Source organism: Anas platyrhynchos, chromosome 9, assembly GCF_047663525.1.
Source record: "Anas platyrhynchos isolate ZD024472 breed Pekin duck chromosome 9, IASCAAS_PekinDuck_T2T, whole genome shotgun sequence".
NCBI lineage: Eukaryota > Metazoa > Chordata > Aves > Anseriformes > Anatidae > Anas > Anas platyrhynchos.
This window is the reverse complement of record NC_092595.1, coordinates 14,656,275-14,896,884: the sequence shown is the minus strand read 5'-3', so window position 1 is coordinate 14,896,884 and position 240,610 is coordinate 14,656,275. Positions and strand designations below refer to the sequence as shown.

Here is a 240,610-nt window from a genome sequence, read left to right as displayed (position 1 = left end):
ACCACACAGCCAAAATTTGTTCTGTCAGATATATCAAAAGAAAGATAAAAGTCACAGTTGCACATAGCTCAGCTTTTGCTCCAGCCTGCCTCCACTGCCCTAAAAGGGTAAAAACGGTACACTGGCAGGGTTTCAAGAGTGCTCCCAGCTCCACTGCAGGGTTACTCAATACCACCCACCCCCAGCGCTTCATGTGCAAGAACATTAAGAAAGGCAAAGGTTTTAGATTTGTTTATTCAGATACAAATTGAAAGCAGATGAATGGAGCACAGCCCCACTTCCTCTGCTGCCTCTTCCCCTAACTACAGGAGAGAAGAGGAGAAGCAGGCAGAAAGCAGCAAATAATAATTTAGTGACAGAAGCATCGTGGTTCCCAGTTCAAACCTCTGCTTTTGGGTAGCGTAGGGACAGCTGGAGCATCAGTAGGTCAGTCACAGAGGAAATGAGTCATTTCTAGCCTGTTGTCACCACCCTGGGGCACAAAAGCATCAACGGACAGGTTCCCATCCTATATGTACAAAACCTTGTAAACAAATCCACAGGCTGCAGCATGCACTAAGGGAACCTCAGCAACTGCTGTTGCAGTTTGCATCATGACAGCTCTCCTCCCAGTTTACCTTTCTCTGAAGACTGTTTGTGCAGATAACGGCCACAGGCAGAGCTGTTACCTTAAAAGCAGCCACAATTTCCAGTCTAGTTGTGTTGGACCTTCTCAAGATGTTCTGTCTTTGCTGACCTCTTGGGGATGACTACTTGAAATGAGTTTCTACAGTTTAGCTCCTACAGTAGCTCTGTGCATACTCTGCAGGGAAGGGAATTTGCAGAAGATCGAATGGAAAGGTAACAGCGCGGCTAGGAGGCCTGCTCAACCACCAGGAACCTTTTCGGATTTGGAAAGGGAATGTGTAACAGGAGGAACTGCTCAGGGGACACCTCGAGGAATTTTATAGCTCACGTTTTTGGTACCAACAAGATTGTTCACTAGATGCTGTGCCAGCACACAGGGACACAGGCATTAGCAGGCTGGCAGATCTCAGTTGTCCTGTTTCACCTCTCCCCAGCTGTGTCTCACCCCCCCCGCCCCAAGGTTGTGTAATCCTGTTCTCTGCTCAAAGCAACTTACTTGAAGATACTTGCTGTAGAGATCAATCCACCATAGAAGCACAACGTACAGAAGTACGTGTTAATGCCTCACTGAGCAAGAAAACACACATTTTCTATTCTACCCCTCTTTCTGCTGTTATTTAGGCTGATTCCTCCCCAGAAGCATGGCTGCTCCACACTTTCCTGGACAGCCTTTCAGTTGAATTAGCACTCATCCCTGCGCCACCCCACCTTCCTTCTGACAGGACATGAGTAGGAGAGGGGTGCTGCACCCGTGAGAAGTGCTGTGTACTGCGAAGTGTGGACAGGAGTTTGTAGGAAACCCAGCCACCTGCACCCTGGGGACTTCCCAGCTCTCACTGGGAGATGCCTGCTGGTAGCTTGCAGTGTGAGCTCAGTCCAAACCGGCCACTGAGAAGTGAAGCTGCTAGAGGAATTAACTGTACACATCACCTGCTAAATGACGGCTGGCTCTACGTAAGCTTCAGAAGGGAGTCCCTGCGTAAGGATTTAGCACTAAAAAACCCCATGGCTCCCCCAGAAGGGCAGCTGACCTGCTGATGTAACAGATAGGCTTTGAACTCGTAGGCACCACTGCATCCACTTCCAGCAAGTGTTTTCTGCTGAGGAATCCCAACTCCAGCCAGTAAGGCTGCAACACCCACTCGGTTCTTCATCCCACTGCAGACAATGCACGCTCCGCTCAGAGGCTGCACAGAATGCCAGGATGGATGGACAAGAGGCGGGGATGGCAGCAAGCGCCTATGAAAACCGGTAGCCCCAGGCTCTCCAAGGAGCTTCCCTCCCCCCCCTTCTCCCCACACAACACAAATTTGCAGAGTCAGTTTCCTATTTGTTTTCAAAGGGATAAGATTTCAAAGTCTTCATCTTCTGAGTCAAAGAACCTTTCCAATCTGTCGGCATCAGAGGAGTCTGCAAGAGAAAAAGAAAGCGCTGGCTCCGTGGGATGCACCTGCTGCTGAGCAGCTGACACCAGCAGCCAGAGGGCAGCAGAAGGCGAGTGTCACAAGCCCACATGCTCGGGAGAGAATTACACGGCACACACGAGGTGTGCCAGCTCTCACAGATGCTGACACAGCCCCGGTGCAGTGCAGCTCTGTGCTGTGACTGTTTGCTACAACCTGCCTGGGCAGTCAGTCTGTTAGCAGGACAGGCTTCGGCATCAAGAGGCTCAAACAAAAGCACTTCTGAGGTCTAGGCTAACATCTGCAAAGACTCCTGGTCCAAATACGTGATAAGGGAATATTTCTTTGTTAGAAATATTAGAACATGCAACCTGTATTTTACTACAGTAGTCTTTGATTCAATGACATGGGAGGTAATTACACGACACACCCTCCCAGAAGTGATTTATATAGTCCAGTCTGCAAGGGAGGGCAGTGTACTCGCTCCCTTCTGTCCATCCTTCCAACTCTGGTAAAGAGGGAGCACATAGCTACAGGGGAAGTGGCTTTACCAGAGATGAGATTCAAATGAAAAGGCTGGGGAATATAGGAGAAGCCTACAGTAACTCAGGTTTCAAGAAAGCACACATAAAACTTGGCAAAACAGCCAGCCAGAAGCTAAACTGCAATGACTGACTGCCAGGAACAAGGAGAAATGCGTGGTCACAAGGCTGCAGACTGCCCTGAGTGTTCTGTGAAAGGCTTTAATCCCACAGCAGTGTGTGCAAAGGCTTAGTGTCACTGCTCCCAGTGCAAACTGGGGGGACTGGCAGCAGCACGGCTTCCAGAGATGCTCCTCAGGGAACAGCCCCCATACACTTAAGTAACAAACCACAGAACCCAACTGGCTGGGAAAAATGAGGACAAGGGACTGGACTTCCATGAGAATATTAATCCTTCTTTTGAGGGCTATGACAGAAGGAGAAAGGGTGGCCTAACAAATGGGAGAGGCTCAAAACATGGGGAAGAAGCCAAGTAGCTCATTAGGATATCACTTTTATGAGTAAAAAAGGCAGTAATTAGGGACAACTTAATACAGGCAAGGATCACCAGTTTAAGGCAATCAAGTGTTCTTACAGACAAGGACAGAGTGACAAAAAAGGCCTTGAAAGTTTGTGCTAAGAGACAGACAGGAAGGAAGCAATGAGTGCAGGATGCAGGCGACAGGATGCAGTCCAACACCTGGTGACGGGGTAAGTTTGTCCCCAAATACTCACTCCTCCTGGCAGAAGCTGCCAATAGCTCCTTATCTCCTGTAATGTTAATGTGTGTTAACGTAAGCGGAGCCTGACAGCCAAAATACTGCCCAGCACTCGTTCCTTTCTGCATCACCAGGACTAAGCCTTGGTAGTAGCCCATGCACAGGGAAGAAATCTCCTAAACTGCAACTACGTTTGACCACCCCCATCTTTGACATTTTTTAATACCCAGAAGCTCAGTTTTCAACCTTTTCCATGGAGCCTTAGAATTTCTCTGAGCATCTCTTTAGAAATCACAAATTCTTATTGCTGTAATAGCCTATTAGCTTTTTTCCTCAGTCACCATTCAGACTCATCATGAAAAATCATCCTGAGACGTGACCATGACCATGGGATCCGTGAACCGCTAGCTGAAAGCCAAAGAACTAGATGAATTGACCCAAAAGCTCCGAGCTGAACAGGAACACACCAGAAATCACTATGCAATCCACACAAATTCCCCAACACCAACTGGACAAACCCACCCTTAGCTCTACCTCCCTGCATGGCCTCACCTGGCGTGAGATTCAGAACATCGGGGTTGGAGAAGTGCGACGGCTGGCGCTCAACCAGTTCGAACATGGGCAGCGCTCCTCTTACCAGGGACAGCTGTGGAGCAAGAGCAGAGCCATGAGAACCAACAGTGCTGCACTCACAGTGCTCTGGGTCTTTGAGGGGAAGATTTAAGGGGAAGCACCAGTTTGTTGGGACTTCTTTGCAGCTGAAAAAAATACTTTTCAAATCTTTGACTAATATCAGCTGCAGAATTTCAGAGCTATGCTCCTCCTGGTGTCTGGAGAAGTTATTTTCATATGCTTTAATGTGGGATCGTGCTGCAGAGAACTCTCTCTGTGCAGCATTTTAGAAACAACAGTACTCTATATTCTTCTCCCAGTGATACAGACACAAACCTTTTTGATTTGCTGGCACCAATCATTAAAGTCCTCCTCCGTGTTGCAGAAAAAGCCCTGAAAAATAAAAAGTATTATCTTTATATAATTGTAGACTGACCTTTTCAGTCTTATGGCCTCATATTAATGCCAAGCAATATGAGCAGGACTGTAAGCAGTTACAATCTAACTGCCTTGCTTCAAGGTGTGGCTTACACAGTTCTGTTAAACTGAATATTCCCCATAGCAGCACCCAAGTGAAGAGCACCCAACCTGCCACCTCTGCCTTTATCAGCTCCCTGCAGAAAGGGGATAGCTGTGAAACAGGGACGTGCTGCTTCAGGTGATGGAGAGCTGGCTGGAAAACAAGCAGGAAGAACGCACCACAGCAATGGAGGGGTCGAGCTCGGCAATGCTCATTCTGCAGGGAGGGTGCTGGCAGTGGAAGCTTTCGTCAGGGAGACAGCTGCTGTCGTTGGGCTCCACTGCAGGCTGCGTAGTGTGGGGATCCAGGTAAATGAGTTCCTCACCTGGAGGAACAGGCAAGAAGACATGAACAGGAAGAACGGTGCCAGAAGCTGCTCTTCTGAGAAGCAAATGGTGAGAAAGAAAAGGGGGGAGAGCAATGATGGAGCCAGCTACTGAAACCCCATGGAGGAACCCATTGCTCTGGGGGCAACTCGCTTTCAGACACTCCAACACTTCTCACGCAGGCAAAGAGCTGGCTGTGAGCAGAACCACGGTGCCCACTCCACAGCAGCACCTTGGGCACACGTGCTTTTTGAGCGCTGTTCCTGCTAATGCTTTCCAGGGTCCTGGGTAAGCTCAAGACAGCCCCAGGAATCCAAAGCACAACCAGCCTGAGGTCTCAGGCAGAGTATCAGAGGAAAGGAAGAAGGAAGGACAGCAGTTTGTAGGGTTTCAGAAAGGGAACAGCTAAAAGGCAGGTGAATATACAGCCAAGTCCCTGAAGGGAGGTCAGCTCTGAACCTTGGAAGAACTCTCTGCACACCTCTTTACAGCTAAGATTTAGGGTTATGCATTGGAAGTTCATGGCTTGTACTATGGCCCCCGTTCAAAGCTACATCACTCAGATCCTCACAAAGAGTTTCAACCCACAGCAGCCTTCCACACTTCCAGCAGGAAAAAGCCCTGCAGCATGCACCACAGACCAAGCAGGAGAGCTGTATTTCTCCAAACATTGTTAGCTGGGGGGAGATGCTTGGGAAGACTTTGCACTACTGCGGGCACTCACCTACATAACCAATGAAGTAGTGAGCACTGTTTGGTTTCCCTCCGATCACTCCCAGGGACTGAGGCATCATGAAGCAGTGCTGGAAAAGCAATACAGAAAACACACAGCTGACAGACAGTGAGACAAGCAAGTGGCAACAAAGGCAAACATCCAAAAACACAGTGGGAAAGAGACTGTGACACTGGAAATCAGCAACTCTAGCAGCAGGAACAGCCATTACTGGGGAGAAACTCCACCAGAAAGGCTGAAGGCTGCAACACAGAGCCTTCATGGAACACGAAAGCAGCTCAAAAACACCTTTAACTGCTGACAGGAACACACAGGTGGACCAAACAGAAGAGGCAGCACTACTCCAGGACTCTGTCTGGGCACGTCCTGGCTCTGCCGCAGTCAGAGACAAAATCCCCTGGACATGTCAAACTGCAGCAGTGCTTTGAGGAGGGAACCATCACCCAGGAAACAGCCCAAATTTCCAGCTGCAATATCTGGGAACCATCTACTGAGTTACGGGGAAATAACCTAGCCCTAGCCTGCATGTGGAGCTCTTACCTGTGCAGCTCAGAGATCCCTAGCATTAGCACAGCAGGACAACGTGCATCCTGTCTTACGGGTGTACTCTGCACACCCCAAATTCTGCAGCTTCCTCATGCTCCACAGCGGGACTGGCAGCCAGGTTCTACCCTCAGCCTGCAGCACAAGCTCTGCCATCAGAGCCATGGGGAGTTTACAAACACTACACTCATTAAAGCTCAATACAGCTGTGCTGAACAAATACTTCAGCAGGCTGGTACCATCTACACACAAACAGGGACTGAGATTAAGTTGGAAAATAAGATACTAGAAATAAAACAAAACAAAACAAAAAAATACATAAAACTAAACATTTTCCTGACAAAAGGCTGCTAGAGCCCATATCCTGACCTCTGAAAATGGTGCTTTCTAAATACATTTTTTCTAAATACATTTTCCTCTGGAAAAAAGGACAATTATTTCTGAGTATTTCTGCCCCAAAACCAAATTTCAGAAGTGACTCAATTCGCAGCAGGGTTTTGAAGCATCAGAATATCAAGAATTCAGTTCCAGATCCCCTACCTTTAGCGTTTCAATATAGGCTTCATTGATCTCTGTGAGCCCAAGGCGGAGAGGTATCAGCAGCACCAATGGTTTCCACAGTGAGAGCCTATCTCTAACCCCTGCTTCCTCTGGGTACCCGTTATAGAGTACGTCTGACTCCACACCGGGGCATGCTGCAGCTCCAGCACACGCGAAGTTGGACTGGCACAACCGCCCTACAGAAAGGGAACATGAGCAGAAAGCATCAGAAACAACTTCCATTCCTAGACCTTGAGTAATTCTATTCCAGCTATCAACAATCGCTGTTTTCTGAAAGCCTACAGCACTAAAAGGAAAAAAAAAAAAAGTTTAACAAGGCCCACCACTGTGATCACGTGATATGCTCCCCACAGGGTTTCTGGACAGGCTCAGTATTTCATCTAAATATACATCGAAGTTGTGCCAAAGCATGCTGTACTCTCAGCTACCATCTGGCGGGCCATTAAAATGTAAATTCTTCCAGCAGGTGAACAGCTAAGCAACAACCTGGGTCAACAAGGGTGAATGATCTGATTAGGATATTAGGCAAGAGCCCTGAATTTAAGAGCATGTAGACAAAAAGAAAAAAAAAAAAAAAGAAAAAAAAAACAACAATTTGGAGTGTTCAGCTCTAGAGGGGCACATGGAGGATATGAGGCCAGCTGAACTGAACGAGGAAAATATTATGGCTTAACAGAGGAAATCCTCACCTGTAACCAGCACTGTAACAAGATACAGAGATACAAACATGATATCTATCTCAAATAATTGTCATTTACCTAAAGTTCCCTAAAACCTTTACAAATTCTGTCAGGGATCATTCAGAAGCTAGTTTAGAGACTCAAGATGGGCGAATATTAAACTCGGCAATTTTAGCATGAGCTTTGCCTGTAAGAAATGGGGCACCAACTCCTCAGGGCATACCCATGACATGGACATTATGCATCCTCATTCAACAGGTTTGATGAACACACAGGCAGTTTGGAATGAAACTGGATTATGTAAATTCTGCTACAGAAGTATCTCTGAGCCTCCTTGTCTCACAGGATAATTTCATTACTTGCTGGGCGTGCACATGTGCGTGTGAAGAAAAATCTCCAAACCAAAGGAACCCACAACATTTCAATCATGAATCCAGGGCAATTAGACAGAATGCCAGAGGCTCATTTAATTTATTCTTGGCCTAACCTGAATGCCAGGACGGTCTGGCAGGGAGGATGCGATGTAAACAAGCACCTCCATCACAGCAATTACAGCAGGATGCCTGCTCACTACTACAAGCCCCAAATGCAGCTGAACAAGGAGAACGTTACGGCCAAGTTTAGAAGTAGGACTTTGTGCTAAAGCCTCAACTGGAGAGAGAACAGTTGCACTGAAATTTGGAACCGCCCCTTCAGAAGGGAGAATGTGTATGAGATAACATGCCTACGTACACAAGGGATGTTATAGTTATCAGAGGTCTTGAAAAACTGAAGTCACTGCAAGTCAGGACTGCTCACCTTGATAAAACAGTATTTTTTGTTGCAGTTGCCTGCCTGTTCTGATGATCTGCATACCTGCAGCTGTCACTATGGGTTTCTTCATCAGGCAAAGCAATTGGCAGTCCTATGCTGTGTTACAGATGTACTCAACCCCAGTTTAAGTGGTAGGGAGCCCAGCAGAGACCAAACTCACCCTGCTTCTTTGGCACCGTGGTCCCTACCTAAAGCTTCCCAGCAGGATTCAAACCCTGTGCTGCAAACATATTCCAACAGATCTGACACAACACCTTTCCTGCTACTGCTGCTGTCGGTCACTGGCTTAGCTCTGTTTCTAACCATCCTTCTGATGCACGCAATCCTCCAGCTCCCACCTGAGAGCACCTTTCCGACACTACGGGCTGGCTCAGAAGGCTCTGATGGAGGTACTCAACTGCTGCAGCAAAAGTTTGTTTTCTATCCACCACAGGCTGAATGGCATTAGTGAATGAATTTACCAGCTGTATGAAGCAGTGTTCATTTCTGAACGTTTCACTGCTGACAGGTGTCTGAGGTACACGATATATAACACGTACCTACAGATCAATAACAAATCAGACCCGCTCATACAGGGGCTTTCAAGTCCTAAATGGTAGGCATGTGGTGATTCACAGCTGAGGAAGACAGACAGACACCACCCTACGTGTTACAAGCTGTATGGACACGTTACTTGAAGCAGTGTCAGTGTTTAACACAAGCCACGCAGACAGGAGCTGCAACATACCCAAGCCCTGCAGCCAGCACGCCTCAGTTCTAGAGGGGATATTTTTCAGGCTGAAGGGGAAAGATTAATCCAATTCCTGTCTTCATGCTGACCTTTGTTTAAGCCAAGAGCATGAGCATACACCTTCACAGGACTAGACAGGCGCTTCTCAATCAAATCCTACATTTTCTTGGCCTCTCAACTGACGCTACCTGTTAAGAGATCTGACTCTGTAAAATGACTGCCCTTCACTGCAGGAACAAACTGTCCTCATCTGTTAATTGATTTTTGCTCCAATGCAACCAAAAGCCAATCTAACTGACAGCTGCCACCATCTCACCTGTAACTTTGCACCAGCTCCAGCACTCACTGGACTTTTTTACGTGCTGTTTCAGAACACTACCCTGGCAGAAAACATTGAATGGTTTTGTGCTGCATAAGCAAACCACCTCACAAGTCTAGAGCGAGAGAGGGGAAGGATAGTTCAGCCAGGACCATGCAGGACGGCAGCAGCCAGCCATGCCACCATCTGCTTTGGTTACTGGGGCACGAGCAAGCATGCTAGGGATGAATGTGCTGCACAGCTGCTCAGCCTCCAGAGCCGTCCAACTGCCAGGATGCAGAAAAAAAAAAAAAAAAAAAAGAGAGAGAAAATACAAACCACCAACAAAAGCAACAAAACACAATCATGGAGAACTACTTAAAAGATATCTCCAGAGATTGAGTCCCTTCTTAATTCACCCCCACCCCCCAGTTTTGTTCCTTTTCCTGGTCAGAGATCTGTTCTGGTTATCTCACTCTGCCTGATAGCAGAGACATTCCCACACCGTTAGATGGGAGAAGCAGCAGCCATTTACTGCGTGCTACCTGTGGTCATAAACAGGTTTGGCACTACCTTCCCAGCAGCTCCCACCTATTGCCTGAAGGTCAGCAGGTCCTTCTTTCCACATCCAGAGGCCACACTGCCAAGTGAGAGCCTTTATCAAAGTAAAAATCACATAAGGGGGCTTCCTTGCCCTACAACAGCAATTCTCATCTGAGTTTAGCACACTTGGCCACAGCTTTAAGACAGAACATTTACTGCATGTTTGCAATGTTGCAAAACTGCATGCTTTCCAGTTCTTTTCTGACTTCTCGCTGCTGAGGGATACATCTCATTCCACCTGCACGTGATACTTACTGATTTCTTCCATTACTACAGTGTTGTCCATGGCTATGTGTACTGCCAGTGAACTCCACGTATCAAAAGTGGCAAGTTTTCTATAGAGGGGAAAAAAAAATGCAAGGAAGGATTAGTTACAACCGTAACACAAAGATAATGTTGTGTCAAGGAAGAGAAATTGGACTAGGAGAGACTGGTTTTCACCAATTACACTTTATATTTTTTTAAACACTTATTACAGTTGTAAAATTTGCCACAAATTATTATAACCAGAAGAACAAACGGATTACAAATGGGACCACAACTGGGAATATGTGCTAAATAAAAGACCCTTGATACAATCTCCACCTCAAATTCTGTAACTGCTGGTACAGAAAATGAGTTACTTAATGTCCTCCTTATATGCTAATTTAAAAATAAAGTCACCCTGACTTTCCCTAAATATCTTCCCATCACCTACAGCAGATACCAGGCTAAAGGGGCAGACAGTCTAACCTGGGAAAGTTCCTTCTCAGGCAATCCCAGCCTATTCCACGGGGCTCCCAGCTCAGCCAATCAAAAAAAAATAAGGAAAGAATGGCAACAGAAAGAATATTTCTGAAAAAATATTTCTGAAAATACAACACATCCCAGTTAAAGACAGTCCAGAACCTCCGTTTGTCACCGCAGAACCCAGGCAGCAAATACCTATGCTTTCCTCTGCTAATGCATGAGTGACTTGATGGCCTATTGGCAGCTTTTGGACAATGACAACACTGATGTCATGGAGAAGCAACTCATGCCAGCAGAGATCCAAACGACAGCAATCATCACCTACTCTGCCACCTGCTTCTGGTCCGCTGCAAAGAGTATTGCACTCAGTTCTAGCAGCAAACATGTTACTTATGTGTGGAAGGTTGGAGGTACTACAAACCCACCTCTTGGTTGGAAAAAAATAAAGGAAAAACCCAGCACTTACTTGAGCACTTGTGCGACTGTGTTTGGTCCATACCATTGACCTATGGATTTCCCCTCTCCAACTCCCATTTGGGCTGCATCACAAGAAAAAGAAAAAAAAAAGAATTTAGCATATAGTTTCACCTACACTATGCCCCATCCTAACCAGGATTTATATTCAACAGTGAAAAAATTTCACTTGGAAACATTTCTGAGTCATCAGAAACCCCATAAAGGGTAGAATCACAATGTTAATGGAAGAAAAAAGTACATCCTCAAGGATTGTAAAGCAAACCCTTTCTCAGAAACATGATACAGATTTCCCAAAGGCAATGTAACCTCTGAAAAAGGCTATTTCTTGTTTGATTATCAGGAACACCCCCGTAACCTGAAGTTCCACTCACTGAAGCTATAGGAGCATTAAGACTCTATAAGCAAAAACTGGAACAGGCAGTCTTTTTTTTTTTTTTTTTTTTGTGAAGGAAGTTCCAATTAGAATGAGATCCTTCCTGAGTTTTACTTGCTACTGCTGAAAATTTCTTCACGCAGCAATCTTCTCACGTTACAAGGTCTTGGTGAGAACAGCAACCACATGCTTTCCTCTCACCTTGGCTAAGCAGGACACAAAGTGGTGCCGAATATAACCTAAAGCCTGAAGACAAACACGAAGGACTTTACGGAGTCAAGAGAAAAATCCATCATAATCCACAATAAAGTGTAGTAGCTTCAGATCATGCGAGAAAAACAGCATGTCAGAACATAACCTGCTAGGTTTTTCACCTAAGGTACTAAAACAAACATGGAGTGATGCTCTATGCCCTTGGGAAATCCAGACAGAACATTCCCCCATGCTTTCTGGCACTCTTACCTATCTGGTGAATGGAGTAGTAGCTGTCTTTTTTGTCAATGAAGGCATTAAGAACACTGAAGTAATTATCCATCTGCCTCTTCCCTTTTATCCACCTCCAGTCTAAGACACAGAAGAAGACGTGAAACAAAACGTGATGTTTATTAGCAACCAGACACTGCAAGCTACAAGCTGCCTTTCCTGTGCCTCGACTACTGATCAGATTTTCATGTCACTATCTTATTACTGAGCATCTGGGGCATCCCCAACACTGAAGAATCAATTTTAACAGAAAAGCAAGCATTTTCACAGCTGAAACGGAAGAGTATCACCCATGGTAAAACAGAAAACATGAATCCTAACTCTATCCCACAGATGGGCCATAGGATACCAGTTTCTCGAGGCATCCTGAGGAAAACCAGGTGATCTCATTAAAAAAAATCATCTCCCAAATTCAAAGGCCGTCAACAACTGCAACAATACATGTAACTCCCATACAGTTGCTTACAGACCACGTATGGATCCCATGCAAAGAGAGATGTATTCAGGGACAGGAGAAACTACAGAAACGACAGAAAGAGAGGACTTCTCTACAAGTTAAAAATTGAACTATAAACAAGTCAGTCACCCTGCTGTTCTGAGTAGGACTTTTTAAACTTCAGGTATATAAAAAAAATCAAGAAAACCCTGGTACTTGCTTGGTGTCCATGGACTTAGCTAGCACATGACAGGGCTCTCTTTTGTTTTAAGGTTTAACAACCACATTCATCTATGTGGAGTCGCAGACAGCTACAGAAAGAAACCTGCTGGAGAGTTTCCAGCAGGCTTTTCGATCAACAGCCCAGTACTTAAGAAAATTCAAGGAAAAGTTATGGAGCCCTCAGCAATTCCCAGCTGCTGTCCTTACAAGTACTGCACTTGTGGGAGCATGTGGATGTCAGCATGGGCAGTGCTCTGGTTTACCTCTTCCCAAATGCCTGCAGACCAAAGCCTGAGCAAAGATCATCTGGCCACACCGCAACATACAGCCCCAACCAGTATCAGATGTGGGACCAGTTCCTCCTGTAAACAAAGACAGAAAGCAAATATGTAATGAATGGAACAACACTGCCAAGTGGGAGATAAAAAGGAAAGTGCTGTAAGCCTGCATGGGCAGCAGGTTTATCCAAACAATCAGGTAGGGAATAAGGACTGTGCTAGCTCACACACCCAAGGCCGAGAAATAAAAACTCAGTTCTTGGTGACTGGCCTAATGGCATCCTGTAAAAAAGAACTAAAATCTTTAACCTTCAGTAACAGGGGAAAAAATCAAAAGGAAATCCAAGCAACTCAGCTAGAAAGGCAGCTGAATTTCTCATGAATACAGCAGTTCTTGGGCATACTTGCAGATTCCCAACCTAATTCAGAGAAGTTACTAAGCAGAGAAACATCTTGTTACAGACCACTTGCTGCTGTAATGCTCATTTTGAGAAGGCAGCTCATTATGCAAAATGAATCAGTCACAAGGCATTCCCACATCACAAGCAGCCGATGACTGTATGAGATTCCAAAGTGAACAACGTGGAGTTAGGTCCAAAAAACAAACAAAAAAAAACAAACTCCAGCAACAGTGAGAAAATCCATATCCTACATAATATAGGAGAATAAGCTGGATATCAGTTAGCAATGGGAAAACTGAGACAAAGACCCTAAGGCTGGAAGCACCTCCCTGACACAACTTCAAAAGGAAGCTGCCACTTCTCCTCTGAAGCTTCAGCTGTTATTACGAGCTTCACAGATAAAAATGTTTATCATGACCACAGCCCGTGAGCTGTCCTACAAGTACGCAGTCAGCTGCGCCTTCACACAGCTGGGAGAAGTTTTTTTGTATTGCTGCTTTCCTCTCTTGAAAGATGGGTCTGCTGAGTGTCTTAAGGAACAGCAACCAAGAAGCCTGGCTTCAAGTTCACCTGGAAATGCTCACAGTGTTACTGCAGTTCCCGTGTGCAAATCCACTTCAAGCACTAAAAAGCAAACAAAAACTCAATGATCTAGGGCAGATACAGGAAGTTGATAATTTCTGTCTCTTGTCTCTACCTTTTCTCTCTTTAATCCACTTCAAGTCCAAGGTCATCATTAAATTATATTTCATCTTAGACTCCTGTAGGACCTAATTAGCACGCAGTACAAAAAAAATCAGTCATGTTGTGAGGTTCCTAAATATGCCTCCCACACTCATTCTTGTATCGTTTTTAAGATTATCATTATCCCTCCTACCCAGGAGGAACAGGAGTCCTCGTATCAGATAAGGAAAAAGTCTGCCCTATCAATTAAACAAAGTGCATTTCCGACTCCCATACTCAGAAGGAAATTGACGTTTACGCTTGTGGGGACTGTTAGGAGCTTTCATTAGGTAGAGATAACCAGATTATTTATCAGAAAGCCTTTCTGAATTAAATTTAGTCTTTCTGCAAAATTGATGGCAGTAAAGATTCTTCCCTGAATCCTGGATTACTGTCAGAAGCCACCCCAAAGCCCAGTCCTGCAGCAGAGGAACTGATGACTATTTCGGTAATGCCAGAAGCCTTCAATGATTTTCCTGCGCTGTCAACAACCACAAAAAAAGCACCAGGTTATTGATCATCTTCTGAACCCACTTCTGTTTTTAACACCACCTATGTCTTACCACTTCACACAGACTTTTCTGAATTCTGAAATAGGCTTACAGAACGAACATGCTGCCTGGAGCAACTAAGATAGGGAAGACTTTGAGGTATCTGCACACTAAGAATACAACTGATATCATTCTACACAATAAAATAAAACAAAGGTATCAATGCTTTCAGTGCTGTAGGCTATCCGTCCAATGCTCTTTGATTCAAGGGTCACATTCATTACATGAGGTAGTTTGCAGACAGAAACAAATTCAAATAGTCAACAGTCAGAAAGTGAATTATTTTTTCCTCATCCTTCCAGTGGAAAAAAAAATCCTCAGAACACATCAAAAACCCAGTCCAAGCACACAGCAAGCTTTCAAGACTTACATCACAGTTCAGAACCCTAAGGGACAGGACCTTTTCTGCTCCCAGCAGGGAAAAAAAAATTAAAAGATAGTTGCTAAAGTTTTGGGGGGGATCATGAAGAAATTCTGTCTGGCTTTCCCCTTTAAGAAGGGATAAAAAAAAAAACAAAAAAAAACTCACAACAAACAATGAGAGTAGGAAACTGTACATGCATCTAAAAGATGCAAACAAACCAACATTTGGTACTTATTGTTTATCCACGGTGTCTACTATGAGCAACAGAAAGAGCAGCAGAACTGTGACATGCACAGGCCTAGTGACACGCCCCGAGTCTCAGAATAGTGTCCTCCACAAGGCCAACCTTCTGCCTTCACGGGTAAGGCCGACAGATCCCTGATTCCCAACAGCTAAGGAGAAGTCACAGAACACAACCGTCCTTTTCTGGCAGAGCTTTTGCAGCAGTGAAGTAAAATCTGGTTTTTAAATGTCTTCTTGGAACCAGCTTTCCTGAGATCAGCAGCGTGCTCTGTGCCTCCACAGCCTGATCCATGCTCACGTCCCCCAGGAGAGCACTCTAACCCCAATTAAGTTTCCCGGTGGGTCAGGCTGTTACGGGCAGGACAGCGTCGCCTCCAGCACTCGCTCAGACTTACCGATGGCAGGGAAGTTCTTTCTGTAGGTGAACCAAAGCCGAGAGGTCACATCCAACAGGATCTCTTCTTTCTCTGAAAGGTTTTTCAAGATTGAGAGGCGTACACACAGAGAGAGCACCAAACTCACCTAAACCCACCTCCTGCCCAGCCTTCTGCTCCTCACCCAGTCTGTTGGCCCTGACAGACAACATCTGGATGAGGAACAGGAAAGCGCTGCTGGGCAGAAGAAACCTTTTCCTCTAAGAAAAGCTACAACCAACCCCAAACACCATGGTCACAGGTAAACTATGAAGCATTAAGCCATTTTGTTGCCTTTCTCCCAAGCTATCCACTTGCCTCAATCATCCTGGCCTCATAGAGGTCCCACTAACTGAGAAGTGGCAACTTTCTGCACAAAAACACTCCGGAGTCTGCAGAGATGGCCAAACAGGAGGCAGCACAGTGGTTACAGTCCGCGTGCTCTGACAGCAAACAGACTCTGCTGTGCACGTACGAGTTCTGCAGACACCTCGCTGCTCCAAAAACAATGAGCACCACTAACAGAGCCCTGCAGAGCATCACAACGAGTTGCAGCGTGCATGCCCAGTACCTGTGAAAACGCTGTATTTGCGGCCTAGGATCCACACAGGCTCTTTGGTCTCAGGGAAGTCTTCATATTCAAACCTGAGAGTGTCATAGGTAAGGGTAGCTGGAACAGAAAGGAAAAAAAAAAAACAAATAAGATTGTTTTTTCCTTGATATTTAAAAAAAAAATTGTACCAAAGCTGTACAGCAGAACCAGAGCTGCTGTGACCCTGTAACCTACAGGACCTACAGGCCTGACTCTAGCTGGCAAGAAACATTTCACTTCCAACACTACAGCCAAACATTCTGGCAGGACAGGGAGCCAACGCACCCACAGCTCTCGCCTGGCTGCTCCCCAAACAGAAAAGCAGAGGAACCTCCAGGTTAGCTCAGCTCCAAGTGCCTCCCAGGCAACTGAGCGGGTCGAGAAAACGTTGAGGAGTTCAGCCAGCAGCCGCTTCCCAGCACAGGTATCGCCACGCTCGCTAACACAAGGCCGAGGCCCCTCTTTGCCAAGGAACGAGGCGATTGAGGAGCTTCTTCCAGAGAACACTGCTTTTGTGGCGTAACGTGCAAAGCGTGGATTGCAGTGAAATGACAGCCAAACCTCGCTCCTGGAGCCAGTCCCTCCTCCAAGGCCGGGAACTGTGCACAAGTCATCGCTTGTAGCGAAACCAGCCCGCAGCTTGAGAAGGCAGAGCGCTGCCTTTACGGGCATCACACTGAAAGCTGAGGAACACAGAGCTGTGCAAAGGCATCCGAGCCCACAGGTGGCAGGTGCACCTTGTGCCTGGTTCACCTGCTGCCTACAGTGCCTAAATACCTGCCTCTTCTTATCCCAGCACTGATGGCTCCACTACGAAGCAGCTCTGCAATGCCCTGGGATCAGAGCAGTTTGAGCCTTTGTACAAAAGATATGAGAAACGGAGGGGGGAGAGGGAGGGTTGGATGTGCTGGGCTCCACGAGGTTTGTATTTGGAATTAAGGGACTTTAAAGGGGTGAATGTGCAAGTGTGGGGGGAGGCTGGTGTTAAAACATTTTGCAGGTTAATAATTGCATCTCGTTTTGTAAGACTCATTTCTTAAATGAGCTGCGCGTTAAATTCAAAGCAGAGCTAAGCTAGGCTGTTCTGTTAAAGCAGCTGTTGAAAGCATCTCTAACACCAAATGCAAGAAAACCTGTGATGGTCTGACCAAAGTTTAAAACAGGGTGACAGACAACACAAGTTCCTCTCAGCCCCATCTTCTACAAAACCCAGCACCCTCTGCAGCCCACGCCTCGCTGCTGGCATCCCCTCAGGTCCACCTGCTGCCCTCGCACCAGATGCCACCGAGCTCCCAAGCAGGAGATGCACACAGAAGATGAGTCTCTCTCTCTCCATCGTTCCTCTCTCAGCCTTCCAGAAATCATCATCTGGAGCAGCAGCAAATAACAACCTGGCCGATTTGCATTCGGTAAGTGGTACCTCCAGAAAGTCACCACGACGCTCTGCTTGCTCCTCCTCTTTGCAGGCACCTAGGATGCTCTACCTATGCTGGGGCAAACAAGCTACACGAGACTTTCTGGTTCCTGAAGGTCCCTCGTCAGTCTCCTGCCTCTGGGCTCTTGGATCTGCAAGTCCAATCCCAAATGGCAGAGGAATTGAAGAAGCAAGACATCAGCACAAGATCTCCTTCGGGATGAGACACTACCATTTATCGTGGCTGGTCAAAAGCAGCTTGTAGTTGGTATTAAAAACAAAAAATGTATCACCGGTCAACTTAAAAACAGAAGTTCTCAGGTTTTGAAGCTCAAAGGAATACTTTGTGGTCTGCTTAATCAGTGCACAAACCTGCTGTGAATCCATCTCTGTCCAAGGAGCCTCAAGTAGCTTAAATGACTGATACAAGGATGCTACAGAAACTGTCATCCTCCTTTTCCTTCCTAGTAACACCTCCTCACATCCCCAAACACCACAACCTCTGCAGCACCACCGGGTCCTTCACAACCACGCGACCTGCAGCCGGCAGCAGCTCAAGGACCTGCTGGGCTCTCCCCTTCCACCACAGCTATGGGAGGAAGGGGCCAGCACAGCGGCTCCGGGGCTGCCTGCGGGGCCAGCACACACATTCAGGGCCCACAAACACCGGTGCCAGGACCCCGCAGGCCGAGGAGGAGAGCCCCAAACCGTGCCCCACAGCCGCACGCCTGGCCCCAGGCCCTGCAGGTCCCGCTGCCTCCCTGCTGCCTGAGCCTGCGCTTGTTCCGTGCTGAATTCCACACCGCCACCACCCGATGGGGCACGGCTCGATCGCGTTTCACCTTCACGGGGGAGGAAAACCGCAGCGACTGCCCCTGCTTGGCGTGAAGGACCCGAGCACGGCAGCAACGCCCTCCCAGCCCCCCTCACAGACCCCAATTTTCGCCGATCTCTCCCCAAACTCCCCCCGCTCCCCTTGGGCCGAGCTGCGGGGCCCCCCCGGCACCAAGCGCCTCAGCGCGGCCCCCCCTGAGGGCAGAGGGGTGAGAGGGGGCCCTGCCCCCCCCCCCCCAGGGCAGCTCCCCTGAGGGGCTCCGAGGGGCCCTGAGGGGGCTCAGGCAGCCCTGAGGGGTCCCCCCCGGGCCCTCCCCGCCTGAGGGGGCCGCGGTGCCGCTGAGGGGGCCGGGCGGGGCGGCGCGCACCCACCTGCGTCCATGGCGGCGGCCCCGCCGAGGGCTGCGCCCGCTGCCGGCCCCGCCGACGCATCCGCCCCGGCGCAGCCGAACCCGCTGCCGCCGCGCGGCCAATCGCAGCGCCGCTCGCCGCCGGCCCGCGAGCCCATTGGCTGCTGGCTCGGCGGGGGAAGGTTTGGCTGCGCAGCAAGCGCTTCCTCCCTGCGCTGGGGGCCGCCATTTTGTCGTACGGAAGGATGCTGCGGAGAGGGGGGAGGAGATGGAGTGGGGCGAGGCTGGGCTCGCGGAGAAAGCGAGGGGCGAGGAGTTGTGTGGAGCTGCCCGGGCATTCTGCAGGTGCTGCGCGGCGCCTGAGGGAGCTGCCTGCCACGAGCGCGCCCGGAGGATCCCCGTGACATGGGCGCGTCCATCTTGTTGTACGGCACCCGCCGAGCTCCGCCCTCAGGCCGGCAGCCCCCCTCTCCCGACCCGCTCGGCCTCCACATCCCGAGCCCCTGCCTCGGGAGTCGCCGCCCGGTAGCACCGAGGCGGCAAGCGAGCGGCGCCGGGCCCCTATACACCTCCCTCATCCGCCTCTCCGTACGGCATCCCTCGGCCAAGATGGCGGCGGCCACACGGGGGCCGCCATGCTGGCGCGGCTGCCGGCGGCGCCGTACGGAGCCCCGCTGCCCAGGGCGGAGGGGTGACCTGGCTCCGCCATCTTGCTGTACGGCTGGCGGCGGCCGGGCCGGGCCGGGCCGGCGGGGAGGGGGGGGGCGGGAGGAGGAGGAGGAGGAGGAGGAGGAAGGCCGGGGCGGGCCCGGCCGCCGGCCGGAGATGGTGATCTGCTGCGCCGCCGCCAACTGCTCCAACCGGCAGGGGAAGGCGCACCGGGGCGCCGTCTCCTTCCACAGGTGAGCCCGCGGGGGGCTGGGGGCGGCTCCGCCACGCTCCGGGCTCCGCTCGGACCCCCCCGGGGCTCCGGGGGGCGGCTGCGGGCGGCGGAGCCCCCGCGGCTCTTTGTTGGGCTGCGGCGCCCCCCGAGCCCCGGGGCTGCGCCCACCCGGCGGGGAGGGGAAGGGCAGGACCCCCCCTGACCCCCTCCCCAGCTCCCCCCCAGGTCCCAACTTTTTGGGGTGCGGCCAAAAGTCGGGCGCCAGCATCGCCCCTGAGCGCCCGGCCTGTTTGTGCCTCCCGGCTGCAGGTTCCCCCTGAAGGACTCGAAGCGGCTGATCCAGTGGCTGAAGGCTGTGCAGAGGGACAACTGGACCCCCACCAAGTACTCGTTCCTCTGCAGCGAGCACTTCACCAAGGACAGCTTCTCCAAGCGGCTGGAGGACCAGCACCGGCTGCTGAAGCCCACCGCCGTCCCCACCATCTTCCAGCTCGCCGAGAAGAAGCGCGACAACCTGGAGTATGTCAGAAGCAAGAGGAAACTAGCGAGCCAGGTAGCGCTGCAGGATGGGGAGGACCCGAGGGAAGGAGGCCGTGAGGTAGCCCAGAGGACCTCCTCTCCTGAGCAGGACTTTATGGTGATGCAAGGGGCGAACGAGATGGAGGAGGCGACTCTGCAAGAGGACATCGAGTCGATGTCCGAGGAGGAAGAGCATCTCCACAGCCAGCTGGAAGGCCCTCGGAGAAGGACGTTAGGGGATAATTTAGTGGCAAAGCCTGGACCTCAGAAAAAGCCTGACAGATCTTCCGTGGAGGCCTGTCCTAAAACCACCTGGACGGGGAGTTGGATAGCTGACAGGAGTGGCATATCGGCGGATGACTTCACGCCTCCTGCCTCTGGTGCTTGCAAGTTCATCGGCTCCCTTCATTCTTACAGCTTTTCCTCCAAGCATGCCAGAGAGAGGCCGTCTTTCCCAAAAGAGCAGCTAGAAAGGAAAAGGCCAAAGAGAGACGTGGAACCAAGCTGCAGCAGCAATCTCATGGGACACGATAAGACTGTCACAGAAGACTCCCCCACTTCATCCCTCACTGCGACCCCTCAGAAACCTTCCCAGAGTTTGTCGGCATCCCCAGCGGACCTGACCCCTCAGCCTGCTGCTGAGGCTGTGGTGGGGCAGAAGGGGGACACGGATGCCAACCCCATGTCGATCAACGAGGTCATCATGTCGGCCTCGGGAGCCTGCAAGCTCATTGACTCCCTCCACTCGTACTGTTTCTCCTCCAGGCAAAGCAAAAGTCAGGTGTGCTGCTTGCGTGAACAGGTGGAGAAGAAGAACGGGGAGCTGAAACTGCTGAGGCAGAGGATCAGCCGCTCGGACAGTCAAGTCAGGAAGCTGAAGGAGAAGCTAGACGAGCTGAAGAGGATCAGTTTCCCTTACTTGAACAGCCTGCTATCCCAGGACTGTGGTCAGTATTTGCAGCGTCCTTGCGTTCAGGCAGAATTCATCATTTTTGTAACAATAAGAGGCTGTTAAGTTAGAGGTAATAGCAATGCAGTGAGTTAAAGACAGGGGAAAGGTGTGTTTTTGGAAAGGGAAGTAGTAGCTCATGCTAGGCCAAGAGATGCAAGTGAAAGAATTGGACAGGTTTTGGGGCACGTGAGCTGTTTCTTGTATTCCACAAGCCTGTTGGTGGTGGCTGGTTGATTTTTTGCCCTGACAGTGTTGGCTGTTTGGTACAAGTTACTGCTGCGCTCTCCAAACTTTGCCTCCTCGAAGTTGCAAATAGCACGCATTGTTTTTGTAAAGCTTTCCAAGGTGGTGGGGCACAAAGTTAGGTTGTGGTGTGGAGGACAACTCCCGTGATGATTTTTTTTTTCATTTTCTTCCTGGATTATTTTAGCTTGTTCATCTGTGACATGATTTGGAGAGTGTCTGTGAAATTTTTCCGTGTCTTAACGAGCTGTCACGAGCAGAAGGCATTTGGGAAGAGCTGTTGTTGTCTTCTCTAGTGATGTGAGAAGTGCTTCGGATCTTGGATTTCATGTGCTGTACTCAGGACTGGGGATAGAGGAAATCTAAGTGAGGTAGCAGGTCTCAGATACGACTGTCATCGTGCATGTTGACGCCGTTCTTCTTGACTGAAATACTGCGTTCAGTTTGATAATTTCCGCCCTCAGAAGGCAGAAGGCAGGAAACAGATAATAGAGTGCGAAGAGATAGGGAATGACTTCTCTATCAGTAAAATAATAATAAAATAAAAAAAAGTGAAACACCTGAAAATACAGGGGAGCTCAACGAGGGATGAGGCGGCGTGAAATTCTGTTACCGAGAAGTCAGATCAGGCCCTACCCCTTTCTCTTGCAAGAAGAGTGATTTAACACAAAGCTTTTGAACAATGACAGAACTTTTGTGCAGTGACTCCAGTTGCTAGATGTAATTTGGGGGAAAAGCCAGGAAGGCTTTAATGGTATTTGGTGGTTGTGTGGCTGCGCAGGGTTACTTTGTGAAGGATGCGTGACCCAGCGCTTTCTTGAAGCAGCTTCCCAAGGATGGCTAGGTATGCTGGAAACTCTTGCCAAGGTAATTCTCCCCTCTGCATCCGTTGGGAGGTTCCTCCTTGTTTTCTGAAGCCGCGTGGTCGTAGGCACGGTTGGGAATGTGACCCTGGAGCAGGCAGATGCGCTCTCCAGACCCTTACAGCATGGCCCATTTCCTCACTCGAGTGCAGGAGAATAAACCCCAGCAAAGTTCTCGCAGGCTGACCCAGCGCTACTTTCTCCACGTGTTTGTAATTTTCCAGTGGAAAGCTCGTGCTTTGATTTGGGTAGAGGGGGAAAAGATTTTTTCGCTGCAGTAGGAAATCAGCGTGGTCCTATTTGTGCCTTCCTGTCTGCAGTTCTGTGCTGTTTTGGTGTCAGACTAAAGGAAATGACTAAATACAAAATTAGGGTTCCGTAATTAACATGCGTAAGTATACGTATAGAGAGAGAGAGAAAGAATTTGTCTAGCAGTGTTGAAATGCCTGCAGTGAGATGCTGGTTGCAAGGAGGGTGTCCTGAATGTTGGTGTTTTGTTTTTTTTTTTCTAGGAAGTACTACGATTTTGTTTTCTTTCTTGAGGCAGATGTTCTACTATGTGCATGTATGAGAACAGGAGAATGTCTCAGTAAGAATTTTGTAAGAACATAAGAATTGCATCTTCAGTTTTATAAGGTGAAATGTCTGTTTGTTTGTTTTTTTTTTTTAATGAAGAGATCAACTTGTTACCCATTCTGCTATCTCTTATCAACAACACTAGAGACCAACGTGAGAAAATCAAATCCTTTTGGTGATTGTAGCTCTAGGCGATGAGAAGTTCTTAGGGAACCATTCTGCTGGTGACTTTTCTAGGGCTTTGTTAGGGGCTGGCCAGCTTTTTAATTTCGTCTTGGTGCTCTTCTGCTTTGCATTATTTTTTTCTTGTGCTCTTCGTAATAGTTTATGGCAGTCAAAATACCTGATTAAGCGCAGCTGACTGCTGCTGGGCAGAGCCTGTTTTAGGCACAGACACTAAATTGCACTCTGATGAAAAACTGAATTGAAGAGGGCTTTTTGGTATTCATAAAAACGGGGGTAACAGGCATTAGGTTAATAATAATTATGGCCTTTATTAGTAGCTACATTTCAGTTGTCCTAAATCATACGGTGCGTGGATGAGGTGATGCTAATAGCTATAAACCTGAGCCTGCAATTTCTTTTTTTTTTTTTTTTTTTTCTAAAGCCGGTGCCTTGGGGATGGGGAGCGTGAGGAAGGTACGCGGCTGGGCTGACTTGGCAGGTTGCTGCCTGTTTACCTCCTGACTCCAGCGTGCTGCCGGCTGTCCTCCCCGCTGCCGCCCGATGTCCGGCTGCGTGCACGAAATTCGGAGCAGAGGGATGTGTTTTTGGCCCTCCTGCATTGCCTGGTCTCAGGACGAAGGTTGCTCATGCATGGGCTGCGTGTTGGGCTCACCGGGCAGTCCGTGTGATCTGTGCTGTGGATCTGGTTAGCAAGCATTGTGTTTTTAAGGTTTTCTGATGGTCCCCTGCATGTTTGGATGGCTTACAGCCTCAAGCTGTGAGCGTATCAAGCTGGACAGCCACTTTTTTTTGTCTGGAATGGCAGAGAACGGGATGCCCTAGTGCAGAGCAGAGCAGTGATGCCCGAAGTGTTACCCCACGGCGATGCTGCTGTCTGATACGAGGCCCTGTGATTCCTGCCGCGTGCTTCTCGCCTGGCATCTCACCGGTCGGGCAGCTCCTCCTGCCCACCGTTCTCGGCTGAAATGCTCCTCCAGCTGCACGAGGAGGTTCCTGCTGGCTGCACCCAAGTGACAGCCGTTGGGAAGGAGCAGATTCCTGCAGGCTGCTGCACACGCAGTCCCTGCCAGCCACGCAGGGTGACTCAGTCCGGGTGAGTTCGCCTCGCAGCACGCTCAGGCTGTCACGGTGCACAAACGTGGCCTTTCCCAGCCTTGCGGGGCAGGGAGATCAACTAACTTGTTTCAGGAAACCCCCTGGGTTTTCTGCACGGCTGCTGCAGCGACGCTTTATGTGCTGAACTTGGAATTTGCTTGTTTGGTAGGAACACGATTCCTTCTGTTTCGTGGGCCATCTCTGGCGTCTTCAGGCCAGTGGCTGAGAAATGTTTTTGACAGGGCATGGCTGGACACGGTGCACCAGGCAGAGCAAGATTAGACACATCTTCCACAGAACAAGAGGATGCACTGGGAGAAATTAGGGAGAGAGTGAGCAAAGAAACACGGCCCCAGTGTCCTAGGGAAGGTGAGCAGGGAGGAACATGGACAGCAAGGGAAGGGGAGGCAATTCAGCGTGCTCCTGTTCAGCACACACAGCATCTAACCAGCTAGATCTGCTGGAAGCCTTCTCAACTCTGCTGGTTGCATCATGTTCCTGAAGCCAAAACGAAGATGCTGCTTTCACGAGGTCACGTTGCCTTCACGCCCTGCTGTTCGATCCTTCTGTAAAACTACATCTCCCAGCAGGCTCTAGGTTAACTTTCTTACCTCATCGTGAGATCACTTCCCTTATAGCCATCTTATCAAGCAAATGCAGAGCACTTTCTGGTGAGCAAAGGTGGTTAGAGAGCTAGACCAAGCGATAGGAAAATAACTCTGCACGCTATGGCCAGCAGCGGAGCAAACGCAGGTAGGATTCAATGTGCTTAAAGTATATGCGTTTCTGAGAGGTAGAGTTCAAATTCAGCATGCAGAGCTTACGTGGAGCCCGTTCCAAACTCCATGTCTGCTTTCATGAAGGTCATGGTAAAGGAAGGAGATTTGCAAATTGGGTCCACGTGGCAAACGATCAGCATTTTGTTAAGTATCCACTGGAAATGTTTCTTCCCAGTTTAGATGTGTTTCTTAGTACTTGTACAAAACCTCATAGAAGTGCAGTTGTTTATAATGCTTTCTACGTGAGGATGAAGGGTAATAGGTGAGCTTTGGGAACACAGGCAGGAGGACCAGAACATTAAACATGGTTTTGTACGGAACTGGAGACCCGGTGCCTCTTCAGCAGAAGCATTTTCCACCAAGGTGCCGAGAGACTTTGGCTTGTTTTGCAGAAAGAAGTTGTAAAGCTGTGTTCCTCGGTGTCAGTGGGAAGAGATGTGAGGGGGTGCGAGAAAGAAAAATACATTTATGCTGGAATGGCAGGTGCTGATCACAGCTCTTCTGCCTTATCTACCTGGAGAAATGGATGGGAATGGCTGGGACGGAGGGTTGGTCAATAAAGCCCTACAAAGATTGAAGGATAAAGTAAGCAAGGAGTGAGATAAGGAGCAGGAATATGTGCACAGAGGTTAAGAGTGGGGCCAAATCTGTGATAAGGCGTCAGGAGAGAGGCTGGGTGAGGATTTCCAGCACCTGCAGCCCGTGCATGTGCTGCCCTGGGGCTGATGGGCTCCAGCCACCAGTGGGGTTCTGCGTGGCGCCGATATAGGGCCGGTTCTCTTTCATGTCATCATAAATGGACCTGGGTGCAGGACTTTGTGTGCAGACCACATTAAATTGTGAGAACTGGTCGACTCTGTTGAGGATGGAGAGGCCTTGCAGAGACATGGACAAATGTGAGGGCTGAGCAGTCACCAACAATATGAAGGGAGCGAGTGCTGGATTCTGCGCCTGGGAAGGGGCAACCCTGGCTGTACCTACAGGCTGGGGGACGAGAGGCTGGAGGGCGGCCCTGCAGAAAGAGATCTGGGGGTTGTGGTCAATAGCAAGATGAAAATAAGCCGTGGCAGCCAAAAGGGCCAGCTGGCAGGCAGAGAGAAGGGATCGGAAGGGAGCGTCCTGCTCTGCGCTGCCTCACGCTGCCTCACCTCGAGTGCCGTGAGCTGTTTGGGGTGCCACAACATAAGGAGATAGAGCTGTTGGAGAGCCTCCAGAGGAGGGCTACAAAGATCAGAAGGGTTCGGAGGAGAAGGCGTACGAGGAGCAGCTGAGGTCCCTCGGTTTGTTCAGCCCCGAGCAGAGCAGGCTGAGGGGAGGCCTCATGGCGGCCTGCAGCTCCCTCACGAGGGGAGCGGAGGGGCAGGCGCTGAGCTCTGCTCTCTGGGGACAGCGACAGGACCCGAGGGGACGGCATGGAGCTGGGACAGGGGAGGGTCAGGCTGGGGGTTAGGGAAAGGGTCTGCACCCAGAGGTGGTTGGGCACTGGGACAGGCTGCCCAGGGCAGTGGACACGGCACGGAGCTGCTGGAGTTCAAGAAGCATTTGTACAAAGCTCTCGGACGTAGGGTTTGATTTTTTGGGTGGTCCTGTGTGGAGCCAGGAGTTGGACTAGGTGGTTCTGGTGGGTCCCTTGCAACTTGGGATATTCTGTGATGCCATGCCAGAGGTGAGCTGCCTGGAGCTTCGCTGGAGCAACTGGACACACAGCGAGCTCCCCTCCTCTCTGCCCTGTCAAGATGAGTGAGTGGGGACAAGCGATTGCACTTCTGTGTGTGTGTGTCTCAAGGTCTGTGATCTGTGAGATTATCAGCTGCGTTATCTTTTCAAATGCTGATGAGCTAACCCTAAACGATGTTATCTCTTAGGCTGTCTAGGTTTTTAGGTTCACTCTTTCACAGGAGCATGCTTCGGGAATAGTGACTGCAAGACTGTGGCTGTCGGATGGGTTCAGGGTAGAAATTTCCTGTAGGAATTCCAGCTTCAGGACCAGGTTCATCAGGAGATGGCCCTTCCACTGTCCCCACGGAAAGAAAGGAGGTTGGAAGGGGGAAAGCAAGACCTGTTGCTTCCCTGTTTTCTGCATCTTTTTTCTGTGGAGTGGTCCATTTTCTTTTCTGTTGTGTTTTTTCTTTTTCCCCTAATGGCCTGTTCAGCTTGTGGATTAAGCATTAATTTCTGAAGTCAGTGGGCAGTGACTCACACACAAATACAATAGCTGGTGACTAGGAAGCAATGAAAATGCTAAGTAAGGAAAACTTGAAAGAAAGTAAAACATACATTGAGGTAAGCTTTCTTTAGGATGTTTGGGTTTCCCGTAACAGTGGGTAATTTTAAGAGTTTGTTTTCCCAGTGTTTTGTACTGCAGGAGAAGTCTGGTAGTGACTGCAGACACTGGGACGTTTTACCACAGAGGCAGTAACAGATTGGCGCTTGGTTATGAAATTAATTACTAATAGAGGGCATAAGATGCGAATTTGTGAATGTAATCACGTTTTCCCCCTCAGAGCGGGGATGGAGTTGGAGCATGTCAGCGCTAGGAGTGCTTCACTGGATGGCTGGGAGGGAGCAGCAGCAAGTGTAAGGGGTACAACGCTGGAGGGGGGCAGCAGGGAATAAGCCACCTTCTGTACCTAATCGGGCAAAAAGTGCCCAGAACAAGGCTGCTCCTTAATTACTGGAATGTTGCTGATGATGCTTTAAATCTAGTAAGTGTCTTGGATGAAGAAAGGACTGCAGGAAGCTGCCCAGCTGCTGGCCGTGGTCCCCACACCTGGAAGACGGAAGGTGCCGCGTGAGATTTTCTTTTCGCTTAAGTTTCATGCAGCGAGTGTTCCCCGGCTTAGGAGAAACAGGTTAGCTGTCTCGTTAGCAGCCAACTGGCTGCTCGCTCTGCAGTTTTGCTGATAAAAACTGCACTTCTATGAGGGATTCGTGCCAGCATAGCTCTGTGTGCCAGGGATCACACTGCAGAGCCACGCTGGCTGAGGCCTGCGCAGACATGGCCTGGGGGAGCGCTCGGCCGCTTTGGCAGGGAGATGGCATCATCCCTCGTTGCAGAGCATGGGCAGCCAGGTACAGCCCGACTTCGCTACCATGAGGGGAAAGATTTGACTTCTAAACCCCTCTGAATGGGAAGGAAGTGGAAACAACCCCTCCGCAAGCCCGGAGGGATGCAGCGAGGTCAGAAGGTGAAGCAGAGCTGACTGGTGTCCCCAGGACCTGGGCACAGCGGTCTCGGGGGGAAAGCGTGGCCTGAACGACTTCCTGAAGAAACGAGATCTAGGTGATCATGTTGCTGGTCACGTTGCTGTGGTTTTTGTCTCCCCAGCTGTTACCACAACTTTTAGATGTGGTGGCTGACTTCGTTTGGGTTTTGTAGAGGAGCAGAGGTCTCGAGGTGCTGGGAAGAGCTTCAAGAAAAAACTGTATAATTTGGGAGGGGAGAGTGACACCATGAAGGTCCTTACTAAGGAAGAGGCTGTAGAGTGAGCTTACTTTTTATTACACAAAAAAAGAAACATTGCACGTGGACGCAAAAGGACCAAGATTTGCTTCATCAGTCTTGCAAGGACACTGTCTGAGGCTTTAAACGTGCAGAAGGGAGGACAGCGTGTCTTGCAGTGCAAGCTCCCAGAGGCGGTTTGTATTTCTTGTTATTCTCAGGCGCTTGCCTACTGCTGTGGCTTAAAACGTGTTTGTAAAAGTGAGCCATGAATGTAGATTGTTAAAGAAGAATTTGCATGCTCCTTAAGTGACATTCCTCTTGACAGAGACTGCATCCCCGAGTCTGTGTTACAAACAGAGCAGCTCAGTAGACAGATGTTTTCCACTTTCCTCTATAAAATTATTTATTGCTACAATACTCTTCCATTTACTTAACTGTGACATAAGAAGCAAATTTCTTTTTAAATCACCTTTCTTTTCTGATGCCCTCAATCAGCCTTTCTGCCATCAGCCTCCCTGCTATTGCTTTTCTGCCCTTTCAGTTCAGCTCTCTGGCACAGCAGGCTGCCGGAGGTGATAACACAACTTAGTCCGAAGTCCGATGCCAAAGGTAAGAAGCAGCAGCGTGCAGGAAGCGATCAGGAGGTGCTCGTTCCTCTGTGCATCACTGGGTCTCTCTCCAGTCCTTATTCCCACAGCGCAGTTGGTAAGCAGGAGAAAATGAAGTGCTCTGTCACAGAGGATGGAAGCTGTCCTGGTCCTAGGCTTTGTTGCCATCTCCTGGCCCAGAAGAGGGCAGCAGCAGCTCAGGCTGCAGTCTCCGCTGACCCTTCCAAAGCTTTGCTCTTCCCTTCGGTGGGGGGGCTTCAGGGCCTGCAGAAAGCTGGGAAGGAAAAGCAACGTGTGCGGGCTGCAAGATGAAGACAAATACCAGGTGGACAAGGTGGTGGTGCTGTCCGTGCTCTCACAGCCTGCTCTGAGATGCTGGTAGGAAGGAAAAGTGGTTCCTAGGAAGCAGTCTAGAGGTATTTAGTTCCTCAGAGCAATAATTCTGGACTTCAGTTGCTGGTAATCACTGTATTAAAGTCGCTGTATTCAATGCACCAGAAATTAGCATGCTCAAGCTCGTGTTTTCTCAGGTTGCTTCTCCTGCAGAGTACACGAGGGTAAAGGAACTAGCAGCGTCTCGACGATTTGCTAGTCGTCGTTCTGTCTTTACACTTGCTGTGAGAGAATAAAGAATAAAAGTGGCTGGCTTTTACTGGTGAAAAATCTGTTCCCCTACTTTGGCATCCTAGTGTGACCTCTCCAATCTTCCTTGCTCAGTCTTTTTCCCTGTGGGTTGGGTTTGAGCACAGTGAAACTCGGACCATTTTTTGTTTAGGGCACCATTTCTCCTTGCAGCTGAGTCTGGGCCTTCTAGACCAGCCAGACAGGTAGCTTATTCCTGCACTAGATGATATCACTAGGTGTGGAAAACACCCGGTTAGCCCCTGGCCTGCCACTGCCTGTCACTTAGCACACGAGTGGGAGGAGGGCGTGCTTTAAGCCGACTTATTCAGCTGCATAATGGAGCCAGCCTGGATTTTGCAGTGGGCCCCCTCATCTCTATTTGTGGAGGTCTTTCCTAGGATCATGTGGGTGCTGTATCACTTTCCCTGTTTACATCGTAGGAAAGGATCTGCTTTGTTGTTCATATGACTTTAAAGCGTCTGTCTCAATTTCTCTCCCCATTTTTTTTCCAGCTCACACCCTGTGAAATCATAGCAAAATGCAAAACTGTTGCTTATCAAAGCTCTTCTGAAATGATTCACTAAAGAAGGAGCCTTTTGGCTTTGTGAAGTCTACCTCAGTTGCTTCTTAATAAATGCAGTGATAAATGGGAGTACCTTTCTCTTCTGTTTTTTGCTTTAATTTATGTGCACAACCGTCTTTTCAATACCTTTCAGTGAGCCTTAGTCCAGCACCCAAGCAGAGCAATTTCTGAACTATCTCTACCTCTTTTTACAAAAGTACAGCTCATTGTTAATCTCTTAAAAAAAAAAAAAAAGATTACAGGTAAACTTTGATTTTTGAATATGGATGCTGCCTGACTTTCCTCTGAAGCGAGGACTCATTTCCTTGGGCTCCAAAACAAACAGGAGCAGCCCGTCCTTAGGGCTTGAGAAAAATCGGGGCCAGAGCACTGGGGATCTGTCACTGATATCGTTTATCATGCTTCATTCTTTACCCTGAGATTTCAGACTTCTCCTTTCCTGGGTGTCAAAGGGAGGGGACTTTCCCTTTGGGTTGGTGCTAGAGAGGGGGCAGAAAGGCACTGCCAGGAGTAGTGCCCTGGGGGAGGCCACGAGCAGGTCTGAAAACAGACTTACTCTCCTTGCACCTTGGAGCTGACTTTGCTCTGGAGCAAAGCGTTCCTGATGCATTGGGCCATTTCTGAGGTGTTTCATGTTCTTCCTCCAGCCAGCTGTTAACAGCAAGCTGTAGAGCAGGCCCACAAAATGTCTTCATTCTTTCCTCTTCCTCCGCAGAGACTCCCCAGCTGAACCCCGTGATGGAGCCCCTCTCCTGGATGCTGGGCACCTGGCTCTCAGACCCCCCGGGGGACGGCACCTTCCCCACGATGAAGCCGTTCCAGTACCTGGAAGAAGTGCACATCTCTCACGTGGGGCAGCCCATGCTCAACTTCTCGTAAGTCCCGAGGTTTGTCAGTGCTGGCAGCAGCTTTTGGATCGGAGCAGGTGTGGCTGCAGTGAGATTTGGCGGTTGCATTTCTTTTCCAGTTGCCAAATAAACCAATTTTCATCTACCAAATGAGACGATGTAGCGGCATGTAGCTGAGTGGTCTGCTTTTTTTGGGGGGGTTGTTTTCCTTTAAAACAGCTGATAAATTGGTGAGCTGCACACCTGCAATCAGTGGCCATTCACTAGCCTGTACCTAAACAAACCGTGCGACTCCACAGAGCTTTTCAGAAGTGAGTTCACACCTCTGGTGTTGAGGTGTATGTGTAGAGGGTCAGGACTGTGACCGGGGCACAACATGCAATTCTTGTGGCCTGCCACTCTTCAGGGTTACACAGTGAGAAGCAACGGAAGGTGCTGGGATCAGCAACGAGATTGGCGCCATCCTGAACACGAACATCCCTATAGTTTGGGCAAATTCAGTGCCTGGCTTTGAAAGGTCAGTGATCCTTCCACTTTAACATGCTGTACGTATGTGTTAGCCAAAAGATGTTGTCCTTATGGCCAGAGAAGACACTGTTCCTGTTGCTGGTGGTGGCTGTTTAATTAGAAATGAATCCTCAAGTAATAGTTTACCCTACAACCACCACCACTCTGCTTTGTCAGGCTGACACTTACGGATATAAATGAAGGCACAGTGACACAGCCAACGGGTTTGTCCATTTTAAACTGTGGTCCTCAGTCTTCACCAATGTGAAAAAATTGAGAAAAATTAAGTGTTCAGCAAGCTGTATTGGATATCAGGCAGCCAGCTTAACTGCTTTGTTTGCAAGTAATTGTTCAAAGAGAAATACAAAATCTGGAGGAGAAGTGCTATTTTAGCTAACGGTTCAGCGCTGATCCTTTGGCTGGGAGGGTTGAGATGGAAAGGCTGTTGCTTTGAGAACCAGAGAAAGGAATAATTACAAGATGCTGACGTTGTGTGAACGGTACCTGCGTTCCTGGTGTGCGCCGCTTGTTGTGGCAAAGCTGTTCAAGGTGTGATATTTTTAGTTCAGTTTCCAAAAGAAACAGGGCTCTGACGGTCATGCTCTACACCCAGCATGCCCCGACTCCAGCTTTTGGGTCACTCGCTGGTCTGAGTTGTATTCTTTTGCTGGGGAAATTCAGCTCAGAACTGCTAACCTCTGGGAGGCTTTGGGGAAATGGGCAGGCTTGGAGGTGAGGGACCCAGCTCCTCCCTGGCTCCTCAACCAGCGCCCCAGACTGTTACAAGGCAAGCCACACGTGTCCCGGACACTCCAGGCACTGACAGCAGCCTGAAGTTCATTCCCCCTTTGATTCTGGACAGTCTCAGCACGATGCACGTCTCCCCAGGGTGCACTAAGTGCAGAGCACGCAGGCTGTGATGCTAGGGCAATCCTTAGCACAGCCACAGTCCTGCACTGCTGGTACCGGGCACTCCTGGTCCTTGTCACCGTGTGGTTGGGAGGAGACACAGCCAAGCAGGAGGAGTAATTTTGTGCCCAGAGGATGCCAGGGAGCCAGAAGCAGTTGTAAGCCCCCAAATTCTGTAATAGAGTGCCTGTGCTGTGCTCCTCCTTCCTTGCTTCCAGTTTCCTTTTGTGTTTCCTTTTGGGAGATGGCGACTTTGAGCAATTCGATAGCTCTTACTTCATGTAGAAAGCCCTTTCTTTGGCTTTTTGGCTCTCGGTGTTTCTTCTCTAAATAACTGCTTCAGCTCTCTGTGGTTTAATTCAGTTACCTGTGTAGGCTCAGCAGTGCTGTAGCACTAACGCAATATACGATCGTGTGTAATAATACGTAGGTATTGCCCGTGATATGGCTGACCAAATGTACAGCTGTAAGGCATTCTGAAGAGTAAACAAGCATCCAAGCTGATTTTTTTCCTTTTCAAGATGGGAAGAAATAAGTCTGCAGTGTTATTGCCTGCAGCACGTAAGGTACAAAGGAAAAAGCTGACAAATCTTAAAAAATTTAATAAAGATGATATTGTAAAGCCAGCTACTTGTTTGAGAGAAGGAAATTAGCGAGAGTATGGCTTCAGCATTGGCGACATGTCTTACTGTAACCCAAGGGAGTTTCTAAGCCAGTAGTTAGAGAGACCCAGGAGCTGTGGAAAATCGGAAGCCTGAGCTTAAATAATGACTTCTAGCTCTGAGGTCTGGCTGTGCACATAAAGGAACTGCCTTTTTACACACTTATGTCTTCCAACCGTGAAGTATTGTCAGTCTCTTATTCTTCAAATACAGGCAGTCACGTGGTTAAATAAAATACAGTTTTCTCTGAGATGAAACTAGGCCAAACCCTGTGTGTTCAGCGCAACAACACAGCAATGTTTGTATTCTCATTTCCCCTCAGGTTCAACGCCTTCCATCCAGACACCAGGAAACCAATGCACCGAGAATGTGGGTTCATCCGCCTCAAACCTGACACTAATAAGGTGGCCTTCATCAGCGCCCAGAACACAGGTACTGCCTCTTTGGGGAAGAGAAGAGGTCCTTGTCCTGCGGTGCCATTCATCACTCTTCTAGAAAATTATGGGACCTCTTTAACAGTTCCATTTTGTTTATTTTCATTGTGGGCTCAGCACCAAAGAGCAGCATCTCCCCATCCTGCTGCTAATGAGCTTGAGCCAAAAGCGCCATGTTTCTAGGACTGACTACATGGCTTTGCCCAGGCAGCAAGGCTTTCTAGCTTTCTCAGACAGGAGAGGACTGCAAATCAAAATATCACTCATGAAGGAGACTTGAGGGATATCCTTTCCTAGAATGGTATGTTGGTATTTATACTTTCTAAAGCTTTTTGAAACAAAAGAACCCCTCAATTCATGACAAGAACTGCAGCCTGGCCCTTAATCATGGCAGGTGATAAGTGGCCACTGCCATTCTTGTTGCCTTCATGGTATCCAAGCGTGGTTTTGCAGGGAGAAAGGGAGAACTTGTACAGATAAGACACGCCATTCCCACTGTTCCTGTGAGTTGGCCACAGCAGACCCTGTGGTAGAAACAGAGGGTGTATGCCTCAGGTCATGAGCTCGTCTGTCCGGAGTCCTCCTGTTGCTAGCATAGCAGTTGGCCAGCTGCTCTTTCTGAGTTCAGCGTCCCACTTAGATCATTGTTACTGATGTTACCACTCACCGTGTTTGATTCTGTGGTGCAGAGCTTGTGGCCCTGGCAAGGCGAGGCTGTGGTGGTGGTAAACCTCCTGTGCGACCTCTCCTTCCCAGAGTGCTTGGTGTGATTCATACCACAAGTTTCCTATTACAAACCCTGCCTGGCTGCAGCACTGTGACAGGTAGCTTCTCTCCTGTTCCCTTTGCCATGTCCAAGAGTAATCTCAGTGCGGTCCTCTTAGTTCCTAAACTAGGAGAATCTCCCGCTGTCCGGAATTACTGCCTTGGTACTCATTGTGCACCTGGCAGGGACTGAATGAGAGAGAGAACTGCATCTGTGTTATATTACAAAATGAAAGAACTTTAAAACCTGGTTAAATAAGGATCTAAAACTAGGGAGTGTGTGCTGAAGGGAAAATTGCCAGTAGCAACGCGATACCTATCGCACAGTATGAGTAAGTCTGGCTAGATCTTCCAGCATTATGTTTCTGAGGTTGCATGGATTTACAGTTGTTGATATGTGCTAGGTCAAATAAAAATCTTCTTCATCTGTTATATAGCCTAGTAATTGTGACGTTGTTAATTAACCTTTGTAGCCTGGCACTTATGACCTTGCTTCTTATCAGGTCTTGTGGAGGTGGAAGAAGGGGAGGTGAATGGACAAGAGCTGTCTATAGCTTCTCACTCCATAGCCAGGATCTCCTTTGCCAAGAAGCCCCATGTAGAGCAGGTGAGTTCACACTCCGTTAGCAATTCAAATAATATTGCTAGCCCCGGAGGGTGTCTAGTCGAGAGAACAGGCCGATTAATGCTTTAATTACCGATTACCCTCAGGTCTTGGAAATACTGCACAGCATCCTTGCTTATTTTCTGTGTAAGAGTTTTCAGAAGCTGCTTCACAGATTACAAGATGAGAAGGAATCATTCAGATCAGAACTGCCATGCTGAGTCAGACCAGCCAACCCAGAATCCTGTCTCCAGCAAGGGCAGTGGCAGGTCCTTAGGGAAGAGAATAGGAAAGTCTTGTCTAAATAGTAGCACCGAGCCCACTGGAAGGGCCCACACTGCAGGTATAGATCCCAGCCCTGCTGCTGGATCCTTCAGTCACTGGTCTTCTCCAGGTCTGCCTTCCACACCTGTGGGACAGGCCATTCTGGCTATTCCATTAGTCATCAGAGATTTCCTCCTTTGCTGTTTGGTTTTTGCTCAGGAGATCAGAACCATCTGCTGCTGGTAATGGGTCAATACGGGCCCTTCAGAAACCCTCAGCTAAGGTCACGCATTGTGAAATAAATTCTTGTTAAAGATGAGTACATCTTGTATTCTTTTATTTGTCTTTTCCTGCTGCAGGAAGCAGCCCTGGTGCAGCACACAGGCTGAGCAGTGGCTGCAGCCAGCATTAGCTGAGGATGTGTTGATGAGGACGAGGTGTTCTGAAGTGAGCAGGAGCGCCAGTTGTGTGCTTGGCAGGCACTGGCTGCCGAAACGGACGGGATGTGTTAGATACTGGCATTAGGCGCGCGCTGCATGTGTAGGAACAGATGTATTAACGGGGTTGGATGCTGTCTTGGAGCATGCAGATTGGCAACAGCTTCTGGAAGTGCCCTGGAGTGACCCGCACTGGAAATGAACACATTTGCAAAAAACTCTTCTTTTTTTTCCATGTCTTCAAGACAAGCTGAAAGTCTAGAGCAGCAGGAAATCTGGTGTCTTCCTGCTAGCCTGGGTTAGCACACCCTCATTGCTTGTTATCCCCATGCTCTGACACAAGTTTATCTTGCTGCTTCCAGCACTCGTACCCAGTTTGGTAAACTTCCTCAAACCAAATCTTCCTGGGGTGCAGTGATACGCTGAGGTCACTTTACAGCAAGCTCTGAGTCTCTGGAGATGTGTGAGAGAGTGGTTTGAGGAAGATCTAGAAAAAGGGATGCTCTCTATTTTTCCAAGTCAAATACTAAATCAGCCAAAGCTATCTTTAAAACAACAACAACAACAACAACAAAAAAAAAACAGTTATTCTGGAAAACCAACTCAATTTTATTTCTGAAAGAAATGGGAGGATTCCATTGTCCTTGGGCAAGTTACTGCAGTAAAATGGAGGCGTTTTGTGAAAAACAGCAGGAATGAATTCCACTTTTGATTCAACTTTCAGCACAGTCTTAAAGAGAAGTGCAGAGTCCTCTTTCAGCACCGATGGATGAACCACTCAATGTTAATGTGAACGCGGCTCTTTGAAAAAGGCACTTGCTTTTTTAGCTTTTGTTTAAGGTGAAAGGGAACTGGTAGGAATACTGATGTGTGTACACTTAAGCGTATCCACTTGGCAAAAGCCTTATGGGAGTTATTGTTTTGAAAGTGCTTCATGAGTCCGTGGGATTCTTTTTGACTATACTGCGCTCCTAACAGTCTTTGCTTTCTTCTTGCTTGTAACGCACTGCATTTTAGAATTTTCTAAGTCAGGCTGATTTAAGTAACTGCCAGTTAATCATGCATGCAGGTTATCCTTGTCCCCAAGACTTTGTTTCTGTTCATCCCCGGGACTGTGTTCAGCATGGGAAGCACCAAATGGAACTAGGCACTCTAAACTGTTCTTTTGGATGATGTGCAGCAAATCTGCGCCAAAATCACTTGAAGGGCCAAAGCACTGTGTGTATGGGGGCCGTGCCGGACTGCCTTCTTAGAGCAGCTGTCACTCGGGGAGCTGCTGTGTCCTTTAAATCATCTGTATTGTTGTATTGTCCTTCTGCAGAGTCGGGCAGCTGGAGCAACGCACTGGAGTGTTATTTTGAAGCAAGAGCTGAGGTTTAACTATAATGGTTCCACTTCTCTCCTGCATTCCATAGACACCTAAGAGCAGGCTTACAACGTGTGCTATTCCCAGGCCCGAATGGTTAGGAAGCTGCTGAAAGCTGGGTTCTATTTGCACAGGTCCTAAGTTTTCTAGCTCCACAGAGTAACCGCAGGTTGTCCCCCTGGAGGTTTAGTGCAGTACAGGCAGACTCGCAGCCTGTCAGGTGGAAGGATGAGGAAGACGTTGCCAGCCAAACCCTCTGAGATGGCCAGCAGTGCTTCCTGGGCTGACCCGAGGTCAGAAGGCTCCAGTCCAGCCTCACCATACAGCATGAACAAAGCCGTTCTCTGTTGCAGAGAGTCAGTATGTTTTTTGGAGGCTGCCTTGAAAATGTCAGCCAGGACAGGGCATCTCCCTGAGCCTCCAGCCCGGTGCCCATCTCCTGACAGCCAGGTGTTGGCTTGTTCATACCAAGGGGACGGCAGCGGTAGTGCCAAGACCTTTCCTCTCCCAGCACAGTGGCACCAGGCATGGCACCAATTCGCTAATTACTTTACAGCCACAGCAGCTAATTTTAGCAGAAGTTAATCTGTTTAATGCAGAGTCTTCCTGTTTGTTGACCCCACAAAACCTTCTCACTGAAACCCATCGTCAATCAAATAGAAAACTTGAAGTGGGGAATAGAACGTCAGAGCCACACACAAACCTGCTGTTTGAATGATTTCTTTCCTCAATTAAAAATGCTTAAATTTAAGCAAAGACAACAGGTCAACTGGGGATGATGTTCTTGGGGTTAGACCTGGTATTTTGGAAAGGGCTGCCCCCTCTAGGGGAAAAAGCTACTCATCGTTTTCTTGTATGGTTGCAGTGAGTGTAGCCTTTCCACAGTACGCTGACAGCAAAACACAAGTGTAGCAAAGAAAAGGGATAAAGCACAGTTAAGGATTTTTACCCTTAGATACCGTTTTCTTGATTTTATTACTGTTTTTCCTTATCTCCTTTTCAGATTACCAGAAAATTCAGGCTCAATTCTGATGGGAAGCTAGAGCAAACCGTCTCCATGGCAACCACTACGCAGCCCATGACCCAACACCTTCACATCACCTACAAAAAGGTGACGCCGTGATGCCCAGAGGGCCAGGGGTCTCCGTGCCGAGGGCGAGGAGCTGGACCTCGTGCCCCGAGAGCAGCGGCAGCTCAGGAATACAGGACAGCAGAGCCCGGAGCTGGGTGCCTGCGCTCACCCCGGGGCGCTGCGGAGCTGCCCGTGCTGTTGAGAATGTTCCTCGGATGTTCCTGTAATGGTATATAAAAAAAATAATAATAATTAAAAGCTTTTATTTTTATGGCTGTGTCTCTTCGGGTGTGATTGCTGAGTGATCTGCGCGTCCCTCTGCTCTGGCAGTGGCTACAGAGGGCTTTTTTAACGCGTGTTAGTGTGCTGTGGGGGTAGAAGGGGTTGCTGATTCAGCCTTCTGGTCCTTCAGCTGTCATCTGAATGGTGACGCAGACGTGGCAGGGTCATGGGTTTGCATCAGGGGGGCTGGCTGTGAGAACTCCAGCTCCTGCCCGATGAAATTCAGCGAGGGAGCACCTCTTGTGGTGGGACGGAGCTGCTGCAGGACCTGCTCCTGATGGTGCCACTCAGGTGACTTGAAAAGATGTTGGGCTGCGCTGTGTTTGCATGGGATGGGGCAGTCTTGGAGGCAAGGACCAGGCCTTCTCTGGCTTCAGCGCAGAGTATCACAAGAGTATGGCTTAAGACCCTGAATCAATGAGCAGCAAGAGAAACTTTAAGTAGTGGGGATTGATCTCAGCAATTCTTTTTTGAGCTTGGTATTCATGATTCAGCATTTGACCATCATAAAATGTTATTGGGTCCCTCAGCAGTGAGGGAGACAAATCTAGAGCTGCTTCTGGTCTCCAGCAGAGATGAGACAAGAGCTAGAGGTATCCACAGTGTGAGAGGTATCCTCAGGGACGGGGAAGGATGGGGTGGGTGTTGAGCTGTCAGAGGTCTGGGTGCCACTGGGAAGGTCGGGCTGGGAGTCAGGGGATCCCAAGGGACTCGGTGCCAGCAGCTGTAGGAAGCTGGGCTCGGGGGTTTTGCCTTCAGGTGTCGAAGGGAGCTAGAGATGTCATGATCAAACCTTTCCTTACAGCGTGTTTGAATTATATAAACAGAAAAATCTGTGATTTAGAACAATAATGCTGCTTTCATAAGGTTACAGAAAAAATGTGGTGGGGGAGTTTTGTGTGTTCAGACAACACTTCCTGAACCACCCAGGTTCAAAGATTTGCCCAAAGGGTGTGTGTTTGTAGGTGTCTGGGTGGCCATCAAGGTTGGCCGGCGGCAGCTGTCCCCTCAGAGCTGCGGTCCCCAGGGCATCAGCCGGCCCTGGCGGGGGCACGAGGCTGGCCCTGTAATGGATCCTCACCAGGCAGTTACCGTTTGAAGGCTTTGATCTCCTGCTTCTTGATTTTATTCCAACCCCTCGATTGAATTTCCCTCGTGTAACTGAGCTGGGCTGATACACTCTGCCCATATATAATGGATGGAGGTTGAGTGAGGAAACGCAAACACTGCTGAATATCAGTAACAGGCGTGCGGGCGGCGCCGCGGGCCCTGCTGCCCAGGCCTCCTCCCTGCTGGTGCCAGCCCCTGGTATGGGCTGCATTAACACGGGCTTCATTTAGTGTTACTAAATACTCCAATCCCCAAAATGTCCCTTTCCAGTGACAGGAATGGAGCAGAGCACCCAGCCCACCACCAGCAGGGCGATGGGGCCGTGCCCGCAGCTGTGGGTGTTGCTGTGTGCTCACAGGAGCCCGTACGGCCCCTCGCTGGTCCAGAGACACCCCGGGGATGTGGCAGGACCAGGCCCAGCGCTGCCACCCGATGCCCCCATCAAATATTAACGCGCCATGGGCTGTGCTGTGCACGGCAGAGCACACGGCAGACACAGCCCTGCTGCCTCTCCTCCCGCTGCGGGGCTCGGGGGGCTCCCACAGCCCCAGCTGGGCGTTATCTGGGGCTGGATCATCCCTGCTTGACCCTGAGCTCCACCGAGCAGTGCGGCGGCTTACAGCAGGACGGTAACCGCCAGGTTCTGCATTTCTTCCTTCTCCACGGCGTCCCGTTCCCCCCGAAGCCCGTTACTGAAGCGAGCGAGGCCGCCGTATCAGCCGCATCTTTGGCTCCACAGCGGGGGAGGCGGGCCGGCAGCCGGTGCCGGCCGACACATTTGCTTCACTAATGAGGCTCCTTCCTTTCAAGGGCTTTTAGATAACACCGGGGGGCTGCGAGCAAGCAGCAGCGGGATCTGGTTGCTCGGTTTTTGCCTGGCACAAGGTGCGGGCAGCACCGAGCGCCCAGCTCCATGCCTCCTGGGGCCCCCAGGACAAACCCCCCCGGCTGAGCCCCGTCTCCTGCGTGCAGCCCTGTGAGCAGCACCCACGGTGGGCACCTGCAGCAGCGAGCCCCAAGGTAAGCGGGCAGCCGGTGAGCTGCGTGAATCCACGTGTGGTGGGCTCTCTGATCCCTTTTGGAGGTGCTGGATCCGTCCAGCAGAGCGTTCGTCCCCTGGGAGAAGGGACAGACGGGCAGGGGGGGCAGGGGAAGGGCCAGCAGTGGCAGGGGTGGCCCCAAGGGGCTGTAGACGCAGGGGTCCCCTGCGACATGGGCATTGCCTGTGTCCCCCAGGAAAATGGGGGGGGGCTGGGTCTCTGCAGCTCCTTACTTTTCATTAAAAGGAAAAAAAAAATGTCAGGTTTGTCATGGTTTTGGATGACATGACTTTGGTGCATGACTTTGGTTTGGGATGACCTGGTTTTGCAGCTGGAGCTACAGGTAAAAAAAAAAAAAAAAAAAAAAAAGAAAAAAGAAAGAGTAAAAGGGGAACATGAAAAAGTCAGAACAGTTTGCTTTGGTCCCTATGTTGAGTGAGTGGTTTAAGCCCCTCCGACTTCACACATAATGCTTCATTTCCACCCCACCCAGAGCCTTCACACCCCGGGGCAGCCGCTTCCCCTGCGTTTCGACTCAGCTTGGCAAGCAGAGCAATGCCGCCCGCTGGCACCCACCCAAGCAGGTCAGGAAAGTGTCTGCGGTGGCTGGGGCCATGCTGGCTCGGCGGGGTGGGAACGCGGCCAGGAGAAGCCTCCCCTGCCCCGGCTGGAGGCAGGGTGCCTGCCGAGTGTGGTGGGTTGGCCTCACCCCCCACATGCCTTGGCTGTGCCCAGGGGTCAGGCTGGGTTGCAAACCGTGCCCTGGACGTGCAAAAATGCAGGTCTGCCCGTGGGGAAAGGCTGTGTTTGTCTAGGAAGAGCCCTCGCGAGCCTGCCCTGCCAGGGGTGATGTGCTGGGCATCACTGCCGGGACCGCTACCCAGCGATCACCCGGTGGTGGGGGGGGACACACAGAGGCACTGCGACTCCCCCGGGAAAATCTCCCCTTCTCTGCACCCCTCCAGGTTCAGCAGCGAATGAATCCTCCTGCTGGTTGCCCTCTCCAGGACAAGGGGCTCTCCCCACAGCACCACCCTGCACCAGCACATCCTGGCTTTGCCCCGTGGCCTGGGCTCAGAGCCAGGGTCCCCAGGCTGGGGCAGTGCCGCAGCAGCAGCTGAGGGAGCTGCTGGGCCCCCACGCTGCCAGGAGCTGCGCCGCCAGATGTTTTCACGGCTTTTCCCAGTTCTCCTCATCTACCCGCCAGCATTTTTCCCTAGAAAGAAGAAATGTCTGTAAATGCTTCCCTACCCGCACCCTGTCAGGCAGGGGATGGCTTCTCCTGCCCCTCCCCGTGCCTCCCCAGCAGAGCAGGGATGTGAAGCCCACCCTGCCCTGCTCCCGCTCCCCCAGCAAGTCCCCGTACCTCCCTTCCCAGCAGTGACCCGGCCCCGAGGGGGATGCAGCCCAGCAGGTCACCGCTGCCGGAGCTGAAGCTCCGCAAACCCATGCAGCGGGCCAGGATCCCGGCGCCCTTCATCAATCCGGTACGTCGCCAGCTCCGTCCACCACCCGCTGCTGCCATTTCTGCCCTTTCCCTCGGCTCAGAGCCTGCAGGGACCACCCTGTGCCCTGGCAGGACCCCCCCAGCGCTGCCGTGCCAGACCCCGTGGATGTGGACACCCTGGTGCCCACGCACGACGAGCGGGGCCACCTCATCCCCGAGTGGAAGCGGCAGGTGATGGTGCGCCGGCTGCGCGCCCGGCTGGCCGACGAGGTGGAGGTGTGCGAGCAGGTACCGCCAGGCTGGGGGTGGGATGTGGTGGGGCCCCACCAGCACCACCATCTGACGGGCCTCCTGCCGCAGGAGCCGGGTGCCTGGCGCTTCTCGCCATCCCACGAGGCGGTGCTGGGCCCTTTCGGGGAGCTGCTGACAGAGGGGGACCTGCAGCAGCTGGAGTGGGCGGTGGAGAGCCTGCGGCTGCGGCGGCGCGGCGAGGCCTACCAGGGCGAGCTGCAGCGCCTGGCGCAGGAGCTGCGCGCCCTCCTGCCCTCCCCGCTGCTCAGCATCACCGTCCACAGCCCCCCGCCCGCCCCGGGGCAGCCCCTGCCCCTCTGGTGCGGCCGCCTGGCTGGCGTGGTGGGCAGCCTGGCTACGCTGCTGGCCAACGCCGAGGGGGCTCGCGCCACCCCGGTGCCCACCCCGCTGCCCGCTGCCCCACTGCCCGCAGCCCCCCGGACACCGGCGGGCAGCCTGGCGCAGCGGGAGATCCGGCAGTGTGGGGTGAGCGTCCGCAGCCTGCGCGGCGCCTTCGAGCGCCACGGTGGAGGCAGCGCTGGGAAGGGCGAGCCCGGGGCGGTGGAGGCCGCCAGCGACTCGGGGATCAGCTGCGAGGAAGCGCTGTCGGACGGCAGCGGGTCGCCGGTGCCGGAGTCGTCCGGGCTGCGCAAGGAGCGCATCGTGCTGCTCTTCCTGAGCCACTGGAAGCGCTCGGCCGGCGGCCCCAACCCCTGGGCCACAGCCTGCCGGGCGCTGCAGGCCCAGCGGGACGCGGCGGGTGCTCCCGGGGCCGAGGAGGGGCTGAGCAGGGTGGGCCGCCTGTCACGGCAGAGGAGCGCCATCCAGCAGCTCCTGGGCAGCTGGAGGGACGCGGCCGCCCACCCACCACCGCCACCTCCCGCCGGCGGCCCCCGCGCCCCCCTGTCCCCCGAGCAGTTCGTGCGGCGGGCTGACGGGACGCCGGCCGACTACGACAGCCTCACCCTCGAGCTCTTCATGCTGGGCTACTTCCGCATCTTGGAGCAGGACCTGGCCCCCGAGGAGCGCCGGGGCCGGCACCTGCTCTGCTTCGAGGTGTTCGACCACCTGGGCCGGCACGGCTGGGAGGCCGCGCGTGCCTTCCACCGCGCCGTCACCGATGAAATCGCTGCTGGCCGGCGCAGCTGGAAGGACAGCTTCGAGGACATCAAGGCGAGGTATTTTGGCACCACCAAGGGCTCAGCCTGGCTGCCGGGGATGGCCAGGGGGAGCCCCCCGCAGCCCGGAGCCCGCAGGCCGGCCATGGGCCACAGCAGCGAGGAGATCTGCAGGTGCATCGACCGCAGCTTCGCCTTCTGGAAGGAGAAGGAGGCCGAGATCTTCAGCTTTGAGGAGTGACGCCTCCCACCTCCCTGTGCCCCCCAGCAATGCCCGTCTGCCCTCCCCGCTTTGCGAAGGGCTTTTGTCCCGTGGGGGCTTAAATAAAAGCGGTTCAGTTTTGTCTTGAGACAAGTGCTGTGGACGTGAGGGCTTTCCCAAGGAGCTCGAGAAGTTTTGGGGTGACGAAGAAAGCCTTTGGTCCCAGCCTGAGTGCTCCAGTGCTGGCAAGACCCCGTGGGGCACCCCGCAGCCTCGGTGCCAGGCAGGCGGCCACTGGGATTTATCAGCTGCCGCCCGCGGGGGGGGGGACAGGGCGCGTGCGGCCCTCCGGGGTGAGATAACAGCCTATATTTAACAGCCAGCCCCAGCCGGGAGGGAGAAAGGCAGCAGGTTGGGATGACTAATGGGTTTGGGGGGTGTCCTGTCCCTCGTTACGCACACGCAGTGGTCCCGCTCACCCGGGGAGGGACGTGTTCCCCACACGTACCCCCGGGTGCTGCCGCAAGGCTGTGGGGCGAGCAGGCTGAGCGGCTCTGCCCTGCCGGTGCCTTTAAGAGCAGCTGGCTGGGGAAGAGCAATGTCCCCACGCCAGCTAAAAATACCCCCCCCGGCTCAGCCCCCACCACCACCCCGGGTGTCCCTCCCAAACCCCGGCCACTTCCCTCCCGGCGGGGGCAGCTGGATGGGACACCGCGCGCTCCCAGCGGGGCAAACCCAGGTAGGAGCGGGACAGCTGCGGGGCTGAGCCCCGATGGGGGCTGAACACCACCTGGGGGGGTGTGAGGGGCTGTGGGTGGGGAGGGGGCCAAACCCAGGGGCACCGAAGCCTCGCTGGCTGGGCTGGATGCTTGGGCTGAGCCGCACTGGGAAGGGGGTTTCGTCGCCATGTGCCCCCCAGGCACCGTAGGGGGGCATCGCAGAGGGTCCCCAGGGGAATGCCCCACGCTCTGAGCTGAAGCAAGGTGACCCCAGCCCCCAAACCACCCCCCCCCCCAGCTCTCCTTCCCCTCCCTGAAAAATTGGTGGCAGCCCCAGCCGGGCAGCTCAGCCCCATGACACCAACACGGGGTGGGGAGAACGCAGCCGCCGGGGAGCTGCAAGCAGAGGGGGGAGCACAGGGCTCCTGAAATCCCTTCTCCTGCCCCAGCTGACGCCTGTAAATCACACGGGTGCCGCCAAGAAGGCGCGGTTGTGCCAGGAAGGAGGCACCGGTCAGTCATTGCCTTCTCCCGGCAGGAACGCCCTCACCACGCTCAGCCCGGGCTCCTTCCTCCAGCTGGGACCCGCGGCCTCCTCGGCGGCCGAGCCCAGCGCCATGGTGAGGAACGTGGATGACTTCGACTTCTGCCTGCCGTCGCACGCCCAGGGCGTGCTGGAGGGGCTGCAGCGGCTGCGCTCCCACCCCAAGCTGTCGGATGTGCTGCTGCTGGCCGGGGGGAGGGAGTTCCCCTGCCACCGCGGCGTCCTGGCCCTCTGCAGCCACTACTTCCACGCCATGTTCTCCGGGGACTTCGCCGAGAGCATCGCGGCCCGCGTGGAGCTGAAGGAGGTGGACCCGGCCGCCCTGGAGACGCTGCTGGACTTCGCCTACACGGGGAAGGTCACCATCAACCAGGGCAACGTGGAGGGGCTGATGAGGACGTCCAGCCAGCTGCACTTCCCCACCATCCAGAAGGCCTGCAGCCGCTACCTGCGGCAGCAGATGGACGCCACCAACTGCCTAGGTATCTGCGAGTTCGCAGAGAGCCACGGCTGCCCCGAGGTGTCCTCCAAGGCCTGGTCTTTCTTGCAGGAGAACTTTGAGGCCGTGTCTCAGCAGGAGGAGTTCCTGCAGCTCTCCAAGGAGAGGCTGGCCGTCTACCTCTCCAACGAGCAGCTGCAGGTGCAGGAGGAGCAGAGCGTGGCTGAGGCCGTGCTGCGCTGGGTGCGCCACGACCCGGGGCCCCGAGCCCAGTTCCTGCCCGAGCTGCTGGAGCTGGCCCACCTGGTCTCGCTGCCGGACCAGTACCTCCAGAACCTGCTCGCTGCCGAGCCCCTCGTCCGTGATTCAGCCGCCAGCAAGGCCCTCGTGGCCCGGTCCCGCGCCGCGGTCAGCAGTGGTGAGGTCTCCACCGCCCCGCAGAAGCAGAGCCCACCGCAGAAGCTGGAGGAGGTGCTGGTGGTGGTGGGCGGCCGGGTGCTGGAGGAGAGCGAGGATGAGGAAGGGGGGCTGGAAATGCCGGCTGCCCCCAGGAACTTTGCCTTCTACAACCCTAAAAGCCGTAAGTGCCTGTGGCAGGAATGCGCAGGGTGAATGCACATCCCTGGCGTGTTCGTTGTCCCCATTGTGTCCCAAAGCTGCCCCCTGGCCCTGCTGTGGGACAGACTGGGATGGAGGGTTCAGCTCCTTCCCACCAAACTGAGATGGAGAGAAACAGTGGGGGGGGATTCCCACTCCCAAACCATCCATCAACACGGGGATATTTTGGGGAGAAAGCATGAAACAGAGCGAGTTGAAAGGTGTGACCCCTGAGATGCTGCCCCCATCCCCGAGGGACCGGGGGGGATGTCCCCAGCCTGCGAGCGGGGCTCACAGCGGGGCTCTGCTGGGTTTCAGGGCAATGGATCGCTCTGCCCGACTTCCCTGACTACAACAAGTGGGGCTTCTCCCTGGTGGCGCTGAACAACGACGTCTATGTCACAGGTAGGTGCTGATGGGGGGGGTCCAGCATCTCCGCAGGGACCAGCCATGGGGCTGTGATGCAGGCACGGGCCTTGGGCCACCCCCTTCTACCAAGCAAAGCCTTCTCCTTGCTCTTTCGGGCGAGGGACGTGCTGGGGTGGCTGCTCTTGGTGGGTGCCCAGCCTGAGCCACATCCCTGCCCTGTTCCAGGTGGCTCCCGGGGGTCCCAGAATGACACGTGGTCGACAACCCAGGCCTGGCGCTTCTGCCCCAAGGACGGAGCCTGGACACCCATCGCCTCCATGCTGCGAGCCCGGACGAACCACACCAGCGCCGTCCTCAACGGCGAGATCTACGTCATCGGGGGTAAGGCGCTGCCGGGGGGCGGGCGGGTGGGCTGGTGGCGTGGCCCCGGGGGGCTGCAGTGTCCCACCGCCCCGCAGGGACCACGGTGGAGGTGGTGGAGGTGGAGCGCTACGACCCCTACAACCAGAGCTGGTGCGCCATCAGCCCGGCCCTCAAGTACGTCAGCAACTTCGCCGCCACCGGCTGCCTGGGCAAGCTCTACCTCGTGGGCTCCTGCGCCGTCAAGTACAACGCGCTCACCCTGCAGTGCTACAACCCCGTGCGAGGTGAGCTCCCACCCCAAGGGCATGGGAGCCTCGGATCAGATGGGGAGCACGTGGTGCCAGCCTGCCTGGCTGCTCCGTGCCCTTTCCAACGCTCCTGTAAAGAGCTGTGGGGCTGGGGGTGTTTTTTTTTTGGGGGGGTGGAGGTACAGCAGCAGCCCAGCCTGTGGTGCGCTCGCCCAGCATGGTGCTGGCTGCTCCTTGCAGATCTGTGGAGCGTGATCACGTCCCCCTTCATCCCCAAGTACCTGTCGGCCCCGCGCTGTGCCACCCTGCATGGGCTCATCTACCTCATCGGGGACAACACCAAGAAGGTCCACGTCTATGACCCGGAGGCAAACATCTGGCAGAAGGTACCGACCGGGTGCTCCAGGGGCACGGCCTTCACACCGCGTTCTGATTTTAGGCAGTTTGTGCTTATTTTTCCAGCACCACCTTCCATGGGGTGTGTGGGGCTGCTGCATGCACAGCCCAGCGCCGTCCTGCCTCTACCCCCAAGCCTCCCATCCCACGGGATCCCAACCCTTGCTTCTGCATGAGCATGATGTGGGGACACTGCTAAAAATTAGGCAGGGCCACGAGTAAGCCGTGGGCCCGGCAGGACCCCGAAGCTCACTGACCCCAAACCTGCCCATGCCCCTGTCGCAGGTGCAGCTCCTGCACACGCTGCATGAGAACGGCGGGATGGTGCCGCTGGGTGACCGGCTCTTCGTCACTGGTGGCCACTGGAAGGGCATGGACGGGGACTACCGGGTGGAGATGGAGGTGTACGACTGCGCCAAGGACCGCTGGACGCGGGAAGGCTCGCTGCCCTGCCTCTGGCTCTTCCACAGCTCCTCCTCCATCTTCATGGACACCTCCAAGTGGACAGAGGCTTTCCAGGGTGACCATGGGTGGTAGAAGCACCCGCAGCAGTGCCTGCGGGCTCGGCCACAGCCTAGAGGGAGCTGCTCGGGCTCGTGGCCCCGGCAGCACGGTCACCCGGTGAGCTGACAGCTCCAGCTCCCGACCTGGCCCTCCCTGGGGAGGGGAGGTGGGAACACGCAGCCACCACGGGGTAAAAGGCTTCTCCTTCCCACCACACTTCGGCCGGGGATTTTTTTTTTTAGTTTGTTTTTTAAGGACTGCCTCTTTGCCCTCTGAAATCCCCACGCTTTTCATGGTGTTTGGAGGGAGACGTGCTCACCCAGCACACCGCTGCTTCCCAGTGCTCCCCCTTTCCCCATGGCTTTGATTTCCAGAAGACAAGGGGGTATTGGGGCGCATCTTCCCGTCCCAATACCTACCTGTGGAAGCTGCACTTTGGCGGCTCCTTCCCAGCTCTGGCACTTGTTGCCCTGTTCCTGGGCTGCACGTGAAGCACCCCCCTGGAGGCCAACGCGGCCCCCAGCAGCATGCTCCTGGGCTGCCAGGGTTGTTTGCCCATGAAGCTGTTCCGTGTTGTGGTTGTTGCTTTGTGACCCATTAAACGTGCACAACGAGGAGCTCTGCGTGTCGGGGTTGGGGACCCCTGCTTCACTCGGGGCATCCCAAGCATCCTCCCCAGTGGCACAAAACTGCTGCTGAAGGCGGAGCTACCGGGAGGGGGCTAAGTGCAGGGCTGGAAGCTTGCTCAGCACCAAGGGGAGCATAGAAGGCTTCTACACAGGCCCCCTGCCCACAAAGCGGGGTGGTCCCAGCCCTCACCCCAGTCCCTTGATGGTGCCCAGCCCTGTGGCAGGGCTGAGTTATTCGCAGGAAGCCCCCTGCGGACCCCACCCTGCCGAGAACTGCAGGCAAGCTGCTGCCTGCCCCCCAGTGCGTCCTCCCAGCCCTGCCACGATGAAGCTGCTACAATCCACTCCACAGAAATAGTTACTGGCAGTACCACGACGCCAAGTCGCCAAGTGCTGCGTGCCTCCCCGCAGGCGTGCTGTCGGCACTCACTCTAAAAGGCAGGAGAGGAGGGCAAGTTCTCCTCCCAAGACCTGTTATCAGGTTTTCTTTGGCCATGGGCTGAATAAAACCACGTTCTCTCCAAATTCAGCTTGCAGGAGCGTCAGCATACCGCTAAGCTGGGCAATTCCCACTGCATCCACAGCAGTGCAGCCTCGTGTGGGAGCACGCAAACAGGGCTGGGAGCAGAACAAGCTGGGAGAGGTGAGCTGGGGCTCCAGCACAAGATGTGGAAGCATTGCTGAGCCCACAACAGGGCCATGAGGGTGAGCAAGGGGCTCGAGCACCTCTGCCATGAGAACAGGCTGAGGGAAGGGGGGTTGTTCTGCTCAGAGAAGGCCCCAGGGAGACCTTATAGCGGCCTTCCTGTGCCTAAAGGGGGCTGCAGGAAAATTGGGGAGGGACGGTGTCAGGGAAGGGAGTGTCCTTAAGCTAAGAGGTAGATTTAGATTAGATATTATGAAGAAAGTCTTTACTCAGAGGGTGGTGAGGTCCTGGCAGAGGCTGCCCAGGCCCTGAACACTCAGAACTCTCCCTGGGCCTCACACGAAGCTCAAGGAAACAACAAACCTGCTCCATTTGACTGGGGGGCTGACCGTGCACAAAGATGCCTCCTCCCACCAGCGCCTCCGCCACTCAGATTTATTTGGTTTGTCAGGACAGCTGGGGGAAGAGGGGTGACAGGACACAAGATTCCCACACAGCTCGATCCACTACAGCAGCCACTCAGAAAACACTGCTAGCCAAGTGAAAAAAAAAACTTTTTCTAAAACTATTAGAAAAAAAAAAACAAAACACTTTATTTACACCGAGGAGCACCCAGCAGGAGCCTCCCTCCCCCAGCCACGCACGCACCCGCGCCAGCTTCTCCCATCTTGATGTCTGCCACAAGCTGGGGCCCTGCTGCTGCCCCTCCTCGTTCAGTGCTCTATCCGGACCACCATGACCGTAACGTTGTCTGCCGACCCTCGCTGCACCGCCTTGTTGGCCAGTCTGTTACAGGCAGCCTCGTATCTGGCGTCTGCTTCCAGCTTCCCTTCTCTCACCTGGATGTTCTTATCCTGTCGGGACAAAGAAGAGACAATGCCGCCTGCTCCCAGCGAGTGCCTCGCCCCAGCACGTGGCTATTTCTGAGCACAGAAAAGCAAAACAAAGGAGGACAACCTCTGGTACAGGGAGCAGCCCCTGGCAGAAGTATATTTCTGCACTGCTCGCTCTTTGTTCAGCTCATTAGCCTGGAGGGAGCGAGTCACATACTATTTCATGCCTCCTGCGCTGACAAACGATTGCGTGAGTAACCCAGCCCCCAAGCTGCCTTCCCTCACCTCGAGGCAGGATACGATGAAGTTCACAGCTTCTTCTGGCGTAAAGACTTTAAAGAGGCCATCACATGCTATCAGGATGAACCTGGAAATCAAATAAAGACAGGTTTCAAATAAAGTCAGGTTAGAGGCTGAAGCTTCGACTCCCCAGCTAAAGCAAACTCCCTCCATGCAATTTTATGAGCAGCCATGCTTCATTCCAAAGGGACAATGCCGTAAAGCTCATCAGAGGCACCGTGAGTCCCCTAGTGGTCTGGCACTTACCATTCACGGAGCTGAGGCAGTTCAAAGTACATGCTAACGAGTTAGAAAAGCCATGTCAGACCTACATCAGCACACCCTGCAGGACATACGGACACCACGCAGCTCAGCAAGACCACATCCTGTGTCTCTGCGACCTGCTGGAAAGCTCCACCACTTTTCTAGGTATTGCTCTGAGTCCCTTTCATTCACAGATTTTCCCTTCTAGGCAGCTAGTGCGTGGAAATAAAGTATTCAGCTGGCTGTGTTCCTCTAAGTGTGCTCCTTTAAAAAACTGTGCTCCTGCGGTAAGCAACAATTAGAAAGACTACAAAAAATAAAAAAAAATAATTAAAAAAAAAGGGAGCAGCTTAGTTCAGGCAAGAGGCTTAACTGTGACAGCAAAGTCCTGCCAAAGCCCCAGAGGTGGAGAGCTGCCTCCGAGCCCCCCATGCAGGGTGAGGGAAACATCTCGCTGTGTGCTCCCTGCCTGCACGGGGATCTGCATTCACTGGGAGCTCCAGCTGGAGCCACCGGATGAGGAAACCTACAGCCAAGAGCAGCACAAGCCTCTGAAGGCATTTGCAGAGCCTGATGTTCAAAATATCCTTAGAAATGTTTCAGTGGATCTCTCGCTACAGACCTCTTATTGCACAGGGTTACCTGGTCACCTGAGAGCATTCAGGGTTGTACTGACCCAAATGTGATTTACCACTGCCAACCGCTTGTTGGAAAAAGCATCTCAAAGCTTCAAAAATCAGAGCTAAATATAACGCTATGTGTGGGCACCACAGCTGCTAGAAACACATCCGAGATCCAAGGGTTGGATCCAGGATCCAAGCACAGAGATCCGAGGATTCCAGCTTTAAGCAGCTGCCTGGACACTGGTGTGCGAGGTTATTCAGGGCACAGAGGCAGGCTGAGGCTTGTGTGTGTTAGCACTGCTGCGAGCCCCGGTTCTGCATCAGGAGCTTTCACAGCACCGTGGCACAACCCCCACGTACTGGTGTGTGATGGGAGCAGCAAGAACAGCTTTTACTTGGGGGCGATGAGCCCGGAGTGCCTCAGCCCCGGCAGCAAAGCGCAGGGCGTGCAGCTCGGGTCTCTGCCGAGCAGAGCCAGGGCACAGCAACCCCCCCGTGTGGGCACGGCCTACCTGTCATTGTGCATGAGCTGGCAGCGTTTGATGTCTGGCACGGAGATAACACCGCAGCGCTTGTACTGGCCATCCCCGATGGAGCGGGAAACCTCCAGCACTCCCAGGACTCTGCCATCCCTGCACAAGGAAACAGAACATCAGTTCCCCCCGAAATATAGGCATCTGCCTGACAGGGCCCCTGTGTTCTGCCTGTCAGGACCCCAGCCCCTGTAGGTTGGCTCAGCTGCTGGCAGTTCAAAGGAGCAAGAACTACAGCAGCTGCTCCTTGCTCTTCACTAAAAAAAAAAATCTCATCACAGCAGCCAGTCCTGTGAAATCCACATTACAAAGCTCAGGAAGCAGCCTTAAGTGTTAAACCTCCCCAATTAACAGAGTGCTGCCCCCACAGAAGCAGCTTCCCACACTCCACCTTCTGATGATTGAACACCTTCTCCCCCAAGAAGATTATTTCTGTGCACTCTATAAAGACGGGGCTGTCATCCAGCCAGCCCTGCCCCGGATAAAAGCAAGAGTCACAGAAAAGATCCGATGCTCATGCGCTTTGCTACTGATCTCTTAGGTCCAACATATTGCAGCACGATGATTTTGTAAAGATTTTAAATCTACCAGTGGAGAGACTCCCAGGCAGCTGGGGAGCTGTTCCTCCCGTTCTGAGGAGAGCTAACAGGCTGGCCCAGCTCCTGCCTGCCTGCAGACATGGATCAGTGCTAAGCAGGAGCAGCAGCACGCGCTCTCCAGAGACAACAGGAACGAGGCCCTCCAGACGCTGCAGCGAGACAGGACGGAGCTCACTGCACTCTGCCTCTGCGGGTGCTGAGGAGGCCCTGAGACACCTCACCTGCACCCAGTCTGGCACAGGTGTCATTAGATCAAGACACAGCCTCCAAAAGGAGAGAACATCATCAGCACACCAAACACTGCTGCTGTGCTTAGCACCAGCCACACACCCCTACGTGCACAGCTGCGTTACGACAATCCCATCACAGCTCCAAGATTTCCCTTTTGCTCCGCACAGCCTCAGTGCGGCAGCTAACCCCTCCGGGCTGTCACTAGCAGGCAGCCCTGCGGAGACCCAGCAGCTCCGCTCTCAGGCCTGGAGTCAGACCAGGGTTTGGATTTGCTTGCTCGTCACCTTTGGGCGCTCACCTGACATTTCCCCCAGCTTTCTGTATCCGCATGCGCTCCTCGTACTGGGTGGGGTTGTGCTCCTTGCTGAGGCTCAAGGCCGTGTGCTTCTGACTCTCTTCATTGTACCGACACAGGATCGCCTGTGCTGACAGAAGACCCGCGTGAGTAAACAACAACAGAACCGCAGGAAGAGCTCCTGGGCAGAGAGCTGTACGCTCAGGCTCTCTGTGCATCCAAAATGAAAGACAGCTTGAACACTGAGAGGCAGCTGTCATCTCTCCTGCACGGAGTACGTAAGGATTGCAGTGTTTCCCCTGTATCACCTGCCCGCCAACAATAAGGAAGGTAACAGACATCACCCTGCAGAGCTAGCGAGGCTTGCAGAGGAGCTGAGATGCCAGCAGTGGGCTTCTCTGTTCCGCTTACCCGGCTGTCCCCCAGGTTGGCGATGTAGAGGATGTTGTCAACAGCTAGGACACAGGTCGCTGTGGAGCCATCCTTCCACGCCGGCTTCCTGAAGGGAGCAACAAGATTACTAAGGGGGAAAACAGCTTTTGAGAATTTGGTGACAAAATACTCCTGGGGACCGAAGAAAGAAGTGCCGTGCAGGGACACTCAGCAGGCAGCAGCTCGGGAAGCCACGGGTGGTGAAGAGCAGGCTGGCTAGGGACAGAGGAGCTACGCAGACCATCACCTTCTGAACACATCCCCACACCTTCCTCGTGCTCAGCTGCCAGCAAAGCCCATCTTTGGCTGCAGCAGGCTCAGCACTGACACGAGCCCAGAAGCTGCAGCACTGTGAGCAGGTGAGAATCCCCATCGCCTCCTGAGAAAGCTCCTTCTTCGCAGCAAAAAGCCAAGTCGCCTTCCTTTCTGCCTTTGTTCCCCTCCCTTTTCTCACAGCACCCTCCCCACTCAATCCATCCCTCACCCCAGAGGAGCCATCCATCACTGTTGCCCTCCCCACATTCTGTTTGCTGTAGGTAAGCTCACATCTCTAGAGCTGCAGGTAAGCTGAGAAGTGTTTCTTAGATTACAGCTGCCACACCTGTCCTTCCCATAATGACACCCAGCTAAGGCACCGTTCTGTGCAACTAGCTCCGAATGATTCCTAGACATATTTTGTCCAGTTTCTCCTAATGTGAAAGGTGCAGATGACGAGTTGTATGTATTCAGCAATACAGCTGTTGCCACACACAAATCCTTTGCAGCAGCTTTGTCCTGTGCCTGACCAAACAGGCTGCTTTGGGAATTGACCCCGTTGTAACAGACTCAAAGAAGCTTTTTCCTTCTGCCTGGCCAAACTTCTTTTTAAAAAATCCAATTAGGCTTAAGAAACAGAGCCCGTTTCTAATTTATTGAAAATTGAATCAGAATGAGATGCACCAACAATCTTTCCAGATGCGTTAGAGGTGCCACTATGAAACAGATGAAAAGTTTAAAGGACTGGTGACAAAATGATTTTATTTCAAGCACAACCTGTGTCTTCCTTAGTCATAAACCACGGTTAATGTGTCAGTCCAGCAGAGACAGAGAAGGAAAGGGGGGTTACACTCAAAACCCAGCTGGGAGATAGCAAACACCTTCTATGGGATAAATGCCAGCCTGCACTTCTCAGCTTTGTTTCAGAAATAGTTAGAAACAAGTTTAAGATGAGGGATGTTTCCTCATCACATCATCTGTTCTCAAAAATAGGTGGGGAAAAAAAAAAAGATTTAATCTTAAGTTGAGAGAAAGGAATCTTTCAACACAGGGCATTAAAAACAAGCAGATTCCAGCCTGGTGAGCACACACTAACAGGAAAAGTGCCTCTGCAAGCTGCTGTGCGCGCCTTCCTTTAACGTTCTGCTCTATAAATCCCCTTTCATGCTGTCAATACAGAGCCCAGCTGATGCAGGACAGGACGCGTCACTTCAGCAAAACGCTGTCTTTAAAAAGAAGGCAAACAGGATGCTCTGATACGGACAGAGGTGGGCTCTCGGGTCATGCTTTGGTTCCTTCCTTTGCCATTAAGGTGAATTTTAGCCTAAGGGGTCCCACGGATGTCTTGCTGCAGGGGAAGCCCAGCATGTGCCATGATGTAGCTCGAGCAGGCGCTCAGAGCTTCACGGCGCTTCCCCAAAGCAGAGCCACGACTCGAGGCTTCCTCTGACCCGCTCAGAGGTGCGGCCTGTGAGCCACAAGCTAAGGAACAGAAACGCACGGGAAGCATTCGCACTTACTGGCTGGATGCCTGCTTGAGAAACTCTTCGTCTGTATGTTTGAAGGTGTCCAGGAGGCATCTCTTCACCGTCTTCTCCACGCTGACCACCTCACCTGCCAGAGAGGGAAAACAGCAACTGAAGCCCTGCTAACACACACCCGACCCACCTCTCCCCTCACCCAGCAGGGAATTTGGCAACGCAGCGCCCAGATGAGTGCAGAGCAGCTAGAGCACACAGCACGCTACAAGAAGTCTGACTGGGAACATGTATGGAGAATTTATGGCACGCCCCTCTCCCCCGGGCGGGTATTTTTACTCTTCCTTTTCTCACAAAGCAGCGCTGCCAAGCCTGGCAACTGCACATCTTGTGCTTGCTTAGTGGTTCACTTCGGACTCCTCATGCCAAAAAGGCTTCCAGCTCGCACCCTCATGCCAAAAAGGCTTCCAGCCCTCCTCCCCAGGAGACAGCCCGGTCTCTGTGCACACAAGTCAGCTTGGAATGAGGAATGGAAACTGCAGAGCTATACCCCGACAAACCCATTAGCTCAAGCAGCAGCCACGGTTTCACAGCACAAAAGGTGCCTGTTGTCCCCCAGCCCGTGTCCCAGCCCTCTCACCTTTTGGGAATTTCTTGATGAGGTTGAGGTGCAGGTTCTGTGCCGCGAATTTGGAGGCTCGCACTCCCCCGTGGCCATCAAAAACAGCGAAGTACGAGACGCGCGTGCTGTGAGGGAGCAAGAGGCAGCAGAAACGGGCTGAGAAGGGCTCTCAGCCAGAAGGTGGGACTGAACTGATGCTGATATTTAATTCACTAAGAGATTTTAACTTCTCAGATGAGAATGCTTGAAGAGGACAAACCAGATGTTCTCTCCATTGCCACAGTTGGGGTTTTTACACGCTGCAAAACCACCCAAGGCAGCAACTGCTGTGCCTACAATTAAACTGGGGGTCCCGAAACATCCACGCTTTATTTGGGTAACAGAAGCTCGGTATCCAGAGGTCCTTTAAAGTCAGTGACTGTTCCCTGAGCATCCCTGAGGTATTTATACACCATCTAGTCCCAACTCCCCCAGGAACACAGCTAACGATCTGACCCCACTCTCCCAATAACAGAACCAAGAGGTACCACACGGAGCAGGCTGCACTCCAGAGCACCAGCTGCTCCACACAAACGAGGTGAGCTGCAGCTCCTTCACCCCCTGCAGCTCCGTCCCCTGGCCTTGGCGGGCAGGGCTCACTTACATCTGGGAGGGCAGCGGCTGACATTCCTCCGTGATGTCGTTCAGGATGACGTGGGCGTCCTGCATGTCTTCCCTTTCACCTTTCCTCTCCGCCACGTAACCCTTCAGCCTGAGGATGCCCACTGAGCCTGCAGAGGGACGAAGCAGACACAGACTGATCAAACTCTGCTGTTTCCAAAACGTGTCATTTCCCTTTCACTGAGCGCATCTTTTTCCCCAAAGCTGAACGTAACACGTGGGCACCTGCACTGAGGTCAAATGTGTTAGATGCCAAGGCAAATCTCTCTCTCTGGCTTTCTTAGCAGCCACTCAGAGGAGAGATCTGGGGATCTGGGAAAAGCAGCTGCTGTGGCTCCAGCCTTCCAGAGGCTTCGTACCCAGTCCCCCTGCTAGCCGCACAGGCCATTCTCCTGGGGATGCTGAGGCACGCCGGCTGCCCAGCTTCTGCCACCCCATCAGGACTGGAGGGGAGGCCCAGGCGAGGGAGGCAGCATGCCAGGGAGCTTGAGGAGCTCCCCCGGCAGCAGCCTGCTCCCCGCCACGAGAGGCTGCAAGCGCAAGCAGACTGAAGAGCCAAAGCTCAACTTCGGTCTGGACTTACTCAGCCCAACGACACAAGTACAAATCGAGTACATTTGTTTTCAAACTGTCTGAAAACCTTTACAAACTTTCTTTTCCACAAGTTCTTCCCTGCCATTCTTCTCTTCCTCCTCCGAGGCCTTCCTCTTCTCCCCTTTCAGCTGGCTCCCTGCTGAGACCTGCTCGGCAGCGCTGGAGGCTGAAAGAGAAGAAAAGCACAGGGAGCTGAAGATCTCCAGCTCGGTTTTACTTACCAGATTTAGCACATCCTTCTGCACTGTAGCACTCCCCTCAGGAGCACGGACTCACTTCTCACACAGCATTAGGTGAGCAGAGTTACACCCATTTTGACCAACCAACCACAGAGGTGGGCACACGCCAGGCAGCGCATGGCTGCACCTAACCTGGCACACACTGAGCTGGGCTCCCCGCGTTGTGCCGCCCTCCCCCAGGTATGGTACAGCCCTGGCTGGCTGGCGGGCTGTTGGTTCTCCCCACCAAGCCTTTACTGCAGTTAATTGCTCAGGAAGTCAGCGTTCCAGCTCAGAGCGTTGCTCGCTGTTAATTATTACTGTTTGTTTCTATGAATCGTAGCCACAGCAACGCAAGGGAACGCGTTTTGTTACTCTGAAGGTGCGCGATGTACTTGTTAGGGATTTCAGAGACAGGTTACAAACCAAAGCTACCACCTGTCAGAGGGATCCCAGGGCACCAGAACCCTTTTCCCTCTAGGGACCCATTCCCATGTGGTACAGCTCTTGGTTTCTCTGCTCTCCTCCCAGCAGCACGCCTCCCCTGCCCGAGGCCCGGCTCTGCAGGAGCTCACGGCGGAAGGCGGCGGCACTTTGTGCTCGGGGAGGAGAAGCAACAAAGCGGCCTGCAGCCAGCAGTGCCAGCATCACCCTGCGGGCCCCGAGCCGCCCAGCTGCAGGCCGGGGCCGCTGCCGCTTACCTGTGTCCCCGCTGCCGGCCGGCGGGAGGTCATCAAAGAGCAGCGAGCCCCCGGTGCCTGCGGGGCGACACGGGACGGGCTCAGCCCACAGGGAGGGGGGGGCACAGGGACTATTTTAGGGCTGAGGGGGTGCTCCCGGCACCTACCTGTCCCCGCGCTGCCGGCCGGCGGGAGGTCGTCGAAGAGCCGCGGCCCGCCCGGGGCCTCCTTCCCTGCAAGGCACCGCCGGGGCTCGGCACCGCCTCACGGGGCGGCCTCAGCCGGGCCCCGAAACCCCCCCCCGGTGTCCCCCCGGTGCCCCCCGGTTCTCCCCTCACCCCCCGGCCCCCTCCCGGTGCCCCCCCCGCCCCTCACCCCCCGCGGCCCCGCCGGGCTCGGGCAGGTCCCCGAACAGGTCCATCCCCCGCCGCCGCCGCCGCCTCTGCCGCCGCCTCAGCCCCGCCCCTGCCAATCACCCCCTGGGGGCGGGGCCAGCGCGGCCCGCTGACCAATGGGCTGCGGCGCCGAGGCCGGAAGCCCGCCCCCACCGCGCGGCGCGGCGGGGAGAGGAGAGGAAGTCTTCCCCCCCGCGCTGCCGAGGGGGCGGGGCCGCGGTGCGATGTGAGCCAATAGGAAGGCGGGATGCGCTGCCCATCAGGAGGGTGCTGGCCAATGAGGGGGCGGTGTGGGGGGCGCGGGCGCAGCGCCCCCTGGAGGCGGCCTGAGGGGGCGGCGGCTGCTGAGGGGCCGCGGGGTCCCCCCCAGGAGGGCGGCCCCGTGACTGAGCCGTCCCCTCAGCCCCACAGTGAGGGGTCCCTCCCTGTGAACCCACAATAAAGGATTCCTCCCTGTGACCCCCCAGTAAAGCATCACTCCCCCTGACCCCACAGCATCTGCTCCCCCCGACCCCACAGTCACAGCCCCATAGGATATCCCGTTGGAAGGGATCCCCAAGGGTCACCGAGTCCAACTCCTGGCTCCACACAGGTCTGCCCAAAATTTTAGACCTCATCTCTAAATGCACAGTCCAAACACTTCTTAAATTCAGACAGGCTCGGTGCAGTCACTGCTTCCCTGGGGAGCCCATCCCGGTCCGTGACTCCCCTCTCAGTGAGGAACCTCTTCCTGGTGTCCAGCCCAAACCTCCCCTGCCTCAGCCTGACACCATTCCCCTGGGTCCTATCATGGTGACCAAGGAGAACAGATCGGTGCCTTCTCCTCCACTCCCCCGCGTGAGGAAGCTGTAGACCGCCATGAGGTCTCCCCTCAGCCTCCTCTTCTGCAGGCTGAACAGCCCCAGTGCCCTCAGCCGCTCCCCATACGTCTTCCCCTCCAGGCCCTTCACCATCTTCATCATCCTACATAAAGCCAGGGTTGCCCCGTCCCAGGTGCAGGACCCGGCACTTGCTCTTGTTAAACTTCACGTGGTTGGTGATCGCCCAGCTCTCCAACCTGTCCAGGTCTCTCTGCAAGGCCTTTCCACCCTCATCCGAGTCCACAACTCCTCCAAGTTTGGTGTCGTCGGCAAATTTGCTCAAAATACCTTCTAGTCCTACATCCAAATCATTTATAAAAACATGGAAGAGGACCGGCCATACAATAAAGGATTGCTCCCCTCAACCCCTCAATAAAAGATACCTCCCCCCGACCCCACAGTAAGGGATCACTCCCCCTGACCTCCCAGTAAAGGATCGTTCCCCCCAACCCCACAACAGATCCCTCCCCAGCCCCCCAGAAGGACACTCAGGCGGCTGCGTCAATGCCACATTTATTTCAGAACCGAACAAGCCTGGCGCACACGGGTGGCCGGGACCCGAAGCTCCAACACGGGGGGTGTGGGGGCACGGGGTGGGGACGCAGGACGGGGGCCAGGGCCGGGACATGGCTCCCGTCCCACGGGGGGCCTGGGGCTGCGGGGAGGAGGCCGCCTCACACCTCGGGCCTCGCCGGGAGGAGGGCGGCACGCCGGGCCCCGCCGCGTGCTCTGCAGGTTGGCTGGCCTCAGGCACGCCGCGGGGGGACCGGGACCGCGGCCCCACAGGGCCCCCGGCCCCGTGTCTGGTCACTGGCAGACACCGGGCCCGTCCCCACGGGGAGGGCTCCACCGGGAGCTGCCTTCACCCCGGAGGAGCCTCCTCCTCCTCCTCGCCCCCTGGAAAGGAGTTTTGCCAAAATCCAGGATGAGGAAAACGGTCAAACGGGGAGCTTCTGCCCCAGGGCACGAGAGACCGGCCGCCCCCCAAGCACGGCCGTCCCCGTCCCCAGCCGCCCCCGTCCTCCGCGTCCTCGCCAGCTTACAAAGGAGCAAACGGCATGGAGGGACGGCCTCGGCCCCGACACACACAAGGGACAGCATGGGGACGCGCGGTGGGGCCGAGGCTCGGCCGTGCTGTGCAAAATTAAGGTCGGCTGTGAATGCGTGACGGCAAAGCGGGGCCCGGCGGGGGCCCGGGGATGTGCGGGGGAAGACGCCTGCCTTCCTGCCCGGAGCTGCGTGGGCTGCCCGCGGGAAGCCCTGAACTGAAGCCCCCCCGCTCGGTGAAACGACCAACAAAGGGAGACGGAGCCAGGAGGGACGCGGAGCAGGGGGCCTGGGGGCTCTGCTGGGGAGGAGGAGGCCGCCAAAGCGGTGGAGCCACCTCTGCCTCGGGGAGCCCCCGCCAGCACAGCTCCTGTGCCGCAGCTGGAGGCGGGGGGGGAGGAAGGTGAGATTGCACTTCTGGAACTGGGGGGGGGAAAGAGGGCTACGAAAACGTCAGCTACAAAAGTGAGAAGCCCCGGCCCCTCTCCTCCCCAGCGAACCCAGCCCAGTGCCCCTCGCTGGTCTCTGCCTCGGCCCCGCTCTCCCTGCCGGAGGGGACAGCAGAGCCCTTGGGGGCGAGGGCAGCGAGGGATCCCGTGGCTGGGCTGGCTGCTCCCAACCCTGGCTCCCGGGGGTCTTTCTCGCCTGGTTTTGAGAGCAGCCAGCCCGCCTGCTGTGCTCCCTGACTGCCTGGCAGGAGGCCCCAGGGAGGGGGCAGCAGCGTGGCCGGCCAACGTGGGCCAAATTTCAGGCTCGGGGCAGAAAAAGGAGCCGAAACACAACTTGTCCTCAGCACGTGCCCACACTGACGCACAACCGTCCCCCTGGGCTGCTGGGGGGGGAGGTTGGCTGGTCCTTGTGGACACGGGAGCCCTGGCCACCGAAACTGGCATGCGTCCCCCTCCAGAGGTAGATGGGGCAGGGAGGAATTGCCTCGCTTGGGAAGACGTGGTGCCTTGGCCGGTCACCGCTCCTGGGAAAAGTAGTTTAAGCACTGGGGGGGGGCAAAGCAGAGGGTTGGGGGAAGGATGGGGGGCGAGGGCGAGCGCACTGCAGTCACCGGGCACGTCTGCACTGCTGGGGGCAGGGGACAGGCCCGCCGCGCTCGGTCCCCTCTCCTGGGAGAGGTGTCCCCGGGAGAGGGGCCGCGGTGGCCCTGGCACCAGCCCGCCGCCAAGGCTCTCCCCGGCCCAGGGAAGGCGTTGTCCGGGGGCCGGGCCCCAGCGTGTGGGGTTTTCTGACGTAAATAGAAATAAATACTTTATAAATATAATCTTAAACTACTGACACCTGATTTTGCCCTGCCATCTTTTGTCGACACAATAAATTAGGAAATCCCCATACCTAAACTACTGCTTTCCCTTCACGTGGAAGCAATTCCTCCTGATTTCTCACCTCTGAGCTTTACAAGACGCCTACCTCTGTAGATCAAAGACCAGCTTTTAACCCAACCTACCCTCCTTGCTCCCTCCCCTCCGAAAGGAACCTTTCTGGAGCGTTACAGGTTGTGTGACATGACGGTCACCCACGAGGGGATGGGCAGAAGATCACATGCACACGAGAAATCCTGCCCAGGCGGGGCCGGGCGTTTGCAGCTACGAACAGAAATGAGTTTCCCCCGTGAAGGTGTAAATCGAGACAGATCCTTCCATGGAGCAGGCAGCTGGGGCAGCAGATGGTGTGAGAGATCGGACGTTAACATGGGGACTCTTGAGGCAGAATCAGCTATCTTGATCCTGCTGGCAGACGGATGAGGTGGAGGGTGTTTTTCAGGTTAGATTCTCATCTGGGCTGTTCTCCTTCTGGACAGCTTGGATCTGATTCGGAAACCGAGAAACAAAAGCAGTCAGAGATGCGGAAAGGGAGATTTGGGGTCCCCTGGGTGCAGCCTGGTGCTTGAATCCAGCCAGAGCCAGCAGGGCAGGGGGTTAACAGCAGCACTCTTTTGGCAGATCTTGTGAATTTCTGTGCATTTATTCCTCTTCCCCTGCTCCTGCAACTTGAGATGATCTCAACAAGTTCTTGAGATGATCTCAAGAAGTGCTGCATGTGGGCGTTGCTTTGAGCTCAGTCTCTGTACCAGCCAGGATCTGGCTCACAGTTAAGCGGGGAGGAACAACCCCTCGCAGCTCCCAGGGGGCAGAGCTGAAATCAAAATGAACACGACCCAATCTCTGCCTGCTGAGAGCCGGGCTCAGGAGGTGCTCCCTGTGCTTGGCCATGAAGGACAGCAGCTCGCCAGCCTGAGGACAACACGGGGACAGCCACTACCAACCCCCCTGGCACCACAGACCCTTGGGGGGCTTCCTCTTACCTTATGGACCCAGCCAGGAGGGGGTTGAAGGCGTAGAGCCAGTCGTGCATGTCCTTGTCACTGCTTGCCTGCAGCAGGATGCCCCGGTGCTCCGTGCACACCGCGAAGGTGTTGGGGGTCTGCTGGGGGAGAGCCGGGGGTCAGCCCCTCGCCCCACGGCGTGGAGGCTCCCCCCTCCCCGCAGGGGCTGCACCCACCTTCAGCATGGCCTGCTGGTCCTCGCTGTACTCCACTTGGGCCTTGGAGAGGTTGAGTATGGCCCTCTCCACCGAGTCCTTGTCCGAGTTGTAGATGTAGACGTAGGGGCGCCTGACCACCACGAAGCGCTTCACCCACCCGTTGGTGTGGGGCTCCAGGAAGTGCAGGTAGCCCTTTTTGGAGACGATGGGGCTGCAGAGTGGGGGGACAGTGAGGAGGTGGCTGTGCTAGGGCGCCATCCGCCCTGCCCCAAAGCACCAGCTGCTCCCCCTGCCCCTATAGGGGTCCTCTCCTGGCCTCCCCGGTGGCTCCTACCTGACCCGGATCTCCTGAATGTCGGGCACCAGCAGACGCTGGGGCTCCTTCTCTTCCTCAGGCCGGCGGGCTGGGGACTTCTTCTGCTCCCCTTCCACCACAGGCTCCAGGTCGGGACTCTCCAGCCTGGAGGAGACCTGCAGGGCTCTGGGTGGGAAGGAGAGAATGGGGTTGGAGGCGTGCAGGACGCCCAGCAGCCACGAGCACATCTGAGGGGTCCGGCCACCCTGCTCGGTGGGTGACGGGGAGCCTGCCCGACCCCCTGCCCACCCTCATACCTGACTTCCACGGCATTGTAGCGTCCTTCCACCAGCGATGGGCAGGTTGAGGAAGGGGTGAGGGTGGTGACCCCGAGAGCTGACATGGAGGGATCTCTCATCAGGGTCACAGACATTTCGGACAGCTGTGGAGGAGCGGAGGTGTGGACTGGAGTCTCTGCCCGAAGCCGGGCACAGCTCTGGCCGGGGCAGGGAGAGGAACATGCATATCGGTGCTCTGGGAGCATCCGGGCGAGCAGAGGGTGGCAGCGGGGCCACCCACCCGTGCCCTGCCAGCCCAAGTCCCCACGCATCCCTCCCCACCCTTAGCCAGCCCCACAGACCCCAAAATTTCCCCCGCCGCCCCGGTACCTTGCTCTCGCTGGCGCTGATGCAGACGTGGCTGTGGCTGTACTCGCGGTTGAAGGTGTGCGTGAGCAGGCGCAGGCACTGCGGGCGGACAGGGAGGGCGGTGGGGCAGGAGGCACCTTCCTCCACCCCCCCCCCACCTTCCTCACTGTGTTACCACCACCCCCCGGGACTCCTCCCCGTCTGTGGGGCGCTACCTTCACAGCCAGCTCCTTCTGCCTCTCGCTGGGGGTCTCAGGCAGAGGGGTCCGTCCCTCCGGGGCCCCGTCTGCGGACAGCGGGGAGGAGACGCAGGAGGTGCTTCGAGACTCGGAGTCCTCGCTGGAGCAGGGGGACAGGCTCTCCAGGCCCAGCCGCTGGGTGGTCTCCAGCTTCTCACGCAGCAGCAGGTAGTGCCTGGTCTTCTCCACCTGGATGAGGACAGCCCCGCTCAGTGCCGGGCCTCCCCGCACCCGGCTCGGGGGCATCCTTTAGGAGAAGGCGCTTCCCACGCCTCGTTAACCCAGCTGCTCGTTAGCAGGGGGTCTGATGGAGCTCAGCACAGCCCCGTGCCCCCCAGCTGGGACAGCGGGGTGGCCTTGCATGGGAAGTGCCCGGCGAGGCCGTTCCCAACCCTTACTTCTTGCAGCAGGCTGAGCTTCTCCAGCTCCCACTGATGGTCGAGGATGAGGCTGTCGCTGCGGGGCCGCCAGCCGGCCAGGTTCTCCTCTCCCCTGACGTAGGCCACGGAGGTGTCCAGCACACGCCGGCGACGCCTCTGCATGCCTGCGGGGACAGATGCACAGCTCAGGGGACAGACTCGGGGATGGGGGGGGGACACGGAGCTCGTATCACGGCCCCGCAGCGTTTGAAGGCAGAAGCAGGGCACCCACCTGGGCTGCCAGCATCCGCCACGCGGCACAGGCTCAGCTCGTAGACGCCCGTCACGCGGTTGCTGAAAGCAAAAGGGAGGCGTCCCCTGGCTGCCTGCCCTGTCCCCGCACCCCGAGGATGCTCCCCACACGCTGCTCCAGAGCAGCTCCCGTCCCGTGGGTGCTGGCGGCATCGCTTCCCCCAAAATCCTCCCCCCCAAACACCGGGGAGGGTGTGGGTACCTCTCCGAAGCCCGCAGGCTGCCGCTGCCGAAGAGGTTGCGGATGGAGCGGGAGGCAGGGAGCTTGGCGTCGCGGGAGTAGAAAACCATGCAGAAATCTTTGGTGATGACGGCGGGCTGGGTGCAGTTCTCCATCTGCAGCAGGGTGGGGAGAGAGGGGAGCAGAGGGGCATCAGTGTCAGTCAAGAGGGGCGGGGAAAACCCCAGGGGGCGAAACACCAGCCCTGGTTTGCACTCCAGCTGCAGGGAGAAGGATCCTTGCCTCGATGTACGCGGAAAGGGTGATGTAGATTTTCTCCCGGTACGGGGTGACGCGGTTGAGCAGCAGGGAGTTGTGCATGGAGCTGTCCCACGCCGTCTCAAACTGGTAGAAAGTCCTGCCGAGAGAAAGCAGAGCCGCTGAAACGACCCCACCCCCAAAAAAAAAAACAACAAACTCGGGCCAGCGAGCAAGGAGACGGCACCCACCCCCCCCTCCCGGCAGCGCTGCGGCAGGCCTGCGGGGACAGGCGGGCATGCACGGGGCGTTTGGGGACAGCCACGCCGGGGGATGCAGGGGCTCAAGGCAAAGCCGAGGCGGGATGGGTGCAGCGGGACGGGGACACGGCGCCCTCGCAACGGGGGCGGGCGCAGGGGTTTGGGGTGGCGTGGGGGGGGCTCAGCTGGGGTGCGGGGCAAGATGGGGAGGTGGGGACGGAGGGACAGAGGAGGGAACGTGTCCCCAGTGCTTGGGGTGAGCCGTCACCCCCGGCACACCGGGGCCAGGGCCCTGCCACCCATCCTGGAGTGGCTGTCACCACTTGGGTGACAATGAGTGGAGCAGGGAGGGGGGAGATGCTCGGCACAGCGGGGAGCAGCTCAGTGGGGACAGCCCCCCCCCAACCTGTGGGACCCGGGGACCAGCACTGGGTGCCCGTGGGGCTGCCTCCCCCTGCTCTTGCTGTGCCCTGGCTGCTGCCCGCAACGTCCCCGCTGGCCGCCCCAAACCCTCGCTGCATTTTCCACCTCCCCACCTCTGCGCTGGGGGGGCCGGGCAGGAGCCAGCGGGGGGAGCACTGGTGGGACCCCACAAAGGATGGTGCAGGGCAGCGGCTGCACTTTTGGGATGGGAGGATGGGGGGGAAGCAGGAGGTGCCTCAGGGTCGTCACCCCCCTGCCGCTGGAGCCCCCCAGTTCCGGCCACCCGCGGTCACAACGGGCCCGGGGCTGCCCCAGCCCCGGCTCCTGCGTGAGCCCCCTCAGGAGGCCGTGGCACAACGGCAGCACGGCAAAACCATGTCCAGGGGGGCAAGCAGCAACGTGGCGAGAGCCAGGGCTGGGAGTGGGACTTTGGCTGCTCCTGGGGATGTGCTGTCACTGCCCCTGCTCGGGGGCCACGCTGCACAAGAGCGAGTCGCGCTCTGGAAGGCGTCGCGTACGTGGAAACCACACGAGACAGTCGAGGCGAAGGATCGCTTTTCAGACACAGACCACTTGAGAAGAGAGAGCTCCCGAGGGAGGAGGATATCAGAGAAGAGGAGAGGAAGGGGAAGGGGGGAAGAGAGCAAAAAGCAAAGGAACGAGGCGAAGGAGAAAGAGAGAAAAGCGGGAGGGACCAGACCGAGCGAGTAGGCGCGAAATACCTAGTGTCATTTCCGAATGAAATGCTATAAGTAGAAGGCAACCCAGGACAAACACACACACACGTACACACACAGAGAAACGAAACGTCAGAAAGCGTCGTCCGTATGAGGCCGCTGCCGCCTGCGGCGCCCGCTGCGTGGGACGGGGCGCGCAGGGAGGGAGCAGCAGCAGCGCAACGGCTCTGCCCCGGGGCTGCTCGGGGACGGGGGGAGCCCAGCAGAGCCCGGTGACCATCAGCCTTCAGCTCAAGGCCCGCACCGTGGGACAGAAATTTCATGTAGGGAGTTCCCCAGCAGGCACGGTGGCCATCTCCCGTGCCACGGTGGCCGTCTCCCACACCACGCGGGGCTTTGGCACCAAGCTCTGCGTCGTCACTCGCGTTCCCCTGATGGCTCCTGCTGGCACAGCCCCCAAATCAGGGGCCTGAAAGAGCTCAGCAGGGCAATCCCGAGGTTTAACCGCATTAGGGGTGTTGCAGAAAACCCTCCGCAGCCCCACACCTTCCTCCCTGAACTCTGCCCTCTCTGCAGGACCCCTGAGGAGGCGGCAGGTCTCGGAACAGCCTCTCTGCTCTCCTGGGGCCTGCAAGGTGTCCGTGCTCAGGCCTGGCAGGGCAGAGCAGCTCGCCTGCCTCCGCCCAGGTGGCAGGAGGGGTTTCCTCAACCTTCCCCATCTCACCAGGTGAGCATCACCCTGCAGCAGCCCCAGAGCCCACGGGCAGTGCCAGGGCAAGCCCACGTGCTCCTACAGCCACCTGTACCGTCCCCGAGCACCCTGCTGGGACAGGGTGCCACCGGAGGGACAGACAGACAGACAGATGTCCCCTGGCATCCCCAAGCGGGACCAGCCCCTGGATGCTGCAGGTGGCACTTGGCAGACCCCAGCCCCAGTCTCCCCAGCGTAGCCACCCTGTTGTGTGTACGCTGCACCTACGCACGCAGGAGGGCTGCGCGGGTGCTGGCGGCCCCCACAGCGGCTGCGGGGTGTGCGTACGACATGCACGCGCTCCCACGCAGCCCAGCACCCAGCACGGGTCCCCAGCACCCTCCCCACGCAGGGCCGGGGCAGGAGCAGGGGGGGACGGAGCCACGGGTCCCTGGCCGGATGCCGGAGAGCAGCGAAGTGAAAAGGCGAGAACAAAACCAAAACCAGGCGATGGGAGCACAGGCCAGCGAGAGCGAGAGCGAGGAGGAGCGAGATCGCGATCCAAACAAACAGCAAAACCCACGGGGAAGGGGTGGCGTGAGAGAGAGAAAGAGAGAGGTGCCCGGGATGTGGTGAGAGGAGGAAGATGTGGAGGGGGGGGGCTGGACACCCAAGTGCCGCCGCCGGCGGGAGTGAGAGTGCTGAGGTGCGGGGGAGAGAGAGGGGAAGAGCAGAGAGGGGGTGGAAAAAAAACCAATGGAAACAAATAATACCTAGGCATATCCGAATCAAGAAACTGCCTGCGAAAACACAAAACAATCACATGGTTAGTGTGGGCTCGGATGGGCAGCGGCAGCAGCGGGTTTGGAGAGAAGCAAGGGAGGCTCTCGGGGCCGCCCGCCGCACCCCAGCGCTGCCCGGGTGGGCGGTGGGCAGGAGGGGGAGTCCCGGGGAGCGCCGAACGCCGGCAGGAGGCTGCCCCAAAAGGTCCGGGAGGCTGCGGGAGATGGGCAGAGGCAGGGCCTGCTGTCGGCGATGGAGGCTGCGTGGCGGCCGGTAGCAAAGCGGGGAGCAGAAGCAGCCTGGGAGGAGGGTGAGGCGGGCGCCGCTCTGCCCGCTGCCGCCCTCGGCCTTGCGTCCCCGGCAGGCGTCTGGGGTCGGAGCATGCAGGGCGGCGGCGGGATGGAAGCGCGGGGTTGCTGCGGCGGCCCCTCGGCATCTTGCTGGGAGCCAGCGTCCTCCGTCCCCCGCCGCTGCCCCCCGGCCCCGCGCCCGGGCTCCCCGGGGAGACGGCGGGTACCCCGTGGCCCTGCTGTGGGGCTTGCTCCCAGGCAATCCCCCCAGCACGGGGGCGAGACCAGTTCCTGCACGCCCCACGGCTCCCCTCCCCGAGCACCCCCAGATGCGTGAAGCCTCCCACCATGCAGGCGGGGGAAGGCAGGAGCCACGTTCCCTCTGCCCGGCTGCACCGGGGATGCCGGAGACCAGCTCCGGCAGCGTCCCAGGCAGCAGAGCCTGCTGCCCCACGAGCCCGGGTGTCGCATCCCTCCGGCTCCTTCACATCTGGCAAAAACCACCACGGCTGTGCCGGTGTGAATCCTCCTCACCCCGCCATCCCAGGCCACCAGCCTCCTGCCTGGCCTCACTTTGCTGTCCCAGCGGGTGTGACAATGCCCGACGCTCACACGCACGTCCCGGCGCCGTGCCTGGGCACTCCCTGCCTCACAGCCACAGCTTTGTCACCGAGACACCAGCCTCCCCGGGGAGGAGTGACCCAGCAGTCCCAAAAATCAGGGGCAAGATGGTCCTGCTGCCATCCGGGATGCTCCTACACCAGGGACTGTGCTCCTATGCCGGGAACTGCCCTGCTCACTGCTCAGGACCGGCCCCCACTGCTCCCCGAGCCACCAACACCCAGCCCCACTCTCGTCCCCAGATGTCACAGCACCCCACGTGCACACACTCCGACCGCGTGGGGTGGCCACACCACAGCCTCGGTGCGGGGACAGCCCTGCTGGGGCAAGCAGGAGGGGTTTTCCCCCACGGCCCCACGCATCGTGAGCACAAAGCAGCATTTCCAGCCGTTTGGCCAGGACACAGGACAGGCTGTGGCAGGGTCAGCACAACCTCCTGTCACTGTCACTGAACAGGACCCTGACCCCAATACCCCACATGGCCACCCACGGTCTGGAAGGGCCTCAGGGAGGAGGAGGAGGAGGAACGGGGCGGGTGTCCCAGGCTTTGGGGGCTCCGTGAGACCCTCTGCAGCTCGAGAAAAGCAGCACCCCCCTCCCCCAAAGCAGCAAGGGCCAGCGGGACCCTGCAGAGGGGCTCAGAGCACCCAAGGGAGAGGGGGGTTCCCACATCTCCCCCAGTGCTGCAGTCGGGGGAAGAGCAAGAGAAGCAGGGGCACGCACCGGTCGTCCTGGGAAGGGTGGATGTAGCCAGAGGACAGGATGTTCAGGGACAGGATGTTGGGGTCGATCAGAGACTCGTCAGCTTCTGGGGTGTTCCGGATCCGACCTGTAAACGCAGCACAGGGACACACTCAGGTGTCCTGCCAGGCTCCTCGTGACCAGTGTGGCACCTCCATTGCGTCCCAACTGGTGCCCAGGACCATGATGGCCCCGTGGTGGCACACAGGGAGCAGTCACCTCGTTGCTATTTCCCTAAGGGATGTGGGGAGGATTTGGGGGGGAGCTCCCATGCCGCCCCAGCCCGCTCTGCTTACCCACAACCAGCTCCCGCACTTCCTTCCAGCGGATCAGGCTGCCCGTCTCATGCACCAAGGTGACGGTGATCCTCCTCTGGATACCCTGAGACCCCCGAGGCCAGCGAGAAAAGGGCAGCGGTTGGCACAGAGCCCGGGCAGCGAGGCAGGAGCCAGGCAGGGCGCAACGGGGACTCGGGGAGGGGATACCTGGTGGAGCAGGAAGGTGCCGTGGCACGGCATGCCTCCGCGGTGGTCCACGACGGCCGGGATGTAGCTGGAAGAGAGGACGGTGATGGGACACGGCTCTGCCCATGTGCCCAAGCCCACCGTGCTTCTCGTTCACCCCAGACACTCTGTGCACCACCACCACCGGGGCAACTGATCCCGAGGAAGAAGGAATCCTCAGGGGTGCCCCTGGGGAGCTTGCACATGGTGGGGCCGTGCCCAGGACTTACTCGCCGTTGGCCTCCAGCTCGCAGATCTCGAAGAAGACCATCAGGTCGTACTTGCACTGGCAGGGCCCGGCACTGGGACGAGTCATGGTGCTCAGTTTGGTGGCAGGCACTGCAGCGGGGGGGAAGGAGGACTTAAAGTTGAGGCAGGTTGCTGCTGCTGGAGTTTGGAGCCCCACACACAGCAGCAAGCAGGGGAAGGCAGAGCAGGCACTGGGCAGGAGCTGGGGTCAGACAGGCAGAGCCACCAAGCAGGGCAGCAGCAAGGCAGGAGACAGTGCGGGGGGGGACACACACCAGTCCAGGGGGACACAGCCCCATCCTGGGGACCTCGCTGGCCGCCGTGTGCTTCCTCCCACTCCCAAAGCAGAGCAGCGAGAGTTCAGGATGGGGCTTCCCCCGGAGACACCCAGCCCAGCCCTGCAGCCCCAGGAGGTGCAGGGACAGGACCCAAACCACACAGCACCGCTCCAGCACCAGGGGAGCAGCTTGTGGACAGCCGGAGAGGGGCGGCTGGCACATATCCCTCGGTGCCAGAGCGGGATGCGGGCAGGCATCACGGCAAACCACAGCACTCAGCCGAACCAGAGCGACTCGGGTCTCAGCAGCCAGAGGCAGGGGAGACTCGCCCAGCCCCTGCAAGGGCGGCTTCGGGAGCTCCGGGCACTGCGTGCCCCAGGGGATGGCTGCGACAGGAGACCCGAGGAGCCGCTGGCCCTGCCGCAGCCCCGTGCGGGCACGAACCCGGCTTCTGCGCCTTCCCAACTGCACGGTCCGTGGCGGGCAGGGGCGGCGGGCAGGCGGGCTCCTCCGCGCCGTGCCGCAGGAGGGAGGTGGCGGCGGTGGCGGCTGCCAGCACGTGCCCGGAGAGCGTGTCCAGGAGCGAGCCTGCCAGAGCAGCTGGCACCGAGCAGCCGCTGAGCCGGAGGGGTTTGGTGTGCTCTTGGGGGTTTGGGAGGGAGGGAGACAAACGGAGAGGCCGACACAAAGCAAAGCGGTTACACACGGACACTTGGCACGAGGGAGGGGGACCACGGGGCTGCCGTGAGCACAGGGGAAAAAGCACTTGCAAAGGGGTTTGCGCCAGCTGTACATGGAGCGAGCGGGTGCTGAAGGGCCTCTGGGTGCTGTGCCCCTCAGGCCCTGCCCTGCAAGCACATGGCAAGAGGGCGCAGGGAGCGGGGTGCAGCAGGGGACCCAGTCTGCAGCCTGGGGACTGCAGGAGAGGGGCAGGACGCGGTCTCCTACCTGGCTTGGAGAGCGGCATCACCCGGGGGAAGTGGCGCCGGGATGGCCTCAGTGGGCTGCAGAGAGAACAGGCTCGGATGAAAGCACCCGCAGCAGGAACTGGATTTGGGGGCCCCAAATCCGGCCCGGGGCTACCGTCCTCTGCACCCCTGTGAAACCAGGGTGCTCCCCCAGCCCAGCCCCATGGCACCAGGGGATGCAGAAAGACCCGCACGTGGCCGGGGGCACCCACCTGAGGACGTCCTTGCAGAGAGGCGGGAAGGGGTGTTGCTGATAGTGCCCAAAAACTTCAAATACAATCGGCTGGCTCTTGATGTACTCGATGAAGGACTTGGTCACCTCCACAGCAATCTGAGAGAGAAAGAGCATGCAACCATGCTGCCTGGTTTGGAAAGGGATGCAATGCACTGAGAAAACAGGCACCAGGGAAGAAGGGGCTGCTCTGGGGAGATCTGCCTGACACCCTAGGGAGACACCCGCAGCTGAGGGGGTGCCCAGAGGCAGGGTACTCACATTTTGGACATGGTAGAAACCCAGTGGTGGCCCTCGCCCTGTGTTCTTCAAGGGCTCTGTTGAAAAGGCCTCGTCGTGGCGATGGATGAAACTGCAAAGGGAAAGAAGGGAAAGCATTCGGGGGCTGCAGGACAGTGCAGCAGCTGGGTGGGAGGGAACAGGGAGGGGAGAGGGGGAAGGGGCCAAGCCTGCGCCCCACACAGCGCTATGTCCTGTCACCTGGCCTGGGCTGACACAGAAAACCCACCCCACACTAATCTGAAGCCCTCCAGCGCCTGTCAGACGCTGTCCTCAGCTTTCACCAGTGACCAGATGTGTGTCCAGGCTAACACGCACGCTCGCCCTGCACCCCTTGGTTTTGCCTCCCCTTCCATGAAAGCCATGGAGCGGAATTAAGCACGAGAGCAGAGCGTGGGATGAAGCTCCCAGCGCTACCCCTGCCTGCCTCCTCCCGGGGCAACCAGAGGAGGTGAAGGCCAGAGCGTGGAGGGAGGTAACGGGCTGGGGGCCACCGTGGTCTCACTTGAACTGGCAGAAGATATCTGCGTATTCTGCTGAGATGCTGGAGGCTTGCAGGACAGTCACTCGGAAAGTGAAGATGCTGCCCAGCTTCAGGTGGTCCAGAGCTGCCTCCAGGGGCCCGTCCATCGTGGACTTCTCCGGGCTGTCCAGGAGAAGGTCCTCTGGTGTCACTGCGTGGAGAAGAGAGCCCTCGGACGTCAGGAGTCATCTTCCTGACGCCTGCCAACAGCTCTGCACTGCTGGGCACGAGCTGCCAGGGCCTGGGCTTTGCGTGCAGGCAGCTCGCCGCTCACCTGCGCAGGTGTTGTTGTTGACCTCGTCGGCGGAGGGCCCCAGGTCACTGATCTGCCCCTGGCCTTCCACGATGCGCAGCTCCTCCTGGGACGTTCCCGAGCGGGACATCCCCACGGCGGGGCAGGACTCGGACTGGAACTGCAGGGGGGCGATGGGGAAGGGTGCCTGAGGGAGGCCGGCGGTGCCACCACGGCGGTGCCGAGCACGGGTACAGCCACACGGGCAGCTCCGGCTCGCCCGTCACACCCCACAGCAGCCCCCCCAGGACTGGGCTCCTCAATCAGCGGGACCAGGGCCAGATGTCACCCCGACCCCATGGGGCAAGCATGCCACCCGTGCCACTGCCGCGGCCGTACCTTCTCGAAGTGCTGGTCATCGAAGGATATCTTTGCCGTCCCTGACTGCCGCACTCCGGAGCCATAATCTGGGGCCTCCTCATCGGCTGGGGGAGGAAGGTGTTGAGACGTTAGCGAGGGGCTCCAGGGGAATGTGTGGGATGAGGCGACGCAGGGCTGAGCCTCCTACCTGAGATGGCCTGGACGGCCACGCGCAGGAAGCCCTTCACCTCGCCCTTCTCACTGACGATGGCCACGCGGTGGACCAGGGGCACGGGGTACAGCAGGTTGCTGAGGTACACGAAGGCCCTGCCGGGGGGGAAGCAAGACGGGGAGCGCCGTCACCGCCCCCGCCCGCGCGTCCCCAGGCGCGGGTGGTGGCGGCCGCCAGCGGCCGGGTCCCAGGTCACCACTGAGGCCGCGACGGCGCTGCAAAGCAAAGCCATGAGGGGCAGCCAGGGCCAGCGCGGGGCAGGGAGCAGGTTCGCCTCGCCGGCCGTCCCCTCCGCTGCGGGCGGGAGCGCGTCCTGGGGAGGGGATGGGGATGGGACTGCGCCGGTGCCGCAACAAGCCGGGAGGAGGACCGTCGTGGCAGTGACGAGCTGGAGGACGGGGGCAGGAGGTGCTGTGAGACAGCTCGGGGGTGCTGCGGAGGCAACGGGGAGCGGGCGAGGCGAGGCCGGGGTGGGAGAGGGAAGGGGCGAGGGAGGGGAGGGAGGAGAAGGTCCTGCCTGGGGCCCCGGAGCCTCCAGAGAGAGGGGAACCTGCCCTGGGCGGCGGTGGCCGGAGGTGGCTGGGGAGGCTGCGTGGCGTGGCCGGTGGCACTGGCGGCGTGCACGTGTCCCCCGCCCCGTCCTGCCTGGGGCCTTGGGGTCCCGGGCCACCCCCCGGGGCGAGGTGCCACCCCGGGGCCGCGAGGTGACAGCTGAGCTCTGGGGAACCTCCTCCTGATGGTTGGGCTGGGGACGGGCACGTGGCCATGCAGTGCTCCCTGTGTGTTTGGCCTCCTCTTGCTGCCTTCCTCAGTTGGCTGGTGCCTCACTGCCCGGCTGCGAGCTGGGGACCGATTTTGGTCCTTTCTGCCCAAGTCGCAGCGTTTCTTCTGGCACGCCGGTGGTGGAAGCGCGCCATGCCCTCGGCCCTGCTCTCCTGCAGCATCCTCGTGCTCTGTGGTCAGGATCCTGATGGCACCCGCCGGGACACGTCGGCTTTGGGAGGCTCCTGAGGGGGCTGCAAACATCTCCGAGCAGTTTGGCTTTGCTGCTCACGGCTTCCTAACCTCGCAGGCGTCCAAACAGCATCCAAAACCACGGCAGGGCTCTTGCAGGAAGGCCACAGCCCTGCACGTGAAGCCCAGACCTTGAGGTTCAGAGGTTCTCCCCGCTGCTGGAGCTCCGGCCGGCCTCAAAGTGCTGTCTGAGCCTTTTTCCACCCAAAGAGACTCCACGAGGGACTGAGGCACGGAGCGCGATCCCCCGCCAGGCGTCCCTGTCTCGCCCCATCTCTTCTTGGAGGCCGGCAGGGCCGAGGGGCTGGAGCAGGCACGGGTTGGGGAGCGCCCGCACGCCTGTCTCCTGCCCCAAAAACACCGGGCAGCTCATCGGGATGAAACCGGAGGGAGGTGGGGGGTGAAGGAGGAAGGGAAAGGATGGAGGGGAGGGAGGGAGGGAGGAGGAGGAGGGCAGGGAGGAGGGGGACAAGTGTGTCACTAGAGGAAGGAGGGCAGGGACACTAACCACAAGATTGGTGAGGTGCAAAGATGGCATGCTCAGACCAAAGAAAAGCCTTTCCAAAGTAAGACAAAAGTGAAATAACCCCAATTTTCGCTAAAGCTTTGGAGAGAGAGAGCCAGCAGCTAAAAATAAAATTAAAAAAAAAAATGAAAGAAGGAAATAAAGGAAAAAAATAATAATCAAAGACAAGGATCCAATCATAAACCAATCAAAGCACACTTCACAAGAAATGTGGCCAGCACAGCTGCTGCGCGGGGAGCCAAACCCGGGGCAGACTCAAAAGAAGTTGGGAGAGCCTGAGGGGACGACCTGGGGGACCGTCCCCCCGGCACAGAGCGGGGCCCGTGGCCACGGAGGCTTGCTCGGCAGGTCGGTGGGTTTGTTTTTGAGGTGCCCCCAAGAGTTTTGGTTTTGCTTTTGCTTTTTGAAAAAAAAAGGAAAAAAGAAAAAGGAAAAAAAAAAAAAGGGCGGAAGAACCCAGCTCTTTCGGTCTGAGGCTGCAGGGCTCTTACCCCACCTCCTCCCTCTCTGCCTGCGCTGCTCTGTCTCCTCCCCACCTCGCTCCCCGCGCCCCAGGTTTAAACACAGCGAGGAAGAGCAGCCCTGGGGGAGGGGCTGCTTTCAGTGAACCCTCCCAGCCCCCAGAGTGGGGGCTCTGGGTCCTGCTCCAGGCACATGTCCCCTTGTCCCCTTGGGAAGAGGTCTGCAGCAAAACCAGGGAGGCCAGCATCACCCTGCCCGCATCAGGAGGGCGTTTTGGGGATGGGCGACTCGCAACTGAGTCTCGAGGCATGTCTGGAGCCTGAGGGGTTTCTCCAGGCCAAGAGTGATTGAGCTCAGGGCTCCCCTGGCAAACAGGGAGGAGAAATTGAGGCTCTCGTCCATTCCTGCTCCTGCAGCCCAGATCCCTGTGTGCTGCCACCCCTGAGCATCTCCTGTGCTGGCGGCTGCAGGAAATAGCCCTGAGCTGCTCACGGGGCACGGGTAGCAAGAGAAAACTGCTTTCCAAAGAGTCCTCCTGCCTGATCCCACGCTCCCCTCACTCCCATGGCTCCCCCAAGCCACCTGAGTGCCCCCCAGTCATCCCTGGGGCTCAGGCAGACTGGCACAGCCCCATTTCTCCCTGCTGCGCTGGGACAGCTGCGAAACTTATGGCCTCACAGCACCTGCACACCGCTGCCCTGGGACAAAGATGCAGAGCAGTGTGTTCACGGTCTTCACTGCGACTGGCAGGAGGTGACCCTGTCAGGGCCAAAAAAGGCCCAGACCCCCTAGCACAGATCCTGCAGCACACTGGATGCCAGGGAAACGGTGACCTGATGTTTTTTGGGGGGGCTGCCCAAAGCAGGGACCTGCCTAAGGGGTCTCGCGCCGGGTCAGCGCGCTCACTCTGCCTCCGCGGTCCCTGTGCCCTCGGCGCCGTGCTCGCCACAGCCCTACCTCGGTGGCCCCACCAGCCACCCCTGCGCCCATGGGATGCCCTGGAGGTGGGGGTCGTGCCAGAAAGCAGTTCCCTCATGCGAAAGAGCTAGTTCCTTCCCGGCATGCTCTCCTAAAACCTCACCAACCTTCCTACTAAACTGAACAGGGGGGAGCGGTCGTAAAACGGATCCCGGCCATCACACAGCGGGCACTCCGGAAAGATGTCTTCCTCCAGGTCCTCCGCCTCCTCCTCCTCCTCCTCCTGCCCCTCGTGCTGCTCGTCAGCAGGCTCGGTGATGTCGGAGTCGGGGTTCGAGAAGGTAGGGGAGGGGGTGAGATCAGCCATGCGCTCGCTCATGCATGTGTTGAAAAGAGGAGAGCTGTTGCAGCCAGAGATATCTGAACTAAGGTTAGTACAACAAGATAGAAGACAGGTTAACACCAGCTGTTCCAAACAGAGAGAGCAAGAATAGGAATTTTGCTTTGCCTTTTTTTTTTTTTTTTTTTTTTTGGATTGGTTTGGTTTGGTTTCTGCTCAAACCGAGGGATGTCGGGAAACAGAGACCTGCCCGTCCAGCACATCTTTAAAGGAAGCCACCAACGGCCATCAGCTATAAAGTGCAGAAAACAAGAGTGACCCAACCAACTGGTGCAAACACGGGGATTCCCGTCGCTGGCTTTGCAGGCAGCGCAGCGGGGACAGAGCACGAGACACGAGGCTGGGTGACACCCCACCACCGAGGGGAACCCCGCTGCCGGCAGTGCCACGGCGTGGGGTGACACCTCTGCGGCACACGCGTCTGCGTGTCCCCCCCGGGGCTGCCTGTCCTCGCCGCCGGCACCGCGCGGGGAGCACACGGAGACGCACGGCACGGGGGGCACAGACAGAGGCTTGGACGCGAACACCTCGGGCTGGGCTCGCAGACAGGCGGCAGGCACGGTGGCACGGGCTCCGCGCCCACCCCTGCCTGCAGCCCCTCTGCCGGCTGTGCCCTCCCGCAGCTGGCAGCCCCGGCGGGGTGGCACCGCTCCGTGGCAGGCAGGAGGGTGAGCAGCCACCGCGGGGTGCCAGAAGCAGGCGCGGCGGGGCCGTGGCGAGCGAGAGGCCGGCTTTTTCTGGGACGCCGTGCCCCCGAGCTGCGTGTTGGAGGAGACAAAGCACTCACCTGCCAACCAGCCTGAACCACGGGAAGCGGTCGTAGAAGGGATCTCCGCCGGTCACCACGTTGTCACAGTCCTCGATGACGCTCGAAGGCACTTCTGCTGCACGGTCGTACATCTCGCGCATTAGGTCCAGGCGCTGCCTGCGGGCACAGGGACACCGGGTGGCTGTGAGAAACCAGGCCAGGGCCAGCCAAGCCCTCCCCCTCTGTCAGCCCGGTGTGGGCATTTCTCGCCCTACCTGAGCTTCTCCAGGGTCCAGTAATGCGTTGCCCCGTTTTTCTGGTCCTGCACCTCCACAGCCACGATGGTCCGGGGGAACGGCCGCTTCTCCCGGTCCTTGGCAGCATCAGGAGGCAGCAGGTCGGGAGGGAGGGGCGAGTACAGCGTGTCCGTCAGGAGGACAAACTGGAACTGCACCTGGAAGGGGGGAACGAGGGATGGCGACCTTGCCAAAAGGACCATGGCACCGTCAGCCTGAGCTGTCCCTGGCATGTGCCCAAGCAACACCCAACCATGCACACTCCTCTGGCTCAGGGCTCTGCTGTGGGTGCCACGCAGTCACGGAGCAGCCGTAGGACCAGGCTGATCGCCAGAGGAGGAGGACTGCTCACCATCCTAACAGGAAAACTAAAAGTGGCCTTCAGCAGGCTCTAACAGAGGACAAGGAGGGGCCCTGCAGCAGGGCTCACCCTGAGATGTGGCATGCACTAAACACAGGAACACTTCAAAAGGCAGGCTCAGAAATTTGTGCAAGAACTGTGCAGGGTTAAACACAGAAATGCTGCCCCTGGGCGAGGAAACTCCCTGAGTCCTGAGTGAGGGGCAGCCAGCCCTGCTTCCCCCTTGGCCTCTGCCCTTCCCGTGCTGCTGGAGCCACTTCTCTCAGGCTTCCCAGGCATCGCCGCGTGGGGACATGCTCAGCTGTGTGACGGGGATGTGCTGCAGCCACCCGCTCTGGACTCTTAGCTCCCTGCCAGCACACAGCTTTGAGCCCACTGGCTAAGCCTGCAGGGACGAGCAGCAGCACCATGCGCCCTGCAAAACCCCAAGGGACTCGCTCCCAGCAACGCCGCGGCGGTGGCAACCAGAAGCTTTGGCCGGCAGCAGCAGGCACCCACCTTTTTCTTCAGCTCCACACTGATGGCGTTGGCTTCCTTGAGGAAGATGGCGTTGCCCCACAGCAGGTCACGGAGAGAGGTGAACTGGTACCACTTCCACTTTCTGAAGGCCCAGAGGGCGAGCTCGAACTCCCGCTCCGTCCACTGCACTGTGGGACGCAGAGGGACAGTCACCACACGTGCCCCATGGCCAGGAGGAGGACATGGCACAGAGGTGCCTGGTACATGGCACTGCTTCCCACGAGGAGCCCCTGCCAGCACCTGCTCGGCCGTCAGGCAAAGGAGGTGGGGAAGGGGTTCGGGTGCAATGATGGGCAAACCTATCACAAAAAACCCTCCTGGTGACTTCTTACTGACTCACCAATGTGCTCTGCAGCCAGCTGTTGCACTGAGGTTTTTTGTTTGGTGTTTTTTTTGGTCGTTATTCTAAAATCCATTCTCCTACCGATTTTCTGGCTGTTTTTTATTAATGCCTCCTCGAGAGGGCTGACAGGATGGAGGTGAAACTCAGACCATTCCGTTTACCCTCCCCAAATGCCTCTGCAGGTAATGTCAGCGCACAACACGCAGCACAGCCAGGCTGCCCACCCAACTCCTTTCACCCCTCCTTCCTCACCAAGCACTCACCTTCATCTTCAGGTTCTTCTTCTTCCTCATTGGCCTCAGGGTAATACCTGGAGTCCATCTGCTTCTGCAGAGCCTCCAATTTGCTCTCATAATCCTGGGAAAAGCAGGGAGAATGATGCAGCCCACAAAATGTGATCTTCAGCCAACCTCTGCACATCCCTCCTCCCCCTGCAGCCTCCTCCCTCCTCCGGGTCCACATGGATGGGCAGCCCCAGGAACGACGTGTGGGTTTGCTGTCATCTTGAAGATGCACTGAGCCACCCCACAAAAAATTCTGCTGGGGTTTGGTGGTGCTCAGGGAGCCTGAGGAGGAGCCAGGCGTGGCCACCTACCAGCCTCTGCTGCTCCAGAAGGTAATTGGCCTCCTCCCTCTCCCGCCGGTACTGGTCCTCCAGCTCCTGCAGCCTGGGAGGAGCGGGGAAGATGGGGATGAGCGACCCGAGCTCCTTCCCTCCCCTTCCTCCCAGCCCCAGCCCCAGCTCCCCACCTCTGCTCCATCTCCTGCTTCATGTCGATGCCCTGCTTCTCCAGCAGCTCTCTCTGGGCAAAGGCCCAGTCCACGGGCTCGGCGGGCGTCTCCGCGCACGGGGTCCGCTCCCGCTCCTGCCGGGCCTGCTCGGGGTGGTTGAAGCGGAAGACGTGGCTCTTGCCCATGATGATCCGGTTTCCTGCGGCGGGGACAAGGGCTCAGGTTTAGGGGCAGGGAACCCATGCGGGGTGGCGGGCCGGAGCACCCTTCTGGGGACCCACCTGACCGCAGGACGCTGGGCTCCGTCACCTTTTTGCCATTCACGTAGGTGTCGGCGCCTTCGCAGGGCTCCAGGGTCACAATCACTGCGTGACAAGCAGCAAGTGGAGGGGCAGCCCCGGGGCCCCGGGCACATCCCCACCACCACAGGCAACAAACGGGGCTGGCAGCAGCGCTTGGCCAACCTCACGTCAGCCACAGCAGGCCCCAGGACTAAGAGGGCGGGATGAACCCTCCTAGGTCCGGGATGAGCCTGGGCAGCTGGAGCCCCTCGGGACAAGCAGTACCTTCACCGCCCGTCCTTGTGTCGCTGCGGAAGAGGCAGTGCTCTTCCTTGATGAAGTGCCCGCTGAGAACAATGTCCTGCCTCTTCTCCGCATCTTCCCGACCAACCCTGCCGGGGGACAGACAGCTTGAGCCGGCTCCGTCCTTCCTCAAACCAGCCCCTCCTTGAGGCTCCAGCCAAAAATACCCTCTGGGCTCGCCCCAAGCAGCCCTTGGTGCTCGGCAAGACTAATGTCCCCCGTGAGATTGCCCCGGACACGCATTTTTCCCAAGCAGCCACGCCACTCTGGGGATGCCCGGGGAAGGTGCAGGAGGGCAGGTGCCCAGCAGCACTGAGATACGGGCTCTGCAGGAGCCAGCCCTCACCTGGTGATCCCGTCCTTGATGTAGTAGAGAAGGCACTCAGACATGAGCGGGTCCTCGTTCAGGTTGACCAGGTGGGGTGTCTGGGGGAGGCAAGGACACAGTCACCCCGGTGCACAGCAACCCCCCCAGCCTCACCACGGGGCCCCCAGCTCCTGCAGCTGCCCCGACCTAACCCAGCGTGGACAAAACGAGGGCTGGACTCCAACTCTGCACCTCTCCACGCTTCCCTGCTTTCCTCTTCCAAGGACCGAGGTCTGGGCAGCTTTTCCTTGGTTGTTTGGGAAAATTCCTGTTGTAAGCAGGCCCAGCATGGAGCTGGGAGCTGTACAGGAGGTTTACAGAAGGTGAGACAGAGACTCTTCCTTTCCAGCAGCTGTTTCAGGATAAGAGGAACTAAAAGCCCCTGTTTCCCTCCACGGATGACACGGGGACAGATGAAGCACCCAAAGGAGCAGGTCCCAGCCCGGAGATTCATCCAGAGACCTGAAGCCTTGCCCCAGGTTGGCTTGCACTCCCTGCTCTCCCTCCTGTGGGTTCCCTCCCACGAGCCACAGCCTCTTTGCTTCTGATGAGAGGGAATTTACTCCCGGGGCCACGGAGCCCTCCGACCGCAGCCCGCTTGGCTCGTCCCACTGCCAGCAGCTGCGATCGTGCCTCCAACCAGCAGCAAAGTCCTGGGGGCATCAACGGGTGAAGCTCAGAGTTTCCCAGAAATAAGAGACACGGGAAGAAGTGTGGTATCAGCCTGCTGGCACCCAGCATGCAGAGGTGTCCCCGTCAGGAGAAACCCTGACGGCTGCAAGGGACTCACTCCAAACAGTGCAGGAGGGGAAGGGGAACGCAGGCTGTTCTCCGTGGCGGCTGGCAGGAGTAACGGGCCACAGCACGTAACCCGCAGACCTCTGGGCAGACACGTAGCCCCTGGGTCTGAGGGAGAAGCTCTGGGACTGTTTTAGTTTGCAATTTCACTCCAGATTTGCAAGGTTTGGGGAAACGGTCACCCCAGTGATGGCATATGGTGGGGCAGCAATGCCCGGCTAGGTTTTGCTCTCAATCCAAATGTGTTTTGCAGGCTTTCAGTGCTAACTTTCCTTGCCAGCAGCTGGAGAAGTCAGGGCAGTTGTTACCCACCAGAGAGCCGAAGAGCAAGTCGGCACCAAGACCAGCACAGCAAGGCCACCGCCCGGACAAACCTGCTTTGGGGAATAAACCCCCACGCTTCCTACGCACACATCGGGGGGCCTAATGGGCAGCGGCTGCGACGGCAGATGGAAAACAAAGACAGCAGTGTAAAACCCGTTGGAAGAGCCACGTCAAGGTCCCGAAGGGCTCGTTGCTGCTTGTCCTGGCAGGGGCTGGGGGCAGACCCCACTCTCCTTGCCCTGTGTGTCTCGCAGGACGCTGTCTGCCAGGGGCACTTAGCCCACTGCAGGGAAGGGGTGCCGAGGAGCAGTGGGGCTGTGCTGCTGCTGCTGCTGCTGGCACCTATCAGGGCTTGCGGCCAGGTGAGCTGCTGAGGGCACGGCCAGATTTTGCTCCAAAAATGCTCTCTGGGATGCTACATAAACCAGCAGTATTAAATGCTCCTGCACCTTCGTTTCTTGGTGAGGATGCAGGGTGACAGCACCATGCAATACCCCAGGGCGTTAACAGCTGACACCGAGCCCAGCGCAGCCACGGCCCCTGAGGCTCACCGGTGTCCCCTGGGTGGGGACAGCATCCCCCACGTGCCAGGTGATGCAGAATGACATTGAAAATTTAGCCACACGCTTCTATCAAAACAGCCCATGGTGGATGTACAGGGGTGGCACTGAAATGTCCATCACGGGTTTCATGGCAAGGAGAGGGCAGTTAACACCCCTGGGAGCTCCAGGGAAATATTTGAGGCTGGCCAGCAGTGGCAAGGTGGGTTTGAAGGGAACTGCATGGGTACAAACCTGCCCTCATTTGCCAGGGAAAATAAGACAATCCTACCTTTTTAGGAGAGAAAACACCCAGGGTGCCTCCGTCCTCCCTCATGGCCACCCCCATCTCGGCCAGCAAGGCTTCCCTGCAGGAGCAGCAGGAGCAGAGGTTGTCAAAGACACTCTGGACCCCGCAGCCACCCGCCACCACCCGCCACGTGTCCCCACTGGTGGTGACCCAGCCCGGGTGATGCCCCACGCCCGCCAGGTGCTGCAGCCCTGTGCAGAGTAGCCAGGGCAGGGCTGGAGCCCACCTGGGGGTGGTGGAGGGTGCCAAACTGCCCCCATCCCATCCCATCCCATCCCATCCCATCCCATCCCATCCCATCCCATCCCATCCCATCCCATCCCATCCCATCCCATCCCATCCCATCCCACGTGCCGAGAGGCTGCAGGCAAGAAGGGGGCCAGGTGCAGGGACCCCGACCCACCTCTCCATCCGGATCGCCTCTGTCCTGCGCAGCTTCTCCTCCCACGTCTCGTTCAGCTCAGCAATGATCTTCTCTGTTTCCTGGCGGGGTGAGCAGGGCTCAGCATTTTGTATGGTCCAGCGACCTGCCCACCTGGGCTGGGCTCAGCCCCCGAGGGAGCCGGCCCTGCTTTCAGGCTGCTTTCAAGGGGCTGCGGCAGTGCTGCACTCGCATTTTCCTTTCATCCCCTCGCTCTGCTGGGAGCGCTTGTCCCACAGCAAAGGCTGGACCCTGCTGTGCCAAACCCGCTCCTATCCAGGGCACGTCGTGGCTCTGGGTCCATAGGATCAGAGTGACAGAGTCTTCTGGGTTGGAAAAGACCTCAAGGTCACCAAGTCCAACCACCAGCCTGACACACCGAGCCCCGTCCCTAAGCCCTGTCCCTAAATGCCACATCCACACGTCTCTTAAACACCTCCAGGGATGGTGACTGCACCACCTCCCTGGGCAGCCCATTCCAATGCCCTTTTCTATGATTTTCTATTCAGAAATTCTCCCTAATGTCCCATCCAAAACTCCCCTGACATGACTCGAGACTTTCCTCTCTTGTCCCACCACTTGTCACCCAAGAAGAGAGACCAACACCTCGCTGCAACCTCCGTTCAATTGCTTGTAGAGGCTGGGGGGCCTCCAGCAGGGTCCTCCCCACCTTCAGCTCGCTGTCCTCGTAGCCAGGCCCCCAAACTGGTGCAGCCTCACCACGAGGGGACAACCACTGCCCTGGTCCCTCTGGCCACGCTGTTTCTGACGCAGGCCAGGATGCCACTGGCCACTTTGGCCACCCGGGCACAGCGCTGGCCCACACTCGGCTGGCTGCTGAGCAGCACCCCCGGATCCTTTTCTGCTGGGCAGCTTTCCAGCCGCTCTCCCCCGAGCCACAGCGGGGTTGTGGTGCCCCAGGCGCAGCACCTGGTACCCAGCCGTGCTGGATGTCGTGCGGCTGGATGCGGCCCAGCTCGTCCCGGTCCCTCCGCAGAGCCCTCAGGCAGATGGCCCAGCCTGGCAGCCCTCCATCCGCTGGCTTCCAGAGGGAGGAGAGGAGCAGAAGACGCCAGCCTCCTACCTTAAGCCTTTCGATGGCCTCTTCGCTGCCTGGAGCAAACATGATGCGCTCGTGGAGGCTGGCAACGGAGGCGGCGCGGCTGGAGAGAGCTGACAGGGAGGAAGAGGGGCTGATGCCGGCAATGGCGTTGGTCACTGTGGAGAGATTGTCATGGCGTTGGCTCAGCTCTGCCCCGCTAGTGCCATTATTGTTCTCAAAGTCGGACACATCTACGGGCGGGGAAGGAGAGGGACGGGACGGGGGGAAGACACAAGGGCAGGAAGAAGGAAGAGAGAGAGAGAAAGAAGATAGAGACAAGAAAAGCTGTTGGGAAAAAAAAAAAAAAGTGGCAAGAAGAAAGGCAAAAATCAAAAGGAAAAGGCAGAGCATTGGCAGAGCAGGCCAGCAGCAGGGCACGGCTCCCATGCCTCGGCCCCGGCCCGGGACTGTTGTTGGCAGCAGCGCCTGGGAGCCCTTCCTGGCCCATGGGGGTGCTTTGTGGCAGCACAGGGTGCCCAAACTGCCCCTCTCAAGCACCCAGAGCTGCCCTGAGCAAGAGCTCCCCTATCTGCAGTACGCTCTTGCCATTTGTCCCAGTGTCAGAAATGCTGTTCTGGCCCCAAGAAGTCGCAGTGAGCAGGAGATGGGACAGGGGCACACGCTCCCGGTGGCAGCTCAGCCCACGGCAGCAGGGACGCAGCCTCCAGCAGCCCGGGCAGGTGCCGGGTGCCGTCTCCCAGCGGGATGCTTGCAGCCACTTCCACTGCCCGACACAGATAGGTCGGGATCCCTCACCTGGGGGCCACCGCTTCTAGGGGACAGCCAGCTCCTGATGGAGAACAAGAGCCCCATCACTTCGTGGAGCCCCCCTGCCTCCAATTCGTCCTGTTCCTCCGATGCCCCCCGAATGGCCCTCAGCAGGACTGGTCACTGAGGTGTCCCGAGGCCACTCGCACCACGCTGTGCTTTGCCTGGCACTTTTTTTCTCCCAGGAGCACGGACCGTGCCCGCACAAGCAGCGCCAGCAGCAGCAACCAGCCCAGCAGCAGCAAGAGCAGCAGCAGCAGAAGCAAGGGGAAACACAGTGACAGCATGGGAGCGTGGGGCTTTTCGGTGAACGCACCGCTGGCGCCCTGCCTGGCAGATTTGCAGGGCCTCACCCCTGTCCTGGGCTTGGCGAGGGCATGGGCGCAGTGCAGAAATGTCCCTGTGCCACCCGTCCCCCCAGCGGGGCACCAGGTTCCACTGCTGCCCCTTCGCTAGCACCCTGGGGCCAGCTCTCGCTGCCCTTTCCCATGCTGCACGCATGCTCCTCGGCACAGCCTGCGCCTCCCAAAAAGCAGAGAAGCAACACAGAATACCAGTGATGGGGAATACACACATTTGGATCCTTCCGCAGCAGGATGGGCTAAGAGAGAGAGAGGGCAGGGAGCAGGGGGGAAGACAAAGAAAACAGAACAAGAGTGGGTTCATCTCGGTAGGATTCATGGCAGCCTGAAAGCACGGGGAGGAGAGGACACGGACTCCGAGCATCCTCCTGGCACCTCGGCCAGGCACCCTGCAGGATGCTGGCAGTGGGAAACGGGGAGGGGCAAGGGGGCTGCCGGGGCAAAGCAGCTCCTCTGGGACGGCACATGTGTGTGCAGGGCCTGCTGGGGGCGTCCCAGCAGGGGTGGTGGCAGCGGGGGACGCAGCCGTGCCCCCTGCTGCATGGCAGGGCAGACAATGAGATGGCCGAGGTGCAGGGCAGGACACGGGGTGGCTCTGGGGACGTCCCCTCTGAGACACCAGCCTGCCTCTGCCCAGCGCTGCCCTGGCGCGGTACCTACTGTCAATGATGTCCCCGAGACCCTGGGCATAGAGAAGGTCACGCAGACGGGCCACCTCGTCCTTCAGCTCCCGGATGAGCTTGTTGTTGGGGTCCTCGTTGATGACGGCGTTGCAGCGGATCTGCTTGGCGCGGTCGGCATACCTGGGGAGAGGCACAACCCTGAGCAGCTGGGTCCCGAAACCTCCCGTGCCCTCATCTAGCTCTCCATCTGGGGCCTACCTTAAAGTGCTGAGGGTCTCGTCGTAGTTGATGTCGGCGGGGCTGAGTGCAGCGACCATGGCGGTCCTGGAGTTGCCCCCTGCACGGAGAGATGCCAGGCTTCAGCAGGGCGGCTGTCCCTGCGGGGACCCTCGCCCCCTGCCATGCCCCCCTGTGCCCGTGTCCTCACCCAGGTTCTCCCGCAGCAGCCAGGTTAGCACCGAGTCTCGGTAGGGGATGAAATCTGTCTTCTTCTTCTTCTTGTTCTAGGGAGAGGGAGCAGAGGGATGGGCTGCCAGGCTGCTCGCTCTCCCCCAAGCAAACACTGTGACCAGTGCCAGCGCTGTCCCCAACCGCAGGTGGGCACCTGCAGTGGCACCTCACCCCTAAAGGGCTCATCACAAGCCACCTCACAACCCATTCCCACCCTTGTAAACCCAAACCCATCCAGCCCTGCCTGAGCACGTACCTTATTTGGCCCTGAATCCTGCAAAGAAAGCAGAGAGACTGCTTAGCTGTTGCAAACAGAAGAGAGCAGCAGGGAGGGAGGTGACAGCGAGCTGCTCCCCTCCTCTTCACCCAGCACAGGACCCCAGGTGCTCCATCCCTGGGAGCTGGGAGCTTGGGTGCTCCATCCTGGGCAGCCGGGCGCCCCACCCCCCCTCCAGGTACCTACCATTTCGGCCAGAGCAGAGATGACTTTCCCCAGCGTGGTCAAGGACTTGTTGATGTTTGCTCCTTCCTGGTGGAGAGACCAAAAGCCCAGATCCTCAGGCCCTGTTTCAGAGCAGCGCTAAAGCCCGGTGCACCGAGAGGATGGAGAAGCCCCAGCACAGGGCGGGCAACCAGCAACTGGTCTTACTGGGTGACCAGCACCTCCCAGCTGGGGCTTGCGGACCCTACTGGCACTGGCACTGGCACTGGGCAACTCTCAGACAAAACACCGCTGAGAAGTGGCAGTTTCCAATACAGCGTGCAAGGAATCAGGCAGGGAAAGGACAAGTGGCACCCAGGGACCCATGCCATGCTCTCACCTTCAGCCTCGTGCCCTTCGCGCCGGTGGAGTCAGCTCGCTCGCTGCCAGCCAGATCCACCAGGCTGATTTTGCTGACCTGCGGGCACAGACAGCAGCTGTGGCAGGCTCGGCTCATGCCTAGCGTGTGGGCAAACTGCCCCCCACCACGGAGCTGCACCATCAGCAAGGTGGGAGGAAACACCTTCAGCAACCGTGAGCCCGCTCTGGATGTGGAGGTGGGTTTGGCCAGAAGCAGAGCTCACATTCCCACCAGCAGGGGCAGTGGCCACACGGGGCCAGAGATGTCCCTCCACGGTGGTCTGGGAGCCCAGCATGTGGCTGGGACTTAACCCCATCACGTTTCAGCCCCCCAGCAGCCACACGGTGTCCCCCCACAGGCACTGTGGCACACAGAGCTCTTGCAGCGTTCCCCTGGGGCAGTGCCCTCACCTTCTCGGTGGTGATGTCCGTCTCGGCATCGTGTCGCTTCTGGGTGAAGATGATGTTGAAGACGGCGTGTGAGCGGCTGCTGGTCTCGTTCATGTTGGTGGCAGCCACCGTGCTGCGGGGAGAGGAGGGCAGAAGGTGTGACACTCTGCAGGGGACAGCAGAGCGTCTGGGGACAGGTTCAGGACAGGGAAGGTGATGGGAAGGCCACTGCAGCCAGGAGAGGACTCTGGGCTCCAGGAGTGACTGGTCAAATCGGGTGACATCACGCCTCACTTAGGGACCTCAGGCCCTGCCCACAGCACCGGGGACACAAGCTTCAGCCCACGTGTAGGTGCCTGGGGACACCCTTTGGGGACATCTGGAAGCCCTTCAGATCCTGGTGTTCTCCCGCTCCCCCACTCACCGGGCCTTGTTCCCTGAGTCCATGAGATCCTGGATGTCATTGTAGGAGGTCACAGCCAGCTTGGAGAGGTCCTCGACATAGGGCCCCATGAGGGGATGCTCCCTCACCCGCAGGTTCCCCTTGTTCTTGGGGTTCAGGAGGTCTCTCACCCGCTCGCAGTATATCTCCATGTAGCTCACCTGGGGACGGCACACGCGGGGCTCTGGGTTTTGCCCAGAAGTAACACACGGCCGGGCACACGCTGCCGTCACGCCAGGCCTCCACCAGCCCATCCTGCCCCCGGGAAGATCGGGCTGGAGCAGGCAGGAGGCGCGGTGCCTTACCTCCACGGAGTAGGACATGTTGTCGTTGGTCGTGTCGTTGATGCGGGAGAAGAGGTCCTCACACAGCTGCGGGGGAAAGAGCCAGGCTGCTCAGCCCCTGAGCAGAGGGATGCTCCGCTCCGGGGCACACAAGCCACGAAGATTTCCACCTTCTTGCCCCAAAAGGCAGAGCAGCAGCGATGGGACAGCTCTTGGCGGGGTGGCAGGAAGGCCCCTGGTAATGTGGAGGGGACCGGCACCCGCAGAGCCTCTCCCTGCTTGGTAGGGACTTGGGCACAGTCCCTTGCTCACACTGCCCGACCAAACCTCTGCCCTGGGGCCTGGGTGAAGCTCCCCGTGGTGTCCCCTGACCAGCAGCTCGTCTCCCCTGCTTCTCCTTCCCTCCCAGCCACCCTTTTCCCTTGTGCACCCCGCTCAGGTCAGGGGGAGCCTGTCTCCAGGCGGTACCTGTGGGATGATGCCTTGCTGGTCCTTCTCCTGCTTCCCCATCATGGTGTAGGATTTTCCAGCCCCTGTCTGCCCGTAGGCAAAAATACAGACGTTATAGCCTTCGAAGGCATGCTGCAACATCTCCTCGCCGATGTCCCGGTACACCTGCTTCTGAGATGCATAATTGATGTCTGCAGGCTGTGGAGAGGAGAGAGGGGCGATCAGAGGAGGCCATCCTGCTGCATCCCAGCCCCGTTGCGGGCTCCAGCCAGGCTCTGGCTCCCCGCCGCTTACCGTGGTGTGGGACCAGTAGGAATAGTCAAAGCTGAAGCTTTTCGGTGTCTCTTTGGGTTGCTTCGGGTTCAGGATGGCTGGGGACAGAGAGAGGGATGTGAGGGAACTGGGTGGTACCATCGCCTCCCGCATCCTGGGCAGGCTGTGACGGGCTTGGTGCCAGACAGATCCCCGTGGGCTGGAAATCAGGATGGGGTCCCTCCAGCTCCACCGTGGGGGCCAGGGAGAAGGGCAAAGGCTCTCCAAAATGCCCTGGTGAGCGTGGTGCAGGGAAGCTGCTCCTTCCCTTGGGCTGCCTCCTGCTCCATCACGCACCCGCAGCAGCGCCGTGGGGACAGCCCCCGGCACGGAGGTCCCAGCCCTCCCTGGGGGGCACGAGTGGGGCAGGAGCAGCCGCGGGGGCTCTGCCTCCTGCTTGCTCCGTGTTTTATTTTCAGTACCTGATCTCCCCGCAGCAGCAGGGTGATTAATGCCCTGTGTTAAACCACCAGCGGAAACAAGAGCCTGCTTTTTCCCATCCCCTGGTGAAAAGGACGTTGCCATGGAAATTGGAGACTGCATCTCTCCTCTTTCTCACTCGTTCGATGTTTTTTTTTTTTTTTTTTCCTCTCCACCCCGTAGAGTGTTTATGATGTTTTTCTTTTTTATTTCTGAAATAACAGGCACTCGGAGAGATGCGTCAGAAGAAACCCAAAGCAGCAGGGCAGTCACGGGACGCGGCGCTCAGCCATCTCCGGTGACATTGGAACGCCCTTGCGGGTTGGGAGGGGTGCCACGGCCCCAGCCGGGCTGCTTGGGGGGGCTGGGGGGGCGCAGTGCCCACCAGAGGGGCACTCAGCTCCCTGCAAGGGCCTGCCAGGGCATGGAGGTGGCAGCAGGACCAGGGTGCCCCCAGCCACCACCATGGTGCTGGGGCTTTGCCGAGCAGCTGGAGGAGCCACACAAATTCACCCCGTATCACAGCGTCTCCCCCAGGGTGGATGCTCGGCTGCTGTCCTGCTGTGTGTCCATCCACAGCCCCCCCAGCACGCCAGCAGCGTGCCCTGCCTGCACCGAGGCACACGGTGACCCAGCACACTCCTGCTCGGGATGGTTGGGGAAAAAAAAAAATACACGGCTTGTTCCCCTGCGCTCCGTACAGGCTGGGTCCTAAATTAATGATGAAGCCTGCCCACGAGTGCCAGGGTCGCTAGGGAACGGGCTGGGCTGTATCAGATGGACAAGCATGTCCCTGAGCACGGAGGTGACAGAGGAGGTGAGGGGACAGGAGGAGAGCTGCCGCCGCTCCTGGCTGCTGGTCCCAGCACGCCGACACGCACTCACTGTGTGCAGGGTCCTGCGCTGGCCAGGACAGACGGGGTGACACTGGCCAGGACAGACAGGGTGACACTGGGCTGTACGTCTGCAGTCGGACCAGAGCCAGAGGCTGGCTGTAAAGGCCAGCAGGGTGGGAAGCGGGGTCAGGACCAAAAACTACAGCAGGGAGCTGCCAGCAGCCAAAGCTCATGGCCACAGCCCAGGCTGCGCCTCAAGGAGAAGCTCAGACATCCCCCGAGCTGCCACCAGGCGCAGGTCCCTGTTGAGACCCAGACCTGGGTGGCACCGTGCCTCCCCTGGGGCCGGGGATCACCCACCCGTGTGCGGGGCCCCTCTGGGCAGAGGTGGCTGCAGGGGCAGGCAGAGCATCTGCGGTGTCTCCGGGATGGGGAGGCTGCTGCCGGCACTGGTGCCGTCTGTGCCGGGCACGGGGCTGAGGAGGGGCCGGGGATGGCACCGAGCGGCTCTGGGTGGCAGCCCCAGCTGCAGCTGCCCGGGGGGGCAAGTCCCCAGCCTGGACGGAGCTGGGAAATGGAGGAGAGAAAGCGTGCCACAGCCCGCTGCATGTCCCCTCCTGTCCCTGAAGCTGGGGCGCTCTCCGTGCCCCTTTCTTTCCTGGTTATTTGCCACTGAGTGGATGGGTGCTGCCGGGGGGCTTTCCCTCACCGCCCGTCCTGGTACTGCTGGAACCCCACCTGTGTGTGGGGACCCTGGGGTTTCACACAGCTGGAAGGGGGAAAAAGGAGGTGGGGAGGAAAGCGAGACAAGAGAGGGAGGAGGAAAACATCTGGAGATATCCCTGGGCTTTGCGACAAACAAGGGACGAGTATTGAGCAGGATAAAGCAGAAAAACTACACGGAGAGAAAATCATCGTCATATTTTAAATCCCTGTGTCTCGCCATGACAACTAACATCTCACAAGGCCCCAGGCTAGAATAAAACCCTGGAGAGCAAATGTCGGGGGGGGGAGAAATGCCTGGAAAAACGTCTGGGCTGGCAGCACCGGTGGCCAGGCTCCCCCTGCCCCCGGCTCCCAGACCCCCGCCATTCAGCGCCGTGCTCGCCCTGGGGGACGCGGCTCCAGCCGGGGAATATTAATGTGCTCATGGGAAGGAAGCCGGGGTGTCCCCCCCCGCCCCGTTCCCTGCAGCACCGCCACAGGAACAAAGCAGCAGTGTTGGTGGGTGGGTGGCCACCGCGAGCCAAAGGGGGCGGCGGCTGGAAATTTGGGGGAAAAAAGGGCTGCAGAGAAGGGTTGGCTCCTTCCCCCTCAGCTCCCTTCCCCAGCCACCCCCTGCGCCCGGCGGGGCTTAATTAATTACACCGAATGAATTATGCAGAGCACAGACCCCTTCCAGCCACGCCAAGGGGATCAGCCTGGGCTTTGTCGATTCATCCATTGCCCAGCGGCTGCAGTGGGGGAGAAAAACCTCGCAGTCAGCAAAGGGCCGGCTGGGAGCTGCGGCCGTGGCACCCACACTGGAGGAGGGGGGGGGACATGCCCAGCTGAACGGCTGCCACGCTCCGAACCTGATCCTTCTTGCACCCCGGGGACCCGCCAGACGTCCCCAGCACGTCACGCTCGAGCATCCTCGCCGGCGGCACGGGGGTGGCTCGCGCCGGCGGCGGTGACGCAGGAAGCTCCAAGCCCTGCGGGCGGGCGGGAGTTATTTTAGATGCCATCCCATCTGGAGGCTTTCAGAGCCAAAGAGAAGGGCCGCGGCCACCATTTTCACCACCAGCACCTACGGCTTGTTATTTAAAGAGGGGTCGATCCCCGCTCCAAACCCCTGATCCTGAATCGCATCCGCGCGGGGACGGGGCGTGCGCTCTCCTGATCCCCACCCCAATACCCTGGTTTAGGGGGGTGGCCCCCGTGAGGGTACTCACTGGTGGTGCTTCCCGACATCTGGATGATGCATTTGGACTCCCGGCTCATCTCCCGGGAGTTGAAGGGCCGCACGCGCACCGCCACCTTGACGGACGCTCCCGCCATCGCGCCAGCCGGAGGTGGTGCTGCTATCGGGGAGCGGCGGCTGTCCTGCGGGGGGGAGAGCAGGGGGTTAGGAGAGCTCGCCTCTGAACCCCCCCAGATGGAAAAATGGGTGAAAGGCTGAGCCCAAATCAAGCCAAGAGGATGGGGTTTCCAGTAGGACTAAGCCCTTTGGGATGCCAGCATTGGTGCCCACCAGCCATGCGCCCTGTGGTGCCCCTTTTGGGTTCCCACAGCTGGGGACAGGGCTGTAGGGCACAGCCAGCATCACACAGCCCCCCACGGGCAGTTCTTCCACTGCTTGTCCCCACAGCCCTATGCCCATCCCCAGAGCCTCCTGCCTCCAGCCCCTGCACGGCAGGACCACGGGGAGGAAAACCGGCACATTTCGGCTCAAGGGCAGGAGGCTGACGGACAAGGTCAGACTGGATGCTCCTCGAGGTTTTTTCTAACCTGAGCAATTCTGTGACCCTACAGCAAATGTTTCTGTTTGCCCATCCGTGCAGACTGACGGCCCCGACGTCCTGCCCTGCGCCGCAGGCTGGCACTCAATAGCTATTTTCCACTTAATCTAGCTAACCCGACGATCAATTATCTCACCGAGCAAGGGGCAGCTCTGCCAGCAGAGCCCCAAAAGCCTCCAGGAGCGGGCGGGAGATGGCACGAGGGCAGCACAGGGGCAGGGGCAGGGAGGAAGGGGCAGTGCCTGCGGGAGATGCATGGGGCAAGCACTGGCCCAGCTCCAGTTCCTTGAACCACATCGAGTGGCAGCCAGAGCAAGGCAGATGGGTCCTCCTCTGATGGCCTTTCCCGTGGCACAAGTGAAAATACAGCTCAATTTGTGGAAAATACGGAAGAAAGAAAAACCCACAGAACAGCCCCAGGAGACGGGAACCGCTTTGAAAACAGCTGGGTCTTGTCAGTTTGGTTTTCGGTCCCAAAAAGGGGAAAAAAATAAATAAATAACAACAGATATGCTCTGCCCAACAGCAGGTAGATTCATGGTGCAATGGAAAATTTGCAGCCAGAAAGTGGGGGCAATAAACAAAAAGGAATAAATAAATAAATAAATAAGCATAAATAAGCATATTTGTTCGTTTATTGGGGGTTGTTTTGGTTTGGTTTGGTTTATTTTCTGTGAAATGACACCGATACATGGCTGGGTGGAAGTGCTGCCGGGCCATTTCCCCCTGCAGCCCCCTCCAGCCCCATTTTTCCCCCCCAGGTGCTCTCCTCGCCGCGTGGCCTCGTGCCGCAGCCATCCCTCCCCACGTGCTGTGCTGGTGCCCCTCGGTCCTGCCGGCTCGGGGTCCCACCCCAACCTGCCCCTGGCCTCATCCTCGACCTAAAACCGCGCCTTCTGCTCCCCCACAGCCCCGTGCCCAACGTGAGCTGACTGCTCCATCCACCTCCTCGCCTCGCCGCCCGCCCCAGCCCCGTGCCCGCTGCGTTGAAGCAGCCCGGGCTCCATTTTCTGCCTCAAGCCGCTCCATCCATTTCCTTCGGCTTCCTCAGCTGCCAGCGCAGCCTCCCCCTCGCCCCGCTGCGCCTTGGCGGTCCCAGCGCTGCCATTCTCCGACCCGCGGCAGCGAGACAAAGGCTGCCTGTGCCTGAGCCAGGCTGGCGCCGGGCCGCAGCCCCTCTGCGGGCCTCCCCCTCCCCGTCATTTGGGGCGGGGGTCTCCGGCCAGCTGTGGGGACACACTGCCATGGGGCTGCCCCATAGGGAAGCCCGATGGAGCTGAGATTCCCCAGCAGGGCTCGCCGCTCCCATCACCCTACAGAGAGAGGTGGGTGCGTGGCGGTGGGGAGCACCGCATCCAGCCCCCCCTCGGCCAGCCAGCGACTCACGGGGCCGGGTTGGCAGCCGGAGCGTGGTCCCTGCCCAGGGAGGGTCAGCCAGCGCCCGCTTTAATCCGCCGTCGAGAGAAATTCAATAGCGCAGCCGGGCGGCGCTGGGAGCTGATCCAGCAGCCTGCTCCCCGCGGCATCGGGGTGGGAGGCATGGAGGGAGCCCCCCATGGGGTCACCGCAGCCGTGTGGTGCATTTTCCCCCCCGGTAAACCTCCCTCTCGGCCACCCGAGGGCTAGGAAGCAGCAATTAACGGGATCGGCTAAGATTAATTGGGCAGGGATAAGCCAGAGAGGGCTCCCGTAATCCCGAGGATGCCCGCGCCAGCCCGGCCCCACCCCACCCTGCCACCACCGCCAAGGTGACCAGCGGGATGGGGCGCGCTGTCCCCCGCTGCCACCCGTCCCCCGGTGCCACCCGCGGGTAACACCTCCTGCAGGAGCACCGTGGGGACCTGCCACAGCCCCTTCAAGGAGCACCCCGTCCCCTGGGTGCCGCAGGGTGCCACCGGTCCAGCCACAAAAGGCTCGCCCCTCCCTAGCCCTGCGCCCCCCTGGGGTCCCTGCCCTCCCTCCGGGGACCCTCCCCACGGGGCTGCCGCTCCCCCCGTGATGTGACACAGCAGGGGACCGGCCACCCACCCCTCCCAGCTCGATGGCAAAGCCCCCGTGCTGTCCCTGTCACCAGGCCTGTAGGATTTGCTTATTTATTTATTTTTCCCCCTTATGGCGGGGTTGCGCAGCCTCCACCCTGAGGGCCGTGGGAAGCATCTCCCCTCCATCCACCCGCCCTAAAATCAGCCCCAGTGCTCCCCCTGCTCCTGGGGGGTATTGGGGCAGCGTCCTCACCCCCCAGACCCCGCTGGCAGCAGGATACCCCCGCTGCCCATCCCTGCTCCCTCCGCGCGAGGGGCCGTGACGATGCAGTTTTTCGCCCTGCGGCACCACGCGGGCTTGGGCAGCGCCCGGAGGCGAGCTGAGCCCCGTGGGGACAACACGGGGCCGATGGCTTTGTCCCCACCGCCTGCCACCTGTCCCCATCCTCCTCGCCACCCCGGTGCGGGACACGGCGTTGGGGCAGCCTCGTGCCACCTGCACCCTGCATGGCTGAAATCAGTGGGGGCACCGCTAATGGGGTTTCTCCAGCCCCATGAGGCTGCGGACACCACCATGGGGGGACACCAGGTGCTGGCACCCCCCGGGGAGCTGCAGCCACCGGTGGGGACGGGGGTGGCGTGCGTGTCACCACGGTCACCCCCTCCCCTACCAAATGGATGTCTGGGCAGGCGGACACCCAGACAAGGGGCTCTGTGGGGTGTGTGGGGATGGGGACAAAAGGGGGCTGAGCAGCGGGGCCGTGCCGCAGCCCCCACCCCACAGGTCCCCCCCTCGATGTGGTGGCCCTCCCGATGCTGTCCCCAAGGTCAGCAGTGGTGGCATCTCGTCCTTGCCGTGCCCTCCGCCACCGCCGTTCACTCTGGAGCGGAATGAGGGCGGGATGGCGGCCCCAGCCCCAGCCACCTGCTGTGGGGGGGCAAAAAAAAAAGCATCAGGCGGCTGATGCTGGGCTGCGAGCCCGTTACCGGCACCAGCAGGGCGGGGAGCACGGGGGGCATCACCCCCCCCCCCCACACGGGATCCTTCTGGAAGCCGGGGCGGCTCCCCTCAGCCTCCCCCCGCTGCCCGCAACATGGCCGCCGCCCCCCACACCCCCCTCACCCCCCTCACCCCTCAGCATCCCGGGGGGGGGGGCAGCGCGGTGCCGGTGCCACCGGGCACAACGGAGCGCTCCCTCCTCCTCCCGCCGCCACCGTCACCACAGCCCCTACCTGTGCCCGGTGCAGCTCAGCCGCGGGCGGGGGGGGCCGGCATGGGGCCGCGCCGTGAGGAGCGCTGAGGAGCGGGGCCGGGGCTGCGGCTGCTGCCGGTGGCGGTGGCGGTGCGGGAGGTGCCGGCCCCGCCCCTGCGGCCCCGCCCGGCCCCGCCCCGCCCCCGCGCGCCGATTGGGAGCTGATTGGGGGGGGGGGGAGGTGGGGGGGGGTCGGGGATGGGGCGGTGACGTCAGCGCAGCCCCCCCCCCCACACACAGGCACTGAAGGGTTCGCGCTGCGGAACCGCCGCAAGGGCGAGGGGAGGGGCGGGGCCTCCCGTGTTGCCATGGCAACCGTTACCATGGCAACCGTTACCATGGCAACCGGTACCGCCATAGCCGTTACTATGGCGACCATTGCCCTCCATCTCCATTTCAAGGCCCATAGGCCTGGGCCCAAAGGCCCGTCCCTGTCACCAGGTGGCAGAACAGCAAAGGCCTGGGGTGGCTGTGGCAGCAGAGGGGCCCATGGCGCAGCAGTGGGATCAGTGAAGGAGCCCGCAGCTCCCTCACTGCCTGGCCACCCACACGGGTCTGGCTGTGGCCCCACACGGCTCTGTAAGGCCTCAGAGGCTGCAGCCAGGTGCCGAGCAATCCCACTGCCACCTTGGTGTTTTTAGTAGCAGGGTCCCACACCTTGACCTCAGTTTGGTCCCATATTTCAGGCTCATAAACTGTCCAATTGTTGGTAAGGAGAATGAGCTGTAAGGTTCCCAGGACAGTCTGTGTTCCTAAGGACGTATGGGCTTTCCGACCCCCATGGCCACATCTCCCCCTTCTTTATTAATATCACCCATTTTCTAGAAGCAAACTACCACTCCATATATAACGATGGCAACAGCCCCTCTCAGGGCACGGGGCCGTTTCATGGTAGCCATGCGGTCGCCGTGCTCATGGACGTTTGGGCAACCCCAACAGGAGGGTGCTGGGGCCGCAGGCCGGTGCTGGTGGCACATTAACCGGGCTGCGAGGAGGCCAGGGCAGAGTCCGTGCTGCTGGGGGGAGCGCCACAGCCTGGGGTCAGGGTCCGGGGGGACACAGAGAGCTGCTGGCAGGGGATGCGCCGCGCTGCAGTGCTGGGTGCCGAGCGGGCCGCGGCTGCCGCTCCTCTCCTGTGGGCTCAGCTGCGGGGCACGGCAGGGCACCCCATGGCCACCATCCCGCTGCCTCAGGCGCTGCTGCGGCCGCTGGCCGTGCCGCAGAGGCTGCTTCTGGGGCCGGGCCCCAGCAACGTGCCCCCCCGCATCCTGGCGGCCGGCAGCCAGCAGCTCCTGGGCCACATGCACCCCGAGATGCTGCAGGTGAGGAGCCCCCTGTCCCCGCCTCCCGCACCCTGCCAGGACGAGGAGGTGACAGTGGCGCTGGTCCCCACGGCAGGTCATGGATGAGATCAAGGCAGGCATCCAGTACGCCTTCCAGACCCGCAACCGCCTGACGCTGGCCGTCAGCGGCACCGGCCACTGCGCCATGGAGGCTGCCCTCCTCAACCTGCTGGAGCGCGGCGACACCGTGCTGGTGGCCATCAATGGCATCTGGGGACAGCGTGCCGCCGACATCGCCGGGAGGCTGGGTACGCTGCGGGCACCCGGCTGCAGGGGGGCTGCCGGGACGTGGCCTGCTCCCGAGGTCCTGTTGTCCCCACCCCGGTGGCCTCATGCGGCAGCAGAGGGTTCTGGGCTTTGGTGGGGTGACAGTGACATTCCCCCTGCATACGGCGACTTCTAGTGGGCCCCTGGTTAACGCCTGAGCCATGCCCTGCGGCTGGAGGTGAGCCCAACCCTCCCTGTCCCTCTGCTCAAATCCCTCCCAGGTGCTGAGGTCCGCGAGCTGCTGAAGCCTCCAGGCGAGTACTTCACCCTGCGGGACATCCAGGAGGTGCGGGGCAGCTGTGGGGCAGCGGGCATGGGGCCAGCCCCTTGGCAGCATTCACCCCCCTGCTTTTTTCCCCCAGGGCCTGGCACGGCACAAGCCCTCGGTGCTCTTCATCACCCACGGCGAGTCCTCCACGGGGGTGCTGCAGCCGCTGGAGGGGCTGGGCGAGCTGTGCCACCGGTCCGTGAGCCCCAGTGTCCCCCACTGGGGCTGGGACGTGGGAATTTATGTGCTGGGGACACGGGGGGGTAGTGGCAGCAGGGGGTGGCAGGGTGTGGGGCTGAGCCCTGTCCTCCCCCAGGCACGGCTGCCTGCTGCTCGTGGACGCGGTGGCGTCGCTCGGGGGAGCGCCCATCCTGATGGACCAGCAGGGTGAGAGCCACGGTGCCACCATGGGCGCACAGGGGACCAGAGGGGTCCCACATGTCAGGGCTCACCCCCCCCCCACCTGCTGCTTCGTGCTGGTGCCATCAGTGCCCCGTCCCTCTTGGGGGACCATTGGGGTGTCAATGTGTCCCCCAAAGCAGGGCAAACATGACCGGGACCTGCAGCGCACGTCCCCTGTGCTCTCTGCTGGTGGCAGAGAGTGGAGCCAGTGGGCTGGGGGCTCAGTGCGGTCCCTCTCATGCAGAGATCGATGTCCTGTACTCGGGGTCCCAGAAAGTCCTCAGTGCCCCCCCCGGCAGTGCCCCCATCTCATTCAGTGAGCGAGCAAGGTAAGGGCGGCCCTGGGAGGCGATGGGCTGGAGGCACGGGGGGTCGCTGTCCCCCCTGCTCTGCCAGCTCTCTGCCAGAGCCATCCCCACGCAGCGGTGCCAACCCAATGCTCGCTCTGGGGCTGGTATTGGGTAAGGGGGAGCTCTGCCCTCCCCTCTGCTCTGGCTGCAGCTCTGCACTCCGCTTTGCCAGGGAGAAGATGCTGAGGAGGAAGACAAAGCCCCCGTCCTTCTACCTGGACATGGGCTGCCTGGCGAACTACTGGGGCTGCGATGACAAGCCACGCATGTGAGGGCAGGCTGTCCCACCACGTGTCGCTTCCCTTCCTCCCCAAAGCCCCCTAAATGCTCTGCTCCCCTGTGTGGGTCCCCTCGGCGGGGGCAGCAGAGCCCTGCCACCCCTCCCCATCGCCCACCCTCCTCGCAGAGTCAGGCGCCAGCCCCGGGGGGCTTGCACAAGCCGCCCTGCGGGGGCTGAGCCCACCCGGGTGCTGTTGGGTTTTGCAGGTACCACCACACAGCACCCATCAACAGCTTCTTCAGCCTGCGGGAGGGCTTGGCCATGCTGGCGGAGATGGTGAGCAGCGTGGCACGGGGCACCGGGTGATACCTGCCCCGTGGCAGGGTCTGGGGGGAGCCACAGGTACCTGCAGCGGGGCCCTACCGACTCCTCTGTGCCACCAGGGCCTGGAGAGCTCGTGGGAGAGGCACCGGGCCAACTGCACCCTCCTGTGCCAGGGGCTGCGGGAGCTGGGGCTTGAGCTCTTCGTGAAGGAGGAGGTGGGTGCGGGGAGCCCATCTCGCCGGGCTGCGCGGCGCTGGGCAGCTGGGAGCATCCCTGGGGGGGCTGGATGCTGGAGAGGAGCCCCCGGCCTCCCTGCTGGGCTCTCCCCTCACGGGGCTCACCAGGGTTGAGCCCCGTTGCTCTCTCCACCAGGCAGTGAGGCTGCCCACCATCACCACCGTCAGGGTGCCCAAGGGCTACGCCTGGCAGGAGATCACAGCCTTTCTGATGAAGGAGCACGGCCTCGAGATCGCCGGGGGCCTGGGGCCCTCCGTGGGCAAGGTGGGCAGCGCGCTCCCCTCCCACCTCCCCCTGGTCCCCCAGCCCGCATCCATCCAAAGGGGAATTGCTGCGTGTCATCGAGCGGCTACGCACACAGTTAGTGGGGTCACACGTCTTTACCGTGACTGAGGGTGATAAATAGGAAGAAACGGGGAGCTCCTCGCACGCCCCATGCTCTGTGGGAGCCGGTGCTCGCTGGGCACAGCCCCGGGTGGATTCTGCAGGGAGAAACTCGTCCTTCTCCTCCCAGGTCTTGCGAATCGGCCTCATGGGCTACAACTCGACCAAAGACAACGTGGACCGTGTGCTTGGGGCCCTGCGCGATGCCCTGCAGCGCTGCCGCCGGAGCAGGCTGTGAGCTCCGTGAGCAGGGGGGTTCCTCTGCCCACCGGGGGACCTGGCAGGAGGCACTACGGGACCCCAAATGGGGCCACACGGGGTGCGCGGGAGTGGGGCACGTGCTGGTGGCGGTGGGTGGCACCGGGCGTTGGATCCTCGTGTGCCAGGTGGGAGCGCAGCGTGTTGGCAGGACACGGCACAGGGGTGGCACTCCTTGCCCTGGTGCCCTGGCCCCACATCCCCACCCTCTCCTCCTCCCCCAGCCACGACACTCAGCAGCCCCGTGGGGTGGAGGCAGGACCCGAGTGCAGGGCCCTTCCCTTCCTGGCCCTTCCATCACCACCCCCCAGCTGCTGCAGCCGCCCTGCTCCTTCTCTGGCACTGCCTTTCCTGAATAAAGCACCACGGCGCCACGCTGCTCCCCTGCCTCCTGCCTGGTCTTGACGAGTTTCAGCGCCCACGTCCCCATTTCCCCAGGCGACAAGGCCCAGAGCCCCCCGCAGCCCCCTTTCCCCTCTCCCTGCAGACAGTGGGGGTGAGCAGGGGGCGCCTGGACGGGGCGGCAGCGGGTCCCGCTCAGCTCCTCGTGGGGATTTCTCTCTGCACCTTGGCGAGGAGCTGGGACATAGCCGAGCGGCGCGCGTCGTCCTGGATCCCGTAGACCTGCAGCTGAGCAGACCCGTGGGTGGTGAGGGAGGGGAAGGGGCTCCCTGTTTGGCTGAAGCCCCACGGGCACCCTAAATGGAGGGGCAGGGATGCCCATCGCGCCCCCCCGCTTACCTGGCTGAGCAGGATGTCAAAATAGGCTGTGTCCCAGTACGCCCTGTCCCCGTCAGGGAGCCGCAGGAGGGCTCTGAGCTCAGGGTCTGCCTGCAAGCCCTTGGTGCTCGCGGGGTGCCCAAAGTGGAAGCGAAGGAAGCGCGGGGGGTCCTGGGCGAAGGCCTCCACCTTCTGTTGGAGCGAGGCGAGGTCCAGGGGCTCCCCGTGGAAGAGGTTCTCCCCCGGGCGTAGGAAGTGGGGTAGGCGCCGGGTGGCCAGGCAGCGCAGGAGGACCACCAGCAGCCTGTAGACGGAGCCCTCCAGGTCCTGCCAGTCCTCCGGCGAGGGAAACAGCTCCGTGCTCCACAGCAGCACCATCTGTGGGGTGGCGAGAGGGGGTGCCTGGGGGAGCACGGCCTCCTCACCAAGGCTGTGCCTTCAGATCCCCAGCAGGAGGTGCTTTGTGCGGGAGAAACACAGACCGTGCTGCTTTTTCTTTTTCGTTTGTTGGTTTGGTTTTTTAAAATGTCAAAGAGCACGGTATGAACTAAAGCCCACTGGATTTGCTTTCAGCTGGGGCCGTTCCCTCGTCAGCGATGACTTTGCTGCCTTCGCCACCTCCTCCCCGGCGAGCCAGCACAGGGCAGAGCGCACCGAGATTGTGACACCGGGTGCCCGGAGTGCCACAAACAGGTTCGGTGGGGAGAGAGGCTTTGTCAGAGCAAACACCAGCCCCAGCCCTCCACCTCCCGGCACAGCGATGCCATCCCCAGCATCCCGGGGCACGCGGCACCGCACGGCCTGCGCCAGGACCTGCCCTACCTTCAGGTGGTCGAAGGAGAGGCCGGTGCTGCCGTCCTCCTCCCTCCAGTCCTGGCTGCTGAGCTGCTCCAGCAGGCGCAGGCTGTCCAGCCGGGGCCCCTGCAGGGTGTCCACTGCCCAGAGCAGCTTCAGGACGGGGAGGTGAGCCGAGGATCTGGAGAGAAAGTGGCTCTGCTGAGGGAGGCTGGAGACACCGCGGGGCCCAGCCGGGGAGCTGGGGAAGGATATCTGCAGCGCCCACGGCTCTGCTCGCAGGCACTGCCACATGCTGGCACCCTGGAGCCGAGGTTCCCCAGAGCAGAGGCCACATTTAGAGCCACAAGCCTGGCTGCACCTCAACAGCCGGGATGGCCAGGTCCCTGCGGCACACAGAGGTTTGCACAGGTCCCTCCCAGGGGGCAGCTTCCCCACACCAGAGCTGGGAGCAGCTTCCTGCAGCCCCGCCAGAAGCCTGGGGTTTGGCCACAGCCCCAAACCCGCCCCGCTCACGGAGCAAGCCACCTGCTCGGCCCCTCCTTGGGGCTGGGTGGCTGTGCGGGCAGGAATGCAGGTGTCACCCCAGCCCCTCGCAGCTTCACCCCGCTGCTCTCAAGAGCCCAACGTGCACGCAAACCCTGAGCAGGAAGCTGAGAGCCACCACCCTGTGAGCTGGTTTAGCTCCTGCCAGCAGCTCGGGGCCTCCTTTGGCACCTGAACACCCTGCTGGCACTGCACGGCATGGGCAGGTGAGCTGCAGCAGCGGGATGCATGGCACACCCCGTGCACCAAGGGCACTGGGGCTGCTTTCCCGTGCCCCCCAGGCAGGAAAATCATCCCGCGCTTGGCTGGCAGCACTGAGCCTCTGCTCTCCCACCCTTTTGGTGCTGCCAGCCAGGATGGATGGGCACAGGTAGGGCCGCTGCTTTGGTGCACGTGTGCTGGAGCCACTCACCTCCAGCAGCGGGGAGAGGCGGGGATGAAGTGAGCCTCCGCCGTGGCCTTCTGGAGGCTGCCCTCGGGGAAGCCCCTGTCGCGCTGCCGCCCCTGCAGCCTGAGCGGCTTCTGCTGCCTCCTCACCACGGGGACGATGTCGAAGCGGACGGTCTTCCAGCCACCGCGGATCAGCAGGGACAGCTCTATGGCATCTTCCTTCAGGTTTTCGGCGCTGAGGTCACCTGGATGTGGAGGGTTTGGCCACATCGCGGGAGGAGAGAGGTGAGGAGGTTACCGCAGCCGGTCCCGCAGGCTGAACTGGGTGTGCACCGCAATACCTGCGGGCTCGTCCCACCCCACTCGAGTCATCCCTCTCCAATGCTGCGGTTTGGCTGTGGTTCCCCGGCGAATGCCATCTCCAAACCCCGCTGGGGTCGTTTTCGGGAAGGAGATGCATCGCTGCCGGGGGAATCGGGGCTGGGCCAGCGGAGCGGGCACAGCAGGCACCCACGCAAGCCCCGAGCGGCAGAACAGGGCTGCACGGTTTGGCAGCAGAGCTGTGCCAGGAAAGAGAACGTGACCTATGAAATATTGATCAGGAAAGGTCTCGGGCTGCAGGGGCAGAGGAAGAGGAAGCGTGGACTTGGCTGAGGAGGAAGGAGGGAATGGTGGGCACGCTGGGGCCGGGGTAGGACACTTTCAGACCCTCTCTGCCCTTTTTACAGCCTCCTCCAGGGGCTGCCTGCACTGGGCGCTGTCAGAAGCCAGCAGAGCGAGGAGTAAAGCAGCTGGGGCAAGCCAAGCACGCTGATTCCCCGTGGAAATTGCAGGGGCCAACAGCAGAAGCATGCCCATGCCAGCACCCAGCGAAGGGTGGGCATGGCGGGCAGTGGTCAGCGTCCCCTTCCTCAGCGGGGAGCCAGCTCCCAGCCGGGGCCGTGCCCCGGTGCCATACACACCTGGCTGGAGAAGGAAGCGGCGCTGACAGTGCACGATGGCCGAAACAAGGAGCTCTTTCAGGTGCTGGAGGACTTTGCCCGGCGCCAGGTGCCGCGCGGTGCCACTTCCCCGCTCCATATCACCCGCGCTGGTCCAGTCCTCCACGCCGGTCACTGCAGAGGGCACTTCGAGGTGGCAAGTGCCCAGTTTCCCGGGCTGGCACGGCCATACCCGCAGCGCATCACCATCGAGGCGCAGGGGCACCTCCACCCTGACGGCATCCTCGGAGGTGCGGAGTGTGAACTCGAAGGCTTCCAGGTTCCTGCAGTAGTCCACAAGGAAGCGGGGCTCCGCGCCATGGACGTGCTCCAGGAGGGTCAGCAGGATGTCCTCCGCCTGCTGGAACTGCTGCACCCGCTGCCCCTGGCGGGACACGATCACCCCCAGGCAGCTGTGCCAGCGGGACCCGCCGGCTGCCATGGCTGGGGCCGCGCAGCTCCACCGGCTGCGAGTGGGAGCGCGGCGCCGTGGGATGGAGGGCGGGGAGGCAGCGGGTGCTGGGCGGAGGGAAACCCCGGCTGCTGACAGCTGGGGCGGGAGAGACCGAGCCACGGCATCGCCCCACGGCATCGCCCCACGCAGCCAGCAGCCCTGGCAGAGGGGTGAAGGGGAGATGGGGCTGGGATGGGGCGAGGTGTGGGGCCCCTCTGTCCCCAGGGCGCCTGTCTGTGCGCACCCACGTGGCCCTAAAACCACACAACCCCTGCCTGCCCTTCCCCAGTGCTTTGCCCTGCTGTCGTGCACCCTGCAGAGGGTGTGGGAGGCGGATTCCCTGCATGCCCCTGCCTGCCTTCACACCGGGGTCCTTCCCCTTGTCCTTCCTCCAGGAGAGGCTGGAGGAAACAGAGGTTCAGTGGTGCCACCCGATGTGTGGGCATCCCCGCTGCTCCACGAGAGCCTGAGCCCTGCTGGAGGCTCGCAAGCAGCCGATGGGTATGGCTGGGGTGAAGCTCTGAGCCACCAGGAGCAGGACAAGGTGAGCCCAAATCCTTCTCCGCCTTCGCAAAGCGGCTCAGGAGCCTCTGGGAGAGGCTTTTTGGGCAGGAATTTGCAGTGGAAGGGACTGGCAGGGTGAAGGCTAGTAGCCCTCGGTGAATCCAGCCCGTGCTGTGCCCCCAGGAGGATGGCTGGGGCTGGGGCTGCCAGCAGGGGCCACGATGGAGACGCAGAGGAGGAGCGGGCGTGCTCGAGCTGCAGCATCTGCTCAATCCGCCTGGAAACCCCTCGGGAGCTCTCGCAAACGCGGGGTGGTTTGGCTCGTTTTCCAATCTGCACTGCATGCCTGGGAGCAGCAGGGAATCAAGGGGGTATGGGGGGGGTCAGGGCTCGTAAGAGCCGTTCAAAGGGGTACACACACAGGAAGAAAATACACACACCCCCTGACGCAAAGCGAACAGGCCCTGGAGAGTGAGGAACTGCAGCCAGAACAAGTCTGCAAATCATCGACATCAAAGCTTGTTCAGGAACCAAACGCAACTGCATGAAAAAACCTCCTCCCCCAAATTCCTGCGGCGACCCTCCCCACCTCTGGCAAGCAGGGAGCTCTCGGACCCTGGCTGGGAGCATCGTGGCTTTTCTCTTTGCTTTGGGCAGGAGCAAAGGCAGGGCAGCCAGAGGCTGGGTGCACCAGCATCACCCCAAGGTCTCCAGTCGCATCCCTGCTCGCGGCTCCAAACCAGCCTCGGGTCACCCACCAGCTCGTCCCGTCCCCTCACATGGGTCATGGCTGTGGGACCGTGCCTCAGGAAGGCCACGGATGCTTGATGCAGTGCAGAGGAAACAACAAAATGCTTCAGGGATGAGCCTGGCCCTGCAGCAGGCTCGCAGGACGCAAATCCTGCCTGCAGGTGAGAAGTGAGGGGTGTTCAGGGCACAGCGAGGACGGGTGAGCGAGCAATAGGCTCAGGCTCGGCACAGAAACACTCGAGGTGAGGCGTCAGGAAAAATTTCCTAACAGCACTGTCAGTTAGGCCATGGAACAATCTTCCCGAGGAGGTGCTGGAATCGCCACCGCTGGAGTGGTTCGTGCCTGGTCTAGACAAGTCACCCGGGACGCTCGCGGGGAACGGCCCGGCGCTGGCAGAGGGGCTGGGCTGGATGAGGTAATAGGTCGTTTTCCATCCCTGCGTTTTATGGTTCTGCGAATTTTCACTCTGTTAGAAACGAGGGAGAGAGAAAACAACCAAAAAGGAAAAAAAAAAAAAAAGAAAAAAAAAAAAAAAGAGCGAGGGCGAGCAAGAGAGAGGAAAAAATAATAATAAAAAAAAAAACGCTGGTGGCACGGGGGTGGCTCGGATGGCACCCATCATGGCAGAGGCACAGCAGCAGGATGGGACCCTCAAGTCCAGCCACTGCTCCTCTGGGCTTCCTGGGGGAGCCCCCCAGCCGTCGCCACCCCCCAAAAAGACAGCGGGGCCTGACGGAGAGGCAGAGGTGCTGCTGGAGGCCAGGACGTGGGAGGCAGATCTGCCTCCAGCAGACCGAACCCGGCTGCTCTGCCTCGTTCCCTGCTCCAGCGTGGGCTGGGGGGTTTGGGGGGGCCACGCATCCGCCACATGCACCCCCGAACGCGGGGATGGGGCCGAGCGGAGGCGATGAGGACTGCCCCTTCCCAGCAGCCTCCCGCACGCCCCAGGGAGCCAGGAGTCAGCCTCGGAGCAGAGCGGCCTCGAGCAGAAAGGACAGGATGGGGTGGGGGGGAGAGGGAGGCAGGGGACTGCGAGAGGAAGAGAGAGTAATTTAACATGACAGGCTGTTTATTTTGGCAAAAACGGCCTCCTTTCAACAGATTTCAAAGCCCAGCCCCGGGGCTGGGGGGGGACCACACAGACAAGTGGGAGAGCAGGGGCTGGGGGCGGCCGATGGGGCTCCCGGACCCTGCAGCTGGGCTGGGGTCCCGTGGGCACCGGGGCTGGATGGGGACGGAGAGGGGACCAGTGGGGTTGGAGCGGGGACCAGTGGGGATGGAGAGGGGACCAGTGGGGTTGGAGTGGGGACCGGTTCTCGCTGGTGCCCTGGGACTGGGGGCACACACAGCGGGCGGTGGGGGCACGAACCCAGGCGCGCTCCCTCCCGCACGTGCTCGCCCGCACGCACACGTTCACACGCTCCCCTCCTTCCTCCAGGCCAGGGCTCAGCTGGAGCCTTGGCTCCCCCAGCGAAATTTCAAAAGAGGCTTTTTTTTTTTATTATAAATAAATAAATAAATAAAATAAATAAATAAAAAGCTGCTAGTAGAGAAATAATTATTATAATCACATTAAGAGATTGGCCGTAAAAAGCCCTGCGAGAGCTGCCTTAGCGGGAAAGGCTGCTAGCGGCAGGGGGGGGGCGGTTTTCCTACGCTTTGCTCTTTTTTATTCAGTCCCAGTCCACACATCCCCCCCCCCCCTCCTTCCTCCCCTTTATCCTGGGAAATGAAAACAATTTATTTAATGATGGATCGTCCCTTTCTCTGGTCACTGACCTTCTGGGGGAATTTCTGCTGAGCTCGGCGGAAAACGCGAGGCTCGCTCGCAGATCCCATCTGGGGGAGGGGGAGGGGAGGGGAGGGGGGCGCTCACCCTCGTCCTTCCCAAAAACACAGCAGCAGTCCCGGGGAGCAGGCCGGGCAGGCTTTGGGCAGCATCAGGGTTTTTCTGCGCCCCCCCGGACATCCCCGTGGCCACGCTCTGGCCCTGCTGCTCTGTGGGGGCTGCGGAGCCTCCCAGAGCCCCCTCACCCCGTCCTCAGCTCCCCTCTCCATTCCCTCGGTGCTTTTGGGGGCTCGGGGGGGTTCCCAGCACCCCATCAGAGGCGGTGCTGGTGGGACACACGGTGCGGCCACAGGAGTGCACGGCTCCATCCCCGATGGGCTCCTTGGCCCCTGAGCTCCCTCGACTGGGTCCGAGGGGCAGGGGCAGGGTCTTGCCCTGAGCCCCCCGTTTCATTTTTGGGTGCTCCCTCCCTCCTCTGCCCCCCCGGTGAGCAGCACAGGGCCGTGGTTTGGTGCTGTCAGCACCCAGCCCACACCACGTCCCCCCCCATGCTGCCCCCCGGGGCAGGGATGGAGCAATCCCTCGTCCTGCCCACTCCCCTTTGGCCCTTCCTCTGTCGTGTCCCGTTGCTCCAAACGTGGTTCTTGTAAAAACGCATAAATATTTATACAAGAATAATTCAAAAAACATGGCCTGTCAAATAATCAAAGCACCAGCACATCCGAGGAGCTTTCGGCCAGATTGGGAAATCCGGTGCTGCTTCCCGACGCCACGCTGCGATGCTGGAGGTGCTCGCGGCCGCTGCTGGCCCTTGGGGCCGCAGGATTCACCGGTGCTGGGCAAGTGGCCAGGGTCGGTCGCGTCTCTTACCGCACGGAAAAGCAGCGCCGTGTGGGTTTGCAGGGGGGTTGATGTCCTAATTAGCACACCGGTTGCTGGTTTGGGGGCCGCAGCAGAGAGAGGCTTTCACTTGAGCCACCTGAAGCCTCTCGCTGCCTTGCCTCCTGCCCGGAGAGGTTGACCTGTCCTCGGGGCTGCCCCTGGCACCAGTTTGGGTCTCAGCCCAGTTTCGGCCCCATGTCCCGCACCAGGAGGCATCAGGAGCCCAAGGATGTGCGAGGTCTGTGAGCTGAGGCTGTGCTGAGCCGTGCCGGCAGCCCCTGCCCTCCGTTTGGTTTGGAGATGCCCCCTTCTTACCCAGAGCCAGCAGGTGAGCCACTGGAGCAGAGCTCGCAGCCCCCAGCAGAGCAACGAAAGGCGGCCCTACAAAACCACCAGGAGAGGAAACAAAGCCCTCCCCACACCCCCAGCCGGGCTCCGTGCGCTTGGGGTTGTGCAGAAGGACCCGGGGAGCCTTCAACACCCAGAGGCCGCTGAGCACCGGTGCGCTGGGGCGGAAGGGCCGGCGGGTCAGCACGAAACGCCTCGTGTTCGGTTCAGCACATGGTTCGGATTTTGCTCTCCCCCTGCGTTACAGCCAGAGAGGCCAAGTCCAGAGGGTGTCCCCGCTGGTCCCGCACGCACGTGACGCCAGCGGGTCCCTGCGAGGGGAGCTGGCTCCGGGGGCGCGATGCTGTCTCCGGGCAGGAAAGGCGAGCAAGTAGCCGGGGAGGTGTGCGCGTGTGCGCGCGGCCGGGGGGGAGCCGAGGAGCGGATTAGGTTTTAATGAAGTTTTGAACTCATTGCCTGGCCCGCATTCAAAGAATGCAAGAACGCTAATCATGCACACATAAATGCGTGTGGTGGGAAGCGCCTGGAGGCTGGCCAGGAATACAGAGGTTACTGCAACACACATCTCGTGCTCCTGCTCCCCAGGCGCCTGCTCCCGCCCCTCGCCTCCCTGCCGGGCCCCGGCTCCAGCTTGCCAGGGGACACGGCCCATGGGGACGAGGGCATGGGGTGGCAGCGGGGCCCCTGAGCCACCCGGCTGAGGCACCCGGGGCTGGGTTTTGGCTGAGCTATGCAGGCAGGTTCATCAGCTGCCTGCCGTGGGCTGTGTCCAAGCCCGAAGGGTGGCAGTGAGCAGAAAGAAACGGGGCTGGGGCGGTGTTCGGGTGGCCCCACTCTGCTCTGCTCATGGGCACGTGGCTCTGCTCAATGCCAGGTGGAGAGGACATCCTGGGCTGCCCCACCGTGTGCGGGATGCGTTCCCATCCCCACCCCAAAAAACCCTGGCACCTCTCTGCTGCCCACCAGACCTGGCCCTGGGCTGGGCTCCGAGGGTCCCAGCCTTGTTTTGGGGGCTGGTGAGCAGAAGGGGGTCCTGAACGCAGCTCCATGGCTGCTGTGGACAGAGGAAAGGGGCATTTGCTCACGGAAAGGGAGCAGGAGGCGGTGCCGAGAATACATCCAGATGGTGCGGGACACGGCTCCTTTCCCCCGCGCTCCTCCCCAGCGCTGAGCCCGGCTTCACACCGGGTCCAGCTTCTGACCCAGAGGAAATCGCTCCGGGCCGTGGCCAACAGCTGTTTTCCTGACTTGGTTACTGCTTTCAATTTACTGTCCCAAGGAGGCTGAATTCAGATAGCACATTGCCGTGTCCCAAAACCCCCCCGCATGCTGGTGGGGAGCTCTGTGCTGCCCGGCCCTGTGGGGAAAACGTGGTCCCCACGGGACAGCTGCTGCAGGGGCGCTCTGGTGGGCAGCTGGGGGTGGATGCATGGCCTGGGCGAAGGGGACAACGTGGCCACCACACCACCTTGGCACGGGATGCTTGGGGACACAGCCCTGTCCCCGATGTGGGACCCAGCACAGCATGGGGGCTTGGCACAGCCCCGGAGGAGGGACATGGGCCAGGTCTGGGTGGGAGCAGGGCCAGCAGATGGGGGCTTTTTTGGGGGGGATGGGGGTGACTTCCAGTGGGGAGGGAGGGGGCCCGGGGGTCTCCCTGCAGCGGGGCCAGCACCGGGGGGCTGCGTGCGCGGCGCCCCCGCCTCGCCTCCCGCACAGCGTCCCCCGGGCCGGGGAAGGGGAGAGCAGCCTAATGCCTTCCAGAAGATCAGCTGTAAATGGCCAGGGAGGGTAATTCATATCAAACTCATAAACCCTTTATTAGTGTCTCAGGGGGGAAATCCGGATGTGGCCGTTTATTTATTTTGGATTTCGCTTTTTTTTTTTTTTTTCTCTCTCTTTTCCTTTTAACATTTTCTTCCAGGAGATTTTTAAAGGGACAGGGCTGCCTTGCCTTTCTCCGAGGTTCATCTCGCTGTGGCTCGGGACAAAGTGGCCGGGGCCTGGCTGAGCACCGTGGGCCCAGCGCCTGCCTGCAGCTGGGCTCCATGGGGCTGGCTGGGTGTTTGCTCTCGGGGTGTCATGAGGGCCAAGGTGCCACGGCTTCTCCACAGCTCGCATGGAGGGACACTGACCGAGCAGATAACAGGGGCCCCCCTGGAGCTCGGGGGTTGCCCCTGTGGCCGGTCGGACCCCCGCCAGCGTGTGTGGTGTGGTGCATGTGCAGACACAGGGCAGGAGGGGCCCTAAAAATACTTCCCAAAGGGCCTCCAGGGCCTAATCCCTCATGAGGGCCACAGGGCCACCTCCCCAGCCCCTCCGTAGCGCTCCAGCTAAGGCAGTGTCCAGTGTGGGCGACCATTTTGGGGACCCCCCCTCCAGCGCTAGCACCCAGCCGGGTCCCCGTGAGGCAAACTTTCCGCGGGGGGCACCCACGTAAAGGCCCCCGGCGGCGGCGGAGCCCTGCTGCTGCTTGCCTCTCGCTTCAGCCCTTCCATAATTTGTTCCATTTGTTCCATAATTTGTGCCTCGCGGGGGATTGGTATCGCGGGGCTGGGCAGGAACGTGCGGGCCCCCCCGGCACCCCCTCACCCCCGGGGGACGCTGCCCCTCCTGTCAGCGGGGCTGGGGGCACCCCAGGGTGGGACAGGGGACATGGGGGTGTCGTGGGCTCGCTCCCTTTGCCAGGACAAGTGTTTTTTTTTGGGATAAAACGGGTGATGCCATTGATGAATGCGTGGGGTTTATCGTTACGGTGTTATTGTTGTTAGCATTTCTTTTATTTTTATTTTTATTTTTTATTTTTTTTTAATTTTTATTTTTTTATTTTTTATTTTTTTATTTTTATTTTTATTTTTATTCTTTTTTTATTTTTATTTTTATATTTTTATTTTTATTTTTTTCTCCCGGCGGAGACAAAGAGGCCCTTGAGCCGAAAAGGGTCACTTCAACCATCGCATTCCGGAGAAGAATTTCCTGATAATATTTTTAGCACCTGAAAAAAAAAAAAATTAAAAAAAAATTAAAAAAAGGGAAAAAAAAAAAAAGCAAATAACAGCATTTCTCTCTCCTCCCCCCCCCCCCCCACCGGGCCCCGCACCCAGCGCCCCCCCCTCCGCGCGTCCCCACGAAGCCACGCCCCTTCTCATTTCCATAACCCCGCCCCCTCCCTTCACCGCGAGCTCCCATTGGCGGGGACTCCCTGGGCTATGCAAATCCCCCCGCTGGGGGCGTGGCCTCTGTGCGGGCAGCGCGGGGAAGCCGCGGGCAGCGCCGCTCCGAGCCCCCCCCCCCCGCACCCCCCCCACCCGCCGCCATGTCGCGGCTCCCGGTGCCGGCGTGAGCGCTGCGGGGACGGCCCCCGGGGGGCGAGGGTCCGCGGCCATGCGGGGCTGCTGCGTGGGGCTGCTGCTGCTGCTGGGCGAGTGGCTGGTGCCGCGGGTGGGCGGCGTGGTGCCGCTGGATGATTTCTACCCCTTCGGGCCGGCGCAGGGCGACGCCGCCACGCTCAAGCAGGACGACGGCGGCTCCGAGCTGCGGCCCCTCGCCGTGCGCTTCCCCTTCTTCGGAGCGGGGCACACCGGGCTCTACGTGAGTGCCGGGCCAAGGGCAGCGGGCAGGCGGGGGCTGCTGGCCTCCCCCTTCTTCCCCTCCGAGCCTCTTCCCTTTCCTCCTTCTCCCCCCCCCCTTTTTTCCCTTTTTTTTTCCCTTTTTTCCTCCTTTTCCCACCCTTTTCTTCTTTTTTTCCCATTTTTCCCCTTTTTTCCCATTTTTCCCTTTTTTTCCCCCTTTTTTTCTTTATTAACGCTCGGCTCAGCTCGCTCCTGGCATGTCTTGGAGGGTTGTGGGGTTTTGGGGTCAGATGGGATGGCCCCGCTTCCATCTGGAGCAGCGGAGCGGTGCCGGGGTGCTGGGAGCGAGCCCCGGGGTGTACAGGGGGATCCCGGCCTTGTGGGGCTCCCACCGGCCTCCTGGGAATCGCCACGACCCTTGCTGGGGCACAGGACACAGGGCAGCCTCAGGGTGGGACTGGGAATAGCCAGAGCCATCCTCTGGGTTCTGCTGAAAGGCAAGGACCAGGAGCTCATCTTGCACCGGAGCCATTGGCTTTGGACCCGCAGCTCTGTGCCACGGGGCAGAACCCTTGGGGTGCTGTCACGACCCCCTTGGTGATGCTCACAACACCCCTGAGATGCTCTCGATCCTCTGTGGGCAACCCCAGGGTGTCCTGTGGCCACCGAGAGCCCCAGCCTTGCTCGAACGCCCGGGCACTGCGCACCCGGAGCAGATGTTGCGAGGCTCCTGTGCTGCGAGCTGAGGCACAGCTGCGGGACGTGCCTCCGATCTCCATGTGAGAGTCATTAATCGAGCTGGGAGGACGCACTGGCATCTCCCGAGTTTGCTAAAAATTGCATTTCCTCCCAGGATTTTAAAAGGCAGCCTTCTGCTTTCCATGCTCTTCCCACCCGGGGATGCTGACGTGCCGGTGTCCCAGCAGCCGGGCACAAGGCAGCAGCTCCCCGTGCACCGGGACAGGGACACGCTGTCCCGTGCCCCAGCCAGCGCTGGGGAGGCGGAGGAGGAAGGGTGGGACTCGGTGTTGAAGGATGAAGCTCTGATGGCCTGGTGGTCTCCAGGGGAGCCAGAATTTGGGAACTCCTTGCCCTGAGAGCAAGGGACCAGGCGCACCGTCAGAGGTGTGGCAGCGAGAGGGAGGTTCCTGCATGGTGCTGGGCTTGGGCGGGTGTTGCCCGACATGCCGGGCTCATGGGGCTTGCTGTGACCTGTTCCCCTCCTGGGGTGCCCAGCCTTGGGGCAGGTCCCTGTCTGCCTGCAGGTGTGGCTGGGCCTTCGTCATCCTGAGGGGATCCCTGCCTGGGCCCCCTGTGGGGACGGGAGGACAAAGTTTGGGGCAGTTTGGGGCAGCTGGCTTGCAAGTTGTTGTGTGGGCAGCTGGTGAGACCCAGCTTTCTTAGGGAAGGGAAGCGAGGAGAAGGGGCAGGCGTGGGTTTTTTGCTGTCTAGAAAGCGTTGCGGTCACTGTTGGCCCGCCTCTTGTGTGTGTCCCTGCCGTGAGGGCCCGGATGGCCCAGCCCTGGGGGGTCCCTCCAAGCCCGCCCCCTCCTCCTCCATAAAACAAACAAAACAAAAAAAAACACACGCACACACACACACACACACGGCCCTTCTTGGCACCGGCTCTCTCCCATCTTGCTTTAATAACAGGAAGAATGTTCCTCCGCGGACACCGCGAGGTTACGCAGGGTTTGTCAATGGGGAATCGCCTTCCCCTTAGTCACGGTGGCAGCTGCCCAGGGCCGTGTGGGCTGTCCCCAGCGCTTGTTTTGTGGGCTGCTGCGTCTCCTGGGACCCTCATAAACGGCCCCCAGCACTGGGGGCCCCTGCCCAGGCTCCCCAGGGCTGGAAGCACCCAAAAGGCGAGCGCCCCCCCCCCCAAAGTGTCACACCTGCATCCCCTGCTGCGTGGGGTCGGGGGGCTCGGTGGGGTGGTGGCACTCGGTCCCGTGATGTTCGCCAGCCCTGCCGCTCGTTTTCCAGCCCACACTGAGGGTTGGGGTGCCCCCAGCCCCGGCGGGCGCTCTCCCAGCTGCTCCTGGCCGGAGAACAGGGCTGGGTTTGTTCGGGCTCCTGGCCCTCCGCAGCGGGGGCCGGGGGGTGAGGCTGCTTTCCCCGGGCCTCTGGGCCCGGCCGGGGGCACGTCCGTGCTTCAAAGGGCAGGAAGGGGAAGCGCTCAAATATTTGTGGAAGGAGGTAGAGGGGGGGAACAGGTGAAGGAAAAAGCGCCTCTAAAGTAAGGCTTCGGGACGGCCAGGGCTGCGGAGGGCACCGGGGGAAGTGCCCGTGGAGGCTTCGGTGCTCCCCGGGGCCGTCCTTGCCCATTGTCCCGCATCTCCGCAGGTGAACAACAACGGGATCATCTCCTTCCTGAAGGAGGTCTCCCAGTTCACGCCGGTGGCCTTCCCGATCTCCAAGGACCGGCGCGTGGTGGCAGCTTTTTGGGCAGACGTGGACAACCGGCGTGCGGGCGATGTGTATTACCGGGAGAGCCGAGACCAGGCCATCCTGGAGCGGGCCACCAGGGACATCGCGCAGTATTTCCCCGAGTTCCCCGACTTCTCCGCGCAGTGGGTGTTCATCGCCACCTGGTACCGGGTCACCTTCTTCGGGGGAAGCTCGTTTTCACCGGTGAGCGCTGGGGGCCCCGGCGAGTGGTGGGCAGCCGCGGTGCTGGGGTGGGCCTTTGCCAGCACCCCTGAGGCAGACAGCCCTGAGGAATGAGGGAGCAATTAGCTTAGGGGTGGGTTTTTTAAGACGGGTTCCTGAAGGAACTGGAGCTTTGTCATCTTCCACAGCCTTGCTGAGGAGCCCGGGTTTGTGCCCAGAGCCCCGAGCTTACAAAAGCTGGTTGGAAACTTGGCTCTGGAGTCTTGTTCCTCTTCACCGTCGGGTATCTCTCTGGGATGCAGCTGCAATCCTGCCCTGCTGTCAGCTCTTGTGGCCCAGCTGCCATCCCGGGGCTTTCTTCTAAGCTCCAGGGATCTGAAGGCAAATTTATGTACTTTATTAAGTTTGATTTCCCATTTGAGGGTAATTGCTGCCTTTCCATGTAGTGCCACTGGGAATGGGAGCTCTTTTCAGAAAGGGTTTTCTTAGTGGTGTTTCTCAGTCCTGGCTCGACACAGAGAGCCCTGCTGGGGGCTCACCGCTGCCCTTCCCGGGAGAGGAAGGCTGGTGCTGAAGGAAGCACCCCTCTGCTGCGTGCTGCCGCAGCCTTCCTGCCTGACAGCTTCATCTCTTGTCCTTTTTCTGGCCCGCTTGCTCCTTGACCATGCTCCCTGCCTGCCCTCCGCCCTCTCACAGCCTTCTCCCCTCCCTCCCGCAGGTAAACACTTTCCAGATCGTCCTCATCACGGACGGCAAGCTGTCCTTCACCATCTTCAACTATGAGTCCATCACCTGGACCACGGGTATGCACGCCAGCAGTGGGGGGGACTTTGCTGGGCTTGGCGGCATCGCAGCGCAGGTAAGCAGCGGACGCGGCCGTCGCCCCCAGGTAGCGCCCGAGCCCACCGTGCTCACGGCTGCCCTTTGCTTTCCCTCGAGCTGTTCCTGGCAGCACACAGCAGGCCAGGGATTTTTGGTGGTGGCTCCCTCCTTCCTTCCCTCCCCCTGCTTTTCTGAAGTTCTTAAATATCCGTGTGTGCTCTCCTTCTCGGAGCTGAGACCATATAGGGGACTTTGTTACAGCGAAACCACGGTTCTTTACCTTGGCTGCTGCCTCTTAGTTCCTTTTCCTTCCTAACCTCAGACTTTAAGAGCAGCTCGGCAGCTGCCGCGGCCAGCACAGCTTTCGCTTGTATTTTTATTTCATCCTTGTGTGCGTTGTTGTGTTTAAGAGGGGGGGAAAAAAAAATGCAACCCGGTCCCCATTTGGATGTGTGAATTTACCACCAGTTGATCTGTCCTTGGCTCCCTGCCTGCCTGCCTGCAGGAAATCGCAGGTGTAGAGGAAGGGGACGCGTTTTGAATCCCCGAATTCAGGAGCGCGGGTTTTATGGACGTAAACAGGGCAGCGACTGCACACCTTGGCCAGTGGGCAGCCCTCCAGCGGCTCCCGCTGAGGAGAAGCAGTTTCAAGGGAAGAAACGTCCCTCTCACCCCACACCTCCGGGCTGGGCTTGCCAGAGGGTGCTGTGAGCACCCCCCTTGAGCTCCCGAGGGCGAGGAAGGGCTGCGGTTGTCCTGGGGAATAACACCTGAGGGAGGGGATGCAGGAGGAACCCAGGGAACCTGGGTGGTGGCGGTGACGTGCGGTCCTGCGGAGCCTCCCCTCGTGCTGCCGTGCCCCTTGCCTCTGCCCCCGCCGCTCCCCTCGCCGTGCTGATGTCTCTCTGCTCTCTGCCCTTGTCCTCCCAGGCAGGTTTTAACGCCGGTGATGGAAAGCGCTACTTCAACATCCCTGGATCCCGCACCGATGACATCGCTGACGTGGAGATGACGACAAATGTGGGTATCCCCGGGCGCTGGGTGTTCAGAATCGATGATGCCCAGGTGCAAGTGGGGGGCTGCAGCAATACAAGTAAGAGGACAGCAGTTAGGTTTATTTAACTCCCAACCCGACCCCAAACTGTTCTCCAGCCCTGTCTTTCCCTGCCTCGACCCCCCACCCTCACCTCCCTCCCCGAGGGGAGAGAGCAGCAACCCGTGGGTGGATCAGACAGCTCGAAGGGCTCGGGGAGGGCTCAGGGTGGGGGCAGCGATGGGGATGCTTTGGGGCATCCTTTGGAGCCGCCGGCACCGTTTTGGGAAGCCTGGCTCCTGAGGATCTGTGCCCGGGGATCGCCGGGCTGGTTCAGAGCCCAGCCACTCGTGCTGGGGCTGCCTGCCACGGGCTGCAAAAGCTGCTGGGGAGGAAAGCTCTTGAGGCAGGCTGCGAGGCGCGGGGAGCCGGGCAGGGTGCCGGGGAGGAGGTGAGGGCACGCACGAGGGGCTCTATGGCTCCCGTAGCTGCCACGGGGCTGGGGAGGCTCGTCCGTCCCGTGGGGCAGCCAGCAGAGAGCAGGGGCTGTGCCTGGCCACCCCAGCTGGCCCTCCGTGGAGCCACCGACCTCCTGTTCCTTGTCCCCGCCCCACCCTGGCCGTGTTTTCTTACCCGCTAATCCACGCGTGTTGTCTATCGCCTGTGGCTTTGCTTTACACAGGTCCTCCTGCCCCTCTGCCCCAGGCCATAGGCGAGGGCTGGCTGGGTGATGCCTGGCTTTTGTCCCCTGCCTGGCTCCTGCAGCAGGAATAAAATTGTCACCCCACCCGGTGGGGAGCCCGAGAGGAGCGAGCCCTGCCCGGCCGCGGGCACGCAGCCCCCAAAACGGGCTCCCCGAGCGCCCCAGAGAGCCGGGTGACCGTCCCCAGCCTCGGGGCGCGCACGGATGGCGGGGCTGGATGGATGCCAGGACAGACCCCGGCGGTCGCGGCGCCGGACGGCAGCGTGTGAGCCCTGCCGGGGCGGGCTGTGAGCGGAGGGCGCGCTTGTCTCCGCAGCCTCCGTGTGCCTGACGCTGCGGCCCTGCCTCAACGGGGGGAAGTGCATTGAGGACTGCATCACCGGGAACCCCTCCTACACCTGCTCCTGCCTCGCGGGCTTCACGGGGAAGAGGTGCCACGTCGGTGAGCCGCCTCCCTGTACCTCCGTGGGCTCCAGCCCTGCCTGCACCGCTCCTGGCTGAGCCCCTGCCTTCCCCTCGCTCTTTCAGACGTGGACGAGTGTCTCTCCCACCCGTGCCAGAACGGAGCCACCTGCATCAATGGTGTCAACAGCTTCAGCTGCCAGTGCCTGCCGGGCTTCAGAGGAGCCAGCTGTGAGACAGGTGAGTGTTGTGCCTCCTCCAGAAGGCACCGTGGAGCTGTCAGCACTTGTGGTTTCCGCTGGGCATCCTGCTTCTGCTCCTGGGTGCTGCGCTGGCTCCGCAGGCTGCCCTGTTTAGCTGCCCTGCGTGAGGATGGGACACGTGAGCCTGGAGGCATCCCCCTTGTAAGCAGGGACAGGGAAGCCTCGGAGGCTGCGCTGCCAGGCTCGGCAGAGCCAGCAGAGAGGCGATGAAATGGCTGTGCCACATCCTCTACCCTGTTTTGGGGCAGAGCTCGTGGGCCTGAGCCATGCACCAGGTCTCAGAGAGCCGCTCGTGCCCCCAGGAAGGGACTGAGACAGCGGGGATGGGAGAGGAGATGGGGCAGTCAGAGAGGGGTGGGGGGGCTCTCAGGCACCCTATGTCCCTCCCGCCATGCCCGTGGGTTTATCTGGGCAGGCTGGGGAAGATCTGCCAGCGTTTTCCTGAAAGCATAGAGGAGCTGATGACAGCCAGTTCTTCTCCTGCCACCTTCAGTGGCAAGCAGCTGTTAGACCTCAGCGGTGCTGGGGAAGGGTCTGCTCGTGTTGCAGCCCCCCACGGGGGGCACAGCGGCTCCGAGGTGCCGGGGTTTGTAGGGAGGCTCGCGGGGTGCCCCGGGGACAGGAGGTTTCCAGCAGGAGCTGTGCTGGGCGCCGAGCGCTGCAGTCTTGGATCACGACTTGCTGAAAGCAAAGGAAACTTTGCTCTGGCGGCGAGCGCTTCCTCCGCTGGCAGCCCGCTCCCAGGAGCGCCTGTCCCGGCACGGCTGTGGAGAACGCGCCCGCCGCCTCGCCCTTGCTGGAAAACGCTGGCATTTAGTGCCTGGGCAGGAGTCTCGGAGGGTGGGGGGGGGACCCTGCTCCGTGCGGGGCTTTTGCAGGTGGTGGCCAGGTCCTGAGCCGCTGGAAGCCACTGGGAGCGTTCCCAGCCTCGCGGCCCAGCTCGCCTCCGGATGAGTCACTGCTAATGCAGGCAGCAACATCCGCTGGGGGGGGAGGCATCTGCTCACAACACCTCTCCTCTGGGCGTGGGGACGGCAGCGAGGGCTGATGTCCAAGGGGCTCGGCGCTGCTGCCAGGTTTCCACGCGAGCAGAGGGAGCGGAGCAGCGGGACAGCCTCTGCCGGCCGGGCTGGCTCGCCCCGCGCTGGGGACGCTGCCAGTGTCAGGCTCCCCGTGAGTCCCTGTGCTGCTGGGGAAGGAGAGCGGGGAGTTTTCCTTTCGGGGGAGGGATCCTGCACCCAGAAAGCAAAACTGGAGGGACGGGCCGGGCTGTCCGAGCTGTCCTTGCCCAGTTTGTGGTGCTGGCTCTGCGCTCTGCCTGGCCCTGCCTGCCGGCAGTAGCAGAGAACACGGTGTGCTGGTCCTGTGCGTGGCTTCACCCCCCCTCTTCCCTTTGCTTTTCCCACCACAGAGGAGTTGCCGTGCGAGACCAAGGTGTGCCAGAACGGCGGGACGTGCCAAGAGGCAAACGGGACGGCGGCATGCGTGTGCCAGCCGGGGTACGCGGGAGGAGACTGCGAGACAGGTGGGCACTGGTGGCAGGACAGGTGGCCACGTGGTGGGGACGGGGACGTCTCCAAACCAACCCCCCTCCTTGTCCTGCCCTGCAGAGGTGAACGAATGCGAGTCCAGCCCTTGCCTGAACGGAGGGCACTGCGTCGACCTGGTTGATAACTACACCTGCGTGTGCCTGGAGCCCTTCGTGGGACAGCGCTGCGAGACAGGTGCTTGGTGCCCCCGCGCCCGGGGCAGCCCACGGCAGGGTTTTGTCCCCGCTGCCCCTCTCTGGAGGCCCGGCTCACCGCATCCTCCTCCTCCTCCAGACCCCTCTTCCTGCGAGGACCGGAGCTGCAGGAACCGTCAGACGTGCAACTACATCCGCCCGGGACGCTACATCTGCACGTGCTCCCCGGGCTATTACGGCAACAACTGCCAGTACGGTGAGCGGCAGCGCGTGGCGGTGACACCGGGCTGTGCGGGAAGGCCACCGGCCGTGTCCCCCCCCGGGGAGGTCTCCGGTCAGCGTCCTTCTCCCTGCAGGTGGCCCCCGGGTACCCGGCGCCTGCCTCTCCAGCCCCTGCCAGAACGGGGGCAGCTGCCTGGAGCTGGAGCAGGGCTATGCCTGCGACTGCCAGGAGGGCTACGGCGGGCAGGACTGCCGCGACAGTGAGTACCTGGGGTCTCTCCGGCAGCGTGCTGACCCTTTGGGGAGGCCCTACAGGAGCAATTGCCCATTCCAAGGGGGGAGCAGCCCTGGCAGAGCCTGTTCAGGGCTCTTGGATGGAGCTGTGGTCCCTATCTCTGAGGGGGGGCCATGCCTGGGGGCTGGCAGCTGTGGGTCCCGAGCTCCCCCAGCTGGCTCCAGCAGGGCCACTTGGCTGCGCTGGCCCCGCAATACAAGGGAAGCTCCCTCTCCATCTCTTGCAGAGCTCTCTGAGGGCTGCGAGTGTCGGAACGGAGGCAGCTGCCTGGAGGGGAACGTCACCATCTGCCAGTGCCTGCCGGGGTATTTCGGTCTCCTCTGTGAATTCGGTAGGTGAAGGCTTCACGCGTGGTGTTACAGCTCGCTGTGGTTGCTCCCTCTCCTGGACACTTAACGCCAGTTAAATGCCGATGAAGGGCCTCGGCTGTGCAGAACCCTTGCACCACGGGGACACGCTTAATCCGAGCCACCTACACAAGCCAGGCCCTGGGGATGTGCTCCTCGTGGGGAGGAGATGCTCTCTGCATCTCTTGCTCTGCCTTGAGCCGTGCCTTTCCCGAGCCCTGGCCTGTAGAAGGAAGCCCTGGCTCTGCACGCTGGAGCTCCAAAGCTCGCTCTGCAGGCAGAAAGACCCTTGCCATGGGGCACGGGTGGCCGCAGTCCCTCCCTTCTCACCGTGCTCCATAAAGCCATGGGACCTGTTCTTGGCTGGGGGGCTGGCCATCCTGCTGCGGCACACCTGATGGAGGCTGTCCCTCTGTGTGTTGGCAGAGGTGACCGCCACGCCGTGCAACGTCAACACGCAGTGCCCAGATGGCGGCTACTGCATGGAGTACGGTGGGAGCTACCTGTGCGTGTGCCACACCGACTACGGCACCAACCACAGTGAGTGTCTGCAGCTGGGGCACGGGCTTGGTGCTGGGAGGGAGGCGAGGTGGTGAGCACAGGGCCTGCCCCAAAGGCGAGGCAGGTGGGGAGGAGGGCAGAGGTGAGGTCTTTGTTCGGCTTTGCAGCGGTACCTTCCCCCTGCGACTCCGAGCCCTGCCTGAACGGGGGGTCCTGCGAGGCTCAGGACGACTCCTACACCTGCGAGTGTCCCCCGGGCTTCCTGGGGAAGCACTGCGAGAGAGGTACGTGCCGTGAGGGGAGGACAGCGCGGCCTCCGGGGCGTGGGACTGGCTCGAGAACCGCTCGGCATCTCCTGCTCCTCTCCCGCAGCCCGGCCGCGGCTCTGCAGCACGGCGCCGTGCCGCAACGGGGGCACCTGCAAGGAGTCGGATGGCGAGTACCACTGCTCCTGCCCCTACCGCTTCACCGGCCGGCACTGTGAGATAGGTACGGCTCCGACACCGGGGAGGGAGGCGGGTGGTGCGTGTCCTGCTCCCCGCTCAGCTCCTGCTCGCCCCCAGGTAAGCCGGACCCCTGCGCCTCAGGGCCGTGCCAGAACGGGGGCACCTGCTTCCACTACATCGGCAAGTACAAGTGCGACTGCGCCCCGGGCTACGCCGGACGGCACTGCGAGATCGGTACGTGTGGGTGCTGCAGGGTCAGGGGGGACAGAGTTGCAGCTTTGGTAGCAAGCGTGCTGCACTGTGCTGCTGGATGTCACCCCCAAACCACTTTGGGGACACACTGAGGGGAAGAGGCAGCGGCTTTGGGCCCTGCCAGCTCCATTCCGGTGCCCTCTGCTCTTTGCAGTGCCGTCTCCCTGCTTTCTGAGCCCGTGTGAGAACGGTGCCACCTGCGAGGACCTCGGCGGGGACTTTGTGTGCACGTGCCCCGTGGGCTACACCGGGAAGCACTGCCAGACGGGTGAGGGCCCCGTGCCGCCGCCACCGAGCCCCAGGCACCACGCTGCCCTTGCTCATGCCCCATCTCTCCGCAGAGATCGACTGCGGCGTGCCCAGCGCGGTGAAGCACGCCCAGGCCTCCTTCAACTCCACCACGGTGGGCTCGCTGGCTGAATACCGCTGCGAGCTGGGCTATGCCCTCAGCCAGCACAACAGCCCCCGTGTCTGCCGCTCGCAGGGCGTCTGGAGCGACCCCCCCGAATGCGATGGTAGGCAACGGGAAGAAGCTTGAGCCATGGTTATGGCTGTGGGACCCCAGCAACCTCTTATTCCCCCGAGCACGCTGCTGTGGGACCCCAGTGCTCATCGCCCTCTCCTTATCTCCCCCCTGCCCAAATGCTTGCAGAGATCGACGAGTGCCGCTCCCAGCCTTGCCTGAATGGCGGTCAGTGCAAGGACCGCATCGCTGAGTTCCTGTGCGTGTGTGAGCCAGGATACGTGGGCCACCACTGTGAGTTGGGTAAGAAAACGTGCAGAGCTCACGCGGGGAGAAGGGGAGAGAGTCTGTGTGCCACCAGCCAGAGCAGGGCGTGAATGGTGTGGTTGGGAGCGGGGCTGCCCACACTTACGCACGCCAGCTTCCATCTCCTGCCTGCGTGTGGCTCAGGGGAGCCCCCAGCTCACCAGGGAAGGGCGCGTGTGCTGCTTGCCCACCCGTGCAGACAGGTGCTGCGTGGGTGTCTCTGTCACCGGTGGGGCTGTGATTCCCAGGAGGCTGGGTCTGGATCCCCTAACAGCTATCATGTGCCTCCGTGTCCCCCTGCTCATCGCAGCAGTTTGCTGGAGAACATTCCTAATGCGATGCTCTTCTTCACTCAGTCTCAGCGTGTGTAATCAAGCCCCGGATCTCCAGATCTGGGTGAGACGTGTCCCACGCAGCTCCAAAGTTACTGGCCAGGAGGGAATATGGCATAAAAGCAGCTTGAGATTTCACACTTGTGCTGTACCCCGCAGCAGCTCCTTGTGCTCGCTCTCCCGTGCGCACACCTTCGTGGTGCTCTGTGGGCTCAGCGTGGTGGAGGAACAGGGTGCAGGGATGGTGGGGTGGCTGGGTCAGCTGCTGTGGCTGCAGGGGGGATTAAAGGAGGGGACACACCACGGACACCCTACGGGACATCTCAGCACAGCCCCACGCCGCCAGCCATCTGCACTCCCCCTTCTGCCCTGCTCTCTTTCTGGCTGGGGGGCTCAGGGCAGCGAGTGACGTGGGGACGAGTAGCGCTGTCTTTCCAAACTTCCTCTCCTGCCTCCAGCCCCGGCTCTGCTCTGAGCCGGTCTCTCCTCTCTGCAGAAGTTGATGAATGCCAGTCAGAGCCCTGCAAGAACGGCGGGACCTGCCGGGACCTCCCAGGCTCTTTTGTTTGCTTCTGTCCCGAGGGCTTCGTGGGGATCCAGTGTGAGGAAGGTAGGGAGTGTGCCGAGCAGGGCCCTGCTGGCACCGCTGTCCCTTGGGCTTGGGAATGTGTCCAGGACCTGCACCAAAGCAAATGGCTGGGAGCTGTCACGGAGCTGGCACTTGGTCTCCGCCACCACTGAGGGTGCACGCTCGGGCTCCTTGCCCTGCAGAGGACGCTGCCAGCCCTGGTGCTTGCTGTGGTTTGTGTCCCGTGGCAGCAGAGCCAAAACTTGTCTGGTGGGGAGGTGGTGCACAGCTTGGGCACAACAAGGTATCCCTCGGCTATGGGTCTGCTCTGCAAGGTGCCTGGGCTGCCGTGGCATTCAACAGGCGGTCCTGGCTTCTGTGGCTGTTCACGTGGGGCTTTTCCTGGGGCCGTGGGTGTCTCTGCTGGCCCTGGGCTCGTTGGGGTCCTGGTGTGCTGTCCCCACGGCGTGTGTTTCACTGCCTGCGTGCTCTCACCTCCAGAAGTGGATGCCTGCGAGTCTGGCCCGTGCCAAAATGGAGGGGAGTGCGAAGGCTACCGAGGCTCCTACCTGTGTGTGTGCCCGGAGGGTTTCTTCGGCTACCATTGCGAGACAGGTGAGGGGGGCAGGAGGACAGGTGAGGGGGGCAGGAGGACGCAGCTGCAGCCCTGTGCGGCCGCTGACGCTGGGGTGTCTGACGCCATTAACGCCTCCGTCTTGCTCCCACCCTGCAGCCAGCGACCCGTGCTTCTCCAGCCCGTGTGGGAGCCGAGGCTACTGCCTGCCCAGCAATGGCACCCACAGCTGCACCTGCAAAGTGAGCTACACAGGCAAGAGCTGCGAAAAAGGTAAAGGCCCTGAGCAGCGGCACCAGGATGTGGCGAGGGGCTCGACGGCAGCGTGCCCGCCCTGCCCGGTGGCGGCCGTGTCACCCGCCACCAGGGACCGGCAGCTCTCCTCGCCCTGGCGGGGCTCGGATCTCGCCTCTGCTGGGGGAGCCCTGGCCCCGCGGATGCTGGGGGCAGATGCCAGCAGGGCTCAATCGTGCCAGGTGCCGGGTGGCTGCTGGAGGTGACGGCGTTGGCACACGGGCGAGGCACGCGGGGACGCTGGGGGCAAATTTCTCTGGGCTCCAGTGGTGCAAGTGCAGCAGGGGTTGAATCCTCCTTGGATGCCCTTGGGAGGGGAGGCAAAGAAATCTGATTCAAGCCTCCGGCCCTGAATAAAAGCATCCCCGAGGCCCCTAATCTGGCCTAAGCGATCTCTGCGGGGCTTTAAGCTGGAGGAAGGTTGTTCACTGCGTCCCCGCGTGGTCCAGGATATGGCAGCAAATGCTCTGCCCCCGGCTCTGCCGCACCAACTGCCTGCTTGCCCTGGCTCTGCCTGAGCCCAGCGGGGTGGCTGAGCAGCCCCGGCACATGCACAGTGCCTAGCACGACCGGCCAGCAGCAGCTGTAGGGTTTCTGTGAGCTGCAACGAGAGAGAAAGAGAGGGGACCCTGTCCTCCATCAGTGCCGCTCTGCATTTCGTTGCTGGGGTCTGTTCTCTAAAGATTCATGGCATTACCTCTCCCCTTTGCTTTTGCCCACACCCTGAAGAATTGCTGCCACCAACCTCATTAAAGGTGGAAAGGGTGGAGGACACTGGTGTGTTGATTTCTTGGCACCCGCCTGAGGACGCAGCCGCCAGGCAACTCATTGACGGCTACGCCGTGACGTACGTATCCTTCGACGGCTCTTACCGCAGGACAGATTTTGTGGACCGAAGTCGTTCTGCCCACCAATTGCGGGCACTAGCCTCCGGCAGAGCCTACAATATTTCTGTCTTTTCAGTCAAACGCAACGTGAACAACAAGAATGATATCAGCAGGCCTGTCATGCTCACCACGCGCACTAGTGAGTAGTGTCCTCAGGGGAATTCGGTTGTGAGTATGGGCCCCCCTGATGCCCAGGGCAGCGTTTCCAGCCTGTGGGGCCTCTCCTCGCCAGCGCTCTGCCCACAGCCACGGAGCTGGTGGAGCACCTGGAGGTTTCCTGCCACCTCCAGCTTCCCGTGCCCCGGAGGTCTGCTCCGGTCTGATCCCAGCCTCCACCACCCGTGGTGTGGCTGAAAAAGGCAGCGCAGACCCTGAAGTCTGGGTTCAGAGGCACTCAGTACAGAGAATGACTGTTCTTTGTGCAGTGGCCACTGAGAGCAGGGTGTGAAGGAGCAATCAAATGCCATGGGGCTGGTAGGGAAGCAGCCAGCGACAGTGGGGATGGCCCCTGGGTCCTGCTCAGCGGGCTGCTCCACGGGCACAGTGTTGGGGTCAGGGTTTGGCTGCTCTGCAGGTGGGCAGATGGCCACCTGGTTGTCCCCCGGGGCTCAGCCTGCCCCCAGGGGCACAGGGCAGCGTGCCGGGCATGGTGACAGCTCCATGGGGCATGGACAGCGTTTGTGCTGTGTCTTGTCCAGCCTATTTTCGGGAACGGGCAGGTAATGCCGTGTCCTCTGACATGCATAATCCCTGGCCTGCGGATGGTTGGAGCAGGAATCGGGGGGAAACCAAGGGTGGAAGAGATCGGACTTGGAAAAGCTGCTCTCTAGTGAGAAGGGACACCTGGGGGCTGGGGTCCTCCCGTGCCAGCTGGGCTGAGCCATGGGAGCAGGCACCGAGGGCAGTCGGGCAGCTCCGGCAGCTTCCATGAGAGTTTGGGGTGTGCCGGGGTATGCAGCCCTGTCCTGGGGGCTTGTCTGCACCGATGTGTGTGTGGCTGGGGCAGCAGCTGGGCAGGCGGTGCCAGGCTCAGGGGGCTCTGTGCTTGCCGGGGATCTGGGCTCAGGGAGGAGCGACTGATGCGAGGTTGAGGCCGGGGTGCTCCTGGCTGCAGGGTGCTGAGACAAGGAGCGTGGCAGGGGAAGAGGTGCCAAGCTGCTTGGGCTGTCACGGTGCTGGCGCCAAGCCCGTGGTGGTGCCAGGAAGGCTGACATGGATGGGCAGCGTGGGGCACAGCAGTCAGGGGGTGCAGGAAGGGACGGAGCCGCTGCCACGGCCGGCTGCTGACCGTGGCCCTCCCCGCTTCTCTGCTCGCTCCGGCCAGGACCGCGTCCGGTGGAAGGCTTTGAGATCACGAACGTGACGGCCAGCACCATCACGGTGCAATGGGCTCTCCACCGGCTCAAGCACTCCACTGTCAGTAGGGTGCGTGTCTCCATCCGCCAGCCTGGGGACCTGGAAGACCGCACGGTGGAGCTGAACAGCAGCGTGGCCAAGTACACCTTCCTGTGAGCCTGGCGGGCGGGCGGCGGGGACGGCTGGCCCCCCCCGAGCCCCCGCGCTCACCTCCTCCTACCCGCCTTCCTCCTCTGCAGGGACCTGCAGCCAGGAGAGCGCTACATCGTCCATGTCACCACGCTGAGCGGCCTGGGGACAGAAGATCACCCCTCGGAGAGCCTGGCCACGGCTCCCTTCCACGTCTGGACGAGTGAGTGGGACCGCACGGTGCGGGACCAGGGCTGGCGGGGGCTTTGCTGGGATGGGGGCGAGCTCCCAAGGGGTCAAGGTGACAGCAAGCTGCTGCCATTCAGAGGCTCAGCGCTTTTTCCCTCCTGCTCCAGGGCCTCTCCCCCCTCGCAACCTCACCGCCTCGCGCGTCACCCCCACCTCCGTGTCCGTGACGTGGGAGCAGCCGCCCGCTGGCGCCGTGGAGGGGTACATCATCAACGTCACCACCCTGCAGAGCGTCAAGAGCCGCTACGTGCCCAACGGCAAGCTCGCCTCCTACACCGTGCGGGACCTGCTGCCCGCCCAGCGCTACCGCCTCTCCGTGACGGCCGTGCAGAACACGGAGCAGGGGCAGGTGCACAGCGAGCCCATCCACCTCTACGTCACCACCCGTGAGTGTCTGCTGGGCAGGGGGGGGACACCGAGCTGCAGTGGTCCGTGGGAGCTCCTGCGGGTAGCGGCTGTCCCTGTAGAAGGGAGGCAGCGGTGGCTCTGCAGCCCTTTGGATGGGGAGTTAAAGCTCAGCAATGCTTTGTCGGGGAGGGGAGCAGCACTTGCTGCCTGGGTGGTGTCACCTGTCCCCAAACAGCCCCAGTGGCCCCCAGCCTGACGCTCCGGTCACTGCCTCCCTCTAAGCCTAACCCTTTGTGGCCTGCAGTGCAGAGGGATGGGGCTCCGGAGAGGCGCTGGAGCCAGGCTGGACACCCCCGGGTGCTGCGCAACAGGCTGCCCCCAGCCTTCCTGCCTGAACTCCGCTTGCTCGCAGACCACGACACGGCTGAGGAGCCCTCCCCAGCCCCCAGGTAGGCAGCAGCAGGGCTGAGCACAGCCCCTCGCCCGCCCCAGCCAGGTGACCCCTCGCTCCAGCAGCTGGTGCAGTGTTTGTGCCGTGCCCAGCGCCACCTGCGAGTGCTTCACCCACGCTGCCTCCAACCCTTGGGGACCCCAGTGTGCCCCCCACCCTCATGGCTGTCCTTCCCCAGGTTCACCGAGCTGGTGGATGGCAGAGGGAGGATCAGCGCCAGGTTCGGCACTGCGCTGAGCAGATCCATCACCGTGAAGACACGTAAGTGCCCTGCTGCCTTTTTGGCCTCTTCCTGTCACCCAGTGCTATCTCCTGTGCCTCCCCCACTCCCCCTGGACAGGGCGACAACGGGGCAGGCTGCTGCGGGGCTGAAGGAGCCAGAGGGGAGGGCAGGAGCCCGTTGCCTCTCCCTGGACCAACATCTCCCCAGCCCATGGAGAGGGGTGGCCCACAGTGGGTTGGGGAACCCAGGGCTGGGCTGTTGGCAGTGGGAGGAGATGCGCGATGCAGCGTGGGCTGGGCCCAGGGTGCCACCAGGGGAGGGCTAAACTGCTGCTGCAAACCCAGGCTGGGTCCCCTCTGCCTGCTGCTGCAGAGGGGCTGCCTTGGGGTCTGGCCCCGGCTGGAAGTCACGTTGACCCTCTCGTTGCCCAGAGCCAGAGGCTCCTGTGAAGCTGGAGAACATCGAGGAGCCCGGCCGGGGCAGTCTGGCGCTGCAGCTGCACGAGGCACGGAGCAAAAGTGAGTCTGGGGCGGGCATGGCCAGGGGGAATCTATCCCTACGGGCGTGAGAGCGGGGCTGACGGCAGCGCTTGTATTGCAGGAACGGGGCAGAACTGCTCTGCAAACCCCTGCAAGAACGGAGGCACCTGTGTGAGCGAGAGCGAGTCCTACCACTGCGACTGCAGCCCGGGCTTCAAGGGCAGGCACTGCGAGCTGGGTGAGTGCCGTGCTGCTGCCGCACACGCTGAGGCTGGCGGCTGTCCCAGCAGCAGGGTCCCGCAGGGCACAGGTCACCGAGCACCCCCGGTCTGTATCCAGCTCCCCGGTTCTGGCTGAGCCTCCCCCAGCCGGGATTGTGCTGTGCTGTGGGGCCGGAGCTCTGCGGCTCCTGGCGGGTTGGCTCCAAGCCACGCTGAGCCTGGTCCTCCAGGGCCACAGCAGGGAAACCAGGGGGGCCTCGGCCCCCAGGGCGCAGGCAGGCAGGGCTGGAGATGGGCTCGCTGGTAGCTCCCCTCTCCTGTTCCCCAAGCAGCCTGCAAGAAGGTGCCACACTCGTGCACGCGGCTGTACTCGGAAACCAAGTCATTCCCCGTGTGGGAAGGAGGCACCTGCCACTACCTGTGAGTACTGCCCGCGGGTTGTGCTCCCCCTTCCCCTCGCACCAAGAGCTGGGGCTGGCCCCGCAGTGCGGCTCCGGGGAAGGGAGAGTGAGCAGGAGGCTGCCCCGTGCCCTGGCCAGCTGCTGCCGGGTGCCCAGCACCAGCGAGGCAACCTCTGGATCAGGGCAGGGCGCGACACGGTGCCAGCCCTGCCTGCCAGCCCAGCTCAGGGCCGCTTCTGTCCCCAGAGGGGTTGAGGGATGAGGGGGCTCTGCTGTGCCCCCCCAGCCTGCCTGCAGCATGGGCGCAGCAGCCCAGCTGCGTGTCCAGGCAGGGCAGGCTCAGCCATGCTTGTATCTAGAAAATGGGGGAGCACCCCCCCAGCACTTACAGACACGGCTCTGTCCCTGTTAGTCCCTACAACCCTCCTCTCCGCTGTGTCTGCAGGTACAAGAGAGTCTACAAGGTACACCAGGATGTCTGCTACAAGGAGAGCTGCGAGAGCACCGGTTCCAAGAAGCCAAGCAGCAGGTAGAGCCAGCAGAAGCGTGCTTCTTTCCCTTTGCCTGGGGGGCAGAAACCTGGGACCTCTGGCTTACCCCAGGCTGGGCAGGGAGGGGGGTGTGGAACAGCATGCGAGGCCCAGGCTCGCTTCCTGGGGCTGCTCCTGAGGCTGCGGGGTTCGGGGGAGTGGGAGCAAGGGCCAAGGTGCTGCAGGACTGATGGTGCTTTCGCTCCTTCTCTTTCAGAAAACAAAGCGACAGTCACACACTGAAGAAGCTATAGAGTAAGTGTCTGTTCCAGGCACAGGCTGAAGCCCCCCAGGGGGCAGGTCCCCTTCTCCCAGCCCAAGACAGGCATCCGGGACGGGAAGAGGCAGCCGCTGGGCATTTGGGGGGGGGCTCCACACCCCAGCTCATTCTCCTCCTGCTCCTCCGCAGGGTTCAAAGCAGTAGGAGCTTCGTCTTTCCACACCTAAGGGCTTTTGAAACACCAGGAAGATCAGATCCGCTTACTGGGTTGAACGCAGCAGGGGGGGGACCCTTCCTGCCTGGCGTCAGCCCCTCCCTCTCCTCCAGCCCGTTAGGGACACGCAGCCAGATCAGCACCCGAGCGAGCGGCGCCCCCTTCTCCCTGCCGGACCAGCAGTGCCTTCGCCCTGCCTTGCCTTGCTGCAGGTGCCCCCCTGCCCCAAGGAGCCGAGCGGGGTGCTGCAGCAGCCAGCTGCCTGCCCCCAGGGGGCCTGGCCCCACTCGGCCCCCCCAGCCCTGAGCTCCCGGCTCTGCGAGCCCAGTTCCCTTCCACCAGCACCCGCACCACCCTGCTTTCGTAACCCAGGGTGCTGCGTTATGTATAACCCCCAAAGAAACCAGTTTACTGCAGACCAGAAGGCCTTAGCTATCACCTGAAACCTGGCCTGCAGCCGGGTGGGGAGGTCTTCCCTACGTGTTCCCTATGAGTTAGAAATTGTGAGCCACTGCCCCGAGCAGCGAGGCAGGAGCAGGCAGTGGAGGCACAGCCCCGTACTGTAGCTGGGGGAGAGGGGAGAGTTAAGGCAGCTTCCCCTGCCTTCATTTTTTTTTTTTTTGTTGTTTTGCTTTGTAAACGAGCCACAGTTTTAACCAAATTCCCAGCTCAGAATGTCATAGAGCACCTAGAAGTTACTAAAAAGCAATCTGTAGAGCTAAGATTGTCAGCCAGGGTGTGCCACCACGCTCGTTCTGGTGCTACGCGGCGCAGGGCACAGCAGCAGCCTGGCGGTCCCCGCATCGCCCTGCGGTGCCGCTGCCACCACGCTTCCGTTAGCGGCCCTGCAGCGGCCGCCCTGCTGGCTGCCACAGAGCAGGCAAGGAAAAGTTTAGCTTAGAAACATTCCTAGTTTTTTTTTTGTGTGTGTTTGTATGACAACGCTAGTTAAACATAGATTTGTGTATTAACATACACAGTGTATATTATAAATTAATACATACCAGAGATATATCGTAGCTATGGTATAGAGTGTTATTTCCCGAGCAGCGGAGGGGGTGTCCCAGTGGGGCAGCCCCCCAGGGAGCATCACAGGCACCTCTGCTGTTGGACCACGCGTAGCCTTGAGGGTGTTCCCAGCGCAGAACCAGCTCAGGAGCTTCAGCGCTGCCGGCAGCGTCCTCTTCCCTCCTGCACGCTGCCTCAGTGCAGCAGCCCAGTGCTGGACAATGCCCTGTGAGGCCATGAGCAGGGGGGCAGGGTGAGGCTTCCACCAGCACTGGGGCTGGCTCTTCTGCCCCCAGAGAATTGGATTCACAGAGAGAGAGAGCACCCTAATTTTTTTTTTGCTGAGGCTGCCTGATGCTGCTCCCTGGATCTGTGCTCCTGGGATGTGGTGGGGTGAGCGCAGGAGTCCCGGACATCCCTGGTGTGGGAGGAAAAGCTGCCCCTTACCTACAAGTGAGAACACCAGAGCAGCCTGTGCCAGCCCCAAGGATGTGGGGCCAGAGCCTTCTCTTCACTCTGGGGCTATGGGCAGAGTGTTTGCTCCCCTGCCACCAGCTGCGAAGGGGGCAGCCCAAGGATCCTCCCTGCAGTGATGCAAAGCGCAGCCTCCCCCCATCCAGCACAGTATGTAACAGCCAAAAGGATTTAACCTTGTCTTTGAAATAAATTAGTTATTTTGGTTTTGTTTTGTTTTTAATAAAAACACTTGATAGAAACTGGATATTTTCTAAAGCACCTGGTCAATGAGGAGGGCAAAGGGTCAGCGTTGCGTTGTGATCTATGGGATTCACTGCTGCCTTGCACGCAGAGCCTGGCAGGATCCCACAGCCGCTGTGCCTCACACCTGTGCTGCAGGTGGTGGGGCTGGGAGACCCCAGGGAGCCCCCCATACTCACGGTCACACTCTTCTACCGTCATCCCAGCCCTTATCTCCGTCTATATACTCTGTATCCCTGTCCTCATCCTCTTCTTCTTCCTCCTCTTCCTCTTCCTTCATCTCCTCTTCCTCCTCTCGAGCCAGCAGCTTCTTGAAGACCTCGTACTCCTCCAGGGTGGCGCGGGCCAGGTTGACCACGAAGTCTTTTTCAGGGAGGTGAAGGACCTCCTTCAGTTTGGGGTTGTTGCTTTGGGTCTGGCCCTTGACAGGGGTGTGGTAGAGGCCGCGGCGCTCCAGGAAGATGTGCCGGGTCCTCAGCTCAGCGAAGGGCGTTCGGAAAAGACGCGCCTTGACCATCTCCTTCTGGCGGACGCCCATCCTGAAGTACGCGTACTGCGAGCGGGACGAGGGGCATCAACACACGGCCCCGGTGCCGTGCTGTGCCCACAGCCCCCACCCTGACCCCCCTCACCTGGAAGTGGTACTGGAGGCTGCCGGGCTCCTCCAGCAGCACCCCGGGGCAGCTCTGCAGCACCTCCGTCAGCTGCTCGGCCGTGAAGAGGCATTTCTCCCGCAGCACCCGCACCGCCGCCTCCATCCTCCGCCGGGGCAAGGTGAAGACCTGCGGGCAGCGCCCGGCCGCCCGCTGCAGGTGCCCTGCGGGTACCGGGCTGAAGCGGGCGTCGAGCCGAGCACCCCTTTTGCCCCTTTTTCCCCCCTTTTGCCCCCGCTACCTCCGCCGAGCCCCAGGCGCCTCAGGTACTCGGCGCGCTCCTTCAGCCGCCCCTCGGCCGCCCGCAGCAGCTCCGGGCTCCGCTCCAGCAGCCCCAGCGCCGCCTCAGCGCCCAGCCCCAGCAGCAGCAGCTGCTCCAGCGCCGCCGCCGCCCTCCGCGGGCCCAAGCGGGGCTGCAGCTCGCGGAGCCGCCGGGCCTGCGCCTGGCTGAAGCCCATGGGCAGCAGCAGCGCCTCCGCCTCCCTCTCCGGCCCCGCCGCCGCCGCCTCCTCCTCCGAGGCGCAGCCGCGGCACGGGCACGGGCCGGGCACGGAGGTGGAGAGCAGGGCCCGGGCCCCGCCGGCCGCACGCAGCAACCGCCCCGCCATGGCCCGGGAGGAGCCGCGGCCCCGCGCAGCCGCACGGCCGGGAGAGGAGGAGCCGCGGGGCCGGGCCCGGGGGGTTGTGGCGCCTTCGGTTACACGGAGCAGGGTTGGGAGCCCTCCAGGAGCACCCCGCCGCCAATGTCACCACTGAACCCTGTCCCCAAGCACCACGTCCAAGCTCTCCTTGAGCACCCCCAGGGACGGGGACTCCACCACCTCCCTGGGCAACCCGTCCCAATGCCTGACTGCTCTTTCTGAGCAGAAATGTCTCCTCATTTCAACCTGACCACTGACAGACGATGGAAAGCAGCCCAGCCATCCACCAACTCCCTCAGCACCCTCAGGTGGATCCCATCTGGCCCCATGGACTTGTGACCATCCAAGCAGAGCAAACCCCAAACAACACCCAGATGGCAATCAACCAGCAAAACTAGGATGTTTATTCATTCATTATTCAGAAAGTGAAACTACATATAAAAAGTAAAAATAGCCAATAAAAATATATTCTGAGTTATAAACAAAACAAAACAAGCAACATCTTTCTCTTACTGCTTTAAAGCCCAGCCTATGTACATACATTTATTAACTAGAAGCTTTTCTTGCCTCAGCACTCCCCTCACAGCAGCAGTAACAGCCCCAGGGCAAGCACTTCTGCCTGGTAGCAGCTCTGTACCCCTGCAGAAATGCTCCTTTCCAACAACCTCAGCACTGCCCAGGCTTGACATCGAATTCCCCACTGACTGTGCAAGATCCTTTCAGGATGTCTCTGTTCCAGCAGAGTGCTGACAGCTCCTCAGTGAGGCAAAAAGCAAAACCAAGGCCAGATCTTGGACTGTGGTATACTTCAAAAGTCAGTGTAACAGGTGATCAGAACTCACTGCTGAGTAATTTGCCAATGTAAACGCAAGTATTTGCAGCAAGCGTGCTTTGTGTGCATCTAACCACTTCTGGTGAAGAACAGAAGGGACTGAGGAAAGATCAACAGCTCCTGCCTTCCACAGTCTGCACAAGAAAAATCATCTGGATGTCAAGGACTGCTCCATCAGACTACAGAAGGTGGTTCACGGCACAAGCCTCTCTCATAGCAAATCCCAGCTATTGCTCTCCGGATTTCTCAAGAAGTTCAATTTTTATGTGAGGGATCATCTTTCTCCAAGAAAGAAGTGCTTAAAATTAATTCCCATTGCCTCCTGAGTGACAGCATACGCACTGCAGCAAGGGAGCTACCGTTCCACAGGCAGGGGCTTCTGCAGAGATGGACTGCAGCAATGCTCCAGGCCCAAGCTGTGGCACTCCGCAGCTGCTGCTCCTTCCCAGTGGGGATCTGCACATACACAGTTGGATGCATTCAAGCACGGCTCACACTCCAAGCAAGGAGCTGGAAGTCTGTCTCCTTGCATGCACTCACCAGAACCATTTCTCAATCGACTGCTTTCTAGAGAGAAAGATAAACAGTGAAGAACAAACCACAGGTTCCACTGGTCAACACTGGAAAGTTCAAAGTAAGCTTACTTGGATATAAGATGGTCTTCTAGAAAGAACTATCTGACTAACCACAGCCAAGCCTTTTCCTATAAATCCTCCCTGCCTGCTCAGTAGGCCCCCAGTGGGGGAAAAAGCCTTCAAAACAACATCTTACCTGCCTCAGCAGAGAAGTATACCTCTTCCCAGGTATAATTGCCCAGGTTGACAGGCTGCTTCAGCCAAGGATCCTCTACTAACACAGCTAGAGTCATGCGCTGCTCCGGAACAGGATGCAAAAGCCCAGCGATCAGATTCATGAGATCTGGGGAGAGGCAGCAGCGAGACAAACAGTTCAGTCAATATTTTAGGTATGCTGAGAATGCAATATGATTTGTATTCAAAGAATGCAGATCTCAGTTACAAATCCTCCCTGTTAATCCCTTGTACTATCCTGCTGTCTCAGTTTCATTCACAACTTACATGAGCTTGGCTCTGAGAATGATCTCAGATTTCCGGGTTGTGAAAACAAGAAACCATGAGAGGAGTTAATGGCACTGAGGAGGACAGACGTAGAGACATGCTACAGAGCCAACCCTGTTTCCAAGCCCAGTCTTGTCCTGCAGCCATCCCATGTTTCATCTGTGATTAAAGGTGCACTCAGGGTTCAGCGAAAGCTTCAAGAATTTACCCTTCAATTGCATCACTGCTGAAGCCTTATAACCACAGTGCTCCTAGGACCACAGAGAACTTGAAGAAGACTGACAGACTGACATGCACCTGGTTTTCTACAGCTCCAAATGAAAGCAAAGCCAATGTATTTTTCCTGTAAGGTCAAGCCACACAATTCATTCAGAAATTATAAATTAACAGATTATCAAACATCCCCAAAGCGACACGTGATTGGTTGGTGATTAGTTCAAGTGAGAAAACTTGCATTGGATCTGCACGAGTGCCATTAATGATCTTAAACTTATCTACTAGAGCCAACCCTCCCACTAAGCATTGTTCCAGTTTTCTCAGGTATAAACCTCACTGAAGTTTGACAAGCCAATAGCTTGAATCATCATCTTAAGTGGGAGGACTGGAATTTGAAACTAATAAATCATACGGTAGATAGCTGCAACGTAGGCATAAAGAACTGCAGAACTGATCTGAAAAGGATACCTCTGCTTCAGTGAACAGCTTCTTAAATCATTACAGAGAACATTTGGCGCTATTTTTCTAGTTTTTCCCTTCTTCCTGGGGAATAAGTACTGCTCATACTTTCCTGAGAGATCTGCTCATTCAGAAAAGTAAATTGGAAAAAATTACCTTTTGACACAAGCCGAGGAGGATTCAGGACAGCTGCCATGGCCTCCTCCAGCTCACAGAAGGGATTCTCTCCAAATATTAGGGTATAAAGGGTGACACCAAGTGACCACATCTCCAACTCAGGGCCGTGATACCTGTGCAGAGATATGCAAGCTTGCATAAACTCAGACTGCAAATACATAGTTGTATGCTAAGGAAGGTAAGGGAAAAAATAAAAAAAAGCTGGTTGATAGCCCTCATTTCCAATTTTTGTCTTAACAGAGGAAGTTTGTGAGAATTCTCATTTTCTGAGAAAAAAAATCTTCTTCTCCGTGAAAGAAAAATAACTAAAGAACTGCCAACCAATTTCTGTTGATGAATATGTATAATAGGCACTGAGACTTGTTACACAAGTAAGCTGTTGACAACAGAACTTAAGTCTCCTCCTTCTTTATCATAAGCCCAAACCATCAATTAAATCTTTAAACAGAAAATCAGACACTTAATTGGAATCCCCTTTGCCCCCTCCAAACCATTTCCAAGCCAAAAATTATTCTGAAATAAATATTATCTAGACTCCAACTGAGAAGAAGGGACAGTTTCTCCTCAAAGCAACAGGCTGAATTCCCAGGGCAATGTGGCTCCATCTCCTGCCTAGTTCCCAGCAGGAATTTCCTTCCCTCCTTGCATGGCTTTCCGCCACTCATTAAGGGAGGCTGCCTGAAGGATGCATTAAAAAAGTTGTGAAAAACAACTTTTCTGTGAAAAAAAAAACAAAACTGTGAAAAACAAAGAGCAAGGTAAGGTACTCGCAGGTACAGTTAACATTTACCTCCCTGGGATGGCTTCCCTCCGGGAGTGGGAGTGAGACTGTCAGCCTGCAGGTAAAGAGCATTCACAGAAGGAGAGAGCAGGGAAAGGACAGCTAGGATTTGGGCAGCACACCCAAGACAGCAGCAAGACAAGCTGTAAGGGAAGAATCCTCAAGTCCAGAGGGGCACAAAAATGAAGGGGGAGATGAACCATGATCAAACTGCAAAAATCAATACACAGAAGTAGAAAGAGGGGAACAGAAGAGATGAAAGTGAGGGAAGTACAAAAAAGGCTGACATGGCAAGGGACAGATGCTATACATCAATGTTTGCTTATAAAACCTCTCTACAAGAGTAATTTTTAGTAGAGGGACAGGTAGGAAGAGGTTAGCAAATTGACATATGTATTATAAGAGACTAAGGAAAAAGGACACATTCAAGTCACAACACAGAGCATGCAGACACGTATACCAGGCTGGAGATGACAGCTGTAGGCTTGGTCTTGAACAGCTCTCTGCAGTAGGACAGACATCAGCATAAGGGCTTGCAAACATCTGACCAGAATAAGAAAGCCTATTGACGGATTTAGTCAGAAACAGCTTTGTATGTATTGAAGCCTTTGAAAATAATTTCCCTCACTGCAGTGCCCTAAATCTCACGTCAGCTTTCTGTGGTTAGGTACTGTAGCAGTGCATCAATGGCAAAGCAGCTTGCACACACATTTTCTGGTGTGATGGACACAAAAGTGATTTTTATAGGGTGACGTACGCTTGGCCAGACAGCACTTCTGGTGAGCAGTATTCAATTGTCCCACAGAAGGTGTAGAACAGCTTGCCGGGTTCCAGGTAGGCAGCCGAACCAAAGTCCACTAATTTAACTGTGAAATCTTCTGCAATGACAATGTTTTCATCCTTGATATCTCTGTGAAGGATGTTCCTACAGTGGAGATACCCAACAGCTGACACAATCTGAAAGAGGAGGGGAGAACGAGGTGTTAATTCAAAGATGTCCTGGATAACACACTTGGCACCAGGGAGTTACAACAGCCATAATTTAAGTTGCTTTGACACTGTATTAACAAGATGCAGATCCCAATTTTGGTAACTGCACACAAATTCAGGAATGCCTGTCTGCATTGCTGCAGCGGGTATTACAATGCTCTCGACAGAGAGAATTAGAAAAGCAATTGCTTGCTTTCCTCTCACAGATGTGCAGGAAGATGGCGTGGTGTGCTTTGGTTAGAAGCATCAGAGCTTATTGTTACAATGCTGCAGGTTACTTTATTTTTATCCCAGCTTCATCTGGATGGCCCTTTGATTCCTCCAAAAGGATGTTACTGCGTGCCTCCAATGCTGCAGGATGACAAAGCACTTAAGAGTGAAGTTTGGTATAAATAATATACTCACTCCATTTTTCTTGCTGCACGATTCATGCTACAGTGCTATAATTAAGAACAGCATCAGAATTATATCACCTTGGAGACAATCTCGATCCCTACCACAATATATCTGAGCAAGAAAAGCAGATAGTTAAGGGAGAAAAGCGTCTATTTATAACACAAAGCTCCCTCTGCAGAGAAATACTGTACAGGGCTGAAGTAACAAAGCATCCCCATAAACTCAAGGCTGGCTTAGGGAAGAGGCTTATCAGCAATCTAAAACAAGCACTGATCTAAGTGAGAGCACGGCTTTTAGTGAGGCTTGGGGCAACTTCTGGGCACCTTCCTCCTCCCCCAAAGGAGCAGCTGCCACACGAATGGGCTCGAATGCTGCTACAGCCACAGCCAAGAGGTGAGCGCTCTCTGTAGGAAGCCCTAATAGGAAGTAAGGTCCATTACTTTGTGACACATTTCTTGTAAACACTTGTGACACATTTCTACCTAAACCTTGAAAAGGTTTCTGTGGGTGGGTAGCATTTCTGTTAGCGAGACATCAGCCCTGCAGAATAAGGTAGAAAAGCTCTGCCAGTAGTGAGTGTGACTGGGGGAATATAGCCATGCCTACTGATTAGCCAGTCCTTCCCAGAGAAATAGGATCCCAGATCTTATACTAACCACATTTTACCAGCATGTAGCAATTGTATGTTCCCAGTGCTCACCTGCCTGAATAGATAGCTTGCTAATGGCTCATCCAAATCAGGCTGATTATCAATGAATGTAAAGAGATCCAGACCAGATCCATGCTTCTCCATCACCAGCTGGAAGAAGTGTTCATTTTCCAACACATCCAGCACCTATAAATAACAGACTATTTTTTTTATCACGTACTTCATCCTCAAACTCGTTTTATTATTATTATTTATATGAATTAAACAAACGCTACTTTCCCCTTGGAGATTTAATCAAAGTACACTATAACCTTTGAAGTCTTTGCTGAGTACAAATGCTTCTTGAAAAGAGAGCAGAACTAAAAATCTAGAGCAATTCTCTTCCAGAAAACAAAGAAACAAAAAACAACAAACAACAGGAATCAAGACGTATCCAAATTATTTACCAAACTAGTACACGTTCAGTTGTGATGTTGTATGTCCACTGCCAAGATATGCATCCAGAAATAATGTACAGACTTTCTTTCTGCTAGATGCACACCTCTGGATCTGTGCTTACATAAATTGTTTGTGGCACAAGCGTATAACAGCAAGTGACAAACCCTCCCAAATAAAGTACGATTGTTCTTTCCAGAAAGGTATCTTTATCAGACAGCACTTCCTCACTCCTGTAGAAGAGGCACAAGGATCCAAGGGTTCAAAGTAGACACGTGATCCAGTTCAAACTGCATTTACTCTGAGTTACTGTACCTTAATGATACTGGGGTGCTGCAGCTTCAACAGGATTGAGATTTCTTGAGTAACTCTCCCCACGTCAGGATCATCTACCCAGCAGTCTTCAAGCACTCTCTCCTTCCAGATGAACTTCACAACAACCTAAGCAGACAAAGCATTTCAGCATTGCTTACAAGAGCAGTGCTTTAAGTGTTTGGCAAGTCAATTTACAGGAAAAATGTTTGTCAATCATATAGCTCAAAGGACAGAAGTAATCTGATATACATTGCTTTGCTTATAACATCTATAAACATCTTTAAACTAATTTACTCCTAGATACCAAATGATTCACAGAAATGGAAGGTATTTATCGTTCTTTTTCCTTTTACTACTGATAAAATCAAATTTACCCAAAACACTTCTGGTAAAGAGGGTCCCATAACCTCAATATATGTATTCCACAGTGAAGTAACCACGTTCCTGAGTTGTGGCACGATAAACTTTGGAGCGTGCCATTCACTTTAGCAACCTTAGATTAAGGTCTGTAGTTCTCTTAATCCTAAAGTATACTTCTTTCAACAGGTTAACATAGCTACATAGTCTCATTCTGTGCCTGCTGCCTTAGGTAACAGTTTACACCTTATATCAATGCAAACATGTTGCTGTCCTGTTTCCATAAGGTCAGTGGAAAGGAAGGTCAGTGGTCAGGAAGGAAAGCCCTGACCTATCAAAGAGCATCTTTTAATGGTATAGTATTGACATTATATGGATGCTCTAGCCTTTCAGTTTTGATCCTAGAATATTTACTGCAATGATACGTGAAAGAAATATTTAACCTCCTGGTGATCCTTCTTGTCCCTGGCAGTCCAGACAAAGCCAAAAGATCCTTTGCCTATAAGACTGAGAGTGTCGTATTTTTTTGCATATTCTCCCTCACACGCCCTCAATCTTTCAAGCTCTTCAGCTCTTCGGGAATTCTCAAACAGGGAAGTTGATCTGATGGCCTAGGCACAGATTGAAAAAAAAAAAAAAAGTTAGCAAGAAAATGAAAGGTAAAGGAAATACTGAAAAGAAACTACACTTCTACAAAATCAGCTAAAAGGAGCATCTTTGGCATCTTTGATTTAATAGCAAGAACTGTATGTTGATGTAACCATCATCTTACACGACAAGTTAATTCAGCAGTCTGCTCTCAGCAGCTGTTGATACTGCTTAATGCAGTGAAAGGTAAATTAAAAAAAAGAATATGCACTTGAGAAACTTGTACAAAATTCTCTGTGCACTTTACATTTCAATAAACATTCAGCTCCTGGGAGCTGCACATAGTTTGGATCTATCAGCACTATACATATGTCTAAATAAAATAATCATAAAATCCAGCTATGTAAACACTTAATGAATGCATATATTTATTCCAGGGATCTATAATTACCTATGTCAAGTGATCAAAGATATTGTTTTCTGCTATGGCCCTGGTCAGAGTACTGTCAGCTTTACATCCCACTACTACTAAAAAGGAGGCCTGAACCGTTGTGCTTTCAGGATACACTGCACTGATGCACGCCTACTGTTCAGCTATGTGGCGTTAGCTTTCTGTACACCATGCAGACTGCAACATCTCCAGAGGGAGCTAAACAAAATGCAGTTTCCTCTTGCTGACACAAGTCAGTCAATGAAAGCTTTCAGCTCAGTATTTCCTTTCTTAATAATGCTATGGCATTGATGCCAATGTAACTACAGTCATTTAAAAAATAGCTTTACCACACTGGTATAAACCTCCACTGTAGATATACTTACACCAGCCTAAGAACAAATTTGAAATCAGGTGCTTTTACTACTCAAGTTAACTTGAATAGTAAACCTGGGAAAGCTAATTACACTAAGCCAAACACACACTACCAGAAATGTTACAATAGTCATTTGTTGGTTTTAGGGCAATGAAATACTTCTTTTGATATAGAGATAGGAAAACCAGGAAACAGCAATACCCCCTGCCTCAGCCTCATGGCATGTTGTAAGTGGAGAAACTTCTCAGCTTTAGCTTCAGCTTAACATTATATAACAGTGGAGTTTCTTACTTCTCCAAGGCTGTGCGTTGAAAGATCTGCAATGGACTGGGTAGAGCTTGCTAGGCTGGAGAGCAAAAGCTGAGTCTTTGCTGCTGCTTCTTTCTGGCTCTGTAGAAGGTCTTTCACCACCCAGACACAGAAAAGCATGTCAGGGTCCTGCAGTTCTACACGTTTTACTTCAAAGAGTATACCTGTGGAAACAGGTGAGGAAGTTAAAATGGTGGAATCAAGTATTAGTGTAATGAAACCACAGTTAGCTTAGGATGAAACCCTGAGTTCTTGAAGAGAGTTCCTGCAGTTTCTTCATTACTTCTTGGGGAACACCTACATTGGAAAGATTCATCTGAGGCTGGCTGACAGAAGCACAGCTCTTCTAAAGATACCTGGAGGTTACTGCCACAGTGTCCCATCTCCCCCCTTGGCAGAAATCTTAGTCAGTGTACAACTAGGACTGTTAATTTCACATTAGTATTCAAAATGGCAAAAACCTGGGATTTTACACAAGTAGCTACAGAGTCCAGCTTTGCATAGAATTAAATACTGGTTTTCTTTCTAGATGCTAGAGCTTCCTTCCTTCTTTCTCCATTGTGAGCCTCTAACCCAGAGCTACCTGCCTTCTGCAAAAACATGGGTGAAGAACAGCACCCCAATAAGAGTTCTGGGAAGGGGGGAAATAGGTTTAACTTACTTAACTGTGAACCATCTCTGTGACAGCAATTCCCAGTGTAGCTGCCTTCCAGAATCTCTGCATTCAAAGGAGGTGCTGGATTCAGTCTTCCGTCTTGTTTCACAGGGGTAGATGTTACTTTTATCTCTGTATTTTCCTGCCCATCCAGTAGACAGTCTTCTTCAGGATTTCCTTCACTTTTCAGTGGGTTTCTGTTGATGTTATCCCCCACAGTCTCCACAAAAGTTTCAGATTTATCAAGAAATACTTCAGAGGACCCTTCAGAGTTTTCCAAATGCTGTAGGTAGGCCAGCCACCCGGAACCACCTTCTACAGCAACACCATTCAATAGCTGCTTTTCATGCCCAGTTGAAAAAGCACTGTTCTGAGTTAGCATGTTGCCTACTGCTGAGCCCAGTGCATTAGAGGAAGACACCCGAGGATCTGCAGTAACACCTAAACAATTGGCTGAGTTCCCCTTGACACCAATATTCAGATCGAGCTCCTCAAGACCAGAGCGAATACAGCTCAGCTCAGCATCTGATTCTTTAACATCTTCGTGTTTTGTGGCAACTCCCAATGCAGAAGCAGTGCAACCCATTTCATTTCCTGAGTGAACATCATGGATACTATTTCTTCCATTTGCAAAGGAAAATGACGAAGCATCATTTAGCAGGCAGCTTTCAATGACAGAGTGATCAACATTAGAAAGTTTTGCATCACATATCAAGCTTGTTTTTGACAACTGTCCTCTAGCCCCATGGCTTTGAAAGTCTGGTGTTGTCCCAGACCAAAGCTCATTTATTTTTGGTGTTCTGGATGAGTTACAAGCAAAACTGGAAGGCTTGTCCACACCATGGGATGCAGTATCTAGCTTGTCTTCTGGGCTGTAAGAAACAGTAGACGAGCTGACATTTGCTGAGGAAGATTGTCCCTGAGCATCGGTGGAGTGCTGATCCTCCAGCATTGTGTATGGTAACCTAGAGACCTGCTGACAATTTAATTCCTTTAGGTCCTGATGATCAACTTGTAATGGACTAGGCAAAATACCACTCTCACCAGCATTTCCAGTCTCAGAGGCACCGGATGCTGCACTGTGGCTGCTTCTTACTGGAGTCTTTGTGTTCTGACCTGAATCCAACTGTTCTGAAGCAGATGACGTGGGAGAGACCCTTGAATGGCATATTTTCTGAGAATTATACAATCCTGCTTTTTCCACCACTCTGCATTGTTCCACTGCTCTGATTCTGTCAGGCCAGGTTTCAGGAGAAGGCTCTTCACAGCGGGCTGATGGACTGTCAGCGACAATGCTGTCTTCACTGCAAGGATTCAAAGTTATTAGTGATACCCTGATGACAAAAGAATGAGAAAAGTCACCTGTATCCTACTCATTCTTCTGTTACTATGTTCATTATTTAAAACATGCCCCAATCATTTTATTATTTTAAAAGAAAAAGGCAGCGAAGTCTTGATACAAGCACCCACAATCGTAACAAATCCCATCTTCACCAGAGATCAGGTACACTTGAATGGCAGTCTTTCCTTATAGATTATTTCCTTCTCTAGCTTAATTTCTAACTACATTTCATAGACCATTCACCACAACAAAAAGCCAATACACGTGGCAGAACACTTCCAGTCCTGAGAACAGAAGATCTCTGTTATGCTTCCAGCTATTGTTTTAACTACAGTTAATTGAAGCCCACAACACAAAGTATTTTATGAACATTTCTATCAGTAAAAATGCAGAATAGAAAAATAGTCCATGTAGTAAAGCAGCTACAATCCAAGTACGATACAGATATATAAAGGAAAAACAGACTATGAGTCTGTTTAGAAAATGACAAGAACTGTGCTGTAGTAGTCTGTACATTAAAAAAGGTAGCAAACATTTTCTGAGAGTTGGAATCGTTAGTGTGGAATGTTTAAAATTTTACTTAAGCTAAAATGTGTGCATCATATAGGTTCTTGTGCAGAATTTCTAATTTTGTTACAGAAAAAAAAAAAAAAGAAAGAAAGATGCAGGACTCTACTAACAGAATAAGCTGTCTTAATGATGGTCACACTGACCTCCATTCCAGGTAACCCGGCTTCAGTGCAACACCAGCTACTGGATACCAAGGAAGGAAATAAACATTCACCATTTCTTATTTATTAAGATAGGGCCTAATTAACTTCCCCAGCCTGGGTGAAACATTTGGTACCCATTAGAGATGAAACACCCATAACTCAAAGTTGTATGGATCTCAACAAAAATCTAAGGTAGGCAAAGCTCAATCAGTCCTGCAAATAGCACTCAGATTCTAAAGAGAGATGGGTGCAGGAGGTTCTTGTTACGCCTTCCACAAATATCAGAGGTGAAAAACATTTTTTCCTTGTGATTGCCACCACAGGTTTTCATTTTTCAAAGTGAGGTTGTGGTTCATAGAAGGCCTACCTATCAGAGGACATGGATGCCACTTCAGGAGATGAGGGAGTAGATTCGAAACCGCTCCCATTCTTTTGTTTAGTCTCACCATGAAGTAATCTGTCTTCTTTGTGACTTCTTTCTAATTTCTTCTCTTCATCTCTTGACAGAGGGCTGGCTAAAGATGCAGCCACAAAGCTGCTGCCTGTACCAAACAAAAAATAAGACCACACCAATTAACATTTTATGTTTATGCTTCAGTGTCCATAGTGATTAAAAATAACCTAGGAACTGCACTGGTCTGTCTTGTATGAGTATGAAAGACTTGATTAAGGCAAAGTGGTCCAAATACAAGCACTCCACTCTACTTTGGCTTGAAAAATTCAATGCAGCAATCGAAATATTTCAGGGCTGCTAAAATTTACTTTCCTATCAAAGCTTTTGGACAGGTATTAACCTTCTGGATTAGCTACTTAGCTTGAAATTCAGAGACCTAAGAAGGCAAATGACTATACAGAGACTGGAAATAAGGCTTTCATACAAACAGCCCCAAATACACATATGCTCCCCACCCCAGACACTTAAAATGGAAAGTTTTATAACTCACTGAAATTGCAGGATGAAAAAGAAAGAGTGTATAGTCCAAACATGGTTAAGACAAAGAATAAGATAAGAACTTCCTGAGCAAGTGAGCGAAAAAAGATCAAAAGGGAAGAACACAAGCTTGCAAGATGAATCAGGTGTTGATGCTGCAAAAGAAGGTAACAAGTGAACAAATCTAGATTAGAAACTAGAACAATCACTCCATTTAGTAAAGGCTGAGTGCAAAAATTGTTTCCTCACCGAAGAGCTGAATTACTTCTAGATTAGAGGCACCACTCCACAAAAAAAAATTACTTAAGAAATTGCACAGTCTACTAACTCTCCTTTTATCCAGTAGCAGCTGTGCATTGGTTCTGATGCAGCTGTGCATTTCTAAGCAAAGGAAAATAAAAATGCATACAGGAAAATGTTTTTCTGTCTCCTATGATTTTTTAACAGACATCTTGTGATACAGATGAAAGTATGCACTTTCTGGTGTTCTCTGTTTTGGGCAGAGTTAGCTGGAAGACCAGATTTGGAGACATGGAGCTTCCTTGCTTCTGTTTATTCCTATTGTGTTCAGAGAAATAGAATTTTGATAATTTCTTTGTAAATACAACAAGCTGCACCAGAGCATGCGATGCCTCCTAACTGAAACAACACAGCAACGTAACACTGAATATTAGCCAGCAACATGAGCCAATACAAGAGCCAAGCAAGATTGTCAGAATTTTCTTTAAAATATTAGTCCTAAGTATCTGCACATCTATTGCAATGTTGTCACAAAAGCTAAATTCTACAAATCTCAAGATATTTGAAGATCCTAGCAGGGGAGAAAGGGAAAGAAGTGTTCAGTAAGTACGAAGCGTTCTCTATTAACAGTGTAATTTCTGACTTGGATAATCAGTTTCATCTTAGCAACAGAGAGGAGCACAACCTTACATGAACAATTCTGTTCACTTTAGGTTACAGTGGAAATCCCATTTAACAACTGCGTAGCGGTACATGGCTTTTACAAAGCACATCCCATTTCTGTAGCAAAATCTCTTCTATTTGCTTTACCTTTGTTACAGCAGCTAGAACCAGTTGTATGGCAGGCAGTAACATCTTCAAAGAAGCACTCACTCTCTGTCCCCACAGAGTCGTCAAGAGGAGGTAATGGCAAGGAACAGTCATTGCTTCTTTCCATGTTGTTATAGAAACCAGGGATCAGGAACGTTATGTTCTAAAACACAGAATGCAACCTGCTAAGCTGACTCCGACAGACTGGGGGCAAATCCTAACAGTGATAGTGGCCCTGACTCTCATGGGCAGCTGGGCAAAACCAATCCACGTCACTGGTGGAGAACATACACGTGTGCAGATTGCTTTGGCCTGCTTGAAATCCACGCCAGCTCCTCAGCACTACAAAACAGCTACAGCAGGAGAATTTGTGTATCATCTCACAAGCCACTTTACAACACATTAACACAGTTTTGTGACAGGCAGAAACATGCACAAATGACTTTACAACTCCAGTGGATATCTTGCCAGACACAGCACTCATGGGGGGGATTAATATCACTGCCTTACCTTTCCCAACAGTTCTTTCTTCTCATAGCCAAACAGCGTTAAAGCAAAACTGTCCTTGATGCAATGAATGGTTCCATCTGACTGGACAGTAATAAGGCCACTGATGGTGGATAACACTTCAACCGTAGCAGAGTAATGATAGTCTATGAAAGAGTCTTCTTTTTCTGTTTGTAGAACACCGTTGTTCTGCACTGCTGTTTGGTCCTCCTCCAGAAGGCTAACTTGCAGCTTTAGACTGAGAGGAAACGTGTTACCCTCTCTGGATCGACCTACAGCTCTCTGGATCCTGAGGTTCTAAATTAGAGCAAAACAAAACAAAACCACGGAAAATCCCTAATAAAATGCTTAGGGTTTATTTCAGTATTCACATAAAACAACATAGCAAAGTTCTCAGGAGAAAGGAGCACAAAAAGAAAAACAAACCAATCTTGTGAATATCAAAATGAACAAAGCCTGTTTTTCTAAGGTTTCAGAGCCCAAAGGTGAACTGCTGCATGAAAATCCTGATGACAAAGACCAGGAAAGTCAGCAAGAGACATTAATAAGGCCTCTTTCAACTGTCTAGCTGCCTATTCCATAGCATTTGCAAGACCCAGATACTCTTCAGACTTTTATTCCTCAGACAAACTCATCTGAAATTAGCTGAAGAATTCAGAGTAACGTCCGGGAGCTGACTCAGATAACGTTTTCTTACAAAGCCAGCCTTCTGATGGATTGGAGGAAATTATCTTTCACCAAGACAGGCTCCACAAGAGGTCAGGGCTTGGGCTTATTCCTCGTTAGAAAATACCCAGACAGCAGCTTCATAAAGCAGCAGACTCTTTTTAATGGGACTTATACTTCTCTCTGAAAAGGTTTTCTTCTCTTACATAAAAAGGGAAAGCACTGTGCACCTACAACCCAAGGGAGAAGGGTATAGAACAACGTGGCTGGCACTCATACTATACCTTTGGAATTTTTTTGCCTAGAAGAGGGATCTGCACAGATGGAACCAGGTCCTTTATATGGAGCCCAACTACTTCTTCCAGTGTTGGGTAGCCATGGAGATGGGCAAAAAGAAGGTCGCATGATGTAATCTCTCCCTTGGGAAGAAGATGTACAGGACTATTTTAACATTTTAGCCATAGTCCACACAATCTTTTAACAACAGTCTCTGCAAGCATCTAAGCAAGCAGCAGAAGGTTTCATTCTGGTGCCTCTTCACAAATACAATGAACTCAGTAAAAGCAGACAAGGCACAACTCAACCCTTCTCCCCTCTTTCAGCTTAAAGCCATTCCCCCTTGTCCTATCCCTACACCCCTGACACAGAGTCCCTCCCCAGCTCTCCTGCAGCCCCTTCAGGCCCTGGCAGGCCGCTGGGAGGTCTCCCTGCAGCCTTCTCTTCAGGCCTTACACCCCCAGCTCCCTCAGCCTGTCTTTGCAGTCCTCCCCTGGACTTGTTCCATGTCCTGCTTGTGCTGGGAGCCCCAGAGCCTACCAGTTTTCAGACACTTCACCTCCACAAACTGTGACAAACCGATGTCTCATTTGATGATTAGGAAAACACTCACATCAACCCTGAAGGAAACGAAGGCTGAAAGTCTTTCCACTGGCTCCAGCAGAACCACACAACACTTGTTGTCCTTGCTTTTTATTCGCCTCAGCCAGACTGAGACAGGGATCTTCTGTTTGAGACGGCCTATGACATCCACCTTTCCAGAGAATTCAGAGACGTGGTTAGAATTTACTAAGACCATGGTTACTCAGCAAGAATTTCAAACAAGAATAAGATATTAAGCCAAGACATCTCTCCCTTATTGTTAGAAAACCCTTTTTTCTTGAAAACTTATTAGTTCTTATTGGAAGAAACATAGCTTTAATACAGAGTTGGTAAAGAGTGCACATAATTCACTGTTGTTGCTTTGCTTTCCTCTTCCCCAGCCTCAGGAAGATCCAAGGCATTTTCATTAGTATAATAAACGTGTTGATCTCATACCTTACTTTCAATGAAAAGTGCTTTTCAGAGATGCTTTACCTAAGAGATGTCCCACAAAGCTGATGAACACTCCACATCAGTAACGCAGTTTACTTTCAGCCGCAGAAGCAGCAGCTTCATTTCTTAAGGGAGATTCTTCTCAAATCAGAAAATGCTTACTTATCTGATAACCTGCAGTGTTCACACTAAGACTTTTATCTTTTTTAATCTGATCTTGACAGAATGGGTTTATGACTTACACAGTGACTCTACGGCAGCCTATAGAGCATTTGGCTGTAGTTTAGAGTTAGTGTCTCTGATAAAGACATTCAATTTTAATTCTGGATTTACCTAACCAAGCTTAAGATTTTTTTTGCTATACCCACTTGAGGATTCAGGAAGATCACGCTCTAAGGTATCGATAATTTCAGTACAAAAATAACCCATCAGGAGGAATTAGCTTATCTTCCAACTGTTTTCTAGTGACAGCTTCAACAGCAGCAAAAGAGTTTCAAGACACTTCTCATGCAGCTGTCTTAAAAACAGCCCTATTATAGGCAAAACATTACTTCCACTGTTTTGCACCACCCAGGGGGTTTCGTCACAAACATTTCCCAGTATTTGATTGACATGTAATATATGGAACGCACAGCGCAATTAAAGATCATTTAAAAATATTTTAAAATACCAGGCAACTGGGAACTTTTCCATAATAAGGTTTTCCATGTTAAGCAATCCATATTGATTTTTTTTTTCAAATCAGTGTCCTTGAAGCTCTAATTTGGTCAAGTCATCCTGACTATACATGTTGGCAGCTGGCAAGCTCTCATCGGTGCCTCCCAAACCATGTTTTACCTTCTGAACACCCACATTTGCAAACACTTAAGTTATTTGTCAGACTGTTTTGTTTAATTGACAAATGCCCATTCAGTTAAGTATATATGGAAATTAGACTGGAAAAAAAAAACACAACAAAACAACAACACCTTAAGCCCCACAAATATTATACATGGTGGGAAATATTTGGTTGCACGTTTCACATACCACAGTTCCTGAAAACACCGACGAACATTCATCAGTTTCTAAGGACTCCTCGCCCACAGCTTCCCACATCTCTCGGCTGCATTTGGATATGAAGCGGGATAACTTTTGGCCAATGAGCTCCTGACTACTGTACCCAAGCAGCTTGCAGGCTTTGTCATTAGCCACTAGAATCTAGAAGAGGAAAAAAACAAAATAAAACACCACAAGAATAAAAGCTGTGTGTTTCATTTATAGAACATCACCTCCTCAGGCTGTTGCTTTAATGTATTGTAATGTCAGTTCCCCTTGGTGAAAGCAGGGTGGTCCTCTCAAACTCTGAAATCTTTGAAATCAATTCACCAAAGCTTCTTGTTCTAAGACATCCATTGCCCAAGTATCTTCCTGGTTAAAAGTGGTTGAGACGTTGCTTTTCTTTTAGGCTTCTTGCTTGCTTTTAGCTACCTGCCCCCTCCAACCTCTCGTGTTGTTTCAGTAATTAAATCCCTAGAACATGAGAATTTATCTGCAAGCAAAGCCTGGGCAGGCCGCAAAATTTTATCCACTCCTAAAGGGAAGCAATAATCACACAAGTCATTGGCATGCTTACACCTCTGTCACAGACCAAGTTAGGATTAAATGTCTTTAAGACGGAAAGGCCCAAAGTGTCAGCTCAAGCTAAAAATGGCACATCTCTTAAAGGTTTTTAGCACTCAATTTTACATCAATTTTTCTGTTGGGACAGAAACAGAGAAAATCCATCTCTCCCAGTACAAAAAAAAAAAAGTGCATTTACTGGGCAGATAGAGATGTCATGCTACCATGAACCCATCCTAGGGTTGGTACTTCCTAGACAGAAGGCTTGAAGCATATTTTGCTTTTCTTTTCCTCCTTTATGCCACATCATGGCTGCACTTGTCTTTATTCCCTTTTTCTGTCTGCAAAAAAGACTCGAGATATCAGTGCTCCCAGCACTGACTCGTGTAATTTGCTAACTACAACCTGCAATGAAAGCACACGCTCTGTCAGTCTTTACAAAATTACCGAGCCTGAGCTGACTACAAAATGCCTTCCTGACATGATAATATCTTGTAGATCCAAGTAAGGTAGCAGGCATATTAGCCTGTACGGTGCCACACAGCCTACATCAGCCCTGCACTGAGTAGCTTAGCAGTTCCCACTGCAAATACCTCCGTTGTGCTGGTATCCACGGTGAAGATGGCCTTGTTCGGATTGCGTGCAGCAGCCGGGAGGTGCTGGCTGGATTCCTCCACAGCGAGAGCATGCAAAAAGGAGTTAGAAGCAGAACTTCCGATGGAATTGGAGAGAGTGGAAGAGTCCAACTGAGCCCAAGAGATACTGAATTTGCTGGTACAAACGTTATGAGCTGCCAGTGAAGACAAACAGTAAGAGCTCCATTTCTCCCCTGTGAGAACAGAAAGATCAGCTCTGTAGTTGTAACAATCTATAGGAGTATTAGAGAAATTAATTAATAAAAAAAACAGTTGTTGGCTGGAGTCAAGTAATTTCATCCCAAAATATGCTCCCTGGATTCTTTAAGAAATGACAAGAAAATAAAATCAACAAGACTAAAGACAACAGAAGCAATGATAATAAATGTATCTTTTTGAGTCACAGCCACTGGAAATATTAAACTCCATCCACAGTTTAGAAAAAAATCGCCAGCGTGCAAATAATTCAAGCAGACAACGCTGTTTTTTCTTCTGCTTAAGTTAACAGTTTAAAAGGGTTTGAATTATCTCAAGATAAAATTGAAAGTGTTATTACATATAATTACAGCTCAGAGTTAGTCAGAAGCTGGTTAATTAACTACTCACAAGAAGTGACACTGAAATACCTGTGCCCACACCACCACAGAATCACAGAATCATAAAATATCCCTAGTTGGAAGGGACCCACGAGGATCACCGAGCCCAACTCCTGGCTCCACACAGGTCTACCCAAAAATTCAGACCATATGAGCGAGAGCACAGCCCAAACGCTTCTTAAACTTTGACAGGCTCGGTGCCGTGACTGCGTCCCTGGGGAGCCTGTCCCAGTGCGCGACCAATCTCTCGGTGAAGAACCATTTTACGTTATACATGTCAAGTGCCTACACGAAAATTCTCAACAGTTCTGACTGGAAAAAATGCTTCCTTGGGAAGTGGTACCAGCAACCCAACACCGTTGGGCTGCCAGCAGCAACAGAGGCATTAGGGGCAGGTCACGCCAAGCACATCTCCGTGTCCGTACATCATGTCTCCGGTGATGGTGCTCACCGCAATACACCAGGGGAGGCCATACCCAGACACAGGGCAAAGAGCAAAGCCCTTACCGTCAGGGTGTAATAGTGTACGTTATATAGGGCCTGTTGTGTAGATACAATATGACATAAAGGGTGCTGTATAGAGCCTGTTGCGTATATAAAATATGACATAAAGCATGTTATATAGAACCTATTGCATATATAAAATATGACATAAAGTGTATGTTATAGAGCCTATTGCACATATAAAGTATGGCATAAAGCTTATGTTATATGGAACCTGTCATATATATAAAATATGACATAAAGCGTATGCTATATGGAACCTATTGTATAGACAACACATGACATTAAGTATATGTTACATGGAACCTACTGTATAGATAAAATATGGCATAAAGCATGTTATACAGAGCCTGTTGTGTATATACGATATGACATAACGGGTACGTTATATAGAACCCGTTGCATATACAAACCGTGACACGAGCCGTACATTACACAGCACTTATCATACCCAAACCGTGCCTTACGGAGCCGATCACGACTCCCGTGTCCCCACGGGGGCCCTGTGCCGCTCCCAGCCCCTCACGAGCGCCTCAGCCCCGCTCCCCCCCCCCCCCCCCCCGGCTCCCCCGTCCCGCAGCGCCCCGCGCTCACCGGGCAGCGCCGCCCCGCGCCGGCACAGGCGGCCCAGCCGGCTCCTGCCGCCGCCCCCGGCCCAGGGGCGGCCCCCGGCGGAGCCCCCCGGGGCGCTGAGGCGGAGGCCGGGCGCGGAGGCCGGGCGGCTCCCCCCAGGGGGGCTCCGCGCCTCAGCGGCCATCACCGGGCCGGGGCGCGGGGGGGGCGGGACGTGGCGGTGCCGCCGTCCAATAGGAGAAAGGAGCTGGCGGAGTGACGCGGCCGGCAGCCAATAGGATGCAGCGCCGCGTGTGGCGGGCCGTTCGAACGCCGCGCCGGGGCCGCCCGTTGCTAGGGGTGCTCGGGCCCGCGCCGGGGGTGGATGGGAGGGGTCCGAACTACAACTCCCAGCAGGCAGCGGGAGGAGGCGGCGCATGCGCACCAGCAGCCGGGCTCCCCGAGCCAGCCCCCCCTCCCCGCTGGGGCGCACGGCCCGCGGCGGTGATTGGCTGCGGCGCGGCAGGGGGGGCGGCTCCTGATTGGCTGCGGCCGGCGGCGAGGCGGCTTCCGGCGGGGGGCGGGGGGAGGAGAAGCAAGATGGCGGCGGCGAGCGGGCAGGGGCAGCAGGAGCTGATGGAGGGTGAGAGCCCCCGGCGCGACATGTCGCGACACGGCCGCGGAGCGACGCTCCACGACCGAGAACCCGCGGCGGGGCTCGGGAAGCCCCCGGGGGTGCAGCCTGGGGCCGCCCCGGCGGGGAGAGGCGGCGGGAGGGGGCTGCGGAGGCGGCCGGGGCGTGAAGGGATCGATAAATACAGGCGGGGGGGGGGGAACGGGCCCGCCTCAGCGCCTGTGGGGCCGGGACACGGCTCCGGTAGCGGCAGGGACACCCCTGGGCTCGCCTTTTTTCCCCTTTTGGCAAAGGAAAATTCTCCTTTTTCCCTTTCGCTCCGTGCCCCCGGTGCTGCGGCGCACGGTACCGGCTTGGTTATTGGTTTATTTTTATCTAAAAAAGGTCTTTTAAGTGTAATGACTCTACTTCCATCTCCGTCACCTTTGGAATTGCACTTCATTGATCTAAGAAATTTCCTTTTTCCTCCAGTCTTCTTCCCAGATTGTTGGTTTTAGGAAGATGTGATGGGAGGAAAAAGTGCACCCAAAATCAAAGTAGAAACAAGGGGTAAGAGGCCTTTTATTTAAGACTAAACCTTTCGATTAGTTAACTTAGGATATCTACTAACTGCCTAGTGGTATTTGTGAGTCCTGGTTGTTTTATCTGCTTGCTGCTGCCTCCACCCGCCGCGCTGCCAAAAGTAGCCTAATGCTGCTGCTGTCTGTCTCGTGCAGTTGATAAGCGGATCGAGTCGGAGGAGTCGGGAGACGAAGAAGGGAAGAAGCAAGCGGTGTGCTTGGTGACGGACCTCAGCCAGCAGAGCCTGAGAGACGAGCAGAATGGCGAGAGCTCCACAGGTACCGTGCCGACCTCAGCGCTCGCTTTGGGAAGCGTCATCCGACGGGGCGTGCGGTCACACGCGTGTGTCAGTCCTCTGTGTCTCTGATAGCTGCACGGGGGTTCTGTCAGCGTTAGCTAATAATGTGCATATGTGCCAGAGAAGACTTTTAGAAAAGGATAATCAAGTGTAAGCGTTGCTAGAGAAAAGCTGCCTTCTTTTATGGATCCCCTGATATTAGACCTTCATTTTTTCCTTCTTTGGCCGCGTATGGAACCATGCTGCTCTTTGAAATCCTTACTGTTGACGTGCAATGCAGCTTTTTTCTTATTTTCTTGTGTGCGAGAGTTACTGCTTTCTGGAGAGAGATGCTGGAAGTGTTCATTAGAAACAAGCAAAAACAGCTCTTCATAATTCCACTTCAATGCATGGAGTTTTTAACTTGAAAAATTGCCGGATTCCTTTGGAAGGTAAAGAAGACTGTTTCTAGGTAGATTGAAGAAAGCTCTTGATTTTTTTTTTTTTAAATTAAAAGTGCTAAGGCATCAAAATTGCACCTTTTTGAATTCTCTTGGCTTCAGACTTTCACTGCTCTTTGCATTGGGTAGAAATTTTGACAGGTTTTTCTAAGCCTGTGTGTGTTTGGTGGGAATGCTTGTTTTAGAGTAGCTTGCATAGAATTTGTCAGAGCAAATGAATTTCTGAAGACTCCCTGTGGCAATATTTTCTGGCCTTTTCGTAATGCTAGCTAACAATTGGAGATGTAACAGCTTCCTTTTTGACAAACGTGCTTGTGTATCTGTTGGTCTAAAAATGGAAGGGAAATGATACACACTTTTTTTTTTCAGCAAATTTTTGACTGTTTATGTACTACAAATTCCTCCTAATTTAACCGTGTTCCTTAGACTTGCTGAGAGCATCTTCCAAGCTCACAAATTCTTGTGAGAGTTTGAAATTTCACTTCTTAACTAAATGAATTCCCTCTTGGTTGTTAACAACTCACTGTTAACCATTAAAAAATAAATAAATCGCCCAACAAACTGGAAGTTGAACAATGGTGTGATGATATGTTGACAAGGACAAGAGCACATCTCACCAATGGTGAATCCCAAGCACCAGATGGTCAAGAACCACTCGGATCAGCCTGGCGTGGTTTTCCTTTGCACATGTGTCACATTTTGAATATTTATTTAGCTGGCTTCATTTATTTGTGCATGTGGGGTTGTGTTTTCTATGTTGCTCCCTTGGGAATTGTAATAGTAGAGAAACGACTTCAAATGATGTACTTTTATTCCAAGTGGAGGCAGAAAAAGCAGCCTCAGATTTGTCCGAATTGCATTGGATACTCTTTACCGTAACGACTGGATTGGCATTCTGTCTCCTTCCAAACTGTTAGGATCCAGAAAACTTCTTTTAGGGCAGAAACCAAGCAGAGGAATAATATTGGAACGCTCGAGCCAGTGTCTTCAGCCAGCTTTTGAGTTACTCAGCTAAAAAGCAAAACGAACAGTCCTCCATGTCTTTTGCTGAGGATCGTAAATAGAGCTCAAACAGCTGAAACTTCACTTTTATTGTTTAGCTAATTCTCTGAGGAATAGCGCCTCTGTTGAGACAGCTTCTAACTTAGCTATTTATAATATTTTTCATGCATATGCGCTTAAAAAGTGCAGTTAGGCTTTCAGCTGCTTTAAATGGTTGTGGTGCTGTGGATTTACGTAACTCAGTAGCTGCTGTTCTGTGCTGCAGAACTCAGGCTTCCTGAATGTTGTCGTCTTCCCTACAGCTGCAGAGCTGTCTAGCTTGCAGGCATGAATTTCACAGAAACTTACTTAAGCAACTTCAGTGCCACGTTTTCCCCCTCCCTTGAGAAACCTGCTGCATTAAAAACTGTGGACTGTTTGCACACGTACTGTGTGCATGTGAAATCGCAGTTCGGGTTCTCATCACGACTCTGCTTTGTCCATATGATCAGCACACAGACTGCTGTACGGGAGTATTTCTATACAGTACGTGACCTTCCTGGGAGCCAGCCTTATTACAGCAATGTGTATGCCTATTAGTTTTAAGTTGCTTTTATTGCTGTGAAGTTGTTGCGTTTCCCCTGTGTGAATTGGTTTTGTGCCATCAGGTTTCTGCACTTCTGGTAGTGCCAGGACAGGCAAGGACTGGTCACTCAAAGTCATATGGCAAAAAGTCCCAAAAGAAGTTCCTTCACTGTGACTTACTGCTTGTACAACTCAATACAGAGGGAATTGTTTGCTTTTTTTAAAAAATGTGATATCTCAAGTAACTGTTGTTCCAAACTTGGGCTGTGTTCCCGCTGGCTGTGAGTTCAGCTAGGCTGCTTGTTTGTCTGGGAGCACTTTGTGCTGGCAGATCTTGCACCCTAGAAATAGGTCAAAGAGATGCAGCTTCTTCGGAAGCAGCTGGGAAGCGTGTCCCACTCCTCTGCTGAAGTGCATTGCTCCTGGTCTGGAAGAAAAATAAGAAAATGCAGGTGCTGCCCACTGCCAAAATACTGACAGGCGAGTGTATGCGTGTCAGTTTTGGTGGCTTTTTGTACCACCACTCAGTGTTACCAAACCTACCAGCTCATTTCACAGCCCTGAAATAGAGTTTATGCTCCCTGCTAATTTATGCTGCATACAACGTTAGAAGAAGAGGGACAGAGGATTGTTTTTCAGTCTTAATTTCTGTGGGTTCAATTAGAACTCTTTCCTGTTTGAATGCTCAGGCGAGAGCCATGGCCAAATGCAGGAAGGTAAGGCAGGGTGTGGAGCTATTAAAACCTTGCAGTCTGGCAGTGTTAAAAACTGCAATGTTTGTACTGTTAATCCTTACAATATCACAGGTAATTCCAAGCATCTTTTGGAAAAATTCATTAAATACTGAGGATATTTGGCGTTTGCATGGGCACTGTGACCATGCTGGGCTATGAAATTGTTCATTCCTTCTGGGTTATGGAATGAGCTCGCATCCTGTAATGAGGAGTTAATCCAGAGCCCATGGGATTTGGTTAATTAAATATCCTTCTAGTTTTTTGGTAGCACAGACAGAAGCTACACATGTGAAATGGGAAGGGGTTGCACGTTGTATGTCTGCTTTGCAAAGTCTAATTAGACTTTCTCTGGAGATTGATGCAACCATCACACCATCCTCAACAAATGAGGATCGGGCATGAATTATTCATCGTGAATTTATCCAGTAAACTTCGCTCCCTCTTGTGCTGTGATAGAAGCACAGCAAACGTTGGGCTGTCTTCCAGAGCTACAAAAGCATTTCCCAAGAAAATGTATGCAGCGTGATAAACAGTGTTTGCTAGCATATCAGTGAGTTCATTCAAACAAAAGAAGGGAGATCCGTGCACAAGAGGGCACAACATTGCCATAACCTGGCAGAATTTATGCAAGGAAAGCTGAAGGGTGGGATTGCTGAGATGCTTGGTCATTCTTGGCACTATCACTAGAGAGTTTAGGTGTGCTTAGATTCCTTCTTGGCACTGATGTCTGAGGAGCACAGACACTTTAGAGGGTGTATCTTCAGAGAGATGATGGCCCTAACTGTAAAGAAGAAGAATCCTGCCAAGATCAACCTGAAGCCAGCGTTATTCAGCAGCCACGTAAGCAGGCTGGGTAAGGGGCTGTTCTTTCTGTCCTCTGTACTTAGTCCTGAAATTCTGTTGTTATTAAAATTTTGTTTTCATGCCTAGCTGTCATGATGAGAAGCCAGATAGGTGAAACGTATTTTTAATGCAGCAGTGTGTCTGAACTATGCACGTGTTCCCTCTGCAGAGAGTGTTTGCTCCCTCTGTCTCTCTGGATGTTAGCTGTTGTCATCTTGCCTTTTGCCATCAGGTAGCAGAACTTTATAATGTGTCTGCTTCTGCTGCAGGAGAAGCAGAGACACCAGTGGACATGGAGACAATTAACCTGGATCCAGAAGCTGAGGTAAAGGCAGCTTTTTGTCCTTATGGGCTTTACACAGAGGGAAGAAAAGGATAGTAAAGGCACGTATCGACACCTGGTTATGAGCTCCAGTTCTTCTGAAGGTGCTGGCTGTTCTGTCTTCCCCAGAATTGATTCAGGGCTTTTAGACTTGAAGTAGAGGTGTATTATTCTTGATCAAAATCCCAAACCTTTTGTGGGCCATTTTGAATTTTGCAATAAACATGGAGACGCTGAAAGTGGGGCTATGCTGCAAGTGTCACTGATGGGGTACGAGATCTTGTGAGAATCTTAAATGAAGTGGTTGCTGCAGTCAGACCTGTGATTTGTAAGAGACAGCAACTCAACTGGCCTTGTGCCTGGGCATAGGCAGCCTCCTGAGCCTGTACACTGGAGAATTTCTGAGCATGGGCGGTGGAGGTCTCTTTGGTTGACCTGGAAAACCAGAGCATCTGGGGCTGAGCAGCATAGATGGGAAGTGCTTTAGCTGTTTGCTAGTGCCGAGTTCTGTTCACAGAACCACCAGATTGTTTGAACTACCAGTGGTTCTTACTCACCTGAGGCCTGGAACTGGAAATAGCGAGGTGTGTTCCAGTTACACCCTAGCAAAGTGGGAAGGAGAACTTTGTGCAGTAGTTTATTCAAGCCAGACAACAGAATTTATGTTTCTCGGTAAGTTCCAAATTTACTGGAGGGAAAAAGAAGTCCCCTATTGGTGAAACAAAGCAGAGACTCAGGAAAGGGCTGCGGCACTTTCCCAGATACTGCCGTTGCAGCTGATAAGCTTAGGCCCCATACTTCACCTTTGGTGGAAATATCTTCCAAAACAAATTTTCACAAGCGCTTTAAAGGGAAGTTTTTATGAGCCATGAATTTTGTAAGTCTACAATTTTGCTTACAACAAAGTACCAGATTAGTCTTGAAGAGTGTTCTGAAACACTTGCTGAATCCCTCTGACCTCCGTTTCTCTTTCAGGATGTGGACCTGAATCATTTCCGAATTGGAAAAATCGAAGGATTTGAGGTGCTCAAGAAAGTGAAGGTAGCGGTCCTAAGGAACAGAGAATGTGTCTCAGAGCTGGACGTTTTGCACGTGTAATCCATTAGAGAACAAACATCGAGTCTCTCTTTGGCTGAGATCCTAATGAGTTCACCTTATGCTTGACCCATTTGTCGAGTAGGAATAAAAATGCCGGGGATTTGCAAGTTGGTTTTGGAAGTGAATGAGAGAGAACACATCAGAGTTGATTCTAAGAGATGCATTTTGTACTTGCACAGGCTTAACATAGAATATTCTAGACTGGAAAGGACCTCTGGAAGTCCCTAGTAACTCCCTGCTCAAAGCAGGTCCAGTTAGAGCATGTTGCTCAAGGCCTTGTCCAGTTGAGCTCTTGAATATTTCCAAGATGACATTACAATTACACGGTCTCTCTGGGGCCCTGTTCTGGTGTCCGACCACCTTCATGGTAAAAAGCTTTCCTGTCGTAGTGTTGGAAGAAAACAGGAAAAATTCAATTAAAAAGAAAACAGAAACAAATAATCCACAAAACTTTATGGATAACCCCAAAAACTCACCCTCTGTATGCCAAGAGGCATTACACACTGTCATTTGTATCTACTAATCTTTTTGTTTTTAAACTTTTCTTCAACTCTTAGACTCTGTGTCTGCGTCAGAACTTGGTTAAGCGCATTGAGAACCTGGAGCAATTGCAGACCTTGCGGGAGCTGGATCTCTACGACAATCAGATTCGGAAGATTGAGAACCTGGAGGCTCTAACAGAACTTGAGTGAGTCACAGGGAATCACTGGGGTTAGCCTGAGGGTGTTTTGCCACTCAGTGAGTTACACGTGCTGCACTTAACTCCAGTCTTTACCACTCAGACCCTTCTCGTAGTTTGTTTGGGTGCTCTGTGAAGGACAAGGTCTGTTCTCCCTTGGTGTTTAACCTGTGGGGTAAAATAATTTCATTATCCTGGAGCTCAACAGGGACAGTCAGCTGGATGTGAAATGCATGGTGTGTAAGACAGTAAGAACGATAGGTGGTTGCAGCTTCTCTCCGGGTACAGAAGCACTCGGGCATCCCTTGGTATTGCTGGTGAGAGCTCCGTGCAGCAGGCTGACCTTCCTGTGGGAAATGACAAGAGACTTGATGTTTTGTGGGAGACATGGGGAAGGAACAGTGCTCCTCCTAGCTTCTGGCACTGGTCCTTGATCATGAAACTGTTTCCACTGGGGTTGAGGAGGAGTGACCTACTTCCTGCAGTTGCAACTGCTTCATGCTTAGGGGAGGCCCTGGCCTTGTCTGCAGAGAGGCCGATCTTTTAGGGCCGTGCATTTCCTACAGGCTGTGCAGTACTGAAGGTTGGCTAAGAGTGGCAGGTCCACAACTGGGCAAAAAATAAGGTCTATCCTTCGTGTGTTACATATGTATTTTTTCCTCTGTTATTCTATGGAAGTATTTTAAAAGTTATATTTATTTCTGAATAAAGAAACACCGCTTGTGACTCAGGGCCTAGCAAAGTGCTTCTGTAGGTAGCGAGGTTCAGCACCGATTTACAAATGTCCCTTCTGGAATCGTTTGTGCCTCCTGGACTGAAGAGACCTTTGTTTTGTTTTACCTCAGGATCCTGGACATCTCGTTTAATGTTCTGCGACACATTGAAGGACTAGATCGGCTTACCCAACTTAAAAAACTCTTCCTTGTCAACAACAAAATCGCCAAAATTGAGAATTTGAGCCACTTGCAGCTGTTACAGATGTTAGAGTTGGGATCCAATCGAATTCGGGTAGGCTTGCTGTACAGGATGTTAGCTGAAGAGTTTTGAGCTCTTTGGCTTGGGATTAGCCCTTTTCGAAAGTGCAATGCATTGACTTTTACTTGCAGTTTTGCTGTTTTTATTGTTCTGGTCATTTAATGTGTAGTTGCTTGTTTGCTGCGCCTGCTGAATTCTTTAATCATGTATGCATGTAGCGCCTGGCTACTAAACTACTATTGATGAATCTCTCTTTAATGCATCCCCTGTGTGTGGCCTCTTGCAGATGACAGTTTCCTCTTGACAGAGAGCCAAGCCTATCAAAACCAGCAGTTACTGCTTTCTCTTACCTTCCTAGAGGCTGGCACTATGGAGTTCAAACATAATTGCAGTTTGAGATTCGTATTGTATAATTGATAATTTTGTCAGTCTCCCTCAGGAAAAAGATCTTTCTTGACTTTACTCTGAAGTGCCTCAAAAAACTGATACTCCACTGCTGAGTGCTTTGTCTTATGGTTCAGTTAGTGACCTCTCTGGCTCTGCTGATTTAAAGTCTGTGCCACTTAAAGGGAAGCAGTTCTGAGTAGTCTTTGCTCTCCATAAGGCACGCTTTTCTGCATCTTGCCCAGTTCATAAGAGAATTGGTGAAACAGGCAACACACGAGACTTACAATGTGCAAAGTAAACAAATTCTTTAGAAACTTCTTTAATTATGTATACTTTAGAAAATAATGGTTACAAATAAGCATTTTTCCCATCTGAAAATTATGTAAGCTGACGCTCCCCAGTTACAGTCACTGAAAAACTATTTGTTATGCTGAAGGAGCAGATGAAGAAAATACCTGTTTGTCCTCTACATTGCAACCGCTGTGGAAGCACACTTAACTTTCTAGGAAGGAGGAAACATAAGCTGTTATAAACAGCCTTTTAAGGCAGAAATGTTTGCTGCTTTTATGAACTGGAAAAAAAAAAAACATTTTTCCCCTAAAGCTAAACTGGACTGACTTTTCTATCTAAGAAGTTACTAGTTTGGAAACTAAATTACTTATGGGAATAAATCCCAAGTGGGAGAACATCAGCCAAATAAACAACTAGGAACCTTACAGCTTGCATAGGCTGGGGAACGTGACCTAGGGGGATGCAGTTTCTGTATTCAGAAATGTAATAGGCTAAGCACACTTAATCTTTCATTTCAAAAGCTGGGTTAAAACTGTTACATTCCATATCTGAACATCATTACCTTGTGTGGAAAAAAAAATCCAGCTAGATTTCTGTATGGACACTGAGGTGGTATATCGCCACCAGTGTTATCAAGCCTAAAATTATATTTTAAAGAACAAAGTTGCATTTATTTTACATGTATTTTTGCAGCACTGAGGCTGTGCATGTTTTTAAAAAAAAGTTATCCCACTGTATGGGTAACACAGCTAAATTATTTTTAGCATTTCTATGTTAATTCTGTTCTGGCTTCTTCAGGCAGCACTGCTCTGTGCTTCTGGCTGCTTTACTGGAGTGAGAAACCCAGTAATGTCTAGGGTAGGCATGAAAAAAACATCTTGTTATTTGAGGATGCCTAGAACTCAGAACTCTTTTGATAGTTTCCTGCCAGCAGGATAGCTTGGCTCCATGGTGGGCATATCCTTAACTCCGTAGTACAAAAGCCTATGGGCTGTCTGTTCAGGCAGCCTTCTTGGTTTTGGGGTGCCTGGTAAGTTCATACCCTGCACATGAAAGCTCCTGCAGTAATGCTGGCGTAGTTGTTTTGCTGCAAAACTCTAACCTCTTGGTGCACACTTACCCTGGAGTCTGTCATGACTTATTAAGCACTCATAGCTCTGTCCTTTTTATGTGAATGGTGAGGAAACATAATTTTATGCCTGAGCTAATGCACTTTCATGCTTTTCTTTCCAAAGTTGGACTGAGGCAACTACAAGGCGAGCACTTTATTTGTTCCCAAGTTTTTTTTCCTCATGCCCATCTGTTTCATACTCTCACTTTAGCGTGGCTTTTTTATAGCTTTTAAATAGCTTTTTTTTTTTTTCTGATTATTTCTTCTCAATACCCTCAGAATCACAAGTATTTCCTCTTCAGGGCTGGGGGAGCTACCAATGAGAAAAAAATCTATTATTTTCTTGCAAGGCCAAAGCAGGGGTAAGTCCACAGGCTAGAAGGAGGGTGAGTCCAAATATGAGCTGATAAAACAACTTACATTGAATCTGTTGGCAATTCTGGGATAGAGGTTGAAAAGCTTTCCTTTCCAGAGCTTACCTGTAATGCGTTGTGTGCACTTGTCCCTCTTCCTCTGCCTTCCCTTGCCCAGAAGCGTGCGCACGCAGAAAACTACGGGGTGCTAGGGCTTGGTGTCCTGTCACACCAGCACTGTTAGTCTCTGGAATCACCAGGCAAGAAGGATGGAGAAAAGCTGAGGTGTCACAAGATACTTAACCACAGATGCACAGCCATGTGTGTGTATCTATATTCATGTTGCTGCTTTTCTGTGAGCTGAAATCTGTTTTTTAAATTCCCATCTTTTTAACAGCACCTATTTTCTTTTCTTTTTTTTCTGGCTGTCCCCTGGGGGAAAAAAAAAAAGCATTTTATTTCCTTTTTACAGGAGCCTTTTCTAAATCCATCCTTCTCCCCTTTTCTTGCCATGTCTTTTTTTTCTCTTTTCTTCATGCTTTCTGGTGCCCTTTCCTTTGTAAACAAAGAATGGTTCGTTTTGATGCCTCACAGAGGTCTTTTCTCCCATGGACAGCTGAGCTCGGGACTTGAATTTGTGCAGTGTATATGTTCTGTCAGTAGTGTGTGTATTTAGCAGGCATATATCGCTTAACTTGGTACCTGTATGTTCTGCCTGTAGCATGAATATGTAGCCTGTAGTTAAATGTATTAACACCTTGTGTCATCCTTATCTGGATATGCCCATCAGACAGATAACCTTGCTTATGACGGAGAAACTGATACGTGGAGCAGCTTGGCTCCGACTGCTTTAATCCTGGATGGTCAGGACTAAATTTGGGAATTACATTTTCTGTTCCCAGAGTCCTTCCATTCACCGGTGACAGCTACGTTCGCCTCTTCAATGAGTGTCTGTGCCCTGGAAACACCTCATGCCCAGGGAATGTCCCTTTCAGTGCTCCTTGTGCCTGTTCGTTCTCTTCTCTGGCCGGGACGGTGGTGGCAACAGAGGACAAAGTGATGTGACAGGGATGTGACCCCTGCTGAAAGTCAGCAAACAATAATGCTGCGAGCCAGCTGTCACAGGCTGAGGCTCGCTGTCACTGTGCTTATCCTGCTCTTTGAGGGAGGCCCTACCTTGTGCACAGTTTGTGTTTGGAACTGGCAGGCTTGTCTTGCAGCGGAGTGCAGCTGCACAGGTTGAAGCTGTACAACGCCAGCCGCGTCTACAGGCTGCAGTTTGGCATCCCAGCAACGCTGTCTCCTTTGGTCATTTTGCAGGCCATTGAAAACATTGATGCCTTGACTAACCTCGACAGTCTGTTCCTTGGAAAGAATAAAATCAGCAAGCTCCAGAACTTGGATGCACTGACGAACTTGACTGTGCTCAGCATACAGGTACTGATTGTGCTCCGTGTCGTTACGCGTTGAACACCCCTGTTCTGTGAACAACCTCATAACTTACAGTAAGATCTGTGGAATCAGTGGGTCTCTGGTGTCTGGGTCAAACTGCTTTATTGGAATGGAGTGAGATATTTTGTGCTGGCTTTTCTTGTCTTTTCTTTGGTGCTAAATGAGATTGACACTGCTAAAATGATAAAACAAATGTTTGGTTTTCCTGAGAGAGGACAGGAAATGAGTGCTATCCGCCAATCCCTTCCTGAGGTACTGCAGAGTAACATCAAGTGAGTTATGCCAGGGAAGTGCACATAGTGGCAGTGGCTCAGTGTCGCTGCCTTCTGCCTGAAGAGAGGGGAAATGTGAATAAGCTTGTGCTAAATGAAATGTGCCCTTAATGAGCTAGGGGAATGTTCCAGTCTTTTCTAGAGGGTGGGATAAATACATGACAAAGCGAGTACATTCTGGTATCTCTTACAATTATTTCTGATAAGTGTTACTTGCTATGTGTTGCAGTACCTGTAGGCATCTCATTTTATAGGATTTACAGAGCTGTATATAGCAGTGTGTATCGTGGCTGAAGTCATGCAACTTCCTTTAGGACCATTCCATTAACAAGACCTACAAAATGAATGCTATCAATGCATGGACTTGTCTCTAAATAGACCAAGTAGAAAACTTTCAGGCTACAACTTCTAATGGGAATGTCAGGATCTGACTCTACTAAACTTGGAGACTCTGGCTCTTCTGGAACTTCCTTGAGCACAGTGGCAGAAAGATCCAACAAACTGAGCACACAGGATCAATGGGAAGCCAAGCGGACTATTTTCCCTTCCCATCCATGCTTTAGAAAAATACTTTTCCTCCAGTGACTCGCTTATATTTTATGTTTTTTGAGTGAACTTTAACTGCTGTTACACTTTCAGAGTAACCGTCTGACCAAGATCGAGGGGCTGCAGAGCTTGGTGAATTTGCGTGAGTTGTACCTCAGCAACAATGGCATCGAAGTCATCGAGGGACTGGAGAACAATGTGAGCAGACCAAAAGCGTGTCTGAACTGTTGCCCTTTAGGGAGCTTTTGTTCCTCAGCTTCCCCAGTTACACGTGGGGTCCTCAGTGCCTTGAAAAGACCAGGAAGGTCCAAGTATTAGTTATCTTAAACAATTTTACATTTTGAAGCTCCTCCAGATGTTCTGGAGCAGAATTTTTTTTTTGTGATGGGGAGGTGGCTGTTGGGAAGTTCAAGGCATGTGGTTAGTGGAGCAGCCTGGTGGGTCTTTAGCTGTGGAAAGACTTGCTAGCCACTGCTGGCTGTCCCTGTAGCCTTTTGACAGCTGTCTGTAGATAACTGAGTCCTTTTCGATAGGACAAGTGGAGCTGGAAGTGAAAGGGGCAAGCCATGACATGTGGCTTGCCCTTGTTTCTAGATTTCTGGGCAGGACTGATTTCATGGGTGCGTGTAGCATTTTCATTCTCACCCAACAGCAGGTGGCACTGTAGGAGAGAAGAGAAATCTGGAACTTGGTTGATTGCGTGCAAGGCAGAAAAAAACTTTCTCTAAAACTACTGAGTTTCCTGCTGTAAAACGTTTATTCAGCTCTACTGCTCAAGAGGACACTTCTGATCCAATTTTTAATGGATTTCTCTTAACGCGCTATGAGGAAAGCTTACTTTTTATGTGCCCTTGGCAATTGTCATTCAGCCAGTAGTTGCTTTCATTTTTGCCTCATGGCTTCTGGAAGGTCAGTAACTCGGTTTAATTAAAAACAGTCTTTCTTGCTGTATGTAGGCAGTGAGAGTACTTGTCGTGCTGCCTTTAAACAGCTGGCAGTAACACAGCATTGCTTCTCACGATTTTCAACTCTGGCCTGACAAAGTAAGACAGAAAAGATGAAAGGAAATCCAGTGTAATGTGTTTTTGTTTTGTTTGTCTAGAACAAACTCACAATGCTGGACATTGCATCTAATAGAATCAAGAAGATTGAAAATATCAGTCACCTAACGGAGCTGCAGGAGTTTTGGGTAAGTGCAGGTGGAACTGTTCCCTGAAACATCTGTACATGGTGAGAGAGACCCCTCTGATGGGGAGCAGCAGGAGGGTGGTGTCTGTCTTGGGCAGCTGTTGTAAGCTCTTTTTCTGGTGAATATCTTTAAGAATTTGACAGGCTGTGTAGATAGAGCATAATGGTTCCCCCTGAGGAAAGAGTTAAGCCTAATGTGATTTTTGCAGGGCTCTGATTAGTGGTAGCAAGCCTATCTCTACCTAGGAAACAGGCCCTGCCTTCATGGTTGTGGTGGTTATGAAACAGCCCTAGTGTGTCCTATTTCTGCAGATCTCATCTTTCTTTAAGTCAGCATGACTGTGTAATGAGAGAAGCTGATACTGGCTCACGACTGCACTGGAACACAGTATCGGTTTAGAGCAGACTTGGTATGTTCATGTTGTTATAAATATAAAGCAAATGAAACAGTCTCTGGTGTACTTCCATTCCTAGGAGGCAGGTAACTGTTAGGGTTGCTTTTGTTATCTTTGGTATCCTGAGTAGTGAAGCCCTTTGCCATCCATGAGGCTGGTGAGGATACATGTGGAGACTCCCCACCTGAAATATTGGTACTCTGACATCTTCTGGTAGCTGTGTACAAATCTGCAGAAGGAAGAGCTACTTTAGTTCAAGGTCTTGACTATAAAACCATCTTTGTCAGGATCACTGGCAGTCCCAATGATGAAGCAGTTTGCTGTCACTGCAATAAACGGAGAGAGGCAGCTGTGGAAAATAGAGCTGCTTACCACACAGCAAACAAGGAGCACAAAGTTTCCAGTTCACTGTGAATGCCCAACGTGAGGAAGAGCAGTTATTGAGGGAGGACATTGATTTTTATTTTTTTTAAAGGTGGTGTTTTTGTAGTAACTGCCTATGTATCCAAAACCAAAGCATGGCTGTAGTCTCTAGGCTGGGCAGCATGTGGCCACCGTGCATGCTTGTCTTCCTGGACAGACAGTTGAAGCATTCATCCCCTTGCATGGGAATTCCTATCCAGTGCAAACAGTGAGGCAGCTCCTGTACTGACAAGAGGAGAAGCTGAATCAGAGAGCTTGGTGCTTTCCTTGGAGCACAGATACAGTTTTTGTAAGAAAATGAGGAGGTAAAGGGAAGAGGAAAATGTCACTTTGCATCAGTTTGGGGCCTTCTCTTCCCACCCAAGAAGTCATGGAAGTAAAGATAGATACCACAATCAAAGAAAACCTTGACATGAAGGTTTCCAACCCTTAAATGAACAAATATGGACTGGAATAATACATAAAGGAATAATACATAAAGAGTTGGTCCCAGTGTTTTGCTGGCTCTTTTCCATCAAAACCAGTCAGACTAGACATGTTATCTGTAGAGTGAGTGGAGCAGGTGACCTGCGACCTAAGACTGTGTAAGGAAGTTGGTGCTGGTTAGCAAGGCTTGGAATGAGAGAGAGAATGCAGAGGGTGCAGGGGGAGAAGGGATGTGTAGACAGGGACTTCTTACCTATACTTGAAGGCTGCACTGCCACTGGGTGGTAATCCTCTTGAGCAGCCATGGTTTGGTTAGGATCCTGGTAACCAGGCTTCGATGGAAGTATTTGTTTGTGTGAGTGTGCTCTTCTGTGCTCTGCAGATGAACGATAACCTTGTTGAGAGCTGGAGTGACCTGGATGAGCTGAAAGGGGCGAAGAACTTGGAAACTGTTTATTTGGAGCGAAACCCTTTGCAGAAGGATCCCCAGTACCGGCGCAAAATCATGTTGGCCCTCCCGTCTGTCCGGCAGATTGATGCCACGTTTGTTCGATTCTGAACCTCCTGCTGCCCTCTCTCCCCTGCCCTCCTTGGAGAAATGTCCCAGTTGGGTTTTTTATCCACTTACCACTCCCCAGGTCTTCAGTACGCTGACACTCACAGTGCAAATGGTCAATAAAAAACACTGAATACCAGATCTTGTGTACAATGCACTCATTGTTTTTGAAATGTTGTTATTATTATTATTAAATCTTAACACAAGAGGCTTCCTTGTGCTTGTGTCTGTTATTTATATGGGAGGCTTTGGCAGCGACTGTTTGCTACAGATGGGAGCATTTCTACGTGGAGCCATTTGCTGACTTCTTTTGACTCTGTGACACCTTTCAGATCAGTGATGTCCTTAAAAACAACACTGTTCCAGATCCAGACTCAGGAGGTTTGTAAAAATATGGAAAGACGGTGACAGTGTTAACGTGGGGAATGCTGAATATCTGTATGTATAACTCTGTGGAGTGTGTATGGGGGGGGACATTTTTATAGCAATTAGTTTTCTGAAGCACAGTTATGACTGAGGGAAGAGTCTGGGCTATGGAAAGTGTGAGGATGTACGTGGCTGGATGAGCTGCCTTCAGAGAGCCACTAGCAATACAGCATCTGCGTTTAAATGTAGAGCTTTAGACCAAGCTGAGGACTGGAGAAGGAGTTAAAAAGAATAAGGTTACAGGGGCTGTGGGCTCCACTTGGGGAGGTGAGGGGATCTAGCCTGTGTTTTCAGATTTTTAATTGGTGGTTATGATTTCATTTGCCTCCTGCTTTCCCAGGGTTTGTCAGAGCAAAGTATGTTAGATGGCAAGGCATGTTGCTCTTTCCTGGGCTGAAGTCAAGACTGCTTTCAGTTTTCTTCCAGAATAGGGCAGTGCTGGATGTGGCCTGCAAGCTAGGCTTTCAAACCAGCTCCTCAGTGATAAGTCACTTCCTGAAGTGAAGCTGGAAACTTCTGTGGGCATTCTGTTTTCTTTTTTAATGAGAATGAGTGGACCCACTCTAGAGGAAGATGTTGATTTAGTATGTCTTAAAATGTGTTTTTAATCTTGTAAATGCTCTCAATGTCCCTTGTAGAAGTTCTCCATAAAGCCCACCTCCCTGGACTGGAGTTCTGTCAGCATCAATCGTGAGAGAAGTAAGACCTTTCTCTGTAAGGGCTTGTCACTGATGCAGAAGGAGAGGATGAGATTACCAAGGTGTAGTGAAAGCTGTCTCACTGCCACGCAGCCTGTCATGGTTACTTGCTCTCTGCTCAGTGACTGCAACTGTGGTCAAACTGTTCAGGGCCAGCTGCAGCAGGCTTTATTTGTGATAGGCGTCCTGAAGTGCTTTTGTAAATCCAACCTCTAACAGCGTTCAGGAATTGGAGATTGCAAGATGATTGTTCAGGTCAGACTGTTCTGTGGCCAGTGTATTTGGCGTTGTCTTTTTATTGTCATTTGCTTTTTGGTAGTACTAAATCCTATTACTATTGATGTAAGTATTAATGCCACTGGACAGCAAGGTGAGGGTTTGGTGGCACTTCATTGCAGCCAGTATTTGCACTCAGGAAATATGAACTGTGTCGTGCTTCTGCTGGATGTGGTGATGTGGCAGTCATCCCTCTATACCTATGTTTGATCTGGGCAACTGAACTTCATTCCATGAATGCCTGGAGAAGCTGCCTGGAAGCACTTGCCATCTGCCAGTGTGTTTGTCTATCAGCTATGTCATTGCTCTGGATGTTTTATCGTGTCCTGCCTGTGCTGATTCATGAGCTGAGAGAACTGAGAAAGTGGAAGCTACTTGCTCTGCAGCTGATTTGGGAGATTTTGTCTCCTGCTGAGTTTTTGGCACCTGCTGAGTTTTTGCACCTTTTGTCCCGTGAACCTGTGAGGTACCTGGGAAACATTTCATGTGTGGTCTGTAGCGCTTGCAAGGAATGTAACAATGAAATATGAAAGCTGCTAAAGGGATACGTAGGTTTGTTTGTGACATGAGGTCTCCAGCCACAATGCAAAATTCAGTCTGTCAGCTAAGATACGTATCCCTTTCCTCCGTCAGGGATTGAACAAGAGCTGATATCTGATAGGGGTGTTGGTGCTAGCATGAGGTGCGCTGCCTGACTGCCCGAAGGGTTTTGTTGAACCACTGCCCATCAGACCTGAAAGTCTCACGGTGTTGTTGTCAAACCACAAAAAAATACATGAGGAAAAATGACACGTACTGTTTGAAAACTAGCTCTAGGGTGAGCAAGAATGACTGAACAAATCTAATTTTCAGCTCATTCAAATCTGAAGTAGATTTGAACTTTTGAAAGCTGGGAGTGAATCCGTCCCTCTTCAGCGTGAGACCAGTGGCATGAACCAGGGCAAGGTGTTCTCCCCTCAGGGAGGCTGCTTCCATTTGCAGGCTGCTCGTGCTCCGTGCGGATTGTGATGCTGTGGAAGCTTCGCATGGAGCCGGGGTGGGACATCTCCCAGCTGTGCCCGTGCTGGGCTTGGGACAGGGTCACCTCACCCACCTGGGTGCCTGCTCAGCTCCCCTAGTGCCTGTGGGAGGTTTGGGAGATCCGTCTTGTCCTGAGGCAGGTGTGTGGGGTTGGTGGGATGAACTATCTTCTGCACCCCGCAGTGGCTGTAAAAGCAGAGAGAGGCAACCAGCTTACATGTGGACACCTGTGGTTCAGTGCTCCCTCAGCTCCCTCACAGATGCTGTCTCTTCAGCTTGTCCCCTGCCTCGCTGGCATGTCCCCAAAGCTCTGCCACGTCCTGTTTGTTCAGGGCCATTCAGGTCCCCACCTCCAGCTCAAACAAAGGCAGGGCCTGCGCCGAAGGAAGGTGCTCGCCAGCCTGTCCCCCAGCTGTACCCCTCACGCACAGCCCGGCCTTGCCCACGCTGAGAAGCAGCCAAAAAATGCTGGTTTGAAGCACCTGGAGGGGTGGGTGACACTTCCCAGGTCCCTGAGGAGAAGCAGGACCCCTCGCTGTGTGACGCCGTGGGAGGTAAGGTAGGGAAGCCATGGGGTTTTCAGGCATCTCCCTGAGGTGTGGGGCACCAGCTGGTGGGGCAGGAGACACAGCCCCTGCTTCTCGGTGCCTCGTGGGTGCTTCCCCAACACAAGAGCCCGATCTTGAGCTGCTGTGATAATCGGATGGCATTTTTATTGATGCCTGCTGGGAGCCTTAGGGGGTAGGTGGGCCCTGAGCTTTTCAGGATGTTAGGTCGGAATAATGGGGGTGCTTCCTTGGGGAGGTTTCATGCTCGGCCCTTGTCTCCCCACCTTGCTTTTGGCCATGGCAGAGAGGTGCATTTGGGTACCGAGAGCTTGCCCCACCGTGCTGCTTGCTGGGGTGCTTCTGGTGACAACTGTGGGCAGCTGCTGGGCGCATGGGCTCTGCTATAGCCTAAGATGAACCAAACCAGTAACCAACTGGCTCTTTAGACCATGGGACTCTCTTTGGCAAACCTGGTCTGCTGGGAGCTGGTGGGGTTCATCTGTCGGAGGAGGGGAAGAGCATCTACGGTTACAGGGTGTTGAAGAGAGCTTTAAACTAAAGCTGGCAGGGGAGGGAAACTTCATTGCTAGCTCTTGTTCTCAAGGGGGACTTCAACTTCCCAGACGTCTGCTGGAAATATGATAAAGCAGAGAGGAGACAGTGTAGGAGGTCCCTGGATTGTGTGGAGGATAACTTCCTGACACAGGTGGTGAGGGAACCGACTGCAGTCTTGGACTGAGTGATCGTGAAGAGTTTTTGATCTCTGGTTAAGTAAGGAAGGCTGTTAGTGGAACTGCTTCCTTGGATTTCCAGAGGGCAGACTTTAGCTGGTTCAGAGATCTGGTTGACAGTACTCTGGGAGGGGGTTCTGAAAGTCAAAGGAGTCCAGGAAGTCTGGACCTCCCTCAGGAATGAAACCTTGAAGTCACAGGAGCAGGCCATCTCAATGCCAGGAAAAGTCAGGCTGGCAGGGGAGAAGAGCCGCATGGGTGAACAGAGAGCTGCTTCTGGAACTCAGGGAGAAAAAGAGAGTTTATGACCTCTGGAAATAGGGCAGGCAACTCAGTTTTTGTTGAGTTCTCCCTTGAGTTGTGCAGGGAGAAAATTGGAAAGGCCAAAGCCCTGCTGGAACTCAGTTTGGCTAGTGCAATAAAAGATGATATAAATAAATATTTTTTAAATACTTTTATAAACACATCAACAGCAAAAGAAGGATTAAGGAGAATCAGCACCCCTTATTGGATGTGAGGGGAAACAGTGACAAAAGGTGAAGATAAGGCTGAAGCACCTACTGCCTTTTTTTGCCTCAGTTTTTATTAGTAAGGGCAGTTGTTCTCCAAGTACCCAGCCCCTGAGCTGAAAGGCAGTGACAGGGAGCAAAATGAAGCTCCTATAATCCAATGGGAAGCTGTAAGTGAACTATTACGTGATCTGAATATTCACAAGCCTATGGGGTCAGATGGGATCCACCAAATGGCACTGAAGGAGCTGGTGGAAATGCTAACCAAGCCACTTCCAGTAATTCACCAGCAGTCTTGACCAGCTGGGGAGGTCCCAGGTGGCTGCAGGTCAGTGAATGTGACGGCCATCTACAAGGAGGGATGGAAGGAGGACCTGGGGAACTACTGGCCTGTCAGTCTGGCCTCAGTGCTGGGGATGTTAATGGAGCAATTACCTTGAGTGCCATCACATGGCACATACAGGATAAACAGCAATCAGGCCAGTCAGCATGGGGTAAGGAATGGCAGGTCCTGCTTGACTTACCTGGTCTCCTTCTATGACAAGGTGACCCATGGAGTGCACGAGGGAAAGGCTGTGGATGTTGCTTACTTGGATTTTAGTAAAGTGTTTGACAGTTTCCCACAGTGTTTTCCTGGAGAAACTGGGTGCTCATGGCCTGGACGGGCAGTTTGCTGGGTGAAGAACTGCCTGACTGGCTGGTCTCCAAGAGTTGTAGTGAGTGGAGTTCAGCCCACCTGATGGCTGACCACAAGTAGAGTTGCCCAGGGCTCAGTACCGGGGACAGTTTAGTTTAGCACTTTCACCAGTGATCTGGATTGAGGACAGCTTTGCAGAGGGACCAGGACAGGATGGCTGGCTGGGCCGCATCCAGCAAGGCCGGGCACTGGGTGCTGCACCTGGGTCACCACAACCCCGTGCAGTGACACAGGTTTGGGGGAGAGTGGCTGGAAAACTGCCTGGCAGAAAAGGACCTGGGGGTGCTGGTCAGCAGTCACCTGAGCATGGGCCAGCGCCGTGCCCGGGTGGCCAAGATGGCCAACGGCATCCTGGCCTGTGTCAGAAACAGCGTGGCCAGCGGGACCAGGGCAGTGGTTGTCCCCTCGTGGTGAGACTGCACCTCGAGCCCTGTGTCCAGTTTGGGAGCCTGGCTACGAGGACAGCGAGCTGTTGGACATATTCCTGGTGGCGAGCTGAGCAGCTGAGGGCTGAGGGCCTGGTGGAGGAGCCAGCAAGGCTGCGCACACCTCTGGCATCAGGAGCCTGACAGCACCGGGGCGCTCAGCCCTTCTCCTAGGCCTGCAGTGCCTCTGTTGGCTTCTCAGCACCTGGAGTGGCTGCTGGCATGAGGGCTCGCCATGCAGCGGAGGAGGACGTCGGACGATCCCCACAGCAGTCTGGTAGGACAGGACAGCGGCGGACGAGCAGCCTGCTACGGGAGTCTGAGCGAGGATGCTGTGGAAGTCTCCCAGGTGGGTGGCCATACCGTGGGGTAGGAGAGGAACCAGGGCAGCTGTGAACAGGGCAGGTTTGCCTCTTGGTCCTGGGGCAGTCCCCTGCCCTTCCAGTCAGCTAGCGATCCAGCTGTCTGGGGACCACCAGCTCTTATTGCTGTTGATGCCTTATTCCCAGGCTGGCGAAGCATCCCTGGGTGAGAAGAGCATGGCCAATGTCTTCAGCGATGGCTGCACAAGGATAGGTGAGGGAGAGAGCCTGATCTTTGAGGTCGGTTTCCTTTCATTGTGGCGAGAAGATGGGCTGGATGGGCTCCCCATTGGGCTGAGGAGGTTGGGGAATGTCCTCCATCTTCACAGCTGAAGCTGATGGCAGCACGGCCTATCGATAGCAGCTGATCCCTGGCAGTCTTCAGAGCCTCAGCCTTTCCCTTATGAGGGCCTTTGAGCTTCCTGCCACGAGCTCCATCTTCCTGCTGCAGATTTCGTCCTTGTGTGGGAAACGGTCCCCAGGGAGCTGAGTGGGCAGAAGGGCAGCCGTGAGAACAAGGCCTTGCAGGAGAGATCCACCACCATCCACAGGACCTGGCGGAAGAAGTTCCTGGACAAGCTCCATGCTGCTGGCCTCCACATGGAAAAGGTACCCAGGGACCTGACCTTTCCCTGCTGCATCAACCGTAGCCTTGCTCAGGGACAATGGCATCGTGCCCTGGCCCCAGTAGAGCAACCTGGGCTTGCAGAGAGCCAAGCAGGAGCATGAGGTGGGAGCTGGCGAGGGCTCCATCCCAGTGGGCTGGCTCCCAGGGGCAGCGAGGGGTGGCTGGGCTGATCCTGACAGACCCTGCAGGGACCTGTACCAGCGCCAGCAGCCTCATCCCCACGTGGGGCTCCTCTTCCACCAGCACACGGCCCGCGTGGAGAAGAAGGTGGTGCACTACCTGCTGCTGAGCGCACCCTGGAGTGTGCTCTGCTACTATGCTGAGGAGCTGCAGCTCCGTGTGCCATTGCAGGTAAGGCCAGGGTGCCTTGGTGCTCCGGGTCAGGGGACAGTGCCACCAGCACTGCCGAGTGCCCAGGCATCGTGCTGCACCCCACGGTCCCATGCTTTGCTGCCATCTCCCTCCTCCTGAGATGTTTTGGCTGTGTGTGCTCAGGCGCTGCCCAACCAGACCTCCCACTGGTCAGAGAGAGTGCTGCAGCGGCTGGGCATCCCCAACGCCATGGCCCAGGAGGTCCCCAGCCTGCCGCTGGACTACTACACCTGCCCCTTCAAGGTCAACAAGCTGCAATGGTAAGCGCCCCAGGAGAGGCTGCGCAGGCCATTCCTTCCCTCTGCCTGTGCACAGCACAGCCATGAGCAGCAGCTCCTCACCCCCACCAGAATCCTAGGGCCAAGCTGCTCTTCTGTGCAGGTTCCTGGGCAGCGACGAGCAGGACACCTTCTTCTCCACAACTCAGAGGCACCAAATTGTGAGCACCAGGGGCTTCCATGGTCCCCTTCCCCGGTCCTGGGTGGGCTGGAGGGTGTGGGGGAGCAGCTCTGCAGGCAGGTGGCACAAACATGGGGGGTGTCAGCTGTCCCCAGATAGGTTGCTGTGTGCAAAATGCCACTGATGGGATAGAAGGTATGGGTAGAGACCCTCCTGCTGCTGGTCAGTATTTGGGAAAGGGCATGACAATATTTCAGAGGATCAGGCTTGGAGGCGAAGAGTCAACAGCATGGTGGGGACCCCAATCCGTGTGGCTGAAGCCCCATCCCTGCCTCGTCCTTTCCTCCGCAGCTCTACGAGATCCTGGCCACCACGCAGTACGGCTGCTCCAAGGAGCGGGAGGTGGGGGTGGACCGGCTGCTGAGCGAGGGCGTCTTCACTGCCGCCTTCCCGCTGCATGAGGCAAGGCATGGTCCCAGCCCCGGGGCTCCCTGATGGACCCACAGCCCTGGCTGGGCCCTCACCCATGTACCCCGTCCCCGTAGGGCTCCTGCGAGGCCCCACCAGAGGAGCCAGCCTCTGGCAGCCCCAGCCCGCGCCAGGTCCTTTTCCAGTACTGGGCCAACTGGAGGAAGTGGAGCAAGTACCAGCCTCTGGACCACGTCCGCAAGTACTTTGGGGAGAAAGTCGCTTTCTACTTCGCCTGGCTGGGTGAGTGCCACCGGCTCCAGAGCAGCCCTCAGCTCCTGGATGGGGTCCCCAGATGAAATGTGCACTGCCTCGGGTGGGAAATCCTTGGTGTCCTGCCAGTCCTGGTCACCTTCAGCCCTTCCCCAGCACCTTGGAGCTCCTCCTGGGTCCCTCCTCCTGGGCCCAGCGTGCTTTTGCAGGAAGCAGAGCGATGCCCACCTTTGTCCTGCCCGCGTGTGGTTGCAGCTCTGTCCCAGGATGTTCTCCAGTTTGGAGGCACCACAAGTCAGCCGTGACACATCCATCTAGAGCCTCAAGTCCATGTTCAGGTCTTCCAAGCCCTGTGTGGCTTTAGGCTGGTGCTGGGCTGGGTTTGGGCAGCACTTGTCCTTGGGGACTGCGGTGGAGGCTGACAGGATTCGTGTTGCCTGTCCCTGCTGCCCGCAGGCTTCTACACGGGATGGCTCCTGCCCGCCGCCGTGACGGGGACTGTGGTGTTCATCGCAGGCATTTTCCTGGTGTTCAGTGATGTACCTGCGTGAGTGTCCCCCCCTCCTCAGGGTGAAATGGTGAGAGTCTGAGCTGAGCCCCGCTGAATGCTCCTTCCCCTGCCTGCAGGCAGGAGATCTGTGAGAGCAAAGAGCAGTTCCGGATGTGTCCGCTCTGCAAGTCCTGTCCCTACTGGCAGCTCTCCGACACCTGCAGCACTTTCATGGTGAGGTCCTGGCTCCCCAGGGGAAGTGTGGGGCCCAGGGGTAGAGCTCCATCCCTGCGGTCACTCGTAGGGCCGGGTTGTGGGATGCCTGCAGGGATTTGCCCTCTTCACTCCTGCTAATGTAAGACCATGTCCCTGGGGTGTATATTAGGCCACGTCTCCACAATGAACGTGGTGGATGTGAGGCCTTGTCCCCACGGTGGACATGAGACCATGTCCCTCAGGTGGGCTGGGCCACGTTAACCAGCAGGTCCTGCAGCCCTGGCCCGGCCCTCATGCCTGCTGTGCCCACAGGCGGGCCGGCTCTTTGACCACGGTGGGACCATCTTCTTCAGCATCTTCATGTCCCTGTGGGCAGTGCTGTTCCTGGAGTTCTGGAAGCGGACAAACGCATCCCTGGCACATCGCTGGGACTGCTCTGAGTTTGAGGACATTGAGGTGGGGTCCAGCCCTTTGCAATACATTCCAAAACTGTATGGACAAAAGCCAACAGACGCCTCTGATGCCTTTTCCCCCTCTTTCCCAGGAGCGGCCCCGGCCCCAGTTCACTGCCATGGCTCCCATGACGATAATAAACCCTATAACTGGGGCAGAGGAGCCGTATTTCCCCAAGCGCAGCCGCATCCATCGGATTTTGGCTGGTTTGGTGGTCCTCATAATGTTGGTAAGATCACAAGGGCTGGAGAAGTGGGATGTGGTGGAATGGGATCTGTTTGAGGAAAGAGCGTGTGGATGAAGGTGGGGATGGATGCGTGTCCCCTGCCTCTCCACCAGCTCAGCCCTGGAGCTCCCTCGCAGCTCCTGGTGCCCTGGGGTAATGGTGGAGTTTTCCTTTGATGCAGGCTCTGATCCCTGCTCATACACAGCACGCTGTGCTTGCAGATTGCCATGGTGGTGTTGTTTGTGATCTCCATTATCCTGTACCGGACAGTTGTTGCCATCCTCCTCTCCAGCTCAGGGTACTTCTGGTTTGTGGCTTCGGTAAGAGGTGGTCAGAGCTGCTCCAGGCCAAGCAGATGGGCTTGGTTTGCCAGATGGTTCACCTCACTCTGCTGTGTGTGCTCTGCCTGCTCGCTTCCCCTGTAGGCATCGCGCATCGCCAGTATCTCCAGCTCAGTGGTGAACCTCTTCTTCATCCTCATCCTCTCCAAGATCTACATTTCCCTGGCTCATCTCCTTACCAAGTGGGGTAAGCTGGTTGGGGTCCTGCAAGCTGGACGGAAGGAGCCCTTTGTAATGGCAAAGCACCAGAGCCAGCGAGCTCAGTGCTGGGACATGAGCTAGGACACAGCCCCCCAGCAGGGGCTGGCTGATGTCAAGGAAGAAGCTGAGTCGTGTGAAGTAGAGGAGAGTTGGGGAAATAAGAGCTTAGGTGAAAAGTGTTTTGGCTGCAGGAAAAAAAAAAAAAAAAAAAAGTGAATACAGGGGTTCAGTTGTGCTCAAGACTTTTTTATTTTTTTTGGAGGGGGGGGGAGTGTTGTATGAAGTGTTTTGAGCCGACTGCTGGGGCTTGGGGGAGAAAAGTGCCTGGAATATTTTTGCCATGTATAATGTGGTACACAGCCTGTTTCTGCTGAGAAGATGGAATGAAGTTTATTTTTTTTGGTGCAAAGCACATGGGTGTCTGCACATCTTGGGCTGACTTTGTGGGTAAAGCAGCAGGGTTGGGGCCTGGGGCCTGTTAGCACTGAGCGAGTCAGGGTGACGTCCACATGAGGCAGACAAGCACCTGAGAGCAGCGTGGGGCCACATCCCTGTGCTTCCCCCTGGCAGAGATGCACCGCACCCAGACCAAGTACGAGGATGCCTTTACCTTCAAAGTGTTCGTCTTCCAGTTTGTCACCTTCTACTCCTTTCCCATGTACATAGCCTTCTTCAAGGGCAAGTAAGTGGCAGGCTAACGGTTGGCCTTGAGGACCTTGGGGGTATTTTCCAACCTAAAGGATTCTGTAATTCGATGACTCTAAGGCCCGTGGGGGGAGGAGGGCCCTTCCTGCTCCTGCTGGGACCGCTGGGCAGGGTGGTCTTGTAGGGCTGAGGGGCCCGGAGTGCTGCTGCCACCCCTGCTGGGAGGATTGGGCCCTCCAGAGGGGAGCAGCCTGATCCCTGTGGGCTTACTGCTGTGCTGGCCCCAACCAGGGGCTTGGGGACCCCCCTTCTTTGGGGACACCACCGCCAGCCCCTTAGTGAGGGACACGAGGGGTCCAGGTCTACCAGACCAGGCCCTTCCTTTGCTCGGTGACCCCTTTGCCACAGCCAGCAGCAGAGCACAAGGTGGGGTGGCAGAGGGTGGGCTGAGCCCCCACAGCCCCCAGCGATGTTCCCCTCATGGCCCAGGGAACAGGGCGGCTGGAGGGAGCTGGGATGCCCACTCACGGCTCTGCCATGGCTCCCACAGGTTCGTTGGCTACCCTGGGAACTACTGGAGCTTTTTGGGCATCCGCAACGAGGAGGTGAGCGTGGTGTGGGGGCCTGGGGGTGATGCCGGCTTCAGGGCCATGCCAGGACACGGCATGGTGCCTGTGGGACCCCTGCTCGGGGTCTGGGTGCTGGGTCTCCCCATGTGCCAGGAGCCGTGTGCTGAGGGCCCCGCTCTCCCCGCAGTGCAGCCCGGGGGGGTGCTTCATCGAGCTGGCCCAGGAGCTGCTGGTCATCATGGTGGGGAAGCAGATCATCAACAACGTGCAGGAGGTGGCCATCCCGTGAGTAGAGCAGCAGCACCCACTGCGCACCCTGTCTCAGGGCAGGGCAATCCCTCGGCTGGTGCCGGGTGTGGGACACAGCCCCTCTTTTCTTCCCAGGAAGCTGAGGTGTTGGTGGCACAAGCACAAGCTCCTCTCCACAAAGAAGAAGGCCGTCGAGGAGGGCGGGCCGGTCCTGGTGGAGCAGGCACCCTGGGTGGTCAACCACCAGCTGCTGGCCTTTGAGGGGTTGTTTGATGAGTACCTGGAGATGGGTAGGAACCGGCCCCATGCCTGGAGCTCTGGGCTCTGCTCAAGTGGGAGCAGTGGGAAGGGACCGGGAGACGCTGCAGTTGTCGCTGCTGCTCTCAACCTGTCCTTCCCCTCTCCTCCTCCTTTTTCTTCCAGTCCTGCAGTTTGGCTTCATCACCATTTTCGTGGCTGCCTGTCCCCTGGCACCCCTCTTTGCCCTGCTCAACAACTGGGTGGAGATCCGCCTGGACGCCCGCAAGTTCGTCTGTGATTACCGGCGGCCCGTGGCCGAGCGGGCGCAGGGCATCGGCATCTGGTTCTCCATCCTGGAGGTCATCACCCACCTGGCTGTCAGCAGCAACGTACGCCGGGCAGCGGGGTGGCGGTGCCAGCGCTGAGGGGTTGCAAACAGGAAATTTAGGGAAAAAGCTCTTTGGGCTGGCTCGGTGAGGAGGGTGGGGCTGCCTTCGCAGAGGCGTGCTTCCTCTGGGCCAGGCAGGCAAAAAACTCAGAGCCGTGGGGCAGGGTGGTGGGGCTGGGGCCTCCCCCAGCTTCAGGAGCTCTGCAGCACCTCTCCCTCCCCCCAGGCCTTCCTCATCGCCTTCACCTCCGATTTCCTGCCCCGCGTGTACTACGAGTACATCCACGACAGCAGCCTGCGTGGCTACGTCAACTTCACCTTGGCCTACGCGCCGTGGGACTTTGTGCAGCAAAGCAACACCGTGTGCAGGTGGGAGCTCAGCAAGTATTTCGTTCAGCACAGAGGCCGTCAGCCAGGTGCAGGTTGTCCGCCTGCTTTGCTGAGCTGCTCATCCCAGGGTTTGCCCTGTGGGCTGGGGCAGGACAGGGGGCGTGGGGGCAAGCAACTTGTCTTGGTGACTCCCCCGCTCCCTCCCCACCCTTGGTTTAATGTGCCTGAGTGTTTTGAAGCACTGACTTCAAAAGCTCTCCAGCTGTGGAGAGATTTGCTTCACCAGAGGAAGAAAATGTCACAACCCATCTGGGGACACGGCCAAAAGTGCCCCAGGGCTGGGCTGCCTGCTGCTCGTCCCTCTGCCGCCATCACATCCTGCGGTGACGCGTGGTGGTGAGGCCAGCCGGGGGCGGGTGGGTGCAGTGAGGGCTGCGTGTGGCTCCTACAGGTACAGGGCGTTCAGGGACCAGGACGGCAACTTGACGCTGACCTACTGGCACCTGCTGGCCGTGCGCTTGGGCTTCGTCATCGTGTTTGAGGTACCAGCGCCCAGCCCTGCGGGGAGACACGGGTACTGGGTGTGGAGCTGTGCCAACCCCTCCGTCCCTCTCGCTCCCAGCACGTGGTTTTCTTCATTGGGCGTGTGATCGCCTGCCTGGTTCCTGACATTCCTGAGTCCGTGGAGGTCAAGGTGAAGCGTGAGAGGTACCTGGCCAAGGAGGCCCTGGCTGAGAACAAGGTGCGTGCGGCTGCCTTTCCCTGCCTTTCGTGCTTGTTCCCTGGTACCTGCAAGGTGTTACAGCACCTTCTGCGAGTGCAGCAGCTCCCTTTCTCCCTGATTCAGGTCCTTTTTGAGAGACGGGAGGCACGAAGCAAGGCCAGCACCACGGATCCAGCAGCGAGCAGGGACTGGGAAACTGAGCAGGTTGAGGGCAGCTGAGAGCCGCAGCATGCCCCAGGACCACAACCTGCTCCTCCTCACAGCAGCGCGGAGCCGTGGGGCAGCATGCTGGCTGGCCAGCCCTGCTCGACTGGCTCAGGGCAGCTCTGCCACACGGACACCAGGGCTTGGCTGCGGCTGCAGGCGGGGAGGGAGGCAGCCAGCTCTGGGCAGCTGTCCAGGCTCATTGTGGTACAACGAGGGAACTGCCCTGTGGCGTAAATGAATTAAAGGTGGCCGGCCACACCGAGGTCCTGGGCTGGTAGGCCTCCCTGCTGGTGCTCAGCTAGCAGAGGCAGGCTCCTGCCTGCAGCTGCTGCCGGGCTGCTCAGCACAAGCACAGGCTGACTTGCCCCTGCCCGGGGAGAGTCGTGGTAGGGCTGCCTGGACTGGCTGTTGCTTCTGCTGTCTCCTGTGCTGGGTACTTACAGTAATGGCAGCTGGAGGGTTTGCTCCTGCCACCCTAAGTAGGGAGGAAGGAAATAGTTGAGCTGTGGGAAAGCTATGGAGACCCCACGTGAATGTGAGAGGTGTGCTGCTACCCTTCGACATGGGGACCACGAGGGGAAACAGCCCCTGAGCAAAGCTTTGCTTCTCAAGAGCAGCAGCTGGGCCCTGGCAGCGGGGCACTGGGCAGCAGGGAAGAGTTGCAGAAGGCAGAGGGTCTCAGCGGGGTGGGCAAGAGGGACTGCAGCTGCTGCCTCCCTCTGCTCCCCTACACCAGCAGCAGCCCTGGCATCACCTTGCTGGCTGTGAGCATGTGGGTGCTGCTGGGCACTGCTCTCACCTCCCCTCAGCCCAGCATTTTCTGTGCACATCCCTCCTCAGCAAGGGCACGGCCGCTGCAGAGGCTCACACGTGCAATTTGGGCTGCCCTGGATCTCAACCCACCGGTAGAAATAATATCCGTGACACTCCAAGCTGTTTCAGGTTTTATTTTAGAATTTATAAAATTCCAGTGTCATCCATACTCATGAGCCTTTTTACATGTTTGCATATAGTCTCCAAATTCCAAAGTTAAGGCCAAGGGATCATTGCTATGGAAACGTACAATATGGAAGACGTCAGAGAGGAAATGGACACATGCCACAGTCTGCTGCGGAAGGAGGGTGGTGGGGGACAGTACTAGGTACAATCACTTCATGACCTTCTTTAGAGTGGAGGGTCGGGCTGCGGGGCAAACCCAGACAGTGGTGCCCCAAATGTAACTCAAGCCTAGCTGTGCAACTGGTGAGGGCAGGGGGGCATAAAGAGGAAGGGGGGGTAGGCTTGGCGACATAGGACAGACCTAAGCTACGGGGTATAACCATTTCCTGACAGACACGGATGGAAGGGTGTCACCCTGGTTCTGTCTGACCCATCTGGTTATTATCTCCCGGGGGAGGCAGAGCCACCCCCTCCTTCAGGGGAGCTAGGTGCCCTGCGGCAGGACGCGGTTAGCTTCAGCCACATCTCAAATTTACGGAGAGCACTCAGATTTTGGTTCAACTTCTGCATAGCAGCCTCTACCACGAGGAGCTGGCGGGGGAAGGAGAAGCGTTGGCATGTCAGGCCTGGGGGTGCTGGAAAAGGCAGGAATGCTGGGCCCAGCCTGCCAGGATTCCTGCCTTTGCCCCGTAAGCAGCACTAGAGAAGAGAGACTAGGGACTCCTGCTTGTCCAAGAGCCGAAGCAGCTGGGCTAGAGGAATGGCTCAGACTACAACCTTCTGTAGGACAGAGGCGGGGAAAGGAGGGAACACAGGGACCCCCTGCCCCCTGCCTCCCTCCACAAAGACACGGTTTTCTTCTTACTAGCTGGAGAAGCTTGGGCACAGCTCCCTCAGAGCAAGCCATGGCAGGGCCCAGGCACAAGCAGCCCAGAGCACAGAGCACCAATCGCCCTCTCCAGCCCATACAATGGAGGCCTCGGGGAGGGCTCGACACACGGCACTGTCAGCCCCCTCGCTTTCAGTTCCCCTGTTCCATCAGAGCAGAAGCCTGTCTCACCACTGCTGCAGCCAGGGGCTGCTGCTAGGCTGTGGCTAAGGCCTTGGGGCCAAGCCCGGTTCTAGCTCAGAAAGCTCCACGGTCCTCTCCCATTCACCGCCTGCACGACCGTGACCGCTCTCAGCTTCCCTTCAGAGGAGCTCCCGCAGCCACTCCCCAAAACGCTCCTCCTGCTTCTCCTCCAGGGTTCTGCTCTGGGTGCTGGGGTGAGAGCTGCAGCAGCTGCTCACCCACCTACGCTGGGAGGCCACCATCATACTGACTTTTGAGGTAGAAAGAAGGCAACAGCAACTGGTGTCCCTACCGCTCATGCTCAGAAGCTGCAGGGCTCGCAGCACCTCAAGGCTCCGCTTCCAACCAGCTTCTCTCGGGCCACGCCAACCTTGGCCGACCCCCGCCTGTCCCATGCAGTAACGCTGCCACGTGCTGGCTCACCTGCCTGCCCGCACGGCTGCTGGGAAGGGTGCGCAAGGGCCCGCGGGGCACTAGGAGCGGGGTCTGTGGTCACGCACTGGAAGACTCATCAAGCCTGCAGGCTGGGGCTGTGCGTGGCGTGGCGCGAGGGAGCGCCCGCAACGCGCTGCACGCCGAGGTGTTCCCCTGACCAGGGTGGCCGTGCTTTGTTCTGGTCCCTTCCGTCTCTGCTGCCTCTCCAGCCTACTGAAGGTTTTGTTCCTTGAAAGAGTTAAGTTTCTGACCTTTTGGATTATTTTTAAGCTCTCCCCACAGTCAGCTATCAGCATTAAATGAATTTTTGGCAGTTCAAAGGAAAAAAAGTTGATTGCACTCTACAACGGTAAGGTAAGGCCTGGGATAAACACAAAGGAAAGAGGGCAAACGTTTTGGCTTTAGAAAGTCAAGGAAATTTATTTCCTGAGGTCATGAGACAGGAAGTAGATTCCTAGCCACAGTAAAGGAGGTCTCCTAATGAAGGCGAGAATGCCTAGTAAGACATGCTCAAGAGAGCAGATTTTTCTGCTAGCGCTTGGGAAGCTGTAAATCTTAGCCACTTTGAGTCAATTATGAAGTTTCTAACAAAAACACACACATTTAGTGTTTGAATCTGACTGGAAGTCTTGTTCCAAAGAAGAAAAGTATATCCATCAAGAGATGAGAGTGAATCCTAGCCATGGTGATAGCTGAGGGGAGCGGGATGGGGTCTAGCACTCCAGACACCATTAGGAGACCTCTTGGGGCAATTGACTTGTGCTCCAGCCGCTGGGTCAGATTTCAGACAGGAAGTATTTGTGGCAGGTTAGTGTCAGGTCAGCGGGCTGGAGGAGATGTTTCTGCTTCCAGGTCATTATCGTTTGGGTCCCCAAGGAAGAGTCTTGGGGGCGACTTGAGCCCCAAAGCTGGGGAAATCTTCAGAACTGCTCATATCAGGGGCCTAGAGCAAACAAAAAGGGAACAAGTTAAGCTCCTGCCCTGCTGTGAACCTGTACAGCACCCCTGCGCTAAGCAGCATTTCCTGTGTCCCATGGGCAGAGACAAGGAGTGAGGGCTGAGCAGGATCACTATGTCCTTTGGGCTGCCCTAGGTGGACAGTTGAGCCTCCAGAGATGGCATCAAGGATGGTGCAGACAAGCACACAGCAGGTGGATCAGGGGCTCACAGAGCCCAGCCACGGTAACTCGGTCACTGGAGCAGGGTCAGGCCACCAGGGCAGCTGAGAACAGAGCTGCCACGTGTCCCAGGTCACTGCTTCCAGGCAGAACACAGCTCAGACACTGAGCTCGTTCTGTGCTGCAGCAGAAGTCAGAGGTGCCAGGGCCCTATGGCAACCCCTAAAACCAACACGACCTGGCAGGACACTTTCAGGTAAGGACTCCCCATCCCCAGCAGCCCCACTGTATCCAACAAGGGCAAGGCGTTTGGAAGAGGAGACAGCAGTGCTTTGGAAGCTCGAGGCAGAGCCTAGGCCTGCTGGAGGCAGAGCCTAGGCCACACAGACCAGGACGGCCCCTCGCTGTCTTCTCTGCCACCAAGGAGAGAGGAGGGAGAGCGCTCTATTTTCCCAGTTGAAACGGGAGGGCCAGGCCCCAGAGTCAGCCCTTGGCAGTGCCACGCTCCCTGTGCCCGCAGCAGAAGCAGCACTCACCTTTTCATTGCTGACTGTGGCCCAGGGGGCATCTCTCACCACAAAGCCCTTGGATGGGGCCTTGGACTCTTCATGGGAAGAGGGCTTCATGTACACCTGCATCGCCTCGTTGTCCACCACATCTGCAAGCTGCAGTCACATGGCCCAGTTAGGATGTGGATCGGGACAGTTCCTCAAGCTGGTGTAACCCCTCCACCCCCAAACTCCACCTCATCATGCAGCACCCTGTCCAAGGTCACTAGCCTGTTCCATGGTCACCGAACATGGTGTTTCTCCACTAGTTTGAGAACCACCAACTCCTAGACTGCAACTGATGCAAGCTGCAGCAAGGCAAGCACGCGCACGTCTTGGTGGTGTCCCAACATGCTTGTTCGCTGTCCCCTCCTGGACAGTGGGGTCAGTCCTCACACAGCTTGGGGCTCTGCAGCCAGTGGTCTGAGGGACAGCTGCAGACCAGGGCTGATTGCAACCCGCACAAAGACTGAGTTCTGTGGTGCTGTGGTAGAAAATACCACATGGAGATCCCTCAGACATCCAGGTCTGTGGTTGAGGAAATTCTTGCTAAGCCGCCGCACAGATTTGCTGAACACTTACGTATTCTTCCTCCAAGTTCAGGATGTGATCAATAGCTTCTTCCACGTTCTCGGGGAGTCCTGTCACGGTCACACAGTTGGGGTCAGGAGCTCCACTCTGGGGAAAGCGAATATCCACCTGAAATACAAAGAAACACAGGAATTACACCTGCACATCTGAAAAGCTACAGACTCCTTTAGTCTTTTGTTATTGGAATAAGATGATCTTCAAGGTCCCTTCCAACCCAAACCATTCTCTGTGCAGTGCTGTGGCAACAGCACAGGGCTGGATTTCCAGACAGTGTCCTCATTCTGCAGGCATCCTCGCCACCAAGCCATCAGCAGGAGGCACAATAAGTTTTCTATCTCCTCCACAGATCGAGTAATCCTGGCTGACGACCATTTTATGTAGTTGGCTTAGTGTTACCCGTACACAGCCAGCGAGGTCTCTTCCAGCTTGCCTTCCAGATGGCTGCAGGGAAGTCACACAAGATGGGACCAAAACCAAAGGCTGCTCATTTCAGAACAAAACAGCTTGTTTCAGCAACCAAGACCAGCCAAGATGTTACGTCCCAAAGGCTCATCACTCTGGATTCATGTTCATTAACTGTCCCTGTAGTAAATCACTCTGCTACTGCCACGTGCTGTCAGGGATGCAGGCCCCTGCCCTTCCCAGGCTGAGCTGGCTTTGCCAAAGCCTTTCAGCTTCCAGCAGCCAAATCTGGAGCCCTGAAAGTGTATTTGGGAATCTTAAAGTCACAGGAATCACCGCTGGCTTAGACAAAGAAATCCATAGGATCTCCTCTGAGCTGAGCTCATGCTAAGGGGGTCTGGGTACATTTCCCTCCCACAGCTCCCCAGCGTCAGTGACTCAACCACCTCTCCCTTCAAATGACTATTTGGGACCCCATATGGAAGAAATCCACTGAAAGGCGACTTTGCTCCTACATTTGCAGTGACACCTTGAGGGGAGCAGAACAGAATTGGATTTTCTTTGCTTCTGTTCCAGCTGGAGGTGCTCAACAGGCACAAGAAACAAGGACCACAAGATGTGAACCTGACGCTCCTGAATTCGGACCCTAGTACCCGACTGCTCCCCCAGCCTGTGCTGCCCCACCACTCACCTTGAATTCATCCATGATTTTGCGGATGGCTTTGCCACGTGCACCGATGATGCGTGCGTGGACACGGTGGTCCAGAGTCACATCCTCAGAGACCATCTGCTCCAGCTCGCCAACAATCTTCATGATGGCATCCCGGGCAGCCTCAGCATTCTTCTCATAGCCAGTGATGGTGATCTGGTCTTGGGCCTGGGGCACATAGAAGCATGTGAGTAACCAAGCTCATAAGCAGCTAAGCAAAACTCCCTGCTACTCCCTTTCACCCTCCATCTTATTCAATAGCAGCACAGGGAAGTCAGAGCCCATGCTCAGAGACAGCCAACAACTCTCTGTGTCCCCTCTGCCCTCTCACCTGGCTCTCATCATCCTTGTCAGGGAACTGGATGTTGACCTCATGCTCTGTGCGGATCTGGGTGATCACTGCTCCCTTACGCCCAATGATTTTAGGGTGATACTTGGGATCCACAGTGACTGTCAGCTTGAAGCTTCGCAAGGCCTGGAAAGAGAGAAGCAGAGTGAGGTACAACAGCAGGGAACACACGACGGCTGCTCCGCTGATGGCCACGGAAGTCCCCGCATTCCTTTTGGCTTCTGAGATTCATGGGACAGATTCTGCAAGGTCCTGCCTGAGTGCACATGGCTATAGAAGAGAACCCAAAACATTCATCTGCAGCGGCCTTGCGCTTTTTGCTAAGTTCAGCAGGAAACTACGGGTAGAAAACAACTCCCCAGATCATTCCTTATGCTGTTTGTTCAGAGCTGGGATAAGGATTCACCAGAAGAGGTACAAAGAGACTATAGCACAGCGAGGCTCCTGCCCTGTGCCATCTCAAAGGGATGTGAAGGTGAGAGAGCCCTGGACAGTTCAGAGTTTCCTAAAGTAGAATCCCAAGACTCTCCTGTTAGTTCATATTAAACAGGTTATATTTGGTAAGCCACTGAGTCCCCCAGACCTGCAGAGCAGCTAGGGGTGCTATTAAAAGGAGAAGAGTTCCACAGGTCTGTACAGCTTCTGAAGGTAACACCCAGAGGCTGAAGCCTTGTTCAGCTGGAAGGAAGAAGAACTGGCACAGGCCTTACCCGATCCTCTTGTTCAGCCTGCAGCTCCTTCACTCTTTCCAGCAGCCCAGTCTTGGCACGGTCCAGGTTGGTGGCCAGCCCCGTGATGGTGATGACATCTGACTGCAGCTCAGGAGCAGGGACCTGGATGTTTACCTGAGCAACAAGTAATGATTATCACTTTGTACCACTGCTCACTGCACGTTAGCTTCTCACTGATCCTCTCTGCTACCAAGAAGAGCTTGCACCTCGCCTGAACCTGTTCCTTCAGCCATTATCAACATCAGATTGCTTTGCTGCAGGACTTCAGGACCTGTCACTCCCTGTACCAGCCTGGAGAGGCTGGGAAACAAACACACATTCAACAGTGCTGCCTGCAGCCAACCTGCACCGGCCTCAAGAGCAAGAGGTCTGCAGCCCCTGCGGGCTCCTGGGGAAATCTTCCAAGCAGGCGGGCATGGCCGAGCTGTATTGCATGGCCAAGGAGGGAAAACAGCTCTTGCACTGCTAAGAAATCCAGATAGGCCCCAACAAGTCCTACAACACTCACGACACCAGCTCCCATCGTACAGCTTCATCGTGAAACCTGGCAAGCCCCAGAGCCAAGGAGTTCATTACACAGGTCTCACTTTCTTATTGTAAAGCCTGTATTCTATGGTCAAACCAAGATGGTCCTGAGTAAGTCACAACTGATGGCCAACACCATAAATGTGGTCGTTTACAGATTCTCCAGTATGTGGGATTAGGGAGGAAGGGCAACAACTTACTTCAAACTCGTCCATCATTTTACGGATCCCACTTCCTTTCTGGCCAATGATATAACGGTGAAGATCAAAGGGAACTTCCACTTCAATGGTGACAGGAACCAGAGCCTAGAGGGATAGGAACAGAGTTTGCCAGTTGAAAAACTTCTTTCTTTCAGTTTGCCATATACTTGCTCAAAAGAATGAGTTGCTGGAGTGAAGTATGTTCCCTTGTAGTCAGGGTACAAACTCTGCAGGAGAGAGCAGCTGCAAACACCAAGATGACCTGTGGGGTGTTAAACATTTTTTTCCAAACAAGCCATCTAAAAACTCCCTCTGGCGTCAGAGGCTGTTCTCATATCCTTGGCTTCCACCTACAGAAACTTGGATGACATCACTAGAGGAGAAGCATGGCAAGGTCTGCTGAAGCTGGAATGATTCAGCCTCAATCACACTGTATCTCATCCCAGCCCTGCTCCATAAAAAAGGATGTCATGCTTTTCTGGCAAGTGACTTGGGGCTGCTTGCAGCTGTAGCAATTGCTAGGTCAGGCGCAGTGATTCAAGCCACCTGGCTAAATTATAGAGCAGCTGGAGAACTTCCTTTGAGCAATGCAGACCTTCTCCACGGTTTGTGTCAGTGACCACCTGGATAGCAACCTTGGCTGAACAGTTTTTATCACCATCACTAAAGCATGCAGTGAGCTGCTTGCATCAGGACATGACTACATTATAAGGCTAAAGGGTTTAGAAGTCACGTACCTGCAGCGCCTCCTTTGCTGCCTCACACTTCTCCCTGCGGCCAGAGATGATGATGATATCACACTTCTTTGGAGAGCTGGGGTCTCCATCCTTCCCATCCTTGCCTTCCCCACCCTCCTCGCCATTCTCCTGCACAGCTGGCTCTGCAACAGGGGCTGAAAACATGGAAAGCCTCATGTTAAACAGACAGAGCCCCCTCCTTGGTCAACATCTTCCCCTCCAGATCTTCAGGCTCAGCCCAGTCACAAGAGACCAGACACTACAGCCTGCTATGGAAGAGGTCACACAGTCAGCTTGCCATGGCTTGGCCTGGACTAAGCAGAACTGAACACCCACTGAGATGGTCTCCTCCATGCGCCTCTGCACAGCACTCACATTGCCTTTGCCCGCCGGGGGAGAACCTGCAGTTGCACTCTGGAAGCAGAGGCTGTGCTCCTATGACAGCAGAGGCAATAAGGCTGGCAGTGCCTTCAGCAACAGGGAATTTCACTAGCACTGCGCTGGATGTTACAGGACAGCTGGTGGTAGACCAGGCTACTCAACAGAACGAGGCAGAGCAGGCCCCAGCTGTGCTGAATTCAGTACACCCAACACTGAGAGCACGAGAACTCCGAGGAACCTTGACAAGCCTGCAGAGCAAGAGAGCAGCGGCAGGTTCTGCTTTTGGCTAGGACAGGTCCTTGTGCTCCCTGTGCTCTGTGGTGAGAACAGATTCAGAAGTCACAGGTTTGCATTTTTACCCCCTAAAAGCGGCCCCTCTTCCCAAGAGGACACGGTTGATTCCAAGCCCAGATCCAAGGACGCTGTAGGGAACACCTGGGGTCACTTCTCCACAGATTTTAAGTAGAGCTTCTCCACTGATCAAGTGTAGACTACACATCTGATCACCCCAACTGCCATGTGAACATGCATCCATGGGTATACCTGGGTTCTCCTCCCTGTCAGGGAATTTGATCTGGACACCATAGTCCCGGGTGATCTGCTGGATCCGGGATCCTTTGGGGCCCATAATGGAGCGGTGGAACTTTTGTGGGATGGTGCATTCGATTGTCACTTGAGCTTCCTGTGAGAAAGCAGAGTTGCTCTATTGTGACGCAGCCTCTTTCACTGCAGCAAACAGGATGCTTGCGTGTGGTGAAATCCATAATGGACAGAGTGAGGTGTTGGGAAAGGTAACAGCTGCTGTCATGGAAAGAACTAAAAGTTTCCCAGAATCTTTCCCTCTCTCAGAGAAGTTAGCATGAGCTGTTTTAATGAAGGCTGCCTCCGGCCTGTGATGTTAAAGGCTTCAGAGACCAAAGGCTCAAGCTTGCTATGACTCTGAAGGGGAGGAAGTAGTAAGAGAAAGGAAAAAGCTAATGAAGGAAGGAAAGGAAGGGCAGAGGTTTGACTGATGGTTGTTTCCAAAACGCAGTACTACCAGGACAAGAAACCCCAGCGAGCAGCCTCTACCCAAGACCAGGCACGGGGAGGGCTCCAAATTTTTCATGTCTAAAAGTACCCCAAACAAAGCTCTCCCCAAAAACAAGAGGAAGGTCAAAGCAGGCAATTACTTGAAACAGCATTGCCATTTTGGAGCCAGCAGCCCTTCCCTACGCTGGGATCTAAAGTCTGCAGTTGACAGCAAAGCTTTAAATCCCAAATCTGTTGTGGGACTTGTTCACGTAAAGCTTGGCTGTACAACAGGTTCAAGAAGAGTTCAGCTGAAGCAATAAAGTATGGGAAAAAACAGCTTTCCTGGGACTTACCAGGTCCTCAATGATCTCCTGGATGCGCTTCTTGGCTGCCTCCACACAGTCCTTGGCTCCCTTGAGGGTGACTTTGTCACTCTGGGTGCCAGAGCGGGGGAAGCTGACCATCACACCACCGTACTCATCAGCGATCTCACGCAGAACTTGCCCCCTCCGGATGACGAAGTGGCGGTGGTGCTTGGGGTCAACCACCATGGAGTCTTCAACCACGTTATCCTGCCAACAGATGACGGCAGCCAGTCAGCCCTGCCCTTCCTGGCCATCATCACCCATTTGCTGCACTCAGCAGAAAACAGTTTACAACCTCACTCCAATAAGCAACAGTGAAGAGGATCTTCCTGAGCTCCCACCTCGCTCGTGGTTCTAGGAGGAACAGGTCCTCCACACTAACTCATTACATCTTGCTGCAGGGATAGCAAAGTAGCAGTTCTTACCAGGTTCTTGATGAGGGCCTCCAACTCCTTCTGCGCCTCTTTGACAGCTTCCTCAGTTCCCATGATAGTAATCAGCTCTTGATCTTTGTCCTCGGAGGTTGGGAAGATGATGCGGGCCCCGGTGTTGTCACGCACCTTGCGGATGTTGCCACCGCCTTTACCAATAAGGAATTTGTGGTACTCTGGCTTTGCACGGAGGTCCACGGTGTAACTCTTCGTTTGCTGTAAGGAGGCAGATCCACATGGAACATGTCAATACGCAGCAAATACACATCTGCACAAACAGCAGACATGCAGCTGTGTAACTGCACACACATGCACAGTGTTGCATGAGGAAGGTAGATGTAGCTTGCTGTCTAAATCAAAAAGGTTTGAAGGAAAAACACAACGTGAAAGATGCTCTCAGTGCTGAAGAAATATCTCTACACTCAGCACAGCTGGAGAGAATATGAGCACAAAAAACCTCCCGGGAAGTCTTCTCTGGGACTCACACTGGGCAGCAAAATCGTTGGCTGGCTGACTGCTGTAAGGCAGGCAGCAGAGGGAACCAACCAGGGGAATGTGCTCACGTGCTAGTGTTAAAAAGGGCTTTTTCTTGCTGTTAAAACGACCAGTCAAGTGATTCCAACTCAAAGCAATGCCTTGTAACCAAAGGCTCCCAAACCCAATTATATACAGAGAAATGTAAGAACTGGAGCTGGAATTCAGAGACGAAGTAAAAAAGGAAAGGAGATACTCAGAGGCAGCTGTTTGAGAGAGGTGCGGCTACCCAACAGCATTCAAACCACAGCAGTAGGGAGCCTCAGCCCTCTGAGTATGTCCCCAGCCTTGGGAGAGAAGCATTTCTGCCAGTTCTTCTGCCCGTGGGGGAAGAACTCATTGTCACAAGGACAAAAGTGTAGTTTTCTTTCAATCATCCCAACTGTACTCAAATCCCTTGGAAGAGGATTAAGCTGTCTTATGCCAGAAGCTTCTCAGCAGGCTGAGGGGATCATTTGAACCCTGAAAGAGAAGCAGCTGACCAAACCAATCCATTCCTTCCCTTACGACAGGGCTCACCTTCTCTTCTGCCAGGTGCAACAGCTGTTTCTTGGCTTTCTCCACATCCTGTGCTGGGCCCCTGATGGTCACGGTGTCACTGCCAGAGCCCTCGGTGGGAAAATGGATGTGGACTCCACCACACTCCTCCATGATGGAGCGGATGAAGCGGCCTTTGGCGCCAATGAGGGAATTGTGCAGTTTGGAAGGAATAGAGACCTCCACCTCTGTGATGTTGGCCTAAGAAAGGACAGTAGCAAGCTGTTAATTAAGCTGCAGAAATGTGTTTGTGCCTACCCTGCTTACCTTCCAACTCCCACATTACTACTATCTTCATGGAGCTACGTGTAAGAAATGCCTGACCACAGAGGTTTGAAACTGGCTGCCCCTGATACATGAACAGCCGCAGGCAGGCTCATCAGCATCATCCCACAGCACAGTCAATTTTAGATGAATTACGTCCTGAGAGCAAATACCATGAATGCAAATTCAGTCTCTGATGAGGAGATAGCAGACCTACGTCAAGCCTTCCATTTGGAGGTGCCACCAGCTCCTGTCAGGTAGCGCAAGTTTGCTCTCTTGTAACTTGGAAGGTATTGTGGGGAGTCAGCACTGGGAGACCAGCCTCCCAGTGACAGACTTTCATCTTAGCTCAGTTCCCTGCTTTGTTCACGATGATGAGAGTTGTCCTCATTAACATTGAGCACGTGGTATTTTTAGTTTGCTTGATCTCAGCTAAAGCACAGCCTTCCCTAGTTCACAAGTGACACTTCAGAGGGACAGCCTTACTTGCATCCTGATAAGCTAGGAAAAGAGACTTCCCTGAAAGAAGTGACAGATACCACAGGCATAAATCAGGGCTCTGAGCTACTGGCAAATTTTGCTAAGATATTAGGTTTTAGATTCAAGAACAGACTGACACGCACTGCTGTCTCCTGCCCTCCCCCTCTACAACCATTTCTTCTGAACTTATGCATTCTAGCAACATTTTCAAGTCCCTTATCTGCAACAGATAAGTCACTTCACTTACCAGCTCCTTTTGGATGGCAAGAATTCTGTGGCGAGCAGCTTCACAGTTTGCTCTCTTTCCTGTGATAACAATCGTCTCCGAGTTGCTGTTCTCTGCTGGGAGATCAATTTTGGTGTTGCTTTCTTCACGGATCTGCCACAAAAAAAAATAATAAATCATTTCAGAGGTGTCCCACATCAGAAGAAAGCACTTGGAGGTTACATTCCACATCATCAACAAACAGGAGAGAACAGCAAGCGGGATTTAGCAGCAGGCAGTTATCATACTGAGCACCAGAGACAGGAAAGTTATATCACCTTCTTGATGTTGGCACCTCCTTTCCCTATGATGTTCTTGTGGAATTGCTTGAAGATGGGGACAGAAATTGAAAAGCTGTTTTCAACCTAAGGGAGAAAGGAAGGAAGAATTGAACATTATGCTGTCACAGCAAGCCTCATACCAGGAACTTGAAAAATGTGAACTTTGTCAATAGGCTTAGACCCAAGGAAGTTCTCTACACAAGAACTGCAAGAATAAGCAAAACGAAGAGTTGTGGTGAATAGAGTTAAATCCGGTTGGAGGCTGGTCTCTAGCGGAGTTCCCCAGGGCTCAGTACTGGGGCTAGTTCTCATTAATATCTTTATCGATGATCTGGATGAGGAGATCGAGTGCACCCACAATCAGTTTGCAGATGACACCAAGTTAGGTGCATGTGTCGATCTGCTCGAGGGTAGGAAGGCTCTGCAGGAGGATCTGGATAGGCTGCACCGATGGGCTGAGGTCAACTGCATGAAGTTCAACAAGGCCAAGTGCCGGGTCCTGCACCTGGGGTGCTATAATCCCAAGCAGAGCTACAGGCTGGGAGATGAGTGGTTGGAGAGCTGCCAGGCAGAGAAGGACCTGGGAGTGATGGTGGACAGTCGGCTGAATATGAGCCAGCAGTGTGCTCAGGTGGCCAAGAAAGCCAACAGCATCCTGTGTTCAGTTTTGGGCCACTCGCTACAAGAAGGACATGGAGGTGCTCGAGCGAGTCCGGAGAAGTGGTGGAGTCACCATCCCTGGAGGTCTTTAAAAGACGTTTAGATGTAGAGCTCAGTGATATGGTTTAGTGGAGGACTTGCTAGAGTTAGGTCAGAGGTTGGACTAGATGATCTTGGTGGTCTCTTCCTACCTAGATGATTCTGTGAAGTGCCTTCAAATACAGCCTTTAAACAGCAGACATTACCCTCCTGCCTGTATCTAGCCAGAAATTGTCCAGAACTCCATCATCTTAAAGTGTTTCAGTCCCAACCAAGTACAGTGACAGTACACCTGTACATTTTTTGCTGGGCTACCCAGGTGTGTAGGAGAGAACAGACAGAACTCCCTCTTACCAGGTCTGCCACCATCTTTTGCATGTACTTGGTGCACTTCTCCACCTCGTTCTTGGGCCCTCTAAGTTGGACGATGTCGCTCTTGTGCGCTGGATCCGGGAAGTTGATGATAACCTGCAAGGGGTAATTATTGATAGCAAACTCAAACAAACTCAGGAACTGCTATGTCAGACACATGCAAAGATCAGGGAAATCCTATACATCCTTTGTCCCATTCAGAAAAGGGTAGCCACATTAGCAAGCCTCTGGCAAAAAGAAATATTTTCTTATTTGTATTAGAGAGTTGCTACATTTATGATTTCAGCAACAAGACAAGTACACAGGTAGGAAACATCCCCTCTGGACTCCTCATCTCCTTGTAAGCCTTACCTCTGGGAATTTCTCCCGGATTTCCCGGATCCGCTCGCCCTTCTGCCCAATGATGGTCCGGTGGAATTTCTGCTCAATGATTAGGTCCTTGGTGCGTTCATTTTCCTGATGGTAATACAGATTACAGTTGAGTGTTCAGCAGGAGAGCCATATACTTTTATTTACCAGCTTGCTGCCTGACAGTTTACCTGTCAGCAGTGTCCCTTTTTTCTCCTCTAGAGAGGATTCACTCTACATTGACAGAGAAGGAGTATGCAAGGGAATAGAAAAACACATCTGTGAGCAGCAACTTGCACTTAGATCATCAGATCCAAGTGCTCAGTGGGCAAAGGGCACATGTTTGCACCAGAAGTTATGTTATGAATGTAACAGCCCAAAACCCTGTGGCCTCCCAAGCATCACATCTTGCTCACCATACGGGAAGCGAGTTCCAGCAGCTCTTTTTTGGCCTGTTGGACCCCCTGTGGGTCTCCTTCAATTCTGATCAGGTTGCTCTTCTCATTGTCCGGTGGAATGCGTACAGACACCTTGTAGAGGTCCTTAATCCTGTTAACTTCAAGGCAAGGATGGTGGTGACACAGCCTGCTAGGCCAAGACTTGCAACAAAGCATCTTGATTATCAATGCTTACAAGCTGTTTAAAAAGTAAATTTCTGAAAAGAGGCCACTGGGGTGGGGTTGAAACAGAGGGAAGTGCCTCTTCACTCTGGAGTTCTACAAGAGCAGATCTGTGCCACACAAGAACTGCACAAGCAAATGCTGTGGCATCAAGAGAGCAAAATGCTTGCTTGCTAGAGTGAGGCATCTCTTTCCTCTGCAGACAGCGCCACATTTACATTAGAAGGTGATCATTCATTTCTCATCCTGAATTCTTTAATGGGGAGAAACTCATTGGTATATTTCCACCACCCCCTATCAGCTGCTAAAGTGTAATTCACACAGATTAACTTGAAAAAAAGTTAAATTTAATTCTCCAACCAAGATAAAATTTCCTCCAGAACCTAGCGAAGTCATCCCACCGCTGTTCAATCTGTCAAGATGCTTTCATACATTAAAACCACCCCAAGCACTTACTGCTTATTTATCTCTTTGTGTCTATTTATCTCCTTATGCCATTACCACTCTAGAAGAGCAGATTAAATGTGATGGAGACACCACGCTAGATGAACTACAGAGCCCCTGACACTACCTACTGAACCTGGAGAGTCCGAGCATGGCAAAGATTAGAAAGGCACACCACTTACTGTTAGCTCCATTCTTGCCAATGAGGTGTCGGTGGAATTTGTGGTCAACGTTGATTTCTGCATAATCCATCCGGTTGATCTGCAAAGAATTGTATAGGGCTAGGTAGGATAGGCCAACCGTTCTCCCCTCTTGTGCCCTAAGCAGCTGCCTGATGCCAGTATTGGCACTGACTCTCCAGTACTCAGCTATAAGCACTCCTGCTCCGAAGTGGAATGGAAACTTCTGTTTTGAGCTGCGAGCAGCATGCTTGTGAAGCACTTAAAAGAACTTACACACCTCCCAAGTTACAACTGAACGACAACTCTTCCTTCTCTGCATCAAAAGATTTAAGACCTGCTGCTGATTTTTTTAAGAATGCCAAAAGTGAGTTTTGCAACCAAGTGCTTTGTTCATCTGCTACACAACCTGCCTCCTGCAAGTTCTGTTAAGCATGGCAGGATAGGGACGTGATACAGACGTGATACCTAACTCATCATCTCTGCCCCTTCTTAGGTACTGGAACTAGTAACACCAACTTACCAGATCCTTGACCATGACTTCAATCTGTTCCTGAGCCACATTCACATCTTCTGTAGGTCCTTCCAAAGTGATTTTATCCTCTCCTTCTGTGAATTCGATGTGAACCTTGAGACGAAGCAATCGATTCAGTAACGATTTTCCAAGGTGCAAGACACGTCAATGCTGTTAGTCAGGCCTACAACACCTCTGCCCCTAAGAGACATTTTCCTTCCCACAAAGCACACCATTCTGAAAGCATTGTTCTTCTGCTTTCAGAAGAACTTACAATTTTGGCCATGTGATAGTGTCTACAGCCTAGGGCTTTGGCGCTGTCCTTACTATCTGCACGGGCTTTGAAGAAGTTACTTGCCTAACCTTTCTCTAGGTACTAACTCACAGTGAGAAGCCTAGTTTAATTCAGCATTTCCAGGTATGTTACTATATCAACTAATACCACATAAAGCTTCCTTTGGAGGGCTCAAGCCAGAAGAGTAACTTATGATGAGTAGTGCTTGCAGCAGTAAAAGAGAGGCTCCCTTTAATATTAAAATCTGTGTCATTTCCTCCCTTGTTTCACCCACACCAGAATACATTCTTCTCTTCTACAAATAGTGATCTGGACTAAACCACATTCTACAGCTGAGGCATACCTTTGGCATCTGCTGAGTTATTTTGGCCAGGTTTTGTCCTTTCTTTCCAATAATGAAACGATGAAGCCAAGAGGGGGCAGAGACCGAGGAGACGGTAAAACTGTTGGCCTGAAAGACAGAAAATCAGAGCAGCTGTTTGATGGACAGACTGGAAGAGATCCTTCGCAAAAATTCAGGTCCAATTCCTATGTTGCACCCTCAGCGCTGACTTAATGTAAGCAGCATCTCTAACAGCCCAACCAAGACTATTCCCACTCTGCCTGTCAGCACTCCCAAATACGTCTTTACGTGACTTTCTGAGAAGGCCTGGTCCATCCCGCCAGTACCTTTGCATAGACTTCAGTCAACGCCTGCCCAAGCTTTTCGGGCTCGCCTCGCAGTATCACCGTCTCCGAGCTGCTGTCAGTGGGTGGGATCTCGACAGAGACTCCAGTTTTCTCCAAGATCTCCTGCAGGGAATTCCCCTTGGGGCCGATGACATACTTGTGCTGGGACTTCTTCACCTCCACGGCAATGGTAGTAGTCTTCTTTTTCTGTGGGGGCAGAGGCACTGGGGCATCAATCACAGGGGGACGGGGAAGGACAAGAGTGAAAGGAAGAGGCAACAGATGCAGTGAAACTCTGCATCCAGGAAAGAGCAAAGCAAAGGCAAGCGCACTGGTTCTGCAGTACCCCAGCACCCTTTGGGCCCTTGCCCACAGCAGGCTTTGTGCTCACAGATTCACAGTTGACTAGTGCTCTGTGGCAAACCCCCTGGGACACTGCATGGAGGAGACCACGGGCACACACACACACACACACAGACTTGCACGCACACACAGAGTCTTGCACAACAGGGCTCAACATCTAGCTGTCCCCCAGGCAGTACTGTAACGCAACGCCATGTAGGCTAGCTGGCTATAAGCTGATTATCTCTGCTGAAATCCAGACTGGCACGGATACAGACCTAACCATGAGGAAAACAGCTCGACAACCCACAAGAAGGATATTCACAATGATGCTGGCTGTGGAAAATAAACTGGAGTGAAATTCACTCTTCAGCAACTTGTACTTATGTAACAACTTTGATGATGTGAGGTGGCCACCACTGGAGACTTCACACTTCGCTCCTTAGTAGCACCTGTGTGAACAAGAGCCAGGGGAGCTCTTTGTGGTCTGCTGATTCCCCCCATGACACAGAAAAGCGGGACGTCTGTCACCTCCCTGGTAGCATCAGCCCAAGTCCCACTCTGCTGAGTAAGGAAATGGTAAGACCCAGGGCTGCAAGGGCTGCGGAGCCAAAGCTGAGACGAGGAGAATGCAATGGAGAGATGCACAAGAAGAACAAGAAGGGAAGAGGGACTACAAACAGGTGGGGGGAAATTGGGGATCTTCTACAGACCATCCATACCTTTTCCTCATAGATCTTCTTAACACGAGCGACAGCCTGGGCCAACTGCTCCTTTTCTCCGGTGAAGACTATCTCTGTCTTGTTGACACTGGGTGGAGGAATGTTGATGCGCGTCCCTGTGTCCTGCATGAGTTCGCTCACCAGCTTGTTATAAGGGCCAGCGATGAAGGGGTGGTACACCTTCTCCACATCCAGCCGCTCCACAGCGCGCTTATCCTACAGGAGCCCAGAACAGACCTCTGTGGGAACTGCCCTCCATAATACAGGCTCTGCCAGACACCAGGACAAGCTAAGTTCCCAGTGCCACCCTACCTGACACTCGGGCCCAGGCACCCTTCCCAGCCTGCAGGCTTGTAGATCTCCATCCATCCCTTTCAATCTACAAATCCTGCTGTTGCTACAGACGTTTTATGATGTTCGCTTCTCTAACATCTTGCCTTATCTCAGATGGTACCTTACTACGGTCCATTTCAAATATGAACCAAACTTACTGGAATTCAGAGATGGTCAGAACGGAGAACCAGAAGTTGCAGAACCCAACACAGGTGCTCATACAACCAGCAGCAGAGTACACATCTCCGTTCAGACTCATACTAGCCACTTAGCGTGGCCAGAGTGGCTACAAATATCTAATATTCAGTGGAGAAGCAAAATGGTGCTCTAGCTAATACCATGAGTAAGATTACAGCACTGAGGTACCTGCTCAGCAGAGATAAGCAGGATCTCATGTCGGGCTTTCTCAATCCCTTCTTTAGTGCCGGTGATCTTGATCTGGTTGCTGGGGTCATCCGGGCGGGGGATCTGGATTTTAGTTGCAGTTTTGAGCTCCAGGTCCTGCAGCTTCTCGCCGTTCTTTCCAATGACAAAGCGGTGGTGCTCCTTGGGGATGGCAACTGTTGCTGAAGCCTGAAAACACAGGAACCAAGCATCTGTGAGAATCCTTGCCTACAGCAGTAGATCCACAGAAGCAGAGCCAAGGAAAGCAAGTTAGACACTGCTCAGCAGTACCACTGAGGAGCAAACACTATGTCTTCCCAGCACGTTCTTGTCTAAGGACTGATACTGCACAGTTGATCTACAACACCTGTACACCAGGAGTCTAAATCCCACCTTTCATTCAAAACCCTTCAGTTTCTACAGAAGCTTACTCAGAGTTTACAAAGGCCTTCAGGCACAGATGAGGAGGTGCCTGTCTTTCAGCATAAGAAGCAGAAGCAGTACCAGACAACAACTGAGATGATGGCTCAAGGGTGACGTTTATCTGAACTCCGACTGCTGCTAAAGCTACAGAGAACAAGACACATGGTCTGACTCCTAGGAAACAGAAATTCAACACCAGAAACCTATCTGAGCAGGCAGACAGCTATGAGATGCTTACTGCTACTCACTGGTGTCTCCAATCTAACACTGCTCCCAGGACTACCTGTAGAAGAACCCTTGCAGAAAAGGGGTCCCAAGAGATGCCCTCGATTTACCTTCAAAGGGCTGTTTTATAATAGTGATTTCTGATTTCTTCCCTTGTCACCAAGTTTTTATCAACATGCTAGCTTATGATTGCTACTATGCTCTCAATACCTGTAAATATGTAACTACTAACAGCAATTAGGCACTTAAAATTAAACCTACACTGGAAAAAAAAAAAAAAAGATCATTTGGTCTTCAACTGTGTGTCCCTATAATGAAGCCAGCCAAACCTAGGAGAGCTGGGAATACAGACACACCTTTGTCTGGGGCCAGGGCAGTAGGAGGTACGTTCGGGGACAGTTGGTTGTGTATTTCAGCACAACCTGAATTAGTTTTTGAAATGTACTTTATTTAGGGTTTGTCCCTTTCTCTTCCCTCCAGTAGGGTATGACACATGAGTTGAACAGCAGTGAAGCAAAGGGCAGCATTAACTACTGCATTAACCACCTTCGACATTACACTTCGATGCACGCAACAAGACCTGGCTGTGATACAGCTTAACAAGAACTACCACCCTAGCTATGAACTCAAAAATCTGAAGGTTATGAATCAAAACCTAAAGGACTGAAAGGAGAAGCAATTGAAACAACGGGGCTGCGGCTCCTTACCACCGTGGCTTGAGTTACTCAGTGCAGAACCCTGATCTGAAGCTTTCAGCTTCTGGCAGGACTTCCCTCTTCTCTACCTGTCATTCTCCCATCTCGCCACGTTCTCCTCTGAAGGACTACAGAGAAGGTACAGTCCCATTCTCCCATGCTGCTAGCTTTGTGTGAAGGGCCTGCTCCCCCTCCAGCACCTCAGCATAAAGTCAGTGCCTGCAATTCGAGTGTTCTGAGATTGCAGACTCCACCCTCCATGCAACAGCATGGCCTGTAATTAGCTTTGAACCCTATTTTAAGCCTCATCTCCATTCCAAATTGCCAATTGTATGCTTTGAAAATATACAGCAAAGCTAAATTACTCATCTAATAACACCTCTTTGCCTTATAAGCACACACGCCCAGGGGTCTCAAAACATTTGCGAGTCTTGGGGAAGAGCAAAGATGAAGTGTGAAACAGTTAGATGCCCTCACCTGAGTCTGCAGCCGAGCGACAATCTCCTTCCGAGCCTTCATGACTGCTTCCAACTTGCCAGAGACCATGATGGAAAGGCCTTGGTCCTTTGCGAGAGACAGCTCCAGGTGAGCTCCTGTCTTCTGCATGATGTCGAGGCAGATCTTGGCCTGCTCGCCTTCTCCAAACTGATTCATGTCCTTGTATTTCCTCTCCTCCAGTGGCACATGAAACACCTGCTCAGCCACAGGACAGATGGGCACAGCAAGCAGTCAGTATGCGTCTGATTGCCAGTGCCTCCCTCCATAGCTGTACTGGACTTCACTGACATAAAAAATTCCCAGGGTCGTGCAACCCATCAGCCCTTCCAGTGGTGACACCAGCTGCAAGCAGGGAAAGTGCAAGAGCACTTCAGCTGGCAGACTGTCCCACACCAGGGGTTTTCCTAAAGTATGTCAGGCAGGCAGGAGCGCTAAGCTATGGTGGGAGCATTTTAACACATTAGTGCTCGTTGCTTGAATTCTGCAATCCTCCCTTCAGGCCTGCTCCGGTAGCTATTTGTGCAACAGGGACCGAGAGCTTTCTCTGAATAGTTTTCCAACACATCCTTCCCCCCTCAGGGTGGTCTTAGGTCTCAGCTGCAGTCCTCCTCGCAGCCTGGGAGAACGTACAGCAAAGAGCCTGCCAATCTGACACACGAAGGAGTTCACACTCTGGGGAAAGCGAGCTTCACTTCCCCTGTTTTTTGCAGGAAGGCTGGGCCGGGGGGGAATAGGGCACCTGCTCCCACCAACCTGAGTGATGACAGAAGCCTTTATCGGTCGGATTTTGCTCCAGGGCCCAGCGGGTTCCTGGGCAGCTTCCAAACATGGTGCTTTCTCAGGGAGCGGAGGGAAGGCTTCCTTGTAGGTTGGAGGATCATTCTCTTCTTCAGAGTTTAAAGCTGTAACTGAGGTGAAACAAAGAGGGTGAAGAGATGCTCTCCGGGCAGAAATGCCCCTGTTCATCACAGGGGGTGCAAGTGTGTTCAGGCACTACTATGAAGGGAGAGCAAGGGACGTGTGCACTACTATTAATCCTATTATGGTTGTGTTTGTGGAGCAGCCAACTCTGGAGCACAACTGACCTCAGTACAGTACAGACCACAGCAGATGCCATGACCAATCAGCCTCGTCTGAGCAGACACTTTGGATGCAGAAAGTGAATGTCGCAAGCGAATGGTGGCAGCAAACAGCACACTTCTGCAACCTTTGTAAAGAGGAGCTAATGGAGGGATAACAAGCTGAGCAGGAAGAACTGAAAGGAACGGAGCAAGGCTGCAAGTCTGAGGGGGATAAGACAAAGGTACACCAGAAGGAAGGCAGGGAGAAGCACTATAGTTAGAAGCAGACTGCAGGGAAAGCCTGGATGGGGACCTTATGCTCCGCTCAGTTGTGCGCTGGGCTGTGCCAAGTGGGCCAGCTGGCAGCTGGAGGATGGGTGCAGAAATGCACCAGTGAGCCAGTCAGCAGTTACACTGACGTCCCCCCTAAAACCTGGATGGGCAAAGGAAGAAAACCGAGTCCAGCACACTGATGCCCAGTGCCCCACTGTTGCGCATATCCTGTCCCACGGCTGACAGAATTGCCAGTCAGAGCTCTGTGGAGATCTGAGGCTTGCCTCCTCCTGGCTCTGCCTCGTGCAGCATCACCTCTGTGCTGCCGTTGGTGGAAGGCCAGAGTATGTGGTGAGCCACCAAACTAGGAATGAAGAATGTAATTTCTGCACACTTGTGGTGAACTGGATGCCTGGAGTGAGCTTGGGTAACAGCAAGGAACCCCGTTTGTGTTTAAAGGCACATGATGGGAACTCAGCTCTTTTCTCACCTTTCACCTGCTGCTGAGCCAGGCCGCTGCGGTGTTCAGCGAAGCTCTCCTGGGTCAAAACTGCCACGGAGCTCATTGTCGACTTCCCACCCACACACAATCCGGGTATGCCACTGGAAGAGACGGAGGAGGCAGCACTATTACCAACACCATTTGAGATGCACAAAAATTACTCTACCAAGACAAAGCACGTGTTACTAAATGCTCTTCTGGTCAGCCAGATACTACAAGGCACCTACAGTGCCCATCACAGCTGCCCAATTCTCTTACTGGACCAGAGGGGAGCTCACAGCACAGCGGACACCAAAACCAGAGCTCCTCGTTAAGAAGAGAGAGGATGTGCAACCTAAGAAGGTCACTGGAAAGGGGGACAACAGAAGTTGTTAAAGGATACTCTAATTAAATCTATCTATTATTAAAGGCGTGCAGTTTTTAAAAGAGTATCCAAAGGTCTGGATAGTCAGTCCAAGACCACTGTTTAATCCTGCAGAGAAAATGAAAAGGGCTCAGGATTCTAGCTCTTCCTAAAGATGACTTATTTAAGTGTCTGAACTGCTGCTGATTTAGGGATACACTCAGAAAGCCACTCTGATAAGCATGCTTAGCAACAGCAAGATCTTTGGCACTCCCAAAATAGGAACTTACCAGCTAAATGGTCAGTAGCCAGAGAGTCCGTCCTGTAAGCTGCCCGTTTGTCAGCCTGCCAGCTTTTGCTTTATAGAAAAAGAAAAGAAAAATATTTATGTGGCTGCTCCAAGACAACAGGAAAACACAACACCCCCATTACTGTAAGAGAGCGCTGACTGTACTGTGTTTCAAGCTTACATCCTACCCAAAATATTCTCATACCAAGCCACATCTCACCATACTTTACCTGTCAAATTTTACTGGAGCTACAGACAATGCTGCTGCCTGCTTAAACCTCTCAACAGGAAGCCTGGGGTAGCTGCTCTTCAATCAGACCGGCTACAAGAGCAGCCATCCAGCAGCAGGCAAAAACACAGTCAATTAGTAACAAATGTGCAAGACAGACACGAAATTTCAGGGTTGCAAGCAAGCATCGACATCTAGTCAGAGGAGACTAACAACCTGAAAACCTGCCAACAGCTCTGCCATCAGTCAGAAGTTAGGAATGTAGTTTAGTGGAGCTTTGGTGAATCAACATCCACGGCCTCGCAAACTGAGGCAAACGCTCAGGGCTATCCACACACAGCTACTGGCCAGTCCACCTCTTCATTTTTTATTGTAATAAGATGATACACCAGGCACTGAACTCTGTCTTCAGGCCTAACTCTGTCTGTCAGAAGGAAAAAAACCCACACTAATTTACGCCGATTACTTTAAAGGCATCCACAAGATGGGACCAGGAAAAAAAGACGCTGTTGGTGGGAGCTTTATATCCCCTGCATCTGGATCCGCAGCTCTGTTAAAGAAGCGCTCAGGAATATAAAGACGCAGAAGCCAGGACGCTGCACACTGTCAGATGGACGGAAGTTCACCCCCACACCCTCCAACCACTTACGTGTGCTCTTGCTGGGTTTGCTCCTAAACCCCAGTGCCTCTGACTGCTCAGGGCACTGCAGGTCCCTCCCCGGTGCAAACCCTGCACTGCTGCTGCTTCTGAAGGGAGCTCTGGCACTTTTCGGTACACTGACGGTTCCCATTTCTGGCCTCCCAACACGTCAGAAAAGCTGCCCAAAACCACAGAGCATGTGATGTGGCATCTCAACATCATCTACATGCTGACACTGTCAGGGGACGTAAGAGAGGCAGGAGGGAAGGAGAGGAAAGAGCAAGGAGAGCAGCAATGCAACCAGGCCATTCAAACCAGATCTGCACTTCAAGGAAGGCCACGCAGGGTATTTCCACCTATTGCACTGCCACCTGCTATCAAAGCAATGGAGCTAATGTTACAATTAATTCCCTAACGACCTGTTTCTGCGAGGTGACAGCTACCAGCCAGCCACACTGCCTGAAGCACAGCTTCCACAGCACGCAGAGGCTCTGCACAGCTGGTACGTGGGTTCGGGTGGCTCGTCAGCCTGGTCACCTGCTCTCGGAGAAAAGCTCAGCTTCTCCCTGCTGGCCATGCTCACACCAGGGACTACACCAACGTGTCGACGGAGCTGCCACAGAACCGAGGGAAGTGGCACTGCACCCGCTGCAGGTTATTTGGGCAAGGCCTTCAAGCAACCGTAGGCTCCTCCAGCCCACCACGTCGCTATCAAGGTGCAAGCAGGGCTGAGGGCAGGAGCCAGTAGCACCCCGTACATCACAAGCAGCTGTTGAGGTCTGGCTGGAGCCTCGCTCGTGGCATGGATGCGCTTAAAGCTCTGTCTCCTGGGGAAGTACCACCTGGTTCTGCTCCTCAGAGGAGGGTAAGGATGAGAAGTCAGTGAAACTACACCCGATACAGTGCTCGCCCGAGAGCCGTAACCTCCAGGCACAGCTGCTGGTTTCACTGTGTCCACGCCAGCTGCAGAGATCTTCCTTGCAGTCAACACCTCAGAGAAGAGCTAGATATTCACCGAGAAAACTAAGGGCAGCATTTACCCACATGAATTTCTGCTTCGTCACCCATGCAGCGAGCTAAGAACAAATGTTATTCATCTCCAGTAACCCCAAACATCTGGTATACTGTAGGCCTCAGGGATTCATCCCTGGCCAAAATTGGAGGCGGCCATCAGAATGGTATTTTAAACATAACGCGAGCGGCAGCAGCTCAGGCGCTGCCTTTGGAGCCCACACCTCCTCGCCTTCCCACTGCAGGTTTTGAAACTAAGGGTACAGCTCCGTCACACCAGCGTGCAGCTGACTGGGTCAACAGGTTTTGGGCCGCCTGCTTCGCGCACCGTCCGTGGCGCTGCCTTTGTGCGCCCCAAGAAGTTTCAGAAGTTTACAGCGCGCTGAAACGAGGAGAACAAAATCATCCTGAAAATAGCCTCGAGCAAGGGCCAGACCTAACCACACGGGAAATATTTGTAGGGAGCGAAAAAAAAAAAAAAAAAAGGCCAAGGCTTGGGTTACGCCACCAATCCGACGGGTCCTCGTGGGCAGTAATGGCGAGCTGGGCGGTAGCGGAGATGGGAACTGAACCTGGAGGTGAGTGCGGCTGGCAAACAGCGGGGCTGAGCTGCTCGGGGTGAGTTCTGAGCCTGTGGTTGGTGTCAGGGGGAGCTGGTTGGTGTCAGGGGGAGCTGGTTGGTGTCAGGGGGAGCTGGTTGGTGACACGGGGAGCTGGCTGCGGTCCCCGTGTGTCCGGCCGTGGCGGCTGCGTGGCAGGATGGAGCCCTGAGCGCTGCTTCCTGCCGCAGCCACCGTGGGCACGGCCGGGCGCCCGCTGCCTCCCGGGCACGGCCGGGCTCGGGGCCGCGCGTTACGGAGCTGCTGCCCCCGGGGCTCGCCCCGTGCCCCCGCCGCCAGCCCCGTGCTCAGGCTCAGGGCCGGGGGAAGCGGCGGAGGCCGGGGCCGGGCGGGCGGCGCCGCCAGCGCCACCTCAGCACTGCCGGCACCGGGGGCGGGGCGGAGCCCTTAAAGGGACACGGCCGGGGCCGCTGTCACGGGGGGGGGGGGACACGGATTTGGGGGAGGGGGGCGGCACCGGCTCGAAGCGCTGGATGGGAGCGGGGCGGCCACGCAGCCCCCACGAGGGGAGAAGTAGAGAAATGGAGAGAGAAATGGGTACATGAGGAGCCGAGAGGGAGGGAGGGGAGGGGAGGCGGGGGGGCTGCTGGCTCAGCCCCGGGGCCGTTCACCCCGCGCCGTTTCGCAAGGGCTGACCCCGGCCCCAGCCTCCCCCCCCCGTGCCCCAGCGCGGAGCCCCCCGCTCCCCCCTTTCGCCCTCCCCCTAAAACTCCCCCCTCACCCACTCCGTGCTCAGCCCAGCCCGGCCCCGAGCCCTCCCCCCCCCCCCCGATCCCCAGCCCCGACTCACTCCGGCCGGTGCCCGCTGCCCGCTCTGCTGAAGGACCGGGAGCGCTCGGGGGGGAGAGCGGCGGGCGGGCTCCGCCGGGCCTATATAGGGCGGGCCGCTGCCAATCCCCGCGCCGCACGTCAGCGGGACTTGCCCCCTTCCCGCCCGGCCACCGCCGAGACGAGCCCGGCGGAACCGCGGCCTGGCCGGGAGCTGCCAGCACACAGCGGGGCAGGGCCAATGCCGCGCTCCCCGGTACCCTGTGAGGGGTCGGGGCTCGGCCCCAAAGCGCTGCGACCCCCTGTGTGCCCCCCGTGGGGTTGGGGCAGAGGAGGCGCAGCTCGGTACCGGGCTCCGAGAGCCGCCGCTGCCACGTCACGGGGCCCTGGCACCCGGCTCAAGGCAGCTCCTGGAGGGCCCCGAGGTGCTGGGGGGTCCCTGGGGGTCCCAGCCCCGGCCCTAAATCGGCTGTGCCCAATTAACTCTGTGCAGCTGGGCACGGTGAAGCCCAGGAGGCAGCACGGTGCTGAGCCCTCGTTACCGGGCCCTGTCTGTGTGGGGACGGGCTGCTCGTAGCTATGGGTACTGGAGGTCCTCTGGGGACGCAGGAGGTGCTGCAACCAGCAACCATTATGGAGCTGTGAGTTTTTGTCACAGCTCCCTCTCCCAGCCCGTTTAAAAGGGAATGTCCTTCCACATCTCCGTGCCTCTTCCTTTATTTGCAGCTCAAGTGGCAGGAGGTTACTGCAAGGCCGAGGGCAGCTCGCCACGTGCCTCCTTGCTGCCACAGGACAGCTGCCCCGGGCTGCTCTCCACACAGGACCGAGACTTTCCACGGGGTAAAGGGTCAGGGATGAGACCCCACCTTTCCTCCCGCATCCACCAAGTGTCCTGTGCATGGATGAATGCACAAAGGATGCTGCAAGGCCCATTTCGACTCGATGCCCCTTCCACCAGCATCCCACCGTGCCCAGTAAGGGACTCGGCACAGGCAGGGTGAGGTCTACAGAGGCTGCTCAACACCTCTTGGGCTACGTGCCCACAACTGGCAACTCACCTCCAAGTTTGGTAGCTGAGGGGAGGGAAGACAGAAAAAGGTACCCAACACCTTGACAAACACTAACCTGCCCCCCTGCTCCTAGCATGCTTCAGCAGCACTACACCAGACGCTGGTTTCTCCACCTGCGAGAAGGAAGCCTCCTAGAAAAGAACACCAACGTGCGACAGCAAGGCTGAAGGCTTGGGCAATCCACAGTTTCCACAGCTTATCAAATTGGCAGCTCATATCACCAGTCAGAGGGAGGACACAAAAATTGGACTGGTGGAAATATGAAACTCAAACAGAGATAAACTTAACACTGACGAACATGGGTTCCAAAAACAAGCCCCACACACGTTCGGTGTGAAAGCCAAGGCTGAGGAACTAAGCAGCTTTCCATAGTGACTCCAGGACTCTTTGGGAAGGGAGGAGGAAACTTTCAGCTCCTTAAACCACTGGAGCCAAGACTATAACAAGGTTGGGCTTTGCTGGCACATGCACCCTCAGCTGAGCTGGGATTTTGCAAAGGATTTCTCCCAGCCTGTTCTTATATTTTGTTGTTATCCCTTTTTCCTTCCAGAAACTGCCAGCCTTATTTGGAAAGCAACCAAAGCATGCTCCAAAGTGCGCGCTGTGACTTTATTTCCTGTTAAATATAACTCCAGATTTCTAGAACTGTACAAATAAGCACCCTTTTCATACCCTGGGTGCTCATCCCACACACACAGAAGTCACAGAACACCACAGAACTGCCCCTGGGAATATCCACTTTGGCACATCCCTCACCAGCAGCATGACAGAAGACAGGCTGGGGGGAGAATGGGATAAGGAAGCAATTTAAATATTAAAAACAATAACAAAACATGGTGGAAGAGCCTTCAGGACACAGGGCACTCGTATGCCAGAGAGCACTTCGGGTCTCAACCAAAGAAAGCAAGATCTGCTGCTCAGCTCTGAAGCTATCGCTACGGCCTCCCCTTGCAATGGGATGTTTTTTTTTACTTCTAGAGGAGAACTCTGAAGTGAAGGGTCAAGTTATATAGATCCTTCCATCATGAGAATGAGGAGAAATCATCATAAAACACTGACTGAAAGTGAGTCCATATTATGTGTCTCTCAGTGGCTTTCAGACCAGATTTATTTGCCACAAGGAAGGAAAATGCCAGAGGCGTTCAAGTCGGGCACCTCTTTTCCTCAGTCATCCACCATTACCAGTCAGCAGGGCTTCTGTGGGCCAAATTCTGCCCTCGGCTGTACCTAAGGCAACCTCACCATCTTCAGAGGCCCACTGTAAATACCCAAGTAGAAAAGAAAAGTCTGCCTGAGCCCATACGCTAATCCCAACTCCATTGTGACCGAGGGAGAGGGGTGGAAGGCACAGAGCGACTGCATGTGTTTGTCTCACGTAACCCAGGTGGTATAAATAAGGGGTCCCAGGGGAGCACGACATCATTTGCCTCTCTTGGTAAATCCATCTTGTTTATAGAGGGCGATCCTCTCCCTGCACACAGGGGCTGAGCAGCCACTGAAGGAAGGTGACTAACCTCAGCAGGCCGCTCAGGCCAAAATGGTTGTTAATGACTTATTTATTTCCTGGGCACTCTGACAATAAAATTATGCAACCATCAGCTAGCAAACAATATATATGCTGCCTCTCCTAAGCTATCACGGGGCGCTCTATAAAATGGGGACAAGCAAAATAAATTATTCTGGGAGAAGAGCAGCAACTCAGTGCTATAGGCAGGGTTCCAGTATGAACATCCTTCAACACCCTCTGACCACAGCAAGAGAAAAAGCTTGGAGTTCAGGGGGAGGCACGCATCTTACTGGATGTGGTGGTTAACACTGACAAACCATCGAGACTTGAGCTCCACTGTTCGTTTTGGTACCGCTCTGCCGTGGTGAAATTCTCCCAGTCGCCCTGGCTGTACACACCCGGGGGTCTTGATTTACTCTGTGGAGTTAGTATTTCATTCCACGCTCTTCAGAACGCTGTGATCCTTGGATACCGGGTGCTATGACAAAACAAATGCCACCTCAGAGATGAGGAAGAAAGTCAATGGACAGTTTAATAAAATCAATCCAAATCCACGCAAAAGGTCAGAGGCAGTTCTTCCATGGAGACTGGGAGAGAAATCTGGTAATTTAACAGAGAAGTAATACACTCAGACCAAGAATGATTGAGGTGGATTTCCTACCTGTGCTTCAGAGGCAGTTAGAGCAAATCTAGTCATTGAAAAGTTTGTCAGAGTAGAGGCAAACTTCAGGTCTTCTGCCTTTTGGAGATCCAGAAAGCAGTTTAAACACGAGGGACAAAGTGAAAGGAAGCATCTTCCTGTGCTGCCTTACAGCTTTACAGTAAAGCAAAACAAAACACTGACTTGACTCAAAGACTGGGAAGAGAGTTGGAAACCAAGTTCCCTGACAGGCAGCCTGGACAGGGTAGCGGAACAGGAAGAAATCACAGAAATTCAGAGCTTCAAAATTCAGCTGGAGGTCTGGGGCCCTGGTGTATAGCCCAGCCTCCTGCTCCCAGCAGGGCCACCCCGGGGTGATGAGGGCTCCAAAGCTGCACAAATGTCCTGGGCAAATTGCTTATGCTGAACATGCAGCACGTTATTACCTGAACATGATTTTTCATTTAAAAAATTACCACTGCGTGCTCATCTGACACAGAGGGCTGCTGCGGCACTGCTGGTCCCTGCTCAACCTGCACCGAAGAAGAGAAATCTGCCACTGGTAATTAGCTGAGAGCTACTTCCCAAGGCCTGTTTGAACACTTGTGGTTAAATATCACAGCGAGCCAACGAGCGCGGATTGCAGAGATGCTGCAGAACAAAGCACGCGCTATTTTCTGTCTGCTCTTCAAAAGGAAACTTTCACTTCACCCTCCTTCAGCTACCAGGTTGGACTTCTTTTGTTTACCTTCTCAGAGTCCCTCGCTCCCTCTCCCCGACAATTGTAATATAAAATGAACACGTGGCATTTTTTTTTTTTTTTTTAAGAGACGTTGCCAGAAGCTCTCATGCACTACGTATCACGTAGCTTGGAAAAGCAAGGCACTTGCAAGGCCTGAACTCCCCCCCCTCAATTTTTTTGCAGTACTCATCACCTAATTAGACAACGTGAAGTTGCCAGTGTCCCTTCGCTTAGAGGTGCCAGCAGTTTCCCTGCTCTGCTCCCACAGGTACTCGTGAGCGGCTGTTCTGCAGGCCAGAATCTGAGGAGCTGCCTGCAGCAGTTTCTAACGGTGACCACCACTTCCTTTCACACTCTGCTAAGTCAGGAGATAAAGCAAATGAAAAAAATAAGAAAAACGGCAAACTGAACGAGACACGTGTCTCTATACCTTGCTTAGCTCCTTTGATTCCAGATATTATACAGAAAAACCTAAGCAGGGTTATTCCTGGCCCCTTGACAGATTTTAAAGATTCCTCAGTTACTGATGTCTATTGGACAACGGAGACTTCAGGGAATGCTGCAGCTCCATTTCTATAAACTTTCGACGTGCTCTGGTATTTTTTTTTCCGGAGTTCCAGCTCCCCAAGTCACGTGGCTTTGCACGACGCTTACTTTGAAGGTTTTCCTCTTTATTTCTACCATCAGGTTACAATCAACAGTTTGAAAACACGACCCACAAAAACCAGCGTTACTGCGACGGGCGCAAACCTTGGAAGAATTACTAAAAATCAAGCAAACTTGCAGGGAGGCTAGCGATTTGTCTGGAGAGGGAAGGAACCCAAAATATCTTCCCTTTGGCAGCAATCCCTGCGAAAAAACAATGAAGTAAATACCTGATTTTAACTGCCACTTTTGGAAAGCTGTGACAAGACCCTAGCTATTTAAGCATAACCTCCCTTTGTCCTATTCATAGCGCATGCAACAGGGGCTCAGCATATCCAGAGCCAAGCGCTAATTCCTAATCTCCACCAGGCCAAGCAAAAGGCTCTTGGTGAGTTAGAGAGAATTACATCACGGTGATCTGAACTGACAGGGAAAAAACCCACGGTGTTCCCTTCCAAAGCTGCAAGGCCACTCTAAGCCTGCTATGAAAGAAGAGAGACAGACAACGGGAACCGAGTGAAGCTATTTCCCCCAATTGTTGCGAATATTATTATTTTACACTTAAAACATCTTCTGATAACTGAACCAGTTCCAGTCCCACCCTGCTCGTCTTTGGGTTGGAGCTGGCAGGGCACGTGTGCTGTTTTAGGCACCTTTTTTTTTGCTTTGACACTTGATGCCGTGCAGTCCTCCACCCACACGCTGCTGCTGTCTCTGCTGGATGAGCAGCGCGAGGCTGCAGAGAGAAATCAAAGGTTTAACATTTCTTCCAAGAACTTCTAGATGTCTCTAGATACTTTTTCCGCTGGGTACTGTGTTTGATCTCATTTTGAGCCACAGCTCCATCACAACCAGAGCCGTCAAGTCAATGTTTTAATTTCATGACACCGTTTGTAAGAGAAGGTGTAGGACTTCAGTTTCCTCAGTGCTACGTAGCCAGCTCTACTTTCAAGCAGAGTCACATATTTACAAACCAGAGCTTCTCCAGAGATACCAAAGGTCCCTGCATGACCAGGTACCTAAATCCCAGCAGGCTGCAGCAAGCACTGAGGCGTTGATTTTGAAACACCAGCACATACAGCAACAGGCCAACCCTAACACCTGCCGCCCTCCCTCTCACACCCCGCCTGCTCTCCGAGTTGTTCTCCTCTGTTTTCCTTCCAGCTGCTCCGACGCAAGGTTTACGTTCCCCTTTATCACCTGAACAGAGATAACAGCAAACTTACTTTCTGCTGTGCAATGGAAACTGCCAGGGTCAGGCTTCAGCTGAGAAGGGAGGGGCAGGGAGCTCAGGCAGCCTCCAGCACCTCTGGGGAGACTTGAACCCTGGGACGAGCAGCAATGGCTCCATTTCGGGAGCTCCCAGCATCTCACCCCACTGGGGCTTTTCTCTGGCTTTGCCCCATCCCTTCCAACAGGGCCATCTTCCCGGCATCAGCTCTGACCCTTCTTCACTTCCATTTTCCTGACCCAAACTGGGTGTCCACCCCATGCCTGATGTCTCTGCTCCAGGCTTTGTCCTGTTTAATACCCAGTACCAAAAATGTGGGGACAGCCAGGGGCAGGGGACCAGAAACAGGAATTGAAACAGCGAGAGGCCCTGCTGCAGGTGGCTGCACCTGCACCAAGCACTGGGTGTCCGGGTGCTCGGTGCTCCTCAAAGAGGCCTTCAGGGATTTTTCAGACAAACCACCACAAAAAACAGTGTGAAGAAACAGTCCACCAAAACTAGCTGACGTGGAGGTGAAGGGACAGAGTGATGCCCCTGCTACGTGCCAATACCCTAGACCAAGGCTGACATCTGAATGATGCAAGATGGTTCTTCCAGGCAGCTGGTCCCTGATGAAATATCTGCCAGAGGTTAGCTTTACGAAAGCTCGCCGCATCTGGTTTATATTTACGACGAGATACAATACCAGTGACCTTCCTTTAAAGTCTGAGTCCTCTGCATGGGTCAGGCAGCTCTTCTGTGGGCTTTGACTGAGACCATCACCGAGGAATTACGAGCTCCATGCAAGGAAAAGGCTGGGTCTGGCCACCTCCGAGCTGAGCGGTAACAGCCAAAATACTGCATGGCTCCCAGCCTTTCCTCCTTCAAGAGGAGTTAGGTGCTGGGACATGGGATCACCAAGCACAGAGCCACAATCCACCAGTATCAGTTGTCAGGGTATCAGCACTCCCTTCCAGAAGGGTTCATTCCCAGGTATTTGTTGTGCAGACAAGAGGGCAGGCTACACGTTACAGGTACGGATGGTTTTTACCAGAATCACCCACATTTATGACTTCTGTTCACATGCAGGGCACTTGAGGAGTTCTGTGTGGCTGTCATCCCCAGCCCCTATTAGCAAACACATCCATCAGTTCCACCCCCAAGCATTTCCCAAACGGTTCTTTCCCATTAGTGTAAAATCTTTAGAAAAGACAACAAAACTGATGCTGGAAAACAGTTCCAGGCTCTGTGCTGCTGGGTGTAGCAGGATCTGGTACTACTGCCATTTTGCGTCAACAAATAAATCCATTTTACTTTACAATTAAATTAAAGAGTGTCGTTTAAGGGAGGTTGCATGAATATTACTGTGCTATTCAATCCTCTCAGAGGCAGATTTTTTCCTATGAATCATCATTTCTTGGTATCTTACAGCCACCGAACCAATCCCTTCCCTTCTCACAGTGCCATTTTTCCATTGCAGTTAAACTCATTAAGGTTTCCTCCAACCATCCCGTTTTGCGGTCCATCTTCTTCTCCGCTTTCTCCCCGTTTCTCCTGCCAGCTGCTTCGCAAGCACCTCTTTCGAGGCTCCAGCTGGCCGCAGCTCCCTGCCCCAGCCGCTGCCACTCAAGGGTGTCGTGCTCCCGGTGTGGCTGCCCCAGCAGGGCCGCAGCCACTGCCACGCTCAGCAACCTCCTGACGTTGCTCCTGCCTGGCACGGGGCTCGTGCGCTGCTCCTGCTGGGCAGAGGTTTCTTCCCGAGACTGGCGGCTGCCAAAAATGCTGTAGAAGAGACTCCATCCTCCTTCAGTTAGAAAGGAGAACCGCTGCGATGTCAGGCCTGCCACCAGGTTCTTCGTCTCTCCTCCTGCCTCCTCTACACGCCACTGCCATTTTGTGTTATTTAAGATAGCGGGCAGAAATCTGAACGGTGTTTGGATGCTCACAGGCACACATTGCTGCACACTCCCTGCCTTCTTTGCAGGAGAAACCTATTTAACCCTGTCCAAAACGCACAGCCACAAAGTTTCAGCATGTCTAGTTCAACCCCAAATGTTTCACGAGTCAACTCAAGTCAGCAGATCAGCACCAGGAGGCAGGAATGTATTCGTTACTTACACGCTAAGATACCTACTCATAGTTTGCAAAACAGGAGTAGCTATCTTCAAGACTCGAAACATCTTCCAGATGTGAGAATCAACAAAGTTGAAGCAGTCACGAGATGAGCAATGTCTACCAGCAAGTTCAAAGACAACAATAAATAATAAAACAATAGCTGCTAGAAAGAAGGCTCCTATTTCTGGGAGACTGGGAAAATACCTGCACGGTGAAACAACAAAGATCACCTAAACGAAGGAAAAAAGCACTGCTTCAGCTTCAACATAGATAAGTTTCACACAAGACAAAATAAACCCAGAACACTTATCTTAGCCCAACTACTTTCCCTTGTTAGAATTAAAACCTTAAGCAGATAAATCTTCCAGCAAGCCAGAGACTTCTATACACATACAATATTCTAAATAAAGAAGCTTTTCCCCCCGCTTTGGCCAGAACTTTTCCTTCTTGTTTATTGATACATCTCTTTTCAACCTGCCTCCCTTCAGAATGTGAGATTCTCTTCCACTGAAGTCACACCACGAGAGCTACAGGGCCGCGTTAGTGCATAGAAGGAAGATGGGGGAAAAAGGTCACTGCAATTCTGAAGCACGCAGGCTTTTTCCATTTACGATGGCAATATAACTCACAAGATTCTACCAGCAGATTTTTAGGATGTAAACAGTTCTCCTTTTTAAGCTAAAGGACGGCTAAATAAAGCTACAAGATGAATTCTCTCAGGTCTAAGTCCATCCAGGGTAACACCGTAACCCAAAAATTTTCTTCTAAACCTAGTAATTTCTAAAACAAAAATGAAAAGAGCTCTTGAAACCACCCCTGACTTGGGACACTGAGCTCCTGCCACAAGTAGCAGCCTCACACGACCCCGCCAGGTTATGAGAACAGCTCTGGGTCTCTCCCCAGCTCCCCCTCAGTCCCTCCTAGCAGGCCCTACCAGCCCGGGCCCTGCCTTCCCCGCGGAGCCTTGCTGCCCACAAGAACCGCCACCGCCTCCCACGAGCATGGGCCCCACTGGAATAGCTTCTAGACCAAAATCCCCCCAAAAAAACAGACAGAAAAGAAGCAGCCACCACCTAACAGCGCCGCACTACACGATCCAACCGAATGCTCTCTTCTTTCAAGGTTAAGGCAATTAGGAAGAAGACCACGGGCAGCCTAATGCTGCAGCTGGGTTTTCCTTCACATCCCTTCTTTATCTGTTCTGGTATTTTAACACAATCAACACCTACTTAATTCTTGCACAGGCCCATGTTGCAAAAGTTTTATGGGCTCTGGGCCTCCCAGGAACATGCTCTTGGACAAGTTAGACTCGTTACACCCCGGTGAGCATGCCTTCCTCAGCCCACTTTAAAAAGCCCTGTTGCAACTCCTTCAGCAGCGCACGTCTTCGGCAACACCACGAGAGCACGGCCACGAGGGTCACGTCCAGAGAGTAGGCTCGGGCTGCGTGGGATCCACAGGGTGCTAACAGGCTGGTGGTTCTCAGTGATATCCTGCCAGACTACGCTCGGTGCCTGCTTCTGCTCAGAATGAGACCGATGGGTCTGTAACTTCTCTTTCCGACCACCAGGAAAGCATAAAGGCAGATTCCAGACCCCGTTTTTACTGCTTGCCAGTTTCTAAGCATGAGGACACTTGCTGGAGTCTTCCTCTTTTACTTCAAGGCTCATTTTACAAGCATAACTAGTATGAGCCTGAAGATTTCCTTCTGTAGATTCGTGAACCCAAACAAAGTCCAGCCATTGCTGCGTGGCTTCTTAAAAATCACAGAAATAAGGTTTTCATAGAAACCCTATACCATACAGAAATCCCAGATGCCCTGCCAGACCCGGGGACTGCCCGTTTCAGCCACACACCACACCCAGTCTGAACTCTGCGGCCTGGTCTCAGCACCACTGCCTGCTCTGCCCGCAGCACTGGCACGCTGGGGGAAATCCCAAACACAGCAGCACGATCCTACCTGCACCAGCTGAACAGGCTGCTGCGCTCCAAGGGAAGGGAAAGATTCTCTGCCACACTATCAGGAGGAAAACGCTGGAACAATTTACAAAAGGAGCAACCTTCCTTAACTGCTTCTTAGAAAACATTCAGGAAAGTGCCTTTGGAGAATGATCTAGGCTTACCACGTCTATAAGGGGAGGCAAAGCTCAAATTAGAGTTGCAACACCTCTTCCAGCCCTGCCATTACAGGCCTGCAGATATAGTTACCTCCATGTCTAGAGAGAGCTTTTCCTGTGCCTGTCATTCTGAGCCATGAGAAACTACACCTCTGTGGGCTGTTTTGGAAGGAAAAGGGTTTTTATTATTATTATTGATTTTTCTTTTTGGTGGGTGGGAGTATCTGGTTGGCCTTGCCTTTAGCATGGGCTGTGCTACAAATAAAAACAAAGGGCTGGAGATACAGGGCTCTGACACACGCAGAACTACAGATTCCATTACTGCTGCCTTTCTTGCCCTTCTTCTAACGGATATTCCTGTACCAGAGGGAGGAACACCCAATTCACCTATGAAACTATGCCTGGACCACCAGTTTTCAGACTGGAACTGAGGAAAAAAGAAAAAGCCATTATACCATCGGTGAAACTATTTTAACTAACGTGAATTTTGCAGCATTGAGGTAACAGCAGCACGGGAAACGGAGCCTCTGATCCGCTGGGGCCTTGCCTCACTGAACAGAAGATACGCAGTAAGGCAACACAACGCATATCAACGCGTAGATTTCTCTTGTTATACAAGACAACCGGATAAGAAACGACTCCCTCGAACCCCTTGGCGCTGCAGACGCCTCTCATTTTTAATTCCCAGCCAGAGCACTGCCAATCTGCACAGGAGCTCTCAACCAGGGCTGTAAATTCGGGGGCCTTGCTCGGCTCATGGGTTATGGGCGGGCTGCAGCCAGCCCTTATCCCGCCGAGAGCCATTTTAGAGCCGCCCAAGCTGCCCCAGGGACCTCGGGCTCTGCCCCCCGGCTCCACCCGAGGCGGCCCCGGCCCCCTCAGCGCCGCAGCCCGCACCCGGCCCCTCACGTTTCGTGCCCCCCCGCCCCCCCCCCCAACCTCAAGCGGCGGGGGCGGACTCCCAGCCCCGTCTCTATGGTACGGAGGGGATAGAGCGGCCGGGGAGGGGGGCAGATGGCTGCACGTGACCCGCCCCGAGCCAATGGGGAAGGCCGTGACCATAGAGCAGAGCGGGGCTCCCGCTAGACATGCCGCCCCCCGCGCCCGCCTCTCTGCTGCCGCCATCTTGTCGGAGGCGGCGGAGCCCGCCCGGCCGCCGAGCCGGGCCCGCTGCCTCGCCCCGCGTCCCCGCGGCGCTCCCCTCCCGCACCTCCCTCCCTTCCCGCTGCCTCCGGGCGCCGCCGCGAGCCGCCGTTACCTCTAGTAGGCCCGCGGCGAAGCCTATGCTGGGTACGAGGCCGAGCGGCCGGCCGCCATCTTGGGGAAGAAGAGGGACTCGCGTGACCCACCCGCACTCAGCCCGCCCCGCCCCGCGGCCCCTGCCCGCCCGGTTGCTATGGGAACGGGGCGGGCGCATGCGCACGGGAGGGGAGGGGGGGGGAACCTCCTTAGAGGCGGGGCTTAACGCGCGGTGGGCGGGGCTTAAAGGGGGCGGGGCTTAAATAGGGCGGGCGGGGCGGTGCCGCCTCTCCGCTTCCCGCCCTGCCTCAGGGGCTGCGCGCGCGGCGGCGGTTGGCGGGGCCGGCGGCTGAGGTGAGCTGAGGGGGGGGGGGGCTGAGGGGGATCCGTGAGGGGGCGCCGTGCTCGAGGCCCGGTGGTAGAGGCCCCCCCTGCAGAGCCACGGCGCTGAAATTGGGTAAATTCAGCAAATCCTCGCTTGCAGCATCGGATGCTGAGCGTGGGGTTCCCCCGGCGGCTGTGGGGGGCTCCGCAGGGACCCGGCGGCGTCCCAAAGCCTGCGGGGAGAAGCCTCACGAGGAGCATCTCCGGCTGCAGGAGGTTTGGCTGCTCGCACGTCGGCTCACCGGGGGAATTCCTGGCCTTGCAGGCAATAGTTTTTATTTTTAGAGAGAAATTTTACCTCAGAAGCGAACTGCGCGGCTTTTGCTCCGTGCTGAGAGGTGCGAAGGGTGAGCGTGCTTCAGGGGGGCAGTGGAAGGAGTCAGATGGCGATAGCTTCCTGCCCACACAATGAGGGTTGGAGTCCTCTAGATAAGAGGCAGCTCTGCTACGTGGGCTCTGCGCGTGGGAACAGATCCCTTTTTGGTTAAAGAGGGTGAGCCAGAGGAGGAACCAGAAAGGGGACCTGGAGCACTCATCTGACAAGGGTCCTGCTCGTGTTGACGTTTTTAGATTATCGTAGTGAATGATACCTCTTCAAATGATGCAAGTTAGCCTGATAGAAGTCCACTGGTGTTGGCAGGTCTTGGTTACAAGACATTGCTGCACAGAGGTGTCAAATGAGAGGTTTCTTTTTTCCCTGTGCTTTGTATCTCCGTGTGACAGAGCTGTGTGCAAAAATCCGAACTTGGCAGCAAAAGTTAAAATGGATGACTGAGTTTGCAAGCATCTAGACCAAAGAGGAGGAGAAAACGTTTCCTTTTGAAGTCATCAACTCTTTACAGAACACTCAAGCATGAAAGGAAATGGCGAGGGGGGGAAGTTTAAAAAGAAAAAAAAAAGCTGTGTGAGGGTTTTGTTGTTTTTTTGAGCTTTGAAAAAAACCATATTTCCTGTAAGTGGTAATATGCCTTTTAGCATATTTTGATTAGTTTCTGGAAGGGATGTGAACTCTTCTTTTTCAGGCTTCAGTATGGTTTGTCATACATTAATGTTGTCATGTTAATATTGCTTGAATTTATTGTCTACTGATGGGAATAAACTGCCTAATGTTTGCTGACAATCCTGCTCCTTGTTAATACTGAAGATTCAAATATTTTTCCTCTGTGAGAAGTGATTTGCACTGTTTCAAAATGTCAGTGTTTATTCAAGGATGCTCGTTTCCTGATTTAGCATTCAAAGTGGATATTAGTTTTTTTTTTTTTTTTTTCTCCTCATGTGATTTTTAATAATCTGGAATATATTTTTTGTTTTGTTTTCAGATTTGTTCCTGACCTTCCATAAAAATGTCTAAGGTAAGAATAACATTTCTGCCTTCATATGTAACAATGCAGAATGTATATTTTGTTTTTAAAAAATTACCTACAGACACAGACTGTTTAACCATTACTTTGTCGTTGGTGGGCCTGTGTAAGGTAAATTTACAGCTCACAAATGAGAAGACAATAGCGAGTTATTGAGTTTAATAATATACATATTAAAGCAATTTTCTACACTGAGCATGAAACTCTGTAGTTAACTAATGCTCCTGGAAGGATTTAATTTTGGTCATGGATTTGTATAGAAGTTCCCTGTTAACATTTTCACTGAAACTTCCATCCTTCTGCTGTGTTTTGAGCAGAAATAATTTCAGGGAAGGATGTTCTTGTATTTAACTTATTGGTAATGTATTTATTTGTTCATGTAGTCAACTGATCAGGAAAATCCTCCCTGAAAGTGCAGTAACATATATATATATAAAAAAAAAAAAAGCTGGGATTCAACTAATTCTTGGTCTCGTGTTTGGTATAACAAGTTAAAACATTCACGTTAGTTTATTGGAGTGAAATGAATGATAAAAGGTACTCAAGTAATATATTTGAGGAGGGAAACTAACAGATCTAAAGATTTCTCTGTGATATTTGTAGTAGAGGGCATTTGAATCACACTTGTATAATTTTCTTTTCCTTTTGAAAGAGATCTCTAATGAGGACTTCCAGCAGATGACTATCTCTTCATAAGTGCCAAAAACCAGATTAATAAAAGTAATGCTTATTTTAGTGCATATGCCTCACGCACAAGCATTTTTATTTTAAATGGGTGTGAAGGCATCATTTAAGAAGACTGTGATTAGCAGTATTTCAATAAATAAACCTTTTTTTCTTTTACTTGAGGTGATCTAGACTGAATGAGGGTAAACAAGAGCAAATGAAACATTTTTTCTAAGCTTTACTTGAAGGCAGTTGTTCTATACTTCATTGTGAAACTATTGAATGACAGGAAAAAGCACCTAGTTTACTCTGTGTATGTCATGTAGTTTTGAATCATATGATTTCAAGTGTTAAATCCCATCGTCTTATCAATGGGATTGACTTTTTCTGTTTCTTAAGAAGTTCTAGTGAAGGCGGAACTTCTGAGAGCTAAATGAGCTACAAACCTTCCGATTTTCCACGCTTCCTTTTCTGGCTTATTGCATTTGAAATAGCTGAGGAGATCACTTACCAAACAAGTATATCTTGTATGGTTTTTTATTATTGTCTTATTTTATTTTTAGCAACAGCCTGCTCAGTTTACCAATCCGGAAACCCCTGGCTACGTTGGGTTTGCCAACCTTCCCAATCAGGTTCATCGGAAGTCTGTGAAGAAAGGCTTTGAATTTACTCTTATGGTGGTTGGTAAGAAAATGTTTCATAGTTCCTCACAACAAATTCTTGCTTACGTAGAGCGTGGAGTTAAAGTGAATATTGCTTCTACTATTGTAAGGCGTCGGCTAGCATCAGAAAGCTCTTCTGGACTGTAGCATTTAACTTTCTTTTATAGTTTATTAATTCATGCATCAGTTGTTTTCCATGTTACAAACCGTGTTTGAATATGTTAATAATTTTGTGGATGTGGTGAAGAAATTTTGTTTTGTCTTACAGGGTTCAAGCATTCCATTTAAAATTTAGCTTAAAAGTGAATTTGAATAGATGCTTTGTTTGCTTGCTTGTTTTTATTAAGCAAATGGCATCAAGGAGACTATTTAAACTATTTGCTATGTAGTTCAAGAGAATCCAAACTCTGGTCTTTCCACCCCTTCTGAATATTTTTGTAAGAGAAGAATAGAATTAACTTAGTTGGTTTGATGTGAGGTTTTACTTTTCAAATTGATACTGATTGTCTATTAGCAGTTAAAATTTAAAGTGTAATTCTATTAGGTATTTCGTTGACAATCTATATTGATACCAGGAATGGGAAGAGAAATCTGCATCTGTGGAAAGACTGATCCATGCTCTCAAAAGTCAGTGATATTTTTGCAGATTAAGTAGGCTTCACAAATCAGGCTTTGTTGCGTTTTTCCTGAATCTATATTTCTTATTGCTTGGGCACTGTAACTCCAGAATTTGGTGTTTAAACTCTGTAATTTTCACCTTGAAGACAGAAGTATCCTAATAGAGTTGTCTGCAGTCAGATTCTTTTTTATGTCTTCATAAGAAGTAAAGCTCATTTGCATGTGCTAGATTTGTCCAAGGGGACATCACTGTGGAAATGAGCAGGAGAGGTGAGTCGGTATGTGATAGTAGGTGTTTAAGTTCTTAATTGTTTTGGATTCCAGTAGTTGTAGGAAGAATCTGTCCTCAAACCTGTCATTAGTTTTGCCAAATGACAGCCCTAGCCTTGCTTTTGCCCCATTTATCTCTTCAACAGTGCAATGTTGGACAGCACTGGCCCTTGTTTTCGGCTTCCTAGAATTTTATGACAGTTGTTTCCTGTTACCTGGGGTGAGGGAGGAGAGGGAAGAGGGAACAAGGACATAGGGAAATTAAGTTACACTGCTTGGTAAATGCCTTTTAATTGTTGGGAGTCATTTCATTTTAGCTCTGTTGGATTTGCCTAGGATAGTATCATAATGGATACCTTATAAAATCTAAGGGTAAAGCCAGCCTTTAGATGTTGGAAATCCTGGTATCTGCTGTCACTCTTTGGAATTTACTGTTCTGTGATCCTAGGTCTGCGAAACAAGGGTGTGCTTAATATACAGAGCGCTTTCAGATGCATCACAAATAGGGCTATCTAAAACAATTCTTGCAGAAAGCTGTGCAAAATTAGATAGACCATACAGCTGTTTCTGCTCTTTTGTAGAATAGAAACTTGTGGGAAAATGACATGGTGTCAGAGTAACAGAAAGGCAATTAACCCCACCATGTCTCAGAGTAAAATCGAACTCTGTAGTCACTGCCTGCCGCTGTTCTAAGGGATAAATGAAAACTGCAGCAAGAGAACTTGCAGAAAAGTAACTTCATTGAAAATGTGGAGTGATATTTTGAGATATGCTAGCAGAGGGAGGCAGTTGATGGAAGTTAAGACAAAATAAACTGCGCTTTAAGTTGATTATTTCAGCAGTTTGGAATGTGAGTTCTTTCTCTTGAAATATGTATGGGGTTTAAGTATATTCTCTTGTGGGCTGTATCACAATGTCTGTATTGAACTGTAGTTCTCCACTAACTGTATTTCTCATTTTCTGATCAGGGAAATGTTTTGCCTGTTCTGTTTTTAGGCTTTCTGGACTGACAGTGTCTTGATCAATGCTTTTTCTTCACGTTGTTATTTCAAGTATTGTTTGTCATGATTGGGGAAAAAATAAGCTGGAGTTTATAACAATTTGTTTGTTTGTCTCTGTTGCATCTGAAGAAAACATAACCACTTGTATTTATTAACAATTGCATATTTATTCTGATTATTGAGATATGGCTTCATCTAAACAGTTCTTTCAGTTGAGAGTCACACAACTCTAACTGCTGGGGCCAGTAATTACAATAAATGCTGTTTCATTCATTTTTGACAGAGGCAATGAAAACTGATTTGGTTTAGACGTAATATTTACCCAGGATGAAAATAAGAAGTGTGTCACTGGTTGAAATTGAAGTTTTCTTGGTTTTGCTGAAATGATGCCATGCGAGTGTTGAATTACTCTGGCTGCATGTCTCTTTCACTAGTGAAGGCTGCACTGGTAAAATCCTATCTTGAGAGATGTGTTCTATAAGGCATCACAAAACAGCATCTTCTAGTCAAATCTTTATTTTAAAAAAGAATTCCTTTTTGTTGTTGCTGTTCAGATATTTTTCTCAGACTGCTGTTACAGAACAGACTTTGTTGCTTAGAGGGATCAAGTAACCCTCTCCATTTTTGCTTTTTTATTCTCAAAAAATAATTTGTTCAGTGAATGCATGTACTGAGCAGTTTGAGTTGCTGGTCTTCTTTATGCTGACATTTTTTTCTGATTTATTTCTTGATATTTAGCCAGTTACTTAGCTTTTGAACTTTTCTGATGGCTCAGTCAGTAACTCCGGAAGAAAAACGTATCTGGTACGCTTTGGTAAACCCCAATTTCATCAGTTAAAAAATTACTTTATGCATACTCAGCACTCATATCATGTTCCTTTCCCCTCATTTTTTTCCCCATTAGCATAAAAAGTTGGAATAAATCACACTTTATGATGGTGATCTTTGCAGAAGCTCAGTAACACCTCTTTCATTGTTTAAATTGATGATATGGCCTAGACAAGGCCCAGCTTCTCAGTGTGTATGACATTCTGGAGTGCTATCAGAAAAGCTTACCTTAAAAAAAAAAATCAGGAGATGTGATATGGGAAATTAAAGTCTAATTTTAAAATGATCAGAATTCCACTTGCCTAGAAGGTTTAATTACAAATAATCTCTGAAAACTCTGAGAAAGTGTATAGTAACGTTGAGATGAATAAATTGTAATTCAACATTCCTGTGCAATTTTTTTCTAATACAAAATTCTAAGTTGTATTAATGAGCTGTAAATGTTTAAATGCAAAAAAAAAAGATTTGACATGAAAAATATACAGTCAGATGAAACTTTCTGGATACAGTGGAGATTAATCATGCAAATATATTGACTTTATGTGTAAATTGAATCACAGGTGAATCTGGATTGGGAAAATCTACATTAATAAACAGCCTCTTCTTGACAGATCTCTACCCAGAAAGGATAATCCCAGGAGCTGCTGGTAAACACACTTTTGTTCTGTTTTTTTTTTTCTGTTCTTGATGATTTGAAGTTGAATATTTTTATGTTTGGATTTTATTATCAGCCAGTTGTTTCAAGCTCTACTAATTTCTAATGTACTGGCTGATACTTGAGCTACCACTGATTGTAGAGCTGATTTCTTCAGTTCTTGGTCTGTGTAGTTTAGTCCTTGGGTGTGCTGAAGAGTCATACTGGCATCTGTGTGCTAATCTCTGCTTAAAATACGTCATCGTGTCATGTTAAGAGAAATAATCAACAAAAGCAATCAGAAACTTTTTAAATCTATTGCAATTCTAAACTTGAACACTTTTTATGTTTGCTTGGGATCGCAATTTGATTCCTTTGGTCTGGGTAGATAGTGAATGTGCACTCGAACTTGTTTCTTCTTCCCCTCCTCTGAGGAGGGGGAGCGAGAGAGCGGTTGTAGTGGAGTTCAGCTGCCCAGCAAGGTAAAAACCACCACAGCACTTCACCTCTGTTTCATCTTCAGATACCTTGTCCCTTTTTTATCCTGTTAAACAAGGCATACAATAATTCAATGAAAGAGAATATTGTAAGACTATAGATACTATTTTCTTCCCCTTTGCTACTTGTTAAACAACTTGATTTAAAAATTTATCATGTTGGCTGAAAACTGCTTTAAACCTTAGGAAAATATGTTACGTATAATTTAGTATTGTTCTACAAATTGCTGAGTACTTACACTTTTTTCTCAGTCACTCCCTTTTGCCTCAGTTTCTATATAAAATTTGAAACAAGTAAGAAATCTAAAAGACTTTTGTAACTTGACAATCAATCCTTTGATAGTGTCTCAAAATGACAGCCTTATAAATTCTGTTCTGAAAGATCAAGTTTCTTGTCTCTTAGAGAAAATTGAACGCACTGTGCAGATTGAAGCCTCAACAGTTGAAATAGAAGAGAGGGGTGTGAAGCTTCGTCTGACGGTTGTAGATACACCAGGATATGGAGATGCTATCAATTGTCGAGATTGGTGCGTACACAGAGTACATATTGATCTAGATTTGATGACTGAACACCCGTTTCACATTATGTCTAATGATATAAGTCAATATCTTCCTTTTTTCATGTGTTAGGTTAAGTGCTGAATTTGAGGTGTCGCTTTTGGAAAATGGGCAAATTTTCTAATTTTGAGGAAGGTTGGTTTAATTTTAGATGTGATTCAAGTTTAAAAATGTTTTCAGTTGCTATATGAGATACATAAGAAGCATCAGTTAACTTCATCCACAGCTTGAAAAATGCTGTGACACAGATGCTTTGATATTTTGTATTTTTCTCTCTCCTTGGTTAACTTTTTTAGGTTTGGAGGGGTTTAAAGTGGATCATGTACTTGACTCTCGTATATTCAGAAAGCAGTGGAACCACTGGGACACAGTGAATTAAACAAACACCTGAGAAAGTAATCCATCTAGTCTTTGGTGCAAATAAAAATTCACCATTAGATCTTGTCTGCATTTGTTTGGGCACTCTCAGACTCCATGCTTTGTTTTTTTTTAAGTGTATTTTAATTGTCTTAGGTTCTCGAGTGTCTTGAAAAGTTTGCTTTCTAGTAAGTACCAATAAATCTTGATTAATGGCATTCAGTGATAGCCTCTGCTGCACTTTGGCCAACTTTCTGTCAAGAACTTGCTGGTCCATCTCATCCATTCTCACTGTGGCATCTTGCTGCCCTTTTTGCTTCCCTGTTCTCCCATTAGTAAAGTTTTGTTTGGGATCTATGAATTGCTTCTAAGGTTGGTTGTCCACCTTAACTGGGAATCAGAATGTCTCAAGCCAGCGTTCGGAGATGCACTTTTTATTTTATTCTTCCATTCAGTAATAAACTGATAATTCCATCTTTTTAGCCTTGGGTATTTATCGTTGGCAAGCATACAATAGGAGGAGTGTAGCTGTCTGCTCAAACCAAACAAATTTGTGTGTAAGGTGAAGTGGTTCACAGAGATGCAACTCTGAGCAGTGTGATGCAAGATTTCAGCATTTTTGCATCTCTGTTTCAGCTGTTGGCGAGTTTGCTGTTGCATCAGCATCAATAATTTGATGTTTTAAATTGATTTAGAACAAGAAGCTTAGATTGTCTTGAGTATGTGCAATTAATGCTAATCACAAGATGAATACTAGCCCAAGAGCAGTTTACTTAGAAGTTGAGATGTGTATCATTATGTGTATATGTATTTGTATTTTATCTTAATATGTAAATATATATATTTATTATCCATAGTAGTTATTGTTTATTATTTTGGCATTCAATTCAAATGCTAGGATATGTGCTTAAGATAATTTTACAGTGTCAGTAAATTACTTTTGTCCATCAACAGGCTGCTTCATCAGCAGGAAGTCTGGGTATTTTAATGTAACCTTTGAAAGTTCACTAAAATTATTGGCCGTTTGGGAATAAGCATGATTTCTTAAATCTCAATTTGTTTCACAGTTTTAAGACCATAATCTCCTACATTGATGAGCAGTTTGAGCGATATCTGCATGATGAGAGTGGTTTGAACAGAAGGCATATCATAGATAACCGCGTTCATTGCTGCTTCTATTTCATTTCACCGTTTGGTCATGGGTAAGTATTTCTGTCACTTTTATTTTTGAAAAATAAAAATGCTTCATTTTTTCACTTCAGGGAATTTGTTTTGCACCATTTGTTTTAAATTATCAGAATCAGATTGTCATTACTTAAGTATTAAAACTAAAAGGAGGGACATTTAGAATTAGAATTGTTCAGTTGGAAGGGAACAGCAAAGATTATCGAGTCCAATTGCCTGACCACTTTAGGGCTAAATAAAAGTTAAAGCATATTAATGAGGGCATTATCCAAATGCCTCTTGAACATGGACAAGCTTGGGGCATCAACCATGCCACTAGGAAGTCTGTTCCAGTGTTTGACCATGAGGGTTCATGGTAAAGACATTTTTCCTAATATCTAGTGTGAAGCTCTCATTGCACAGATTTGTGCCGTTCCTGCATGTCCTATCACAAGTTACCAGGGAGAAGAGATGAGCACTTCGCTCTCTATTCCTCCTCAGGAAGTTGTAGAGAGTGATGAGGTCACTTCTTAACCATCTTTTCTCCGGACTAGACAAGCCAAATGTCCTCAGTGTCTGCTCACAGGACATGCTTTCCAACCCTTTTACCAGCTGTTTTGAAGCAAGCTTTTGGATTCAGTTCCTATATCGAGATCACTGTTAAAAATGTTGAGCATAACTAGCTGTAGAAATGAGCCCTGGGGAATACTGCTAATGACCAGCTGCCAGCCAGATGTAGCCCCTCCCAGCACAACCCTTTGAGCTCTACTGTTCAGCCAGCTCATCACCCAGCGTAGTGTGAGCCTTTTTATCTCCCAGTTGGACAATCTATCCAGAAGGATACTGTGAGGGGTGGTATCAGAAGTCTTACTAAAATCCAGAAAGATTATATCTACCACCTTCTCTTTGTCCACTAAGTGGGTGACCTTACTGTAGAAGTAGATCAAATTAGTAAGGCAGGACTTTGCCTTCATGAACTAACGTTGGGTATTCCTTGACAGTAGCTTTGCTCTTTAAACATCTTTCAGTATCCCCCAGGACAATCTGCTCCACAACTTTTCTGGATACTGAGGTTATACTGACAGGTCTGTAGCTGCCTGGGTCTCCTCTTGTGCAGGTATAACATTGGCCAGCTTCCAGTCAGCAGGGTCCTCCCCAGAATCCAAAGACCTGGGAAATTGTTGAGAGGGGTCCAGCTATAACATCCACTAACTCCTTCAGTACTCCATCAGGCCCTACGGATTTAGGAACGTTCAGCTGATAAAACTTGTACCTTACAATTTCAGTGGCCACTTCAGTGAAAGGTTAATGCTTGTCCAGTTGTGGTCCTCAGAGGACCATGAGAAATGTAGAGAACCAGGGAACCCAAGGTCTATCTTTAATATTAAAAACTGAGGCAAAACAAAGGCATTAAACTCCTTTTCCTTAACCTTATTTGTTAGGTGGCCATCTTCATCAAGCATCAGTTCAATGTTTTCCTCAGACTTCCTCTTGCTCTTAGCATACTTAACAAAAGCCTTTTTTGTTCTCTTGTCAATGTTGGTGTGAAGATACTTTGGTCATTTAGATTAAAAATACGATTTTTCCGTATTTTATTTTTAGCCTTAAGCCTCTGGATGTTGAATTTATGAAGGCCATACACAACAAAGTAAATATTGTACCAGTGATTGCAAAAGCTGATACACTTTCTCTGAAAGAGCGAGAAAGACTAAAGAAGAGGGTAAGTATTTTTCTGGCTCACAGAAAAGTGTTATACGTCGGCTATAGCAACTTGGTCACTGACAAGAGGAGTGTTCTCTTTCACCCTTACTCTGTTCTCACCAAGAAAAATATAATTTCATGTGCACTGTGTAGCATTATTTAATATGTAGTCTGATACCTTGTGAGTTCTTCTGCTATGTATTTAACTGAGAAATTATCTTTTAAAACGTTGCCTGTGAAATGGCAGATCTGGCTACATCTACAATTACACTGAGTGAATTTTGAAACTTTGGAAAATATCTAAGTGCATTTGCTAGTGGTAATTTCTCCTGCCCTGGCTGATCAGTCCCAAAGCAGAGATCATAATCTCCGAAGCAGAGACAAAGCATCTATAATCTTCATATGTCAGAACACTGATGATTGAAAAACAGGATTTTTCAAAGATTTTACTATGTCACTCTTTTCTAATACATTCCTCCTTCCATAGGCTAGGCACCTGAACACATTCAGTCTTGTAGGACTTCGTAGTATTTACTGAGGGGAGGAACAGTACAACAAACCATCATGAGTTAGTAACTATGAAGTTTAGACTGAAGTGATAGAGAATTAAGTTGTGCTCGTTTGATGCAGGCTTATTTGTTATATTTAAAACTTTGTCTATTCCTATCCCATTCTGAAAACCCTTATAGTTAATTTACCCAACTTGCAAAACTACATTACTTTGAAATACTTATTCTGCTAAAATTCTGCAGAAATAAGTTTGTTCATTTTCTAAGACAAAAATATGGGTTTATGTCAAATGGATTCCTGCTCCTGATGCCATTCTTAACAGTTACGAATACAGAAAAAAGGATTTGTGGTGTTTGTCACTCAGGAGAGTCCCTCCCCAGCTTTCCTGTAGCCCCCTGTAGGCACTGGAAGGACACTGTAAGGTCTCCCCAGAGCCTTCTCTTCTCCCGGCTGAACAACCCCAACTCCCTCAGCCTGGCTCCATAGCAGTTCTCCAGCCCGTTAATCATCTTCATGGCTTCCTCTAAACCTGCTCCAACAGCTCCATATCCTTCTTGTGCTGGGGCCCCAGAGCTGAATGCAAGGCTCCAGGTGGTGTATTTGACCATAACTGATTGTGGGGAAGGCCTTTTAGCCAACACTTGGAGTGATAGGCATGTATAAACAGTCTTAAAATAGTAAACTATATATTAATCTTTTTGACTCTATTGTTTACCTGCTGTATTACTTGGAGTCATAGAATCACCAGGCTTGGAAGAGCCCTCCAAGCCCACCTGGCCCAACCACCCCCCTACCACCAATGTCACCACTGAACCCTGTCCCCAAGCACCACGTCCAGCCTTTCCTTGAGCACCCCCAGGGACGGTGACTCCACCACCTCCCTGGGCAACCTGTCCCAGTGCCTGACTGCTCTTTCTGAGCAGAAATGTCTCATTTCCAACCTGAACCTGCCCTGGCACAGCTTGAGACTGTTCCCTCTGGTCCTATCACTGGTTACCTGTGAGAAGAGGCTGATCCCCAGCTCCCCACAGCTTCCTTTCAGGCAGTTGCAGAGAGCAATGAGGTCTCCCCTGAGCCTCCCCTTCTCCAGACCAAACCCCCCCAGCTCCCTCAGCCGCTCCTCACAGCACTTGTGTCCCAGGCCCTTCCCCAGCTTCGCAGCCCTGCTCTGGACATGCTCCAGGGCCTTGATGTCCTTCTGGTAGCGAGGGGCCCAGAGCTGAACCCAGCACTTGAGGTGCGGCCTCACCAGAGCAGAGCCCAGGGGGACGATCAACTCCCCGGCCCTGCTGGCTGCACTGCTCCTGACACAGCCAGGATGCCGGTGGCCTTCTTGGCCACCTGGGCACACTGCTGGCTTGTGTTCAGGTGAGCATCCATCAGCACCCCCAGATCCCTTCCCTCTGCACAGCTTCCCAGCCAGTAGCACTGCGTGGGGTTGTTGTGACCAAAGTGCAGGACCCGGCCCTGAGCTGTGCTGAACCTCATCCCCTTGGCCTCTGCCCACTGACCCATCCTGCCCAGGTCCCTCTGCAGGGCCTTCCTGCCCTCTGGCAGATCGACACTTCCTGCAGTTTGGTGTCATCTGCAAACTTACTGAGGGTGCTCTCAATTCCCTCACCCAGGTCATCAATAAAGACATTAAAGAGGCTGGGCCCTAACACCGACCCCTGGGGAACACCACTGGTGACAGTCACCAGCTGGATTTCACTCTGTTCACCACCACTCTCTGGGCCCAGTCACCCAGCCCGTTTTTAACCCAGTACAGCCTGTGCCTGTCCAAGCCATGGGCTGCCAGCTTTTCCAGGAGAATGCTGTGGGAGACTGTGACAAAAGCCTTGCTGAAGTCTAGGCAGACTGTCAACAGGCTTTCCCTCATCCACCAGGCAGGTCACAGAAGGAGATGAGGTTGGTTGGGCAGGACTTGCCTTTCATGAACCTATGATGACTGGGCCTGATCCCCTGGTTGAACTGTTCACATTTAAACACAGTTGCAGTATAGCGCTGTCTTGCTGCTATGTTACATTTTGCAAAAGCTAAGGATAATTACTGACACAGTAAAGCAGCATTAGGTATGCCTTAGGTTGCAGGAAAGAGGATGATCATCACCTGAATTAAGCAATTTTTCTCTCTAATTTGCATTTTGAATGAGGAGTGAACCATGGGTTTTCAATTAGAATCAAGATGTGAATGAAATGAGGCAAACAGAAAGCAAAATAAATTTGCGTATTTTAAATAGGCAAATACAACACATGCAAAAAAAGCTTTGCTACTTGATGTTCAGGGACTTAAATGGCTGAAATACATTAATTTTCTTCCATTGCAAAGTGCATGGCAAATAATACTAGTGGAAAACTAGTTGGAAACTCAGTTTTGTTCTCAAGTAAGACTAGAATATAGTAATATTCTATACTAGAATATAATATTCCCTAGGAAGGACAAGGAAGGTTGTACTTCCGTTTTGACAGTTACAGCTAATGTGGAGCAAGATGAATAAGGGAGGAAGAATTTTTTGCATTGTTTTTATATCTTTGTTTAAAATAAAATTTCACAGCTAGTTATATGCGTAATTTTATGTGTAATAAATTGTTGGAGATGAAACACTGCAAGGCTCAATTGCAGGTCTCGTTTACATACAATAATCATTGTTATTTGGTAGATATTTTTTCAGGAGGACTGAGTTTCCTCAGTGAAGCTGATTTCATTGTGAATACAATTTTTAAATAGTGGAAGCTTTTGAAATGTTAAAATAAAGCAATGGAATAAATGTGCCACTGTTTGTCTGAAGGTCTGCGGCGAGGAGTTGTTGAATATCTTCCTTAAAAACAAATAGTTGGCAATGAATACGAATTAGTAAGATATACACAATCTCTGGCCTGATTAATTTTGCCTTAAGTTTTAAAAGTGCTCGCTTTACATGTATGTTGCCTCCGTTTCTTTTATGTAAATCTCAGATTCTGGATGAAATCGAAGAGCATGGCATCAAGATTTATCACCTGCCTGATGCTGAATCAGACGAGGATGAAGATTTTAAAGAGCAGACAAGACTGCTGAAGGTATGAATACGCTGTATCTTCTCAGAGTGCTCAGGTGGCTTTAAAACAAAATACAGAACGTGACCTTTGTTGAGACCTTGAGTGAGTTACTGTAGCTCTGTGCCTAGGCTTCCTTATCTGGAAGATAGTGGTTACAATGACATTTTTTTCCCCACAAGCTTTTTTGACAGCTTCAAATTAAAAACATTGTGTACTTACTACCAATATATGCAGTGCTGAGAGGAATAAGAGGGTTTTTTTTTTTTTAGTTGTTTGTCTAGCTCATTGTTGGTAATTTTTGAATTTTTGACTTTCAGGCCAGCATTCCATTTTGTGTAGTGGGATCCAATCAACTCATTGAAGCTAAAGGTAAAAAAGTTAGAGGCCGACTTTACCCATGGGGTGTCGTTGAAGTGGAGAATCCTGAACATAATGACTTTCTGAAGCTGAGGACTATGCTAATGTAAGTAGAAAACTCCAATTGAATAGTAGTAAATAAATAAATAAATTAGGAAGATACTGAAACATTGCACTGGGGGTGTGGAGCGGTTGTGGAATCCTCAGGGATGTGGAATTCATCTGGAGAAGGCCATGAGCAACCTTGATCTAGTTAGTGTAGGTAAGGATTGGACGAGAGGTCCACAAATCCTTTCCAATCTGAATTACTCAGAAGTTCTGTGACAATAATCGTATGTCTAATTCTTCTGTTGAACACAGATGGCCACGAATATAAACCAGGTTGCTTTGTACATTGTGCTTGTTTCTGTGTGCTTTTATAGACTTCACAATTTTGGTATTTAAGTTTTTTCAGCTGTGCTACTCGGCATCCCCTGCCCAGCACTGCTTCGTCAAATGTCTCATACAGGAGTACAGGCTTACAGAGAGGCTGTCTTGGAGTCTGGGGTGGTGTCTCTGTCTTTCATTGCACCTATTTAACTTGCGTTAGCTTTGAAATTAGCATGTTAAATGGGTGCATGCACTGAACTCAGTGACCGAATGCAGTGCTGAATGTGAGAGTTCCTTAACCATGCTGATGTGACGCTGATGTGTTTTATCTTTTGATTTTTCTTCCTTCCTCTAGCACCCATATGCAAGATCTTCAAGAGGTGACCCAGGATCTTCACTATGAGAACTTCCGCTCTGAGAGGCTCAAACGAGGCGGCAGGTGGTCATCTTATTGTTATAAGCTGTTTCTTCCTCCTCTGAATTTATTTTATTCTTCTCCTATCCCCCCATTTCATTGCTAGGATTTCGTAGATCATGGACAGCTCTCTAGTTACAGCCAACACAAAACTCAGTCAATCAGCTTACACTGACAGTAAGAAAAAGTAGTATGTAAATCTGAAGAGATGGCTGTGACACTAAAAAGGGTATAGTGAGATCTCTGTTTTGTTTAAGACTTAAATGCAGTTGGATCAGAGTGTTTGGGTATATAAGTAGGGCAGATGTGTATGACAGAGATCTAAAAATGTGCAAATTAGATTAGCTGATGCATTCAAAGAAATCCCTTTTTTGACTTAACCACTTGAATATCTGTACTGTGTCTTTAAGAAGAGAAACAAGTCCTGCACTACTTTATTTAACACAACATAAATAAATAATTTTCTTTGTAAAGCAGTCAGAGAATAATGTCTTTCTACCCTATTTTGAGCTGTGGTAAAACAGGCAGGCAGAATACCCCATTTTTAACTAAAATAGCAGGGTTTACAAAGTTGAGTTCGTGAGCTCTTGCTGAAAACTGGGTGTGTTTCCTGGTTTAGATTTTTAGGTTGCTTCTCTTATTTCAACCACTAGAGGGTTTCATAATTGCACATTTCAGTGGATTTGATACATTTTGCAAAGCTTTTTCCATTATGTAACTTCTACTCTTGAAATAGGCTTTGTCATATGCCTGGTCTATTTTCAGAAAAAGGAGTTTGATTCTGCCTGTAGGATTGGCCTACTAGGTCAGTTTTCCCTTCAGCCATGGTGACATACTTTCCCCCCTTGACTTAAATCCTGAGTTCTGAAATTCAAGCTAAAAAACTGTCAAGTTCTGGTACCTGTTACCCAACAGGTATTTACAAAGGTCTTAGAAGTAGTGTCATGTTGGGGTGTCTAGTTAAAGTCAAAAAAATCCTCATTTTTTTGAGGATTTGAAGTTGCCTCTGCCAAGGACCCATGACAGTCAGTTGCTGTTAAGTTTAGATATCTTTGTGCAACTAAAACATGCTTTTGTGTCTTGTCTAGCTGAGCGGCAGAGAGATCTTTGTTTTTACATTTCCAAAGTGTTCCTGCACTTGAGTTAAGCTATTGTAAGTGAGGGTGCTTTACACAGGAATTTGTTTCAGATTTGTACCTATTCCACCGGCAGTCCTTGGCAGTGTTTCTAGAGGCTTTTGGACACGGGATTTGATTTCTCTGGCAATCTTACAGAAAAGTGTGCAAATGCACAGAAGCAAGTTTTCTCAAAGATAAATGTACTCCTTTTTTTTGAATGACTTTTAATGAATGATTTTTAAGTACGATGCAGTACTGAAAAAAGGAGAATGGACTTCCTATTTTGTTGGGTTTAGCTTTTTACTTTCTAGAAGCTTTAAGGGTAAGATATAACTTAATGTATACTGTTTAGGTGTTTGCAAGTAAATGTGGTTCATGAAGTTAGAGATGGGATAGAAATGCACCAAAAAAAAGGATCCACCTGAGGGTAGCTGAGTTTTCAGATTAATAATTTCTAGATGTTTTACATGCTGCTTCCATATTTTTGTTAACATCTTGTCCGGCATTGTTTTGATTTTGTGTATCAATTTACTGCACCGGTGAAAAAGAATTGAGTACAGTGTTTCTGTACTCAGATTTCCGAATTGCTATACCTGCATGGCACACCAATTGCAATCAGTTAAGATAATGTTATAATCAGGTAAACTTCTGCATGTGAATACTTTTCAGAAATAGTTTTCACTGATACCTATGTAAAAAGATCTGTCATGTCATAGCCAGAACTAATTTTGAAGCTTATGCTTGTTCTGGGCATAACTTCATAAAGGATAAGGAATAAATATATATTAAAAAAAAGTGAATAGCAGCTACGTGGGGAACATGTTTCAGTAAACTTTGTGTTTGTTATGAAATATATACAATGTGTTCTGAAAGCCTTGTTTTTTGTCAACAAAATATTCACTGGAAAGGCAAGATCCAGAGTGTATGCATGTTGTTGACCAATATCTGTTTATTGTAGGAAAATAGAAGATGAAGAAGTAAATAAAGACCAGATTCTGCTTGAAAAAGAAGCTGAAGTAAGATGAAAAAATTCTGTACTCTTGTGATGGGGGAATTTTTATTTTTTTTATTGCTGTTTTAAGTCAGTTGATTTGCATGATCTTGATAATTTGTAAAGGGAAAGACAAAATTTGCTAATATAAAGTTATTCAAGGTACAGTAACAAAAGAGAAAGTGGAAAAGTATAGAAGAGCCTCAGAATACTAATTTATTGGAACAAGCAGAATCTGGTAAACATCGGATTCCATTGTACAAGTCATTTGTGCAGGAAGGGACAGCCATCATATATGAGAAAAGGTTCTAAAATCAGCAATTGCAGATTGGGAAAAAGTTATGCTCGGCAGCAAAGGAGGAAACAGTGGTGGGAATTACCAGGAATGAAGAACAACATGAAAATTCTCGTTTTGCCACTATGATAAATTCATAATTCAGAGCTCTAACACTGTTTTTGAGGTCCCCCTAATTCAAAGAGGATATAGCTATGACTAGAAAAAATACAATGAATAGCAAAGAGTGGGCAGAATGGCTAAAGCAGAGACCTGAGGCAGGTCCCCTCTGATGGCATACTACTTAATGTTCCTTTTGGGGAGTAGATGACAGAAGGGAAGGATATAGTGAGGGGTTTATACAATCATAGCCGTCAGGATGAACTACAATAAAAGAAGCAGGCTGAAATTAATTAAATTAATAGGTGGCTTTTTTTTTCAACAGAAAAGATACTTTTAGTATATAACGTATTTGTAATTTGTGGTACTCGTTAGCATGGAATTTTGAGCATATCGAGAACTTGAAGGTGGTCGCTAAACACAATGGCAGAATGTTTTGATTTAGAAAGTTCTGAATTGACATATTTCTAGAATTTGAGAGCTTATGTCATGTGTGTGCACCTGCTGTTGGGCTTTTCCATTCATTTCCTAATAGCCAGTCTGGAAAGAAGGCTGAGTTAGATGGATCTTTTGATATGCCCTAGCTCAAGAAGACCCTCAGGCTCCCAGTACTGGCCTTAGTAGCTATCCAAGTCCCAAAAGATAGCCAGGGAAAAGATTGTTGTTTCAAGGAATATGAAAAAACTGTACTGTAACGTCTTACTGGCTTAATTTTCATTGTTAAGTTTAACATTTCAGTCCAAGTTTAAAGTGTAAATATGCAAAGACACACAAAAATATTTCAGTGCTGTCTGACTTATCTTTCAAAGTTTCGTACCGTAAAAGAATTTAAGTCAACCCTGTTGAAGGTACAGGACTTAGTCTTAGTAGCTGAGTTACTTGATTACCCTGTGTTTAAACGTTGCAGTGTTGTACAACTGAACTAAAACAGTTTTTAATAATGCATACATCTCCTTGGATGGTTTACCTGTAATCCTTGCTTCCACCTAGTCATCACTAGTACAGAAGTTGAGAAGTAATCCTCACAGGGTTTTATTTTTGATGGCAGATATATAGGTGTAGTTGGAGGAACTTAAACAAGCTGCTTGTGTTCCTATGATAAGCTTTGGTAAGTGTGCTTGTTCAGCACTTCAACACCATCATTCTTATCTGTTTAACTTAAATGGAAGTCTTTGCTTCTTCTTGGGGATACTTAGAAACCTTGTCCCAAGTTAAACTAATACAGCCTGCTTATTTCAGTCAGGCAATTTTCCAACCTCTTAGTGGATGAAGATGAGCAGTATTAAAACAAGCCATAACCTGAGGTTGCTGCTTGTCAGATGAAGCCAATGCAGATGTGTGTTCCCTCTTTAATATGAATAATAAATAGTGTGGTGACAGCAAAGGATCGTGTTCTGAGGTGAGATGAGGCTAAAGGTTTTCCTATGCTCTATTTTCAGCTTCGTCGCATGCAGGAGATGATCGCAAGAATGCAGGCACAAATGCAGATGCAAATGCAAAGTGGAGAAGGAGATAGCAGTGGACATCATGTATAAAGTCTTCGGTAAGGTGTTCAAATAGCTACTTTACAAAGTTTTTCTTTATTACTCATTATTATGGGTGCTATTAAGTTTTGGAAAAATGTTTACAGGATGTGTTTGTGTAGGTTTCAGCTTTTGTTTTAATTTTTAATGTTTAGCTGATGTTTATGAAGTGAAATGACTTGAAACTAAACCAAACATTAGTGTGGCCTTACACAGACACATATATTTGCATTCATTTTTTTCAGAAAGTCTATACAATGTACGTTGGAAAGAATCACGGAAGTAGTCTTTCAGATTCTATAAATGGGTAGTTCGCAAACTCACAAAGTTGTTTCATTGTGGCTTTGAAAATGTCTATGCTTCTTTTTTATCAATGTAAGGAGATAGCAGATCTTAAATTGCATTTTTCTGTCTTGTTTTCAGATTACTTTATACCTTGACTTAATGGAGACACTCCATGGATTTGAATTACGGTGGTGTTACACGGATGCCTTTTGCCCAGTTTGTGACTTGGAGATTATTTTAGAATTTAACATGGAAACGCGTTGTGGTAACTCTTGTGATACGTATTTCATAACATGTAGTCAGTCAGTATTTTATATATTATACACACTTGACTTTTTGTTTTGTAATTCTTATATTGAGCTTATTTTCAGTTTCCCATTGTATTAGGGATACAAAATAGACAATGAAACTTCTAGCCTGACATGGCGTTAGATGATTTGCTTTAATATGGCATACTAACTCCCTGCTTTTAACTTTGTATTATGTTTAGAAATAAACAGCTATTAGTGATATCAGTAGTGTGTAATAGTCACTAATTAGGGAACTTTGCAAGGTTAGTTTTATATTTTTGCAGTGTTTACAGGTGTGTGTCTGTGAGACCCTAGCCCTTCTTCTGTCTCTGCTGAGTGCAGGTGATCTCCTTTGGCCTCTGCAAGTATCTAGTTAGAATTCAGGCATGCCTTGTGTCTTAATAAAAGAAATAAGAGGAAATACCTCTTTAAGGGCACACTGTATTTTTAAGAGTTTCTTGTACGTCAGCACAAATCAGTCCTGCTGTTTTCTGGCATTACTGTAACCAAATAAGCTTGAATAATGTTGGTATGTTAAATGAGATAAACCCCAAAGAGTAGTTTTATGTCCATGGGTGTTTCCATATCCAAATGCATAAGAAATTCTTTAATTCCTAGAGAGTATTTTCATACTATTTTTAGGGCATTGCAAACTGTTAATTGTAGTATAACATATATACTAGCACACTTCCACTCTTTTTAGAGTGATCTGTGCCTGACAGGATCGAAGTGAACTATATTTTAAGGTCCTGGAGTTAGCAGTAATACTTATGAGGTGACTCCAATGTGTTACACAGTTTTTTAGGCCAAGGTCACTTTCCTTAATGCTGATAGCAAAGGAAACTGGTTTTGAGCTTGGCTGGACTTCTGCTGCATATCGTGGTAGGTACGGAATTTGCCATATGTAATAACAGCTATAGCGTACAGCTACGTAGGTGGCAGCTGAGAAGAGTACGCAGTTACTCTGCCAGAAATCATATTTCCTAATGTGATGTGTTACAAAACATCTGAACAGCCAATAAGTAGATAGAATTCCAGCTTTTCTCTGTTCTGAGCTCAGGTGCAGCAACGATTTTTATAATTTTTAATTTTTTTTGAAAAAATAATAATATTTCTACAGCTAATTTCAGTGATACTCAAATGGCTAGATTAAATATGAACCTGCTAAGCAGAAGAAATTTTTACCTGCCTGAAACTGCTGTTTTATGAATTGCTTTATATTTGAATCTTTCTAAAAATGTGAAGCAAAGTTCTCTGCCCTAGCCTTTGCTGGGCAGAGAAAAAAAATGGAGCTCCATTTTTCTTTGCAAAAGCAATTATTCGCAAAGTTTTGTATATGACACACGTGATCTTCCCTAACCGTCACAAAGGTGTAAATGAGAACCTTTTTATATACATGTATGTAGATGCACAGAAGTGGCTAAGTCCCGTTTTGTCAAATTATATACACATAAAACTTAGATGGAAAAACATGCACTTCCAAGTTCTTGTATTGCCTTTTCTAAATAGCACATAGAAATAACATAGCAGTATTACCAGAAAAAAAAAAAAAGCAAAGCAACAACTCCACAGCACCTTATGTATTTCTAAATCTTTGATACATTTTTGTGAGTCAGTAGTCATAAATATGCCAGAAAAGTAACTCGTGTTTTACTAAGTATTTTGTGAGCTCCCATACTGTTCTGTAGTTGCCACCAATCCGGTTTTGTTCTGATTCTGCAGCATTTGCCTGCTTTTAAGCTATTATTAGTCTGGTATCTCTGATAAATGTTTTGAGCACAGCGACACAGTGACATTTGTGTTTTCACATATAAGCTTGGTAGGTACTGTAAGCTGCAATAGGACTGGGAACCAGTATTTGAACTGTGAAATCTGTGTGTGCAAACCAGTCCCGGGTTGTACATGTAACTCTCTGTGTATGTTGCTTTTTCTCCTATATTTTCTAACATGGGAGTAAAAGTAGGTCGTCTGTGCATTAAGTGCTGTTTGGTCACTACCTGTGGAATTACTTTAGGCTATATCTTAACCTTTGAAATAGCATCTATTGAAATATTTCATCAGGGTAAAGTATTCTGGATGATTCTTAGGCAAGTAATTTTTGATTTATAAATTCTAGCAGGAGAAATATTTTCATAAATATTTTTTTTCATGGGAAAAATAAAGTTTATGGCACTTGCCATTTTAACTGAAAGCTAATTGCTTCCCCTTCCCAAGTCTTTCATTTGTAGTGTGCCTGATGTCTCTGAAGGTCTCTTTTCCCTTCAATTCTCTTGCGTTGGCCTTGCATCAGTGGTTTCATGGTGAGACATAAAAAGTGAAACTATGTTTCACAGATTCTTTTTTTTTAGACAACCTTCAAGTACTGGTAGAAGAAAGACTTGGAGACAAAAGGTAGATGTTTGGTGTGGTGTTGAACTGGCTATAATTTGTTTTCTTTTATAGCTCTGTTACAGTTTCTAATTTAGGAGTCAAAATACTTCTGAATTTGCAGAGGTTTATATTTGGTGGCAAAGATGTCTTGCTCTTGGCACAAAAAACTTACTGTTATATTCTGGTTTATGTACTGTCACTAGCCAAGACTATAATAAAAATGCAAAAACATTTTTTTTGTCTTTTGTTTTGATTCCTTGTTATAATCAACCCTGGTAATGTTTGTTTGTTTGTGGTGATATGTTTTAAATATAAAGGAGACATTGAAAGAGAACACCATGCTGAAGCTGCATACAGTATGTCCGTTAAATATTGCATGCTCCACATTTATTGGTACAGTGCATTTCCGTTCGGTGCTCCCAGAGATGCTGAAGCCCTACCGATGGGACCTTGCTTTTTCA

The 240,610-nt window shown here is 53.5% G+C and overlaps 15 protein-coding genes across 66 annotated transcripts; 8 read left to right on the top strand and 7 right to left on the bottom strand.

Annotated features, from left to right (window-relative positions):
* Window positions 1-216: 216 nt before the first annotated feature.
* Window positions 217-18,751, bottom strand: ATG4B (autophagy related 4B cysteine peptidase). 2 transcript variants are annotated; one of them, XM_027464851.3, is made up of 14 exons: window positions 18,595-18,751; window positions 15,954-16,052; window positions 15,365-15,436; window positions 12,673-12,771; window positions 11,731-11,832; window positions 10,885-10,957; window positions 9,945-10,024; window positions 6,545-6,741; window positions 5,453-5,531; window positions 4,582-4,727; window positions 4,219-4,275; window positions 3,823-3,916; window positions 3,287-3,322; window positions 217-2,037 (listed from the first exon to the last, which is right to left on the bottom strand). In XM_027464851.3, the coding sequence occupies exons 1-14, from the start codon at window positions 18,728-18,730 to the stop codon at window positions 1,964-1,966; spliced, it is 1,344 nt and encodes a 447-aa protein (XP_027320652.3). In that variant the 5' UTR covers window positions 18,731-18,751; the 3' UTR covers window positions 217-1,963. The 2 variants fall into 2 exon arrangements, with proteins under 2 accessions (XP_027320652.3, XP_071898636.1); XM_072042535.1 differs by lacking the exon at window positions 3,287-3,322.
* Window positions 18,752-19,316: 565 nt separating this feature from the next.
* THAP4 (THAP domain containing 4) lies at window positions 19,317-38,067 on the top strand. 2 transcript variants are annotated; one of them, XM_027464850.3, is made up of 6 exons: window positions 19,317-19,474; window positions 19,765-20,921; window positions 30,644-30,803; window positions 33,177-33,286; window positions 34,557-34,660; window positions 37,728-38,067. In XM_027464850.3, exons 1-6 carry the CDS (start codon window positions 19,398-19,400, stop codon window positions 37,845-37,847), a joined length of 1,728 nt encoding a protein of 575 aa, XP_027320651.1. In that variant the 5' UTR covers window positions 19,317-19,397; the 3' UTR covers window positions 37,848-38,067. The 2 variants fall into 2 exon arrangements, with proteins under 2 accessions (XP_027320651.1, XP_005028927.1); XM_005028870.6 differs by lacking the exons at window positions 19,317-19,474; window positions 19,765-20,921 and adding an exon at window positions 24,487-24,642.
* Window positions 38,068-39,773: 1,706 nt separating this feature from the next.
* On the top strand, window positions 39,774-43,426 carry ESPNL (espin like). 4 transcript variants are annotated; one of them, XM_072042536.1, is made up of 5 exons: window positions 39,774-40,208; window positions 40,722-40,812; window positions 41,610-41,715; window positions 41,808-41,963; window positions 42,036-43,426. In XM_072042536.1, the coding sequence occupies exons 2-5, from the start codon at window positions 40,784-40,786 to the stop codon at window positions 43,323-43,325; spliced, it is 1,581 nt and encodes a 526-aa protein (XP_071898637.1). In that variant the 5' UTR covers window positions 39,774-40,208; window positions 40,722-40,783; the 3' UTR covers window positions 43,326-43,426. The 4 variants fall into 4 exon arrangements, with proteins under 4 accessions (XP_071898637.1, XP_071898638.1, XP_027320529.3 ...); XM_072042537.1 differs by having other exon boundaries at window positions 41,607-41,715; window positions 41,808-41,951; XM_027464728.3 differs by having other exon boundaries at window positions 41,607-41,715.
* Window positions 43,427-43,786: 360 nt separating this feature from the next.
* KLHL30 (kelch like family member 30) lies at window positions 43,787-48,082 on the top strand. The gene is made up of 7 exons (XM_038183782.2): window positions 43,787-44,025; window positions 44,544-45,568; window positions 45,904-45,990; window positions 46,180-46,335; window positions 46,413-46,601; window positions 46,806-46,951; window positions 47,247-48,082. Exons 2-7 carry the CDS (start codon window positions 44,623-44,625, stop codon window positions 47,496-47,498), a joined length of 1,776 nt encoding a protein of 591 aa, XP_038039710.1. The 5' UTR covers window positions 43,787-44,025; window positions 44,544-44,622; the 3' UTR covers window positions 47,499-48,082.
* Window positions 48,083-49,102: 1,020 nt separating this feature from the next.
* ILKAP (ILK associated serine/threonine phosphatase) lies at window positions 49,103-57,845 on the bottom strand. Of its 3 annotated transcripts, XM_038183783.2 has the most exons (12): window positions 57,712-57,844; window positions 57,504-57,569; window positions 57,358-57,414; window positions 56,485-56,604; window positions 55,828-55,954; window positions 55,203-55,309; window positions 54,605-54,698; window positions 52,809-52,896; window positions 52,401-52,522; window positions 51,252-51,371; window positions 49,859-49,940; window positions 49,103-49,594 (listed from the first exon to the last, which is right to left on the bottom strand). In XM_038183783.2, exons 1-12 carry the CDS (start codon window positions 57,755-57,757, stop codon window positions 49,454-49,456), a joined length of 1,170 nt encoding a protein of 389 aa, XP_038039711.1. In that variant the 5' UTR covers window positions 57,758-57,844; the 3' UTR covers window positions 49,103-49,453. The 3 variants fall into 3 exon arrangements, with proteins under 3 accessions (XP_038039711.1, XP_038039712.1, XP_038039713.1); XM_038183784.2 differs by lacking the exon at window positions 57,358-57,414 and having other exon boundaries at window positions 57,712-57,845; XM_038183785.2 differs by lacking the exons at window positions 57,358-57,414; window positions 57,504-57,569 and having other exon boundaries at window positions 57,712-57,845.
* Window positions 57,846-59,088: 1,243 nt separating this feature from the next.
* On the bottom strand, window positions 59,089-95,555 carry KIF1A (kinesin family member 1A). Of its 23 annotated transcripts, none has more exons than XM_027464322.3 (50): window positions 95,402-95,555; window positions 91,620-91,770; window positions 88,412-88,488; window positions 88,136-88,315; window positions 87,689-87,754; window positions 87,366-87,544; window positions 86,963-87,074; window positions 86,532-86,609; window positions 86,174-86,239; window positions 85,967-85,984; window positions 85,688-85,763; window positions 85,519-85,597; window positions 85,298-85,440; window positions 84,850-84,876; window positions 83,490-83,698; window positions 82,388-82,467; window positions 81,967-82,042; window positions 79,993-80,072; window positions 79,629-79,735; window positions 79,344-79,427; window positions 79,081-79,261; window positions 78,926-78,998; window positions 78,594-78,687; window positions 77,967-78,115; window positions 77,087-77,265; window positions 76,851-76,988; window positions 75,831-76,088; window positions 72,720-72,838; window positions 72,551-72,636; window positions 72,194-72,332; window positions 71,902-72,070; window positions 71,379-71,469; window positions 71,098-71,216; window positions 70,866-70,921; window positions 69,621-69,729; window positions 69,373-69,439; window positions 69,184-69,268; window positions 68,870-68,975; window positions 67,226-67,252; window positions 64,447-64,561; window positions 64,186-64,319; window positions 63,964-64,025; window positions 63,711-63,856; window positions 63,289-63,501; window positions 63,095-63,172; window positions 62,744-62,922; window positions 62,466-62,612; window positions 62,150-62,342; window positions 61,953-62,074; window positions 59,089-61,455 (listed from the first exon to the last, which is right to left on the bottom strand). In XM_027464322.3, the coding sequence occupies exons 2-50, from the start codon at window positions 91,723-91,725 to the stop codon at window positions 61,413-61,415; spliced, it is 5,520 nt and encodes a 1,839-aa protein (XP_027320123.1). In that variant the 5' UTR covers window positions 91,726-91,770; window positions 95,402-95,555; the 3' UTR covers window positions 59,089-61,412. The 23 variants fall into 23 exon arrangements, with proteins under 23 accessions (XP_027320123.1, XP_071898629.1, XP_071898631.1 ...); XM_072042528.1 differs by having other exon boundaries at window positions 61,953-62,071; XM_072042530.1 differs by having other exon boundaries at window positions 62,744-62,868.
* An 890-nt stretch (window positions 95,556-96,445) lies between these two features.
* AGXT (alanine--glyoxylate aminotransferase) lies at window positions 96,446-99,853 on the top strand. Its single transcript, XM_027464823.3, has 11 exons — window positions 96,446-96,743; window positions 96,820-97,012; window positions 97,253-97,317; window positions 97,394-97,494; window positions 97,616-97,686; window positions 97,946-98,030; window positions 98,224-98,319; window positions 98,538-98,607; window positions 98,715-98,810; window positions 98,968-99,096; window positions 99,347-99,853. Exons 1-11 carry the CDS (start codon window positions 96,501-96,503, stop codon window positions 99,452-99,454), a joined length of 1,257 nt encoding a protein of 418 aa, XP_027320624.3. The 5' UTR covers window positions 96,446-96,500; the 3' UTR covers window positions 99,455-99,853.
* MAB21L4 (mab-21 like 4) lies at window positions 99,198-103,516 on the bottom strand. Its single transcript, XM_038183442.2, has 5 exons — window positions 102,888-103,516; window positions 101,948-102,170; window positions 101,017-101,170; window positions 100,216-100,572; window positions 99,198-100,104 (listed from the first exon to the last, which is right to left on the bottom strand). Exons 1-5 carry the CDS (start codon window positions 103,495-103,497, stop codon window positions 100,012-100,014), a joined length of 1,437 nt encoding a protein of 478 aa, XP_038039370.2. The 5' UTR covers window positions 103,498-103,516; the 3' UTR covers window positions 99,198-100,011.
* A 7,392-nt stretch (window positions 103,517-110,908) lies between these two features.
* SNED1 (sushi, nidogen and EGF like domains 1) lies at window positions 110,909-130,762 on the top strand. 5 transcript variants are annotated; one of them, XM_072042310.1, is made up of 33 exons: window positions 110,909-111,224; window positions 113,552-113,839; window positions 114,537-114,677; window positions 115,571-115,733; window positions 116,693-116,818; window positions 116,905-117,018; window positions 118,453-118,566; window positions 118,652-118,765; window positions 118,865-118,981; window positions 119,082-119,207; window positions 119,469-119,573; window positions 120,016-120,129; window positions 120,258-120,374; window positions 120,463-120,579; window positions 120,654-120,770; window positions 120,943-121,056; window positions 121,130-121,303; window positions 121,441-121,554; window positions 122,386-122,499; window positions 122,959-123,072; window positions 123,191-123,304; window positions 124,289-124,351; window positions 125,537-125,720; window positions 125,808-125,920; window positions 126,054-126,332; window positions 126,599-126,743; window positions 126,924-127,006; window positions 127,400-127,486; window positions 127,569-127,685; window positions 127,998-128,088; window positions 128,515-128,598; window positions 128,817-128,854; window positions 129,009-130,762. In XM_072042310.1, the coding sequence occupies exons 1-32, from the start codon at window positions 111,018-111,020 to the stop codon at window positions 128,851-128,853; spliced, it is 4,107 nt and encodes a 1,368-aa protein (XP_071898411.1). In that variant the 5' UTR covers window positions 110,909-111,017; the 3' UTR covers window position 128,854; window positions 129,009-130,762. The 5 variants fall into 5 exon arrangements, with proteins under 5 accessions (XP_071898411.1, XP_027320621.3, XP_071898409.1 ...); XM_027464820.3 differs by having other exon boundaries at window positions 124,055-124,351; window positions 128,001-128,088; XM_072042308.1 differs by having other exon boundaries at window positions 124,055-124,351.
* Window positions 130,705-132,055, bottom strand: MTERF4 (mitochondrial transcription termination factor 4). Its single transcript, XM_027464824.3, has 3 exons — window positions 131,653-132,055; window positions 131,391-131,575; window positions 130,705-131,311 (listed from the first exon to the last, which is right to left on the bottom strand). The coding sequence occupies exons 1-3, from the start codon at window positions 132,017-132,019 to the stop codon at window positions 130,940-130,942; spliced, it is 924 nt and encodes a 307-aa protein (XP_027320625.3). The 5' UTR covers window positions 132,020-132,055; the 3' UTR covers window positions 130,705-130,939.
* A 372-nt stretch (window positions 132,056-132,427) lies between these two features.
* PASK (PAS domain containing serine/threonine kinase) lies at window positions 132,428-151,770 on the bottom strand. 5 transcript variants are annotated; one of them, XM_072042312.1, is made up of 17 exons: window positions 151,542-151,770; window positions 149,806-150,080; window positions 148,640-148,810; window positions 147,192-147,332; window positions 146,587-146,721; window positions 145,640-145,933; window positions 145,130-145,292; window positions 143,516-143,690; window positions 141,100-142,427; window positions 140,421-140,602; window positions 139,179-139,346; window positions 138,379-138,504; window positions 137,680-137,814; window positions 136,351-136,550; window positions 134,792-134,925; window positions 133,656-133,802; window positions 132,428-133,451 (listed from the first exon to the last, which is right to left on the bottom strand). In XM_072042312.1, exons 1-17 carry the CDS (start codon window positions 151,702-151,704, stop codon window positions 133,240-133,242), a joined length of 4,149 nt encoding a protein of 1,382 aa, XP_071898413.1. In that variant the 5' UTR covers window positions 151,705-151,770; the 3' UTR covers window positions 132,428-133,239. The 5 variants fall into 5 exon arrangements, with proteins under 5 accessions (XP_071898413.1, XP_071898415.1, XP_027320367.3 ...); XM_072042314.1 differs by having other exon boundaries at window positions 149,806-150,002; XM_027464566.3 differs by having other exon boundaries at window positions 149,806-150,041; window positions 151,542-151,769.
* A 232-nt stretch (window positions 151,771-152,002) lies between these two features.
* PPP1R7 (protein phosphatase 1 regulatory subunit 7) lies at window positions 152,003-167,259 on the top strand. Of its 2 annotated transcripts, XM_027464822.3 has the most exons (11): window positions 152,003-152,142; window positions 152,605-152,682; window positions 152,850-152,972; window positions 156,845-156,900; window positions 157,873-157,938; window positions 158,553-158,683; window positions 159,520-159,682; window positions 163,112-163,228; window positions 164,155-164,259; window positions 165,164-165,250; window positions 166,876-167,259. In XM_027464822.3, the coding sequence occupies exons 2-11, from the start codon at window positions 152,640-152,642 to the stop codon at window positions 167,050-167,052; spliced, it is 1,068 nt and encodes a 355-aa protein (XP_027320623.1). In that variant the 5' UTR covers window positions 152,003-152,142; window positions 152,605-152,639; the 3' UTR covers window positions 167,053-167,259. The 2 variants fall into 2 exon arrangements, with proteins under 2 accessions (XP_027320623.1, XP_027320622.1); XM_027464821.2 differs by lacking the exon at window positions 152,605-152,682 and having other exon boundaries at window positions 152,007-152,142.
* A 1,875-nt stretch (window positions 167,260-169,134) lies between these two features.
* Window positions 169,135-181,082, top strand: ANO7 (anoctamin 7). 3 transcript variants are annotated; one of them, XM_072042321.1, is made up of 24 exons: window positions 169,135-169,609; window positions 172,542-172,728; window positions 172,889-172,955; window positions 173,193-173,350; window positions 173,613-173,720; window positions 173,865-174,001; window positions 174,123-174,180; window positions 174,492-174,602; window positions 174,686-174,851; window positions 175,278-175,368; window positions 175,449-175,545; window positions 175,840-175,983; window positions 176,072-176,209; window positions 176,428-176,526; window positions 176,632-176,734; window positions 177,319-177,430; window positions 177,944-177,998; window positions 178,150-178,247; window positions 178,347-178,501; window positions 178,635-178,840; window positions 179,066-179,208; window positions 179,621-179,711; window positions 179,792-179,911; window positions 180,017-181,082. In XM_072042321.1, the coding sequence occupies exons 2-24, from the start codon at window positions 172,615-172,617 to the stop codon at window positions 180,110-180,112; spliced, it is 2,667 nt and encodes an 888-aa protein (XP_071898422.1). In that variant the 5' UTR covers window positions 169,135-169,609; window positions 172,542-172,614; the 3' UTR covers window positions 180,113-181,082. The 3 variants fall into 3 exon arrangements, with proteins under 3 accessions (XP_071898422.1, XP_071898421.1, XP_071898420.1); XM_072042320.1 differs by lacking the exon at window positions 169,135-169,609 and adding an exon at window positions 169,746-170,028; XM_072042319.1 differs by lacking the exon at window positions 169,135-169,609 and adding an exon at window positions 169,747-170,023.
* Window positions 181,033-217,955, bottom strand: HDLBP (high density lipoprotein binding protein). 5 transcript variants are annotated; one of them, XM_072042316.1, is made up of 29 exons: window positions 217,811-217,909; window positions 209,374-209,561; window positions 203,240-203,307; window positions 202,595-202,707; window positions 201,524-201,678; window positions 200,750-200,965; window positions 198,912-199,118; window positions 198,213-198,428; window positions 197,149-197,355; window positions 196,823-196,930; window positions 196,194-196,298; window positions 195,674-195,752; window positions 194,844-194,983; window positions 194,431-194,535; window positions 194,062-194,175; window positions 193,006-193,092; window positions 192,710-192,841; window positions 191,701-191,919; window positions 190,642-190,863; window positions 190,205-190,423; window positions 189,381-189,519; window positions 188,457-188,611; window positions 187,720-187,824; window positions 186,974-187,108; window positions 186,246-186,389; window positions 185,897-186,082; window positions 184,795-184,911; window positions 184,201-184,329; window positions 181,033-183,489 (listed from the first exon to the last, which is right to left on the bottom strand). In XM_072042316.1, exons 4-29 carry the CDS (start codon window positions 202,668-202,670, stop codon window positions 183,403-183,405), a joined length of 3,804 nt encoding a protein of 1,267 aa, XP_071898417.1. In that variant the 5' UTR covers window positions 202,671-202,707; window positions 203,240-203,307; window positions 209,374-209,561; window positions 217,811-217,909; the 3' UTR covers window positions 181,033-183,402. The 5 variants fall into 5 exon arrangements, with proteins under 5 accessions (XP_071898417.1, XP_027319920.1, XP_071898419.1 ...); XM_027464119.3 differs by lacking the exon at window positions 209,374-209,561 and having other exon boundaries at window positions 217,811-217,955; XM_072042318.1 differs by lacking the exons at window positions 209,374-209,561; window positions 217,811-217,909 and adding an exon at window positions 217,492-217,514.
* Window positions 217,956-218,027: 72 nt separating this feature from the next.
* On the top strand, window positions 218,028-240,380 carry SEPTIN2 (septin 2). 8 transcript variants are annotated; one of them, XM_027464130.3, is made up of 13 exons: window positions 218,028-218,145; window positions 219,495-219,527; window positions 220,766-220,886; window positions 224,142-224,228; window positions 225,116-225,239; window positions 226,695-226,829; window positions 228,394-228,511; window positions 231,957-232,058; window positions 232,355-232,500; window positions 233,119-233,202; window positions 235,255-235,312; window positions 237,121-237,224; window positions 237,628-240,380. In XM_027464130.3, exons 2-12 carry the CDS (start codon window positions 219,519-219,521, stop codon window positions 237,214-237,216), a joined length of 1,080 nt encoding a protein of 359 aa, XP_027319931.1. In that variant the 5' UTR covers window positions 218,028-218,145; window positions 219,495-219,518; the 3' UTR covers window positions 237,217-237,224; window positions 237,628-240,380. The 8 variants fall into 8 exon arrangements, with proteins under 8 accessions (XP_027319931.1, XP_038039921.1, XP_071898429.1 ...); XM_038183993.2 differs by having other exon boundaries at window positions 218,132-218,391; XM_072042328.1 differs by lacking the exon at window positions 218,028-218,145 and adding an exon at window positions 218,155-218,248.
* The last annotated feature ends 230 nt before the right edge of the window (window positions 240,381-240,610 follow it).

What these genes read in the sequence shown, in the direction of transcription:
- AGXT (XM_027464823.3), top strand. Translation starts at nt 96,501, where the DNA reads ATGCGCCGCGCTGCAGTGCTGGGTGCCGAGCGGGCCGCGGCTGCCGCT. An exon ending in TGCACCCCGAGATGCTGCAG is followed by an intron (nt 96,744 to 96,819) that starts GTGAGGAGCCCC and finishes TCCCCACGGCAG; the next exon opens with GTCATGGATGAGATCAAGGC. An exon ending in TGGGGCCCTCCGTGGGCAAG is followed by an intron (nt 99,097 to 99,346) that starts GTGGGCAGCGCG and finishes TTCTCCTCCCAG; the next exon opens with GTCTTGCGAATCGGCCTCAT.
- KLHL30 (XM_038183782.2), top strand. Translation starts at nt 44,623, where the DNA reads ATGGTGAGGAACGTGGATGACTTCGACTTCTGCCTGCCGTCGCACGCC. An exon ending in GTGCTACAACCCCGTGCGAG is followed by an intron (nt 46,602 to 46,805) that starts GTGAGCTCCCAC and finishes TGCTCCTTGCAG; the next exon opens with ATCTGTGGAGCGTGATCACG. An exon ending in AGGCAAACATCTGGCAGAAG is followed by an intron (nt 46,952 to 47,246) that starts GTACCGACCGGG and finishes CCCCTGTCGCAG; the next exon opens with GTGCAGCTCCTGCACACGCT.
- ANO7 (XM_072042321.1), top strand. Translation starts at nt 172,615, where the DNA reads ATGCAGCGGAGGAGGACGTCGGACGATCCCCACAGCAGTCTGGTAGGA. An exon ending in ACACCTGCAGCACTTTCATG is followed by an intron (nt 175,546 to 175,839) that starts GTGAGGTCCTGG and finishes CTGTGCCCACAG; the next exon opens with GCGGGCCGGCTCTTTGACCA. An exon ending in CAAAGCAACACCGTGTGCAG is followed by an intron (nt 179,209 to 179,620) that starts GTGGGAGCTCAG and finishes TGGCTCCTACAG; the next exon opens with GTACAGGGCGTTCAGGGACC.
- HDLBP (XM_027464119.3), bottom strand. Translation starts at nt 202,670, where the DNA reads ATGAGCTCCGTGGCAGTTTTGACCCAGGAGAGCTTCGCTGAACACCGC. An exon ending in TGCTTATCTCTGCTGAGCAG is followed by an intron (nt 198,429 to 198,911) that starts GTACCTCAGTGC and finishes GGGCTCCTGTAG; the next exon opens with GATAAGCGCGCTGTGGAGCG. An exon ending in AAGTCATGGTCAAGGATCTG is followed by an intron (nt 195,753 to 196,193) that starts GTAAGTTGGTGT and finishes AATTCTTTGCAG; the next exon opens with ATCAACCGGATGGATTATGC.
- SNED1 (XM_072042308.1), top strand. Translation starts at nt 111,018, where the DNA reads ATGCGGGGCTGCTGCGTGGGGCTGCTGCTGCTGCTGGGCGAGTGGCTG. An exon ending in TTGGCGGCATCGCAGCGCAG is followed by an intron (nt 114,678 to 115,570) that starts GTAAGCAGCGGA and finishes TTGTCCTCCCAG; the next exon opens with GCAGGTTTTAACGCCGGTGA. An exon ending in CGGGAAGCACTGCCAGACGG is followed by an intron (nt 121,057 to 121,129) that starts GTGAGGGCCCCG and finishes ATCTCTCCGCAG; the next exon opens with AGATCGACTGCGGCGTGCCC.
- ATG4B (XM_027464851.3), bottom strand. Translation starts at nt 18,730, where the DNA reads ATGGGCTCGCGGGCCGGCGGCGAGCGGCGCTGCGATTGGCCGCGCGGC. An exon ending in CAAATACAGCGTTTTCACAG is followed by an intron (nt 15,437 to 15,953) that starts GTACTGGGCATG and finishes AAAACCTTTCAG; the next exon opens with AGAAAGAAGAGATCCTGTTG. An exon ending in AAAGAACTTCCCTGCCATCG is followed by an intron (nt 12,772 to 15,364) that starts GTAAGTCTGAGC and finishes CTTTGTTTACAG; the next exon opens with GAGGAACTGGTCCCACATCT.
- ESPNL (XM_027464728.3), top strand. Translation starts at nt 40,784, where the DNA reads ATGCCGCCCGCTGGCACCCACCCAAGCAG. An exon ending in CGGCGCCCTTCATCAATCCG is followed by an intron (nt 41,716 to 41,807) that starts GTACGTCGCCAG and finishes GTGCCCTGGCAG; the next exon opens with GACCCCCCCAGCGCTGCCGT. An exon ending in AGGTGGAGGTGTGCGAGCAG is followed by an intron (nt 41,964 to 42,035) that starts GTACCGCCAGGC and finishes CTCCTGCCGCAG; the next exon opens with GAGCCGGGTGCCTGGCGCTT.
- ILKAP (XM_038183783.2), bottom strand. Translation starts at nt 57,757, where the DNA reads ATGGACCTGTTCGGGGACCTGCCCGAGCCCGGCGGGGCCGCGGGGG. An exon ending in CAGCCGCTGCCCTCCCAGAT is followed by an intron (nt 55,310 to 55,827) that starts GTAAGTGAGCCC and finishes GCTCCCTCACAG; the next exon opens with CACGCGCGTCTCGTACTTCG. An exon ending in CTCAAGCAGGCATCCAGCCA is followed by an intron (nt 52,897 to 54,604) that starts GTAAGTGCGAAT and finishes TGCTCCCTTCAG; the next exon opens with GAAGCCGGCGTGGAAGGATG.
- THAP4 (XM_027464850.3), top strand. Translation starts at nt 19,398, where the DNA reads ATGGTGATCTGCTGCGCCGCCGCCAACTGCTCCAACCGGCAGGGGAAG. An exon ending in GGCGCCGTCTCCTTCCACAG is followed by an intron (nt 19,475 to 19,764) that starts GTGAGCCCGCGG and finishes TCCCGGCTGCAG; the next exon opens with GTTCCCCCTGAAGGACTCGA. An exon ending in AGAAGCCCCATGTAGAGCAG is followed by an intron (nt 34,661 to 37,727) that starts GTGAGTTCACAC and finishes TCTCCTTTTCAG; the next exon opens with ATTACCAGAAAATTCAGGCT.
- PPP1R7 (XM_027464822.3), top strand. Translation starts at nt 152,640, where the DNA reads ATGGGAGGAAAAAGTGCACCCAAAATCAAAGTAGAAACAAGGG. An exon ending in TGGGATCCAATCGAATTCGG is followed by an intron (nt 159,683 to 163,111) that starts GTAGGCTTGCTG and finishes GTCATTTTGCAG; the next exon opens with GCCATTGAAAACATTGATGC. An exon ending in TGACTGTGCTCAGCATACAG is followed by an intron (nt 163,229 to 164,154) that starts GTACTGATTGTG and finishes TTACACTTTCAG; the next exon opens with AGTAACCGTCTGACCAAGAT.
- SEPTIN2 (XM_027464130.3), top strand. An exon ending in ATTTCACCGTTTGGTCATGG is followed by an intron (nt 226,830 to 228,393) that starts GTAAGTATTTCT and finishes TTTTATTTTTAG; the next exon opens with CCTTAAGCCTCTGGATGTTG. An exon ending in TGCTTGAAAAAGAAGCTGAA is followed by an intron (nt 235,313 to 237,120) that starts GTAAGATGAAAA and finishes CTCTATTTTCAG; the next exon opens with CTTCGTCGCATGCAGGAGAT.
- KIF1A (XM_027464322.3), bottom strand. Translation starts at nt 91,725, where the DNA reads ATGGCGGGAGCGTCCGTCAAGGTGGCGGTGCGCGTGCGGCCCTTCAAC. An exon ending in CCTACTGGTCCCACACCACG is followed by an intron (nt 88,316 to 88,411) that starts GTAAGCGGCGGG and finishes TCCTCTCCACAG; the next exon opens with CCTGCAGACATCAATTATGC. An exon ending in TGGACCCTGGAGAAGCTCAG is followed by an intron (nt 76,989 to 77,086) that starts GTAGGGCGAGAA and finishes CTGTGCCCGCAG; the next exon opens with GCAGCGCCTGGACCTAATGC.
- MAB21L4 (XM_038183442.2), bottom strand. Translation starts at nt 103,497, where the DNA reads ATGCCGTGGGGCGATGCCGTGGCTCGGTCTCTCCCGCCCCAGCTGTCA. An exon ending in GCCTCTCCCCGCTGCTGGAG is followed by an intron (nt 101,171 to 101,947) that starts GTGAGTGGCTCC and finishes CTTTCTCTCCAG; the next exon opens with ATCCTCGGCTCACCTCCCCG. An exon ending in TTGACATCCTGCTCAGCCAG is followed by an intron (nt 100,105 to 100,215) that starts GTAAGCGGGGGG and finishes GGGTCTGCTCAG; the next exon opens with CTGCAGGTCTACGGGATCCA.
- PASK (XM_072042312.1), bottom strand. Translation starts at nt 151,704, where the DNA reads ATGGCCGCTGAGGCGCGGAGCCCCCCTGGGGGGAGCCGCCCGGCCTCC. An exon ending in CAAGCTATCTATTCAGGCAG is followed by an intron (nt 136,551 to 137,679) that starts GTGAGCACTGGG and finishes CTCCTCTTTCAG; the next exon opens with ATTGTGTCAGCTGTTGGGTA. An exon ending in GAAGTGCTGTCTGGCCAAGC is followed by an intron (nt 134,926 to 136,350) that starts GTACGTCACCCT and finishes ATCTCTGCACAG; the next exon opens with GTATCACGGCCCTGAGTTGG.
- MTERF4 (XM_027464824.3), bottom strand. Translation starts at nt 132,019, where the DNA reads ATGGCGGGGCGGTTGCTGCGTGCGGCCGGCGGGGCCCGGGCCCTGCTC. An exon ending in GCGCCTGGGGCTCGGCGGAG is followed by an intron (nt 131,576 to 131,652) that starts GTAGCGGGGGCA and finishes CGGTACCCGCAG; the next exon opens with GGCACCTGCAGCGGGCGGCC. An exon ending in GCCTCCAGTACCACTTCCAG is followed by an intron (nt 131,312 to 131,390) that starts GTGAGGGGGGTC and finishes TCCCGCTCGCAG; the next exon opens with TACGCGTACTTCAGGATGGG.